The sequence below is a fragment of the Erythrolamprus reginae genome, chromosome 1 (genome assembly GCF_031021105.1).
Source record: "Erythrolamprus reginae isolate rEryReg1 chromosome 1, rEryReg1.hap1, whole genome shotgun sequence".
Taxonomy (NCBI): domain Eukaryota; kingdom Metazoa; phylum Chordata; class Lepidosauria; order Squamata; family Dipsadidae; genus Erythrolamprus; species Erythrolamprus reginae.
The window spans coordinates 256,689,336-256,977,693 of NC_091950.1; the positions used below are offsets into that span (position 1 = coordinate 256,689,336).

At 40.6% G+C, this 288,358-nt stretch overlaps 1 long non-coding RNA gene across 2 annotated transcripts; it reads left to right on the forward strand.

Annotated features, from left to right (window-relative positions):
- Positions 1 to 985: 985 nt before the first annotated feature.
- LOC139160589 (uncharacterized) lies at positions 986 to 158,894 on the forward strand. 2 transcript variants are annotated; one of them, XR_011557971.1, is made up of 3 exons: positions 986 to 1,099; positions 153,242 to 153,331; positions 158,009 to 158,894. It is a non-coding gene; the product is annotated as an uncharacterized lncRNA (long non-coding RNA). The 2 variants fall into 2 exon arrangements; XR_011557972.1 differs by lacking the exon at positions 986 to 1,099 and adding an exon at positions 44,379 to 44,461.
- Positions 158,895 to 288,358: the final 129,464 nt, after the last annotated feature.

Here is a 288,358-nt window from a genome sequence, read left to right on the forward strand (position 1 = left end):
TCTAATTTGGCCATGGTTTTGTCAGGAATCGTCCACAACATCAGAGTTCAAAGGTGTTCAGGGTTTTGCTTTTTTAATTACAATTTTAGTTCACTGTATGTTACCTTGAGCCATTGCTGATAAGGTAAAATGTACATTATCATCATTATTAACATTGGACATTTTCTATTCCTTGTGTGTTCTGAACTGTACATTTTTATTTTATTTTATTCAAACCCAGGGGGCTGCCATTTCTACAAAACACTGCTAGATAAAACCAGGACAAAACGAGCTTGTGAACCAAGTTGTTGACAGAATACCATTGTCGGTTTATTTCTGATAAGTAAGCTGTTAAAAAATATTGCCCACTTGTATGAGGCAAAGCTATTCCATCCTTTTATTGTTAAATCTAATGTTATGTCTGATCACAGGAGTTAAAAAAGCTTTAATGGAGTTTTAATGGCCTGCACTAAGGACATGTCTGATTCAAAATCTTACCACTGAATGAGATGCTTGGAATGGCTCCAAACAGCCTATAAATACCATAGAGATTTTTTTCTGCTGTTGATAGAGTAACAGTGGGGAGATCCAAGTTCAGATCAGCTATTGAGGTTCTGTGAATGAATTTAGGCTAATCACTTTTTCTCAATCCAATTATTTCCCAGATGTTTGCTGTGGGGAAAACACACAGAAGAAAGACCCAGTAAAAAACTTTTCTTTTGGTTTTGGAAGGAATTCAGAAAGATTCACATCTAAGAACTCTTTAAGTATACATTATATGCCTTTTTGTCCTTCAGAATATGTTGCCTGCAGGTTTTTTTATCACAATTCTAAATAGTGCATAACCAAATGCACTAAATCCGCCAAAAACATTATGGTGCCTGACATATCCACCATATACTTTTTATACTGTTGTTGCTCTCTAGCCCCATCAAGTGGCTGGACAGAGAAATACCAATTTTACTGTTTCAAGTTGACCCAACCCATTTCACCCATTAGCTCTCACTCTCAAACCAAGTTAATGCTGGGAAGCCAGACTTCATTTCCTTTAGCATTTGGAGAAGACGGAAGCACATGGCCATCCAAATACGAACCCACATCCACACACAGAGCATCGCTGGTGAGATTTAAATGGCTTGTATTTATTAATTGTTATGTTCAGCAGTAACTTAATAACTGTCTATCTTGTATTTGGTTCTCATTGTATGTATCCCTATTTTCCCCAGTTTCACCATATGCTGTTCTTTCAATAAAGCAGTGGTTGTCAACCTGGGGGTTAGGACCCCTTTCGAGGTCGAACAACCATTTCACATGGGTCACCTAAGACATGGGAAAAGACAAATTTCCCATGGTGTTGAAAACTCACCTTTGTCACCAGGCATGGGGGAATTGACATATCCCCTAACTATCTTGGTTTATATATGGTTTGATTGGGTTGTGTGATTATTTTATTACAAGGGTTTTTAAATTGTTTTTTTTTAATATTGGATTTGTGCACTGTTTATCATTGTTGTGATTATTATTATTATTATTATTATTATTATTATTATTATTATTTACTAAACCTTCTACTCTGGTATCTTGGAACATATTTTTACAATCCAACCAATCGGGTGTTTACAGTGGGGGTGTCCCTCTGACCTTCTTGCCAATCAGCTTAAAGCTCTGTTGGGAGAATTGGTGCTAGACTTATGGTTGGGGGTCACCACGACATGAGGAACTTTATTAAGGGATTGCGGCATTAGAAAGGTTGAGAACCACTGCATTCAGATCTATGCACACAGTTTGTTTTATTGGAGGATAGGTGGGTGTAGCTGCATGTCAAGCTACACACAGACTAACATGTAGTGGGGACAGAACAGTACTCATTGTATAATAAGGCATGACAGTCTTGTGTATATATTTTCTTTTCTATTGTGGAACTTATACTTGGCATCGCACGAGAGATTCCTCTTGTTCAGGGATTGACCAGGGCTGAAGTTTAACTTCATAAATTTGGCTTCATCACATCATTTCATTCATGGCATAGACTGCAAGATTAATTTTTTTGTTGATACTCTTCCTAAAACAAAAGCAGAGAGTCCTGTCATTTGGAAGCTTTGGTGTTCACCCAAGATTCTGCACTATTTTTGAAATTCACATAGTTTGGGCCGAATCATGATGTATGGAATAAGTTCATCATAAGCCATAGGACTAGCAAAATAGCAAATGTATAAATTATATGTCATGTGCTATTTTCTGGTTAATGCTTCAATAAATTGTGTAGAATACAGAAAAAAAGAAATAAGTCTTTATCCTTGAACTGCTGGCATTTTGCGGAAATCAATATCCTGACCTCTCTCTTCTCGGTGACTGTATAAATAACTTAGCAGAAGGCTTTATAACATGGCTTTAACCTTTGAGATGGAAGGCCTTCTTAGGGTCCGGCTTCTATTAAAGGACAACTTTTCTAATTTATTTCTACAGTTAGAGTTAGGAGCTGCTTATTGGGTGGGAAATATTAAGCCCCCCCCCTTTTTTTTAAAGAAATCATTTTGCCAGCAGATTTGCAGTTTCATTGCTGACCAGATGATGAATTGCACAGACCAAGGGATGATGTAAATTGGACCTTCATTAAAGGATTTGTTAAGTTCCTCTATTGAAGAGGCAGGAGATGGTTTAGTGACTTCAGCTTTTTATTGGTCATAGTGAACAAACATCAGCCAGGTCCTGCTATAGGCAGGGGTTTAAATAGGGAGCCCTTTAAATCAGGAGCCAATCAGATTTTACCGGCTTGATTTTCCCTGATCAGACTGGAGTGAAAACTTTCCAGCTTCTCGGGACATAACAGGGTTTATTAATCTTGCTAATATTTTGAGTGCAGCTCGCTGAGGAGGAAGAATGAGTTCAGCCAGTGAAGGGCCGCTCTTCTTACCTGCTACCGGAGCTTCCCGGTTGTATGTGTGCCCATTGGTAGTGGACATGCGCGCCCCCATCGGTTGCGTGAGATTTTGCTTCCGTGCATGCATAGCAAACCAAATCTCGTGTGAGATTTTGGCTATGTTCACCAATATTTTTGCTTCCACGTATGCACAGAAGCAAAGAATCGATGAAAATAGATGAAATTGCACTCTCAAGCACAAGTAGAATGCTTGACTGCATAGCTAGAGGTGTGACAAGCAGGAAGATGGAGATTGTGATCCTGCTATATAGAATGCTGGTTAGACCACATCTAGAATACTGAGTTCAGTTCTGGAGACTTCACCTACAAAAAGATATTGACAAAATTGAACGGGTCCAAAGACGGGCTACAAAAATGGTGGAAGGTCTTAAGCATAAAACTTGTCAGGAAAGACTTAATGAACTCAATCTGTATAGTCTGGAGGACAGAAGGGAAAGGGGGGACATGATCGAAACATTTAAATATGTTTAAGGGTTAAACAAGGTCCAGGAGGGAAGTGTTTTTAATAGGAAAGTGAACACAAGAACAATGGGTCACAATCTGAAGTTAGCCAGGGGAAAGATCAGAAGCAACATGAGAAAATATTATTTTAATGAAAGAATAGCAGATGCTTGGAACAAACTTCCAGCAGACGTGGTTGGTAAATCCACAGTAACTGAATAACATGCCTGGGATAAACATATATCCATCCTAAGATAAAATACAAGAAATAGTATAAGGGCAGACTAGATGGACCATGAGGTCTTTTTCTGCTGTCAAACTTCTATGTTCCTATGATTCTATCCTCGCATTTGACTTGCTGTGCATGTGCAGAAGCCAAATCTCATGCAGGGGTGCATTGGGGCATGCAACTGCACACATGTCGGGGGGTTTCTTACCAGATCTGCACACCTGGAAGCACTAGCTACTGCCCATCACTGAGTTCAGCTATCTCTCTCTCTCCAGTTGCTTCTCACTCCCTCATGGGCCTTCATGGCCATGGAAAGAGGGTGCAGCTCAAAAGTAACAGCACAGGCAGCGTGCAGTCGGAAACTTAGATTGAAACCTGGGTAGATCAGGGTTTCTCAAGCTTGGCAGGTTTAAGATGTTTGGACTTCAATTCCCAGAATTCCCCGGACAGTGCATCTTAAAGTTGCCATCTTTAAAAAAAACCTTCGGTATGAATAGCATGGAGGAGTTGGTCCTTCCCATGACATTACTGCACCACTGCTGCTGCTGTAATATCCTCAATCATTGCACAATGCTGATTGGAAACTAGTAATAGTAATAAAGATTCATGCGGGCACAGTGGTTAGAATACAGGCTAACTAAACACAGGCAGGACTGTTTGCTCAGCCTTCCATCTTTCTGAGTTCAATAAAATGAGGACTCTGATTGTTGGGGAAGATAGCCTGACTCTGTAAACAGCTTAGAGTGGGCTGTAAAGCAATGTGAAGTGGTATATAAGTGTAAGTGCTACTGCTATAATGACTGAGAAGAAACCTATATAAAAATATATACTAGAAAAAATGCTTCATATGTTACAGAATAGAATAGAATAGAATTTTATTGGCCAAGTATGATTGGACACACAAGGAATTTGTCTTGGTGCATATGCTCTCAGCGTACATAAAATAAAATATACATTTGTCAAGAATCATGTGGTACAACACTTAATGATTGTCATAGGGGTCAAATAAGCAATGAAGAAGCAATATTAATAAAAATCTTAGGATATAAGCAACAGGTTAAAGTCATACAGTCAACATAGGAGGAAATGGGTGATAGGAATGATGAGAAAAACTAGTAGAATAGAAGTGCAGATTTAGTAGAAAGTCTGACAGTGTTGAGTGAATTATTTGTTTAGTAGAGTGATGGCGTTCGGAAAAAAACTGTTCTTGTGTCTAGTTGCCTTGGTGTGCAGTGCTCTGTAGCGATGTTTTGAGGGTAGGAGTTGAAACAATTTGTGTCCAGGATGTGAGGGGTCAGTAAATATTTTCCCCACCCTCTTTTTGACTCGTGCAGTATACAGGTCCTCAATGGAAGGCAGGTTGGCAGCAATTGTTTTTTCTGCAGTTCTGATTATCCTCTGAAGTCTGTGTCGATCCTGTTGGGTTGCAGCATCAAACCAGACAGTTATAGAGGTGCAGATGACAGACTCAATGATTCCTCTGTAGAACTGTATCAGCAGCTCCTTGGGCAGTTTGAGCTTCCTGAGCTGGCGCAGAAAGAACATTTAACACTTAACACTTTCCAACTGTTTATTATTCATCTGTAGATAGAATATTTTAGCACCTATCACAGATATACAGACTACTTTAGACCAGAAGTGGGTTCCAACTTACCTTACTGCCAGTTCACTTCCTCCCACACCACATGGCCATGCAGTACAAAAACTCCCCAAAAAATTTAAAAAAAGAAGCCAAAAACAAAATGGTGATGCATGCGCAGTGCCAGAAACCCAACTTCCGTACATGTACAGAAGAAGGAAAAAATATCAGAAAAAAGATTGCAGCACCCGCAGAGTGGCACTGACCGATCCGATTGGGTGATGTCATTGTGATGTCACCAGCGGTCACTACCAGTTCGTCCGAACCGGCATGAACCGGGAGGAACCTTCCTCTGCTTTAGACCAATCTACCCATCTCTGCAATAATGCTATATGAAAGATGTGTCTGATGATGAATGGGAAGAATCATGGGTGATGCTCTTAGATTTCTCACCAATTTGAGGTTTACTCTGCAATATCGTATATTCATCCTCATCCTTTATGTTGGATTCCTGATGTTTTACTTTTCCAAACATTTGTCATTCTACCTTTTCTCTACATTAGCTGAAACCTCTCTAAATCAACACCTGTAATCTTCTCGATTCAGCATCCAATATTGTAGCTTGTAGTGTAAGAACAAAAGCAGACTCAGAGGAGAGATCAAAAGGAATCAAAAGCATTTGTATCAGTCCTGTTTTTTTAAAAAAAAAAATTCACAGTTTCTATGCCATTCCTATAGCTCAGCTAGGGATGATTTCTGTTTTGCTTTCTTTGTTTTGCAACAACAACAACAAAAGGACAGTTGGGTTTGTAACAGCATTATCTTTTTTTTGAAGAAAAGCTGCTATTAACAGATTGTGGCAGAAAGCGAGCAACAAATTGGAGGTGGGAATTTGACTTTTCTTCCTCCTTGATACTGCATTGCAAAGTGGGGAGAAAAGAGGGAGGGTATTAGGAAGGAAAAGGAAGAAGCCAGAATTGCAGTCACTGTGTTGCTTGTTAGGGATGATGTAGCAGTTTCAGAAATCTTTCCTGAAGTCTGGGAAAAACCAAAATGGCCAAAAAGAAGGCTGAAAATCAGCTGGCCAAAGTGCATGAGCACTGTAGCTGACATAGAGAACACCCTGTGTGCCCTTAGATATGGCCCCATGTGCCATGGGTTCGCCATCACTGACCTATACCTTTCAGCTGAATGTGAATAGGTTTCTTCCAATCTTCCATCCAGCCGATGAAGATTTGAGGCGGGGTCAGAACAGATTTGCAGTCCTGTTCCTTCTTTGTGAATTCTTTGAATCATTACTTTCTGCAGTGCCCAGTATCTTGGTTGATTATTCCCAGGCTACTGACACTTCCACACCAACACTATTTCCATCCCTAACATTTCAAAGCAATTCAGAGTCAAAGGTGATCATCATTAATTCTCCCAACCTTGAAACAAGGGGGAGAATAACCCACAGATATAACCCCAAACCATCTTCTCTCTCCAGCTGACTAGAAGCAGAATGAAGATGATAGCCCTTGCTCAGCATCCCATTTGCTGGATTGCTGGACCATTGGAAATAATCTTCCTCCCCGCACAGTATAAAAAGGAAATATAATAAATTGCCAGCCCTACTACTCAACATTTCTTGCATGCTGTGTGCATTTAAGGCAGAAAACCTTAGGATCAAGAGGAAAAATGACAAAACTGACTTCCTTAATAGCTCCTGTAAGCTGTAACTTGGCATTTTTTTCAATAGTTGTCATCGTGACCACCTGTGTCTACAAAGGCCGGAAGAGATTATTCTAAACCGACTTAGTTTTGGGTTGCCTTGGTTATGGGATGGGGTAAGGAATCTAATGGAAACCTTGCTTGCAGAGGTTTCATTACCCAATTAGAGAACATCATCAAAGCTAGTGAGTGTGGAGTTTGCTGGTTATACTGTATATAATTCTACTATTAAGAAAGAAACAGCTTTGTTCTATTTTGCAATCAACTGCAGCAGAATCTAAACCAAATTCCGCAGCAGTTGATGGAACTGTCCAAGAGGTCAGTGTTACAACCTGTTCACCATAATGTCAAATCAAAGCTGCCAGTTCTGCATCTGGTGCTGGCCTTCATGAGCATTGAGTTATTCCCAAGAATTTAGAATGCTGTAATGTATCACCATAGTATATGTGCAGATTGAAGCAGTGTGGCCTTCTGCGATTGATAAGAGATTTATCCAAAATGTTTTGGTATGGCAATCACATCCTGTATGCTGATAACCACTGAGACTTCCATGGCTGATTCATGCTATAATCTTTCAAATTCATGCTATAATCTTTCAATTTCAATTTTCAAGTTTTGATACTTTGTAATAGTCTCCAATTCCTTGTTTTCTGTCCTAATATGCCACATCAATTATCTAGACTTGCTTCTTGTCAACCACAGCTATATCTAATGTGTTATGAGCCAAGAGTTTATCAGTCTGTATTTGTTTGTGTGTGTGTGTGTTTTCTGTGTGTATAAAATTGAATCATAAAATCTCCAAAACTATAAAGCCTACAAACTTGAAATTTGCCACATGTTCTTCTTGCCTTCTAGGTGCTCACTAAGAAAGGATTTTTCAAAATGACCATCAGAGCATTACTATTTCCTATATTAACCCCCCAGAGTGCAAAAACCAGCACAACGGCAAACTGGAAGTGCATTTTCTGAACTTCCAATTTGTCAATTTTTTGCACTCCGGAGCTTTAGGAAGCTTCCCTGAACCCTCCGGAGTGCAAAAAACAGCACAACGACAAACCGGAAGTGCTTTTTCCTGAAATTCCGGTTTGCCCATTTGGGCATTTTTTTCACATATCAGGCCAAGACCTGTGTGAATGTGTGCGGGGCAGTGCAGGAGGGTGCACATGTGGGGGGGAGGGGTGTGGACATATGAATGGATGCTACCACACCCCTTTTTGGCAAGCAAACCAAAGAAGATTCGCCATCACTGGCTTAAGAGATGCTTCTGTGAGGCAAGGCTGAGGGAGAGAAGGGGATAGGATGGGGAGGATTCTGTAGAGCAAGGCTGGGGGATAGAATGAAATAGATAGGGGAGGGTTCTGTGGGGCAGTCCTGGGGAATAGAAGGAGATAGGATAGGAGAGGCCTCTGTGGGGCATGCATGAGGGAGAGAAGGGTATAGGATGGGGAGGATTCTGTACAGCAATCCTGGGGAACAGAAGGCGATAGGATAGGGGAGGATTCTGGGATGCAGATCATGACTACTCATTAACTTTCAAGCTGTAACTGTCCATTTATCAAGCCCAATTACATAGTTCTGTAGCAGAGCATGGGTATTTAGTAGTTCTACAATATTTTAATCTGCTGTTTTGCTATTTTTTTTCCAACTTGCTTATGTTCCCAGTAATCCCACCATTCCATGATAATTTTTACAGATATCTCTGTGAATCATTTGGGTGATTATATAATGTTTATGTGATCTTCTTGCACAATCTGAATATCTGATCCACTGCTTCTGCTGCTGCTTTGCACAATCTACACTTGGATCAATTGATGATGTTTTTCAATTCTATGCTTGTTTGCATTAGTTAGAATAGATTGAGCAGCCAAAATATTATGTGTAATACTATTAATTAAAATGGTGATTATTATATTTTTTTTATATAATATACGTTTGGAAGTGAATAATCTGAAAGTTCATGAAGAGGTTGTGAGCTAAACAGTTTGGGACCAATGATCTATTCTAAACTAACTCAGATGACAAAGTTAGCCAGTGCACAAGCACATGAATCCAGAGCTGATTTCCTGGTATGAAATGCTAAAATAATGTGCTGGTGTTTCTAAGACTCAGAATGCTGTTTAAAATCTTCAAATGTGTTTATTCAGCTGTATGATTGGATCAAACTTGTTGTGCAATCTTTTGTGTGTACTTGTGAGTTACAAATACTAGTCAGAGTTTTGCAATTCACTCCCAAGACCTGGCAGACTGAAAATCTTTCATTTTAAATTCTGCCAAAGAGATCTGGATGGTTCTATCCAGTAGATTTCCTGGCTCCCTTATAAATCCTCCTCTTTTTCAGCAATGCCTTAGTTGAGATCCTAACTACATCCCTCCCTATTTCCTGTTCTTACACTTTCTGTGTGCCTGCCTTTCCTTCTTTAGTAGCATTGTTGTCAATACACTTTGTGGTTTAATGGATTCCATTCAAATTATATGTCTGTAACCAAGGACAGACTGATGAGGGTTTTTAGTTTTGTGTAGGAGGACTACTCAGAAAAAAAGTACTAATGAAATCAGTATAATTTATTTTTGAATATATACAATCGTTTTAAATTGTGGAATATTGTAGCTTTGAATTTATTAATGAAGATTATTGGCATGCTCAAAAAGAAAAAAAATATAAGTCAGGGCTCATGCTAATTTTGATTGAATGTATATGCAAAAATCACTTATATTTGAGTATACCAAAATGATAACCTAGGGGTAAATAAGACACAATAAAGCAATGTTCCTATTTATCTGTCATTTTAATTCTATCATGCAGACAAGTACACACACATCATTCAAGAAATATTTTTAGTCAGAAAATGACTGGTTCAGCTTGATTTATATTTTATCTTCTACAAGCGAGAAACTCATAGAACCACTAGGTTTAAAAACTGCACAGAAGTAATATGGATAATTGCAAGTTAAAATGATCAATGGCTTTTTGCTTGAAAAGTAGGCATACAAAAATAATTGGCTTTTAAAACTCATTAGTCAGTTTTGTTCCAATAATTGCATTTACATATTTTGTAACTTCGTGTCTTTTCCAGCAAGAGGAAAACGCTATCACTTAATCAGCAAAGCTGAAGCCAAAAAGAGAACATTATTGTGAATTCTCAATGTAGCACATGCAGAAAAAAGAAGAGCCAAAGCTGGAAAGGCTTAGTATCCCATGGGAAGGAAAGTATGAAAATGTCTATAGGAACGCGTTTTAAGCCCTCCTGCTTGAAGTTAATAGCCTCCACCATCTAAACATGGCATGGTGTCATCTAGAAAGGGCATTTTTTAATTTTTATTGCATCTAATGATTCAGAAAAGTTTGATAACATCCTTCTTATAAGTATAGCAACATGGGCAGTCTTAGCAGTCTCTGTGTGCATGTATCTCAAAGCTTTAGAGAACAGGATCAAAGGTAGGAAGGGAATTTCTGGCATTCTTCTCAAAACAATACCATCTCTGATCTTAGTCCAACCAACATATCTTCACAAGCTGGTTTCTCAAGCACGGGGTGATTGGTGTGGAGTTCGCTTTATTACTTCAGATTCTTCTAAGGCAGAGTGGACAAGTTTGTTTTTTTTAAAAACCGGGGAGTCATATTTTGGTTGCTTTACTGCTTCGTTTTGCTTTTGCAGCTGGCATTTTTGCAGTGTAGCATAGATGCCTTAAGCTTTGTAGATGTTTGACCCAACTCTCTGAATATTGGGCAGAGAGGGGAAAGAACAGAGAATTACTCATTTGAAAAGGCACCATTTTGCTTCTGAATTTCACTGATGTGATCCATGGATGCTCAGTGGATTTTAAAATTATGCGTTGGCCATGGACTACTTGGTTTCCCACTGCTATTGTAATGCAAGAAGCAGGCATGTGACTTTTGGAGTCTTCTCCAGCACCATAGTTCAAAGGCCTCAATTCTTTGGTGCTCAGCCTTTCTTATAGAATAGAATAGAATAGAATAGTTTCCAGGCACAATTCAAAGTGTTGGTTATGACCTATAAATCCCTACATGGCACAGGACCAGATTATCTCTGAGATTGCCTCCTGCCGTACGAATCCCAGCGACCGGTGAGGTCCCACAGAGTTGGCCTCCTTAGGGTCCTGTCGACCAAACAATGTCAGCTGGCAGGACCTAGGGGAAGAGCCTTCTCTGTGGGAGCCCCGACCTTCTGGAATCAGCTCCCCCCAGAGATTCGCACTGCCGCCACCCTCCTTGCCTTCCGAAAGAGCTTAAAAATTTATCTTTGCCGCCAGGCTTGAGACTTTTAGATCTTCCTCCTGACCACTGAATGCTTAAGTATGATTGTTTAGTCGATACGTTTTTCTTTTAATTGTTTTAAAATTGTAGTATTAATTGGATTTACACTATTGTCCTGTTTTTATATATGCTGTGAACTGCTCCAAGTCCTCAGAGAGGACATTCCAGTTTGGTTTTATGTCTATCTAGTTGTTTGGCAGCTTCTCCTTTTTTTTTAAGGTACCACATCAATGTTTTTCACCAAGTCCCAATTTCTGCAGTGTCTGAGCTTGAAAAAAATCCATTAGCTGTTCTATAGAGAACAAATGATCTTAAAAATATTGTTCAGCTATAATCCCAATAAAACAGGAAATATAACTGCTAATGCAAGCCGCAGTTCAAAAAGTACTTTCCTTTTTAGTAACCACTAAACTAAAAGCATCACATAAAAGGATTATAGGTATAGAATCTATAAGTAGAGTACAGGGAGAAAAGTCCTTGAAGACTGCAAACAAGATAAAATAAATAAAAGCTGATGCTATTTGAAATAAATAAACTGGATCCAAATTAGTCACATATAGAGTTGATCTAGTGAAAACAATGGAAATGAAGCTTGTTATGACTAATACTTATCCAATGTAATTCACTGGATCCATTCTGACTCAGTCTGGATAAAACTGTTTGAGTTGGATACAATAAATGATTTGTTCCAGATTATTCATATTTACACTAGCTACATCAAAGTTAATGGGGATTATTTTATGTGACTAATTTATACTTGATTTCAGTAGATCTGTCTAAACATGATTATAGCTTAGTAAATTCTTCTGTTACTTGAATTTTTTTGTTGAAATAAATAGGAGAGGGGCAGCATACAAATCTAATAAATTATTATTATTAAATTATTATTAAATAATAATTTTGTCCCACTGATTTTTATAGAACTCCAAATCAAGTATCCTAGTTTGGAATCCATTTACTTATTTGTGAAATTTATTTGACCACTTAAAGCTATCAAGATTTTGGAATCTTACAGAGACTACATGTTAAACGCAGGATATAAATAAAAATAAAATTATAATAATAAGTATAGAGTTAAGTTATATAAAGCTCAAAAATTCTACAATTATAAAAATTGGTGGTGTTAATATAATTTACTACCCATTAATTATAATAATTTGTAATAAGCTAAGGAAACAGAAAAAAAATCCATTGTCAGATAGTTTTCTGAAAAGAAAATAGTCAGATAATTTAACAACAAAAAGTGTTTCTCAACTACAACACGCAGATGCCTGAGCAATCTTCTGATTGATTGGTTGATTGATTGATTGATTGACTCATTCATTGCCAAGTAGAGAAACTGACTGCCTTCTGAAATGTAAACCAGATCTATTTAGTTTTCCTTGATAAAGTTGACATCAAGAACATTAGCCCGCATTCTGGAAACCAAAAACATAATTGGGTCTCGGGCTAGAGCTGTGACTATAGCTCAATGGCCGAGCATATGCATTTTGCATAGAGGATCCTAGGTTCAGTCTGTGGTTCCTCCTGGTATGGCTGTCTATGGAGATTCTCAGTCATTCAGGTAATAGTTTTTTTGGGGTTTTTTGCAAAGGTACTTTTTCAAAAAGCAACTAGACTTTGTTTTGTCTTTCCTTGAAGATACTCCTTGGATGAGAAGTGAAACATCTTCAAGGAAAAATAAAACAAATCCAATTGCCTTTTGAAAAAACATCTTTGAGACTTCCTGATATGGAAGTATCCTATCTGAAAGCCTGGATTCCCACTGCCTGTCAATGTTGACAACATTTAGTAGAATTTAAATTCTAACTTGTCATTCATTTATTCATTCATTCATTCATTCATTCATTCATTCATCCATCCATTCATTCATTGGTCTTCTCTGAGGACTTGGGGTGGCTTACAACATGTAAAAGACAATAAAAACATCTGAAATCCAATTTAAGGTTAAAACTCACTAGTCTAAAACCCTGGGTACTTTAAAAATCAATCACTGCCATTCAAACAGCAAGCATTCATTCCATTCATCGGCCAGAGGGCAAGTAATTAATAGCCCCAAGCCTGAGGGTACAAATGAGTCTTAAGACTCTTGCAGAAGGCAAGGAAGGTGGGGGCAGTGCGAATCTCTGGGGGGAGCTGGTTTTGACTGACTATATATTCAGTCAAGGTTTGTGGTTCTGCCCATGGTCTTTGTTTTTGCTTAATTCCATGTTACTTATCATCACTACAATAAAGTGACCAGATTTTAAGATTGGGAAAGAGGGACACCATTGAGCAGGGGGGGGGGGGTAACATAAGTTTAGCCAAAAAAAAATTAGAAAAAAGTTTCTCTCTCTCTCTTTCTCTCTTCCTCCCTTTTCTCTTTCTTCCATCCTTCCTCTTTCTTTCTCTCTCTCTCCATCCCTCTTTCTCACTCTCTTCCTTACTCCCTCTATCTCTCTTTCTCTCTCTCTCCCTCCCTTTCTTTCTGTTTCTCTCTTCCTTCCTCTTTTCTCTCTCTCTTTCTCACTCTTCCTCCCTCCCTTTCTCTCTATTTCTCTCTTTCTCTCCCTCCCTCTTTCTTGATTTCTTTCTTTCTTTCTCTTTCTCTTTCTTTCTTTCTTTCTCTCCCTCTTTCTTTTTTCTCTTTCTTTCTCTCCCTCTTTCTTTTTTTCTCTCTCTCCCTCCTTTCATCCCTCTCTTCCTTTCTCTCCCTTCCTTCCTCTTCTCCCCTCCCTCCTCCCCTACATGAACCCAGCCCCGTCCCTGGGGCTCATTAGGTGCTCCAGCCCAGGAGCAGCTTCACCTGGAGAGAGATGGCAGGGCTTCCACTCCTCCTTTGGGCTCAGAGGCCAATGGGTGGGACGTCTGCTGTGAAGGAGCTGCCAGGCTTCCCTGCCCAGATGGTGCTCAGGTGGAGGCAAAGGCGGGAGAGGAGGTGGAATGGGGAAGGCTCAGCATGTGCTTCCCTTCTCCCATGGAGTCTCTGCCCAGCAGACCCGAAGAGCCACCTGGCTCACCCTCCAAGTCGTCATATCCGCTGCCCTTTCACACACACCACCCGGCTCAAGGCTGAGATAGAAGGCCAGCTGCAGGGAGGATGAAAGGATGACCCCCCCAGTTCCAATGCCCCATTACTCATGCATGCAGATGGCCTTCCTCTTTGGAGGGGGGACTGGGAAGGAAGAACCCAGCCAGCCCTTATGCTCCTCCCAAGTCATGGCAAATCTTTCTGCCTGCCATTCCCTCTTCTGCAGGGGTGCAGTGCCAGGACATGACTGGGCACATCTGGAGATGGGGCGGGGGAAATGGGTGAGCAACGACCCTGCACAGCTGGCTGGAAGTAAGCACAGAGACCTCTGGCCAAGCTGGGTTGGGGCGGGGAGGGCAAGGCAGCAGCGGAGAGCTAGGAATCCCCTCCCTCCAGCCTTTTCCCAAGGGGGCTGGTTGGGAGGAGAAAAATGCAGGACATTTTTCAAAGGGCGCGGGACACGGGACAAATGATGAAAAAGTGTGACTGTCCCGCTGAAAGCGGGACTTCTGGTCACCTTACACTGTAAAGCAGGGGTGAAATTCAAAATTTTTCCCTATTGTTTCTGTGGGTGTGGGCTTGGTGGTGGGCATGGCAGGGGAAGGATACTGCAAAAATCTCCATTCCCCACCCGACTCCAGAGAAAGGATATTGCAAAAATCCCCATTCCCTCCTCACTCTGGGGCCAGCCAGATATTTGCCAGTTCTCCGAACTACTCAGAATTTCTGCTACCAGTTCTCTGGAACCTGTCAGAACCTGCTAAATTTCACCCCTCTTACTAACAGATGGATAAGCACTATCCCCTCCCTACCAGTCTTCCAGAAAGCCATTAAGATCTGGCTTTTCAGGCAGGCCTGGAATTAGATTGATTGTAATGTATGCATGGTTTTTAATGATATTATTGTTTTTTACTACATTGTTGTTTTTATTGTTGTATTTTTATTGCTTTTTTCTACTATTGTACTATTGTTGTATTTATGACTATTGTTAGCCACTCTGAGTCTGTTTTGGAATGAGTGGCATGTAAATACAATAAATACAATAAAATGAAGGGTTATTTTTGCCTGCCAGGATTCTGGCTTCCCTTTCTCAGGTATGTGACCTGCAGTTTATCAATGCCAAATGTCTTCCACTGAAGCTCAGCTTCTAAGTCAGAACGGGAATTGCGTTGATCTTTCAGCCATAATGTTGCTTCATGCTTTTCCTGCTTACAGCTGATGAAGATGGTATCTGAAATGTTCACATTGTTTGCTGATTAAAGTGTGATTAGCGGTGATTGCCTGTGTTCATGGGAATAGGCACCTAGTGGAAAGGCCTTGCTGACTGAGGAATTAGAACTGGAGGGCATCAATCACCTGCTGCTACACTCAACAGACAGACCATCTTTCTATAATCAGATGATGATTTGCAGCAGAAAGAAATGCTTGGAAAAAGAAACTCAAACTGCTTGGTTTTAAGAGACTACAATTTTGCTGGCTACAATTCATTTTGCAAAATGGCTTGACAAATTGTTGTTTAAAACATTCTGCCCATGCAGCTCCGATAGCACTACCTCCAGAAAATGGATGTAGCCTCTTTCCCAAAATAAATGATTTCAGGAGATGATAATTTTTGTTTTTCTTACCATGTACAACAGCAAAAATAGATGAAGGCACAAAAATATTTAAAAAAAAAAAACCAGGCTCTTGACTTCGAATGACTAGAACACATGCTATATATTGCATACGTTCCAGTCATTTGAAGTCAGGAGTCTGGGTTTTTAAAAATATATTTGTGTGTTGTTCATTCTATATATTGCATCTTCAGCAATAGTAACAGTATCTCCTTTCACAGTACCTTACACACTTATTCAGAAGAGAACGTATCCTGTGCTAGTAGCAGCAATTTGTTGGGAGAGCTGTGGAGTAGCCTAGTCGTCTTTTAGTATTACATATTTGACTGTATTTATGTATGTGGAGAAGTATATAAATTCCCAGGGAAGAGTATTGAATAAGAAATCAAGCCTTAAGTAAAACAAGTAAAGCTAGCCATAAAATTTGTACATCAGATAAATAAATCATTCCATGCTGGAATGCCGTGAAAATACACAGAAAAGAGAACACGATGCATGGCAGCAGTTCTACTTAGGAATGCAAGATGCCATAATAAGGAATGGCATCCAGTTTTCCACTCATGTAAGATCAGCGTTTGAGCAACATTTGGTGGTCAATGAGAGGGTGCAACAAAAAATATAATAGATTGCTTAAAACTGCCAGCATTCCAGTTATTTATCTTTTGAAACATATCTATTATGGAATGATGTTATTTTGCATACTTGACGCTTAAAATGCCATTTTCATCTTCCTTAAAGTATGGATCCCTTTTCCAGTTTACTTTCTCTCCAAGAGCTTTATCCTATCAAGAGGTTTACTTTACTTACTTTTATGCTCTCAATTTCCACAATCGGTTTTTTAAAAGTTTTCACAGCTGCTCCTAAAGACCGTCAGATTGTGCGATATGATTTTGTCCTCGGGATGAAAAATATGGTCACTGTGTCTTCAAAACAGGCCATTTTCTCTGACTAAATAAAGCCCTGCCATGTGTTACATTCCCAGCAACTTAAGCCATAATGTTAGCAGATGTTCCTATAAGTACTCAACCTTTGCCCTGGTTACTATATTTGGGGTGAAGATGCCGGCTGACAGAAAAATCAGACTTGCTACTGCAGGTGACCTGTCAGTCACCACCAAGTGCAACTTGTTACTTTCAGGGAATAAAATTCTCCAGATTTCACCACAATCACCCTGTTTAGGAGCAAAAGAGACATTCACTGGATGTAGCCAGGAAGGTAAAGCTCAGAGGTGGGCTGCTGCCGGAATGCCTAATTTGCTTCCCACATGTGGGAAAGCAAAAAAAAACCTCGCCGAAATGTGCATCACTGGTGCAGGAAGCCTAATTGCGCTCGATCCTGCACTCATGGCACCGGACCAGACTATCTCAGCCTTCTGCTGCACAAATCCCAGCGACCAGTTAGGTCCCATAGAGTGGGTCTTCTCTGGGTCCCGTCAACTAAACAATGTCGCTTGGCGGGACCCAAGGGAAGAGCCTTCTCTGTGGTGGCCCCGACCCTCTGGAACCAATTCCCCCCAGAGATTAGAATTGCTCCCACCCTCCTTGCCTTTCGTAAGCTTCTTAAAACCCACCTCTGCCACCAGGCATGGGGGAATTGAGATACTCTTTCCTCCTAGGCCTTTACAATTTTATGCATGGTATGTCTGTATGTATGTTTGGTTTTACAATAGGGGTTTTTAACTGTTTATATTGGATTGTCATATGCTGTTTACTACTGTTGTTAGCCGCCCCGAGTCTACGGAGAGGGGCGGCATACAAATCCAATAAAATCAAATCAAAATCAAATGTTCCAGAGCCGCAGGTCTGCACATAATTAGGTATTCCGGCAGCAGCCCACCTCTAGTAACGCTGATCGACAGTGCTCAAGAGAGGAGCATTTTCAGCACTTTTCCATTGCATAGTAAGAGAGGCCAGGGCCAGATTCTTGAAAGCTACAAGAAAACGACAGGTGAGGAGGAAGGCACTTGCTTGCTATGTTAATTTTTTTTTTACATTTCTTTTTTTTAATTATTATATTTTTTTAACTTTTTTGTTTTTTTGACATAACGCAAATAACAGTTGTACCAAAACAAAAAACCACACTAACAACAACAACAACAACAACAAAGAAGGGGAACAATACAATAAGTATCACATATAATAATGATAAAATAAAAAAAAGAAAAAGAAAAACCAAAGCATATAAATACAACATTTGGGAAACAAAGGTTTCCCCACTTCTTTTTTGAATGTTCAATCAGAGAATTTTCCCTTGTCATTGAATATTTCTTTTATTTGACACGTTGCTTTGCTTGAATTTTAATTATTTCTCTATTGTTCTTTTCTTTAACCAATCGTAAAAATTTCCCCATACCTTATAGTAATCTGAGTCTTCTTTTCCCTCTAATTTTTTTGACATCCTGTCTATCTCTGCCGTGTTAATTTTCTGAAGGTGTTAGAGGGTTCCCAATGTAATATCCAAAGGCGAGGCAGCAATAACTGAGGCTAGGCGAATCATGAACCATAACAAGCCTTTATTAAGGCTAACAGGAAGGCAACAGCAAACACAACCAAAGAACAGCTCAAGTAACACAGTCAGCTCTGGGCTCAATTGTGGTTGTATGTTGAGGGCTACATGTAATTACAAGCAGTCCTTAAGTTAAGATTGTGTTCCGTTCATTCTTTAACTTAAATTTATATGTAAGTCAGAACTCATATGTACTTACAAACAGGCTGCCTATTACTAACAATGGTGCTGTCTTTCCTCAAGCCAACAAACCATTGAAGCTGCACGATGTTGACATGAACTGCTGAAAACAAGCTGTGTATTAAAATCATGCAGCTGTCAATCTTGAAATGAACATGGCTGAGGCCATCTTGGAGGCTTCAGAGTTGCCACACAACAGAGGGAGCTGGGGTAAATAGTTAGATGGGACTTTGTATGCAAAACAATAAAGCTTTCCTGTGGGAACCAAGGACATTCTCACAGGTGGGTGGCCAGAGGAGGAGTGAAATAACCAAGCAACCAGCTAACACCTGGATTGGATAGCACGACCAGCAGCGACTTGGGGGAAAGGGGAAACTTTTACTTTTAATTAGGTGAAAGCCCTGGGAACTTTTAGAGTCAGCTTTCACCAAGGTTTATTGTCCAATGAAACTGTCTTGGACTTCTACTTTTTATGGGTGCATTACTTGGAACCCTGACAGCAGCTTCAAAAGTTTATAACAATATTGCGCAGCTTCAGTGGTTTGTCAGCTCAAAGAACAACAATTCTGTCTGCCATTTTTAGTAATAGGCAGCCCTAGTGGTAACTAGGGGTTGTCCTTAAGTTCTTAACCCAGGTTGTCCCAAAGCTGTTTTATCAAGAGGCAACTGGACTTTGGTTTTTCTTTGAAGACGTTTTGCTCCTCATGAAAGAAGCTTCTCAAGCTCCTGAGAAGCTTCTTGGATGAGAAGCAAAACATCTTCAAAGAAAAACCAGAAAGTCCAGTTGCCTCTTGATCCACCATGACCTGGATGACTGAGAATCTCCATAGACATTCTGAACCCAGAAACTGCCAGCTATTGGGGAATTCTGGGAATTGAAGTCCACCCCTACTTAAAGTTAGCAAGGTTGAGAGACACTGCTCTAGATACATCAGAGGTTGTTTCATAAACATGTTGCAATAATCTCAACAGGGTGTAACCAAGATAACTGTGCCAGATCTGAGTGACTCAGAAAAAGTCACTGTTGGCTTTAGGACTACTATTGTTCCAATTCCTTCCTTGATACTAACAGCAAAAAGGGAAGAACAAAGGGACATGAAGCACTCTCATGTGATAACACTGATCTTCCTAGGATATACACCTTCCAGAAATCTGTTTTCTCAAATGCTTCTAGTCAGAGGATTTATTGACTATCTATTAAAAAATGGCAGCGCCGGACTTACCCGGCGGCAGGCTTTGCTGGAGGGACCGGGAGACACGGTCCCTCATGGCGGCCGCCATTTTGGATCCCGGGCGAAGTCTCGCGATGCGAGACTTCGCTCGGGAGGTCAGGCCTGATTGGCCAGGCTTCTGATTGGTCCGGGCGGGGCCTGCTTGCCCTATATAAGGGCGGGCAGGCCCGGGGCTCTCCCTTTTCACCCGGACTGCAGAGGCCACGAGCAGACATTTGTCAGTCTGCTCGCGGCGGCCATTTTGTGGACGGCCTCGTGCGAGGCGCCATTTTGTGGCCTGTGGGACAGCGAAAACCCCTTCTTTGTCACAGCGGAGCCAGCATCGGCTGGGCTCCGCTCCGGTTTGGAGCCCCATTAGCACCGTTGGGTGGTGGTGTGGTGTGCTGCCCTTGGGTGGCCTCGCAGGCCCGCGGGGGTTTCCTGGGGGGCTTGAGGCCTTGTTATAAAAGGCCTGGTGGTGGGGCCTTGCTGCCACCGTTGGGAGGGGTTGGTGGTTTGGCCTCCTGGGAGGTTTGCGCTTCGAGGCCTGCTGGTTAGGGCAGGCCTTGCCTGGGAGTGCAGGGCCTTCGGGGGGGGATTTGTCACGCCCTCTTCTCTTCTTTGGTTTACCAATAGACTATAAGTTAGGGTCATGGCCCCTAAAAAGCGTCAGGCTCAGGGCCCTTCCCCCCAACCAGTGGTGCGGCCTAGGAGGGCTGCCAGGCCGTCTGCCCGGGCTCGGGCTGCGGCAGAGGGGCCCCCGGGTGGGATCCTGGCGGTGGGGGGGGGTGGGATGTATACCCACTGTCCCTCAACCCGAGATTTCCCCTTCTCTCTCCTGGGCCAGGGTCTTGGAGCGGCTTGACGAATTGGAGCGGTGGCGGTCGGGTGCAGGCCCGGAGGGGCTTCCCATGACTGCCACCGCAGCATGGGGCACCGACCCCGAAGAGGAGTCAACCCCAGAGGGGCAAGTGGACCACAACACGCAGACGGCCCACACCGGGCAGACGGCCCACACCGGGCAGACGGCCCACACCGGGCAGGTGGCCCAGTCGGGGCGGTGGTCATCGTTCCAGGGCCCAACAAGGATGGGCCCACCGTGGATGGCTTCTACCCCTTACGGGGCAGGTGAGGTCGCACCACACGTAGGCACATCACCGCTCCTTCCTGTGCAGGGTCCCGGGTTTATCCCGCCGGCATTGGGGAGTGGCAACAGCTTCGTGGGGGCTGCTGCGGGCACATGCGGGCAGGTCTGGTCTCCGCCTGCCCCGCCAGTGGGGGCGCCAGGGGTATCTTTCCTGCCTGGGGCGGGGGTGGGGGGTTGGATCCCTCCTCCGCCGGCCATTATGCCACCGCCCCCTTTTGTGTATCCATCGGGGCTTGGTGTGCTGGGGTCGGGGGCCACCACGGTGTGGGACCCGTTCGCCAGCATCAAGCCTGGGGCTATCCCTTGTGGGTTGCCCGCAACGCCTTTAGGTTATCATCTCCACCCGTCGGTGAAGGAAGCAATATGGCGGGGGGAGTATGTCGACCTTTTCTCCATTCTAAACAGGGAGGTCCCCAAGCAAGACAAGGAGGTGGTGCCTGGGGAGAAGGTTAAGAAAACAAAGGTCACAAAGTGTTTCAGCTCTTGGCTGTACGCTTTTTTGACCTTTGTGTCGGTGGTAATTCAGAGGCAGCCGGGTAGGGCCGCTGCCTTGCTGAAGTACATTGACCTTATAGCGAGGGCCCACTTTGAATATGGGGGCACAATATGGAGGCATTACGATAAGGGGTTCAGGATGCGTATTGCCCATGACCCCTACTTGCCCTGGGATATGGTGGTTCCGGACCTGTGGTTCCAGGCCACGCATATGTCAGGGAAGGAGGGCTGTGATAGGACCGATAGCGGTCACTTTATGGAAGAGGAGCCCGTGACGCCCGCGCCGGCCAAGGCCGTGGCAGGCGCCGTCGGGAAAGGGGCCTCTTTGGTGTGCAACGAGTTCGCTGCAAAGGGGGCGTGTTTTCGTCCCATTTGCAGGTTTCGCCACGCCTGCGGGAGTTGTGGGGGGAACCATTCCGCAGCCGTGTGCCCCCGCCCCAAGAAGGGGACTGAAAAGAAGGGCTGGGGTCCCCCAAAGCCTCCCCCACCTGTTGGGGGAAAAGGGGCCCAGCCCACTTAATTTGCGAGTGCTTGAGGGTTGGTTGGGTGACTACCACCCTCGCCCGAGAGCAGACGCTCTCTGGCTAGGCTTCTCAGAGGGGTTTCGGATCCCTTACATGGGTGTTAGGAGGGCCTTCATGTCTGACAACCTTAGGTCGGTTGTGGGCCATGAAGACATTGTTAGGGAGAAGATTCGGAAGGAGGTGGCCGAGGGCAGGGTCCTGGGGCCCTTCCCGGAGCTGCCCTTCCCGAATCTTCGTGTGTCTCCTTTGGGTGTTGTCCCCAAAAAGGCGAGTGGTGAATTTAGGTTGATTCACCATTTGTCTTTTCCAAAAGGGGAGTCAGTGAATGATTTCATTCCTGACGAGCTGTGTTCAGTCCGGTATGCATCCTTTGATGCAGCCGTGACTATGGTTAGGAAGTGTGGGGTGGGAGCCCTTATGGGTAAATGCAACATCAAGTCGGCATTCCGGCTCCTCCCCATACACCCAGACGACTTTGAGCTGTTGGGCTTCCATTTCGAAGGGGGTTATTACGTGGACAGAGCCTTGCCCATGGGTTGCTCTGTCTCGTGCTCTCTTTTCGAGAGTTTTAGCACCTTTTTGGAGTGGGCGCTCAGGAGGCAAAGTGGTCTGGGTACGGTCGTTCACTACCTTGATGATTTCTTGTTGGCGGGGCCTGCGCATTCGGAGCAATGTTTTGCTCTAATGCGGGACTTCGAAGCCCTTTGTGCTCAATTAGGGGTGCCTTTAGCCTCTGAGAAGACCGAAGGCCCCGCCACCAGGATTACCTTTCTGGGTATTGAATTGGACTCAGAGGAGCAATCTTCTAGGTTGCCCCTAGAGAAGTTGGTCAAGATTAAAAGGAAGCTTGATGAGGGGCTGGGCTGCCGGAAGGTGACCCTACGGCAGCTTCAGGAATTGGCAGGCATTCTTAATTTTGCCTGTCGGGTAGTTGTTCCTGGTAGGGCTTTTTCCAGGAGGTTGTATGACGCGATGAAGGGGCTTCGTTTGCCCCATCATCGTACCCGCCTCTGCGCTGGGGTCAGGGCTGACCTCGACGTGTGGCGGGATTTCTTGGTCAGGTTTAATGGTCTGTCTTTCTGGAGGCAGGAGCTTCTTTTGGAAGCTGCGTTGCAGCTCTGCTCTGATGCCGCGGGGACTTGTGGTTTCGGGGTGGTGTTAGGTGACCAGTGGTGCTGGTCGGCATGGCCTCCGGAATGGAGTGCCTCTTCGTTGGTTAAGGACCTGACGTTCTTGGAGCTCTTCCCCTTAATAGTGGCCTTAGAGCTTTGTGGGGAGCAGTTTAGGGACAAGACCGTGCACTTTTGGTGTGACAACCTAGCGGTTGTCCATGTGGTGAATGCCCTGTCCTCTAAGAGCGACAGGGTCATGCGGCTTGTCCGCCATTTTGTACACCGGTCCTTGTCTCTAAATGCATTGTTTTTGGCTAAGCATGTCCCCGGGTTGGATAATGGGGTCGCTGATGCCTTGTCCCGTGGTCAGTTGTCCAGGTTTCGGACCCTGGCCCCGTGGGCCCGAGAGTTGCCAGAAGCGTTCCCCAGCCACCTCTGGAGTCTGGGGGGGATCCAGAGTGGTGGAGAGACGAGGCATCCCGGGCAATCTCCTTGTCTGTAGCGCCCGGCACCCTCAGGGCGTGCAGGTAAGGAGTTTGGGGAGTTCAGGCAGGGCAGGGGTTACCAGCTTAGTTGGCCTGTCCCTGTAGAGCACTTGGCCGAGTTTTGCGTCCAGCTTAGGCAGCGTGGCTGTCAGTTAGGACGATCCGGTCACGGTTAGCCGGCCTCGCCTTTCTGTCCAAGGCGGGGGGGTTTGCAGATTTTTCGGGTGACTTTCGCATCCGGAAGATGCGGGAAAGCTGGCTAAGGGAGCAAGCTGGGGCCCCTGGTGACACTCGTCAGGCTCTGACGGTGGAGCAGCTGTCTTTAATCAACGTGGTTTTGGCAGTCTGTGTTCCTCATTGTACGAGGCCCGCCTTTTTAGGGCAGCGATTTGTGTCATGTTTTTTGGGGCCCTTAGGGTCAGCGAGGCCTGGCCTCATCTCAGGCTGACAATTCGCTCCGAGCCTTCCAGTATGCTGATCTGGCCTTTAGACAAGGGGGGGTGTCCCTTGTAGTAAGGCGGTCTAGGACAGATCAGCTGCGCAGAGGGGTTACCATCCAACTTAGTGCGGCCACCGACCAGTCGGTGTGTCCGGTGGCCGCCCTACAGCTTTCTTGTGGTCTGCGGGGGTCGGTCAGGGGTACCTGTTTAGGCATTGGGACGGTACCCCTCTGAACCGTTTCCAATTTTGGGCGTTAGTATCCAGGGCAATGGCCCAGGTGGGCATGGATCCCGCCGGTTATGGAACACATTCGTTCCGTATCGGCGGCGCCACTAGCGCGGCACTTTCTGGTTTCCCGGCCCATCGGATACGGGAGATCAGCCGCTGGTGGTCAGCGGCATATTTGGGTTATGTTAGGCCCGCTGAGGATCCTAGGCAGGGCTTAGGCCAGGTAACCTCTCTGTGTGTGTGTCCTCTTGCAGGTCCCCTGGCTAACATGAAACCGACGGCGCTGCTGGGTGGCCACAGCATGATATGTTGGGCCGGCCGCTCGGCAGCCAGGAGCGCCGTCGGGACCCAGCTGTCCCTGGGGCAGTGGGTCAAGGTTGCCTGGATGGGCCGGAGAGGTATGCGGTGGGAGGGTCTCCTACCGGCGTTGCTGGGCGGTCAGCATTCTGTGGCTGCGCCCGGCAGTATGGGGGGCGGCTCCTGGAGTCGTGCCCAGGTGGGTTTGGGTGGGCAGCGTCCTGTGGCCGCACCCAGGTGGCTGGTATTGCACTTAGGTGGCAATGACCTGTGCATGCTGGGAGGCCTGGCGCTGATCATCCAGGCACGCGAAGACCTGCGAAGGCTTCGTGAGGTATGGCCCACCACGCAAGTGGTGTGGTCAGAAATATTACCTAGACTTGTGTGGAGGGACGCCTCTTCCCTTAGGGCCATTCACCGGGCTAGACGATGGGTGAATAGGGCTATGGGTGAAACAGTTAGGGAGCTAGGTGGGGTTGTAGTGGCCCATCCCCTTATCACAATAGACCGGCCATGGCTTACCGGGCCGACGGCGTTCACCTGTCTGAGCGGGGGAACGCCATTTTCTTACAGGACCTGCAGCGGTCTCTGCGTGAGCTGGCGCAGCTAGAGGGGGGAGTCGGGGGGCCAAGATATAGATCTGACCCCCGCTCCTGTGGCAGGTTAGGGGCGGAAAACTGGGGTGGTTTAGCAACCGCGCGTTCTCCCTTGGGCATCTTTGGGGATGATTGACAGGTTCTCCGCAAGCTCATGGAGGGAGTTTCTGCCTGAGCAGCTGGGGGGAACCTGTCTTTGGGTCCTGCACCTTTAATTCCCGGATTCGGGTTAGCCGGTGGGACCCCCCTCATGCACAGCATGGCAGGGTCGCAGGTGATGGTCTGGCCCCTCACCTGGACTTGCATCGAGATACGCCCATGAGTTGCCCAGGAATGTTTTTGGCATAACGTCATTTCCGCCCCGGAAGTATTTGTTTGACCCTGCAGGTCCATTTCCGGGTCATAGTTGATTATGCCAATTTATGCAAAATATTGAATAAATTATGCAAATTTATGTTAATAAAAATGACCCAATTTAAATCCAGCTCTTGTGTCCGTGTCGTTACTCCGTCTCTCCAGCAAAATACCACCTTTATTGTTGCTTCCCTCAAGAAAAGGAAATATTTGGTTCTGCAACCCAACCAGACTGACACAGACTTCAGAGGATAATCAGAATTGCATAAAAAAATAATTGCTGCCAACCTGCCTTCCATTGATGGACTATATACTGCTTGAATAAAAAAGAAGGCTGTGAAAATATTTACTGACCCCTCACATCTTGGACATAAACTGTTTCAACTCCTACCCTCAAAAATTCACTATAGAACACTGCACATCAAGACAACTAGACACAAGAACAGTTGTTTTTCCTGAATGACATTATTCTACTAAACAAATAATTCCCTCAACACTGTCAAACTATTTACTAACTCTGCACTAGAGTTAGTGCAGAGTTAGTAAAAGATATTATTACTAGTTTTTTCTCATAATTCCCATCACCCATCTCCCCACTTATGATTGTATGACAGTAACTTGTTGCTTGTATCCTTAAGATTTCTATTAAAATTGATTGTTTCCTGATTGCTTATTTGACCCCTATGACAATCAGTTAGTGTTGTACCTCATGATTCTTGACAAATGTATATTTTCTTTTATGTACACTTAGAGCATATGCACCAAAGACAAATTCCTTATGTGTCCAATCACAATTGGCCAATAAAGAATTCTATTCTATTCTATTCTATTCTATTCTATTCACCTCACCTTAAGGCTGTGTCATGGCTTATCTTAATTGTAAGTTATACAGTTATACAGTGGTACCTCTACTTAAGAACTTAATTTGTTCCATGACCATGTTCTTAAGTAGAAAAATTTGTAAGTAGAAGCAATTTTTCCCATAGGAATTAATGTAAAAGCAAACAATGTGTGTAAACTCATTAGGAAAGAAATAAAAGCTCGGAATTTGGGTGGGAGGAGGAGGACAAAGAAGAGGAGGAGGACAGTCGCTGCCGAAGGAAGAAGGTGAGTTGAGGGGAATCAAAAAAATCCAAAACTTTAAGGCTTAAAAAAAAAGAGGAACTCTGAGGCAGCGAGGAGTACGCCCATACACCCGGCGCGATGCTGCCTTCCATACACTGCACCAGAGAAAGAAACCCAGGTGGGTGAGGGGGGAGTGCCACCGAAAGGCTCCTCTGGCAGCCCAAAAAAGCCTGAGATGGCTGGAATTAAAGGGGGAATGGTAGAAAACTGGCCAGGCCTTTGTGCCGCTCTCAAATTTCCTGGGGAATTTTTCCGGGCTTGGGTTCTTAAGTAGAAAATGGTTCTTAAGAAGAGGCAAAAAAATATTGAACACCCGGTTCTTAGCTAGAAAAATTCTTAAGTAGAAGCGTTCTTAAGTAGCAGTACCACTGTATCTGCATTGTAGAGAGATATAACCAAACAGGCAATGAGGGAAAGTCAGATTAATTGCTCTCACATTGTCTGTCTCTGTAGAGGCCTGAAGAGGGTAAGAGAATTACTCCACCTGATTTGAGGGTTAAGCAAAACTCCTGGAGGAAACCCTCACAGTTCTTAAGATAAAGCGATCATGAAAGGCATGGGATTGAAGGCCACTAAGCATTAGGTAGCAGGAAGGCTTTGCAGTGCTAGTACAGGCCCTTTGTCTCATCTGGCAAGGGACGGGTAGGTAAAGCACTCAGCATGTTAGAGATGGCATAACGTGGAGGAGGCTTGCAATGAAGAGCCACACAGGAAGATTGTGGTCCAGACAATCTTCCCTATTAGGAAGTTGGCATTTGCCTCAAGACTGAGGGAACGTTCTTCTCAAAGCAACCAACATTTTCAGAACAGGAATTTTGTCAAGATCCCTGTCAGGAAAGGAAAAGACTAAATTTCCTCCTCCATTGCTGTGGCCATGAGCTTTTGTCAGATCGCTCCTAGCTAAAATGTGTCATACTTTGGTCACATGCCTGCAAACTTTGCTGATGATTTCAAAATGTGTAAATGGATTTCTGTTTAGATAATGTCAACTCTCCCTGAGAATATCTACCCATCCCAGCAGTAGGCGCACCCACAGGTCTATTCCCTTGAACACAGGCATCATGCAAGTCTTCAGGAGTGTCCCTTTTCTGTTGCAACACCCACCCTCTGGAACATCTTTCCCCTGAAGTTATGACAGCCCCCCCCCCCCATTCCATTAATGTTCCAGAAGTTACTTAATTTACTTCCATTCCACAAACATTGGGATTGGGATAGAGTAAAGTTGGCAAGATGGGGGAGAGTATGTATTGCAGGCTGCATCAGAGAAGTGATTGTGGGACCAGGACTTTCTGTTCTTTCTGTTCGTTCTTTCTTTCTTTCTTTCTTTCTTTCTTTCTTTCCCTCTCTCTCTCTCTCTCTTTCCTTCCTTCCTTCCTTCCTTCCTTCTCTCTCTCTCTCTCTTTTTCTGTATGTGTGTGTGTGTGTTTGATTTTAAGATTGGAAGTCATACAAATGTTTTAAGTAAAGAAATAAACCACTTTCTTGAGAGTAAACTATTTGACCAGTGTAGTAAAAGGGGCTAAGAGAATATGGATAGCTGGATGCAGTGTTCCCTCTAATTTTTTGGGGGGGTGGGCGGAAAAGTATAGTGTCTGAGCAGCAGTCCCTTCGGGACTGGGCAGCACAGAAATAATAAACAAACAAACAAACAAACAAACAAACAAACAAACAAATAAAAAACCCACCCTGTTTTGCCTCAGAGAATTTCAAAATAAAATACTGTACTGTGTGTCTATAACAGTGAGCTCATAATAGGGCAACTCTATCAATATCAAAATGCCACTTAAATAGTTGAGCTAGTTTCAAACTAGATTTTGATTTTCTTTCTCTCTTCCTTACTCCCATTCTTTTTCTTTTTCTTTTCCTTCCACTCTTTTTTCTATCTGTTTCTTCCTCTCTCTCTCCTTCCCTCTCACTCTTTCCCTCTCACTCTTTCCCTCTCGGCTTCTCGGCAGGTTTGGAAAACTCTGAGTTGATGATGATTTTTAAGTGAGCGATTGCTCACTGCTCAGCTTAGAGGGAATTATGGCTGGATGTACGCATTATGTTAAAACTTAATGTGGGTTTCTTTCTTTCCTTCTTTTTTTGCCTAACTTGTGTGACCCCAATCCTGTGATCAGAAATAATGTCTTATGCCTTAGTTGTCGTATGAACCAAGTCAATTCTGGTTTATCTATTAAACCATGGTTAAATAAATGAAACCTTAGTGCAAGATATGAAACCAACCTAAAATCAGCTCTCTAGTTAAAATCAGATTGTGACCGAATATAGAAAAATTCAGTGATAATTTGAAGAACACTTACTGACCAGACAAAACATTTGGTGTATAAACTAGGTAACATAAGAATATGTAATTTTTAAAAAAGCATTTTTTCAGAGAATGCTAAGTTTTCCTATTGCTAATTATAGTTTTAGCAATTTCTTCACATTCTTTATCTTTCTGTTTTGTTCCTCATTATTGGGAATAACATAGATTGGAAAGCATTGGTGCTTTCTGAGTCTCCTAGGTTTCTTTTATTAAAACATCATCAGGTGTTTGTCAAAATATTCATTCAAAAATATGCATTTCCATTCACCATCCCCTTATTGCTACAACATGATCTTTCCTCCTTGACAAAATTACATTCCCCCCCTTTCCCGTTACAATGCATCAAATGTTCACTGCTTTCTAAATTGATCCAAATAGATTTACAGAAAATAAACGTGCTGTTCCTCTCACTGGAACATCAGGCAGCCCACATGGGTGATGAAACATTATTACTTTGATGAGATCACCAGTCTATTTGTTTCACTGGCTTTCTCCCATGTAGCAATTATGCTTCCAAAAACAAAAGCAACCCCCCCACCTGCAGAAGATATTACATTATTTGCAAATGCACCGTATGTAGTCTTCATTCCTTACCCCTGGCCCAGCCTTTGTTAACCCTTTCAATATTCCTTTTTTTTGGAGGGGGGGGTTTGAAACATAGAATATTTATTTCTATACCAGTTATGGAAGAACTTTTTTTTGCAGTTCTAATGAACCCTTAGTTTGAGAGGGGTGGCATACAAATCTAATAAATTATTATTATTATTATTATTATTATTATTATTATTATTATTATTATTATTATGTGGCAGCAATATGTTTCTTTTCTTGTCAGGAAGGACAAGAAAGAGAAAGAAATGGGAGACGTTTGGAGTAGCATCTCCAGATATAGATGTATCTCAAAATGCAACTGGACTTTCTTTGTTTTTCCTTGAAGATGTTTCACTTCTCATCCAAGAAACTTTTTCAGTTCTGACCGAATGGTGGAGAATGGAAGGATTTATACTCCTTGCAGTCATCTGGTCACTAACACTCTTTCTGAGAATTGTTGGGGCCATTTGGAGTTTTATCTATATCCCCAGGCTCACCTGAATAGTACAGTGGGCAGCAGACAGGACGGGGTGGAATGCAGTTCCATCGGCAGAAATGAAGCGGCATGCCCAGCTCCAGTTGACTGGTGGCAGTCACTTCCAGGATTACTGGTTTTGGCTGAGCTCTCCTTTTTTTCCCTGCTGATGCTGCATCTGCGCTCCTTGCTCTTTTCTTCTTTCCTCCCTCCTGGCCTCGGACAAGTTTCCCTCTCTCCTGCCCAGCTCCAATCCAGCTTCATGCGGTCACCTCCTGAGGCCAGGAAGGGGGAAAGAGGAAAAAAGTGAGGAGCACAGATGCAGCACCAGCAACAGGGGGAAAAAGGAGAGCTGAGCCAAGCCATGCCAAAGCGCTCTGGGCTGTGGTCTTTTTCCCCTTGCAAGGCCCTCACTCTGCCTGCAGCTGAGATGAAAAGGCATAATGTGGCAATAATAACCTTGGCTTTCCAATACTTTTAAATCCTCCCTCCTATCTCCTTCTCCTCCCCGGAAAGTGGCAGGGAGATCAGCACTGGCAGGAGTTGCAGGGGGCCCTTTTCCTCTTCCCCTCTTTTCTCAACAGCTGATCTGCACCTGTTCACCTAGCTACCCAGCCTGAGGTGGGGGGCAACACAGAAAGGAAAGCAGGGGAAATGCAAAGCAAAATGTTACCCCAATGAAAGACACTGGTGAGGTTTTAAGTCAAGGACTTAACAGTTCACTTGAACGATGGTGATCATTCAAGCCACTCCCACCTGGTCACATGACCAGCAAGCCACTCCTACCCAGTCACATGACCACCAAACCACACCCACAAAGTAAGCCACACCCACAGTGTGGCAGTAAAAATGTTGGCAGCCCATTACTGCATACAACCTCTCTGTTCCAAAATGGTTCCACACCCATTTGTACTATTCAAGTGGCCCTGAAGGTACAGATAAACCTCCAAATGACCTCAACAGCTCCCAGAAAGAGTGCTAACAATCAGATGGCTGCAAGGAATATAAATCCTTCCATTCTCCATCATTCAATCAGAATGGAAGAAGCTTCTTGGATGAGAAGCAAAACGCTTATAAAAAAAATGAAGAAAGTCCAGTTGCTTTTTGAAAAAGCAGCTTTGGAATAAACATGACTTGGATAAATAAGAAGCTCCATAGACAATATAGATTTGTGTTTCTTTCTTTTGGAGAAACTTCTTCCCGTCTTTTGTTCTTCTATTGTTTCTCAAACACCATTTATTTATCCAGGACCTTTGTGGAAATAGTTGGGATGTGCATTCATTGTAAGGCTGCCTTCTCCAATTTGATGGTTTCCAGATATGTTGGATTCCAGCTCCCATAATCTCAGCTAACCACAAGCATGCTAGCTATGTACTGAGGGCACATTAAAGGTTAGTAAAGGCCGTTTTGGTGAAAGTGGCATATTACTTTAGCTGGTTTCATTAAACCACAGATTGACAGCACTTTTTTTATAAAGTTAGCAAAGCTTGGGTCTATACCAGCAGTCTGCTTTCGTCACCTCTTCTTGTGCATTTCACACATTGTGTGGTATTTCTTCTATTTAAGGCCAAAAGAATTGTTATCTGCATTTGCTTAGTCTTTATCTATACAAACTTCCACATTTCTGATAGCAAATATCAGTGGTTGCGCCAAAGTCACTTGAACCTTTTTCAAAGGTCAATAATTTTTCCCTATAGTTGCATAGCCACCTCTGGCTATGAATAACACAGATTTAAGGAAGTCATTTTCTCTCCCTTGAAAAACTGAAATGCTTTCTTTGATTCACTTATGCCTTGTTCTGTTAATCTCATTTATACCTAATAGAAAATAATCCCCATGAAACAATACTATATAAAAGTAACAGAGTCCCTTCTCTGAAAATATAGATTAGTCATTATTTAATCTTTATTTTCTATCTAGTTTTATAGTGTGGAGTCCACATTATGTACAGATTGGTTGAAGTAAGTCTGGCACCAGCCGTACTCTTGCTATCCTGAATTGTCAGTGACTTCTAATTAAGATTTTATCTTTTCTTAATGCCTGACCCCATTCCTAGCCACTTCTATGAGATAACAGGTTGATAGGTATATCAGCAAAGCTATTTCCTAGCTTCCCATCCTGATATGTTTCTAGTGGGTGATAGTTAAATAATGTCATGCCCCTATTTATGGGCTTAGTCTAATTTCAGTGAAAAATACTAGAGTCAAACAAAGCTGGAAGTGGTTGAAGGCAGGATTTTGTTTCTAATGACCAGGACAATGTTTTAAGCCAAGTGTGAGCTAAACACCATTTTAAGATATATCAAACTGGATAGCCCAGTTCCTTAGATTTCTAACTCATGTTGTAAGGAATATCCTTCTCGGTTCAATTCCAAGTGGGGAAAAAGATACTGGAAGCATGGTGACTGCTTGGAGAAATTGTTTTAATGGTGAACAGCAGGACCACATGGTTTGAGGTCCTGAGGAAAAGGGGGGATCACATGTCTCAAAGATGTTGAAGAAGAAGACAAGGCTTGGGATGTTCAGAATGCCTAGGTTTTATACCCTCTATTGGGCCCCACCTTAAGAATTTCCTATTCCTGTGTAAGCAATGTATCACGTTGGCTGGCAGACTCCCAGGGGGCGGGGTCTAACTAACTCTATAGGCTTTGTGTCCCAGGCTAGTTTGATTGCTGATTGATGCAATCCTCCCAGGTGCCTTGTGAGATGGGCAGAGGGCTAATCCAATCTTTGTTATGTAGTATAAGCTGCCCATTGACAAAAGTGGGGGAATGAGTGAACTGGGCTCACTGTCAAGCCAGTGTAGAAGTTGGTGATAAATCAACTAAGCTTTGATAATAATAACAACAACAACAACAACAACAACAACAACAACAACAATAATAATAATAATAATTTATTGGATTTGTATGCCACCCCTCTCCATAGACTCGGGGCGGCTAACAACAATAATAAACACAACATGTACAATCCAATAATAAAAAACAACTAAAAACCCCTATTATAAAACCAAACATACACACAAACATACCATGCATAACTTGTAATGGCCTAGGGGAAGAGCTATCTCAACTCCCCCATGCCTGGTGGTATAAATGAGTCTTGAGTAGTTTACGAAAGACAGGGAGGGTGGGGGCAGTTCTAATCTCCGGGGGGAGTTGGTTCCAGAGGGCCGGGGCTGCCACACAGAAGGCTCTTCCCCTGGGGCCTGCCAAACGACATTGTTTAGTCGACGGGACCCGGAGAAGGCCAACTCTGTGGGACCTTATCGGTTGCTGGGATTCGTGCGGTAGCAGGCAGTTCCGGAGGTAATTTGATGGTCCATTGACAAAGTGGGAGCTACTAAGAATGCGTCTTTTTCTGCCCAAAAACATATTTCTCTATTTTCTAATCCAGGGAAATATAAAATTCTGCCTTTTTAAAATATTTCCTAAAATATTTCATTCCTCTAGGAGTGGGGGGGGGGGGGGTAGGTGCTAACTTCCTACACTCAGTTGGCTGAAATTTAGTTCAGAAGAAATGGTATGTTGGGAGAAACTCCATCCACCCCTCATCTTAACTCCAAATGTATTTATTTCTAGAATTTAGAATACTTTTTTTCCCAAATAACATAATGATAAACACGGAGATGAAGAGGGCTGGATCATCTTCATGTCAGACTTTATACATATATCTTTCTAAAATAGGCATCCATAATGTATATATTGAGTTACTAAGGCAACCTAAAATATATCAAAATATATGATCTAGCGAGAGACACTGCTAGAATCATAAGCACTGAAACCAGAGGCTGTGGCTCAACTCATGATTCACCTGATCTATCAGTTGCCATTTCCATCTAAGATATTGTTTTGGGCCATTAGAATGAATGCACAGAGAGAGAGAGAGAGAGAGAGAGAAAGAGAGAGAGAGAGAGAGAGAGAGAGAGAGAGAGAGAGAGAGAGAGAGAGAGAGAGTTTCCCTTGTAATAACACATGTCTTGAAAATAAGCCCAACAGGATTTTTCAGGACATGTGTTGAAATAACTCCACACCCCAATAAAGTTCCTTCCCCAACTTTGTATTCACATCCCCTGCCCCATCTGCCACCCCCAAATTGTGCCCGAAACATCTTCCCACAGTCTGGCACTTCACCGCACTTCACCGCACTTCACTTTCTCGGCCGGTCTTTTTAGTTCCTTGAAATGTAAAGGAAAGAAAATGTAAAGAAAAACACAAGAATTTTTTCTTTACATTTCAAGGAGTTTCCCTGCCAAGAAAGAGAAGCAGTGAAGATATTCGGGCACAATTTGGAAGTGGCAGGTGAGGCAGGGGATGGGGATGGGCAGGCTGCGAGACGCGTATCTTACTAACATCTGGCTTCTCTCTGCCACTACTCTCTCTTGGCCAGCTTTTGCAGGGAAACTCCAATGTAAAGAAAAACTTCTAAACGAGCTGGCGCTGCCTGGGAAAATAACATACAGTAATAGGCTTTCTCGCAGTGCCTCTTCTCTCTTCTTCTTCTTCGTTCGAGTGGGAGCTGTGTGTCCAGAGATCAGCAGGCCAGATTCGGTGAGCCAGACACACCGCTGACATTCAGGAAAAGGAGAGAGAGAGAAAGAGTGCCCATTTCTCATGTTGTTCTCTTCCTGGGTGGTGGTGGAACATTCAGGTCCCCGAATCTGGCCTGCCAATCTCAGTCAGGGAAAGAGAGTGCCAGGTGGGGTGGGACAGCAGAGAAGCGAGACGCAAGAAATCTTTCTCTCTTCCAAATTCTGCCACAAATGAATCTTCATGAGACTCATCACACCTGCACAGCCTCTTGGAGTGAAAAGGGAGAAAGATTTATTGCATGCAGCATGCAGCCAAAAGGTTCCTTGTGCTGGTGCTGTGTCATACGTGCAGTCTCCCCCCACTACCACCCGAAAGGTTTGCTCACTGGCTGCTTCTGCTGCTGTGCTCAGCTAGAAGTTTTCCTGTCAGCTCAGGTTTGGTTGCCGGCTGTTTCTACTTGACGGGGATGGCTGGGGGGCTGTGGGTATTGCTGCCGCCCTCACTGCCACCACCTATGGAGGCCTCAGCCGGCTTCCTCTAGGGCAAGCTCAGCTGTGAGCAGGGAGCACTGGCCATGGCTGAGCCAGCCCAGCTGCGTTTGTCTGGGCTGCCCAGTGTCGCACTGCTGGGCGCCTGGGAAGAATAAGGGGGGTGGGAGTGCAGGCAAGGGTTTTGTGAGCCTCCCCTCCCCAGGAAGAGTCCAGTTCAATTAACATCCCATCTGGTGACTCCCAAGGAGAGGGGCGTCCTGTGCATACCAGTGGGCACTCTGGTCATTCAGTGCTCAGGTGAGAGAGATTGGAGTGGAGAGGACAGGGGGAGGCGAGGTATCCAGTGACCATCACTATAAAGCGGGAAGTGCAGTCACAGAGTAGCCGCTGTCCTGGCTGTGGTTTAGAAGCTGCAGAGCCAGAGTTTGGGGGAGAGAAAGAAAGACTTCCACTGCTTTCCTTGCATGCAGCCAAAAGTAGAAGCAGCAGAAGTCTGTCTTTCTTTCTTTCTTTCTTTCTTTCTTTCTCTCTCTCATACTCCAGCTCTGCGGCCGCTCTGTGAGTGTGCTTCCCACTCTATGATGATGGCTGGAGCTGAAATTGGAATTGGAACTAAACAGACCCACCAAGAGACCTCATGGAGCTGCCAGACTCCATTAAGGCATGTGTCTTGATGCCTTCCCCATCTCTTGCACTCTGAAAATAATAAGCCCCCTGATAATAAGGCCAAGACCATATTTCGGGGTTCAAAAAAATATAAGGCCCTGTCTTATTTTGGGGAAAACATGGTATATATAAACACGTGTAAGGTTGATAGACTCCTGGCGACGTTTTGATGAGGTCCCACTCATCATGTTCAGGCTGGTGTCTTCCGCTTTGTGCTTGGGCGAACAAAGCATGGTCTGAGCTGCCGTCCCTCTATAAATACTGCTGGGTGCCGAGCACAAAGCTGAAGACACCAGCCTGAAGATGACGAGTGGGACCTTGCCGAAACATCACCAGGAGTCTATCAACCTTACATGGGAAAAGACCTGAATATGCCAAAACCTACATACCTATACCTGTGAAAATATACAAAAACAAATATATATATTTTTCCGGTAGTGACCATGGCGGCCAAGGAAGGAAAGAAGAAGTTGCCTTCGGTGCCAGAAAGCCTTTTAAAGAAAAGGAAGGCTTATGCTGATTTAAAGGAGACTGTTGGTCCAAAAGAAGATGCAAAAAGAAGAATGAAAAGTCATTTATAAAAGAGCCCAAGCCTACCACAAAGAATATAGGCAGATGTATCACCGTGAGATTTGCATGGCACGTATGGCTCGCAAAGCTGGCAATTATTATGTACCTGCTGAACCCAAATTGGCATTTGTGATCAGGATCAGAGGAATTAATGGCGTCAGTCCCAAGGTTCGTAAGGTATTACAGCTCCTTCATCTGCGGCAGATTTTATATATATGTTTTTTCTGTCGGATCAAATCCCAGTAAGGGTATGGCTAGCTGATGAGGTAGAACAAGGCCAAAATCGTGCTATCCTAGCCTCCCTTAATTTTAAAAATTCAGCAAAAACATGTGACATATATATATATACGTCACATACATACACACATATATACACTCATACACACAAACACGCACATACCCCAAGGCATTCTACACAGAATATTAGAGAACAGGATTTATATTTTAATGGTCTTTACCTTCTTTAAACAGGGAAGAGAAAAGGAAAAGCCAGGGTTTAGCGCCTTTTATATTATTGTGTTGAGTTAAACAAAATGGTGGTGATGGAAATCAGATTAACACAAGGGGATAGCTTAATTTCTTAACATTGGTAATGGAATCTACCCAACTCCCTTTAACTTGCTGTCCATAGGCTTTTCTTTATATGTCTACAACCCCTATCAATTATCTTGTCAACATGCAATAATCAAAAGGTTTATTATACTCTTCCTACTTTTTAAATCGTAATTTAGTCTTCAGGAAGCCTCTACATTGTATAAATAAACTAAAATAAATATTGCGATGGATACGGAATAACACACGGACACGAGAGCTGGGTAATAAGGGCCACTTTATTAAATATAAACACAGAAGACCTGCAGGGGTCACTAAATGGGGCGGAAGTTCCTATGTGCAACATACTTGGGCAACTAAATGGGTGTAATTCCAACCTGGGCAGTGCGAGGCTATCTTTAGCCTACGCTTAGCCCTGTAAGCCATGCCTCAAGCATGTGGGAGGGCTCACCCCCCTGACCCAGACCCAGAAATGACGTGAGCCCCAAAGGCACCCCCTCTCCACTACTCCAGTTGTGTAGGCAGCATGAGCTATGGAAAGGGGCATCCGATCATCTCCCAAAAGATGCCCAATGGAGAACACACAGTTGCTACTGATACCCTTTTCCGCCCTGTTACTGCCAAAAGTGACCGAGAGGAAATTAGTCAATTGCTACATGCTGACCTAATTAACCCCAGACATGCCACATAACCAAAATACACTTCTCCATCTTCCAGGGTGGAGTAGGCAAAAAAACAAATGTGCTGCAATTGCAAAAACAATCCTATTCGGCCCCAGTTAGGTGACCTTTTAAGCACCCTAGATTGAGCGGAGGGTGGGTGGGTGTCTGCCTTGCCAGCAGCCAGGCTGAAGAAGGGAAGATTTGGGTGGCTTGCAATCCTTTTAAAAAGGCCGCTCACTAAGTCCAGTCACTTCCGGCCTCGTGACCCATGCTAAGCATTCTCGCATTGTGAGACCTCCCAGCAAACAGGAAATCCGTGTCATGTTCACTGGCACCAACGCAAATGTCGGCCCCATGGTAAGTGCGCGCAGCGTCTCAATTGTTTTAAATTGGCCAGCATGTATAGTTATGCTGCCTCTCCTTTGTTAATGTACCCATCCATGTTCTATGTTTAAATAAAGCTAAGTTCTCCCAACTATCCAAACAGATTTGCCTACTGTGTGAACATATCTTCATTGTGATATGTTCACATCCCTTGAGAAACATCAAGTGTAAGCTTCATGCGAATTGTGTGGTCCACATGGTAGAATCTGCACCATCCAAGATGACATAACAAAGAAAAAAATAGGCTATGAAATCAGTTTTCCACTGTAGAGTAACACCTCTGCTTTTCCTGTGATACACTGGTATAAATTTATATTTGTCAGATTTAAAGCTGCCCAATCATCTTTGAAGACTCTCTGGGAAAAGCAGCTTTTTAAAAAGTTGCTTTTCTAAGAAACCAGTATGTAGTATATTAACAGACTGTAGGAATGAAAATGCCTTGAAGGTGAAAAAGTGTTCCAAGCAAGTGTTTTCACAGATAAGTCTTTAATTAAAGCAGACTGTCAGGGTATCCAAGAGAATTGAGCATGAGGCTATGCATTTGGCACTTGTTTTTTACACATTACACAACATTGTCAGCTAGTTTAGATTAGAAGCATACTTTCGCTATGCTGGTGTAATTACCTCATTTTATTTCTGAAACATACTCTATGTCATGTGTCCCAATGTGACCTTCAGATAAAATAACCTAGGGCATTGCCTGATTTGTTTTCAGGTTTCAACAGGAAAAGAAATTAATCTTCTCCTGATCAATCAACAGCATCACTAGGTACTTCCCATCACAGGTTCTGGCTCCTTCCTATGGCAGATTTGTGCAAAAGGGAAATTGTGGGTTACTTTGGTTCTTTTGCAAATTTGAAATCATGGCATAGAGCATTCCTTCTCCTCCTCCTGTAGGATATGTAGACCAGGGGTCCCCAACCCTCAAACCATGGTCTCTAAGAGTCAAAGTGACACAGAGATTAGAATGTAGTATTGCAGACTATCTGCTCACTGCCAGGAGTTTGAGCCCTTCGATCCTGACTGGCTCAAGGTTGACTCAACCTTCCATTCTTCCGAGGTTGGTAAAATGAGGATCCAGATTGTTGGGGGCAATATGGTGACTCTGTAAACTGCTTAGAGTGGGCTGCAATGCACTATGAAGCGGTACATAAGTCTAAGTGCTATTGCTACTGAGGATAGGAACTGGGCCGTGCAAGCAGCAAATGAGTGAGTGAAGCTTCCTTGACGTGTGCCCAGAAACTAGGTTGCACATGAATATCATCACCACCCTGGTCTGTGGAAGAATTGTCTTCCACAAAACTGATCCCTGGTGCCAGAAAGGTTTGGGACAGCTGATATAGACTACTTCTAGCTAAAACTAAATGGGAGCATTTCATTTTTCCTGGAAGAGAGCACAGCTCCTCATGCATGGAGACACCACTGAGGGGTATATGGCATGCCAGTGGGGAAGCAACCAGGAAGGGAGGAGTGCACTGGCTTTGCTCAGTGGCAGACTGGGGGGGATGCGTCATCCTGGCCAGAGTTGGGGCAAAGTTCTCCCGCCTGCTGGCCCGCCACCCCAAGCCCCAGGAATGGCAATGCCCCTTATCTCCAAGTCCGGGAAGGGGCTCCAGCTTTACAGCGGAAGGAGATGGCATTCACCACCCAACTCTCTCCCTGTCCTGAGCTGCTGAATTCGGATCATCGGTGGGATGAAAAGGTTCGCCAGCAAAATACAAAAAATCTAAAGAATTATGGCACAAATGGCACGAATGGATTCAAAACAAAAACTGAAAATGTAACAATACAAACTATCAGTATACTTAGAAAGAATATTGGAAATGATTAGATTAGATTAGATTTATTGGATTTATATGCCGCCCCTCTCCGAGAACTCTGTATAAACTCGGGGCGGCTCACAACAAGGTAAAAACAATACATAATAACAAATCCAATACCCACCAATCCAATTACAATTTAAGCTAAAAAATTCATAAAAAACAACCCCAGAATATAAAAAAAACAAGCACACAATCAATCTAACACCAAAACAACATGGGCAAGGGGGAGATCTTTCAGTTCCCCCATGCCTGACGGCAGAGGTGAGTTTTAAGAAGTTTGCGAAAGGCAAGGAGGGTGGGGGCAATCCTAATCTCAAGGGGGAGCTGGTTCCAGAGGGTCGGAGCCGCCACAGAGAAGGCTCTTCCCCTGGGTCCCGCCAGACGGCATTGTTTAATCGACGGGACCCGGAGAAGGCCAACTCTGTGGGACCGAACCGGTCGCTGGGATTCATGCGGCAGAAGACGGTCCCGGAGATATTCTGGTCCGGTGCCATGAAGGGCTGAAATGAAGTAAAAACATGAGATGAATGATTTATCTCTTTTCTTTTCTTTTTCTTTATCTTAATACCATGCATTATTTGTGATACCTATATTTGAATGTGCATAATTTAATAAAACATATAGAGAAATGTATGATATATTCAAAAGACAATAGAAATGGATTGATAAGATCTGTAAAAACAAAACAAAACATGTAAGAAATACTTTCTTTTTTATTTTGAAAACAATAAAGAAACTTTAAAAAGAAAAAGAAGGGAAAAGGTTCGCCAGCACTACACTAAACTGATCCATTGCAGCATCCCACAATCACATGATTGCTATTTGTCTGCTTTGCAGCAGGTTTGCCACAGGTAGAGTTAATGGCGAATGCAGAAGTAAAATCGCAAGTCTCCGTCAGGTGCTGTTTCACTTAGCAACTTGCTTAATGACCAAATGACAGCCTAACTCCATCACAGTCATGTGATTTTCCACTTAGTGATTGCAGCACTTCGGGGCAGATTTGCTGGTCCCAGTTGGAGTTCCTAAGCCAAGACTACATGTAAGTCACTTTTTAAGTAATAGTTTGAGGAATAGCTTGAGGAAGGAAAAAAACAGCAACCCAGAATAGTGATCTTGTTCTGTCGGGCTCTCTGGTAGACTCCTCCCAAAAATTCACAGGTACAAATTTCAGACGCACACACGTTTGAAAAGTCAAAACTATGTTCTTTATAATAAAAATTCACATAAACCAAGCCTTCTTTTGGTATAGCAAAGAGCACTCGTCTCCAAACAAACTGGTAATTTATACAAGTCCCTTATCAGTTCTGTGATGCTTAGCATGCAGCTGTGAGGCAATTCACAGAACTTCTTCTTTCACAAAGTGAAACACACTTTGCCCTGGTTTAGTTTCAAAGCGGGGAAAAATCAGCACACAAAAGGTCAAAGTCAGTAAAGCAGTCACGAAACACAAGGATCAGATAATCCTCCACAATGGCCAAACCCACAGGCTGCTATTTATAGCAGCCTCACTAATTACCACAGCCCCACCCTACCACAGGTGGCCTCATTTTCTTTGATAATAATATCTCAGTTGTTGTTGCCTATGCATCGCTCTCCGCATGCGTGTCTGTATCTGTTCTGAATCCAAGGAGGAGCTAGATAATTGATCTCCTTCTGAGCTGTCTGCCACACTCTCCTGCTCCCTGTCACTCATGTCTTCTTGGTCAGAGGAGCCTTCATCAGCAGATTCCACCAGGGGCAAAACAGGCCTGCAGCATGTGGATGTCTCCCCCACATTCACAGTCCTTGGGGCAGGAGCTGGGCCAGAGCTAACCACAACAGATCTACTTTAAAAAAAATGGTACTGCAGAGTGGACAAATCACCCCAGCAGCACTGTTAGTTTAGTTGTTCTCATTTCCTCCTCCTCCTTCTATACTCAGTGAATTAGGGAATGGACGCATGGCAATCCTTTGTGTTCTTGGCTTTGAAATGCCATCAATATATCACCCTCCCTGTCAAGGGCACTTTTTCAGCCAAGAAAACCCCTCCCTGGAGTGAGAGCTATTGTGTGTGTATATACGGGGTTCCTCTTCCACCCACTTTGTTCACAGATGTCAGAGAGCTTGCTTTGAAAAATCCCCTTTTGGCAGCCTGTTGCTGTTTCCACAATTAGCTGAGGCAAGTGTAATGTCAACAGCTGCCAGGACTGCGCGGAGGAAAGCAGCATTTTTTTCGACCGCCGCATCTTTCTTCCATTGAGATACTCCTTTTCACAGCATCGAGGCTCATCTGAGAACAATGTGTGGCCCACTGCAGGTGAAGAGGCTGGAGGTTAACTAACTGCATCTTGGCTTAGCAAAGCAGTCCCTTCCTTCTGGCCTGAGGTCAATGGCGTTGCCGGTTGCTCTGCTCATGAGGAAGATTGTCTTGAATTTTTCGCATGAGAGTTGGAGCCTACAAAGACCCAGACTAGCAGCTTAACACAATGGTTGACCTGGTGCTAAGTTGCTGAAGTGCCCAGGGAGGCAAAATCAGAGAGACTTTTTCCTCAGTCTCTTCCTTCAGATTTCACATTTTGCATTGTGGGTTGCCATGACAATGATCAGTTCATTCATTTATTGTTATTTATAGAAAGGGACCAGCTAGAGATATTGCAAGTTTAAGATGTTATGACCTAGCTACACAATTTATTTTGTTTAAAATAACACAGGTATTTTCACCACACTTTTTAAACTAAAGCAGGCAAGCAGCCTCTAACACTCCCCCACAGAAATTGAAATATATCCATCCATCATCTATCTATCTATCTATGTGTGTATCTATCTATCTATCTATCTATCTATCTATCTATCTATCTATCTATCTATCTATCTATCTATCTATCTATCTATGTGTGTATCTATCTATCTATCTATCTATCTATCTATCTATCTATCTATCTATCTATCTATCTATCTATCTATATCCTGCCTCCTATCCATGAATGAAAAGGAAGAGTTCTATTTTTAAAAAAAAATTGGGGTTCATCATAAATGGCCCCCTCATCTACCATGGTTGGATATTATAGTTATAATTAACCTGTCCCTGTTATAATTAACCCAGTTGTCACAAATGAAGAAAATGTGTGGTTGGCTTGGCCACCATTTAATATGTTTCCAAATCTTTTGATTGTTTTCTTGTTCTGACATAATCTGTATGGAAGAAAATGGCTGCTGTCATGAACAACAAAGTAGGCAAAATATTCATTCTCTCTCCCATTCCCTCTCCCTCCCTCTCTCCCTCACCCATCCAGGTGAAGAGAAAAAGGGAAATTTTTCTTTTTCCTTGGAAAAAAATTCTGAGAAATGTTTGACTTAACTCTACTCAAAATAATGGTAAAATAGCACATTCAACAAAAAAAGCAAAAATCAAGGGCTAACACATAAATTATATTTTACTTATCAATAAGCTACTTATCAATTAGTGGTACCTAAACTTACGAACTTAATTTGTTCCGTGACCAGGTTCTTAAGTGGAAAAATTTTGGAAGAAGAAGCAATTTTTCCCATAGGAATCAATGTGTGTGATTGGGGAAACCACAGGGAGGGTGGGGGCCCTGTTTCCTCCCAGGAGATTCCTAGAGAGGCCCCATGGAGGCCTCCCCCCAGCTTTTCTGGCCATGTTTCCTCCCAGAAGATTCCTAGAGAGGCTCCATGGGGGCTTCTCCCTGCCTTTCCCGGCCCTGTTTCCTCCCAGGAGATTCCTAGAGTGGCCCCACAGAGGCTTCTGCCTGCTTTTTCTGGTATTATAATAATAATAATAATAATAATAATAATAATAATAATAATAATAATTTATTAGATTTGAAGACTCGGGGCGGCTACAGTTTCGGAGGCTCGGGGTTGTAATTGGAAAATGGTTCTTGAGAAGAGGCAAAAATAATCTTGAACACCCAGTGCTTCTCTAGAAAAGTTCATGAGTAGAGGCGTTCTTAGGTAGAGGTACCACTGTATATCCTCTATAATTCCTTTATTACATTATAAATAAGGCACAGAATGTATCCAATATCCCTTCTTTCCCACCCCACCACCACCACAACCACAACCCTGTGAGAGAGTGACTGGGCCAAAGTCACCCAGCCAGCTTTCATGCCTAAGGCAGCACTAGAACACACAATCTCCTGGTTTCTAACCAGATGCATTAACTATAGACCAAAGTGACTAAAAAGCCATTTCAACCTGGACTGCTAAAGGTGTTCCTAAACAAGAACATTTCAATAGGTTTTCTAGGATGGGGAGGAGCAGTCAGTCAAGCTATCCAGAGTGTTTAAAGGCAGAGAGCAGCCATGATGAAAATCAACCAACCAACCAACCAACCAACCGAAGTCTCACACCACTATCTAAGTATAAGCCCCAGCCATAGATTTTAGAAAACAAGAAGGGAAATATCTTAAGCATTGATTTTTCTGTCCTCAACACTCCAAATGCATTTGGATTCAACTGGGTCATAGATAATTTGCGGCTTTCAGCATGTTTTATTCTTGCTGTTTGGTGTAAATCTCTTGCTCGTATTTATGGCCACAGACAGAATATTGTAATCGAAGAGAAATGGGCCTAAATCATATAAACATTTGCTAGCCCATTGTTTTTTATGATTCAGATCAAAATACCCCAGGAATTCTATCACATTCTAGCACCATTTTTTTCAGAAATAGTTATATGAGATAAGCACACTCCTATCTCTCTCCCCCACCACGTGTCTTGCCCTTATTTTAAAATGCTACACCAGTTGCTCTGTTTGGTGTCCATATAAATTAGTATCCAATTTCTCTGTAAGGAAATCTCCCTTCAATTCCTTGAATGCCATCTCTTTGCTCTGTTTTTATCTAGTGACAGGCGCTTCTTGTGGCCTTGGATTTGATACATCTTTGCAAATGGCTTTGAGGCTCCAGCTGTGAGATAACAAGGAAGGGTATATGTGCAATAAGCAGTAATATGTAACATGTGCAATAATGTTTTAATTGAATTAGAGAACTCAATGATTTGAAAGAAATAAATCTTCTCCCTCATGCACCCCAGCGACCGGTTAAGTCCCACAGAGTTGGCCTTCTCCAGGTCCTATCGGCCGGACAATGTCTGCTGCTAGGGCCTAGGGGAATAGCCTTCTCTGTGGTGGCCCTGGCCCTCTGGAACGAACTCCCTCCTGGTCTTTTGTAAAGCTCTGAAGAGCCACCTCTGCCAGCAGGCATGGGGACCGTGGGTGATAAGATTGTCTCTGGCCGATATTATGAATGAATTGAATTGGATCAATGTGTATGACTGTATATGGGGTTTTCTAACAGTTTTAGCAATTTTGTATAATTTTTAAAAAAGTAATTTAGATTTCTTTGTATATATTGTTGCATTTATAATGTTGTATGCCGCCCTGAGTTGCCTCGAGAAGGGAAGCATAGAAATCTAATAAGTAAATAAATAAATAAAGACTACAAACATGGGCAAATGATGTTAGCATCTCACAGAATTTTCTTGCTGTCTTCTATGAGTTTTCTGCACTTGCATGACTGTTACAGAGGACCTGAGATTTACTTTGCTGTATCACAGAATCCTGATCTAGACTCTGACAAGTTGATGCCATTGGTACATCTGCCCCACAGATTACACTTCTATTTATCCCTCTGGACCTTTTTTAGCAAGCAAAGCTCTATGCTCATACTTCCATATTTTTATAAGCGTTGCTCATCCCCAATGGGTAATTGATAACAAGACTTTTTTAAAAGTTGAAAACTGACTTATCCTGGTAGGACTTTGTCTTTAGGTTTAGGACATCTAACTATTGTTTGAAAAGAAGTTGGCTTAAAGGTAGCTTTAATTATTGTTATTGTTAGTTGCATAGTCAGCCAGTTGTTTTAGCATTTTTATCCATCTGTTTGGTACTATCTTTGCTTTCTTTTGTAACAGTTGTTCTATTGGGTCTTCGTATTTTGATATTGTCTAGTTTTTTGCCCACTCTTCCACTGTCTCCAGATACTACATACTATCCAGAGTCCCCCCCCCCTTTTTTTATTGACAGTTGTTGTCTGGGGTGTTGTCTGGCAGATGCTTGTCTGTTTGAATTCCAAAGTCCTAGAGCACTTTAGCATCTTCATTTTCTATTCTTTCTTTGTCTATTTTGTGATTCCACCTGTTCTTGCTTGCAGTCTAAATTATTTTTTACAGATCCTCCAATGCACCATTGTTGCTACTTTTATATTTATAGCACTAGCACTATAGCACTTAAACTTATATACCACCCCATAGTGACATCACTCTCTGGGCAGTTTACAATGTCAGCATATTGCTCCAAATATTCATTTTACTGACCTTGAAAGGATGGAAGGCTGAGTCAACTTTGAGCCCTGTCAAGATCAAACTTCAAGCTGTAGTCAGTGTTAGCCTGTAATACTGTCTTTTAACCACTTCACTGCTATACTCACACTGTTTATAGTCAGACTGTGCAATCTTCTTGCAACAGCTTACTATGTTTTATTATTACTAGACTTTCATCCTGCCTTTTATATACATTTACATTATACATTTACATTGGTCAGCTCAACTGCCACTTCCTATTTTCCCCACAACAACAACTCTTTACAGTGGGTTGGGCTGAAAGAGAGAATGACTGGCCCAAAGTCACCAAGTAGCTTCTATGCCTAAGGGAGGCCTAGACTTCATGATTTCTAGGCTAGCATCTTAACCACTATACAAACTATAGTATAGGCTAATTGCTGTTGTTGCATATTAACATTATAGTGCAAACATGTTCTCCATAAGATATAGCATGACCTTCACAGCAGTACTTCAGAACATTTATTATTCAATATGGGAGTCTAAATATTGTTCTATAAGGACCCAATGATTTTACCCCATTATAATTTTTGACATCTCACTACAGACGTGGGCTGCTAAGGTGGAACAGTGATGTGTGCTCGCCCCTGTGGCTCTGAGTGTTAGTGGAGTCCAGTGCAATTCTGCTACTGCACCTGTGCAAGGAGCAGAATTGCGTGCAGAGACACAGGTGCAGGTAGCAAAATCGTGCACGGAGACACAGGCTGCCTGTGTTTTGCCACAGTTTTTTGCTTTGTGCCAAAACACAGGTGCACAAACTGCACCCATGTTTTGGCACAGTTTGTGCACCTGTGTTTTGGCACAAAGCAAAAAACTGTGCCAAAACACAGGCAGCCTGTGTCTCTGTGCACGATTTTGCTACCTGCACAGGTGCAGTAGCAGAATTGCACTGGACTCCGCTAGCAGTCAGAGCCATGGGGGCAAGCACACGTCACTGTTCCACCTTAGCAGCCCACCTCTGCCTCACTATAGTGAAACATATAGCATCGGTGCCAGATTTTGCTTAGAGTAGGCTTAAAGATAAATTACCAAGAGACTCTTTTTAGTGGCAGTATTATTCTTAAATGAGATCTTTTCCCTAGCACACTAAGCTCTTATTTAAACCAGAATATTTCCATGCACAGAGAAGGAAACAGTCAGTGTTCAGTCTTATTTTACTTTCTCTTTCACCAGTGCTGGCAAATTCACAGGACTTCTAAATGCATCTTTGTAAAAAATAGTTACATTTATAGCAAGGGTGGGAGGAATAAAATGACGCAGCAGGAAGACTTCTTATACCAAAACCCATGAGCATTTCTGAATCCTACTGGATGCCTCTTTGAAGCTCTGGTTAGATCACCCATTTAAATTTAGATACCAAAATAAAGCATAAAGCTGCTTTGAAGAAGTGCCTTCCAATCTTTTTAGTCAATACTAAATTGATTTTTTTTCTATTTCTGTTGGCAATAGAATTTTAGGTTTTCAGGCAAGGTATTTTGTTATGGAGTGCTTCATTTTATTTTATTTTTTTGCATTACTTGTATTATTCAACACCTGATTAAATGGAGGTGCTAGGGGTTTAATTCAAAATGCCACTAGAAGTAGTAGACCATACTTTTTTGAAGGGAGAACTCCTCCTTCGTATCATTTAGTATCCATCTGGAAAAACTAAGTAAACCCAACCATTAGAACAATAACAAATTCAGCTCCTTTCAGGGTCACAGCAAAGAGTTAATGAGGAGGAGGCAGAAACTACAAGAGTGACAAATAACTGGAAGAATAACAGAACATCCTAATAATTAGCATTTTGTCTAGAACACCTCAGCACAGGCAATGTGGCACAGGCTCTGGTTACTTGAGGGCTGTCTATCTCCTAGGGCAGGGGTAGGCAAAGTTGGCTCTTCTATGACATGTGGACCTCAACTCTCAGAATTCCTGAGCTAGCATGATTGGAGAGGGGCGGCATACAAATCTAATAAATAATAATAAAATAATAATAATAATGTTGCAACAACAGGTTCAATTCCTATCTTGTCTACGTCTCCAAATGTCTGCCAAATATAAACAAGCAGTCTATATCCAGGCTGTCTGGAAGTTTTATAGCTGTTATTTATCCTCTAGTGTTACATCTTAATACAGAACGTCAACTCTATTTTCAAATCAGATGGCTTTTGCCACACCTGTTTCACGTTCTTGTGTTATGACTATATTAAACTGCTTTCCAAGGTCAGAAGAGTGATGGGTGCAGGGGCATCACTATTAGAAACAGTTGTGTGTTATTTTCAGCCAGCAAGATTTGTTTTGTTAACTTGACTCTGAACAAAGGAAATATTCAATGGGCTCCAACTGCTTCAAAGAACAAAGGTTAGAACACATTGGATGAGAAGCATGACCGAAAGCTGCTGTGTGAAAGTTGGTCTTTTATAAGTATTTAAAATGTAATGCAGATCATAACATTGTAGTCAGGAACCTGAGAGGTTTTGTTTTTTTTAAAGAAGAAATTCTGAAAAGGTTTAAATGCAAACAGGCAAAACTATCTTATCAATAATATAGTGAGGTTTGTAGTAGGTTTATGCAAGTACCTTAGGTTTGCTTCAAGGAGAACATTTGTGGCACAGAAATAATGCAATTTTCAATTAACTTGCAAGGAAGCAAGTTTTTTCAAGTGGTTTACCATATTCTAGGATCTGCTGTAATGGGATGACTCATTCAAGCCCTAATCTGTAAACTATTAAGAAAGATTCTAAAAGGAGACTATTTTGGGGGGAAAAGGTTACATATAAATAGTCATGCAATCTCCTGATCAAAATTGAGTCAATTGTACATTTTTAATCATACAAACTTCATTCCATAGAAATTATGCCATGTTTTTTTTCACTGTTCAATCATGTTCAAGAATCACCTGGACCGTTCCTTGGAGTTTTGTTGGCAAGGTTTTTCAGAAATGGTTTTCCATTGCCTCCTTCCTAGGGCTTAGAGACTTATAGAACATACTAATCAAGCAAATAGACTTATGTTTGGCATGATGAAAATGTGTCTCCAGCATATAGAAAAGTTTAGAAGTATTTTTAGCTGATGCCTATTTAAGTGTTTGCCTATCATATATTGTATGTTACAAACTCTTTCTGATTCAGGACATAGATTTTATGCCAATTAAAGCAGTCGTGGGAAGATGCATATACTCATGTTTGCTATAATTGTCTTATAGGTTGTATTCTAAGAGTGCCTACAGTTTTAATTGATTTTTCAAGCACAGATACACATTATTCCTTAAATAGTATAATTTTGCCCATGATCTAATGAGATGTTTATGAGAATAGAAATTAGAAATTAGAATGAAGATGATGGTTTGTTTGCCTTTATAAAATGCAAATATTTACCGAATTATTTGGAAACTAAGAATGACATTATAGGTTTTGTAGAATATAAAATACATGAAGAAACTGATTTCTTGTATTTGTTAAAATTATTATTTATTGATATTGTGATATGCAGCGGTGGGTTGCTCCTGGTTCAGCCTAGTTTTGGGAACTGGTAGCGGCAGCGGGAGGCTCTGCCCACCTACCCAGGATGCTTCTGCGCAACAACGGGTTTTAGAATCCACTACTATATGATTTGATTTGATAACAATACATCCACATCAAATGCATTATTTAACAATAGAGACCATATGTATATGTTTGTTTGTTTGTTTGTATGTGTGGTGTATTACTACATTCCCCCACCCAAAGTTGTATGCTCTCTCCACTTCTCTTCTCTCTATATATCAATAATTACATCTCTAACAATTTTTCTGTTAAACTACTGAACTTTGCAGATGACACAACAGTGATAAGACTCATTTGAGATAATGATGAATCTGCATACAGACGGGAGGTTGAACAAATAACCTTGTGGTGAAACCAGAATAATCTAGAGCCGAACACACTCAAAACTGTAGAACTGGTGATAGACCAGTGATGGCGAACCTATGGCACAGGTGGCACAGGTGGCACAGGTGGCACACGGAGCCATATCTGCTGGCATGTGAGCCGTTGCCCTAGCTCAGCTCCAAAGTGCATGTATGTACCAACCAGCTGATTTTTGGCTTGCACAGAGGCTCTGGGAGGGCGTTTTTGGCTTCTAGAGAGCCTCCGGAGGTTTGAGGAAGGGTGTTTTTGTCTCCAGGGAAGCCTTTGGAGCCTTGGGAGGGCAAAACATAAGCCTAATGGGCCTACCAGAATTTGGGAAACAGGCTGTTTCCAGCCCCCAATGGTCTCCAGGGGGCGGGGAAGTTGTTTTTGCCTTCCCCAGGCATTGAATTATGGGTATGGGCACTCACGCATGCACGAAAGCACGTGCACATGCTCTTTTGGCACCCGAAGAAAAAAAGGTTCACCATCACTGTGGTAGACTTTAGGAGAAACCTGTCTATACTTCCACTCTTTCAATACTAGACAACACAGTATCAACAGAAGAGACTTTCAAATTTCTAGGTCCTATCATATTATAAGATCTAAGATGGACACTTAACGTCAAAAATGTCATCAAAAAAGCACAACAAAGAATATTCTCTCTGCGCCAACTCAGGAAGCTCAAACTGCCCAAGGAGCTGCTGATACAGTTCTACCGAGGAATCATTGAGTCTGTCCTCTGCATCTCTGTAACTGTCTGGTTTGGTTCTGCAACCCAACAAGACTGACATAGACTTCAGAGGATAATCAGAACTACAGAAAAAACAATTTCTACCAACCTGCCTTCCATTGAGGACCTGTATACTGCATGAGTCAAAAAGAGGGCAGTGAAAATATTTACATCCTGGACACAAACTGGTTCAAACCCTTCTCATCATTCCCATCACCCATCACCTCCCACTAATTTATTTATTTATTGGACTTATATGCCGCCCTTCTCCGAGGACTCAGGGAAGCTCACAACATATGACTGTATGACTGTAACTTTGTTGCTTGTATCCTATGACTGGTTCCTAATATGATTGATTGCTTATTTGTGCCCAGACCATCATTAAGTATTGTACATTATGAATGTATCTTTTCTTTTATGTACACTGAGAGCATATGCACCAAGACAAATTCCTTGTGTGTCCAATCATACTTGGCCAATAAAAAAATCTGTTCTATTCTATTCTATTCTTCATACACACACACATGCAGGGAGGGAGAGAGAGAGAGAGAATGTGTGTGTGATATATTTACACACACATAACATAATGTTCTACCGGCGTGTTTCAACCGCCCGTAATTACAGGGTAATTAGTCCAGGAAGACACACACCACACGATAAAAGGAAAACCCAAAAGCTTTTATAAACAGAAAAACAGAAACAGCTCCCTTTTTAAATGTCAAAGGGATTTTCTGGTACACACAAGGCACAGGTTAAATGCAATCCAATTGCTCATCCAATAACTGGGGAATTGAGTCCAATTCTAAAGTCCAGAGAGTCCACACACAATCTTGAACAGCACAAAAACCACGATCTTGACGAAACAATGAATCAGATAAACTGCCATGAGGCTAAAACACCAAGCTGCACTTTTATCTGTAGCACTAATTACAGCAGCCCCACCCAACCACAGGTGGCCTCATTTTCTCTTGCAATAATTCTTCAGTTGTTGTCTCCTATGCATCACTCTACGCATGCCTGGATGTGTCATTAATTCTTGTTCAGAATCCAGGGATGATACAGATGATTGATCTCCTCCTGGGTTGTCTGCCAAACTCCGCTCTTCCCTGTCACTCATGCTTCCTTGGTCAGAGGAGGCTTCGTCGGCAGATTCCATCGGGAGCAAAACAGGCCTGTGGCATATGGATGTTTCCCCCAAATCCACCTGCTCATTCCTTGGGGCAGGAGCTCGGCCAAAGCTAACCAAAACACATACTAGTATGTATGCATAATATATAATATAGCATATATATAGGCAGTATAGGTAGTGTGCAAATAGTAGGCATTTTGGGTGGGAAACAGTGGATTTTGAAATAAATAATAAAAGTTCACAAATGTTTTTTATTTTTTTATATTGTATATCATACATTTATTTTATTTTACTCAAATTCAGATGGTATCCTCTCCTGGCATCTCCTTCTTTGCATTTCCAAGTAAATTCATAACATATCGTATAATTTTTAAAGCTATTACCCAATTTAATCTTTTCGGGATTCCAGACTTGAAATTGTAATTGTTTTCCATTCACAAGGACACCAAAACAAGGCTAGCAGGGGCAGAAAGAACAACCCAACCTTGTAGTCCCATTTGTGATGCATCATTGAGGCACATAAATGTAGGGAACTGAAACTTTTTAACTACAGTATTTTAATATAGATATATAGTCATATTGATACAAGAAATATCTTCCCAAGAATAATAGTGAGCTTCGCATCTGAAAACCTAACTAATTTAACGTTTATTATTTCAATGTGCTTAAGATTTAGAAACAAAGTCAGCGCTTAGAAGTAAAAAAGCAGAAATATTAGTAGGTTATTATTTCTTTATAAGAATGTTGTGTTCTTTAATCATGTCTCATGAAACAGTTCTCATTACTTCCTTTCTTAAATAATCAACAGCTTGATTTGATTTTATCTTCCTTTTTACTAAGATAGTTATGATGGAAGGCTGACCTCTAGTTAACTACCTATTTCCTCTGACTGAGGCAAACAAGGACGTTACATTTATTTTTAGTTTTTCTCTTTTGTTTTTAATACGAGCCTTCATCTTTGCAAGTGATAATATTCAGCTCGTTTATAACAATGACATCTGTTTACCATTCCAGCTAGACTATTGCAGTATAACTTTTTTTTTAAATGATAGTTTGGCTATTTTTCCAATAACTATTTTGTTTAAAATAGATTATACTGAAACATGAAATGTTCCGCCGGGCGGAGCTCCTGTGGTCCTGGGAAATGGGAAGGCTGCGGCGGGCAGAGCAGAGCCAGGCCGGACTACAAGCAAGAGGGGTGGGGCGGGTGTATGTATGTATGTATGTTCCTGCCCTTTGCCAGGATCCCAGTTCGGTGTAACCCTAATCAAAGTTTGATAGAATATCCTTTCTCCCAATACTGTATATTGGAGAGTAATTGATTTCAGGGAGGGAGAAAGAGTCAGGCAAAGGGTTCTTTCTAACCAAGGTTTAATGGACTCGGGACCGTGAGAATGAGTATGCTGGAAAAGACATCAGCTGCAGGAAAAGCTGCACATATTTCTCGTTAGGTTGAAGGGTAAAGAATTGAGATCGGTTCTGGTTCATTGCAATATAATATAATGGAATGGAATAGAATATAAGATAGAACAGAGTTTCCCAACCGGTGGGCCACGGCACACTAGTGTGCCGCGAGACACGGCCAGGTGTGCCGCAAAGCTCCTAGGGAAGCTCCAGCTGGGCGGGGCGCTGCCAGTGCCGACCTGGAGCTCCCGCTCGCAGCTGTCCCCCGGCTCCTGCTCGATGCCGCAGTTTTCGGTGCTCTCCTGCTGGGCCCCAAAGAAGGAAGGCAGGAAAAGGAGAGCTTCATTCTTCGCGCCTTTTTCTCGCCTTCCTTCTTTGGGGCCCAGCAGGAGAGCGCCAGAAACTGCGGCATCAGGCAGGAGCCGAGGGACAGCTGCGAGTGGGAGCTCCAGGTCAGAGGCACCAGCAGCGCCCCGCCCAGCTGGAGCTTCTCTGGCGTCGGCGGCAAGTGTCCTTTGGGGCCCGGCAGGAGGGCACTGGCGGTGGGAGCGGGGGGATGGTGGCTGCAGTGGCCGCAGGCAGTCACGGGGAGATGGCGGCGGCGAGAGGGAGTTCTAGGTGGCGGTGAGGGGGAGCTCCAGGCGGCGGCGAGAGGGAGCTCCAGGCGGTGGCGAGAGGGAGCTCTCTCTCTCCCTCTCTCTCTCTCAGCTGACTGCAAGCGGGAGCCCTGACGGTGGCGGTTGGACGTGTTGCTGGACGCCGTACATGCTGGCGCTGCAGGCCTGGCATATACGGTGTCCAGCAGCACGTCCAGCTGCCGCCGTCAGGGCTCCCGCTTGCAGTCAGCTGAGAGAGAGAGAGAAAGAAAGAGAGACATATAAGAGAGGCAGAGAGAGAGAGACAGAGCGAGAAAGAGAGACAGCAAGAGAGGCAGAGAAAGAGAGAGAGAGAGAAAGAGAGACATAGCAAGAGAGGCAGAGAGAGAGAGAAAAAGAAAGAGAGACATAGCAAGAGAAAAAGAGAGACTTAGCAAAAGAGGCAGAGAGAGAGAGAAAGAGAAAGAAATAGAGACATAGCAAGAGAGACAGAGAGAGAGAAAGAGAGAGAAAGAAAGAGAGATAGCAAGAGAGGCAAAGAGAAAGAAAGAGACATATAGCAAGAGACAGTGAAAGAGAGAGAGAGAGCAAGAAAGAGAGAAAAAAGCAAGAAAGAGATAGCAAGAGAGACACACAGAGAGAGAGAGAGAGAGCAAGGGAGAGAGAAAGACATAGAGGAAGGGAAGGAGGGAGAGAGAAAGAGAGCAAAAAAGAGAGGAAGAAAGAAAGAAAGAGGGATTGAGAGAGAGAAAGAAGGGAAGGAAGGAAAAGAGAGAAAGAGGGAGAAATAGAGCGAAAGGGAGGAAGAGAGAGGTTATTTTGTCCAAACTTTTCTTTAGCCCGCCCCCCCCGCCCCCCCTTTCAATGTTCCCCAGGATTTTGAAAATATGAATAATGTGCCACGGCTCAAAAAAGGTTGGGAAACACTGGAATAGAATACAGAAAGGAATGGAATATAGAAGAATTCACTTATTCTATTTATTTATTATATTTCTATGCCACCCTTCTCAAAGCTACTCGGGGCTTTCGAAATGGAATAGAATAGAATATAGAATAGAATGGCATATAGAATAGAACAGTGTTTCCCAACCTTTTTTGAGCCGCGGCACATTATTCATATTTTCAAAATCCTGGGGAACATTGAAAGGGTGGGGGGGTGGGGGGGGCGGGCTAAAGAAATGTTTGGACAAAAAACCCTCTCTGCTGGGCCCCATAGAAGGAAGGCGAGAAAAAGGCGCGAAGAATGAAGCTCTCCTTCTTCCTGCCTTCCTTCTTTGGGGCCCAGCAGGAGAGCGCCGAAAACTGCGGCATCGAGCAGGAGCCGGGGGACAGCTGCGAGCGGGAGCTCCAGGTCGGCACCGGCAGCCCCCCGCCCAGCTGGAGCTTCCCTAGGAGCTTCGTGGCACACCTGGCCGTGTCTCACGGCACACTAGTGTGCCGCGGCACACCGGTTGGGAAACGCTGGAATAGAATAGGGAATAGAATGGGATACAATAGGAACAGAATAGAATATAGAATGGAATGGAAAGTAGAATATAGAAAAATAGAAGAATAGAATATAATGAATACAATATAATGCAACAGAATGGAATATAGAAAATAGAATTAGAACAGCACCCTTGGAGGTCTGCTAGTCAAATTCCTTACTAAGGCAGGAAACCCTCTATCTTTTCAGAAATGGTTATCCAATCTCTTCTTTAAATCTTCCAATGTTCGAGGACGCATAACTTTTGGAGGCAAGTTCCCATCCCACCCCCACCACAAACTCAAGTTGTTCCACTGATTATTTATTTTATTTTATTTATTTGTTTTGTCCAATACACAATAATACACAATGAGGGTTATAGAGGATATAATCAGGTAGAATGTATTAAAGGGTGAATAGAGGAGAAAATAAAAGAGTGAAATATAACTATTAGAGAATAGCAGAAAAAGATATAGGTATAGAAGAGAAGATATAGGGGATATAGGCATGGCTGCCAATAGGCCAGTATTACTGCTACTGGCATCAGGAGCCCGGCCAAATTGAAAAATGGGGGGGGGGAGACACTTAGGCTGTATGGGGCCCCAAAATTCCTGATGGCGGCCCTGCCCATGATTCCCACTTCACATGGCTTTGCTTACTTCTAATTAAACTAGTGATCCAACTTATCCAGAGAATACATTGGTTGAAAAATGGGTTGGCAAGCCTCTTCTGCCCTGGCACCTAACAATACCTTTAAGTAGCTTCTACTTACTGTATCTCTAGCAAGATCGTAGATGATAGTTATACATTTTTATTTTTATGCTATAATATTCTTTTCAAGAATGGTATTTACTTTAAATAAGAACTTTATTCTAAAAATCAGCAATACATTAAACAATTGTTCATTTCATTTCAAACATAATTATACGTTTACATGGCTTTATATAATTTCCTTCTAAAGTGACTGGAGATCAGACTCATGCGAAATTTTTGTACGATTGAATGATCCTTAATAATATATATCCATTGCATTTAACAGGCCTTTTAAAACATTGCTCTCAGAGATGAATATATTTTACCTTCTAACAATCCTAACACCTAATTTACACCTAAATATTCTATATTATATTATGCAAAGAACTAGAAAAAGAACTTCAAGGAACTACATTGTGCAGTGAGAAGCAGCTGAAGAAATAAGAAGTTTCTTTCCCCTGTGGCTCTGGTTTTTGTTTTTAAAAATAAACATGGGAAAAATATATGTGCATTTCTCTCCCATTCCTTCTTTAACATCTTCTGCCTATGAAACTTTGGTACTATAAAACTGTGTAAGTGTCCTCATCATATTTCAATAATTAAACACTGATTATTAAGCTCCCCAGGAAACGAAGCAAGATAAACCAATATGAAAAGAAATTCATTCATATTGATAGAGCTGAAGAAAACAATTACTTCTGTGTGAAATTGTAGCATGTTTATGCTGAATTGTTTTCTCAAACTTGCCCTTCCTTGGAGCTTTTTTAAAATGACATAATCTCCAGGCTGAGACTTGCCAACGTACATTAGGATAACCCAGAAAAATGTATTATGGAGTAGGAAAAGATACATTTATCATGCAACCAAACAAAAGGTATTGTGCACAAGTCTGATCGTGGCACCCAAGAAGGAATAACGTAAATTTGGAAAGCCAAGTTAGCATTGTGCTGTGTTTTACAATCTGGGCAAGTTTAAGTTGGATGGACTTCAACTCCCAGGATTCCATGCTGGCTGGGGAATTCTGGGAGCTGAAATCCACTCATCTTAAACCTGTTCAGATTGAGAAATACTGGTTTAGTGGTTAAGACATAAGGCTAGAAACCAGGAGACCATGAGTTCAAATCCCGTCTTAGGAAAAAAGCCAGTTGTGTGACCTTGGGCCAGTCACTGTCCCTCAGCTCTATGAAGAAGGCAGTGACAAACCACTTCTGTTATCTTGCCAAAAACCCAGCAGGGAGTTGCCAGGACTCAACACTAAGTCAAAGACATAAAAACAAATTTAAAAATTGGCAAAAGTGTAGAAATACATAAAGAAAAAGCTGCATTTGTTTGAATTTAGATTATTTTTAACCTAGTAAAAAAGCAAACTTTACAAATTGCAAAATGTGGAGAAAGCAGCTATAGAATGGTAATCCCTCATAATAATATTGTAGTATCTGCACTATCCAATGAGACAGGACAAATTGCATGAGCTCTACATCCACCAGTGATTCTTTCCCTGTCGCTGAGTTAAAGCTTTATCCACCCATCCTTCAGTTGGCAGAAAACTATCCTACCATAAAATCAGCCACCCCCTTACCCTGTTGCTTTTGTGTTGGTTCCTAATCACATCAATCACCTAATTTCCCTCCAAGTTAATCAGTGACGAACTCAAGCAAGTTTTATTTATGCTTGCTGGTTTGATAGCAGAATGGCCATAAGCCAAAAGACATCAAAGATCAGCAGAAATTGCAATATAATTTGAAAGCCAGTTACAAATCCATCTAGTGGTAATGCTGACTATCCCACATTTTTACTTACTTTTACTTTTAATAAATAACTTTAAAAATTATTTACTTTTAGTTAATTGGTTATTACTTGTATGGTAGGCTGCCCTGTTCTCCCAATTGTGGATATGGATACTGTTAATATATGAGCAGAGTAATCCTTGTTTACACTCAGAAACATTGAGATTGAGATTAGTTGTGAATAACTACTCAGCCACACAGAGCTGGACTAACTTGAATTAAAGTTTACTTTGAGAAATAACATATTCATATAAACAGTCTAAAGTCATATAAATAATAACTCAAAATAGCAATCCAAATATTACCAAATATATAGTCTTTCCTACCAGATGTTTTTGTCATAATCAGTAAACAAAGATATCAAGCCTAAACACATTTTAGCTATAATACATGACTACAATACAGAGACATTGCAGAGCATACCTAACAGTGAGTAGCACTAAACAGTGAGTAGCTTAAACAAAGAGAAACAGAGAAGGTGCCTAAGAGAAATAAGCTATGAACTCTAGCTCCCTCTTATGGAAGTCTACAACGCCTCAACAAATCAGACATAGCTCAATTTATATGTTGCCAACCTAACTGTTTTGGACAGAGTCCTAAAAGATACAATGTGGCAACTGTCTTTTGATTGTTCTATAGTTAGGAGGTGGGATTAGTCTAGCTTCTTTTGGCTACAGTAGATTTAGTACAGTGCCTTTCATGGCCACTTTGACTTGGGCTGCTGGTGAGGTTGAGCATCCAACTTATATTGGCAGATCTATTTCTGACTGGCTCTCACTATTCGTTTCTTAGGTTTTCCATGGGCTCCTTTTATGCATAGTTCAGCTCTTGTGAGAATTCTGGTCTTGCATCAATCAGCATGTTGATTTAACCTGGAGAAAAGCAGGGCTATGTGTGGCTAGTTCTGTCATCACTGGATACATTTGTTTGTTCATTGCATTTATTTGCCGCCCCTCTCTGAGGACTTGGAGCGGCTTACAACATTAATATTATTATTACTTATTTATTTATTATTATTATTTATTGGATTTGTATGCCGCCCCTCTCCGGAAACACAAAAACATATCAAAAACACAACATACAGTACAAATATCTAAAATCCAATTAATTTAGCAAATTAAATTAAAAACCCTAATAGTATTTAAAAATCACTCATTCCCATTCAGAAGCAGACATAGCTACACTCATCGGCCAGGGGGCTGGAGTCTAATGGCCCCAAGCCTGGCAACACAAATGAGTCTTTAGACTCTTACAGAAGGCAAGGAGGGTGGGTGCAGTACAAATCACTGGGGGGGTGAGCTGATTCCAGAGAGCTGGGCCCCCCACAAAGGAGGCTCTTCCCCGAGGTCCTGCCAAGCAACATTGTCTAGTTGACAGTACCTGCAGAAGGCCGTTGCAAGTTTTCTATTGCCCCAGTTCCCAAGATATTTCTTTTGTGGTTCTATGTTTTACTTTTTTAATCACTGTGGTCGGGCAGTAGGAAAAGCAAGTAGGATGCTTGGCTGCAGGTATAGAGGTATAACAAGCAGGAAGAGGGAGATTGTAATCCCCTTATATAGAGCGCTGGTGAGACCACATTTAGAATACTGTGTTCAGTTCTGGAGACCTCACCTACAAAAAGATATTGACAAAATTGAACGGGTCCAAAGACGGGCTACAAGAATGGTGGAAGGTCTTAAGCATAAAACCTATCAGGAAAGACTTAATGAACTCAATCTGTATAGTCTGGAGGACAGAAGGAAAAGGGGGGACATGATCGAAACATTTAAATATGTTAAAGGGTTAAATAAGGTTCAGGAGGGAAGTGTTTTGAATAGGAAAGTGAACACAAGAACAAGGGGACACAATCTGAAGTTAGTTGGGGGAAAGATCAAAAGCAATGTGAGAAAATATTATTTCACTGAAAGAGTAGTAGATCCTTGGAACAAACTTCCAGCAGATGTGGTTGGTAAATCCACAGTAACTGAATTTAAACATGCCTGGGATAAACATATATCCATTGTAAGATAAAATACAGGAAATAGTATAATAGCAGACTAGATGGACCATGAGGTCTTTTTCTGCCGTCAGTCTTCTATGTTTCTACTTTGGCACCACAGCAGTGACATTCCATCTACTTCTCTCCAACTCTGGTGCTGTTGACCAAAAGGTCAGAACTGGGCTCCTTGGTTACTTAATGCCAGCTGGTATCACCAGTCAAGGATAGAGGTTGCTGATTATCATTACCATTTGTTTCATCCTGTGCTCCACTGCTGTGCCTGTTATCTCCTTAACCAGGCTATTTTTAAACAAGGGATTTAGCATGCTTTCAAAAATAGGCTAGAAATACATTCAGAAATAGTCAAGGTGACAAATCATAACATGGAGGAGTTGCTTTGACCAGGAGCTGCTTCTGCAACGTGTAAAACATACACCTCGACAGACGGCTGAACTCATGTTCCAAGGACCCAGCCACACTATGGAAACTGGTAGATGGTTTACCTGCTGGCAGGTGGGATGAGGAATTAAGTCCTTACCTACGGGACCATCTTCTGCCTCATGCACCCCAGTGACTGGTTAGGTCCCACAGAGTTGGCCTTCTCTATGTCCCATCGGGCAGACAATGTCATCTGGTGGGGCCTAGGGAAAGAACCTTCTCTGTGGTGGCCCCGGCCCTCTAGAATGAACTCCCTCCAGAGATACGTATCACCCCCTCCCTCCTGGTCTTTTGTAAAGCTCTAAATTCTTTTCAATAATAAATAGATTTCTTTATGCATATTGTTTTCATTATGTTGTACGCCGTCCTGAGTCGCTTACATAATAGGTTCATAAGGACAGGCCCTTTGCGAATTCTATTGCTTTGCTAGTTACTGTATGATGAGCAATGGGGAAGCACATCTTAGGCCATCAGCATAAGGCAAAAACTCTGGTCCCAGTGCCCGACCCAGATTGGATCCTGCAACAATATCCTGGGACATGTATATTCACCTTCATTCATTGAGGCTAGCGATGAATCATGTTTGCGTTTAGGATAGGTTCAAATGTGGAAACAGGCAATAAAAACAGATAGACTGCATGGCTTCAATATTCCCCCATGTTTTGATGAAATATTCTGGAGACACTGAAATTATGTGCACCCTTCTATATAACTATAGAGTTGCGCCAAGAAGAGAATTTTCTTAAAGTGGGTTTTTAGAATTTTGACAATGTCTAGTCTTTTCTAACTTGTTTACTGGTTTGTTTGTTTTATATTTTGTTTTTTTTAAACTGAAATATATTTTTCTGGGAATTGTACATAATTCCAGTTGAATCATCCTTTACTGAACTGAAGTGGGTACGTGACAACTTTTAGTGTAGAGTAATCATATCAGAGAAAGGAATCCCCATTTGGAAACCCAATGAAATTATTTGCAATGCTTCTCCTCCTTCCCCTACAGGCCTGCTGAAAAAAAATGTTTCAAAAGGACAAGACAAAAATAAATCTAGTTTCCAGTTTTCTCTTTCATGGAATGAATTTTATTTTCCTCCCTTCTGATTTGTTTTTTGTTTTTTACATTGGGAAATGTCACTTATGCAACCATTTAGTGGAGGCTTTAAAAAAAAAAAAAGATTAAAGGTACATAAGAATTGACAGACCATAAAAATGCATGCTCCTTTGATAGGCAGTTCACTTTAACAGATGGATTCTGTTCTTGAGTAATCAGGAAAAGGTCCCTTGCCATCTGCTAGGATTCCAATGAACTTTTGTGGAGACAATTGCATTTCTGGGTGAATACATTCCACTGAGCTAAAGAGAAATGTGCTCGGCAAAGTGTGTGTGCATGATCGAAACTTTTAAATATGTTAAAGCAGGGGTCCCCAAACTTGGCAATTTTAAGACTTGTGGACTTCAATTCCCAGAATTCCCTAGCCAGCTATACTGGCTGGAGAATTCTGGGAGTTGAAGTCCACAAGTCTTAAAATTGCCAAGTTTGAAAAGAGAAGTGTTTTTAATGGGAAATTGAACACAAGAACAAGGGGGCACAATCTGAGGTTAGTTGGGGAAAAGATCAGAAGCAACATGAGAAAATATTATTTTACTGAAAGAGTAGTAGATGCTTGGAGCAAACTTCCAGCAGATGTGGTTGGTAAATCCACAGTAACTGAATTTAAAAATGCCTGGGATAAACATATATCCATCCTAAGATAAAATACAGGAAATCGTATAAGGGCAGACTAGATGGACCATAAGGTCTTCGGAGAGGGGCGCCATAAAATCTAATAAAACTTAAACTTAAACTTCTGCCATCAGTTTTCTATGTTTCTATGTTTGTGTGTGTGTGCGTACACACGCACACGTGCATCTGTCTGTGAACACTTGTGTGTAATGATAAAATATTTGCTATATTTTCTCCCAATTTCTCCCCAGACTTTGAACAATAATGGAATTTTGCATTGAGCATCTAATTATAGATTAGGACAAGGGCACAGATAGTGAGAACTTGTTAGTTGGCTAATCCAGAAACTCAATAGGTGGAGTGAGGGGGAAATCAGCTACAAAGTTGAGGCTAGAATGACACCCACTGGAGTCTTCAGTTAATCTTTTTATTCTTATTTAATAGACTTTGTTGTATTTCCTTGCAACAAAGAAATTACTATGCAACAGAAGAAACAAAAGCATTGGAGATTCATTCTAAAGTAATTGAAACAACTTTATCTTGCCAATGTTACATAGATTGTACAGGGATTGTATTTCTGAGATTTAGATCCTGCTCCGTATGTTTTATTTATTAGGACTTTACAATGCTTCATTCCAAAACTTGAAACCAAATTTCCAGATTAAATTGATAAATTGATTTGGTACACTGAAATGGATCACATCATTTTGTTGAAGTGATTCTAATCGATTTGAAGCTTCAGTGGACTTTTCAAAGTGCACGCACATACGTTATCCAAATGACTCTTCAAATCAAGCTAATTCAATGATTCTCTTTATTAATTCAGACCACGCTGATTCAAATCAAACAGTCTCATCAAAATTGCACATTTAAATTGGCTCTAAGCTAATTTACTCCTTCGTTTTATTCATTATCTTAGGAAATCTACTATTTCTCATCCCTCTGGGCACTTCTGCAAAAATAGATATAGGAACCTGCCTCTGAGAGCAGCTGATTCACCATTCCCTGCCAACCAGCTAATGTCAGTAGGATCCATATCCTTTTATTTTATTACAAAGATGACACTTCCTGCTACTGGATTGCTGACATAGTCACTAATGCCATGGGCAATAGTAATACGTTCATAATTGGAAGAAAATGGCTCATTCCGTAAAGGATGTATGTATACTAAATACCCATGTGAAAAAATATTTATCAAGAGTACTGAGAGTTAGGGGAGAAGGGTGGTTTCCCTACCCCCACCCCACCCACATCACTGTCAGAAAGTTGTATCAATGATATTGTGTATGTGTTGAGTCTTAGGCTCATCGAAAACCTGACCTTGTGTTTTGCAATGCAGGCATTGCAAAACAACTATTGACATAGCTGTAAACGAAGGCAGGTGGTATTGCTAAACATATTGCTTTGGTGTGGAATTTAGTATTGTGTTGCAATTCCGACAAATACACGGGTACTTGGAGAAGGTGCAGCTGTATAGAAATTTGTTCATTTACAGGTCTGGACACGAGAAAAAGTATGGCTTTTGCAAATTTGATTGAGAATAATTTTGTTCAACCTTTCCCATTGTGTAGGCTAATGTAGAAACCTTCATGGATGTATATAATTTAAGTGCATGTTATCTTAAGCATTTCAACTATTTCCATTTGGCAATCCAGCCTTCAACTAATTTCTCACATGAGTCTTTTTATAGTTCTATTGTAGGGCTGAATAAGGTGACTGTGAACATTTTTGGTAGCTGAAAACTTTGGATTTTATGGGAAGTTGCCATTTTCCCAGCACCTGTACTACAAAATGCAAAAGAGGGATGGGCACTTACTAAATGAAAGCATTTTTTCGAGTAAGTCTTCTGATGTATTTCCCCAGCTGCAGAAAATATATTAAGCAATCTGTTCTTTCAGTATAACATCACAGCCTGAATTATATGGTGTAGAATACTACAAGATAGACAGCAGTTTTTGTGTTTAGTTGACTAATGTTATACTGCAAGTAAATAGTGATAAATGAACTTTAGGAAATAAATAGATGTCAAGAACCTGGCAATATACAGCTTTAAGAATCTGTCAAATTAACCCTTTACATCCCATCATCTGAGCTTATGCTAGCTACCACAGTGTGACTATCTGAATTAGCATTGAATTGTTAACACCTTTTATTACCATTATGGCATTTGTGTATTATGATTGGTTGCACAGTAAGCCAGATGTTGAGAATGGATTTGGTATTTTTATCTACCTATCAAATCATTTTCAAGGACCTGGACTAGCCAGATACTGCTGTTTGGTAGTGTCTAAAGGTACCATTGCAGGAAGTAACCTGTTCCTTTCTCAATTGACTGATGGTGATTTTGCCAATGCTGATGAAGTTGCAAATGTTTTGGGATTGCACCAAAGATGCCTATTACCATTGATATGGTCTTTGTTTTGTTTTGCCACAGTTGTTCTATTTCTGTTTGTAGATCTTTGTGTTTTGTGACCCAAAGGTGCTTTTTTAAAAGGCAACTGGACTTTATTGTTTTCCTTTGAAGATGTTTCACTTCTCATTCAAGAAGCTTCTGCAGCTCTGGCTCAATGGCGGGAAACGGAAGTATTTATATTTCTTGTGGACAGCTGCATTCTTTTAAACAGTAGTAGTGGCCACTTGGAGGTCAGTCTGTGTCCTCAAGTTCACCTGAGTAATGCAAATTGAGTGTGAAACCTTCTTGGAATTGCTGAAAGTCTGTGTTGTGAAGCTGGGATTTCTTCAGGATAGTTTCTGCCCTATGACCCTTCACTGTTGAGCACAGGGGCAGGCTGTTGAGAATGATTCTGTGTTGTCTGCATCTCAAACTGAAGCACAAATGTCTCCTGCAGACTACAATTTTTCTGGAAATCCATTCATACTTCCACACCATTCAAAGGGTGTTCATTCCAAAGTGCAAAGCTAAATGTCTATGGAGATTCTCAGTCATCTAGGTCATGGTTGTCTCAAATGTGTTTTTCCAAGAGGCAACGTCTTCTAAGAAAAGCAAGAAAATCTAATTGCCTCTTGAAAAAGCACCTTTGGGACATCCATAGCCTGGATGACTTAGAATCTCCATAGACATTATGCTTTGTGAGTTTCTCCAGGGTTTTCCCCCCCCCCTTCTTTTCTGCTGTCTCCAGGTAATGCCACATCCATTATCCAGACTTTCTTGTCTTTTCTTATTGACAGTCGTAAATTCATGGATGGTACATGGCAGGTGCTTGGGTAAATTCCAAAATCTCAGACCAGTATTATTATTTGGTTTGGATGAGTGGATCAATGGGTTTTTGCCAACTTTGCTAGTCTGTTCTTTCAGCCATCTTGGATACTCTTAGCTAATCAGGGTTCTCATCTCTACTAGGGCTTGCAAATGTGTTTATATGGGGTCCAAAAACCTGGTTGGGAGATTATAATATTTCTCAAAGGAACAGAAAGCAATTTCACTACAGTCTAAGTTGGAAAAGAGAAGGAGACAAAAGAGAAATTTATGGTAGAAAAGGGAAAATGGAAGGAGAGAAGAAATTACTCAAGTTATCTCTTGGTTTGCAAGCTCAGATTGGTTGAAAACCAATATTTTAAGTCAACCATATTCTCAGTGTTTTGGGCAGATTATGACATTTGAATTTTAGAAGTATGTTCCAGATTATATGTTCTATTCATGCAGGTATTAACTAGATTTGCTGGACCTCAGAGTTATCCCATTTCAGATCCAAAATACAGTTAGTTAGTTAGTTGGTTAGTTGGTTAGTTAGTTAGTTAGTTAGTTAGTTAGTTAGTTAGTTAGTTAGTTAGTTAGTTAGTTAATAGTTAGTTTAATTAAGTACATATTGGTAGTATACAAAGGTATAACAATGTCTAGATATATGATACTAGTAAGAGAGAAACATTAGGACAGGGGATGGTAGGCATGCTGGTGCATTTATGTACATCCCTTACCAAACTTTTAGGAATCGGGTGAGGTCAACAGTGAATAGTCTAAGGCAGTGGTGGGCTCCAGCTGGAATGCTAAATTGGGCTCACGGCTGTGGCTCGTGAGTGCTTGTGGGGTCAGCACAATTTTACTTTTGCACCTGTGGAGATAGCAAAATCACACATGGAGCCGCACATGCGCCCTTGTTTCGGCATGCGCGGAAGCAAAAAAACCTTGCAGAAACACGGGTGCACCTGCAGCTCCATGAGTGATTTTGCTATCTCCACAGGTGCAGAAACAAAATCATGCTGGCCCTGCAAGCACTCAGCGAGCCCAATTTAGTGTTCCGGCTAGCAGACCACCTCTGATCTAAGGGTAAAGTTTGGGGGTTAGGTGATGATATTAGAGTCAGGTAGTGAGTTCCATGCATCACTCCGCAGTCTGCATTGGTTGCCGATCAGTTTTCAGTCACAATTCAAAGTGTTGGTTATGATCTATAAAGCCCTTCATGGCACCGGACCAGATTACCTCAGGGACTGCCTTCTGCTGCACGAATCCCAGCGACCAGTCAGGTCCCACAGAGTTGGCCTTCTCCTGGTCCTGTCAACCAAACAATGTCACTTGGCGGGACCCAGAGGAAGAGCCTTCTCTGTGGCGGCCCCGGCCCTCTGGAACCAACTCACCCCAGAGATTAGAATTTCCCCCACCCTCCTTGCCTTTCGAAAGTTGCTTAAAACCCACCTCTGCCGGCAGGCATGGAGGAACTGAGATATACTTTCCCCCTAGGCCTTTACAATTTTATGCATGGTATGTCTGTATGTATGATTGGTTTTTATATAATTGGGGTTTTAACTCCCCCCAGAGATTAGAATTGCCCCCACCCTCCTTGCCTTTCGAAAGTTGCTTAAAACCCACCTCTGCCGGCAGGCATGGAGAAACTGAGATATACTTTCCCCCTAGGCCTTTACAATTTTATGCATGGTATGTCTGTATGTATGATTAGTTTTTATATAATTGGGCTTTTAACTGTTTTTAGTATTGGATTTGTTATATACTGTTTTATTGTTGTTGTTAGCCGCCCCGAGTCTGCGGAGAGGGGTGGCATACAAATCCAATAAATAAATAAATAAATAAATAAATAAATAAATAAATAAATAAATAAATAAATAAATAAATAAATAAATAAATAAATAAATAAATAAATAAATAAATAAATAAATAAATAAATAAATAAATAAATAAATAAATAAATAAATAAATAAATAAATAAATAAATAAATAAATAAATAAATAAATAAATAAATAAATAAATAAATAAATAAATAAATAAATAAATAAATAAATAAATAAATAAATAAATAAATAAATAAATAAATAAATAAATAAATAAGCTTGGTTATTAAAGTCATATTTCCTGCAGTCGAGTTTGGAGCGGTTTACTTTAAGTTTGTATCAGTTGTGTGCTCGTGTGTTGTTGCTTTGTGGAGAATATACAAAGAAATCAATAACAAAAGAGAAATAACTTTTAGGGAACTTTGGTTACTTCTTGTCATTGATGTTTCACTTTTTTAAAAAAATCCTTTAAGAAATGCCAGAATCCTTGCGATAACAGTCCTAAAATGTTTGCCTTATAGAAATTCTATTTCTTTACAATTTTCATATAAACTGATAAATTTGTTTCAGTATTGTATTTGAGTCGATTTGAGCTATTTGTAATTTTGTCTGCCCACACAGCAGAGCCACTGTCCTTGGGTTGTTGTTGTTCTTTTTTTAATGGCTTGCATCGTTGCTTGGAAGGTTGCTCTGACAGCAAATCTCAGTTGAATTAAATATACAACTTTGCATACAGATTTTGCAGCTCCCACATATTGCACTTTTACAGTCCAGGAGAGATGACTGAGCAGATGGGAGAGCAGGCCAGTGGATGTTTGCAATGTTCTGCCAAAACCAAAGACATTTTGACTCTCTCAAGGGATGTGTATGCACTGGTTGAAAGGTTGCAGTTTGGTTAGTTTTGTACGGAGGGAGGTTGCTTCATTTTCACATCGCTGCATTCATGTAACCCAAAAATTTAAATATAAGGCATCACCCAGAAGAATGTGTAAGGCAAAAGGCAGCAATGTAACACAGCATCAAGGGGATGGAAAATCATTAGGCAGCAAATTTACCTTTTCAAACAACTGCATAGCCCTTTTAAATAGCCAGAAACAAAAATGGGGGGAGGGGTTTCCCCCTAAGATTTAATGATCTGAATAAAGCACATCACAATGGAAAGTCTAACAAGCACAGTGAAGGAAATATGATGGTCATCAAAATAAAAGCATCCGTTTTATGTTAAAGCTTACCTGAGGATTAGTTGCAATAAATGACTCACCGGGTAAATGATACATGGATTGTGCTTTTCATTGTTTAGCAGGTTGCTACCCAGAGCATTTTATACACTGGAAGTAAAACATTGTTCTATAATATTATCTCCAGCACATAGGCAGAAGGATGCAATCAGCAGAGAAACATGTAAAATTGATTCCAGGGCAGGTGGTTAACACCTAGCCCAGATTGGTTAAAATCAGAGTACAGTTGCTTAGTAACCTGGTTTGTACTTGGATGGGAGACTATCAGGAAATGCCAAGGCTGTAAACTAGACTAGAAAGAGGGGGGAAAGTCCCAGAAGAAGAGAAAAACAAATACTTCTAAACTGTTGCAAAGAAAACTATAAACCAATATTCACAAAGTCACCCAAACCTATGCCTGATTGAAGGGAAAATGTACTTTTATATAAATTTAATTTAATTCAATTTAATTTATTTGACTTCTATGCCACCCAATCCTATGAGACTCAGGGCAGCTTACAAAAATATAAAATGCAATACAATAAAGAGATAGAGAGAAATGCTGCAAACTTTGGACTCGTGCCGAACTTTGCAGTGTTCGACATGCCGAACTTGAACCCGAACTTTTTAAAAAGTTCAGGTAAAGTTCGGGTTCGGTCGAACACCGCGAAACGCCGCCGCCTGGGAGGAAAGTGGGGAATCCTATTGTGGGGTTTCCCACCTCCTTTTGCTTGGGGCGCTGCAAGCAAAAGGAGGTGGGAAATCCCACAAAGGGATTCTGTGGGTGGGGCTTTGACATCACAGAGACTACTTCCTGGCTGGCTGAAATGGGGAGGAAGGAGCCTCCATGATGTCAAAGCCCCACCCCCGGAATCCCTTCATGGGATTTCCCACCTCCTTTTGCTTGCAGCACCGCTGCGTCATCCTTTTCTGTAAAAATAAAAGGAAGCAAAAGGAGGTGGGGAATTCCCACCTTATTTTTACAGGGAAGGATGCCGCAGCAGCTTGCTGCAAGCAAAAGTTCAGGTTCGGGTTTGGCGAACTCACCCAAACTTCATGGCAAAGTTCGGGTGAGTTCGCCAAACCCAAACTTCATTGGGTTCGTCCAACACTACTAGAGACTGCTTGGACTAATCCCTGCAATTTTCTTGGCAAGGTTATTTTGCCCTTGCCTGTTTCCTAGAGCTGAGAGAAAGTGACTGGCCTAGGTTCACCCACTTGCCTTTGTGGCAATGAAGGGCTACCAAAATTCTTACTACCACACTGTGGGCATGGCTTATGCAGGACACCCTGCATTTTCTTTCAACATCTTTCAGTGCAAATTGGATGCTCTGGCATGGAGTGGAGTCATCATCCAGGCCTACCATTTTTTCACTGGGCTCCATTTGTACATAGTTGTGTCATCATGACTTGGATCATGGCCACCTTGAGTTGGTGTCTTTTGGGCTTCATCGTAACTGGGCACTCCAGGCAAGGCAGAGCCCCCAAATTCAAAATTAACAGACTCAAATCCTTAGCTGATTGAATGAGGTCAACCATTATGGATGGTGACTCCACTCTATGAGAAGAGGCTACCGGTATGGATGAAGACGCCACACTGATAGTAAAACTGGAGCTGCGTGCCCAGTTTTGGGTTTCTGGCATGCAGGCGTGCCCTGGCAATTCTTTGCTTCTGCGCATGTGTGGAAGCAAAAAAAAAATCACCAAAATCTCATGAGTGCGCACATCCCCTCACAAGATCTGTGCATGCACAGAAGCAAAATCTTGCCAGGACACACACACGCACGCCAGAGACCCAAAGCTGCATGCACAGCACACCAGTAGCAGTGGGAGCGGCAACCTCCACCTACATTTGAGGTAAACACCAACGCCCCTTTTCTTTCCCCACCTTCAAATCCTGAATCAGATTTAAGCCCACTCTCAATATTCAGTCTACTTTTATTTGCTCCACCTCCACTTCAGGAACAGGGTGAATTAAAAATGAAGTGAATAATACAACATGCTATTAAACAAATCAATTTTATTTGCACATATATTTATTTGCATGAGGAAACCCTAGTTTAAAAGGGTTTGCAAACAGAAATCTATTCAAAGTGGAGATTTAAGCTTTTAAAGCAACAGGATTCAATTTCAACAGATTTGAGATGCGATGTCCAATCTGACCAGAGATTCAGTTGCCATGGGGAAGCATCAAATGACTGCGGTTTCTTTATTCTTTTGTTAGAAAGGAAAGTGCATAGTAGGCTTGATAGGCCTTCAGAGCCCATTAATTTTACAGAGCTTCAACAAAATAGCAATATATTTTTTTCAATCTCCTATATACAGGAATAGCACGGATGAGGTAAAGATGGCCCAACAGTCACAAACAGCCTGCAGACAAGATCAGCTGGAACCGAAATGCAGAAAATGCCCCACTCCACATAAAAAAAGCAATTTTTAAAATGTGCTTAGCAAGTAAACTCTTATAAAGTCAAAGAAACTTTGTCCTCTGGCCACTTAAATTTTCTAGATGACACAGTTGTTAGCAGAACTGAAGTTAGCCTTCTCTGGTTTGCCAGTTGACTTTTCAGAAGCAAAGTCATTGGGAGAAACCAGATTCACTGAACAACTTAACAATTTCACTTAAAAATGGAGGGGGGATTTTTGGTGAATTTTTCTGTGTTTGGATGGTTTCTCCTCTTCTGTTGCTTGAAAAAGTGCCCTCCCGGCCACACCTAGTTTAATTCTGACCTTTATTTCTTCACCCGAAGAGCAGCTGATTAGCTCCTCAGCTGTGTTTTGAGCTGAATAATTTAATAGTAATAGTAATAGTAATAGTAATAGTAATAGTAATAGTAATAGTAACAGTAACAGTAACAGTAACAGTAACAGTAACAGTAACAGTAACAGTAATAATTTATTAGACTTGTATGCCGCCCCTCTCCGAAGACTCGGGGCGGCTCACAACAACAATATCACAATAAAAATACAAATCTAATAATTAAAACTATGGCTAAAACCCATTATCTTTAAAACAAGCAGTAATACACATTCAACACTCAATATTACAATCATACCCACACAGAACTTTTAATGGACAAAGGGGGGGATATGCTAGTTGCCCCACGCCAGGTGACATAGATAGGTCTTAAGGCTCTTGTGAAAGGCGAGGAGGGTGGGGGCAGTCCGAATCTCCAGAGGGCTGGGGCCGCCACAGAGGAGGCTCTTCCCCTAGGCCTCGCCAGATGACATTGTCTGGTTGACAGGACCTGGAGAAGACCAACTCTTTGGGACTTGATCAGCTGCTGGGATTTATGAATCCTGCTACTGAGCATGCATGGAAGCAAAATTGCACAAGGGAAATGGTATGAAATGTTGCAATGCAAACCAGTGGCAAAATTAACTGGAACCCAGCTCTGGGTTTAGTACTGATCGTCAATAGAAAAATATGAAATCTGAGAGTCATGTCTGCCTTTTAGGTGGGACAGGAGTCTTCAAACCTCTCAAATGTTGAACTGAGAAGGCATCAATGCAGAGGCCCAAGGACCAGTATTGGGTTGCTACCGATAAGGATAAGGAAGGCATACCCATAGCGAAAATTGAGCTGCGTGCACACATGCACATCCCAGTGATATTTTACTTCTGCGTATGCACAGGAAGCAAAATTATGCAAGGGGATGCGTGCATGCGCGTCCTGGCAATTTTTATCTTCTGCGCATGTGCAGAAGCAAAAGAAATCACCAAAATCTCACATGTGCATGCATCCCCTCATGATATTTTGCTTCCTGTGCATGCACAGAAGCAAAAGCTCACTGGGATGGCTGCGTGCGCCCGCAGCAGAAGCAAAGCTGTGGTAGCAGTGGAATTGGGAATCCGCCCCTGCCAAGGACATGTTTGTTAATATAATTTCTTATTGAAGAAATTTTAACAACAAAAAGCAATACAAATATTAGAAAAGAAACCCATAAGAAAGAATAGTGAATAAGTAAGAAAGAAAACAGAAGACAAAGACAAACAAAACGTTATTTAAAAAGCAGCTTCCAATCTTTTTGACAGCTGTTATAAATTCATTCCTATTTTACCTCCCTTCTCTCCAAGGTTACATCCTAATTTTCTTCTTTCCATAAGCTACCCTTTCTAATCTTCAAACCCAAACATTCATTTTTCTCTCTTGTAGAAAAAGTATATAAGGAGTTTTCAATTGTGGATACCCTATTGCTAATCTTTCTTAAATAAAAAAAGTTTATTTTTGCCATCTCTGATATTTCTGTCCCCTTCACCAACTATTCTTCCATTGTGGGTATTTCAAGATGTCTAAAGTTGTATGGATGACCGTGGCCATATCCAGTTCTGTAGCCTTAGTATGAGGTTTCCAGATCAAATAAATTGTGATCTGCCTCCATATCCATAGACGTGAAGTACTTTGCAATACTTATAACATTTAAATGCTTGAATATATTTAAATGTGTTAATGTTGCAAATATTTGAACCATCTCAGCTTGGTTTGTTGGTAAATTCCAATTCTGACAAAATTTCATAGATAATATTTTGGGGACATCTGTGGAATTTAATTTGGGGCACAATTCAATTTTTTTTAAAAAAAATAGAGGGCTAACTCTATTCATACACACACTAAGAGTAGCAAACTATCTTGTTATTTCACAACAGAAGGCAATCTATTTGAATAAACAAATACTTTTCTCAAAAGTGAAATTAAAACAGTGGTTTTTTAAAAAAAAAATCCATTTGGTTCCGCCATGCCTGTGATGTGTTTCTGACAAAGTCACAAGAGAAGACTTTTCCCCAGTAGTGGGCTTCAAATAATGTAACAATTGATTTGCCCAGGGTCAGGTTGGCTGTTGGAGGAGGTGTGGCCCATTCCCATCCTCCAACTCTGCCACACATGCAGGATGAGCTTCCCATCCCGTGATGGCCAACCTGATCCTGAACGAACTGATAGTTAAATCTACACACACACACACACTATCAAAGTGGATCTTGGGCACTGCACTGCAATGAAGAAACAAGGCCTAGAGCGGCCAGCACAAGGGAAGGAGGAGGAGCAGGGAGAAAAAAGAGGGGAAATGGCCATTTCCTTCCCTTACACTGGCCGCTCCATTGCCCATTTCTCCATTGCAGCACTGCACCCAGAATCCACTTTGATTGCAGGTGGGGGGGGGAAGGTAATTTAACAACCAATTCACTTGAACCAGTGTGAACCAAATGAATCTCACCACTGAAAAATGAGGAGTGAGGCTAATAAAATTTAACAAAGTGGATTCTAAATAACTAAGCATAGATGCCATTTGCTTAGATATACTGAAATCCAAAAAATAAATTACCTATTGGTACCAAGTATTTTCCATTAAACAAGCTGATGAATCATTCAGTGCGCAAAGCTAACACATGGGCTGGTTTCATAAAGCCATGTTTGTTTAGTTTACAAGAGCCAGCTTTTTTCCTGACTTTGATAAACAGTGCAAGTGATTCATTATTTTAGCATCATATACATTTCCTGTTTATAGGCGATGGTTCAAGTAATTTTTTTTTAACCAGACAGGTTTTTCTAATTCCAATATAGAACTTTTTTCTTTTTTTTGCATGCCAGAGTTCTGTTCCCAAGTCAATTCCATTTTTCTTAGCTGAATCGCATTGCTTTTCTTTAAAAACTGAATTTACTCATTTATCAAAACATTTTGGCTTGGGAAATGGTGCAGTTAAAATTAGTCCCAAATTAGAAGAGGAAAGAGATGGCCAAATATACAGTGGTGCTTTGCTGAGTACTACTTTATTTGTTCAACTTATTGTATCTGTCAGTCACAATTATAAGAACACAGTGAAAGTTTTATTATGCTTTCTTCAGCCCAATGCTGTTCCAAAGCCCACCATTCCCTTGTTTACTGATTAATCCCTTCTTAAGACAGGACAGTACCTTTTCCCTCCTGGCAGAAAAGACTAGAGCTTGGTTTTGTAATCTTTTCTGCACTATTTAATCCAGGAAAAAGCTGACCACTTGTCAGGCATGTCTACGTGATTGTTTGAGAGATTCCATGGATGCCTGAAAGACAACAAATTAATATTTTTGCTGCTTTGTAATACAAGATTTAGTTTCCATTGCATTATGTGTACTATTACATCTGCAGGCTTGAGGGTATTTGGCTGCTTTTTGAGCAAAAAAAACAACAAAACCAGAATGCAAACTGTGTCAACTGCACACAGGACACAGTTATCGCAACTGGAATCCCTTGTGCAATAAGCAGCCACCTCACATGAGGCTGCCCAGGGCAAGCAGTGTTCTGCTGGGATTGTACATCTAGGCCTGGCTACTATTTGTTCTTATTATTACTGCCATGTGCAATTAGTTAATGTTTCTCAGAGTCTACGTCTGAGCTGCGTGGTAGATTCCGGTAAGACACATGATTATAATACCGAGACTTGGTCATAAAATCTTACATTTCTTAATCTTGTGAAAACCTCTAAATAAATCATGTAAAGTTAATTACTCTCAATATCAAAAAGTTAGGAATCTGATTGGCTTTGACTGCACATTTATACTAGTTTGGTCCCACTAATAGGAAAATTCTATATTGGAATATTTTGGAATCTTAGAAAACAGGACTGTCTTGAAAGATCCCTCTCTGCCTCCTTTCTTTCCCTCTCTCTCTTTCTCTCTCTTCCTTTCTTCCTCCCTCTCCCTCCCTTCCTCTCTCTCTCTCTCTCTCTTTCTCTGTCTCTGTGTCGCTCTCCCTGGTTATCTCTTACTAGTGATTGGTAATACACACATCACCACACTGTATTACTAAAAGGGACATGAGGGTGAAGGAAAGAATTTGGTTCATATTAAAATACAAGATGATCTCATTTCAAACATGAACCAAACACAGTTATTTGTCAAAATGTCCCTTTCTGAATTCTGCACTCCAGATCCCTAATGTGTATAAGAATGAACTCTTTAGACAAAAGCGTGTATTCAAAAAGACAAAAATGATATTCATAAAATGCATTGTTTGTGTTCTGCCAGCGTGTCTCAACCACCCGTAATTACAGGAAGACACACACCACACGATAAAAGGAAAACCCAAAAGTTTTTATAAACAGAAAAACAGAAACAGCTCCCTTTTTAAATATCAAAGGGATTTTCTGGTACACACAAGGCACAGGTTAAATGCAGTCCAATTGCTCACCCAATAACTGGGAAATTGAGTCCAATTCTAAAGTCCAGAGAGTCCACACACACAATCCTGAACAGCACAAAAACCGCGATCTTGATGAAACAATGAATCAGATAAACTGTCATGAGGCTAAAACACCAGGCTGCACTTTTATCTGTAGCACTAATTACAGCAGCCTCACCCAATCACAGGTGGCCTCATTTTCTCTTGCAATAATCCTTCATTTGTTGTCGCCTATGCATCACTCTACGCATGTGTGGATGTGTCATTAATTCTTGTTCAGAATCCAGGGATGATACAAATGACTGATCTCCTCCTGGGCTGTCTGCCAAACTCCCCTCTTCCCTGTCACAGGAAGCTCTCCTGTTCCACCACCTCTTGTAATATTAAGCAACATAGCATTAACAGTAGAGACCTTCATATTTCTAGGGTCTATTATCTCCAAGGACTTGAAACAAAGACTTACCATTAGAATTATCATTAAAAAGGCACAACAAAGAATGTTCTTCCTGCATAAGATCAGATTACCCAAGGATCTGCTAATACAATTCTAGAAAGGAATTACTGAGTCTGTCATTTGTATCTCAGTAAATGCCTGGTTTGGCACAGCAACCGAACAAGACAGGTACAGATTTCAACAGATAGTTAGGATTGGGGAAAACAAACAAACGATCATGACCAACCAGCCTTCCATAGAGGATCTGTATACTGCACAAACCAGAAAGAGGGCTGAGAAAATATCTACAGACCCCTTACATCCTGGACATAGTCTATTTCAACTCCTCCCCTCCGGACTTACAATTATAGGGTATTGTTTGCTAAAACAATCAGATGTAAAGATAGTTTCCCCACCTCCACCCCATGCCATCATTCTGCTGAACATTTAATTCCCACAATGCTGTCTCATTGCTCATCTTTCGTCATCTTATCATCTTTCCTACTGTCTTTTCCTATTGGTTTCTTACGATTTATCAATTCTTGTTTATCAATTATGATTAATTACTGTAACTATGATTATTATAACCTATGACCTGTTACTTTCTGTTTCTATGTACACTATGCATTGGAGACAAATTCCTTATGTGTCTGATCATACTTGGCCAATAAAGAATTCTATTATATTCTGGAAATATGTATCATTTTAGAATGTCAAAAGCACTGCACCCTTCATGAACTGATCCTAAATTTATGCAGAATTTTATCCATTAGTATCAATCTCTCCAAGTGTGCAATTAAGTTATTAACTAAATTACCCATAATCTGCAAAGTTAATCAACATTTCAATTCATTTCCCTGAAATCAATGATCAAATCTTAAACAATTGTACAGATTGGCCAATATTTGCCCTCTTCCATCCATTTTGATCCATTACATTATAACCTTATTCCTCCTAAATTTAAATAACAACAACAATAATTCATTTTTATTTAGTATTGCTGCATACGTAAGCTTAGCTTTATACTTATAGGAAACACAAAAATATGATGCTTCAGTAACTGTAATATATTAAAAGAAGTTTAGTTTGTGTTATATATTACAGTTTAACTCATTACTTATGTATAATGTTAATATGCATAATCTTGCAAATGCCGTTTTCAAGAAATTATTAGAATATTCAAGACTAACCATATTTCCTGGGAATGAAGACTGATTTTAATAATAATAATAATTAATAATAATTTATTAGATTTGTATGCTGCCCCTCTCCGAAGAGTTGGGGCGGCTCGCAACCATAATAAAAGACAATATAACAGTGAAAAAAAACTAATATTAAAAGAAAAAGATATATAAAACCCCAGCAATTAAAACCATACAACACATACATACCAAACATAAAATATAAAAGCCTGGGGGAGGTTTCTCAGTTCCCCCCTGCCTGGCGATATAGGTGGGTCTTGAGTAATTTGCGAAAGACAAGGAGGGTGGGGGCCATTCTAATCTCCGGAGTTGATTCCAGAGGGCTGGGGCCACCACAGAGAAGGCTCATCCCCTGGGGCCCGCCAAATGACATTGTTTGGTCGATGGGACCTGGAGAAGGCCAACTCTGTGGGACCTTATCAGACACTGGGATTCGTGCGGTAGAAGGCGGTTCTGGAGGTATTCTGGTCCAATGCCATGTAGGGCTTTAAAGGTTTACCAACATTTGAATTGTGACCGGAAACTGATCGGCAGCCAGTGCAGGCCACGGAGTGTTGTAGAAACGTGGGCGAATTCTGCATTCTGCAGCCGCATTCTGCACGATCTGAAGTTTCCAAACACTTTTCAAAGGTAGCCCCATGTAGAGAGCATTGCAGTAATCGAACCTCAAGGTGATGAGGGCATGAGCCACTGTGAGCAATGACTCCCTGTCCAAGCAGGGCTGCAACTGGTGCACCAGTTGGACCTGGGCAAACGCCCTCTTCGCCACAGCCGAAAGATGGTGTTCCAATATTAGCTGTGGATCGAGGAGGATGCCCAAGTTGCGAACCCTCTCTGAGGGGGTCAATAATCCCCCCCAGGGTAATGGACGAACAGATGGAATTGTCCTTGGGAGGCAAAACCCACAGCCACTTCGTCTTGTCTGGGTTGAGTTTGAGCTTGTTGACACCCATCCAGACCCCAACAGCCTCCAGGCATTCAACATTTTAGTTGAATGTTACCAAATAATGCTATATGGTTTTATTCTTAGGACTTTCCCTGACATTCAACAAACAAATATGGTTTCAAAAGACATAGAAAACTAGAAAAAGGGGACATTGAACCAGTTTGAAAATTCTTAATGCAGCCTATTGTCTTTAAAGAAAATGGAAGATCTTATCGCATTGCCGGTGTTAAGGAAAGATTCCATTATTTATGAAACTGGAGTTTAATAGCACTGGCAATAGTATCAGACCTATATTTTTCAAGCCAAACCTAAATGTTCACAGTGGTCCAGAGACCAACTTATCGTTCTTCTGAGGAAAGACGCACCCAAAAGAAACATATGTGTGTGGTGACAGATAGTATCCTATGTGCAGGGGTGGGCAGCAGGCAGGACGGAGTGGAACACAGATCCACCAGTGGAAATTTATTTATTTATTTAATGGATTTGTATGCCGCCCCTCTCCAAGGACTTGGGGCGGCTCACAACATAAATGAAGTTGTGTGCCCAGCTCCAGCTGACCATCCCACCCTCCCACCCTCCCTCCTCCTCCTCAGAATGTGGCAGGGAGATTAGCACCGGCAGGAGTTGCAGGGGACCATTTCCTCCCCCATCTTTTCTCAACAGCTGATTGGCACCCATTTGCCTAGCTACCCAGTCTGAGGCAAGGAGTGACTCAGGAAGGAGAGCATGGGAAACATGAAGCTAATTGTCACCTCAGAGAGCGAGACTAGTGAGGTTGTAAGCCGAAGACTTAACAGTTCACTTGAACGATAATGATCGTTCAAGCTACTCCCACCTGGTCACATGGCCGGCAAGCCACTCCTACCCAGTCACATAACCATCAAGCCACACCCACAAAATAAGCCACACCCACAGTGTGGCAGTAAAATTTTTGGCTGCCCATTACTACCTATGTGGTAAGAACAAGGAAATCACATGACATCTTGCTTTTCTTGATTACAGTTTTCATTTTCAATGCTTCTAGCTCCAACATAAGTACTCCACAAAAGGGAAGCAATAAAAATCCTTGTGTTACTATCTTTTGAATGGAATCTAGTCTGCATCAGTCACTGATGATCAGTTAAAAGAAATGTATTATTTATTTATTTATTTTATTAATTGGATTTATATGCCGCCCTTCTCCAAGGACTGAATGAAATATGGCATTCCATTTTGTTTATGGTCCTATTAAATATCATCTGGCCCACCTTATATTCATGCATGTCAGCTCTACTTCTGATAGTCACTACTCGTCATAATTAGTGCAGTAGTCTGGGGGGTGTTCTAAGAGCACTCAGATGAATGTGTTTGCAATTTGCCTCATAACTGACCATTTCAAACCATTTGGAAACCCTAAGCATGTTAAACTGAACATGATTCAAATCTAGCATTTTTTTTTTGAAGAATGAACCAAAATCAAAGGGCAGCTTTATGGCTGTAGGGGATGGGCATAATGAATATGTCACCAGTGCTTTCCCCACTTTGAGTTCCCATGAATAGGACTTTTATAATACCCTGGAAGTAGTTCCAAGGCAACCACCCAAGGGAGAAATGTCTTTTCAACATAGGTGCTCATTTTCCATCCAGTGTTGCAAAACTGTGTGACATGTTGCAACTTTGCTTTAAAAGTCAACTTTTGCAAAACACATATTGGGTAATCTGAGTATATCTTTATCCTTCTGTGTACACAGTGGCCTTGCCAGTCTGGTTCATATTAAAAGAAGAAGAAAGTTTTGAATGAGACATAAGACAAAGAGAAAATAAATATTTTAGGTGTTCATAGAGGCATAATATTCCAAAGTTAGAGGTTGTGTAACAGAAAGGGAGGGAGGGAGAGAGGGAGGGAGGGAGGGAGGGAGGAAGGAAGGAAGGAAGGAAGGAAGAGGAAATTTCAAGAGGAAATTTCAAGAGGAAATTGGGCTGCCATTTGTCTGAAATGGTATAGGGCAGTGATAGCAAACCTATGGCATAGTTGCCATAGGTGGCACACAGAGCCACATCTGTTGGCACGCAAGCCGTTGTCCTAGCTTAGCTCCAACGTGCATATGTGTGCTGGCTAGCTGATTTTTGGGGTCACACAGAGGCTCTGGGAGGGCATTTTTGGTTTCCAAAGAGCCTCCAGGAGGATGGGGGAGGGCGCTTTTACCTTCCATAGGCTCCAGGGAAGCCTTTGGAGCCTAGGGAGGACAAAGCATGAGCCTACTGGGCCCACCAGAAGTTGGGAAAGCAGCCTGATCCTGGCCTTCAGAGGGTCTTTGGGGGTTGGGGGAAGCTGTTTTCGCCCTCCCCAGTCATTGCATTATGGGTATGGGCACTCGCGCATGCACAATAGTGCATGTCATGCTCTTTCGGCACCTGCTTGTGGGGGGAGAGGGAGGGTTGGACTAGATGACCTACAAGGTGCCTTCCAACTCTAATAATAAAATAAAAAATATTCAAATCCTAAAAACAACTCTGTTATTAGGTTGCTAGATGCAGACTGATAACCACAGCATCTGAAGTGACACAAATATAATATGGGAATGACTTACAGGGCAAATTATCTAGATGGAACTGGATCTCCACACTAATATTATTCTGTGGTATAATAATATTACAGAATTCCTAAACTTATACCCTGTATTACCTGAAAAATAATTACTTTTCAGTGTAATTATTATTATTATTATTATTATTATTATTATTATTATTATTATTATTTATTTATTTATTTATTTATTTATTTATTTATTTATTAGATTTATATGCCGCCCCTCTCCGTAATCCTGTTTCTTCACACTGCAAGAAAAAAACCGCACGTCTTTCCTAAGAAGTGACACTAAAATGTATGCAAACTTTTTTTATATCTTTGTTTTTAATTAATTAATTCTGATCACTTTGATCAGAAAAATGAGAAATCAATTCAAATTGATTTGCATTTCCCTATTCTTTACCAAATATTATACTCGTTTGATGTAGATCTGGGAATCAAATTTCAAATGACTGTTTTGCCCAATTGTTTGATTCAGATGAAAAGGTTCAAAACATTTTTATGTGAATTACGTGCATTATTAAAATAATGTAGGACCCCAATCTAGTTTTTCTGGTATTTAAAATAAACTTTCACTGAAACACTAAAATACAGGCTTGAAGGCTGTTTATGCCATCCATTTTTACACACATCAACTTATTATCAAGTTTCCCATAAAAAATGAGAATTTTAGTTCACTAAAAATAAATTCCTATAATTACTCAGCCACTTGCTTTTCAGTGTGAAATTATAAGAAGTCTATAATTGAGGATTGGGTGCCAAGATATATATTCCAATACCTCTTCTACCCTGTTTCCCCGATAGTAAGACACCCCCGATTGTAAGACGTATCGGGGGTTTCAGGGGGGTCGGCTAATATAAGCCGTACCCCGAAAGTAAGATATATGTCTTACTTTCGGGGAAACATGGGGGTATTGCCGCCTCCCTCTCATCTAGCTGCCTTCCTTTTTTAAGTGGGAAGAAGGGCGCGCTTTTGCTGCCTTCTTCCGGGACCAGGGAGGGGAGCTGTGAGGGAGGTGGCCTGCTGAGGCCCAGCCCGCCGGGGAGTTTGGCTGACGGAGGGACGAAGCCAGACTGCTAAGCTTCGGCTCGTTAGAGAGAGCTGTCGGCCGGAGACGGCGGGGCTTGCTGCAGCGAGCGACCTGCTCCTGCCTTCGCTTTCGCCTCCTCGACAGCCAGTGAAACTTGCCGGCAAAGCCGAGTTAGCCGCAGAGAGGAAAGAGGCGGCGTCGAGGGGTCACGGCGCAGCCTCTCCGTGGCAGTTGAGGTGGGCGAGGGCCCTGCCTTGGCGGCTGCGGGTTGCCACCATTATGAACCGGCGGGCTCCTCAGAAATGGCCCTGCAAGGGAAGCCACCCGGCCAGAGGTAGGAAAGTCCCCACCCATCCGGGGCGCTTCCTTCCCATTGGCGCTCTCTTCAGATCCTCCTCCCCTCGCTCTGGGTGAGCAGCGCGGCGTGGCAGCGGTGATGGAGGAGGAGGAAGAGGAGGAGAACGAGGGCGGCTGTTGCCCTTGAGGAGGCTGCCCTGGAGCCCTGAGGTTGAACTTGGAAAAGGGCTCACTGTCCCGCGGCTGCCCTTCTGGACTCTGGGGAGATGCCGCCTTCGGGAATGCGACCCTTTCAATTTTTTTCCAATATAAGACATACCCCGAAAGTAAGACATAGTGGGGCTTTTGGGGATAAAAAGAAAGTAAGACACTGTCTTACTTTCAGGGAAACACAGTATGAGTGTGTAAAGCCAAAATGAAGAAAAGAGATGGCCTAGGACAAGCAAATATATTTAATTAAAATTAGCAGCTTAGTATACTTCCCATGATTTATTCATTCCCCCTTTTTTTTGTCATTTTCAAAATTCCCAAAGTAACAACATTGAGAAGGTAGTTTGATTCACACCTGTGTGGTTAATCTTCTTACCTTTCTCTAGCTTGCTCCAAATCTTGTCCCCGTCGACCTGTTGACAAGAGATGTGAAGAGCACTGAAGCTGTAAGTTATTACGGCTGGCACAAATGAATTTTTACTGTGAGCTATTTTAAGCCTGACAAATACACTGCAGCAAGCTTATCAGGATATGCTCAGAATGCTGAAGGAACACATGAGATGTTTTCAGTCACTTGTGTTTTATATTAAAGAAGGGGGGGGAGAAATATATATATATATATGTCACATGTTTTTTTGCTGAATTTGAAAATTAAGGGAGACTAGGATAGATCTATTTCGGCCTTATTTTGGCCTCATCAGCTAGCCATACCCACTGGGACTTGAACCTGCAACCTTTGCCTTGTAAGGCAGAGAATTATCCTCTAGGCTACAGTATCCAATCCCTTCAGCTCTGCACCAGGGAAGGGTTACATATTTTGTGTCGAATCACCCTGGTGTATCGAAGGAACATCACAGCTCCTTATTTGCCTCTCGGCCCAACCCAACATCATATATATATATGACGGTCTTGGTATATTCGGGTTTCTTCCCATGTAGGATTTGGAAATTTCTGGCGATGTTTCGACGAGGTCTCACTCGTCATCTTCAGGCTGGTGTTTCTGTCCTTCTTCTCAGGCGAACACTGCAAGACCTGAGCTGCATTCCTTCTATAAATACTGGTGGCTGGGTGTGGTTTGATGGCTCAGCAATTGCCTGCTGTGTAGAAATTTCCTGGTGAGTCAGTGGGGTAACAATTGGGGTCGTTGATGTAGCTGAGGTATGCTGATTAGTTAATGGTTGTAGATTAGGCGTGATATCCTGAGTAGTTGGAACTTGCAGGCTGCTTGATTGCTTTACAATGTGTGTTCTGAGTCTGGTTTCTATGGCTGGGATATGTTTGAGGGCTGGTTTCCAGATGTCTGGTAAGCGAGAGGTATCATCCCGCTTGTTCATATTTTGGGGATGTTTTTCTATCTCGATTGCTTCCATGATTATTCTTTTGCTGTAGTGTTCTGTTTTGGAAATTAATTTGGTACTGTCAAAATCAATTTCATGTCCTGTACACTACCAAGACCGTCATACCTGTACCCGTGAAAATCTACGAAAACATACATATATATATATATATATTGTTCTGAGTTCGGGTTTTGCCCTGTGTAATATTTTGCATGTTTATGCGACGTTTCGGTGGAATCACATCCACCATCATCAGGCTGAAGTTTCCAAGCTTCGTGCTGTTGTAAAATGGAATGTTTGCAACTGTCATTTCTTCCTAGTGTATAGTGTGGGGGTGGAGATTTGGTTTGAATGTAGCAAATAGATTGGGTGATTATGTTTCAGTGATCTGATTGGTTGGTGTAATCATAATTATTAGAAGGATTGACATGGTGATTTTTATGAAGTGTTTTTGTTTAAGGCTGGTTTCCAAATTTCAAAAGTCCATATATATATATAAAGGGATTGTATGCCGCCCCTCTCCGCAGACTCAGGGCGGCTCACAACAATAATAAAACAATGTACAATGTGACAAACCTAATGTTTAAGAGAAAACACGTTAAAAACCCAACATTTAAAAACCATGCAACACAAGCATACCATACATAAAACTATATAAGCCTGGGGGAGATGTCTCAATTCTCCCATGCCTGGCGATATAGGTGGGTCTTAAGCAATTTAAGACAAGGAGGGTGGGACCAGTTCTAATCTCTGGGGGGAGTTGATTCCAGAGGGCCAGGGCCTCCACAAAGAAGGCTCTTCCCCTGGAGCCTGCCAGGGACCTTATCGGCCCCTGGGATTCGTGCAGCAGAAGGCGATCCCAGAGGTATTCTGGTCCAATGCCATGTAGGGCTTTATTTCCAATCAAGATTCTTGGTGCCTGCTGAGCTTGGTTGTTTTCAGGTGGGGGTTGCTGCCACCGGTACGCTGTGCGCACAGCTTTGGGTCTCTGGCAGGCATGCATTCCAGCGATGTTTTGCTTCTGTGAATGCACAGGAAGCAAAATTTCATGAGGGGACACACACACACACGCATGCATGCCAGAGACCTAAAGCTGTGCGCACAGCTCCAGTTTTATTACCAGTGAACCCAATATTGTTTTCAGTGCTCTCTGAGCTTGCTTGTTTTCTTGCAGAGGTTTCATTAGCCAAACTAGGTAACATCTGGATAACTGGGGATAAGTCCTTCCTCAAATAGCCAACTTCTAAACTTGGAAGGATTTTACAAATGATAACCAGCACCTTGAATTGTGCCCAGAAGCCAATTGGTAGTCAGTGAACCTTTGAAGCTGTGGATAATAAGTGCAAAATAGAGATAGCAGAGGAGAAGATTAAAAGAAAAACAACTGGAGATAAATCACAAAATACAACTGGAGCATCACTCAAGCAAGATCAGCAGTGGCAAAATCGCAAGCAGTGAATTACAGAAGGCAGCTTTACTTGGAACAGTTTACATATAACAATGATACCTCTGACATCATCAAACAACATCTGGTCCTTGAGAGCGAGTGGATAAAAGGTGGATAAAAATGTCAAATCAACACTAAACATCTGGTTGATTGTGACCAGCCACTATCATCATCATCACGATAGCAAAATCTGAAAATAAATGCTTTGTTAATGTACTTCTTTTAAAATGTTGCATAATAAATGTCTGGTTTTCAGACATTTAAGGGGCATGATCTCCCCAATAATTACTTCCTGTGTATTGTTGATGTTTTGCAATCATTCTCAGGCTTCTTGGCTAAGACCTTTCAAAGTTGTAAAAATAGAAGCAGAACTCTCAAACTCTCAAGAGTACCAAAGCAAGCAAACCAGCAAACCAAAGCAAAGAGAGAGAAATACCTACCCTTCCCAAATTGCAGGAACAACTATAGAAATACAAGGACTATAACTACTCAAATTGATTTTACAAAACTGTGATTTATTGTTACAGGCTTGTCTACTCTAAAGTGTGTCTAAACTGAGATGGGCTGTTTTGTGGTTCAGTACAATATGTTAAGAAAGCATAACCGCTGTTCTGGGCAAACAATATGATTTCAAAAAGAAAAATAAACAGGGAGAAAAGGGACAGACGATGATAGATTGAAGCTAAGTATCTTCAAACCTTATTGTCACTATTTAAGAAAGAAATAAACCAGAAAACTGATTTATTTTGAACATATGAAATTCTCAGTTAAAATACAGGGATCATATTTTGCCCTTCAAACCTGATTCTTTGTAAAACCTGTTAAATCCTATGTAAATAGTTAAATCTTGTACTAACGCTGTCTCCGGGCAGATAATGTAAATAATAAGAGGTTGCGTCTGATTGGTTCAGACGCATGACAGTTCCTTTTGGCGCGAGCCGCAAAAGTATAAATAGAGCGGCTTTTCTCATTGACAGCAGACGCGTTCCCTGCTGAATGTCACTTTCCAAAAAGAGCTAAATAAAGGAACCGTCTTTGAACCTGCCTGTCTCAGTATTCTTCACTGGCGACGACGGACGGAGAAACCACGCGTGCAAGATGAACAACCTTCAAATCGGCCGGGCTCCTGAATACTTCGATCCGGAGAAGTCATCCTGGGACGCCTACATGGCAAAATTCGAAATCTTCCTCGAAGCCGCCGGGATGAGGGACGCCGACCGAAAGCGGTCAATTTTCTTAAACTACTGCGGCCCAGAAATCTTTGACCTCGCACAGACTCTAACCAACCCGCTGCCAGCAAAATCCGTTCCATGGGACGACCTACAAGCAAGGCTCGCTAACCACTTCAAACCCACGAAACCAGCCGTCGTGTTCAGGCACCAGTTCTCTAGAATGACACAACTCGACTCCGAGTCCATTAACCAATTCGCCACGCGACTTTGAACGGTGCTGTCAAAATGCAAGTTTGACAGCCCGGAAGCTCGCCTCACCGATGCCCTCATCTTCGGCATGAGAAATGCCACAGTCCGCAACAAGCTCCTCACCGAAGACGAGCCTACTCTCCAGGCGGTAATCAAGTTGGCACAAACCGCCGAGGTCACCGACGCTGCTGCCAAAGAGCTAAAAGAACATGACAAAAGAGAAACCGTTTCCAATATCGTATCTTCGCCTTCCCGCGCCGAGGCCCCAGACGACCTCAGCCCACCTGCCATCTCTGAGGACAACTGTCTCCTACTGCAGAGTGACCAATCGAGACAACCCAGATACCCTCGCCCCACTGCTCCTTGCTCCGGCTGCCGAGGGAACCACCCGCGCCAACACTGCCCCTTCCGGGATGCCATCTGCTGCCGCTGCAACCGACGTGGCCACATCGCCGAGGCATGCAGAGCCCATCTGCCCGAGGAATCCTTCTCCACTCCTCGTCCTCCTCGATTTTCCAACCAGACAACCTAACGGCGAGACAACAGATTCCCCCGAGGTTCCAGCCGCAGAAACTACCCAACCGCTAACCGCGACTACACAAGACGTAACGAACAATTTTCTGTAAATAGCACAACAACGAAAAATGGGAGCAAAATCGTAATCTCGCTGCTCCTAAACAACAGACCATGCAATCTGGAACTGGACACAGGGTCTAAATATACTATTATGCCATGGGAAAAGCTTAAGATGTACATGCCTAACCTCTTAAAATCTGATCTATTACAAACTACATTGGTAATTAGAGATTTTCAAGGGACTGTCATACCTGTGTTAGGAAAAGTACATGTACGTGTTGATTTTAAAAATGTTAAATGTCTCCTTCCTATGGCTGTGGTTGCAGGGGCTAAACACTCTCTTCTAGGATTAACTTGGATGGACCCATTGGGTATTGAAATTTCGGGCATCTGTACTGTTAACTCTGATAACATTCCCAATTTCTTACAAGAATTTCCAGAGGTTTTTAGCCCCACCTTGGGAACTTATAAAGGGCCCCCTATATCGTTTTCTATTGACCCTAAGGTCCCCCCGGTCAGACTCAAGCCCCGAAGGGTGCCTTTACCTCTTCTCACCAAGCTTGACCTACAGCTCGATAAACTCATAGCCCAGGGCATCCTGGTCTCCGTAGAACAAGGGCCTTGGGAAACGCCAATAGTCACACCTCTAAAACGAGATGGCTCCTTAAGAGTCTGTGCGGACTATAAATCCACACTCAACAAAGCCCTCCAACATCACCCATACCCCATTCCAGTGGTGCAACAAATCCTTCACTCCCTGGGGGAAGGGAGGGTATTCGCAAAAATCGACCTCGCACAGGCATACCAACAACTTCCAGTTGATGAACCAACATCTCTAGCACAGACTATCGTTACCCACAGGGGTGCCTTTAAATGCACCAGACTACAATTTGGGGTAAGCATAGCCCCTGGGATTTTTCAGAGCATAATGGAACGTTTATTGACCGGGGTTAAGGGGACTATCCCCTACTTTGATGATATATTAATTTGTGGGGAAAACCAAGCGCAACTAAACCAAAGAATAAGAGAGGTTTTGCATAGACTGCAATCTAAGGGCCTGAGGATAAAACCTGACAAATGCATGTGGGGAACTGAAAGTGTAGAATTCTTAGGATATAGAATAGATGGGAATGGTATCCACCCCACTGCCGAAAAGTTAAAAGCTATTAGAGAAGCGCCAGAACAAAAAAATAAAACAGAGTTACAGGCTTTTCTAGGCCTTCTTAATTTTTACTCTATCTTTTTGAAACAGAAGGCAACGGCAGCAGAACCCCTACACCGGCTGCTTCAGAAGGGAATTCCCTGGACCTGGGGCAAAACTGAGCACGAAGCCTTTTTTCAAATTAAACAATTATTAACCTCCAAAAGTGTGGTGGTTCAATATAGTACGTTACTACCCGTCAGGCTTACGTGCGATGCATCACCTTATGGGGTAGGTGGGGTATTGGCACATGTTCTGCCTAATAATACTGAAGCCCCAATCGCTTTCTTTTCCAGAACAATGACCAGCACTGAAAGAAATTATAGCCAACTAGATAAGGAGGCTTTAGCCTTAGTGGCTGGTGTAAAAAAGTTCCATAACTATCTGTTTGGAAGGAGGTTTGACTTGATCACTGACCACAAGCCTTTATTGGGCCTTCTGGCTTCTAACAAGCCAACACCTCCATTTATGTCCCCCAGACTAATTAGGTGGGCCTTAGTTCTTTCGGGATACCAGTATGAGCTCATTCACAAAGGGGGCAAAACCATCAACCACGCTGATGGCCTAAGTAGGTGCCCTATGTCAGACTTAGTTGAAGACCCAGCCCCATCTGAGGATGTGTTAATAATAGATTTTGAGGAGAATTCAATAACAACAGCAAAGGAGATGGCTGCGCACACCCAGCAAGACCCAACTCTACAAAAAGTTATAAATTGTGTACTAAAGGGATGGCACGGAGACCCCGAGGAGGCAAAATTAAGTGAGTTTAAAACCAAAAGGTTAGAATTGTCATTTATTAAGGGTTGTCTATTGTGGGGTGATAGAGTAATCATTCCTGAAAGCCTGAAGACTAAAGTACTCACTATGTTACATGTAGGCCATCCTGGTATTGTCAGAATGAAGAGTTTAGCCCGGGGGCACTTGTGGTGGCCAGGTCTGGATACAGACATTGAACGGTGGATAGCCAAGTGTGACCCATGCCAGGAGTCACGACCTAATCCCCCCAAAACAGCTCCAGTAGAGTGGGAAAAGCCTGCCAGGCCTTGGTCCAGGATACACATTGATTTCACAGGCCCAATAGGGTCTCAGTATTTTCTGATTGTGGTAGATGCTTTCTCCAAATGGGTTGAGATAATTGCAATGAGTAATATAACCACTTGTGCTACCATAAGGGTTTTGCACCATTTGTTTGCCACTCATGGCTGTCCTGACATTTTGGTGTCAGACAATGGGCCCCAATTGACAGCCAGGCAATTTGAAATATTCCTTAGTAACTTGGGGGTCAGACACGCACTCACATCACCTTACTCGCCATGGGTTAATGGTCTGGTGGAACGGTACGTAAGGGTGGCCAAAGAAGCATTGCGCAGAGCAGGCCCTGGAGAAATACAGCAACATTTGGACCAATTCTTACTAGTACAGCATATTACACCCAATTCCCTTACACACAAGAGTCCTGCAGAAATCCTAATGGGTAGAAAACTCAGATCCCCTCTGGACAGGTTACACCCACGATATTGTAATAATAAATGTCTTGATTATATGTCTGTAACTCCTGAAAGGAATTTGTACCTGGGACAAAATGTTTTCGCTAAAAATTTTGATGGGGGGTTAAACTGGATTAAGGGAAAGATTGTACAGCAAACTGCTCCCAAAACTTATTATGTACAACTAGAGGATGGCCGCATGTGGAAGCGGCACATTGACCACTTGAGAGGACGCATTGGATCCTCCCATGATCAAACCGCTAATGCAAACTCTTCCCCCTATCAGACTTTTACACACAACCCGATTTGTTGGATTTACAAATGGACTTACCAAGCCAGGAAAGGTCCTCCAGCGACGCCGAGTCATCTTCGTCCTCAGAGGTCGGTGTTGTGCCTGCCCACTCAACTCAGCGGGCTGGAGCTCAAACTCGGCCCCAGCCGCACCGTGGAGGTACAGGCAAACTGACCTCCACCGTCGAAAGCGAGGACTCAAATGATCTGCGCAGGTCGGAAAGAGCCTTGCGTAGACCAAGCAGATTGGAGGACTATATCACATGGTTGACTGATTGACATGTTCCAGACTAAGGAGGGAGGGGTGTTAAATCCTATGTAAATAGTTAAATCTTGTACAAACGCTGTCTCCGGGCAGATAATGTAAATAATAAGAGGTCGCGTCTGATTGGTTCAGACGCATGACAGTTCCTTTTGGCGCGAGCCACAAAAGTATAAATAGAGCGGCTTTTCTCATTGACAGCAGACGCGTTCCCTGCTGAATGTCACTTTCCAAAAAGAGCTAAATAAAGGAACCGTCTTTGAACCTGCCTGTCTCAGTATTCTTCAAAACCCTTATAGGAAACAAGCCAACTGGTGGTATTAGCACCTTCTCCAGCAACATGGTAGAGTGGACATAGCAAACCATGTAATTGATTGTGTACTGCATGATATGCCACTTTTCCCGCAAGGCTGTAGCATCAGATATATAGCCAATAGCTGTGTCACTCTTCTTTCTTCTCAAAAGAAATCACAGCAGAATGCCATGCACAATGGCTACAAAACTGTTTTCTAGTGTATTTCCTACATGCAGTGGCCTGATCAAATGTGTACTTAAAGACTGTTACCAACTCTGGAATGCTTCAAATCAATGGAGAAAACCTAAAGAAGGTGGATACTTTTCGATATCTGGGCCTCCAAGGCAATGGTGACATGAATGGCAAGGTGCAAGCAAGGGTGAAGGCAGCCTGGATTTATCGGCAAAAACTTGCTGGCGTGTTATGTGACAGATGAATGCCAACCGGTCTTAAATCTACATTTTACAAGACAACCATCCACCCTGTTTTACTGTATGGCACTGAATGCTGGGCAGCAACATCAGAGACCAAAAGCTATCTCCATGCCATAGAAATACAAATGCTTCGTTGGGTATCGAGCATCTCCATTCTTGGTCATATCATAAATGACCGCATTTGTCAACATTTTTGTGTGGTACCAATTATAGAGAAAATGAGAGAAGGCCGACTCTGCTGGTATGGATATGTCCTGACCGCAGTACCTTCCACCATTGCCAAGACTGCCTACCAACTAGAGGTCAATGGCCAACGACCTCACAGGTGTCCAAAACAGAGATGGCAAGACATCACCAACAAAGATATGCAAATCATGGGCCTCATCCCAAAAGTGGACACTTGTGGGAATACGCTAGGAGGAGGAGGAAGAAGGAGAAGGAGAAGGAGAAGGAGAAGGAGAAGGAGAAAAGGTCTGGCCAAATCAGACACATTTATTTGATTGGATCAGGGGATACAATTATATTGGATAGCACAACCAATGCTTACAAGGAAAAAAAGATCACAGACTACTGTAACGCTCTCTACATGGGGCTACCTTTGAAAAGTGTTCAGAAACATCAGATCGTGCAGAATGCAGCTGCGAGAGCAATCATGGGCTTTCTCAAATATGCCCATGTTACACCAACACTACGCAGTCTGCATTGGTTGCCGATCAGTTTCCGGTCACAATTCAAAGTGTTGGTTATGACCTATAAAGCCCTTCATGGCACCAGACCAGATTATCTCAGGGACTGCCTTCTGCTGCATGAATCCCAGCGACCAGTTAGGTCCCACAGAGTGGGTCTTCTCTGGGTCCCGTCAACCAAACAATGCCGCTTGGCGGGACCCAGGGGAAGAGCCTTCTCTGTGGCGGCCCCGGCCCTCTGGAACCAACTCCCCCCAGAGATTAGAATTGCACCCACCCTCCTTGCCTTTCATAAGTTACTTAAAACCCATCTCTGCTGCCAGGCATGGGGGAATTGAGATACTCTGTCCCCCTAGGTCCTTACAATTTTATGCATGGCATGTCTGTCTGTATGTTTGGTTTTTATAATAATGGGTTTTTAATTGTTCTTAGTATTGGATTATTATTGTATGCTGTCTTGTTATTGCTGTTAGCCGCCAGAGTCTTCGGAGAGGGGCGGCATACAAATCCAATAAATAAATAAATATATTGGATAGCACAACCAATGCTTACAAGGAAAAAAAGATCACAGAATAGAGGAAATGGCAGAGGAAGAAAAGCTGTGAAAGACAAAATGTAGGTAGAAGGAAGAAAGGGAGAAAAAAGTAAGATACTGCTAATTGTAAAAACTACTACTAAGGTCCGCAAGAGCAGGGACATTTGATAATTATTTACAGTCAGAAAACATACTGAAAAGGAAGTATGCATAGGGAAATGGAATGTATGAAACAATGAGACAAACAGAAGCTTTTCCAACAAAAATGTGAGGGGAGAGATACCCTGGAAAAAAAGAAAAGAAATGGTTTGCAAATCAGAAAACTCCTAATGAAGAAGATGGGGGGGGGGGGAAGCATGAAGGAAGGCAGAAGGGAGTATTTATGAAGGTATCATGACAAAATGGCAGATTGTCAGTGACAATCTGCCAAAGCAGAAGTAATGTTTTTGGTATAAATTGTTCTTATAAAGCTCCAAGTATGTTATAATTTGAAAACAAAGTAACAAGTGTTACAAACAGTGAAAGTATAATGGTGTTAATTAAGTTGGTAAATGTCACTGCCCCTAGAAGATACAATTAGCTTTGCCCTATGGTGGAGGATACAGAAGCATGCTGGGTTATGGTTGCAAAAAATGTGAAATATTTTTATAATAAGAACAGGGGGAAAAAGCAGGGAGCAGAGAGAAAGCCAAGAAAGATTTTAAAAGGAAAAAAAAACCATTTGCAACTACAGTAATGTAAAAGTGGGTGGATTAAAAAAAATTGTACATATTTGTACAGACTGGAAGAGAACTCCCAGTTTGTATATGACCAAGATAAAGTGCAGTCCCCAAAAGGCCTCCAGACATTATTACCAACTTGTAATTATTGATGGGACAGAATAATGAAAGAGAACCAACAGAGGTAGAGCTTAAGATGTTGGACCAGCAGTGATGGGCTCCTACGGGTACGGTCAGGTACACAGAACCAGTAGAAAAAGTTTTTCTTTCTTTCCCCCACCCCCTTCTGGGCTCTGGGTATGTTTTTCCTATCACAGTAAATGAGGTTGAATGTGTATAATTTTAGAAGAGCTGTGCATGTGTGTGTATGTGTGTACATATACATACAATTTATATTTTTGTGTTTTTTGTGTGCCTATGTGTAATATGTATGTACATATATGGCATATATACATAGAATTAAATAGTATACTTTGGATGTTCAGTAATAGTAAATAAATAAGGAAATTGTATCTCTTTGAGGTGAGGAGAGGCCAGGCACCCTAACACTAACACAAACCCTTGACCTGAGTGATGTAAAGTTGGCCACCTTTAAGCCAGCCACATGACCTTTAAGACATCTCCCTGTCACATGATCATCAAGCTGCTCCCACCTGGTCACATGGCTGGCAAGCCACACCCACAAAATAAGCCATGCCAACAGTGTGGTAGTAAAAATTTTACAGCCCTTCACTGTGGACCAGTTTCTAGTTATCTTAGTCAGGGAAGGTAGTTGGTCACTCCTACCTTAAGTTTCTAAGCAGCAGCAGATACTTTGAACAGTCCACACATAAGGGTCTGAATTTGGACCTACGCCTCTCTGTAGAGGGGGCAAAGCAAAGAGGGACCACTGGGAGGGGAGAGGAGAACCACATCTTCTCTCCCTGAATTGGCAAGCCACTTGCCAATGGAGCGGAGCTGCGATTGCAAATATGGCTGCAACGAAGCTGAAGGAGAACCAGAATTAAAAAGACTGAGCAGGAGGAGAAGTGAGTGATCTGGGATAAAAAGGACTGTTTGCTTTTCAAAAACAACCCCAAAAATACAAAGGGGAGAAATGAGCTAAAGATTAGCAGGTCAAACAGGCTAAAATTGTGAAAAGTTTGGAAACTAGGAGGAAAACAAAAAGTTTTTCTTGAAAGCTTTAAAAGAAGATGTGGTTTTGGAATGATATCCTATTTTAAAGAAAAAAGAACATTTATACTTGAACTGGAAGTTGAATCTGCCTTACTATAAATTGACTATCATGTATATTGTATTTATAATTGTAAAATAATGAAACTGAGAGCACTGAATAATGAAGAGGAATTTCTGATTTGAAGCAGGAGTGCCATTTTGCGGGGGGGGGGGGGATAAATCTTGGAACTTTTCTTTTTGTTAGACAAATAACATGGATTAAACTTTGTTGCAAAAATGATAATGATATGGAGATAAAGATATGAAAAGAATACACCAGGATATTAAGACTATTGAAAACAAGCAGAATGTGGGAATGAAATAACTACTATAAGTTATGGACTGTGTAGGACTAAAACTGGAAAATATAATGCAAAAAGTTACAAATGCAGTCCAAATGAGGAAACAAATGAGAAAAATATGGAAAACTTTGGAAGAGTGAAAGAAACAGAAGAACCAAGGAATAAGCAACAAGTCAAAAATATAACAAAATGATGATTGAAATACAGAGGATGAAAAAGGTAGCAAAGCAGAAGGGGAAGATCTCTGATAATGGAAAGACAAGGGGGGGGGAAGAAAGCTATAAGGGGAAAGAAAGAAAAATCTAGGAAAAATGAAAGCATAATTAGGCAACAAAAAGGATAGAGATTATAGTAAGAGAAGAGAGTTAAAGATGAAAATGGGAGAGTTAAAAGAAATATGGGGGAGGTAACCAAAAAGATTATCTCAGGGACCGCCTTCTGCTGCACGAATTCCAGCGACCAGTTAGGTGCCACAGAGTGGGCCTTGTCTGGGTCCCATCAACTAAACAATGTCGTTTGGCAGGACCCAGAGGAAGAGCCTTCTCTGTGGCGGCCCCGGCCCTTTGGAACCAACTCCCCCCCAGAGATTAGAATTGCCCCACCCTCCTCACCTTTCGTAAGCTTCTTAAAACTCACCTCTGCCGTCGGGCATGGGGGAACTGAGATATTCTTTCCCCCTAGGCCTTTACAATTTATGCATGGTATGTTTGTTTGGTTTTATAATAAGGGGTTTTTTTTAGTTGTTTTAGTATTGGATTGTTACATGCTGTTTTTTATCACTGTTGTTAGCCGCCACAAGTCTACGGAGAGGGGCGGCATACAAATCGAATAAATAAATAAATAAATGAATGAATGAATGAATAGTATATTTAATTAGTAGTAATATTTTTGAATATAAGAATAATATATAGAAAATAGAAAATATGGAAATTGAAAATATGTAACTTTTAAATATGTTTTGTATGGGGGAAAAGAAAAGTAATATTAATATCAGCTTGATGATGGAAGAAACATGTAGAAATGAAGTTATAAAACAATATAAGAAAATATAAAGATTGAAAATAAAAATAAAACTGAGCATGTTTAATTAGTAGTAATATTTTTGAATATAAGTCTGATAATAGAAAATATGAAGATTGAAAATATTCCAGTTTTAAAAATGTTTTGTATGGGAATGAAGTTATAAAATAATATAAGAAATTTTGAATATTGAAAATATGTAACTTTGAAATATATGTATGGGATATAAGGGATAATAATTAGCAGTAATGTGTTTAATTAGTTTACTAGTATTATATGTATGAATGAATTGTTAATTGTAATAAGGATAAAACAGATGTATGAATAATATATAGAAATGAAGTTATAACATAACATAAGAAAAGATGAAGATTGAAAATATGTAATTTTGAAATATGTTTTGTATGGGATATAAGCAATAAAAGTTAGTGTGGAATGATTGTTAGAAGATAAAATTAGTTTGTACTAAAAAGTAATGGTGTGGAAAAGAGGAAAAAGAAATTATAAGCAGATTTTTTAATTATTGTTTAGGAAATAAGTGAAGCAATATTAATAAAGATTTTAAAAAAACCTCACTGGATTTATAGTTTTTCTGTGAGAAATAGATGAACGCAGTACAAAAATAAGTGGACTTTGCAGCTAAGTGGGAAAAACTTTGAGAAGATGCATAACAGCAAGAACAATGGAACCAAAAGAGAAATTACTAAGCATGTGAGTGGGAGTAGTCACATTAATATTAATTAATTAAATGAATACTAATTCAACTGAAATGTAAATAGAATCATATTTCGTTTTTCTCTAGTCCTAGCATCTTGAGTTTTACAATGCAGCATATTCTTTGCTGAAAAACGTTGCATATCCCTGTTTAAGAGAAACAAGAAACTTGTAAATTGTATAACAGTAGTTCAAAGGCAAACATAACACTGAGGTTACTTATATCCCATAAGACAGAAAAATATCAATGGCAAAGAGGAGAGGATGTCAAATTTCTTTGCATCTCTAACAATGAGAAGGACACATTAGAAATAAAAGCTGTACAAAATATTGAACTATTTTATGAAAAACCAAATAGCAATACTGTACTTCTTCCTGTATTAAGAACGGCTAGTTGTTCTTTTTCTTTCTAATACTTTTTCTAATATTTTTATAGAGAGAATGAAATTTTTGGGTCATATAATTTGACTTATTCTTTCCTGTATTTATCTGCAACCCAGTGACTTGTGAGCAGGGAATCAACTTGAAATTTTTCTGTGGAGGTGGTTAGCAACATCAAGTTTCTGGATGAACAAATAAGTGGTAAGGACAGGAGAAGAAACATGTACTTTTCTCATGTTACACAGAAAATGTAGGCTGTGCCCATTTCACCAGTGTCTCACTGTTGAGCGACTAAGCTAGCCTACTCTCAAACTAATTTCTCTAATGTAGCTTTGCAAGGCTGAAAAAACAGCCTTTTAAAAGGAGCTTTGCAAGGCTAATATACCTTTTTCCAGGCTGTTTACTAAGGGAGCTAGCCAGATGGATGCTGATAGGCAGAATTTTTTTCCCTTATTTTCCTCCCCCAAAACTAAGGTGCATCTTATACTCCGGTGCATTTTATAGTCCAAAAAATACGGTAATAATCTTCATTCAGTCCTGAAGTTCTGCTCTGCAATTGTGGGCCTGTTTTCACATTTTACATACAAATTACTCAAAAAGCCTATGTTCCACCTTTCTGCATCTCAGATTCCCTAATTCCTCCACATTACACTACCTAATTTAATGAACCAGTATTTTGATCCATAGGTCGAAAGGAAGTGAGGATTAAAGGGGCACAGGATAGCAATATTGAATGCTACATAGCCTAAACAAGAAAGAAAGAAGGAGGAAAGATTGGGTTGTAGAAGTGGCCTAGGAGGGAACATTAATTTGAGTACTGCCTTGCAAATAACAATAACAGCATCGCTGATGAGGCAACATTGATTGGGTAGCTATTACACTTCCACCTTGCAGAAAAACAACATTGGTTTTGGATTACACATCATAATCCACTCTTTTCACATAAATATTAAATCTATTTAGAAGAATTTAAAGCCAATAAATAAAGCAAAAGCAATACGGTAAATTATTAGTTGTTCTCTGTCCCTTCACCATAAAAGACGGTACTGAATGAGCTACAAATATATCCAATAACTTATTCTTACTTCTATCAAGCAGTAGATGCTGTTATATGATCTCAAAGGGAACTCTCAGAGCTTCTTTCTTCTGACTTGGCCATTTGATGTTCTGCAACTTAATTAAGCAATTATGTGGTCCCATCACAATTCATTTCGGCTTGGGTCAGAGCAACCTCTGGCCATTATTGTTGGTAGAACATCTTGTGCAGGATGAGCGATTTGCCATGTTACCACTCTAATTATTCCTCCCTTTTATACATCTGCTGAGAGCCCTGAGTCTGATCATCTCTATACTAAATGATTACATTAATGGCTGATGTGGGCAGGCAACTTTGTACTCACACAAAAGAGTGGCTGACCTCTTGGAAAATGCAGGAGGGCAGAACATACATTAAATGCAGCTGACTTGGCTTTTGTTCCTGGTTTATTGAGAAGATTGGGCCTGAAGAATATCAGGCATAGCGGAATTTTAGACTGGCAAACTTTATACTATCTCTGGAAAAGATGCACCAGGCAAATGCTTCATTTTTAGCTCTACCTTCCCTTTCTTGTTGGTCTGGATTAGTATTTTATATCAAGTAGCATTGATTTAGGCTGCCCAGAGTCCGGAAGGAGTGAGGTGGCCTAAAAATTAAATGCATTAATTAAATTAAATTAAAATGTTTAACTTGGCCATGTAGCATCGATATAAGAATTTTGCTGAATTCGACCAATGAAACTAATCTGTGGGAACTGATGCAATGATGGGACAAGGTAAGAGGATATGTTGTTAGTAGAATTCGAGACCAAGGCATAAAGAATAAATTAGAATTACTTTATAATATGTAAACAGATATAATGCTCTTAAGATATGGCATATAGAAAATATGCCCCGATTTTGATGGAGGGGTATGAATGTTGTTTGGTGATGGGCACTTTGAGCATCGAGCACATTGTTATATGTTGGGTAAGTGTTTTATTATTATTATAAAAATCAATTAAAATTTTATTTTTAAAAAGATATAAGAATTCTGCTGCCCAACATTTGATTAATATTAGGACTTCTTTAGCAATAGAAAGGACAAATAAGATAGCTGTTGTGATGCTTATTAGTTCGATGGCACTGATGCAGATTTTGAAAGCTTCCACTCTTTCTCCATTTATTATTATTATTATTATTATTATTATTATTATTATTATTATTAATTAGATTTGTATGTCACTGCTTTCCGAGGAAGAGGAGGAGGATGGGAGGGGGGATAGACAGACTCAAACTCAACCCTGATAAGACAGAGTGGCCGTGGGTTTTTCCTCCCAAGGACAATTCCATCTGTCCATCTATTACCCTGGGGGGGGGGTTATTGACCCCCTCAGAGAGGGTCAGCAACTTGGGCATCCTCCTCGATCCACAGCTCACATTAGAGAAACATCTCTCAGCTGTGGCGAGGGGGGCATTTGCCCAGGTTCACCTGGTGCACCAGTTGCGGCCCTATTTGGACCGGGAGTCACTGCTCACAGTCACTCATGCCCTCATCACCTCGAGGCTCGACTACTGTAACGCTCTCTACATGGGGCTACCTTAAAAAGTGTTCGGAAACTTCAGATCGTGCAGAATGCAGCTGCGAGAGCAATCATGGGCTTCCCTAAATATGCCCATATCACACCAAAACTCCGCAGTCTGCATTGGTTGTCGATCAGTTTCCAGTCACAATTCAAAGTGTTGGTTATGATCTATAAAGCCCTTCATGGCATCGGACCAGATTATCTCAGGAACCGCCTTCTGCCGCACGAATCCCAGCGACCAGTTAGGTCCCACAGAGTGGGCCTTCTCCAGGTCCCGTCAACTAAACAATGTCGGTTGGTGGGGCCCAGGGGAAGAGCCTTCTGTGTGGCGGCCCCGACCCTCTGGAACCAATTCCCCCCAGAGATTAGAATATCCCCCACCCTCCTTGCCTTTTGTAAGCTCCTCAAAACCCACCTCTGCCATCAGGCATGGGGGAATTAAGATAATCTTTCTCCCTAGGCTTCTTCAATTTATGCATGGTATGTTTGTATGTATGATTGGTTTTATAACAAGGGTTTTTAGCTGTTGTAGTATTGGATTTTTACATTCTGTTTTTTGTCACTGTTGTTAGCCGCCCCGAGTCCACAGAGAGGGGCGGCATACAAATCCAATAAATAAATAAATAAATAGACAGCTGGAGCTGGGCACACAGCTTCATTTTCTGCCGGTGGAACTGCATTCCACCCCGTCCTGCCTGCTGCCCACCCCTGGGTAGGGGGCATGTTTGCATGCATGGGGCCAGGGGCAGAGTCCGGGGGGCACCACCAAGGCCAGTTTTTGGTCTCAGGAGGCTGCAGGGAAACCTGCTATATCCAAAATAGGAATCAGGGTGGCCGCGTGTGCAGGCACAGGCTGTGTAGGAGGTGTGGGGGATCATGCCAAAGGTGGATGATGGAACTAGAAGAGGTGCAAAAAAGGGCAACAAGAATGATAAAGGAAATGGAGCACCTCCCTTATGATACCAGGTTACAACGCCTTGGTCTCTTCAGCCTTGAAAGACAGCATTTAAGGGGTGACTTGATCAAAGTGTGTAAAATCATGCATGGGATAGAAAAGGTGGATAGAGAAAAATACTAGGATGAGGGGGCACTCCCTAAAGCTCATAGGTAAGAAAGTGAGGACAAATAAAGGGAAATATTTCTTCACCCAGAGGGTCATTGGTTTATGGAATTCACTTCCAGAAGAGGTCGTGACATCTGTCAGCCTTGATAGCTTCAAGGCAGGATTAGACAGATTCAGTGATGCCAAGCATATAGATGGTTATTGAAACAGATGTCCAAGTGGTCCCTCTATGTTGGTTGAGGCAGGCAGGATTCCCTTGAGCACCATTTGTTGGGGGTCAGGGGAAAGGGAGGGTTTTGCCTTCTCTTTCTGCTCAAGATCTCCATGGACAATTGGTGGACCACAGTGTGACACAGAATGCTGGACTAGATGGGCTTTGGCCGGATTCAGCATGGCTCTTCTTATGTTCTTATGCATGCACAGGGCCACATTGCATTATGAGTGCAAGCATGCACATGTGCACGCTGTTGGCACAAGATGAGAAAGGGGTTACCCATCGCTGTACTATAGAAAGCATTTACTTATTCCAGATTTTCTTTCCATACAAGTCCTTGCCTGTCTGAAAATAATTTTCTTGAGGGTGGTGAATGTGGCTATGTGTTAGATTCAACTGCAAGCATGGCTGACTGTTTAGACTAGTAAAAAAAAGTGGTTGACCTCTGTGAGAATAGCCCATTGGGCTAGATGGGCTAGGGATAAGTTCCAGCCTGGTACTGCTAAGGTCCTTACATTTTTATCTAGGAGCTCTGGAGGCACAGTGGTTAGCATGCAGTATTGCAGGCTAACTCTGCTAACAGCCTGGAGCTTGATCCTGACCGGCTCAAGATTGACTCAATTTTCCATCCTTCTGAGGTCCATAAAATGAGGAGCCAGATTGTTGGGGGCAATATGCTGACTCTGTAAACTGCTTAGAGAGTGATGTCAATCACTGTAAAACAGTATATAAGTCTAATGCTATTGCTATCTAGCCACCAAGAAAGAAAGATCAGAATCTGAGAGACATGGAAAGCCAGTGATCAAAAGAGACCTCCGATGTAGTGCCACTAAGCCAAATTCAGCCACTTGTTCTGCAACATTCACTGTTTGCAATTCAAGATTGCAACAGGGAAAAGACAATGGTAAACCTGATTAGATCAATGATGAGATCTATCCCTCTACCTTGAAGTAACTTTTGGATGGAGTAGGTCCAGAGTCTTAGTGCCCTCACTCCTGCAACCACTATGTACATTTCATCGAAGGAAAATATTCCATACCTCCAAGCTATTTCTCTTCGAACTCTGCACAGGAAACATCTAAATTGGAATCTAGAGTAGCATCCCTCTGTAGCTGTATTAATGTTGACAGATCTGAATTCACTGTACTGGTTTTGGCTAATAATGAATACATTGGTTGGTTGGTTGGTTGGTTGGTTGGTTGGTTGGTTGGTTGGTTGGTTGGTTGGTTAGTGCAAGCAGGTGAAATTGACTTACCCAACTGAAAAAAGCTGGAGTAAGTTATGACGCAGTACAGCTGGGTTCTATGAACTCTGACTCACACTAAGCAAAGTGCCAGTCTGGGTTTGGAATGAATGCAGTACTATTATTGATTAGACACTCTTTCGCTGGGTAAGTGTTTCAGGTTATGGGAAAAGATTAAGTTACTTATCACATGTAAAAATAAACACTGGGAAGATTACCTGCCTTTGAACCATATGATAACTTATCTCAATTGGGAGCACTCTGAAACTTGGTTTTCCATTACACACATCATTCTGCAACTTTCATGGCATTTTAACATTCCTGAAATGATTGCCTTCCTTTGTCTACTTCGGGCAAAGAGTGACAGGTGGATAAAACAAGAGGTGAAAGGAGAACAACTCTTTGAAAACACTTTGTTTTAGTTTGACCCCTGGATAAAATCAAGTAATAGCCACAACAGACTTATCCAAGGAGAAAAGTTTTCTGGAGATGGTCTGATGGTCTGCTATCTGTTCAGTGTTTTCCAACAAGATGGAAACTGAAGGAGAATCCCCTGTTTTAAAATAGGTATTGCATGATAATGACTCTAGGAATGATTTTACTAGTGTATTCATCACTATGCAGTATCTATTGCATATAATAGCAATAGCATTTAGACTTCACAGCCCTCTCTAAGTGGTTTACAGAGAGTAAGCATATCACCCCCAACAATCTGGGTCCCCGTTTTACCCACCTTGGAAGAATGGAAGGCTGAGTCAACCTTGAGCCTGGTGAGATTCAATCTGTCAAACTACTGGCAACTGGTGACCAGTGGAAGTAGCCTGCAAATTAACACAGCATTGGTTCTGCTAATTATCAATTCCGTGTCTATGTGTGTCTGTGTAACTGTATCATACACATACATGCATATGAACACTTACAAAACTTGCTAAGATACATAAAACAGTACCTTAGCGAGTTGATTTCCTGGACAGCTAATAAAGCCACATCGATTTTAGAATACAAGTGCATTGTGTCCCAAGCTTGCTCTGCAATCTTTTTCTACTTATCAATGGTGTCACTAAATCATTCTCATTCTACACATTTTACTTTTGTCTGTTTCTTCCTTTTCTCTCCACCCTGACCTTCGAGTAAAAAGGTTTCTGTGACGTAAATATGCATACAGAAATAGCAGAAAAACAGTTTTTGTTTTTAGTAATCTGTGGTATGGAATGATAATTCTAAGAGTATCATCCTAAGTACAAGGGATGTCAATTTAAGTGGTATCATGCAGAAGTGAGCAAAAGGAACTGTCAAGAGAAATCAAAATGGTCTGGAGTTTGGGGGTGGGGGTGTTACTTTCAGACTGTGTGAGTGACTTGAAAGCCAGATTTCACCAAAGGGAGGCTATTTCCCAGAATAATAGAAATATTAAGTGTAAGCTTAATTCATTCCTACCATCACAAAACAGAACAGAATAGAATAGAATCCTTTATTGGCCAAGTGTGATTGGACACACAAGGAATTTGTCTCTGATGCATAAGTTCTCATTGTATATACAAACAACAAAGCAATAGTTCATATATCAGAGATCAAAGTTTCAATCATTAATCATAAGGTACAACCACATGTGATAAATCGCAAGATACCAAAAGGAAAAGGTAGTAGGAAATATGAGAAAAATGAGAAAGATGAAAAGGATGGTAGCCTTGGATTATGGAGGGCATTCAGGAAATATCCAGGATTGAAGGCATAATCAAATTCATGCTCAACCAGCATCATTCTTCCAGTATACAACATAATGGAGTTGAGGAAATTCTGATCCAGAAAATTGTTAAGAAGAGTAGAGATACTCACACAATTCCTACTCACATTCCTTTGCAGATATTGTATTCCAGTTAGTGTGATCACATCTGCTGGAGAGCAACATCATATGCAACAGCCATATCCTATCAGCACACTACAATCCTAATCCTGTGAGTCGGGTTAGGATTGGGGGAACTCAGACTGAAACTCAACATCAGCCACAGGAGCTCCATACTGTAAATTGGGCAAGACACTATTTCTCATCCTAACTTATTTCACAGGATTGTTATTGAAGAGGTGGAGGGGAGGAATAGAGAGGGAAATATATAAATGCTTTCTCCTGGTAGAAAAACTAAATAATGAATCTTAGCACACCAATAGTGGGAGATGAAGAAAAGAATGAATGGTGTATTAAATATATCTACATGGCTACTTCAAATGCCAACAAAAAAAGGGTGTGCGATGAAGACTACCGAAATGGTAGTAGACAACATCTATTGCTCATTTGAATATTTGATGTATAATATATCCACTATGCAGATTTAAGATAGGAAGTGATATGCACACACCAGAAAAAGCATTGGTATGCTGTCAATTTCCTTTGAAGCTTACAGAAGGTGGGATTTTTAAAAAAATTACAAAGAGCTTTCTCTGGATATATCTTCAAAATCCTAGTTCCATTTAAAACTGCATTAGAGAAAATCCAAGTTTTTTAATTACCTAGAGTCTGATTCAGAAAATTGGATTGCTTGAATGCTTGGATGCATTGATCAAAAGATCATCAAACTTAATAGAAACGTGACTAGAACTATGGTATTTCTGTGGGGAAAGTGCAGACTGATTTAGAGTAAAAGATTATTAATAATAAAACCAAAAATGTAGTCAAATTTACGATAGGGATGGTGGATTTTTAAGCACTATCATAGGCTGCATTTACACAGTCAGATAAGTTAAAGCCCCGTGGGATATCAGCAAAGCTGAATTACAATATCAAGGAAACCATAAATAATAAAGAACACAGAAATATTGCACAAATGATTAAAACAGAATTAAAGGGCCCCCACAGACTGGCAAATGACTACAGAAAACAAAACGATATTGTTAACTATTGTTCATTTCCTTTTTCATTTGAAAACAGTGGTATAGATATTTAGAGATGTTATATTTTATTAATCTATTGAAATGCTATCACAGATTATAACTCCCTTTACATTTGTTTATTATGTAGAAATGCTTCCAGTCTAACACTTTCCCCATTCAATGCCCAATTTTCTAAGCCTTTATCTAACTGCCCATAAAGTTCTTGGCTTCATTTAACCTTATCTACTTAGATTCTTTTAATTTAAGAACAAATTGATGGGAAGTTAGGATGCTGCAAACAGAACAGCAGATTCAGGTACAAGCAATAATTCTAATAACGTTTTCTGTTCCATGTAGACAGAGGCGTTCTTAGAAAACAAAAATCACAGGAAATTGCCATTTTTTGCTTTGCATGGAAGTGTGCCCATCTACCCAACAAAAAGTAAAAGTAAACACAAAGGACCAAATTTGGGGGTGGGCAGAAGGAGAGGGGAGGGGAGGATATAGGGGAGGAATCTCACTATTTGTTTGTTTGTTTGTTTGTTTGTTTGTTTGTTTAGTCAAGTACATATTTGTAATATACATATTTATAACAATATGTTATAAATATGTATATTACAAATATGTACATTTATAAGATGGGTACTGGTAAGAGGGAACGATTGGACAGGGACGGTGGGCACGCTGGTGCGCTTACGTATGCCCCTTACTGACCTCTTAGGAATCGGGTAAGGTCAACAGTGGATAGTCTACCGGTAAAGTTTTGGAGGTTTGGTGATGAAACAACAGAGTCTGGCAGTGAGTTCCATGCATTAACCACTCTGTTGATAAAGTAATATTTTTTACAGTCAAGTTTGGAGCAGTTCACTTTGAGTTTGTGTTTGTTGTGTGCTCGTATATTGTTATGGATGTAGCTGAAGTAGTCATTGACAAGTAGGGCATTGTAGCAGATAATTTTATGAGCTAAGCTTACGTCGTGTCGAAGGCAATATAGTTCTAAGTTTTCTAAGCCCAGGATTTCAAGGTATTTTGTTGCAAGTGGAGGAGTGGAAGCTCTTCTAGTAAAGTATCTCTGGACACTTTTTTAATGTATTTATGTCCAATATGCAGTTTGGGTTCCAGACAGATGAGCTGTATTCAAGGATTGGTCTGGTGAATGTTTTGTATGCTCTGGTTAGTAGTGTGATACATAGGATTAGGTTAACAACTCCTGAAGCATTTTCTGTGATGTTGTTGCAGTGGGCTTTGATGCTTAGGTCATTTAATATGTCTATTCCAAGATCTTTGACAGAATGAGGGCAATCTGCAAGGTCTTGTTTATTCAGTTTGTATTTGATGTTCTGATTCTTTTTGCCAATGTGCAGGACAGAGCATTTATTTTTTGAGATTTGGAGTTACCAGATATTTGACCATTCTGAGACAGAGTTAAGGTCTTTTTGGAGGGTGTAAGTGCTGTTGGTGATGTTGAAGAGTTTTACATCATCAGCTAAGAAAATGCAGTCACTTGTAATGTGATTGCAAAGGTCTTTTATATAGATTATAAAGAGTGTTGGCCCTAATAGGCTGCCTTGGGGTACACCGCTGTTAACAGGAACAGGATTAGATAGGGTGCTCCCTATTTTGACCACTTGTTGTCTGTTTGACAAGTCATGAGGGGTCCAGAGATGCCATAGGATTTCAGTTGCAGAAGTAGTTTATCGTGAACCACTGAGTCAAACACATTACAGACGTCTATATAAATTGCGTCTATTGTTTTGACCTTTTCAAGTTTTGAGGTCCATATGTTTTGCAGTGTAGTAGTGGTAGATTGCAGGATAATTTTTTCTGAAACCGAATTTCTTGTTTGAAAGTAGATTTAGTTTCTAGATAGAGGGTAATGCATTGGTTTATGATTGATTCCATGACTTTGCATGTGATGCAGCAGAGATTAGTCTGTAGTTTTTTACTAGACTGGGATCTCCCTTTTTGAAGATGGGGATGATCATGGCTATAGATTTGTTAGGGAACTGGTCCTGTAGAATTTTTCAAAGATTATGCTTAGTGGTTCAGCTATGGCTATGGAGAGCTTTTTAGGAAGTATGCATATAGTCCATCAGGTCCCATGGACCAAGAAGGTTTTAAGCTGCACAGTGCTTTACCAACATTGTCATCAGTGAAGTCTATTTGTGTTTAATCATTGTGAGTATTTGTAATACATCTAGGGAATTTTGGGCATATGCCGTTGCTATTTACAAAAACTGAGCCAAAGAATGTGTCAAAGAAGTTATCTTTGACTGTTTCATTGTAGCATTCTTTTTTGTTGGTCCTTTTAGTGATGGGAGGGGTCTTGAGTCCTTGAGTTTGTTTTTTACAAAGTTGTAGAAGGTGTGGTTGGATTTTGCGTGCAGGTTTTCCTCTTGTTTGCTGTGGTAGTTGGAGCATTCCATCTTTATTTGGTGGCATATATTTTTGCAGTGGTGTTTTGAAGTTAGTTACATATCCTGCTTTGTTTTTTCACCAGAGGGAATTTTTTTTGTGGGGGGCGATTGTAGCTTCCTTATTGATTTGGGAAGTTCTTGGTTATGGCAGTTATTAGAAGTACATGTAGTCTGATAATTCTTTTGACTTCAAACAAGAAGATATTATAGAGGTCATTGGCAGTGTTACAGCCAAAAAATAGAATTTGCCAGTCAGGAGTTGAGAGATTGGCATCCATGAGTTCATAGTTTGCTTTTTTTAAGTTTTAAATGGGTGTCCCATTATTAAGGTGATTCTTGCAATGGTGTAGATTGAAGCCGAATTCTATCATTCATTCATTCATTCATTCATTCATTCATTCATTCATTCATTCATTTATTTTTATGCCTCTCTTCTCTTTAGACTCAGGGCGGCTTACAACATGTTAGCAATAGCGCTTTTTAACAGAGCCAGCATATTGCCCCCACAATCCGGTTCCTCATTTTACCTACCTCGGAAGGATGGAAGGCTGAGTCAACCTTGAACCGGTGATGAGATTTGAACCGCTGACCTTCAGATCTACAGTCAGCTTCATTGGCCTGCAGTACAGCACTCTACCTGCTGCGTCACCCTGACTCTGTGATCTGTGTTGGAAAAGGGTTCCTTTATTTGTAGTCCATAAATTGTGCTTTTGCTGTTGCAGAATATGAGGTCAAGGCAGTTGTTGAGTCTAGTATTGGTCGTTACTAGTTAATCAAGTTCAAGGTTGGTAACTGCATTGTATAGGGTTGTATGGATGGGTTCAGTCATGCATTCATTCAGGATCCAGTTAATGAGATATAGATTGAGGTCTTCAAGAAAGATAAGGGGGTTTGGGCAGGAGGCTGCTCACGTTAAGTTGTTCACATGTGTGATATCATAATCTGGGGCTCTGTAACAAAGTAGGAAGTAAAATGTGGTATTTAAGGACAGATCACAGACAAGTTTCTGGAAGGGTAAGATCATGTGTAACTTGGATACTTTTTTCTATGTTTAGTGTCTTTCTTGTAGAATGTAGCTATTCCACCACCTCTGCAGATTTCACGGTCAGACCGGAACACAAGGTAGTTTATTGCTGTGATGATGGAGACAAAAATAATGTCAAAGGTGTCAATGTTTAGTAGGAGGAATTTCCTTTCCTTTCCCAGAACTATGCCAGCCATTTAGTGAGAGTGCTCTTAGTGTGCTCCAAATTCTAAAAATGCCATCTGGCTCAAAACAACTGTGCATTCCATGCTCTATGGACAAACAGAATAACCTGATATTGGAAAGTTTTCTGCTATTGGGGAGTGAAGAAGAACATCTTGTGAAATACCTATCTGGAGGAACTGGTCAGGAAAGAATTTGTGCTCCAAATTTTAAAGATGCCCTCCGGGTCAAAACAACTGTGCATTCCATGCTCTGTGGACAAACAGAAGAATCTGATATTGGAAAGTTTTCTGCTATTGGGGAGTGAAGAAGAACATCTTGTGAAATACCTATCTGGAGGAACTGGTCAGGAAAGATAAGTAAGGAGTCAGTCAAGGTCATCACAATTTAATGAAGAGAAATACTTTTGATGGATTTCTTGGTTTTTTGAAGGTAAGAAGTTTCTAATTGCTCCAAATTTCATAATTTTAGCTCATATTATGTAGGGCAGTGATGGCAAACCCTTTTTGGTTCATGCACCAAAAGGGTGTTTGTGCTTGTGCTAGCATGCACTCAACCGGAACCGCCTTCTACCGCACGAATCCCAGCGGCCGATAAGGTCCCACAGAGTTGGCTTTCTCTGGGTCCCGTCGACCAAACAATGTCATTTGGCGGGCCCCAGGGGAAAAACCTTCTCTGTGGCGGCCCCAGCCCTCTGGAACCAACTCCCCCCAGAGATTAGAACGGCCCCCACCCTCCTTGTCTTTCGCAAATTACTTAAGACCCACCTTTGTCGCCAGGAATGGGGGAGTTAAGTTATCCTTTCCCCCTAGGCTATTACAAGTTATGCGTATGTTTGTGTGTATGTTTGGTTTCTATATTATAAGGGTTTTTTAGTTGTTTTTATTAATTGGATTGTTTTACCACTGTTGTTAGCTGCCCCGAGTCTGCAGAGAGAGGCGGCATACAAATCCAATTAATTAATTGATTGATTGATTGATTGATTGATAGATAGATAGATAGATAGATAGATAGATAGATAGATAGATAAAATAAATGTGTGTCCACACCCATTCCCTCCCCCCCGAAGCATTCACATACACACACACACTGCCCCTGCGCATGTGCACAATCCCTAATTTATATTTTTCTTCAATTACATTATCAACAAATTCCTAAAATTGAAAAACTAGCTTCCTTTTCCCATGGTTCAAAATTCCCATGTCCCCTCTCTGATCAGTTGTCAACCACTCTTGCTCTATGAAAAAAACCACAAGATTTACTGAACACCATAGTGCCTCAATTGTAATAGAAAGTTATGTCATCAGAGGAAAATCTCTCCTTAGCTGCCCGGTTTCTTAACTGCCTTGTGAACATGCACTCTAGTACCTTATAGAGCATAACAAATAATAAAAGTGAGATGACTAAATATGTATCCCCCTACAAGGGCAGGACATTAAACATGGGGGATAACACTATTTGATGGGAATGGAGGTACAGCACTGCTTGTCCAACCTTTGATAATAGCTCAAAACAAAAGCAGAATCTCTCAGGGCATTTGTGGATATCCCCAGAAGGAAAATTCTCTTCAGGTTGAATCATTTTTAAAGCAGAATTACCAAAATATCCACAAATGTATGCCAGATGCAATGAAAGGGGCTAGGAAAGGATGATGTGACCTCAATAATTCACCTTCTACAGTAAGCTAAAGCAGGATGTTTTGTATGGTGCTTCTTGTTTCTAAAAATGCAGTTGTACTGTTGACAAAATCTAAAGTTTATAGCCTAAAAGATTAACGTCCTTTAAAAAAAAAACAATTTTGTTGGCTTTCTGACACAAACAAATCCGATAACCTTCCTTTCTTCTCCTCAGTTCTGTCTCTGCATTCTTCTGTCCCATGAAGACATTTAATGCCTGCAGGTTTCTCCCTCGATGAAAGTTTTGTAGCCTTTTCCCTTATGCATGTCGACTTTTCATGCAAATTTACATGAGGCCTTCAAAAAGAAAGCAAATCCTTTGCAAATCCCACAGAAACAGAATATCCGGGTGCTTAAAGAGAATGCAAATCTTACAGAAAGCAAAACAGAAGGGATCATCCCTAGATTGCAGAAGTAGACAGGGCCACATGCATCTATCCTACATCCAGGATTCCAAGTGTATTAAATTCAAGGTTATGCAGCTGATTCAGAAAATCTCAGAAAGTCCTCTATCCCTTCATGGCAGAAAATGGGGTGGCCGGGTGGGAGAATTGACAATAGAAAATCACTTTAGAATGTCCTGTGTTGATGATATACAAAATAAGCCATAATCCTGTGTAAATCCACAGCTGGTAACTCTTTAAAGAATCCATCAAAAAAAAATTCATGAACTTTCATTGATCATACAAGAGGGTGTGTGTCCAACATCACAGCAGTACGGGTGTCCCCTGCACTCTTCAGGGAACACAAACCCCAGCTGTTCAGAGACCTGGAACCAATCAGAACCAGATCTTCCCTGGAGGGATGGTGGAGAAGAGAGGCATCAGTCAGGGGTCTGGGGGGCTTGAAAACCCCCTAGGGAGCCAGAAGCAGCGTCTTGGCCAGCAACTGAGGAAGATGACTCTGTCACCATTAGATGGGATGGCCACATTCGGACTGATTGAATGGAGAGATCATGGATTGCCGGGCTGACAAAATCTAAGTGTTTGTGGTGGAAAGAGATGAGAAGTGCTGAAGCTGGTGAGTGTTTGGCCAATTTAACAATTAAAAGAAGAAATTTAAAACTTAAAAGGAAACAAAATATGTTTCAAAATGGAAAGAGCAGCTATCTAACAATTGGAAATACCCTAGAGTAAATTAAAGGAGCAGGACTTAAAGCCCAAATTTAAGGATGTTTTTATAACTGACTTGGTGGAAGTTAAAGTGACTGAAAAAAACAAAGAATCTGAATAAAATATTTTATAGGTGTTAAGTGGATTTAAAATACAGATACTTTTTTTTAAAAAAGAATTATTTTGTTATATTGGGAATTGACAACACCACCTGTTGGTAAAAGAAAATACTGCAAAAATTGTGGAACCATGAATTTCCTGACTGCTAGAGACTGACCTTAATTAGAAGATATCTAGGATTTTGAAAGAACTTAAAAGCAGTGTGTATCCTGCTATTGTTTTTGATGATGCAATGTTTTGGTGATAGAAGATAAGAGGATTTTGAATTGGACTGAACTGAAACAAAAAGATATTATATGGACATGAGCTTCAAATAAAAAAAATTGTGAACTTTGTGAATTGTGAACTTGACAATATGGAGGCATACATTTATAAAGAATTGACTGGGATGTTAAAATACATTTGAAGATATAAAATTATTTTTTGGAAATCAGAGGTGAAAAAACATAAATGAAGCTGGATTTAGAATTAACAATAGTGGGAAATGAAAATGAAGAAAATGAAGAACAAGAGGACTACAAAAATAAAAAGAGAATTGAAAATAAAAAAAACACAGATTGATGGTTACACTGGGATTTACAGTGATAAAAATAATGAAAATGTAATTGAAAATAAAAATTAGATTGATGATTACACTTACATGATTGATGATTACGTGATTGATGATTATGATTACATGATGATGATTACAATTACATGATGCTCTCTACCTGGGGCTACCTCTGAAGAGTGTTCAGAAACTGCAAATTGTGCAGAATGCAGTCACGCAAGCAGTCATGGGCTTGCCCAGACATGTAAATATCTCTCCAACACTCCGCGGACTGCATTGTCTTCCAATTGGTTTCCGGATGCAATTGATGTTGTTATGCAAGTGTTGGTTATGACCTACAAAGTCCTACATGACATCGGGCTAGAATACCTACGGGACCACCTTCTGCCGCAAAAATCCCAGCGACCAGTCAGGTCCCACAGAGTTGGCCTTCTCCATCAACTAGACAACGTCAGTTGGGAGGTCCTAAGGGAAGAGCCTTCTCTGTGGGGACCCTGGCCCTCTGGAATCAACTCCCCCCAGAGATTCATACTGCCCCAACACTCCTTGCCTTCGCAAGAGCCTTAAGACTCATTTATGCCTCCAGGCTTAGGGCTATTAGATTCTTGCCCCCTGGCCGATGAATGTGCTGAGAGAAAGTTGATTGAATGGGAATGACTGCTTTTTATGGCTTGGGTTTTTTTAGATTTTATATTTAATTAATTGGATCTAAAATATTATTCATTGTTTTATTATATGGTGTAATAAATAAGTAAATAAGTAAATAAATAAATAAATAAATAAATAAATAAATTTACAGTGATAAGAAAAAAAGCAGGAGGGAACCATTGGTATCAGAGGAAGCAATTTAAAATTTAGTGGGTAATAGTGGAAGAGACTAGAATTTAGAGTAGTCCTATATAAATAATATATTCAAAAGGAAGAAAAGGAATTTGTAAAAAAATAAGTTATTAGTCCAAAAATAAAAGAAAGAAAACGTTAAAAGACAATGGATGATTGATGGTGGAATGTCATAGATTTTTTAGAAGTATTGTTTTTATATTTAATTGTGTGTTAAAAATATTAGTTTGCATAATTAATGAGCATAATTATTTAGTTAAAAGGTCTTTTATAGGTTAATATTTCTATAATAGATTGGTACATGATCGATTGAATTAAATTTAATTTTGAATTAATTGAATTAAAATTTGATGTTGAAAGGGAAAAAAGAATAAAGAAAAGAAGGGAAATGAATTAGACTATAGTAGGTCAACTGTTGGAAGGATATATAAGTTGAACAATCACTACCCTTCTTAAAAGATTTGTTTTATATAAGATTTGTATAACTTACAAATTTGATTTAATACTGAAAAGGATTCAGATGATTAATGATATTGTTGGAATGATACAAGATCTGTGTAATTATTTTAAAGGTCTTTACAAAATCTATAAATTGGATTTTTGTTATGAAAATTTTAGAATGTTATTAACCAATGGATGGAAATTCAGTGATAAGAATAAAATTTATTCAAATACATAGAATGAATTAAAATTAAAAAATTGAGTAATAAAGTTGGAAGGGAGATATGAAACAGGAAAAGAAATTAGAAATTTAAGGAATTTAGAATGATAGAAATTAAAAAATTATGAGTAAAGATATAAATTGAGGAGAGGGATGAGTACTGCCTAAAATTAAGAAGTATAAGATATAATGAATATGTCTGGAAGATAAGCTATAGCAATTAATTTGCAAGAAAGTTGGAAAATTAAAGGTGTTAGACTCAGGTGACAAAAATAGGAGGAAGGAGGCATCATTAGAATAATAGTAAATATTCCTAGAAGAATATATTATTATATATAAATATGGATAAAGGAAAATATAACTTTAAGAATAGCTCCGATGTTGGAATGAAATTAGGACTTCTGAATTGCTCGTCTGCTAACCATAAAATGGATTCTGATTAGATGTACTCAGGGAAGGATAAGAGGGAGGATGAGGAAGTAGAAAGAAAGGGGGGAGAGGAGGGAAGTAGGAAAGGTAGAGAGTGAGAAAGAAGATAGAGGGAAGAGAGGAAGATGGAGGGGAGTAGTATGAAATATAGTAGGAAAACAGATGGAAGTTTAAAATGGAGCAAATTAAGGATACAGTATATGCTTATGGCATTTTGGACAGAAATGTATAACTATGGATGTTTTGATATTATGGTATATGTATGGGTGTCCATGTAAGTTTGGTGAAAAAAAATAAAAATATTTTTAAAAAACTTTCATTGCTCATGGCAACTCAAAGGATACAAAAGGCAGAATTGGTTTTTCATCCAACGTAGAGACTAAGAAGTTAAGAGGAGCTGGTTTGCACAAAGGTAACAAACTAAAATATATGTTTCTAGTCTAGTTCAGAGCAATATGTGCAGCCAGGGAAAGTGGCTGCTGTATCATTCAGTATGTTGTGACAACTAAAAAATTATGCCATGGTTAACATATTGTGGGAAGACTGCCTACACGTGGTCCAAATGGTGTATGAAAAACTTAGGTGCACATTTGATTTCTGCATTTATATCAAATTATAATGATCCAATTTCCTCTTTTGTGCCTACTGTTAGTTATGGAAGACATATACACTGCAAATAGGCATAAAGGTGGATTTTTTAAAAATATGCAAAAAACAATACTTTGATGAATCAATTAATCAATTCATCAAATTTAATTAAATGATCCAATTTGATTCAGACAGTAAAAAAGCATACCCTGTTTGTAGAAAAGACCAATTTTCTGAATCAGAGAATTTAACCAACTTAACCTAATTCAGCTTTCCCAGTTAGGGTATCAAATCAAATTGATTTCCTGACTTATAGTAACAATGAATCAGATTGGACTTAATGCATAGCAGAAACTCCATTCAAGAGCTACACTGAACATAGGTGTTTGCCAGCAAAGCCCCAGTTTTGACCATTTTATAAGTACTTTCAACTTCTTTTACTTTCAGTCATCATTTTGGAAAGCAATATTCTAAGGCTCTTCTTTCTCGTTGATGGATATATTTTCCCTTCTCCCACAAAAAGAATCTTCCTATTATATTGGAGCTGTCAAAATCTATGTGAAGCAGTCTCATGTTATATAATGGGGAAAAAAACACACCTCTCCTCAGCAACGGTAGCTTGAGATATTCTTTCCAGCTGTGGCAAGCTTATGCTCTGCAGAAATATTACATAATCATGTTTGATTATAGGCACAGTACAATTTGGTTGTTGCTGGGATGCTGTTTGTTTTGCTTTTAATCGTCTCTTAGGCCAGACAACCAGCTCACACAGCATTAATGCCATTCAAGGAATAGTGTTCTATTCTCAGAATTCTGAAAGCAGCTCTTATTAATGCTTGCCTTCACACACAAAAATGTAAATTATAGTAGAAAGCTGCATTTTACATTTATTGAAGGATGGCAAATTCAGGACATCTGCTCCTACTCAAAATTCCAAGTGATGCTTTACAAAGCTGGTTGTACAGAAACAGCTTTCTATTCTACTTCTGCTTCCTTCCATTTGACTAATATTACACAACATTTTTTCACACCCAGGGAAACAATATTTTAGATTGTTTTACTTTGCCTCCCCCCTTGACCTCTCCCCAATTTGCCCCTCTTTGAGATACTGTATGGTGAAGTAGAACAGAATGGTAAAATACTTTAGAATAACTGGGGAATAATTGCTTGCTTGACTGGCTGATTAATACTATAGTCACCCCATTTATTTACAGTTATAAATGTGGCAAATAAGTCGCTCATATGTTATTGTTCTGTCCATTGCATTCCACTTGTTACAGTTACATAACACAATAATATTTCTGTGCTTGAACACATCAAGATTAGTGATGGGTGAACCCAACGGTGTTCGGGTTCGGCAAGTTCGGATGAACTTTATGCAAAATTCGGCTGGACCCAAATTCGAACCCGAATGGGGAATCACGTATACCGGCAGGTTGCTAAGGACGCCAAGGTGGTAACTTCCTGGATTCCATGGAATCCAGGAAGAGATCACCTTGGCGTCCTTAGCAACCTGCCAGTGACGTCAAGTCTCCGCCCCCAGAATCTCTTTGTGGGAGGGATTCCCCAGCTCCTTCAAAGGGAGGTCTTCATGTAAAAATAAACATTGTTATTATTACATGAAAGGACGCCACAGCGGCGCTGCAAGCAAAGGGCGGTCCTTTCACGTAAAAATAAACATGTTTATTTTTACGTGAAGACCTCCCTTTGAAGGAGCTGGAGAATCCCTCCCATGAAGAGATTCCGGGGATGGAGCTTTGATGTCACTGGCAGGTTGCTAAGGACGCCAAGGTGATCACTTCCTGATTCCATGGAATCCAGGAAGTGATTACCTTGGCGTCCTTAGCAACCTGCCGGTAACATCAAAGCTCCGAACGCCGAACACAACCCCGAACTTTGCCCGAAGTTTCAAAAAATTTCATGTTCGTGTTCGGCGTACCAAACACCGCAAAATTTGGTATGGACCCGAATTGTGTGAGTTCGGTTCACCCATCAGTAATCAAGATGTCTAATTCAGTACATTAAACTTTTGGTTGGGAAGCATAGTTTTAGTTTACAAACAAGATTTGTAACCATTTTTGTATAATTCAGAGCCATTACTTAGAATTATAAAGTGAGAAGTAAAATTGAGATAATCTAAGTCCACCTTCCTCCCTAGTGTGGCCATCTTTCCCTTAAAATCTCAAATGAAGGAGAGCTAAGGGATGTCATACTTAAAATTATGCTAATTAATCAATCTTTTGAATGTCCTTGCTCTGCTTTAATTTCCTGTGAAAGAAATATAAGTTTGAACATGAACATGTATAATTCACTCTATAAAGCCCTAGTCAGACTACACCTAGAGTACTGCATTCAATTTTGGTCAAAAAGGACATTGAAACTCTAGAGAAAGTACAGAAAACAGCAACTAAAATGATAAAGGGACTGGAAACCAAGACATGCGAAGAGAGGTTGCTGGAACTGGGCATGGATAGTTTAGCAAATAGGAGTGCCAGAGGGGACATGATAGCAGAATACAGATATTTGAGGGGTTGCCACAGAGAGGAGGGGGGGGTCACACTATTTTCCAGGGCACCAGAGGGGCAGACCAGGAGCAATGGATGGAAAGTGACTAAGGAGAGATTCAACCTGGAAATATGGAAGAATTGTCTGACGGTGAGAGCAATCAACCAGTGGAACAGCCTGCCAGCAGAGGTGGTGAATGCCCCATCACATGACACATTCAAAAGAAAACTGGACTGCCATCTGGTGGGGTGGTGTAGGGTTACCTGCTTGAACAGGGGGTTGGACTTGATGACCTGCAAGGACCCCAATTGTTACCCCACTGACTCACCAGGAAGTTTCTACACAGCAGGCAATTGCTGAGCCATCAAACCACACCCAGCCACCAGTATTTATAGAAGGAAGGCAGCTCAGGTCTCGCAGTGTTCGCCTGAGAACAAGGACAGAAACACCAGCCTGAAGATGACGAGTGAGACCTCGTCAAAACGTCGCCAGAAATTTCCAAATCCTACACGGGAAGAAACCCGAATATACCAAGACCGTCATACCTGTACCCGTGAAAATCTACGAAAACAAATATATATATATATATATATATATATATATATATATATATATATATATATATATATATATATATATATATGTAGATTGTTCTGAGTTCGGGTTTTGCCCTGTGTAATGTTTTGCATGTCTATGCGACGTTTCGGTAAAATCACATTTACCATCATCAGGCTGGAGTTCCAATCTCTGTGTTTTTGCAAATGAATATTAGCAACTGACATTCCTTCTTAGCATGTAGTGTGGGGGTGGAGATTTGCTTTGAATGTAGCAAATAGATTGGGTGACTATGCTTCCGTGATCTGATTGGTTGGTGTAATCATGGTTATAGAAGGAATGGTATGAAGATTATGAAGTGTTTTGTTTAAGTCTGATTTCCAAATATAAAATTCTAAAATCATAATAATTAAAGGATTGACATATTGATTATAATGAAGTTTTTATTTTGTTTAAGGCTGGTTTCCAAATCTCTGGCAGACGTGAGGTATCATCCCGTTTATTTAAACAAAAAGATCTTTTTTCAATTTCAATAGCTTCTAGAGAGATTCTTTTATATAAATTCTCTGTTTTGTGGAGTAATTTAGTTTTTTCAAAGTCAATTTCGTGCCCTGTTCTTTTAATGTGCTGGACAAGGGAGGAGGTCTTCTCCTGTTTCTTGACTGCATTCATATGTTCTGCCATGCGCTGGCTCACTCTTCGGTTAGTTTGTCCAATGTATGTGGCTGCACATTGGACAAACTAACCGAAGAGTGAGCCAGCGCATGGCAGAACATATGAATGCAGTCAAGAAACAGGAGAAGACCTCCTCCCTTGTCCAGCACATTAAAAGAACAGGGCACGAAATTGACTTTGAAAAAACTAAATTACTCCACAAAACAGAGAATTTATATAAAAGAATCTCTCTAGAAGCTATTGAAATTGAAAAAAGATCTTTTTGTTTAAATAAACGGGATGATACCTCACGTCTGCCAGAGATTTGGAAACCAGCCTTAAACAAAATAAAAACTTCATTATAATCAATATGTCAATCCTTTAATTATTATGATTTTAGAATTTTATATTTGGAAATCAGACTTAAACAAAACACTTCATAATCTTCATACCATTCCTTCTATAACCATGATTACACCAACCAATCAGATCACGGAAGCATAGTCACCCAATCTATTTGCTACATTCAAAGCAAATCTCCACCCCCACACTACATGCTAAGAAGGAATGTCAGTTGCTAATATTCATTTGCAAAAACACAGAGATTGGAACTCCAGCCTGATGATGGTAAATGTGATTTTACCGAAACGTCGCATAGACATGCAAAACATTACACAGGGCAAAACCCGAACTCAGAACAATCTACATACATATACCCGTGAAAATTTACGAAAACAAATATATATATATATATATATATATATATATATATATATATATATATATATATATATATATATATATTTGTTTTCGTAACATTACACAGGGCAAAACCCGAACTCAGAACAATCTACATATATATATATATATATATATATATATATATATATATATATATACACATACACATAGATAGATAGATAGATAGATAGATAGATATAGATAGATAGATAGATAGATAGATAGATAGATAGATAGATGCAGATGTAGAGATAGATAGATAGATAGATAGATAGATAGATAGATAGATGCAGATGTAGAGATAGATAGATAGATAGATAGATAGATAGATAGATAGATAGATAGATAGATGCAGATGTAGAGATAGATAGATAGATAGATAGATAGATAGATAGATAGATAGATGCAGATGTAGAGATAGATAGATAGATAGATAGATAGATAGATAGATAGATAGATAGATAGATAGATAGAGATAGAGATAGAGATAGAGAGATAGAGATAGAGATAGATAGATAGATAGATAGATAGATAGATAGATGCAGATGTAGAGATAGATAGATAGATAGATAGATAGATAGATAGATAGATAGAGATAGAGAGAGAGAGAGAGATGCAGATGTAGAGATAGATAGATGCAGATGTAGAGATAGATAGATAGATAGATAGATAGATAGATAGATAGATAGATAGATAGATAGATAGATAGATAGATAAAATCTTTGAAAATGCAGATCAATTTTCAGTCTAATTTTCTGAATCACAAGGTAGGTATTGCATGATGTGATTTACTATGTCTTAAAAATCAGACAGGGACTTGAAATGGTTTGAATCCTGATTTATTGAATAAACCATAATGGTTGCCTTCAAAATAATATTAAGGGATATAGACCATATTTTATAAATACAGTAGAGAGGTTGACACAGCACAATAAACCAAAATCAAGCCAACTATATTATGAATTGCAAGCCAAGGGAGAAGCTTGCTTAATGCCACTTCGGGATTTATAGCTAAACTGACATTTGATCCCTGCAAGATATCAGTGTTGATCCTATACAAGCTAAAGGCAATTAGTAAAAAAAACCCCAACCCATGGTTACTACCCCAATCTCACAGCTGCCTTCCTTTTAAAGCATTCACAGCAGAGAGGTACAATAGGATTCTCTCTATGCAGGGAACTACTTAATTAGAAATGGTTTCTAAAAAATTTGTTTGCCTTCCTGTATTCTTTAAATAGGAATTTTTTTTAAAAAAATATTTATTTCCTCAAACACTTACCTTCTTTAAAAATAAATTCTACAGCTTCTGGCACAGCTATCTTACTTGCAAAACCAGCTGGGGACCTTTTCAATTTGGAGGAGATAATGTACAAGTGGGATCTTTTCACATGTATCCAGGCTTGTAAGACAGTAGGATACCATTCTATTCCAAGAGATGCTGAAGACCTGTGTATTTACAAGACCTTGCACTTCACAGTTCATTGCTAGTGAAATGTGGGTTTTTTTCCTATCCCGCTACTCCCAAAATAACCAGTTTATGAGTAAAAAATAAGACCGAAGAGTCCAAGGTAAGCCAAAATGGCAAGAGTGTTCCAACTCTTAAAGACACAAGAAAATCCAGATACCCCCAAAAATGAATCCGTATCTTCCTCACAAATATGCAAAATGAATACAGCAATATATATAGATCTAAAGAAAACAAACCTACAAATCCACACATTAGATACAAATACTTAACATTAGGTTGCTTGATAGTGAGAATCAACAGTATGTTTGACAATTATGTCTTCTATATAAAAAATAAATATATGTATGTAGTGAAATAAAATATTAATTAATGATAAGCAAATAACTATGTCGATGTGCATATAAAGAACACTACTGTAACTGAATATGTTTTATATGTTGTTCAAATTTATATGTTCATCTAGCCTGTTTTTCTTGGGGTTTTCCCTTGTATGTTTTGTTTATTTTTTTCTTTTTCTTCTATTTTTATATGTAGAAGTCTAATAATTTTTTTTTTTTAAAAAGCAAAATCTAGATACAAATTCCATCCAGGGTAAAATGCTCCCAGTTCACTCATGCCTGTCAGTCGTTGGAGAACTGGTTACGAAGGGAACATGAGGCTCCACCCACCTGCCGGGACTCCACCATTTGGGTACTTTTACTCACTGTACATGCACAAAGCATTCTGAGCACCTGCATAGGGTAAAAGTGCCCAGATAGTGGTGTCTAGGCAGGTGGATGAAGTCTCATGCTCCCTTCGTGACAAGCTCTTCGATGACTGACAGGCATGAGTAAACCAGGAGCATTTAACCCCTGACTCCCTAGGGGTTTAAAAAACCCTGCTGTTCTGTTCGGGTCGTATGTGACCCGAAGCCAAGTTTGAGTCCCTGTAAAAAATTTTCCCTGCATATCTGAAACTTGAAATTTCATGTAATTTCATCATTTCAGGGGTTCTCTCTATGAGAATTTTTTTTGGGGGGGTGGGGGGCTTAGTTTTTGCTGGGCAAAAAAAGTTACAAATCTTCTGTTCCCGGGTCACCCTGACCCGGACCGAAAACTCTTCATTTGCAGTGCTTATGTTTGGTCTTTTTGAAAGCTTTTTTCACTTGGAAAGTAGTCTGAACATTTCTGCACACAATGATATGAAAATTGAAATGAAAAAAGTAAATCTTATTGGTTTATTTTGCGGATATAATGCACGCCCCCCCGTTTTTGTGAAAGTTTTTTCAATTTATGGATAGTTTTGCTTGCAAAATGCATTCTATTTTACTGAAGTTGGTGTGGGATTGGTAGCTTGAACATTTCTGAATATAAGAAAAATATAAAGGAACTGAACAAAATGATTCTTACTGGTTTTTTAACATCAGAAATAAGGCCTCCCCCCCCCTCAGCTGCTTGCAACCATTTTCACTTTTTATTTTTTTATGCTCCAAATCCGAAATATTCTTTAAAATCTTAGGCATTCATTTACTCAATTTAACAATGCTGACCATCAAAAAAATATTTGTGGGGGTGGGGGAAAATTTTTTTTTCTGGGCAAAAAAAAAGTCACACTTAGTCTGTTCGGGTCATATAGACCCGGACCAAAATGATTTTTTTTAGGCACTTGAATTTGGTCTTTTTGAAAACCTTTTCAACTGGAAAACTAGTTTGAACATTTATGAACATAATGATATGAAAATTGAACTGGAAAAATTGAGACTTATATTTTTATTTTGATCAAAAAGCCCCTCCCCCCATCCTTTTTTAATTTCGTGTCAATTTCTATTTTTTAAGGCTACAAATCCCTAAGGAATTTCCCCCCAAAAGGTTTGATATACTAAATTGAACATTTCTGAATATAAGAAAAATATAAATGAACTGAAAAAAATGGCTCTTATTGGTTTATTTTTGCCACAAAAGGGCCACCCCCCCCTCGGCCTTGCTGTGTGCCATTATTGTCACTGTTTATACATATTTGTCTAGAAATATTTGGAATATCCTTTTGAAAATCAACCACATTGTAGCCAGAGAACTAATTTTATGAAACAAATCCATTTTACTAAAAAAAAAGTATGTAAGTTTGAAATTAACAGCATAATTTTTATATAAATTGAAATAATTGAGGCATACATTATGTGCAAAATAAACCAATATGAATCAATTTTTCCAGTTCAATTTTCATATCATTATGTTCAGAAATGTTCAAGCTACCAATCCCACACCAAATTTAGTAAAATAGAATGTATTTTGCTAGCAAAACTATCCATAAAGTGAAGACTATTTAAAAAAAACGGGGGGGGGCGTGCATTTCATCAACAAAATAAACCAATATGCATCAATTTTTCCAGTTCAATTTTCATATCATTATGTTCAGAAATGTTCAAGCTACCAATCCCATACCAACTTTAGTAAAATAGAATGTATTTTGCAGGCATAATTATCAATAAACCTAAAGAAAATTCACAAAAACGGGGGGGGAGGCATATTTATGTGCAAAATAAACCAATAAGGATTAATTTCTTCAGTTCAATTTTCATATCATTGTGTGCAGAAATGTTCAGACTACTTTCCAAGTGAAAAAAGTATTCAAATTGACCAAACATAAGCACTGCAAATGAAGAGTTTTCGGTCCGGGTCAGGGTGACCCGGGAACAGAAGATTTGTTACTTTTCTTAAACAGAACAGCAGGGTTAAGAAGTCAGTCCTAGTGTAAAAGGGAAGGATTCTAGGACCTGATCACTGACAAGACCAACACTGTGCATTTTCCAAAATTAATTCAAAAGAAGTGTTTGGAAACATGGACGTTAAGCATAGTACCTCTTTAATGAAATCATGCCTTGTATTTTTGCATTAGCTTAAAAACAGATGTAGCTGCTATCCTTGTCATGTTCTTGGATTTTTTTCTTAAGTTCATGTGGAATAAAATGCAGTTGCTTTAAAAAAATATTGCAGTCCCACACATTCTGAAACAACATAGCCCTAATAAATGGTTGTGACGGCTAGTGTGTCCACAAAGAAAGCTTTGTGTGCTAACTGTGGCACACGTGCCATCAGTTCACCATCATGGCACTACATTATCCAATGAAAAACATTATGTTATCATTAGGTATGCTGGAAAAAAATTCACTAGTGAAAATAGTCTGGACATTAATCACACAATTTTAATGCTCTCAGAGTCCTACCTATTTTTCCACAGCTGATCATTTATCTGCCTTGTGGATGGAAAAAATGTTTCTTTTTTTTGCCAGCAGCAATTGAAAAACAATCATCATCCTAAGCAGCTTGGTGTGGACTGAACGATTTAAAGCCCCTCCATCCCAATCACTTCCAATCACCTTCAACAAGTTCATTGTTTTGGTCAATTTCTGAGGAAGAAATAGCAAACTGAAGATGGCTCTGCTAAAAACAGATCTGATGACTTCAGCAGAATGAAGAACCAATGAGTGGACTGGCTGGTTGCAATTTCTCTCCAGGGAAGGAGAGAATTTGAGATCACCTACAAGTGCTCTATACCATTGTTACTCATGAGTGACCACAGGAAAACAGTTTCCAGTGGGTTAAAAGATCTGGGAGACAAAGAATGTCTTTCAAACCTTAGTGAAAGAAGTTTTAAATATAGTACAAGTTTAAGATGTTGAAAATATTTTTAATCAACAGCAAAAGGGTGATTAGAACTTTGATTTTGAAAAGTTACAAATGGATTAAAAGTCCAGATGGTTCCTCCTCCACCTTTAAAATAAGGGTTAGGAATTAATTATAAGAATTCTTCCTGTGGGAAATGTTTCTTTTATTGTTTTGAATTCTTAAAAAAGCATGATAGGATGGAACTTTGAATAAACATCAGGGGGAAGGAGAAGAAACTAAAGATTGAAGTTAAAGAAGACTACCTAAATTTGATTTCCTTATTCAGAATGGAGAAAAATGTTTTAACATTGGACATGCTGAAGGATGTTTTGAACAATGTACTTGGAAGTTAATTTTAAGAATGTTTGCATCTATAGAAAGATGATCAACTGTTTAAAAGATGCCATAGAAAAGGACCAGGTTATACCTGACAAGAGTGAGATTGATCTGAAAATATGTTTTAAATGACAGGCTACAAGACTGATATCGAAAAAGATGATACACTGGACATATAAAAGAAACTGGTTGATGTCTTAAGAATTAAAAGAGATATATAAATAGCAACTCAAGAGAGTGACCTGGTTTTTCTATATTGGATTTACAAAACAGGCTCGTTAAAAACTGGAGTCTTTAACTGAAGACTGAAATAACAGGGTTTTAACATTTGTTTATAGATGGGAAGAAGAAGAAATTATTTGCAACCCTCCATGACTTCTCCCTAAAATTCTCCAATCCTACTCCATACTTAAACCACTATGCCATTCCAGCATATGTAGTGATGAATGAGCTGACACAAGGCAGGAGCTGTATTTTATGTGAATCAAGTCTGATCCATATATCTTCTGTTTAATTGAATTTGAGGAAAGTCTATTGTGGTTTACATTATGGTTCTCCCAGGGAACTATATCAACTCCTATCCATAAATTCCTTGTATCACAAATAGGTGCATGCAATTTAATACAAGTCTTCTCAGAAATAAAATTTTCAGATAAATATCTGTAAGACTGCAGATGCAGTAGATAACAGGTAGACAACTTTCCAAACAGTTTAAAGGTGAGTGGTTTTTTTTACAAGGATGTTTCCATCATCTAGAGTTGTAATGAAGAGTACACGGAGCCAGGGGTGGGCTGCTGCCTGGACTGGGGGGAACGCAGTGGGGTAGCGAAAATGGAGCTCCATCCCAGAGCACCCAATTTGCACCAAAAGATGTTGAAAGAAAATGCAGGGCATCCTCTTTGGGCAGCCTCTGTGTTCTTCCCGAAAGCATTTAAAAACCCCAAAGCCAGTGATTCTTCTACAAACAAAAGTGTCTAAGAAAAGTATAAGGAGATAAGAGCTGGAATTAATTCTATGTGATCTGGGTTTCTGCCTCCCCAGCCTTTCCTATAGTATTCTCTAGAACCGAGGTCTTCATAGCTGGGTGGAGAATTCTGGGAGTTGAAATTCACAAATCTTAAAGTTGCCAAATCTGGGGACCCCACTCTAGAAAATAAAATGAATAATGCTTGGAACCTAATGTTTTGCCAGAAACTTTGATTTTGTTTGATAGTCTGTAGGAAGGAGGGTTTAAGACTGCTATGTGGAATTGAACATTTTGGGATATTCACTTAGGCTGTGAAAGTAGCAAGGAACACTTTAGATTGTTGCCTTTGAGTAAGTGATTATTTTGTGAGTGGCCATTTTAATCATGAAGGCACCTTTATGACAATGTTCAAATGTGCTTTCAAAATTCTAAGTGAGAGGTTTCTGTCATTTCCCTGTTCTATAGCTGCTCACTTCTAGGATGTGGGTGAATTCAATGACCTGCTTGTTTTGAGTCCCTTGATATGAGTATTGTTTTGAGGTAGTTGGAAAATCCTTGGTCAAGTCACATGATTGTCAAGCTACCCACACCTGGTCACATGACTATCAAGCCACGCCCACAAAATAAACCACGCCCACAGTGTGGTAGTAAAAATTTTGGTAGCCCTTCACTGCACGGAGCTATATCTGAGAGCATGCAAGCATTACCCTATGTTAGCTCCAGCATGCATGCACACTCAGTTGATTTTTGACCTTCTTTTTGGCTGTTTTCACTCTCCCCATGGTGAAAACAGTCCAATAGGCCAAACAGAAGTTCACTTGTGTGCTCACCCTCAGCCTCCTTTTCATTGTCAGAGGTCTTCAGGAACTTCTTCTGTTTTGGACAGTTGCAGCCAGGCAGGCCTGTCATATCTGAGCCCATTTGTTCTGCAGCCTGTGTAGCCTATAACAGAGCTCCAGATCGATCGCAGCATGGGGAGATTGTGCACATTGCATTATGTGTGCACACCCTTTTGGCACCCAAGCCAAAAATGGTTCGTTATCACTGATTTAGAGCTATTGGTCCTAATCCATCCCAAAATAACGCAAGAGCAAAATAACACATTTGTGATTTGAACTCTGTAAGATGTTCCATATTCTGCTTGCTACCAAATTGCACAGAGGTGTAGGTGGATAACTGATACAGTAAAAGAGTCAAGTTTTGCATTGTGAATCTATCACTGACATCTGTAATCATCTGCATATAAAAAATCCAAGGTGCATTTTGTCACAAAACAGAAGCTGATTAAATTCACAATTGCACACTTACATTACAAAATCTTTCTCTATTAGTATATGTTCTAAGGAGAAATCAATACTATTTCTTCTTTGAAAAAAAAGAAAATTGAGAGGAGTGTTTGTTTAAATTTCACAAGCATGAATTTTCTAGTGTTATTAATGATATTAAGGCATTTCTTTTTCTAGAGAAACTGAATATTATTCTGACAAATTTAATTGTGGCATGAAGGAAACAGGGTAATCAAAAACTTGCAAATAGATCACAATATTCTTACAGGGAGAGAAATATTTCAAATAGTTAGATATCCAGACTTTACAACCAAATCCTTCATTTAAGCGGGAAAATGGAGACTGATGATTAGTTAAGTCATCTGACAGTTCCCTATATAAAAGCTAGCTGTCAGACTGGTTCTCTGCTGGATCTTGTACCTAGTTACAATAAAGAGCTGTTGTCTTAAGCCTGTCTCAAGCCTCTTCTGTCCCAGGACTCAACACAGATATTGTCTGCAGGGAACAGAAAAATTTCAGCTCCATTGCCTTTTAACTAATAATGGTGCTGTCAGCAGAAATGACACATTTAATTTTAAAAGAAGCTTTTCTGCCTACAATCTATGTTGTGTTATAACTTTAGGACACTGAATTATTTGTATCTGCAATAATACTGTATTACTTCACCAGAAAGAATACAAGGAATACCAAGTGCTGGATTTATTCTTTCTTCTCTTCTGCCCTACAAAGTTTACTCTGCCCCATCGTAATCCCCCATGGGGTGATCTTGGGATTTCTCAATCAAACAGCCTCCACTTATTTAGATTTCAGTTCTCCTAGCATAGCATGTCTATGGAGCAGTGATGGTGATGTGATTCAGCCTGAGGCTCCTCAGGGACCGGCTAGATCTCTGCCGGATCCATGCCCAGAGGAGGAGGACAGTGAACAGGAGGGGGAAGACCAGGCAGACGGGGGAGAGGAACATCAGGAAGAGGAGGAGGGAGAGCAGCCTGAGACCCCCCGGGGGGGGGGGCTCTCCCCAGCTAGTAGCCTGGATTCATTGGATGAAGACGCACAGGCTATAATAGACATGAGGCAGCGACGAGCAGCTCAAAGACGGGGCCAATTAGAAACGTATTTCCATCCCTGAATTGGCAACAGCTGGGTTTGGATGTGGTTCTCCTCAGCAGGGTTGAAAAGGCAGGCCCGCCCTTACAGTCTTGTGGAGAGTTATCAATTGGGAGTCCTGTGAACTTGCTTCGATCCTCGGCGTCTCTGATCTTGGCTTGTGGCCTAGAAGTCTGGAAGACTTGGGGGAGGCGTGGGTTTTATTATCTCCAGCGTTGTTTTTGCCAGCAAGAATCCTGTTTTATTGCCTGGCCTTCGTGAAACCTCTGTGAAGCTTCATAGTGTTCCTGTCTGTAAGAACAGTTTTTGTTACCTGTGTTTGCTTTGAATTATATAAACTGCCTTTGCTTTTTACCAGTGTGTCTGGCTACTCTTTTTGGTTGGTGTTGGCGTCTGGGGGGACCCAGACAGAACAGATGGGCAACAAAATTTCCTGTTGTAGAGGGCCAAACCAATAGGACCAACATATCAATGTGAAGGTGAGTAGGCATGCACGAACATTGAACAAAAATACAGCAGTCATCTCCAAAATAAAAGTAATGCAGCTGTATTGTTTGCATGGCATAGACTTATTTATATTTGATTTCCAATTTCCAGTTGAACTCACATGAACCCGACAGGGCAGCCAAAGGGCTGGATGTAGCCCAGGGGCTGTAAAATGCCCAAGTCTTCTGTTCAGGATAGAAGAGAGGATTGAACTATTCTCCAAATCGCCTGAAGGCAGGACAAGAAACAAGGAAAAGAAGCTAATCAAGGAGAGAACCAACCTAGAAGTAAGGAGAAATTTCCTAACAGTGAGAACAATTAATTAGTAGGACGACTTGCCTTCAGAGGTTGTGGGTGCTCCAATACTGGAGATTTTAAAGAAGAGATTGGACAAACTTTTGTCAGAAATATTATATGGTTTCCTGCTTGAGGAGGGGGTTGAACTAGAACAGTGTTTCCCAACCTTGGCAACTTGAAGATATCTGGCTTTCAAGTTGCCAAGGTTTGGAAACACTGGACTAGAAGACCTCCAAGATCTCTTTCAACTTCGCTATTCTTTTTATCTTGAAAGCCACCAAACTGAAAAAAATGGAATCCTCTAGATGAAGAAGAGGAAGTAAAAACAGAAAAAATAATTCCAACATGCCTGGTGTTTCTAAGAGCCAGTAAGGTATAGAGCTGTACAATGTGCAGTCTATTGGGTTTGTTGTTGTTGTTTTTTTAAAAAAGCAATACTTTTGCTGTTGCCCCATGTGCTCTATCTCTTAACTGCTTGTGTCGATTCCAGCTCTGCTGGTGCAGTTCCATTAGCCACAAAACAGCTGATTAGTTACTTTGAGTTCTGAGAGCATTTTTAACTTATTATTATTATTATTATTATTATTATTATTATTATTATTATTATTATTATAGAAACATAGAAGTCTGGCGGCAGAAAAAGACCTCATGGTCCATCTAGTCTGCCCTTATACTATTTTCTGTATTTTATCTTAGAATGGATATATGTTTATCCCAAGCATGTTTAAATTCAGTTACTTTGGATTTATCTACCACGTCTGCTGGAAGTTTGTTCCAAGGATCTACTACTCTTTCAGTAAAATAATATTTTCTCATGTTGCTTTTGAAAACTATTATTATTATTATTATTATTATTATTATTATTATTATTATTATTTATGAGATTTGTATGCCGACCCTCTCCGCAGACTCGGGGCGGCTCACAATAACAATAAAACAATGTACAACAAATCTAATAATTTAAAAATCTCAAAAAAACCCTTATTAAAAAGCAAACATACACACAAACATACCATGCATAAACTGTATAGGCCCAGGGGAGATGTCTCAATTCCCCCATGCCTGACAGCAGAGGTTGGTTTTAAGGAGTTTACAAAGGGCAAGGAGGGTGGGGGCAGTTCTAATCTCCGGGGGGAGCTGGTTCCTGAGGGTCAGAGCCACTACAGAGAAGGCTCTTCCCCTGGGTCCCGCCAAACGACATTGTTTAGTCAACGGAACCCGGAGAAGGCCAACTCTGTGGGACCTAACCGATCGCTGGAATTTGTGCGGCAGAAGGCGGTCCCGGAGATATTCTGGTCCGATGCCATGAAGGGCTTTATAGGTCATAACCAACACTTTGAATTGTGACCGGAAACTGATCGGCAACCAATGCAGACTGAGGAGTGTTGGTGTAACATGGGCATACCTAGGGAAGCCCATGATTGCTCTCGCAGCTGCATTCTGCACGATCTGAAGTTTCCGAACATTCTTCAGAGGTAGCCTCATGTAGAGAGCATTACAGTAGTCAAACCTCGAGGGGATGAGGGCATGAGTGACTGTGAGCAGTGAGTCCCAGTCCAGATAGGGCCGCAACTGGTGCACTAGGTGAACCTAGGCAAACGCCCCCCTCACCACAGCTGAAAGATGGTTCTCTAATGTGAGCTGTGGATCAAGGAGGATGCCCAAGTTGCGGACCCTCTCTGAGAGGGTCAATAATCCCCCCCCAGGGTTATGGATGGACAGATGGAATTGACCCTGGGAGGCAAAATCCGCAGCCACTCCATCTTATCAGGGTTGAGTTTGAGTCTGTTGACACCCATCCAGCCCCTAACAGCCTCCAGGCACCAGCACATCACTTCCACTGCTTCATTGACTGGACATGGGGTTGGGATGAATATCTCCCCTTTGCAATCATGCAGGCCTGCTGTAGAGATTTAAGTTGAGAGATCCAAGTCCCTTATGTTCACCCAGAACCCAGCTGGGTGAACATAAGAACATTTCTACGCAGCCCTGAGTCGGTTGAGAAGGGCAGCATTGAAATCTAAACAACCAACCAACCAAGCAGTGCCCTGCTGGATTGGACCATTGGCCCATCAAGTCCTGCACTCCATTATCAAAGTGGCCAACCAATTGCACAAGGAAAACCTCTAGAATGCCAGCAGATGGCTTTCAGAGGCACTATACTGTCATCAAGCCCCACAGCCATGGATCCTGTCAGTGATTTTTCTAGCCCAGTGTATGTGGTTAGCTGATAAACATCCTACATATGTTAGAAGAGGAAAATAAATATATGTGCTCTACCCCACCCCACCCAAAATCTTTTTATTGCATTCCCCCAGAAATACAGGCTTTCAAAAAAGATCAAAGCACCCTGAGTTGCTTCGAGAAGGGCAGCATAGAAGTCAAACAAACAAACAAACAAATAAGTGGGGAAATCCCATTTCAAGCTGAAAAACACACCTAATAGTAATGATGCAAACCCTAAAATAGGCATATAAAAAACCTCAATGCACCTCTCAAACTTCAGGAAATACAAGCCCTGCTCTGTCTGTGTGCATGACACAACTTTACCCTCTTTACATTATTATTCTGTGAGTCCCTCCTACTCACAACAGCTATTAAGCGTATTCTCTGGTTAGTTTCAAAGTCCCTTCAAAGTTACTTATACATATGCTTGGCTCATCTCAATCATAACGTCCTATTTGACACTATTAAGTTTATGCATAAGCTCTGGCTTAATTGGAATTCACTTGTATTCTTTGCCATTGCTTTTGAATACATCGATTTAAGAAGTTAACCTTTTTAGATACTTTCTGAATATTCTGCAGAGCTATACTGTGGGGAGAAGAGGAAGCCAGATTTTCTGCTCTGTGTTGTCATTTCAGGTAGACTGAGATTTAAAAATAAAAACCTCCTCCTTACACAATTAATCCTCCTCCAGATGTCTTCCCAGAGCCATTCAGAACTGAAGTGCTTAGAGAAGGTGGGGGAAAAAAATCAATGTATAAAAGCATTTCTAGTTCTCCATTTCTCTTACTGTAGAAAATAAAGTACCCAAATACAATATGTGCTGAAATGGGGGGGGGGGAACAAATTAAAATGGTTAAATTTGTTATGACGGACCTGGGTTTTTTAAAGTTTTGGTTATCTAAAAGATTTATCTTTTTTGTTTGTTTCCAGTTAGCCTTAAATTGAAAGGTTTCTAAACCAGAATGGGATGCTCCCTCACAGCGAATGTCAAAGACGAAGGCCTGAGTCAGCCATCTTTTTATTTTAAAAACTTATTATGACTGGTGTTAAGAGCTTATCTGCGTCACTTTTCCCCATTTACATTTGAGATAGCCCAACGCAAAACAGGGAAGAAAGGGTTTTAAATTGCATTATTAACAATAGGTGAAGTCTTGGCAAAGCTGATTAAATCAGTCACTTGCCCGATAAAATCATAATAGGGCCCATCTGTATCTATCTGACAAGAAACATGTCATTGGTAATGTTTTGTGTTGCCTTTAATGAGTCTGATTGTCATCTTCCAGAGGGGGAAAGCACAAAAGGCACCTGCAGGTCTGCAAGAGAAGAATCACTTATCGATCGAGTTGTCAGGCCTGTCAGGCACTTAGTAATGGCAATGCTGCTACATAAAATCAATGTGACAGCACATTCACAGCAGCTCCTAGGACTCACCATGAGATGGTCTGTTTGGGAGATCCAGTTACATGCAAGATATTTCCTCCCTGGACCACTGGAAAAGCAATCCCAATCCCACAGGATTGATTTGATTTGATTTGATTTGATTTGATTTGATTTGATTTGATTTGATTTGATTTGATTTGATTTGATTTGATTTGATTTGATTTGATTTGATTTGATTTGATTTGATTTGATTTGATTTGATTTGATTTGATTTGATTTGATTTGATTTGATTTGATTTGATTTGATTTGATTTGATTTGATTTGATTTGATTTGTATGCCGCCCCTCTCCGAAGACTCGGGGCGGCTAACAACAATAAAAAAGACAATGTAAACAAATCTAATATTAAAAATAATCTAAAAAACCCCAATTTAAAGAACCAATCATACATACAAGCATACCATGTATAAATTCTATAAGCCTAGGGGGGAGGGGGATATCTTATTAAAAAGCAAAACATACACGCAAACATACCATGCATAAATTGTATAGGCCTGGGGGAGGGGGATATCTCAATTCCCCCATGCCTAACGACAGAGGTGGGTTTTAAGGAGCTTGCGGAAGGCAAGGAGGGTGGGGGCAATTCTAATCTCTGGGGGGAGTTGGTTCCAGAGAGTCGGGGCCGCCACAGAGAAGGCTCTTCCCCTGGGTCCCGCCAGATGACATTGTTTAGTCGACGGGACCCAGAGAAGGCCAACTCTGTGGAACCTAACTGGTCGCTGGGATTCGTGCGGCAGAAGGCGGTCCCGGAGATATTCTGGTCCGATGTGATTGTATGGATTGCATGGGAAGAGAAAGAAAATAAAATAAATAAATAAATAAATACAGGTAGTCTGCGACTTACAATAGTTCTTTTAGTGACTGTTTGAAGTTACAACAGCACTGAAAAAAGTGATTTGTGACCATTTTTCACACTTACGAACTGTTGCAGCATCCCTGTGTCATGTGATAAAAATAAAGCAAAACAGACACTTGGCAACTGACTCATAGTTGTGATTGTTGCAGTGTCCCGGGATCCTGTGATCCTCTTACGATTTTTTGGCATGCAAAGTCAATGAGGAAGCCAGACTCACTTAACAATCATATTATTAACTTAACAACTGCAGTTATTCACTTAACAGCTGTGGCAAGAAAAGTCCTAAAATGGGGGCAAACCTCATTGTACAACGTTGTAAAATGAAGCAAAACTAATCTAACAACTATCTCACCTCGCAACAGAAATATTGGGCTCAATTGTGGTTATAGGTCAAGGGTTAATTGTATCTAGCACAGTGATGGCAAACCTTTTTTCCCTTGGGTGCTAAAAGCATTCTTTCTTTCTTTCTTTCTTTCTTTCTTTCTTTCTTTCTTTATTATTTATTTATTCATTCAATTATTTATTATTTGTTATTTGTTATTTGTTATTTGTTATTTGTTATTTGTTATTTGTTATTTGTTATTTGTTATTTGTTATTTGTTATTTGTTATTTGTTATTTGTTATTTGTTATTTGTTATTTGTTATTTGTTATTTATTAGATTACTATGCGGCTCTTCTTGAGGCGACTCAGAGTGGTGTACAACATTATAAATGCAACAATATGTAAAGAAATCTAAATTACTGTAAAAGAATTATACAAATTACTAAAAAGTATTTAAAACCCCATAAAAACCCCCAGTCATGTGCATTAATCCAATTCAACCATACATAGTATCGGCCAGAGACAATCTTATCACTCATGGGCCCCATGACCAGGAAGGAGGGGGCGGTACGTATCTCTGAAGAGAGTTTGTTCCAGAAGGCCAGAGCCACCACAGAGAAGGCTCTTCCCCTAGGCCCCACCAGCCGACATTGTCCCACCGATGGGACCTGGAGAAGGCCAACTCTGTGGGACCTAACCGGTCACTGGGAAACATGAGGCAGAAGATGGTCCTGAAGATAATCTGGTCCTAAGCCATGCACACATGGCCCATATCCATAATTCAATGCCCACAATGTGCTCTACCCCACACAAGCATGCATGACCACCCAACGCTGCCCCATCACTCACACATGCATGCATGACCCTTTCCCCCCCTCCCTTAATTCCTGATTCCCAGTGGACCCGGTAGCATAGTTCCCTCTAAGCTGAGCAGTGAGCAATCGCTCACTTAAAAATCATCATCAACTCAGAGTTTTTCAAACCTGCCCAGAAGCCGAGAGGGAAAGAGTGAGAGGGAAGGAGAGAGAGAGGAAGAGAGGAAGAGAGAGAAACAGGTAGAAAAAAGAGAGGAAGGAAAAGAGAAAGAAAAAGAATGGGAGTAAGGAAGAGAGAAAGAAAATCAAAATCTAGTTTGAAACTAGCTCAACTATTTAAGTGGCATTTTGATATTGATAGAATTGCCCTATTATGAGCTCACTGTTATAGACACACAGTACAGTATTTTATTTATTTGTTTGTTTGTTTATTTATTTATTTAATATTTCTGTGCTGCCCAGTCCCGAAGGGACTGCCGCTCAGACACTAAACTTTTCCGCCCACCCCCCCAAAAAATTAGAGGGAACACTGCCCGGTAGGCCCATTTTTCACCCTCTCCAGGCTCCTGAGGCTTTCCTGGAGCCTAAGCAGGGCAAAAATGGCCTACCTCATACCTCCCCCCCCGGAGGCCCTCCAGAGCCATATAGGCCTATTTCTCACCTTCCTCAGGCTTCAGAAGCTTTCTTTAAGCCTGGGGAGGGTGAAAACACCTTCCCTTACCTCCCTGCAGGTCTTTGGAGGCCGAAAACACCCTCCCAGAACCTTCACATGAGCTGAAAATCAGCTGGCTGGCATGGACATGTGCTCTGGAACTGAGCTCCAGTGCGCATGTGCATACCAGCCAGCTGATTTTCAGCTCATGTGGAGATTCTGGGAGGGCTTTTTCGGCTTCCAAGGACCTGCAGGGAAGTGAGGGAAGGTGCATGCCATATGTTTGCCATCATGGATCTAGCACGTTAAGGAAATAATAAATAGATTAATTATGTATCAGGATTGGGAAGGTATTACATCCCATCTATCTTATGTGTCATGCCAGAACTTAGGAATCAACCTTTTATTAGTTCTTTAAATTTGTGGTCTTTCAACTTTCAGTTACAAAGAAAACTTACTCCTGACCAAAATAATCCAGCTAATTCTTCATGGAGCACATGTCTATGGAGATTCATTCAGGTCAAAGGTGGTTCCAAAGGTGCATTTCAAAAGGCAACTAGTTTTTTCCTTGAAAATGCTTCTCTTCTCATCCAAGAATCCATGAACTGAAGAATCTTCTTGGATGAGAAACATTGTTTTCAAGGGGGGGGGGAACAAGAAAGTCTTCATGAAGTATTTGCCACATAAGCTTTGGGATGTGTTGTGGTTCAGCCTGGGACCCCTCCGGGAATGGCTGATTTGCTGTCGGCTTCCAGCTCAGAGGGAGAGGCTGAGGACCAGGAGGTGCAGACTGACGAGGAAGCGGAATCCCAGGCTGAAGAAGAAGGACAGCCAGAGTTCCACCAGGGGGAGCTCTCCCCAGCAAGCAGCCTGGATTCCCTGGGGGAAGATGCTCATGACATCATAGATATGCGACAAAGGAGAGCTAATCAGAGACGAACTCAATTGGCTAGGTATTTCCAGCATTAGAGGTCACAGCTGGGTTTGGGTGTGGTGCTTGGGAAAGGATAAAAGGCGGCCCCACCCTTCCTGGCTTGTGGAGTTTTATCTTGGAGATTCGTGAGACCTGTCTGTGAACTTTGGTGGCTACAATCCTGGTTTGTGCCTTGGACTATTGAAACCTTGGGGGGGGGGTGCCAGCAAGAAGCTTGTGAAATTGACTGGACATCAGGACCCTGTTGTAACGTATTGTAACCTGTCTGCTGTGAAGACAGGTTTTCCTTTGTGCTTATTTTTTCCTGCTATAAAATACTTTTGGATTTTACCAGAGTGTCTGGCTGTTTTTTCAGTGGGTGTGGAGGTCTGGGAAAACCCAGACAGAACAGGATGGATGGTTGTACATGGGATAAGATTGTTCCTCACATGGAGAAGTTGCCATAAGTACCAATGGGCTGTCCATTCATCCCTGTCAAAATGGGTTATCTAAGTTGCCTTGTAGTGGGAAGTGTTTCTGTCAGAAAAATGTTCAGTTTGTAAGGCCTCAGTTGTTCCATAGGATCTCTATGGAGATCACACTTGATCTCCATAGAGATCACACTTCCAGGGAAGCTCTTGGAAGATACCATTGTTCGTTCACAATACAAGAATGCATTAAAAATATTCATCTATGAAATTATGAGGCCCTTCACCAAAATGATTTATTTATTTTATTTTATTTATTGATTTTGTCCATTGCACAATGAGAGTTATATTGGGTATACATATAGTAAATATATAATGAAGGTTATAGAGGATATACTCATAGTAAAATATATCTAAGAAAGAATAGAAGAGAAGAAATAGGAATAAAATATATAAGTGAAAGAATAGAATAAATAGAATAGAATATTCAAAATAACCACAGCAGGTCCAAAGTGAATCTTGTTTATTGGGCCCTTCGCAGCTGTCAGTAATCATAATTAACTTTATCTGCACTGCACTGGTCTGTATTGCTGGTATATTCATAAGTGTTTACACAAACTGAAAATGAAGAAATTGCTACTTGTTACAGAACGGATCACATGTGAAATTTATTTTATTTATTTATTTATTACTTAGATTTGTATGCCGCCCCTCTCCGAAGACTCGGGGCGGCTCACAACATTAAAATAGTGCATGCAATAGAAATACTGTACCATAAAACAAATTTTCAATAGACAGAGGTTTCTTTATAACAGGGTTGTTTTTTTCAGTCAGTCTGTACGGTTTTAGGATGGTTCCCTAGCCAGCAGGTTGGGAATTTGGGGTGTTGAAGTTGCAAAGGTTGAGAAATACGGCTTTAGACGATCCCAAGAGGTTTTTAAATCCCAAACAGAAAATTTGGCAACTTTGTAGGCGACAACATTTCTCTCCACTGAAAGGAAAGAGTCCTAACAAAGCTTCTCAGCACCCTGGAAGGGGTAACATAGAGATGAATTAATTACTATGTGAAATCCTCCTAGCAGTAGAAAAGGACAAGTGCAATGGTACAGGTTATTGCTAAACTACAGGAGTAACATGATATCGTAATTTATTGAATTTGCCCTCTAGTACATCATATTGAAATGCTGTACCTAATTGGCTGAATGCATAAGAGATTTATCTCCACTTGTGATAATTTGAAGGACCCTAGAAAGATCAATTTGCAATTTTATGCCTGTTAGAATAGGACATATCAAATGGGCCTATTTTGGCCCAAAGGCTGAGCGGCAATATGCTAGCATTTGGCTGTATTATATCTAGGGTAAAATGCTCCCAGTTTGCGCGTGCCTGTCAGTTTAATTTTATTTATTTATTTATTTTATTTATTAGATTTGTATGCTGCCCCTCTCCATAGACTCGGGATGGCTCACAACAATAATAAAACAATGTATGACAAATCTAATATTTAAAGTAACTAAAAAACCCTTATTAAAAAGCAAAACATACACGCAAACATACCATGCATAAATTGTATAGGCCTGGGGGAGGGGGATATCTCAATTCCCCCATGCCTGATGACAGCGGTGGGTTTTAAGGAGCTTACAAAAGGTAAGGAGGGTGGGGGCAATTCTGATCTCTGGGGGGAGCTGGTTCCAGAGGGTCGGGGCCACCACAGAGAAGGCTCTTCCCCTGGGTCCCGCCAAATGACATTGTTTAGTTGACGTGACCCAGAGAAGGCCAACTCTGTGGGACCTAACCGGTCGCTGGGATTCATGCGGCAGAAGGCGGTCCCAGAGATATTCTGGTCCGATGCCATGAAGGGCTTTATAGGTCATAACCAACACTTTGAATTGTGACTGGAAATTGATCGGCAACCAATGCAGACTGCGGAGTGTTGGTGTAACATGGGCATACCTTGGGAAGCCCATGATTGCTCTCCCAGCTGCATTCTGCACGATCTGAAGTTTCCGAACACTTTTCAAAGGGAGCTCCATGTAGAGACCGTTACAGTAGTTGAGCCTCGAGGTGATGAGGGCAGTTGTCGGAGAGCTGGTCACAAAGGTAGTGTGAGGCTTTGCCCACTTACCAGGGCACCCACCATTTGGGTTCTTTTACCCTCTGTGCATTGACAAAGCATTCTGTGCATGCGCAGAGGGTAAAAGAATCCAAATGGCAGTGTCCAGGTGAGTCAACAGGTGGAGCCTCGTGCTCCCTTAGCGACCGGCTCTCCGATGACTGACAGGCACAAACAAAGCAGGAGCATTTCACCCCTGATTATATCCCCTCTCTTCATTGATATCAATGATATATTTTGCATGACTGCATTCTGCAGAGTTTTTTTGAAGCACAAATTCAGCGCAACGTTTTGCAGAGACACATAGCTTCAAGCAAGAAGGGGTTTCTGCACTCATGCTGTTGTGGTTAGCTCTGGCCCAGCTCCTGCCCCAAGGACTGTGGATGTGGGGGAGACATCCACATGCTGCAGGCCTGTTTTGCCCCCAGTGGAATCTGATGATGAAGGCTCCTCTGACCAAGAAGACATTAGTGACAGGGAGGAGGAGAGTAGGGCAGACAGCTCAGAAGGAGATCAATTATCTAGCTCCTCCTTGGATTCAAAACAAGAGTTAATGATACAGCCACGCATGTGGAGAGCGATGCATAGGCAACAACAACTGAGAGATTATTATCAAAAAAAATGAGGCCACCTGTGGTTGGGTGGGGCTGTGGTAATTAGTGAGGCTGCTATAAAGAGCAGCCTGTGGGTTTGGCCATTGTGGAGCATTATCTGATCGTTGTGTTTCGTGCCTGCTTTGCTGACTTTGATCTTTGTGTGCTGAATTTTCCCTGCTTTGAAACTAAACCAGAGCAGAGTGTGTTTCACTTTGTGAAAGAAGAAGGACTGTGAATTGCCTCACAGCTGCAAGCTAAGTATCTCAGAACTGATAAGGGACTTGTACCAATTACCAATTTGTTTGGAGACAAGTGCTCTTTGCTATACCAAAAGAGGGCTTAGGTTAAGTGGATTTTCGGTATAAAGAACATTGTTTTGAATTTTCAAACGTGTTTGTGTCTGAAATTTGTATCTGTGCATTTTTGGGAGGATTCTACCAGAGAGCTCGACAGAACACATGCTGTGCATGCATAGAGTCTCTTCTGGCTACATATATAGTATGTACTATATATATATATAGTACAGTCAGAGCAAGCAATTGAATGTTCTTAGAATGAAGGACTCACGTTGCAAAACCCTAGTTCTGACTTAGGAGGGAGGGGAAGAGAAAACTGAACAAAAGCAGGCATTCAAGCAGAAGATTTAAACCTCCACTCATCTCCAAAGCTCAGATGGGTGAAGTGAATAAAAGAGGAAACATGCACAGAAAGCACTCTCTGTTATGTTACTTTGTACAGGTTTTTTAAAATGGGGATAGATATGAATCTAGATTTATGCCTTGTTGCTAAATCCACCCCACCACCCAACAAAAACTATGGACACTTTGAAACAGGTATCTTCATTGTGTGGCCCATAGGTTACATGAGGCCCTCGACAGCTCCTAATGTGGCCCTATAAGATGGTGAACTTTTAACCTTATTATGTGATTTATGAGGGTCGCCCAGAAAGTAATGCTCCACATTTTTTTCTTCAATACTTATTTATTGAACACAATGGAACTTACACTCAAGAAAGAATGATGTTTCTTCTACACTCCCTATTTTTCTGCATAATCTCCGTCCCATTCTATGGCCTTCCTCCAGCGAGACACAAGGGCGTGTATGCCCTGTTGGTACCACTTCTTGTTCTAGTCACGAAGCCATTTCTGCCTTGTGTGAATCACCTCTAATGGCCTTACCCTTTGTGACAAGTGACTAACTGCTTTTCTGTCAACTGCAGATTCTCCATAAACTGTACACAAATGTTTGTGAATGTTCCCAACAGTTTCTTTCTCTGCAGTGAGAAATTCAATGATGACACGCTGCTTGTAACCTACATCACTTACAGATGCCATTTCAAAATACTGCTGCAGACTTGGTTAATACCACCATGAAATATCCAAACTGCAGCTGGACTGTGGACAGACAGACAGATAGACAAAGTCAAGCCATTTCCATTCAATTGTTAAGAAAACTACATGGATATTTCCACAAATTCAGAAGCAACAAGTTTTAATTCTATAGAGATTATCCTACATGTATACTTAGCAATGATTGACATGTGCTGTTTGCCAAGCTACAATTCACACAAAGTTCTGGTTTAAAAAAAAAACAACCCCGTGTTTTCAAAGTGTAAATATAAAGTTTTAAAGAAAATAAAGAAAATGTGTGATGGAAACATGTTGAATAATACATGCATCCAATCATGCCTGAAAGTTCATACTGGTATCACTGACTTAGATGATGAGAAGCTCTTGCGTTGTGTGAATAGTAGCATCCTGTGACCTCAAGCTTGGGATTCAACAACACTACTATTGGCAGCTTGTCTCTTGTGTCAGCATAAGAACAATGTGATCTTTTGAATGGAAACAACAAATAAAAAACAGGATGAAAAAAACCACGGAGGAGTATTTACACCTCTAAAAATCACCCCGAGTCTACGGGGAGGGGTGGCATACAAATTTAAATAATAATAATAATAATAATAATAATAATAATAATAATAATAATAATAATAATCACAAACACCTGAAATCCAGTTTCAGAAGCACCCCAAAAATACCATTCTCATTCATTACAATGCCCATCAGCTATGAGATGATGATGTTACAAGACATCAGAAATTGGAGATTGTCTCTTCAAAGTTTACCAAACAAAATTTGCTTTGTTTCATTCAATAATTCATTCTGAAAAGAATAGATTAAAAGATAGCATAAAAGAGAACTGGAGTTGACTGAGGCCTCTCCTTAAAATATTACAGCTGATGTTAAAAAACTATGAATCCATTACTTTTTAAGAACAGATCCTAAAAGACAATCTTTCATGGTTCACCACTTGACAACCAAGTAGTGGAATGGCTATGGGTATTCTCAATGCTAGTCAGCAGAAAAGAAAACCCATCATTGATGGGAGATGATTTTTCAAAGCCACTAGGAGGGATCAAAGTGTTGATTCTCCTTATTGATTTTCTTCACCCTAATCAGTGTCATCTTATCCTATTATCTCCTGATCTATGAACTCATTTTCAACTTTAGCATAAAAGGTTCTGTGATTTAGCACCACATTAATTTTTGGCACAACTTCATGAGATTGTTCACTTAAAATGCGAGTAGACAAAAGCTAAACTGAACCACTGTTGAAGTATATTTCTATATCTGTCTATCTGTCTGTCTTTCTATCATCTATTGTATATATATCTCTCTATCTATCTATCTCTCTCTATCTATCTATCTATCTATCTATCCATCCATCCATCCATCCATCTTTGTAAATTTTAATTCCTATTGTCTAAGCGATATTATAAGCCTTTATTTGTCCTAAACAATTTAAGTTCTCCAGTATGATTAAGTGCTATAGAATAACTATTAATGACAGATCTGATCTCACAAACTTGACTTCTCTATTGATAGTGAAAGTCATGTGGAAAAAATCCACATGGAAAGTCATGCTCCAAAATTTAGGGAAAAAATGGGAAACAACATTTTTACACATGATTTTTATTTCTTAAGTAGGGAAACATTGAATTTCCAGAATAGTGTTATTACAGTTGTCACTTTTCTTTGTCATATTAGAAATATCTCTTAGGAAATTGCCATATGTTAAATTCTCACTTATTATATTTGGCAAAACATCTATAATTTTTAACCTTAGCTCAAGGCTTTTTTTAAAAAAAAATAATCTAGCATATTAGCATAATGTTATGGCTACACAGTGGTTACCTCATAATTTGCTCTTAGACTTGTGCTGAGATATATATTTGGGACTTCCATCCTTCTGAGGTCAGTAAAAGGAGGATTCAGATTGTTGAAGGCAATAGGCTGACTCTGTAAACTGTTTAGAGAGAGTGGTAAACCACAGTAAAACAGTATATAAGTCTAAATGCTATTGCTTTCCCACCTTTAGTTAAATATGTAGAGAATGGAGAAAAGTAGCAATCTCCATTCTGCTGTCCGATGTTGAGTGATATTTTAGTTCTGATATCTTTTAAGTGCAGCATTACAAAATTTGATAGTGATCCAACCTACCTCCTCCAACATGCATTCAGCTATATATTTTTTATTTCTAGTCACATTACCAAATTAGCTTTTAAACTGGTTAAGTCCCAGCAACGAATCCTATCTGATTGGGCTGCATTGTAATTCTGATATATGGAGAGATCCCAGTTCTTTTTCAACCCAACCTATATAATATGTGGATTTTTTCCCCCCTGTTAGGCTACTGTTGAATTGTACTGTGCTGGAAGCTTCGATTCGTTTTGATCATTTCAGCACTGCTCATAGCTAGTTCAAGTTTGCTGCTTAGTAGAACGCTATAAATTAGAAAGAAGAATGGCTGCACTCTTGATTTCTTTTCAATACGGGTCCATAAATCACAAAAAGTAGGTGTTTTCCCCATATTCAGAATCCCTTGCTTTCAATTTTATCCATTTTACAGCTCTTCGAGGTACATTTTCAGCTCTCAGAATATTTATTTATAGGAACTGTTTTAAGATCTAACTCCTCAATAATATTTTTTTTTAAAAAAATCTATAGCTAGACAAATTGATCATTACTTTGTCACAACACATTATGAAATAACTGCATCAGAAAAACAACAAGTGCTTCTTCAGGAGTCAAGAGACAGAGGTAGAAATTAGAATGAAAGTAAGAACAAACAGGTTGGATGGAAGAGGGAGGAAAAATCTTATGCTACCACCAGTGCCTTTCCAAAAGGCAAATGGATTGTTTTTTCCCTTGAGAAAGGGAAAAAAGGAGAAGTTTTGCTTCCCATTCAAGAAGCTTTATTAATTCTGGGAGGATAGTGGGGGTTATGGAAGGAAAGCTACTGACACGATGGAGGGAGAGGGGAGTTTGGAAGGGTCATAATTTTTTTTGCATTCATCTAATTCAGTGATGGCAAACCTTTTTTTGCTCAAGTACCAAAAGGCCACATGCAATAGCATATGTGCACGAGCCCATACCCATAATGCAATGCCTTCCTCCCATGCATGTGCACACCACCCCCTTGCTGCCTCCTCCCCCCAAGCATGTGCGCAGGCAGTGATGGGCTATCAAAATTATTACTACCACACTGTGGGCGTGGCTTATGCATTTTGTTTCAACATCTTTCAGTGCAAATTGGGTACTCTGGGGTGGAGCTCCAAATTTTGCTACTGGTACTACGTTCCTAACTGTACCCGTAGGAGCCCATCACTGCTTGCAGGCCTCAGTGAAACCTCCAGATTTCCGGTAGGCCCAGTGGGTCCATTTTATGCCATCCACAGGCTCTGGAGCCTTTCCTGAAGCCTAAAGAGGGCAAAAATAGCCTCCACCGCCCTCCGTAAAGCTGAAATCAGCTGGCCAGCAAACACATGCATGTTGAAGCTAACATAGGGCAATATCTTGCATGCCCTCAGATATGGCTCTGCATGCCACTTGGCCAGATTTTAACATTGGTAAAGCAGGACATGGGGGAGGTGTCTTACACCTTTCCCCACAGGCGCTCTTTTCTCCTCGGTGCCTTGAAGAAGCAGCCACCTTCAGGCAGCACACTCTGCCCCTTCAGCTTTGGGGCAGGTGGCTTGCTCCCATTTGCAGGCACTGATGACCCTCTCCAACATTTGAAGGTTGGCGGGGCAAATCGGCCACAGAGGGCTGAGTTGTACATAGCCGAGCAAAGTTTTGCCACCTCTCTCACTGCAGCACCGACCAGGAAATGCCGAGTTCCCCTCGGAAGGACTCTCACCTGGGAAAAGACAAAGCTGCTGAGACCCGAGCTCTGTAAAAAGTTCCTGGGAACTCCAGACCGTTCCTGAATTTTGGGGAGGCCCTTTAAGCAGCTCTGGGGAGAGTTGGGAAAATAAGGTAATAATAAGGTACCTTATCTCAGGCACACAATCAGTTTCCTGGGCTTTTGGGGTGGCTCTAGAGTCGGAATCCGCCTAGGTGACTCCAAAGCTTCCTGCTCAATGTGAGAGCTTCCTCGTCTCGTCCATCTTTCTTTCCCTCCATTTAAAAGGGCCGCCTTTGTAGGAGGGAGAAGATCTGACTGCATGTAAATCTAATAAACTTAAAGAGCTACACTTTGCGGAGAATGGGAGATGGAAACTGGGAACAAATCCTGAAATAGTGGGGAATTTTTAAATAGGAAAAATCGCCTTTAGCGTTTGCACTGTCAAAATAAAGTGGTGTTATACTCGAGCGTGAAAGTGCCAGGAATTTTTTTTAAATGCTGCAGGACATGGGACAAATTGCTAAAAAGTGGGACTGTCCCGTCAAAAGCGGGAAGTCTGGTCACCTTACACTTATGGCATGCGTGCCATGGGTTCACCATCACAGATCTGGTTGTTAGTACTCTCCCTGAGAGCTCTTGTGGCCTCTTGGATCTTTCCATCACCCCCACCATGCTCACAGAAACATCCTGGATGAGAAGCAAAACGATACCTATAAAGTAACCATCCTTACCTTGTGGTAAATGGGTAATATTTCTGGATCATTTCAGTTTGATAAAACAATGAAAGTGCTCATCTCCTTTGGCACAGCAGATGAGTCATGCTGGATACCAGTTATCCCTTCCAGCAACAGATGTGGTTTATTTTGAGGGCTTTGGGCTTCTTTTATATACTATTCACTTTAGTGATGTAAACAGGGTTTTGTGATCTGCATGCAATTAAAGATTGCCAGCTAAGAGACGATACCACCTGAATGGAACCTTCTGCCAATTTTACTTATTCTCTGGAGGCAAAGCAAATGAAAGCAGCATCTTCCTCTGAAGCAAATTATTTTTTTTTAAAAACACCAAAAAAAACAGCAACTGGCAAAGTGCATTCTCAGATGAATATTTTCCAAGCAGCAAGAGGCAAATTTAATATATCTCAGTTCCAATTGGTGTCACATAAGGTTTTGTGAGGACCTCCATAACACTAATGATATATCTTTGTGCATCTTAAACAGCCCACCGATTATTCCAACAGCCAGGCCTCCTAGGTGCTCTGTCTTGACAAATAAAATGAGACCAGATGGCCTGATAAGTGCATACATTTTAATAGTAAATAAATGAGTCCTCGGTAGTTCGGCTGCAGTTAGCAAGGGAGTTGGTTTCCAGCTGCTTGTTTTTCTGCAAACAGCTGAATAAATACATTCCCTGTATAATATGATTTTCAGCAAGAAAATGATTACTTGGTAGCTCAAGCTTCAAATATATTTCCCCTACTATTGTTTATCTGGAAGCAGATGGGATATAGCTCAATGACTTTCTAATAACTTTGCAAACTCATCCTGGTGCAGAACCAAGTCAGAAACAGGCAATTTTAGAAGGAGGTCTCCCAGGTGGTTGGTTGGCCTTTTCAGACTTAAGCCTTATGGGACAGAAGTTTTCTATCCCCCCTCCCCCGCCATCATCTTTGACCTTGCAAGGGTTAGAGATTTGCAAATCCACTTCTACTTCCTAGTCTGTCTATAGAAGCAGTTAAAATGAGAAGGACCAAGAAAAGGTTGCTAGAATTGGGTAGGTTTAGTTCAGGGGTCAGCAACCCATGGCTCTGGAGCCACATGCGGCTCTTTGGGCCCCCTGCTGTGGCTCCCTGTTCCATCACTGGATGACCTCACCCTACCCTCCCTCACCTGGCCTGAGAAGGTAAGGGTGGTGGCAGGAATGAAGAAATGGCTGATTTTCTGGTACTGATTGAGGAACGATCACCAATCTTCCCCTCTCACGACTCACTGGCTGGTTGTAGTGGGGCCAGGAGGGTGCGCAAATGTGGGACATGCTTCTCAAAGTGCAGCAAAGGTGCACGCAGAGGGCGGGTGGCAGCTTGCTTAAGGAGGGTCTTTGGAGATGGATCTTTTCCTGCCCTAAGGATCTTGCTGTTGCTTTATTTTATTTATTTATTTATTTATTTATTTATTTATTAGATTTGTATGTCGCCCCTCTCCGTAGACTCGGGGCAGCTCACAACACAATAAAAACAGTTCCTAACAAATCTAATAATTTACAATTTAAAATTTAAAATAGTTTAAAAAAAACAATTTTTAAGCAGACATACCTACAAACATACCATACATAAATTATATAGGCCTGGGGGAGATATCTCAGTTCCCCCATGCCTGACGACAAAGGTGGGTTTTAAGGAGTTTGCCAAAGGCAAGGAGGGTATGGGCAGTTCTAATCTCTGGGGGGAGCTGGTTCCAGAGAGTCGGGGCTGCCACAGAGAAGGCTCTTCCCCTGGGGCCCGCCAACCGACATTGTTTAGTAGCTCTTTGGTCGAGCGTGGAAGGCTTAAGATCCAGCCCAAAGAGGTAGGAAGCGAAGGCTGCTTTATGCCACTTTGCTCCTGCATTGGTGACCTCCTTCCCTCTCCCCCTCCTTCTCCTTTCATGCAGAAGGAGCACGACAAGGCAGTGGCTGGATCCTTAGGGCAGGAGAGAAGTTGCATCCTTTTGCATCCTGTTAAGACCCGCCTTAAGCGAGCAGCTGCCTACCCTGCAAGCTCTTTGCTGTGCTTTGGCATTCACTTGATGAGGTTGTCCCTGCATGCACCATAGCTAACCAGGGAGTCACGAGAGGGGAAGGAGGGTCACCAGGGATGGGCTACTGCCTGGACGGGTGGGGGAGGAATGCAGTTGGGTAGCAAAAATAGATCTCCACTCCACAGCACCCAATTTGCACTGAAAGATGTTGAAAGAAAATGCAGGGCATCCTGCATAAGCCACACCCACAGTGTGGTAGTAAAAATTTTGGTAACCTTTCACTGAGGGTCTCCCAAAGGGAAGCCTCCACTGGGAGTGGTGATTGTTCCTCAGCAGAGAGAGAATGAAGGGGAAAGAGGGGGAAAGAGAGATGGGAGAAAGAGATAGTTGAGGGAGGGAGAGGAAGAGGGAGATGGGGAGAGGGAGGGAATGAGAGCAATGAGAGAAAGAAGGAGAAAGAGAGAGATGGGCGGGGAGGAAGGGAGAGAGAGAGAGATGGGGAGAGGAAGAGAGAAGAAGAGAGAAAGAGATGAGAGGGAGAAAGAGAAAGAGAAAGGGAAAACAGATAGAGATATACCTGTTTCCCATAGAAAGGAAAACATAGAGCGCCACAATGCCTGGGTAAGCATGGCTGAGGGAGGTCATATGACTTGATGGGAATGAGTGACATCGAGTTTCCCAGACCCACTTAGGTTTTGTGGCTCCGGGTGTTTTGTTTTCTCTGGGAAATGAATCCAAATGGTTCTGTTCTAGTTTAATGAAAAGAAGGCCTAAGGGCTGACATGATAGCAGTGTTAAAATATTTGAGGGGCTGCCACAAAGAAGAGGGGTCAGACTATTTGCCAAAGCACCTGAGGGTAGAACAAGAAGCAATGGGTGGAAACTGATCGAGAAGAGAAGCAACCTAGAACTAAGAACAAATTACCTGACAGTTAGAACAATTAATCTGTGGAACAGCTTGCCTCCAGAAGCTGTGAATTCTCCAACACTGGAGGTTTGATTGGACAACCATTTGTCTGAAATGGTATGGGGGTCTCTTGCTTGAGCAGGGGGTTGGATTAGAAGACTTCCAAGGTCCCTTCCAACTCTTATATTCAGTTAAGGCTTCCTCGGGGAGTGGGGCTGCCTCTTTTCAATTCCCTCTTCAGAGTTGCAACTGGTTTTTTAAAAAAAATAAAAATAAAACCTCGGAGTAAGTTTTTATTCCCTTCCTCATTGCATTAATTAGTGTGAGGTGCTTAAAGAATATTGGCTGTTTTTTGCTATTTAGGTTTTGGATTACTTTGGCTAGAATGATTGCATTTGGTTTGTTAATGTTGAACGCCAGATGTAAATCTGTGTGTGAATGGCTAAATCAAGGGTCTCCAAACTTGGGAACTTTAAGATTTGTGGACTTCAACCCCCAGAATTCTCCAGCCAGCATAGAGAATTCTGGGAGATGAAGTCCACAAGTCTTAAAGTTGCCCAGTTGGAAGGCCTCTTGGCTAAATTGTAAGAAGAAACGATCCCTCATCGTTCATTCATTCCTACTCATCCAGCCAGGATTTGTGAAGTGTGTGGAGCAGCCTTGATTTATCTCACTGAGTTTCCTTACAACCTCTTCTGGCAGTTGGGATAACTAATAGGGTCTATGCTTTTTGAAATAGCACCCGCTTGGCTTGTATTGAGAGTACATGTACACAGTACACTTAACAGTCATATTTTTCAAGAGCTGTAAATGTATTTTCTATTTTCAGCCCTTTGGACAATGGTATATTTATTTATTTATTTATTATTTGGATTTGTATGCCGCCCCTCTCCGAAAACTCGGGGCGGCTCACAACAAGTGAAAAGACAATCCAATACATAATCCAATTAATTAAAATATTATAAATTTAAGAAAAACCCCTATACAGTACTAACATACACACACACAAGCATACCATATATAAATTCAACGTGCCCAGGGGAAGATGTTTAGTTTCCCCATGCCTGACGGCAAAGGTGGGTTTTGAGGAGTTTACGGAAGGCAGGAAGAGTAGGGGCAGTTCTGATCTCCGGGGGGAGTTGGTTCCAGAGAGCCGGTGCCGCCACAGAGAAGGCTCTCCCCCTGGGGCCCGCCAACCGACGTTGTTTAGTTGACGGGACCCGGAGGAGGCCCACTCTGTGGGACCTAATCGGTCGCTGGGATTCGTGCGGCAGAAGGCGGTCTCGGAGATATTCTGGTCCAGTGCCATGAAGGGCTTTAAAGGTCATAACCAACACTTTGAATTGTGACCGGAAACTGATCGGCAGCCAATGCAGACTGCGGAGTGATGGTGAAACATGGGCATACCTGGGTAAGCCCATGACTGCTCTCGCAGCTGCATTCTGCACGATCTGAAGTTTCCGAACACTTTTCAAAGGTAGCCCCATGTAGAGAGCATTACAGTAGTCGAACCTCGAGGTGATGAGGGCATGAGTGACTGTGAGCAATGAGTCCCGGTCCAGGTAAGGTAAGGTTTAGTATTTAAGTTTTCAAGCATGCCAAGTTATTTTTATTTTTTTTAAAAAAAAATATTTTTATTGAGTAATTAACAACATATATACACAAAATATACATATATACAAGTCAAACATCCATTAAACTCCACATAACAATGAGAAAGAAAACCTAACCTAACAAATAACATGTATCACTAATATTAATATCATTTTGCAGCATTACGTATTGCTATATCTTCTATTTGCCTATATCACTATTCCATGAACTTATCCATAATCATGTATTTTTCTCTCTTCATCATCCTTCATGGATAGTTTATGTCAATCTACCTGTCATCTTTTATTTTATGTTTGTTGTTGATTGTTTCGATTTATTTTTGCATTCCAACCATTTGTACCAGCTTTCCCAGATCCTATAAAATTCTGCTTCCTCTTTGTCCTGTAGTTCCATAGTCAATTTACACAATTCCACATGTTCTAATATTTTTGTTGTGATCATTGGGTTTGAAGTTGTTAAGTGAATCTGGCTTCCCCATTGATTTTATTTGTCAGAAATTTAGAAAAGGTGATTGCTTTAAAAAAAATACTTAAAGTCAACTTATTATTATAAATGAAAAGAAGAAATTTGTTTGGCTTTTTATAATAGGTCTTCATGCATGAACTAATTCTAACATAATTCTAAAATCTTATCCCTACTAATTCTAATATAATACTTAAATCATATCTCTTTTTTCTGTATTGAAATTTTTATTTTTAGAATAAGCGGGGAAGATACAACCCCATTTTTATGTTTAATGTTATGTTTGTCAGTTTTGTCTATTTTATGAAAATTAATAAAATTTATTGAAAAAAAAATAGAAAAGGTGATTGCATGACCTGGGAGACTGCAACTGTCATAACTATGAGTCAGTTGCCATGCATCTCAACTTTGAACACAATGGGGATGCTAAATGTGAAAAACAGCAATAAGCCACTTTTTTTCCAGTGTCATCGTAACTTCGAACAGTCACTAAATGAACTGTTGTAACGTGAGGACTACCTGTATTGGGAATCGTAAATATGAAGTTATTCCCAAAGGGGGAATCCAGGCTGAAAGCAGAGAGTTCCAAATCCCAGCAGAGATTAGATTTAAATCAGGAGTTCTTGTTTCATGTCTCTTTCTCTTCTCCAATACACTCCATCTGATATCTTATGCAACGGATGGGAATCAAGACCTAAGTCATAAAAATTAAAGCTTCAGAGTCACCAGACACTCTAATAATCAATTACTATTACATATCATGCCTTTTCTTATGAGGTTGTGAAAATGAAATCAGTAGAGGTTCATATATACTGTCTTAAGGGTGTGGGGAGGAAACAGGTAGGAAAGGCAAAGTACCAGTGCTAGTTGCAATCTAGGTCTCAGGGTGTTTTTCTATCTTCATCCCACATCCCCTTTAAAATCTTCAAAAACCTGCTTCATGCTGCAGTTTATCCGCATTTGATTTTCATGGTTTATCTACTTACTTTTAATTTCTGCACTGTTTGCTCATAATTGCTTGTAAATTGTTGGCACATTATTACGCTTTCCTGTTTGTTTTCATCGTGGCCATTAATACATTCAAACTACTGCAAGAAGGATTAAATGCATATCGTGCACTTTAAAAATGCATAAAATAAGCAAATAAAATCCTGAATAAGCCAGCATGCCAGCTCCATTAACTTATTCCTCAGTCAGGACAAGACTGATCGAGATTAACTACCTATGGTGGTTTCCTGTTTGCTTTTGGTTATCTTCTATTTGGCTGTAGAAGATAATAACCTCTACTTTCAACTACTTCTAAGAAAATATTATTGAAGCGGTATGGTCCTACTACTACGCTTTATAAAGTCTGTAAAACATTTCTTTTATCATGGTCTGAACTTCCCATAGTTAAAATGTCTTTAAAAGAGGGGGTCTGCTGAGAACCAGTTTGGTGTAGTGATTATGGCACAAGGCTAAAAAATAGGAGAGAGTAAGTTAGGGTCCCAATTTTAGCATGAAGCCAAGGGGGGAGCGTTGAGCCAATCCTTTTATCTCAGCCCAAAGGAGGCGGCAATGGTAAAGCATTTCTGAAATCTTGCCCTGAAAACTACAGGAACTCATCCAGGCTTCTCCAGGATTCCATACCATAGGTGGGATCCAGTCAGTTTGCCAAACTGTTAGTTAATTGCTTATGCAGTTCAGAGAACCTGTTAAAAGATTACCTATGAGACCCTCTTCTGCTTCATGCACCCCAGCGACCGGTTAGGTCCCACAGAGTCAGCTTTCTCCAGGTCCCATCAACCAGATAATGGGCTGATGGGACCTGAAGGTCTGGCAGGGCCTAGGGGAAGAGCCTTCTCTGTGGTGGCCCCGGCCTGCTGGAATGAACTCCCCCCAGAGATATGTACTGCCCCCTCCCTCCTGATCTTTAGTAAAGCTCTGAAGACCTACCTCTGCTGGTGGGCATGGGGGCCCTGAGAGATGAGATTGTCTCCAGCTGATGTTGTGAATGATTAAATTGGATGAATGGGAATGACTGCATATGGTTTTTTTATGATTTTATTAATAATTCTTTTTAAACAATAATTAGATTTCTTCATACATATTGTTTTCATTATGTTCTACACCACCCCAAGTTGCTTCAAGAAGTTTAGAAGTCTAATTAATAAATAATAAATAAATAATAAATAAAGTGCAAAAGAAGTCTCTCTCTCTCTCCCTCTCTCCCTCTCTCCCTCTCTCTCTCTCTTCAGTTAATTGCTCCACTTAACAGTTGCAGATGGAATACAGCCCATACATGCTGAATCAAATCAAACAACAGAAACTGTCAAGATTAGGGCAGGGAAACCAATCAATCACCCATCTAGGGACGGGATTAACTTCTTCACTTCAGGAAGAAGGATGAGATTGCAAACATTTTCAGTAAGAGTATTAAGTAACACTTCTGTGACCAGCTGATATTTCCTGGAGTTTCCCAAGACCTTTTATAGCTGCTGCAGTGTTGGGCACTTCTTATTTCTTCCTGGGGTAAAAGATACAGGAGGGGGCAATGATGCAGCTTGATCATACAGGACATGAATTTAATGCATGTGTGGTCCAGCCAGCTGTATTGCTTCTGCTGTGAAGCACCCAATTTAGAATATAGAAAAGATAGAATAATAGAGTTGGAAGGGTTAATGGCAGCATGCCCAGGCTTTCGATTAGCTTGAACAGCTGCTCTTAGTTTCCCTCTCAGCTGCTGTGTTTGCTTTGGGGTTGACTTTTTTAAAAGGGGGAATGGCTGTTTTAAGTTTTCTGCATTGTTTTACTGGTTCCTGGCACTGTCCTTTTGGGATGCACTTCCATCACTCTCTTTGAAAGCCTCTAGTGATGGAGCACCTACAACTTCTGAAGGCAAGCTATTCCATTAGTTTGATTGATTAGCATTAGGAGATTTATTGTTATCCCAGGCTGCTTCCTTGGTTAATTTCCATCCATGTTTCTTGTTGTGCCTTTTAGTGCTTTGGAAAATAGATTTGACTCCCTCATTTTTGGAGGAGCTCCTTAAATTTCCTGATGGAACAATTAATCATTGGAACAGCTTTCCTCCAGAAGTTATAAATGCTCCAACACTGGAAGTTTTAAAGAAGAGATTGGATGATTATTTGTCTGAAGTGGTGTAGGGTTTCCTGCCTAAGCAGAGGCCTCCAAAGTCCTTTCCAACTCTGTCATTCTATTGTATTCTAAATATAGGAACAGTGCTTTTTTATTGTTCCTATTTCATTGTGAATTGAACTAAGAGAAATTTCCTAAGGATGAGACCAATCAAGTTGGCCACACCCACCCAGTCACATGACCACCAAACCATGACCACTAAGGTATGTCCACAGATCCAGTAGTAAGAAGAAACACACACACAGAGAGAGACACACAACAACAGCAACAACAACCGGGGTGGTCTGCCAGCCATTTGTATTTTGGAAACTCCTTGGTTGCCAAGTCTTTGAATCCTGACCAAGCCAAGTTCCCTGCAGGACAATGGAAAAGAGCCAAGTCTTTCCTTCTTCAGAAGAATCAAACCTGGAAATGGAACAGGAAGCTAAAATAAATTCTCTTCCATGAGCTGGATTATGTAAATGTGTTTTCTGGCTAAGTGAAAGACTTGCAAGGCAAACATAAGACCTTGGGTTTGCTTCCCAATAAGGTTAGTTTACACAGAGACCTTAAATGTTATAATGGCTTCATGATCCTGAACAGCACAGCTTACCAGCCTGTGTGTAAATTGAAATGCAAACAGACAGGATGGAAATTATGAATCACTGGATCCATCATTTATGTATAAATTATCCAGAATCTTAAAAGTAAACACATTGTATATTGACTTTGACTGAAGCTTCCTGACTCAACATGCGTGAGTACAATAGAAGGAAATCGTCTTTAAAAATCAACCCTTCAAAAAAGACACATTCTACTTGGCAAGATTTCCTTGGATAACTAGAAAGGAAGGTATTTTTTTAAAAAAAACCTTTTAAAATATATATTTATGACTCTTCGTGGAAAACGGTATGCGGTCTGAATTCTGACAGTTCTATTGTTTAACTTTATTTGTTGCTTTCGGCACATTCAGATTAGTAAAGTAGAAATTTGTCTCTGAACAAAAAAAGAAGTGCCATTTCTCTTCATGTACTAGGAACAAAATGTTAAGTATCTTTTTTTCTTTCCAGATAAAAATAGATCCATGGGGAGAATAAAAGCCTTTCCCAGCCGATGTTCTACCAGTGTTGCTGACATCCATCTGTAGCAAACAAGAACAGGTAAGAAAGAACTTTCATTTCATACAAAATCAAATAACCATCAAGATTCAGTTTAAGAACAAGATGCAGTGTTTATCAGAAAGGGAAGCCATGGAATCCATATGTCCAAATACAGTTTAAAATATTACTTTTCCAGATCCATGCACTGCATGTTTTGTGCTTAGAAGAACATTTCTTCCCAACAGGTTTCCTGTTTCATTTGGTGTTTCATTTGATTCCTGCTGAAAGTTCCCAGTCCTTGAAATACCATATTTTTCAGAGTATAAAATGCACCAGAATATAAGACTCACCTTAGATTTTGGGGAGGAAAATAGGGAAAAGAATCTGCTTACCAGGTATTCATCTGGCTAGTGTCTATAGTCTAGTCAATTTGAGCACATTATTTTATCCCCTGGTTAGGGCTATAAAAAAACTTTACTTGGAGAGAGTAACAATGAAAGAGCTTCCAAGCCAGCAAGAACTGGGAACATCATTGGTACCTGGAAAGAAACATTCAGAGCAAATAGAGCAATGGGAAAAAAATCCTACAAAGACTTAGGGCTTGGAAAAAAATTCTTTACAACAAGTAATAGTGAAAGATCTTGCAAACCAGTAAGAGCTGGGAACATTGTTAGCACCTGGTGAGGGCTGGAAAGAAACAATCTGAGCAAGTAAAACAATGGGAAAAAATCCTACAAAGACAGGGTTTGGAAAACATTCTTCGCAGAGAGTAACAAAGAAAGAGCTTGCAAGTGGGTAAGAGCTGGGAACATTGTTAGCATCTGGTTAGGGCTGGAAAGAAACTACATTCAGAGTATAAGATGCACCCAAATTATCAGCCCCTTTTAGGGAGGGAAAATATGTGTCTTATATTTTGAAAAATATGGTAGACTAAAGACATAGGAAGGCAAAAAAAAAAGTCTCACTACACCAGCAGAAGTCTGCTGATACAACTGGAACTCACCTATCACATACTTCATATTCTCAGCCAAGAGGTGGGCTTCACATATTGTAGCAACCGGTTCCCCCAGCACTGGAAATAAGAGCGTGCACCATCTGTGCATGCATGCAATGTCAAATAACATGGTGATTTGTGCCATTGAGGGGGGGGTTCCACTTACCTCCCTCATTGGGTCACATTGTGAACCAGTGCATTTTTGTGCATGGGCATTCACCTTGTGCAATTAGGCTTCCGCGAATGCTCAGAAGTTAGAATCAGTCTAAAACACAGCTGAAGAGCTAATCAGCTGTGCTTTGGGCAAAGAAATGAAGGTCAGTATTAACCCAGGGGCAGATGGGAAGACCCTTTTTCAAGCAGCTGAACAAAGTTCAGTTACACAACATCACTAGTGGGTCACTACCGGTTCAGGCCATCCAGTCTGAACAGGGAGAAACCCACCCCGACACACATGTGCCATCCATACATGTCTTAAAACCACAGCAATATAGGACTGAATTACATCCGGGCAAGTGGGCAGGCCCACATGCAGGTCGCGACTACCGGTTCACCCAAACCAGCTGAATCCCACCTCTGATCATCTTGTTTGAGCAAGCCAGGCATGGGGGAGTTAGGATATTCCTTCCCCTAGGCCATTACAAGTTATGTATGGTATGTTTGTGTGTATGTTTGGTTTTTATAATAAGGGTTTTTAGTTGTTTTATTAAATTGGATTGTTACATGTTGTTTTTTTATCATTGTTGTTAGCCGCCCCGAGTCTGCGGAGACGGGAGGCATACAAATCCAATAAATAAAAAAAATAAAATAAGCACTGATCTATTACTTGTACTACTTTGATACTGATACTGATATATTGACGATATATTATTGACACTGCTGTTATAGTGCCCAAGGTATTCCGATGCTCAAGACCTCATATTTCATTTTAAATTTCAAAAAGCCGGTATTCTTCAAAGAAAAGAATTGCCTCAAGCATAATTTTTACTTGTAATAATGGTCTGGTCTCCAAACGGCTCCAAACGTTTTATAGAAAATTTAAAAAGTGATGGCTGGCCTACAACAAAGGACTTTATTTGGAAGCAAGCCAGTCATCCAGAAAAAGGTGAAAAGTAAGAGTAATAGAGAATCAACCACACAAACCTGCTAGAAGGGATGATCAGTAACATGACCATTTTTAACCTCTTACAGGAGGGGGTGTTTATGGCTGCTATATTATTAATGGGATTGTCTGCCCGACATTTGCTTTGTTTATTTATTTTTGCAAATTTATTTTTCCATATAGTCTCAAAAATCCCATCTCTGTGGATTACCCCAATAGTGTTGAGGAACCCAAGACTGAGGCAAGGTACGAATCCAGTCACAGAGGTACAATCTATCTCTGATTCTTAATTCTTGCAAAGCCAGTCACATTTCAACCCTTTCTTTTGTCTTCAGGACAAAGTTTCCCCAGCATGTCCTCAGAAATTCATTATATTCTGCGGTCAAGGTGGCTGAGCAAGATGAATGAGTGCCTGGAGATTTAAAAAGAAATCAGCAGATTAGTCATGTTTTCCAAAGGGAAACATGAAGCAATTGATCACTGATCCAGTGCCAGTGTTCAGGGATGTACGTCCATCGTGTTCGAAGAGGACTTTGACATCTGAGGGATGTACGCGATGTGTCCACAGGTGGCTGGTAAGGCCTGTGTTCTGTCACATGTTGGGCAGACATGTGTGGACACCATTGTCACAGTATTGCAGTTCTGGCTTTGTGGAGTGCTCGCTTCTCTTCTGCTATGAATGTTCTTCTGGCCTCAGATGTCTGGCAGCCTCAGTGGGTCAGCATGCGTTATGTTGATCGAAGTTATGCCAGGGTTTCCCAGTAAGTGATGTTGATATCGAGAAACTTGAAGGAGGCGTTCAACATGTCTTTGGATCACTTCCTTTGTCAGTGTTTGTCAGTGTTCAGTATGACATAATTACATTTATGCCTTTGCTCTACGCCCCAAAGGTGCTTTCCCCCCCCAAGAGACTTTCTGGTTTTTCTTTGAAGATGTTTTGCTTCTCATTCAAGAAGCTTCTTCAGCTCTGACTGGATGGTGGGGAATGGAAGGATTTATACTCCTTGCAGACAGCTGGCCTTTTGCATTCTTTTAACAAGTTGTTAATGTTACCTGAAGGTTTACCGGTGACATCAGGGTCACCTGAGTGGTGCACAATGGATGTGGAGCCTTCTTGAAACTGTTGAAAGGACTGTGTTGTAGATTGGGGGGTAGATTATGTCATATCCCTCCCCCTCTGTTGAGGGAATCCTTCCATTCCACACCATCCAATCCTAGCTGAACAAGCTTCTTGTATGGGAAGTGAAATGTCTGCAAAGAAAACCTAGAAAGCCCAGTTGTCTCTTCAAAAAATGCACTTTTGGGACAACCATGACCTGGATGACTGAGAATCTCCATAGACTTTGAATTGAATCAAGAATTGCATATTGTTCATACTTCTTGCAATTGGATTTCTGTGAATAAGTCTATCAGTTCTGGTCAGAGGTGGTATTCAGTCGGTTTGGAGCAATTGTAGCTGAGTGACAGAATACAGCTTTACATGCAGAATGTCCTTGTTGGGGTCACCAGTTAAACATTAGGGGTTGCCACAAAAAAAGAGGGATTTAGACTATTCTCCAAAGCACCTGAGGGTAGGACAAGAAGCAATGGGTGGAAACTAATCAAGGAGAGAAGCAACTTAGAACTAAGCAGAAATTTCCTGAAAGTTAGAACAATTGATCACTGGAACAGCTTGCCTCCAGAAGTTGTGAATGTTCCAACACTGGAACATGTTGGAAGATGTTAGATAACCATTTGTCTGAAGTAGTGTAGGGTCTCCTGCCCAAGCAGGGGGATTGGACAAGGTCAAAGGTCCCTTCAAACTCTGATGATTGGAAGGTGATTGTTGTTGTTGTTGCTATTTATTTATTTAATTTATTTAATTTATTTAATTTATTTAATTTATTTAATTTATTTAATTTATTTAATTTATTTAATTTATTTAATTTATTTAATTTATTTAATTTATTTAATTTATTTAATTTATTTAATTTATTTAATTTATTTATTTATTGGATTTGTATGCCACCCCTCTCCGAGAACTCGGGGCAGCTCACAACATATATAAGAAAACATAATAATACATCTAAAAGCAATTAATATAAAAACCCCTAAAATCCTGATATAATTAAAACATTCATTATCATTCACACCATGAAATAATAATAATAATAATAATAATAATAATAATAATAATAATAATAATAATAATAATATTATTATTATTATTATTATTATTATTACCACCTTTGGAGGAGTAACAAAAGAAAATAATACTGAGAATTTCACTGGAAACTGGAAGATAGCATCTTGATTCCTCTTCCTAAGGAATCAGCAGGATGTGTAGACAGAGGTCTGTATCAAAACCTGAAAATGTAAGACGACATAATCTCTCTCTATTCTGAATGGGCAGCTCAGTGCAACTGGAGATGTCAATGGGATTACTACTTTAAATCCCTTAAAATGTTTACCCAGTTTGGAAAGATGCTGGCAAACTCTTTATCTCCATCACATCAAAGGCTAGCAGAAGGGAAAACAATAGAAACTGCCTTCTCTTTACAAAATTGCTAAGGGGAGACAAATTGTAATCGCAATTCCAGGTACAGGGATGATACTTTAGCCACATATTTTTTTAATTGCTTATTTGATTTGCTTCTCTCAGTACTTGAGCTATGCAACTCCTGAGTGGAAAAACCCCACCAAAACACACATTAATAACTGGAGAGGATCCACCAATTGTGTTATCAAAGCTAGCAAGTTGCAGTGAGTCATCGGTCTCCAGCTGTGAAGAAACAAGAGGACCAAGACACTGATTAACAGAGTTACGGAAATGGAAGATGAACATATCTGACTGTTGATAAGTAATTGTTTTAAACAACGGACAGAGGAATCTGGGTGGGTCTCTATCCAGAAAGAAAATCCTTTTTCGTGCTGGGTACTTAGACTTTGTGTAGTGTGCCTGCCAATCGGGCTGATTGTTGTTCTAAAGCAGGCTGAGGAATTCTGGGAGTTGAAATCCACAAGCTAAAAAAGGGCCATAGTTCCCCACAACCTATTCTAAGGCCTGACACGGCATACCCCTTTGAACAGGGAATTGGAACCCCGCCCATTATCAAGAGCCTACAAAAAGTTGCAGTCTATAAAGATGTGCAGTTTGTTAATAAAAAGTCATTCATCGATATAACAAAAGGTTACAACTCCCGGAGAAAATAGAACATGAAGAAATAACCACAACATGTATTCAAGGAAGGTGATAAACACTTTTGTGGCTGGATACATTACCCTACAGATTAAGCAAGAAAATAAGGCAGAGATTTTCAAAGGTTATTGGTAAGGCAGGTATGAGCATGTTGGAGCATAAAAAACAACACCCCCTTCTCCTCTTTTATTGGCTATAGTTTGCATAAAGTTGCTTGCATATTGCCAGTGGCACAATATTGTATGATTTCACGGAATCTGTTTTTAATTATGCTGTCACTTTCTCTCTCTTTTTGCTTCCACTGATATCTATATTGCAATAATTCTTGTTTTTTATTGTGCCCTTTTCCCTGACACGGTAGTTAATCGGTTACTTAAGAAAAGCCAAAAATAATATTACAACCTGGAGTCGTGTCCCAGCCAAAATTAATCTCTGTTAAGTTTCGTTTAAATGAAATAAATAAGTTTGTGAAACACATAATAATATTCCAGATGTCCTTAAATTTTTTAGTTACGTTGGTTTATATAACATGCTTCTTACATTAGTCACTATTTATTTTTCTTCTAGGACCAGCCTGATCACAGATTAAAACAGCCCAATATGTGTGTGTCTCTAAGCAGCCTTGATTGATAGATTATGTACCATCAAATTGGTGTCGACTCTTAGCAACCACATAGATAGATCTGGAAAGAAAGATCTCCAACCTTGTCCTTTGGGTGCGTTATCACTGTAATTGAGTCCATCTAACTTGCTGCTGGTTGTGCTCCTCTTTATTTCCTTCCACATTTGCCAGGGATGTAGAGTTCTCCCCAGAGGTGGGTTTTAGCAGGTTCTAATGAGTTCTGGATAACCTGTAGCAGAAATTTTGAGTAGTTTGGAGAACCAGTAAATACCACCTCTGACTGGCCCCACCTCCATCTATTCTCTGCCTCTCAAGTCCCAGCTGATCTGAAGGAAATGGGAATTTTGCAGTATCCTTCCCTAACAAGCCACGCCCACCAAGTCACACCATGCACACTAAGCCACACCCACTAAGCCACACCCACAGAACCAGGAGTAAAAAAATTTGAATCTCACCAGTGGTTCTCCTAAGAATTAAGTCTTCACATAATCTGTCCAAAGTAAGACAATTTGAGCCTGGGTAACTGTGTCTCAAGTGAGAAATCTGGGGTTTTTATTGTTTTCTTTGGAATATTCATGTTATTTGTTTCCTTAACTATACATGGTATTCTCAGGAATTGTCTTCAACACCAGGTTTCAAAAGCAGATATATATTTTGTGTATGACATGTCATACAAGGGCTAGCAATATATATACACATACACATACACATATACAGTGGTACCTCTACTTAAAAGCGTCTCTACTTAAGAACTTTTCTAGATAAGAACCGGGTGTTCAGGATTTTTTTGCCTCTTCTCAAGAATCATTTTCTACTTAAGAACCCGAGCCCGGAAAAATTTCTCAGGAAATTTGAGAATGGCACGAAGGCCCGACCAGTTTCCTGCCATTCCCCCTGGGTTTCTCTCTCTGGCGCAGTGTATGGGAGGCAGCCTCACGCTAGGTGTATGGGAGGCGCGTGCTCCTCCTCGCTGCCTCAGAGACCCTCTTTTTTTTTTAAGCCTTAAAGTTTTGGATTTTTTTGATTCCCCTCACCTCACCTTCTTCCTTCGACAGCAACTGTCTTCCTCCTCTTCTTCCTCCTCTTCCTCCCACCCAAATTCTGAGCTTTTATGTCTTTCCTAATGTGTCTGCATGCAGAGAGAGAGAGAGAGAGAGAGAGAGAGGATCAATCCCAAAAGTCTGAAGCTATCCACCAATTCAGTATCTCCACTGTCAATTCTAAAGCTAGTTTTTCTACTTGTTATGTACCATATTTTTCGGAGTATAAGATACATTGGAGTATAATATGCACCTTAGTTTTGGATGAGGAAAATAGGGGGGAAATCTACCTTCCAGGTATTCATCTGGCTAGCCTCCATTGTCTGTTCAGCTTCAGCACATTATTTTATCCCCTGGTTAGGGCTGAAAAAGCCTTTTTCAGAGAGAATAGCCATGAAAACAAGGCTGGAAAGACATAGGGCAGGAAAAAATCTTCTTTGGAGAGGATAGGAACCTGGGAAGATCTTTATCACCTGCAGTAGTTAGGGCTGGGGGGGGAAGCTTTGAAAAAGCTACATTCAAAATATAAGATGCACCCCAAATTCCCATCTCTTTTAGGGAGGAGAAAGATGTGTTTTATACTCTAAAAAATACACTAATTTGGTATTTTTATATTTATATTTTAATTCCCTTTTTTCACTCTGCTCTTTAATATTTAGCACTAGAACATGCATTTCATGTGCATTTTCTCCTGTTCTTTTCAAGTATCATCAGCAAAGCACACATTATTCACGTTTCTTCTTCCACTCTTAAAAGCCATATTCATCTTCTTCTTACCCAACTTCCTTCAATATATATATATAAGAAGTTGAATAGAGGTGGAGAGAGTGCACAGTCTTTTCTCATTCTTTCCTAATCTGGAACTTGTCTGTTTCACCGTGTTCTACCTAAACTGTGATTATCTGACTTCTACATAGGTTTCAAATGAAAACAGAAAGATGTTCCTATCTTTTGATGTGCATCCATAGCACATTCCACAATTGAAAATCATTGATGTCTCTGTAGGAGTTGTAATGCTGCCTCTTGTCTAACAGCTCTCTGGAATGTTTAATTTCATTTTTATGATCTTTCATTTTCTTAAACTTTATTTTCCCCCCTCTTCTTTTCAATCTCCATGGATTGGGATCCCCCCCCCCTCGACATCTACTTTGCTTTCTTCTATTTCTTGAACTCTGGTAGTAGAGTTTGTGTTCATTCTTCATATTTAGTTTTTCTGGTTTCCAACTACTGACGTTCAAGATTTCAAAGCATTTCCTGATGTTCTTCCTGGAAATTGTGGGTTTATAGAATCAAAGGGCTGGAAACAGTGATGGGTTCCTACGGTCAGGAACACAGTACCAGTAGCAAAATTTGGAGCTCCACCCCAGAGCACCCAATTTGCACTGAAAGATGTTGAAACAAAATGCATAAGCCACGCCCACAGTGTGGTAGTAAAACTTTTGGTAGCCCATCACTGGCTGGAAAGGACCTAAGACAACTTCTAGTCCAACCCCATGCCTAAGATAGGAGACTTTATACTAGGGATGGCGAACCTATGGCATGGGTGCCACAAGTGGCACGCAGAACCATATCTGACGGCATACAATCCGTTGTCCTAGTTCAGCTTTAACGTGCATGTATGTGCTGACCAGTTGATTTTTGGCTCGCACAGAGGCTCTAGGGGGGTATTTTTGGCTTCCAGGGAGCCTTTGGGGAATGGGGGAGGCCATTTATACACTCCCCTGGCTCTAGGGAAGCCTTCGGAGTCTGGGGAGGGTGAAACACGAGTCTACTGGGCCCACTATAAATTGGGAAACAGGCCCTTTCCAGCCTCCAGGGAGGGAAACTATTTCGCCCTCCTCAGGCATTGAATTATGGGTGTGAGCACTCGCGCATGCATGATAGCATGCACGCACACTCTTTTGACACCCGAGGAAAAAAAGGTTTGCCATCACTGCTTTAGACCATCCTGGACAAATGCTCAGTTTTCCACCAGTATTGTTCAGCTACTGCTTGAGCTGAATTGGAAACTTGCACATGAGCAATCTGAGATTTGCTTAATAGTCAGCCTCTAGCCATATCTTTGCCATTGTTTCTGACTAAGCAGCTTAGGGAATAAATTACCTTTGAAGTTCTATCTGGAAACAAATCTGATCAGGATTAGCGCATTGTCAATGTTGCAGTGTTTTCATTTGAAGTTTTATGCGTGACTACATTCATTTGACCCAAATGTTTATTAATCATTATGCACGGTCAGTCTTTTAGTCTTTACATTCTGCTAAAGGAGTCCGTTTGGTGTAGTGGTTAAAGCACCACCTTGGAAATCAGGAGACTGAGTTTTAGTTCCAATTTAGGCATGAGGCCAACTGGCTGACCTTAGACCAGTCATTATTCTCAATCCATGGAAGCAGACAAAGGCAAACCACTTTTTTTGGGGGGGGGGAACGTTGCCAAGAAAACTGCAGGGACTTCTGCAATCAGCTTCCAGGAGTCAACACTGACACGAATTAATTTTTAAAAAAATGTTTGTGAAATACTTAGTTACTAAGCATGCAAAAGCATTTCCGATGAAGGAGTGGATTGCTAGTAACAGTTCAGTATCATGAACATGTTAATGGGTGTATTTAAAGAAAACAAGTGTTGTGAGTTACTCCAAAGAAATCTATGGACACGCCTATCCTCTCAGTTGTGCAATACATTTAGTAAGGCATTCCAATCAACAAAGTGGCTCAGGAAGAGAGCAGACAGAGAGACTTGCCAATAAGAGATCGCTGTTATATAAAATAATATAATCTCTATATAAAACAAGATCAGCACAGGATGTTTCTCTGCATCAGAAATAAGTCATGGGAGCAATCGGATCAACAAGCAGTTCCTCTGAGACATATGGGCTTCTTGGAGAGCTTTCCAACAATGATAGCTTCATGAAGTGCAATATAAAAATTCAAGTAATCTGGATGCAGCACTTGTGTCTCAGTCTAGCTACAATCCCATATAAAATATATTTACAGCACACATTCACACACAGATACAGACACACACACACAGAGAGAGAGAGAGAGAGAGAGAGAGAGAGAGAGAGAGAGAGAGAGAGCTACCATGGGCATGCGTTTTTCCTATGCTTCAAAAATGTAGTCATTTCAATCTATAGCCATTGTTTAAATCAGGAATCTGCAACCTTAAACACTCAAACAGCCATTTGGACCCATTTCCTACAGAAAACACCAGGAGCTACAAAACCTGGGTGGGCGTGGCCAATTTGATATCACTCACTGCCACTCAGTCACATGACATATCCTCAGCCATGTTTACCCAAGTTTTGTGGCTCCCAGTGTTTTCTGTGGGGAACAGGTAATTCTCTCTCTCTCTCTCTCTCTCTCTCCCCCTCCCCCCCCTCTCTCTGTGTGACTCTGTGTTTACCCAAGTTTTGTGGCTCCCAGTGTTTTCTGTGGGGAACAGGTAATTCTCTCTCTCTCTCTCTCTCTCTCTCTCTCTCTCTCCCTCCCCCCTCTCTCTGTGTGACTCTGTCTCTCTGTCTCTTTCTCCCTCTCCCTCTCTGTGTGTCTTTCATCTCTCTCTCTCTCTCTCATCTCTCTCAGGTCAGACAAGAGACATGGAAGGGGAGGGTGAGGGTAGGCAGCACTAGCCAGTGCTGGATTCAGCTGACAGGGAGCCATAGCAAGGGAGTGAAAGAGCCACATGTGGCTCCGGAGCTGCGGGTTGCCGACACCTGGTCTAAATTACATCAACCTTTGACACTTTCTCAAATGTATCCAGGCCATAGTATGTTTTTTCCAAAGCTGTTGTATTGATGAATCATATAATAATAATAATAATTAGTAGTAGTAGTAGTAGTAGTAGTAGTAGTAGTAGTAGTAGTAGTAGTAATTAAACTGTAAAAAATATTTATGCTTCAATGGATAGGTCTGGTCTATACTCCTACAGAAATCCTACTGTAGCTTTCCATGTAGATGAAGCTGCAAGTCAGAAAGCCATTTCGGATTTCAGTGGTGAAATTCAAGGAAGAGAATGTGGTGCTTTCAAAACCGCATGCTAAACGAGGGACATATTTTAGGAGCAGGTGTGATGAATGTTTCTTTATATTTGGAATCCTCATAAGAAGCATAGAAAATGGCATTTAATCTAAACACAAAGGGGGCTCCTCTCCACCACCTTTTATACTCTAATATGGAAATCAACCTGATTATAGGTAACAATGGTGATATTGAGACAGAGTTGAAGAGCCAGAAGCAGAGTGATGGATAATCACATATGTATAGAAACCCTGCCTTCCATATTTATTTATCTAGGCTCAATTTAGGTTATTAATGTTATCCTTTTGAGCTCAGATCAAAATTAATTCAGGCTGTCTGAGTTCTTCCTTTGTTATAGTGAACTGCCCAGACATTAAGATTAGTAGAAAAAGTCCTTCTAAAAAAAGGCTCACTTTCTTACTTAGTCCACACATTCTGTATGCATTTCTTCCATAACTAAATTGAGTTTCCATTCTCTCTGCTTTTTTTAAAAAAGGCATCAATTCATCCCTCTTTAGTAGAGCCCTTTGAATGATTTTTATGATTATGCTTCATGTGTCATAATTATGTCTTCTGTTTTTAGAACTTTCTTTATGTTAGTTGACCAGAATACTCTACACAAATAAACTCAGATCTCAAATCTGCAAAGGAAATGAAATCACTGCCAAATCTGATAGTGTCACAAACCATCTCCAGTTTTATCTGTGGACAGAAAAACAGAAAACAATGTCATCGATAGACTCTGATAATGGGTACTTCCACATTGCCACTATTACTACTTCCCAATTTCTCAAAAACAGGTTAAACATCTACCAGATTTCAAAGGCTGAAAACAAGGAGCAAAGTCCTTCATTTCATCACTGTTCCACCCTAGTTGCACCATATCCTAAACTCAAGAAATAGAAATCCCCTCACATTCACATTATTAAACAAAATGAAACAGTTTATTGCATATGCCATGTCCATATCTAGATTGCATGAATTTGCTAACACACACATGTACAGACAGAGTTCTTATAATCTTGAACAATTGTTTCCTTGAGCAATTTGCTATGATATGGAGGTAGAAGGCAGGGTAAAGAAGTTGTGAATGCTCCAACACTGGAAGTTTTTAAGAAGATGTTGGAAAACCATTTGTCTGAAGTGATGTAAGGTTTCCTGCCTAAGCAGGGGGGTTGGACTAGAAGACCTCCAAGGTCCCTTCCAACTGTGTTATTCTATTGTATTCCAACTATGTCCTACAAATGGTTAAACAGACCCTCACAAGCTTCACTAAGTTAGTATTTCAAAGAAAATAGAGATTTTGGCCCACATTTAAGTATACCACATCCCAAACCAAACATGAACCAATTTGATTTTTTTTTAAAAAAAAAAACAATATTGGGAGGGATCGTAGGGGAACCAATTTGTTTACAAACTGATGCTCTTGTACTCTTGAGCCTCAAAATTCGGAGACAATTTCATTCTGGTGCTGGGTTTGGATTTTTGCAACTCCTAGCTGTGAAGAGGCACAGCTAGACATCATCTATGTAAGAAAGAGAAATAGGGGGAAATGGAAAATAAGGGGCATACTTAGGAAGGGAGAAAAGGAAAATTTGTCAGTTTTTTTTTCCCTTAGAAAAATTCCTTTGGCAAAATGTTGGTTTCTCCAGCCAGAATTGCCTGTTTGTGGAAACTTATGCATGTCGGGTTACAATTACTTGAAATGTTTTCACTTCAGAGTAGATTGTTTTTAAAGCTTTCATAACCTTGAGATGAAGGGTAATATTGTGCCACTTTAGATCAGCCTGGCCCTACTTCACATTTCCAAAATCAATTGATACTACAGCTCCTAGAATTATCAGCAAATATAGCTCTTGGATTTATTAATTCAATTCAATTCATTACAGACCAGAACAAATAAAAACACTCAGTAAATATATACTTTATATATTTTATTTTATAAATTTATAAGTTATAAAATAAAATAATAAATAACAGATAAAATATATGATAAAATCCAGTCTGTCAATTACACATGGTCTACTATACTAAAATTACAATCCATAAATTTGAGGGCCACTATAGTCGGTTTAATCCTAAAAGGGGAATGAATAAGCAGGGTTTGCCACATTTGTTGCATAAAATAGCTATTGTGGATTAGACACATGTTTTTTAGAGGTTCTAAGTAATGTATCTTCATCACTGCTCACCAAACGCTTTGGGAAGCTAGGGTACCATAAGCTAAGCTAAACAGCACAATTACTTCACTATTTAAAGCAAGAGCTCTAAATTGCATGCAGCAATTAAAATAATATAGATTAGCCAATTCCATTGGGGAAAAATTACTTGCAAAATGTGTGTACAGTGATCCCTCGATTTTCGCGATCTCGATCTTCGCGAAACGCTACATCGCGATTTTTCAAAAAATAATAAATTAAAAATACCAAGAGTCACTTCTCTGTCTCTTTCTCTTTCTTTCCTGTCATTCTCTGCTTCAATCATTTCCTCGTTTCTCTTTTTTCTCCCCTTTTTTCTATCATTTCTCTCTCTCTCTCTTCCTTCCACTCTTCTCTCTCTCTCTTTCTTCCTCTCTCTCACTGTCTTCCTTCCTTTCTCATCTTTCTTTCTCTCTCTCTTTCTCTATCTTGCTTCTTTCTCTCTCACACTCTCTTCCTCCCTCTCTCATCTCTTTCTTTCCTTCTCTCTTTTTCTCTATCTCTCCCCCTCTTGCTCTCGAGCGGCAAACGGCGGCCGGGCTGGCGGGTGAACAGGCGAGCGGCAAACGGCGGACAGGCGAGCGGCAAACGGCAGACAGGTGAGCGGCAAATGGCGGCTGGGCGGGCAGGTGAACGGACAAGCGACGAACGAGCGGCGGGCGGGTGAAAGGACGAGCGGCGAACGGATGAACGAGCGGCGGGTGGGCGAAAGGACGAGCGGCGAACGGACGAACGAGCGGCGGGCAGGCGAAAGGACGAGCTATCTAATACTGTATTAGTCGTTCCCCGGCTCCACCATCTGCGCATGCGTGGCCATTGAAAAAAGGGCGCGCATGTGCAGATGGTGTTTTTACTTCCGCACCACTATATCGCGAAAAACCGAGTATCGCGAGGGGTCTTGGAACGTAACCCTTGCGATACTCGAGGGATCACTGTATAGGGACAGCTCTGTAAATAGATGTGGATGAAAATACACAAAAAATACAAGCTTTTTATCTCTACCTCTTCTAGCCCATCAAGTTGGATTTATTAGCTTGGGATTCTACTAAACATAATTCTGAAAAAATGGAAAGACTACAAATGGAAGATGGCTGATACATGCCATAAAATAAGGTCACCAATTTTTTTACAATGAAAAGGAGGATGAAAAAAATTAAGAAAAAAGTACAATGTAAATGAATGAAACATTTATGTCATTATGAATAAATAAAATTAATAATTAAAACTAAAAATTTAATAACAAAAGCAATAAAACGTTACTAAATCTATATTTAAATTATTTTACACTTGTGTTGAAAACAGAGTTGCATAAAATTGAATTAATGAATTAATAAAATATGAATTGTACTTACCTGAGGATAATATTCACTGGGAAAGAAATAATTTCGTATTTCCATTAGAAGTAAACGCAAAGTGTAATATAGAGGCAATGGTGGGAGACAAGTGCGAGACACGTAAAGTTCTCCTGTGCCCTGTTCATGTGTTTCATAATCGCGTCTTTCTGAACTGTACTGTCACGTGATGCGTAACAGTTTAGCGCGGTATCTTTGAATACAGAGATTAACATATTAGTTTTTAAAAATCGAAAAGGAGGACAGGTAGGAGGACACTTTTTGAGGAAGGACAGAGCCTACAAAAGAAGGACTGTCCTCCCTAAAGTAGGACGATTGTTCACCTTATGTAAAACAATATGTCACATCATATGCACAAGTCTTTAGCCATGATAATTAAAATACAGCTTTTACAAGACAAGGATTAGCAGACGATGACAATGTTAATGGTCTCTGGATGTATCATGATAATTATCTGATGTTGGAGAAAAAGGAACTTTGGTCTGATCCAAAAGAGTGTTTTTTTTCTGAAGGCAATAAGCTAATCTAGTCCCCCATCTACATGTTTTACGTTCAGAAGATGGCTTGTCTTTTTCCTGAAAGAAAAATACACTGTCCTGGGAATTGGGAAATTTGAATCATACTTCTAGAGAACAACCTCCAAATGTGCTTCAGCCAGAGCCCCTTCTGTTCTTCCCTCGCCTCCTCAGCACTGAGTCACAGTAAGATCCTGTAGCTTTCTCTGCAAATTGGTTTGTTTTGGCTGGAATTGGATGGACCCATATGTTACCACCTGCTGCAAGTCCTCAACTTTGCAACAGTTCGGGGGTTTTTTTAAAAAAAATTCAGAACAATTTGTTCAGTGGAGAAGGTAGAACTCACGGCAAGGGAGAAATATGTTCCTCCTTCTAGATAAATAACTGTTAAGTATGTCTAAGAAGCAGAAGTAAATTCAATACACACCGGAGGCTTTGTGCTAAAGTTGTGAAGAGATTGTCTTGGTCATTTTAATGGGCCTTCCTTTCCTGTCTGCCACTAATAGTTCATTGATTCTGTTACCCAGAAATCAAAAGGATATGTCTTCACTTCTGAGGTAGTAGGGCATATTGTTCTCTGAAGGTTTTATGGCTTAGGAGGAATGTAACCTTTATTTACTGGTCCTGGCCAAGTGACTGTTTCTCACTGAAACTCAGTATGTCACATTGTTATGAGGGTGACATGCTATTAGGAACTTTTTGGAAGAATTATGTAATATAAACAAAAGGAAGACACTGGACTGCATAGTTCGTCTACGCAGCACCATTCATTTTATACAAAGGAAACTTCTGAAATAAGATACAGTAATGATGAATGTCCAAAATGAAGGTTATATTAGCATATAATAATAGCATATATGCTATTATTACTGGCAATGATAATTACTGGTTTCCTTTGAAGCAAAAGGGCATTGATAGTTGAAGTGGAATATCCAGAAAACAAGAAGAGATGTGATTTGATTCATATACAGTATTGTTTTATTTTATGTATTTATTAGATTTCTATGCCACCCTTCTCCTGAGACTAAGGATGGCTTACAACAGTGTAAATACAAAATATACAAGAAAACTAACATTTAAAATACTAAACAAGTCAATCTAAAATAGAAAATATAATAAGAATCATGTTCTAAAACCCCAATTCATTTAAGAAACCAATCAGCCACATTTCATCCAAACATACATTACTAGTTCAATCATTGGCCGGGGTAGATGTTAGGATTCAGTGACCCCAAGCCTATTGGCAGAGCTGCATTTTTAAGGCTTTTAAAAAGGTTTTACTGTTAAGAACATGTTTTCTTGCAGCGGTATGTCACAGGGTTTGTGCCTGACCCCGAATTAATATATAACCACTATGTATTCCGCTGTTCTGAGTATGCAATTAAATTAGTTTTGCTGGTAGGCATGTAATAATAATTATTGCAACATTTCAAGAATTCAGGAAGCTTGGGATAATCCTAAATTCACATTTTCTTTGGAAAAATCAGTGGGTCCCAAATATGCAGTTTTGGTGCATGGTGATAAAATATGGCTGTTACCACTTGAAACAGAATCGAATGGAGCTGCTTTCGGGGAGGAGGAGGAAGAAGAAGAGAAAGAGGAAGGGAGGAAAAAACAGGACCTTGTGAAAGAAAGGAACAATTTAAAGTACAACCCTAAAAGTACATAATACAGAGTTCTGTCTTCTTTTTTGTTTCTGGATTTGCGCACAATGCTAACTCACAGTTTTCTTAAGCAGGCTTGATTGATTAAACTGTAATTGATTAGGTTTACTATTATTTTATTAATACTACTTTGTGAACTATGGCTAAGATTTCACAACATATTAAGACAAAAGCAGATAAATCATATTATGCCTCTTTGTGATAGATGAACCTCACATTCATCTGTGCACCACATGTGAAGCAATGAGTAAAATCAGACATATTATTTAAAAAACTACAAGTAGAATGTAATTTCAAGAGAATCTGAGAAGTTCAAGGCATCAAGTGCCATTCATTCCATCAATTGTGAATTGCCTTCATGGTGATGCAAAAATCAAAACAACAGGAAAAAATAAATTATATGCATTATAAAAGCATGAAAGAGACAATCTAGAAAAGCTATAGTATAGTAATAACAAAGATTTATAGTAAAAACAGGCAGCAATAATATTTCTTAAGAGGTGTTGTGGTATAATATGTTGATTTTTCCAGCTAACTAGCCTAAGTTTAATATTTATTTATTTATAAGATTTATTCTTGTTGCAATCAGCAAGACTCTCAATAATTTACAATATATGTACCATAAAACAAACAAAATGAAAAGCAAATATGCAATACTTTAAAATATCCACGACAAACAAATAAAATAATTTTTACTCAAGTCAACTATCCCCCTCTAAACAATTATTAAACCAATAAAACTGATTGTGATGTTTCATTCCCCACAACTCTCTTAAAGAGCTCTATTTTTTACAACTTGCACAAAGCTAAAATCATGGGAGCTGATCACATTTCGGGGTGGGGTAGGAAGCTATTCCACTATGCACAAACCAAAACGGAAAAGCAATCCCTGCATTCTTCTCTACCCGTACTAAAAGTTCTCCTGACATGGACCAGTGAACCAGGTTGCAACCATGGAGCAAAGTCTTCTAAGTAGTTTCGTGTCGAGTAATGTAGGGCTTTAAATATTAAAAATATCACTTTGAATTGCACTCAGAAGTCCGTGGGAAGATGTTATTCCAGAAAAGTCATGAAAAAGCTGTACACTACAAGGCATTTACACTCCAGGTAGGGCCTGAAATTCTACTACTGCAATTTTACAACACAATAACAAAATTGATAGATTTTGATTGACTATGTTGCCATCAAATCATTTGTGTCAAGCACTGGGGAAATCAGGGGAGCCAAGCAGTTCAAATGAGTATAAAGATGTATTGCAAGCTTAAGCTCTGTACAAGAATCTGACCAACTGAGGGTTAAGGGAAATGAGTGGGAGATAAGAGAGTCATTCAAGGTGGGCTGGACTTAGAACTTTTGTAGGCGCACAGGAACTCATGACTTATTATGTGGTTGATCTTTTCCTCATGCTCAGCCTAGTGATATCCTATAGTTTGTGGCTCCTAATAACCATATAGATAGATTTTCTCCATGAAGTATAAAATAGGAATACAAAAGTAACATAAAAAGGATATGCATATCATAGAGGATTGCACCTCAAAATAGTTGAACCAGCCAACCTCAACAGGCTATTTCTATTAGTAATAGCTTCTACCCATATTCTGGGCATAGGCAAAAATTGCTATTACAATAACTTTACTGTTATGTCCTGCCCGGCAATTGGGTATTGCTGTTCTATTGGTTGTGTTTGTCTCTAAGGGAAAGTTGGGTTGTTTTGGCGGGAGAATTACTACATGCTTATTGGTTGGTTGTTCTTTAGTTGGGGGTATAAATATCCTGTCATCCTGTTGTTGTTCTTCCCTCCTCATCTATTCTAAAAACCCATGTTAATGTTAACAAAGTTGTGTTCTACGCTGACCAAGTCTCCAACTTAATATTTACTATCACTTTGAATGTACGCTAATCGGTATACATTAAAATGAAATTTTGTTGCAAACAGCTATTAAGCATATAAAAGCATTACAGATACTCTAGTTTGTGAAGAAACCTCAAGAGATACTCCAGTTATTACAGAGAGAGAGAGAGAGAGAGAGAAGACCGATTAGGTTGATTATGGATTTTAATGACCGCCTTCTGCTGCACGAATCCCAGCAACCGGTTAGGCCCCACAGAGTTGGCCTTCTCCAGGTCCCATCGTCAAAACAATGTCACCTGGCAGAATCCAGGGGAAGAGCCTTCTCTGTGGTGGCCCCGACCCTCTGTAATCAACTCCCCCCGGAGATTAGGACTGCTCCGACCCTCCTTGTCTTTCGCAAACTCCTTAAAATCAACCTTTGTCGTCGGGTATGGGGAAATTGATTCCCCTAGACCGTTTCCGCTTTATGTATGGTTTGCATGAGATGTATGATTGTTTTTATATTAATGGTTTTAAATTGTTTTAATCATTGGATTTGTACTGTTCTGTTGTTGTGAGCTGCTCCGAGTCTTCGGAGAGGGACGGCATACAAATCTAATTATTATTATTAATAATAATAATAATAATAATAATAATAATAATAATAATAATAGTAGTAGTAGTAGTAGTAGTCAATTGTTGTAAGTGACCAGTATCCTGAATGAATTCAGCATTAAGGTATTCAATTGGTCAATCTCCAACCAATCATCACTTATATCAAAATATCACTGTAAGTCCAACTGAATGTTTCTCCTGTTTAGTTTCTGGCATAAATTGTTTACTTAGGAGATAAAGGTATTACAGCCTTCAAACCAAACCTTACCATTGTTGAAAAAGATCCAGAGAACCATTATATTTTCACATATTGTTTTGGTTACAGTAGGATGAATAATAGAAATATTCCCAAAACAGTATTATGTAAACAAAGACTGTATTTCATTTTCTATGGTTTCTTTGGTCATGCAAAATTCATTATTTATGAATGCCTAGACAACCATAAGGTTCATAAATATGAATATGCCCAAGAATGCCAAGAGCTCATTGAATTTCCTGCCCTAGCTTATTTTCTCCAAAATCTATAAATTCATTGCTTTAGATCACCAAAAAAGAAAGAAAGAAAATTAGAATATTTTTTCTAGATGGCCATTCACATGAAATGAAGCACTAGCCTTATTGAGAGAGGGCCCTGGTACATGATTGGGAAAGACCAAAAGCCCCTTGGTCATGTTTACATATTGATTTTGCAGGTCTGTTTCATGGCCAGACCTTCATGATTGTGACTATTTTGAGAAGAGTTGCTTTTGCTCCTTAGTGTATTCCTAAACAAAATGGGAACACTCCAATATTTATGCTATGCACTTGGAGCTTGACAAACAAATGATATTAGGTGTCCAAATAAGGTGGGCATCCATTGTCCCTTAGATGAGCCATGGTTGTGCAGTGGTTACAATGCAATCTTGCTGGCAAACTCTTCCCACAGCTTGAAGTTCGGTCCTGACCAGCTCAAGGTTGACTCAGCCTTCTGTTCTTCTGAGGTCAGTAAAATGAGGACCCAGATTGTTAGGGGCAATAATGCTGACATTTTTTAAAGGCTCAGAAAGGGTTGTAAAACATTCTGGAGAGGTAGATAAACCTAAATGATATTGCTATTACTATATTCACTTCAAACCTAATTATTAACTTACAATATTAATATTAACTGGGAAATTATAACTACATTTGCAGTGTGTAAGAACTTAGTTTATAAATACATGAGTTTACCTCTCCATCTTACCCAACACAATGTTCAGGAAAAAGAAGTATTGAAATGATATGTCCTGCATTTATCCTGCTTTTGAAATCATCAAAATATGTATGTGTGTGTGTGTGTGTGTGTTTCAGTTTATGATTAATTAATTTAATAATAATTTATTGGATTTGTATGCCGCCCCTCTTCGTAGAATATGATGTACAGTGATCTCTCGGTTAGCGCGGGGGTTACGTTCCAAGACCTCCCGCGCTAACCGATTTCCGCGTTATATTGGATGCGGAAGTAAAACCACCATCTGCGCATGTGCACCATTTTTTTCATGGCCGCACATGCGCAGATGGTGGAGTTTGCGTGTGGGCGGCGGGGAAGACCAAGGGAAGATTCCTTCAGCCGCCCAACAGCTGATCTGCTCCGCAGCGCGGAAGCAGCGAGGAGCCGAAGATGGGGTAAAGGCAAAGGGGAAACCCCATCTTCGGCTCCTCGCTGCTGCCGCGCTGCGGAGCGGATCAGGTGTTGGGCGGCTGAAGGAACCTTCCCTTGGTCTTCCCGCCAGATCACTTGCCGCTTGCCAGTCCACACACGCCCCCCTGGATGAGCGGCCCCGCATGGCCCCAGCGCCGGACTCCGTTGCCGAACGGCGAAACCGGAAGGGGCGAGGTGGGGGAGAACGGGAGGCTCAGCATTCCGGCAGTCGCAGCGCTGGCTGTCAACTTTTCTTTTTAGCACTGGGGAGGCAAGTCAGCTCCTGCCCAGTTTTAAAAAGAAAAGTTGACAGCCAGCGATTGTTCCGCTGCCGCCAGCATGGAGCCCACGGGGGATTCGCCTTCCTCCCACCCGCAGCCGAGACTGATCGTGGGCTCCTTCGCAACCTCGGAGAGCTTCCAGGGCATGAAAGCTCACGAAAACCAGGAAGCTCTCCGAGGTTGCGAAGGAGCCCACGATCAGTCGGCTGCCGGCGGGAGGAAAGCGAATCCCCCGTGGGCTCCATGCTGGCGGCAGCGGAACAATCGCTGGCTGTCAACTTTTCTTTTTAAAACTGGGCAGGAGCTGACTTGCCTCCCCAGTGCTAAAAAGAAAAGTTGACAGCCAGCGCTGCGACTGCCGGAATGCTGAGCCTCCCGTTCTCCCCCACCTCGCCCCTTCCGGTTTCGCCGTTCGGCAACGGAGTCCGGCGCTGGGGCCATGCGGGGCCGCTCATCCAGGGGGGCGTGTGTGAATGCCACGGGGCTGGGCTCGGCTCCCCCCTCGGCTCCCCCCCTTACCAGCCCCGCCGCGGAAGGCTCCATTCTGTTCCCTGCTGGCCCGATTGAGCGGCCGGCGGTCTCCATTCAGGGAACAGACGTCCACCCCCTCCTCGGAGTCCCCGGCACCCAGCGTCCCCATGCCGCCTCCACCTCCCGGTAATGCGCCCGACCTCTGCCTCTCTCTTTCTCTCTCATATACCACGCCGGCAACAGGGAGAGAAAGAGAGAGAGAACTAGCGTGGACTTATTTTTTATTTTTTAATATTTTATTTTTTTAATTAATATTTTTTGAAAAACCGCGTTGCAGCGTTTCGCGCTAATCGAGAACGCGCAAATCGAGGGACCACTGTAGTCATCTGTAGCCTTATCACCTACTTTTTAATCTTCAGGTACATACTGGACCTGAAGATTGAATATTACTGGACACTTGATATTCTGCATTATCAATGGGTGTCATGCAACCATGATTGTATTATGCAGTATACAATAGTGCAGACCACCTTTTTAGCACTTCAACCCCGATTGGATGATGCTATGAAAATGTTTTAAATTCCACCAATGTGGAAATTATCTAAAAGAAGACAAAACAGGTTAATTCCTCACTTTGGCTCTTGTTCAGCTTACAAAGAAATACTTTTTTTTCCCAGGGTTTAGTTGAGAAACTAGAGGAAAAGTTTGGCACAATACTGAACTGTTAAGCCCTTTCACTCAGATTTAGGTCCTTTAGTATGAATGCCATTTCCTGTACACACACAAAAAGAATGTTCAGTGCATCATGATTTTCCAGTTAGCTTACTCTTATGAATGAATGTCTAAATGTCTATGGAGATTCTCAGTAATCCAGATCATTGTTTTCCCAAAGATGCTTTTTGATTGAAGAAGCTTCTTGGATGAGAAGCAAAATGTCTTCAAAGAAAATAACAAAAAGTTCAGTTGCCTCCTGAAAAAGCATGTTTGGGATTACACAATCTATATAATAATATAAACTCTATATACCACTTCACAGTGCTTTACAGCCTATATATATGGGAACTAGCCTTAAGGGAACTACTATTTAATCTAGAATTGATCACATATGATTCCATTATTCTTGGACACATAATTAAATGACTGAAGCAGTTTGGGACTTGCTCCTGTATGATATGATATATATAGGCTGTAAAGCACTGTGAAGTGGTATATAAATGTAAGCACTATTGCTATTACTATATACAGATTTTGCTTCCATCCTTATCATACAGGAGCAAGTCCCAAACTGCTTCAGTCATTTAATTTTGTATCCAAGCTTAATGGAATCATATGTGATCAATTCTAGATTAAATAGTAGTTCCCTTAAGTCTCAAGATGCTGACTTTATATCCTGAAAATTATCTCGCTAATCCAGGTGGAATTTAAAAATAGGGTAGATTAATTGTACAAAACAGGACAGCTTTTATTGTTTGCATTTTAGAATATAAGGTAATAAAATCAAACTTTATCGAGACTAATAATTTGCAAAGCGGAGAGGCAGAGAGTATTAATTCATACTGCTATAAACAATGTGATTCAAGACTTCAGCCTTCTGGAATTGTTTTCTTGAATATAATCTTGATGTTACCCCGCATAAAACAATTAAATAAGAAGTGCTTCAATAAATTTGCATAATTGACATGGTGGGATTTCAGATGTAGCAATTCTTAAACTTGTAAATTTCAGCCTCAAAAACCATCAGCTTCATGATGGTGTGTAAATTTGAACCCATCTTTCTTTGGGCCAGGTTAAATGGTATCTTTTATGTCTGGTTATTTTAAATATCTCAAAACTTGCTTTAAAAAAAAAAAGAGCTTCACAGTGAATTTCCGAATCAGACATAGATGCAATCTATCTGAGAAAGGAAGAGAAAAGTTTTTTCTGGGAAACTTCAGTTATAAATCCCAGTGCTGGGCTTTGATATGAATAAGGAAATTGCTTTCTCCATTTAGCTATGGCCTTTCCCCTTTGCATCAATTCCACTGAAAAGGAAGGGGGAGGAGGGGGAGAGGAAGGAAGACTCATTTTATTTAAACAGGAAACAAATGAAGGCCATTTGGGTTCCTGGAAATATTAAAATAAATATTAAGGCAGCAGCAGCTGAAAGCACAAGGTTTTCTGGATGTATTATAACTAGCTTTTCAGATGCTGTGACTGCATTCTTTATGTTGACTCTTAGTTATATCAGCAATGAAGATGTAAGGAAGGGATTTCAAGTACAGATGAGCAATTTCTCCCCTGCTGATTTGATCTTGAAATGAATATTGAAAGGCGGTAGGTTGTATTAAAAGTAGCATGTCAGTTATTTAACTCATGCAAACAGGGTAGGAAGCTCATTTTATCTTTTTTCAGACATATTGGGTGATGTTATTTTCTTAGCAGGACAACTCCCTATATTGTGTTTTAGAATAAGTTAATGGCGATATAAAGCCAGACCTTGATTTACGACCACAATTGAGCCCTATATTTGTTAAGACATTTGTTAAGTGAGTTTTGCCCCATTTTATGACTTTTTAATGACTCCTCGCCTTCTGCAAGACTCTGAAGACGTATCTATTATTATTATTATTTATTCGATTTGTATGCCGCCCCTCTCCGAAGACTCGGGGCGGCTCACAACATGTAACAACAAATCATAAATAATCCAACAATTTTTAAAAAGTTTAAAGATTTAAAAGACCCCATATACTAACAGACATACACACACGCATACCATATATAAATTAAACATGCCCAGGGGGAGATGTTTCAATTCCCCCATGCCTGACGACAAAGGTGGGTTTTAAGGAGTTTACGGAAGGCAGGAAGAGTAGGGGCAATCCTAATCTCCGGGGGGAGTTGGTTCCAGAGGGCCGGCGCCGCCACAGAGAAGACTCTTCCCCTGGGGCCCGCCAACTGACATTGTTTAGTTGACGGGACCCGGAGAAGGCCCACTCTGTGGGACCTAATCGGTCGCTGGGATTCGTGCGGCAGTAGGCGGTCTCGGAGATATTCTGGTCCAGTGCCATGAAGGACTTTAAAGGTCATAACCAACACTTTGAATTGTGACCGGAAATTGATCGGCAGCCAATGCAGACTGCGGAGTGATGGAGAAACATGGGCATACCTAGGTAAGCCCATGACTGCTCTCGCAGCTGCATTCTGCATGATCTGAAGTTTCCGAACACTTTTCCAGGGTAGCCCCATGTAGAGAGCATTACAGTAGTCGAACCTCGAGGTGATGAGGGCATGAGTGACTGTGAGCAGTGAGTCCCGGTCCAGATAGGGCCGCAACTGGTGCACCAGTCGAACCTGGGCAAACGCCCCCCTCGCCACAGCTGAGAGATGTTTTTCTAATGTGAGCTGTGGATCGAGGAGGACGCCCAAGTTGCGGACCCTCTCTGAGGGGGTCAATAATTCCCCCCCCCCCCAGGGTAATGGACGGACAGATGGAATTGTCCTTGGGAGGCAAAACCCACAGCCACTCCGTCTTATCCGGGTTGAGCTTGAGTCTGTTGACACCCATCCAGGCCCCAACAGCCTCCAGGCACCGGCACATCACTTCCGCCGCTTCGTTGACTGGGCATGGGGTGGAGATGTAGAGCTGGGTATCATCCGCATATTGATGATACCTCACCCCATGTCCTTGGATGATCTCGCCCAGCGGTTTCATGTAGATGTTGAATAGCAGGGGGGAGAGGACCGACCCATGAGGCACCCCACAAGGGAGAAACCTAGGAGTCGACCTCTGACCCCCCACTAACACCGACTGCGACCGGCCAGAGAGGTAGGAGGAGAACCACTGAAGAACAGTGCCTCCCACCCCCAACCCCTCCAGCCGGCGCAGAAGGATACCATGGTCGATGGTATCGAAAGCCGCTGAGAGGTCAAGGAGCACCAGGACAGAGGATAAACCCCCGTCCCGGGCCCGCCAGTGATCATCCATCAACGCGACCAAAGCGGTTTCCGTGCTGTAACCGGGCCTGAAACCCGACTGCTGGGGGCCTAGATAATCGGCTTCTTCCAAGGACCGCTGGAGCTGGAGCGCCACCATCTTCTCAACAACCTTCTCCATAAAGGGAAGGTTGGAGACTGGACGATAGTTGTTAAGCACAGCTGGGTCCAGGGAGGGCTTCTTGAGGAGGGGGCGCACGAGCGCTTCTTTATAGAGAGATGGAAAAACTCCCCTCCCCAAGGAAGCATTGGTAATCTCCTGGGCCCAGCTCCGCGTCACCTCCCTGCTGGCCGAAACCAATCAGGAGGGACACGGATCCAGTAAACAGGTGGCGGAACTCACAGCTCCAATGGCCTTGTCCACTTCATCAGGTGTCACCAGATCAAACTCTTCCCAGACAGGTGGACAAGTACGGGCCCCAGTCACCTCGACTGACTCATTGTCAGTTGACTCTGTTATACAATTGGAGTCGAGATCGGCCCGAATCCGAGCGACTTTATCAGCGAAAAACGTGTTAAAATCCTTGGCACTACTCTGTAAGGGCTCCCCAACTCCCCCCTGATTGAGAAGGGAGCGGGTCACCCTAAACAGAGCGGCCGGGCGGGATTCCGCTGATGCAATCAAGGCAGCATGGTACGCGCATCTTGCCGCCTTGAGCGCCACTTTGTAAGTCTTAATAAAAGCTCTTACAAGTGTTCGATCGGATTCAGACCTACTCTTCCTCCATCGCTTCTCTAGACGTCTCTTTTGGCGTTTCAACTCCCGGAGCTCCTCGTTGAACCATGCGGCTCTACGGGGTCTAGCGCCACGGAGAGGTCGCAAAGGCGCAATCCGGTCAAGAGCCCCCGCCGCAGCCCTGTTCCAGGCCTCCGCGAGAGACTCCGCCGAACTGTGGACGAGTGCCTCTGGAATAACCCCAAGCGCCGTCTGAAAGCCCTCTGGGTCCATCAGGCGCCTGGGGCGGAACATCTTCATTGGTTCCGCCTCCCTGCAGGGGAGGATTGGAGCCAGGAAGTCAAGCCGTAGTAGAAAATGGTCTGACCATGACAAAGGCAACACTTCTAAGCCCCTTAGTCTCAGACCATTACTCAATTGCTCGGAAAGGAATACCATGTCAGGTGCGTGCCCTCCCTCGTGAGTCGGACCCTGAACTACTTGAGTCAGGTCCACGGCTGTCATGGTGGCCATGAACTCCTGTGCCAACCCAGAGGTTTCGCCGAGTGACGGCAGATTGAAGTCCCCCAAGACAATGAGTCTGGGGAACTCTACCGCCAACCCGGCTACCTCCTCGAGTAGCACAGGCAGGGCTTTTGACACGCAGCTGGGAGGCAGGTACGTGAGAAATAAGCCCACCTGAACTCCTAAGTCCAACTTCATCAAGAGAGACTCGCAACCCGCAATTTCCGGAGCAATGAGTCTACGCAGGCAAAGGCTCTCCCTGGCTACAATAGCCACTCCTCCCCCCTCCCCTGGGGTCGAGGTTGATGCCATATCTGAAACCCGGCTGGGCAAATTTCAGAGAGAGGAACACCTCCCTCCGGGCCCAGCCAGGTTTCAGTAATACATGCCAGGTCGGCCTCCTCATCCAGGATCAAATCCCGGATGAGGAGAGCTTTATTAACCACCGACCTGGCATTCAGCAGCAGCAACCTGAGCCCAGAGCCAGAGTTACACTCATCACCAGTGCCCAAGATTGGGCTCACAGAGCCAGAACAGGGGACTGTTATTAAACAACGGTCCCTCGTTCCCCTGGAACGGCTAACTCTGTGGCCCCCGCCATATCTGCCTCTCCCCAGCAACACAGGGATATTCCGACCCCCTGCCACCCCAGAGATCGGTGCCCCTTCCTCTCCTGTCTCCCGAGCGTCAGGTGGGCCAGACATATCATTCACACTACTATCGATACACTCATCCATACCATACCCCCCCCACCCCCACCCATCCAATCATACCAATCATTCCATTCGTAACCACAAGTATGTTTATCCCAGTCATCCATTACTTAGAGCCCCAATTACGTTAAAAATCAATTAAATTAATAATAGTATAAAATGACAGTTAACAGCAATTTAAGCACTAAAAACATTAAAATATAAATATATAAAATATACGCTAAAATTATAAATTAATATAAACCCCAGGCATGGGGTAATTGATGTATCCCCTTTTTGGCTAGTAATATTTATGTGTGGTTATGATTGGGTAGTATTGACTGTTTTTAAATGACAGTGGGTTTTTAGCTATAATTTTAATCATTGGATTTGTACTGCATTGTTTATTGTTATTGTGAACACCCAAAGTCTTCGGAGAGGGACGGCATACAAATCTAATAAATTATCTATTATCTATTATCTATTATCTATTATCATTATCATTATCATTATCATTATCATCATCATCATCATCATCATCATCATCATCATCATTATCTTGCCACAATTGTTAACTGAATCACTGCAGAATTTAATTTAATTTAATTTAATTTAATTTAATTTAATTTAATTTAATTTAATTTAATTTAATTTAATTTAATTTAATTTAATTTAATTTAATTTAATTTAATTTAATTTAATTTAATTTAATTTAATTTAATTTAATTTAATTTAATTTAATTTAATTTAATTTAATTTAATTTAATTTAATTTAATTTAATTTAATTTAATTTAATTTAATTTAATTTAATTTAATTTAATTTAATTTAATTTAATTTAATTTAATTTAATTTAATTTAATTTAATTTAATTTAATTTAATTTAATTTAATTTAATTTAATTTAATTTAATTTAATTTAATTTAATTTAATTTAATTTAATTTAATTTAATTTAATTTAATTTAATTTAATTTAATTTAATTTAATTTAATTTAATTTAATTTAATTTAATTTAATTTAATTTAATTTAATTTAATTTAATTTAATTTAATTTAATTTAATTTAATTTAATTTAATTTAATTTAATTTAATTTAATTTAATTTAATTTAATTTAATTTAATTTAATTTAATTTAATTTAATTTAATTTAATTTAATTATTTAATTTTTAATTTTTAATTTAATTTTTAATTTAATTTTTAATTTAATTTTTAATTTAATTTAATTTTTAATTTAATTTAGTTCAGTTCAGTTCAATTCAATTCAATTCAATTCAATTTAATTTATAGTCCTGACGGACTCTAGGTGGTGTACAACAATAAAACAATATACAGTGATCCCCCGTTTATTGCGTCCCCAACCATTGCGAATAGGGTACTTCGCTATTTTTCAACCCGGAAGTCAAAAATACCATCTACGCATGCGTGCCGGGCACGCATGCGTAGATGGCAGCGGCTTCCCTGGGTCTTCCCCCTCTTGCTGGCGTCAGCGAGGAGTTTCCCCACCGCCCACGCAAACTCCTCGCTGCCGCCCGCCCTTCGCCCGCCCACGCCGTTCATTCTCGCCGCACGGGCCTGTCCACGCTGTCTCTCGGCGCTTTCCAGCTGAGTCCGGGAGCGAACTCGCTCCCCGACTCAGCTGGAAAGCGCCGAGAGACAGCGTGGACAGGCCCGTTCCTTGGCGCTGTCTCTCGGGGCTTTCGTGCTGAGTCCGGGAGCGAACTCGCTCCCCGACTCAGCACGAAAGCCCCGAGAGACAGCGTGGACAGGCCCGTTCCTTGGCGCTGTCACTCGGGGCTTTCGTGCTGAGTCCGGGAGCGAACTCGCTCCCCGACTCAGCTGGAAAGCCCCGAGAGACAGCGCCAAGGAACGGGCCTGTCCACGCTGTCTCTCGGCGCTTTCCAGCTGAGTCGGGGAGCGAGTTCGCTCCCGGACTCAGCACGAAAGCGCCGAGAGACAGCGCCCCCCGGACCCCCAACCCGGGTTTGGGGGGTGGTAGGAAGCTCCCATTGTTGGCGGAGACCTTTTAAAACACTCGCGCGGCTTCCAGGACTCGGTTTGGAAGCCGCGCGAGTGTTTTAAAAGGTCTCCGCCAACAATGGGAGCTTCCTAGCACCCCCCCCCCGAGCCCCCAACCCGGGTTTGGGGGGTGGTAGGAAGCTCCCATTGTTGGCGGAGACCTTTTAAAACACTCGCGCGGCTTCCAGGACTCGGTTTGGAAGCCGCGCGAGTGTTTTAAAAGGTCTCCGCCAACAATGGGAGCTTCCTAGCACCCCCCCCGAGCCCCCAACCCGGGTTTGGGGGGTGGTAGGAAGCTCCCATTGTTGGCGGAGACCTTTTAAAACACTTGCGCGGCTTCCAGGACTCGGTTTGGAAGCCGCGCGAGTGTTTTAAAAGGTCTCCGCCAACAATGGGAGCTTCCTAGCACCCCCCCCCCCGAGCCCCCAACCCGGGTTTGGGGGGTGGTAGGAAGCTCCCATTGTTGGCGGAGACCTTTTAAAACACTCGCGCGGCTTCCAGGACTCGGTTTGGAAGCCGCGCGAGTGTTTTAAAAGGTCTCCGCCAACAATGGGAGCTTCCTAGCACCCCCCAAACCCGGGTTGGGGGCTCGGGGGTGTGCTAGCGAGCCTCCCATGTCGGCGGGGATGTTTTAAAACACCCGCGCGACTTTCCAATGAGTCCCGAAGACAACGCGTTTGTCTTCGGGACTCATTGGAAAGTCGCGCGGGTGTTTTAAAACATCCCCGCCGACATGGGAGGCTCGCTAGCACACCCCCGAACCCCCAACCCGGGTTTGGGGGTGTGCTAGCGAGCCCCTCATGTCGGCGGGGATGTTTTAAAACACCCGCGCCGCCCCCAATCTTAGGCTCCTCGCTAGCGCTGCGGAAGTAAAAACACCCTCTGCACATGCGCAGAGGGTGTTTTTACTTCCGCAGCGCTACTTCGCGAAAACCCGCTCGTTGCGGGGGGTCCTGGAACGGAACCCTCGCAAAGAGCGGGGGATCACTGTACAGCAATTTAAAACCCCAAAACTAAAAACATTCAGAACTTCTAGGCCAGAGCTAAATGCCATTGCTCAATGGCGCCAGGCCTGCTGGCTAAGCCATGTTTTTAAGGCTTTCCTGAAGGCTATGAGGGTGGGTGCGATCCGGATCTCCAGGGATAGTTGGTTAGTTACAAAGATATAAGTGAATCTGGCTTCTCCATTGACTTTGCTTGGCCAGAAGTTCACAAAAGATGAATCATGTGACCCCAGGACACTGCAGCTGTCATAAATATGGGTCAGGTGCCAAGTGTCTGAATTTTGACCACACAGCCATGGGGATGCTGCAGCAGTTGTAAGCGTGAAAAACAGTCATAAGATATTTTTTCAGTGATCCTGTAACCTTGAATGGTCCCTAAATGAAATGTTGCAAGTTGAGGCCTACCTCTATTCAGGCAAAAGCAAGATTCAAATAAAGGTCAAATTAGAGAATCTAGCAAGATTCTTGAGTCAAATTCAGAAACAAACATCTATATTAGTTAAAAGCCTATCTCACGAAATAGTTCACAAACATGTTTTAAAGTATGTAAATTCTTCTCAGATTTGTATCAAAATCCCTATCAAAAAGATAATTTTTGACAGTGCCAATATACTAGCAGGTATAGGGGTGGGCAATAGGCAGGACGTGGTAGAATGCAGTTCCACCAGTGGAAATGAAAATGCGTGCATAGCTCCGGCTGATCAGAGGCTGTCACTTTCTGGATTACTGGTATCAGCTCGGCTCTCCTTTTTTTCCCTGCTGCTGCTGTTGGGTCTGTGCTCCTTGCTTTTTTCCTCTTTCCTCCTTCCTGGCCTCGGACAAGCTTCCCTCTCTCCTGCCTGGCTCCCCTCCAGCCTTACGTGGCCACCTCCCACCTGAGGTGCAAGCAGAAGGCATGGGTGGAAGCAGCAGTGGCAGCATTTATGCTTCTGGCAAATTTGAATTTTATTATTATTATTATTTCTTTAAAACTTTAAAATAATCTCTTCTTTTGCTTCTTCACAGAGTTGCAGCATGACAAGATGCTCGCCCTGTAAAAATGTGTGCCTTGATTTTTTTTTTTATCAGAGGGTGATACTGCGCCCCTGTCACTTTGCCAAAATGTCATTTCTAATTGGTTAAGCTTTAAGCAACATTTGCGTGGAGGCAGCTTGTAGGAGTGCAAGACCTATAAGTACACTTTGCAACTTTACATTTAGAACTATGTTTTAATGTGTAAATCAGCATTAAATAACTGTGCAGGGGCATTTTTCTCCCCACTGAAAGCTCTTTGGTCAAGAGCCAAAATCAGTACTCGAAGGAGAAGGTTCAATGCAAAACAGGCAGGAAGTCGGAAAGCTCTCAGCGAGCCTTGCTCTAGGCTAACAGGCAATGATGAATGATAGGGAAATCCAAATTAAGGGAGAAACTGCTTGTTTGAAATACAGATATTAATTATGGTGCAGAACAAGGGCAAGTGACCTTTAGACACATCAGAAGTAGGAAAAGGTCAACTACCGTGTTTGCAAAATTGACAAGAATGACAGAGGGGCTGGCCCATTTTCAACCAGTTTTGGAGTTTTCTCATCCAAATTAAAAAAAAACAACTATGCTCTGTCTGCTTGACTTTTGAAAGGCAGTTCAATCTCGACAGGTCTCTATAACTAAGGTTGCAAGTTCATGCAGAATCCAAGAAAAGAGCAAAACAAGAATCTCTCCCTCATTACTTTGTTCATTGAATGTTACCAGGGTATGATTTCTATATAATGACTTTCTGTGAACCCAAAGGTTCCTTTTCTTTTCTTTTCTTTTTTTCTTTTCTTGTTTGATTGGAGAACATGGGCTTTGATTTGTTTCTGACTTTTGAAAGAGATCAATATGGCAAGAGAAACAACTGACACAAGTACTGTAGCTGTAGGGCACAAATCAAACTAGAAGGATACCAATTGTAAGGAGTTAGTAAGGAACCCCTCTGATCAAAGGGTCCTTCAATAGGTGGATTCCAAGATCTAACTTTTGAGAAGAAAGAGGTGCTGCTAAAAGAGCCAAAGGAATGTTAAAGCAGGAATGATCAATGATATTGGCTCAGAATTGGATGAAGCCAAGGGTAGTCCTAAATGAATTTGAAACATAGTAAATGCAATGGGAATTTTAATACGAATGCACATACAACATTTCTATTGTCGAAGGAATTGGATTTTGGTAGCCATTCAGGCAGCCTTGTCCACTTGTGCTATTTAATACAATTCTTAAACATCATATTGCCTTGGTTGTCTTATTATACTGTATAGTCCATATTTTTCTCAATACTTGAATTAAATAATAATAATAATAATAGTAATAATAATAATAATAATAATAATAATTTATTAGATTTGTATGCTGCCCCTCTCCGAAGACTCTTTGTGTAATTCTTCCAATGGTCTCTAACACTTTTTAACACTTTTTCATCACCATCTCATTTATCTTCAGATCAAGCCTATGGGTTGAATCATATTTTATAAGGCACATAGGCAAGATTACAGAACAGTTATGGGTAGTGTTGGGCGAACCGAACTTGCAAAGTTCGGCATGCCGAACCTGAACCCGAACTGTTTTAAAAGTTCGGGTTCGGCATTCAGCATTCGCTCGAACACCGTGAAGTGCCGCCACCCGGGAGTAGCGTGGGGAATCCCATCATGGGATTCCCCACCTCCTTTGCTTGTAGCGCTGCAAGCAAAAGAAGGTGGGAAATCCCACGATGGGATTCCGGGGGCGGGGCTTTGACATCACGGGGACTCCTTCCTGGTCGGCCGAAATGGGGAGGAAGGAGTCTCCGTGACCTCAAAGCCCCGCCCCTGGAATCCCATCATGGGATTCCCCACTTCCTTTTGTTTGCAGTGCCACTGTGGCATCCTTTTCCGTAAAATAAAAGGAAGTAAAAAGAGGTGGGGAATTCCCCACCTCCTTGTTTATTTTTACGGAAAAGGACGCCACAGCGGCACTGTTCGGGTTCAGGTTCGGCGAACTCACCCAAACTTCACGGCAAAGTTTGTGTGAGTTTGCCGAACCCAAACTTCGTTGGGTTCACCCAACACTAGTTATGGGCATAAAGCAGATTTTGGACAGACAACTTTAGAATTCTATTATACTATTAAATGTCACATCCATGTTATGGAAGCCTAGTATATTATTAAGATATGCAGGAAAACGTTCATGAAACATCAGAATTCCCATTGAGTGATTAAAATAAAAATATGCTAATCCTATATGCTGAAATGTACTACATAGGCTTTCTTTCCCAACCTGGTGCCCATTTCAACTAGAATCTTCCTTCAGTCAAAAATTCCAAACCTGCTTAAATCAAAACTGTTTCATTATACTAAATATATTGATTGATGTATGACTCTACAACCAGTTTATACTTTCTATTTTGCTTCTGTGTCTACACAAATAGGTAGAAAAGTATTTCCTGGTGGTAACCTTCCCTTCAATCTGTATCCTTTCCTTGCTTTTAACTACTTCACAATAAAGTAACAGTAGCAAGATTGGCAGGCAATATTGAATTTGGCCTAAAATTACATGGTTATTATCTTGAACTCAGTCATATATACATCACTGAAGTATATGGGATGGGAAGAGGGAAGGAGGTGTTTTCTGGTTTGTTTGTTTTCAAAACAAAAGATGGAACAAGGTAAATTTACTGAATTTTCCCTTCCCCTTCCCTTTCCTCTCCCACTGAACAGTAGATCTCTGCCATCACAATTTCTTTTACATACAGGACATTAGGGTATGACAGTGACGGTAAATTAGAAGAGAAAGAACTGGAGAAAAATCACAAAATACAAATAACTGCAAATAGAAATGGAATGATTGTATGTAAAGAAAGTAAAGACATACCAACAATAATATTTACTTGGAACAGCTTACATCACTAGCAATTTCCAAAAGGAAATATACAAGCCCAGTGTCCTTAAAGGTGCCGACCACAGTTTGAGCAAAGATGGCATTCTCTCTTCCCCCAGAGCTCTAATGCCAACGGACACCACTGTTTTGCAGTCTCTTCATGATCAACAAGTATCTAGGGCACAAGGGAGTGGTTTCAGGTCCTTTCCTTGTCCAGAGAAGAATTGTGAGGAGTTGGCTCTACATATTGGCTTTTCATTCCATTGTGGTCATCAGCTCTGCTCAATGCCATTCACAATTTCTCTATCAGGAGTCCCCCACGTTTATTTTTCATACAACAACTGATGTTCCAGCTGAGAACATCAAAAGCAAAGTTCAGCCAATCTTTGCACATTTTAGTTTTGGCTTTGTTTTCTCTCAATTATTCCCCCTCTTGCTTTATTTATATATAAATATTATATATGTTATAATATATTTCAATATCACACACATGTTTCACAGAAATCACAATTTGCCTCAAAGAGAGCAGAAGCAGCATTTGCTTGGTCAGATTATTTCAGCTGAAGAACAATATAATATTTTGTGTTGGATGAAGGCCATGTAAATAAGTGCATTGTCTTCCATGAACTCTTGGTCTTGCTATTCTATGAACTGTTAGATAAGAGTTCATGGAAGACACAGCAATAATGAGGGTTTTGCAGAAACATCAGACCTCGTGTGGTTTATTGAGAAACCAGACAACACAAATAAATTGGATTATGAAGGGATGTTGCCTTGAGAAGTTTATCAAATGTCAGTAAGAAATTGTGGGGCAGGAAGATTGCATCTGGTCTCTACAGAACAATCAATGTGAGTAACTCTTCTGTGCTATCTTTTGAAGCCCTTCAGGGGCATCTTAAAGCTGCAATTCTCTTTAGTTTTTGTTGACATTCAACATTCAACAAACTGGGAAATTTAGCTATCCACTGTTGGTGTCTTGGCCTGCTAATATTCATGGTGATGTTCATCCATGTTCGGAGAGGACCTTGACATCTAATGGTTTGGGGGCTGTATGTGATGTGTCCACAGGTGGTTGGTAAGGCCAATACAGGCATAAAATGTTCTGCCACATGTTGGGCAGACATGTGTGAGCACCATTTTCACAGCATTTGCATCTCTCACATTGCGGGGTGCTCACTTCTCTTCTGCTATGAATGTTCTTCTGGCCTCAGATGTCTGGCAGCCTTGGTGGATTAGCATGTGCCGTGTTAGTCAATCTTGTGCCAGGGTTTCCCGGGAGGTAGTGTCGATATCGAGAGACTTGAAGAAATCTTTCGACATATCTTTGTATCATTTCCTTCATCCTCCATGCGATTGCTTTCTTTAGACAGCTCACCATAGAGGAGCTGTTTAAGGATGTGATAGTCTGACATCCTAGTAATATGACTTGCCCAGCGTGTCTGGGCTTTCATCAGCAGGGTGGGAACTGAAGTCAGGCTTGTTCTGGAGAGGACCTCAATGTCAGGCACCTTATCCTGTCACCGGATCCTCAGAATTCTATGGAAGCAGGTCATGTGGAAGTGGTTCTATTGCCTATCATGTCTCCTGTATACACTCCAAGACTCACTGGCGTACAACAGTGAGATGTGGACCTAATATTCATACTCTCATCATGAATAACAAATTATTTGTGATAGTAACAGCATATCTAAATCATGCATGCAACTCTTATTGTTTTGACAATCCAGTGCATTTGCTGCATGCACTGAGCACCATAAGGTGACTTTTCCCTTCTCTCCACAACTCATTACTTATTGAGTCTGCAGAATACAGCAGTACCTCTACTTACGAACTTAATTCATTTCGTGACCAGGTTCTTAAGTAGAAAAGTTTGTAAGAAGAAGCAATTTTTCCCATAGGAATCAATGTAAAAGCAAATAATGCGTGCGATTGAGGAAACCACAGGGAGGGTGAAGGCCCTGTTTCCTCCCAGGAGATTCCTAAAGAGGCCCCACAGGGGCTTCTCCCTGCCTTTTCTGGTTACATTTTCGGAGGCTCGGGTTTGTAAGTGGAAAATGGTTCTTGAGAAGAGGCAAAAAAATCTTGAATACCCAGTTCTTATCTAGAAAAGTTCGTAAGTAGAGGCGTTCTTAGGTAGAGGTACCACTGTATGTGCAATCTCCATATCAGGCAGGTATCAGCCACAAATAGACATTGGCTGAAACCATTACTAAGGATTCAATTAAATGAGCCAAAATTGTTCAGCAAGCAGCCAGGATTTTGAAATCAAATCACTGTTTTGAATTTGTTTCATTAAAACGTTAGTTCTAACATTTTGCATAAAGTATTGCAATTTCAAGGCCATGTGCATATTGCATTTTAGACCTGTGAATGTTGACACCTACTGCACGCTCCCACACCTCTCTGTCTTTCTATCCCAACCCTAGAGCTCCAGAATTCAGGTTCTGCTGCATTGCAAAAGACTTGTCACAAACCTGTGGGGCTAACCACAGCTTTGCAGCTAATTCCTCTTTCCTTGTTATACTCTGCAAATCCGTTAAAAGCAAAGGATGGATGTACCTGCTCTTCAATTCAATTTTTCCCCCTGATTTTACTCATATTTTCAAATGTTGACCTAAACTGTATAAAAGGGGATTTTTAAAGATTATAAAGTGTCAAAAATGAGGCATATTCAGCTATGTCTGTGCCACTGAAGTAAGACTGCAATCTCTTTTTAGCGATAGGTTCCTCCTGCTTCACAACAGTATGACAGATTCAACTTGTTATCCGTAGATAAGGATTAGCCACATTGCTGTTTCCTTGGAAGACCTTGCTGAATTCATAAACGTTAGTAAACTGAGATAACAAAAAATGTGGAAAAAATGTGTGGGCAATCAAAACTGACAGTTCCAATTACAGTAGCCTGTCGAATTGCAAAAGTATCAAGGAATGGGGAGTATTCAGAAGGTCATTGTGTGGATTTTTGAATTCTTCCTCCTCCCATGAAATATGCAAGTAGAAATATTTTCTTAAATTTTCTTAGGCAGTGAGAGTACATCAGAGAGAAATAAGTTTTCCAAAAACACTGCATTTGAAATTAATATTGGAGTTCAGGACAGTGAGAAAAATATAGAGGATTTATACTGCATGTGCAACAGGCCGAAGATATAACTTCTGGCAATATTTTAGCCAGATCCATTAACTTTTCATATGGTCTTGAAGATCCAAAGTGTAATAGCCGAATAATCTGTGCTTAATAGTGTTCTGTCGGGCTCTTTGGCAGACTCCTCCCAAAAATTCACAAGTACAAATTTCAGACACACACACGTTTGAAAATTCAAAACAATGTTCTTTATAATGAAAATTCATTTAAACTAAGCACTCGTCTCCAAACAAACTGGTAATTTGTACAAGTCCCTTATCAGTTCTGGGATACTTAGCTTGCAGCTGTGAGGCAATTCACAGTCCTTCTTCTTTCACAAAGTGAAACACACTTTGCTCTGCTTTAGTTTCAAAGCGGGGAAAAATCTGCTCACAAAAGGTCCAAGTCAGTAAAGCAGTCACGAAACACAACAATCAGATAATCCTCCACAATGGCCAAACCCACAGGCTGCTATTTATTTTCTTTGATAATAATCTCTCAGTTGTTGTTGCCTATGCATTGCTCTCCGCATGCGTGGCTGTATCATTAACTCTTGTTCTGAATCCAAGGAGGAGCTAGATAATTGATCTCCTTCTGAGCTGTCTGCCACACTCTCCTCCTCCCTATCACTCATGTCTTCTTGGTCAGAGGAGCCTTCATCATCAGATTTCACCGGGGGCCTGCAGCATGTGGATGTCTCCCCCACATCCACAGTCCTTGGGGCAGGAGCTGGGCCAGAGCTAACCACAACAAATAGTATTACACAATTTACCACTCTGGATTGAACCATGTGTCTTAGTACAGAGACAACTTTAAGACCCACTCAAAGCAATTTTGATATCTCCTCTGACCATCATTCCTGAAAACTGGCACTAGTGTTGAGGCAGGAAACCCAGAAAACTTGTAATGTGAGTTCTAAAATAGATTGAATGGAACTGTAAAAAAATAATAATAATTCAAAACTCTTCTCCAAACCTTGGAGAATCCTGATTCTACCCAAATCATATTTGGGAGGAGAAGTCAAGCTGGCAGCTTCTGGAATTTGCAAGCCTTATCACTTCTGGCTTAACTTGACACCCCCAAAATGCCACCCAAGTACAAGGCAAGAAACTTAACCAGCCCCAGCAACCTTACTGGGACCCATAAATCACAGATGGTATTCAACCGGTTCAGTCCGGTTTGGAAGAACTGGTAGTGGTGACTGCAGGAGGCCCCACCCCCCCACCTGGATGTAATGACATCCTATTTATTCACATTTTCAAGGCTCTGCGCATGCACGAAGGCCCTGTGGGTGCCGTGCTCACATTTGCAAACCAGTAGGGAAGATAAGTGAATACCACCCCTGCCATAAATTTAACAAGGCAGAAAACAGATGAAGATCAACTCTTACTTCTCCACCACAGAAGGCGCCACAAATGTGAGTAATGGATCCACAGCCACAAGATCCCTTCCACCTCCAAAGACTGTATCAAGACTAGACTCAGTCAGAATATAGGCCACCTCCTCAACTCTCCAAAGACTCAGCCCAAATCATCCCCTGGAGCAAGGAGATAACCTCCTGGAGCAAGCTCCCAGTAGCCCCCATAGCAACTACATCACTAAACCAGTGGTTCTCAACCTGGGGTCAGGGCACCTTAGAGGGGGTCAAATGACCGTTTCACAGGGGTCACCTAAGATCATGGGAAAAGGCAAATTTCCCATGGTGTTAGAAACTAAAGCTTCTATTCTGGCACCTTGGAAAATATTTTTACAATCCGACCAATCAGGCGTTTACAGTGGGAGTGTCTCTCTGACCTTCCTGCCAATCAGCTTAAAGCTCTGGTGGGAAAATTGGCACTAGACCTATGGTTGGGGCAGTAGTGGGCCCCAGCCTCAAGGGTGGGGAACGCCGTTCTGGTGGTGGCCATGTAGCACATAGGCTAGCACCGGTGGCGATGCCAGGTGTGCACACATGTGCACATGTGTGCACGCACCACCGGCACTTCCCCAGACCTACACCTGCCCTGCCCCCTCATGAGTGTTGCCTTCCCCTGCCGTTCGCCCCTTCCTCACCTCTCGCACCAGCTCCCACCACCACCTGTGCTGCCACCATTCATCCCAAGAGCGAGAAGCATGCAGTGAGTGGGGGGGGGAAACTGTGGTGTGCAGCGGCAAGCAGACATTTACTTGTTTGCCCATTTCCGATTTTTTTTGCTTCTGTGCATGTACATAAACAAAAAAAACCCAGAAATATTGCACTTGCGCGCATGCAAGGGGGGAGTGGGTGTGCGCTCCCGGCCCCCTCCGGTAGGGCTGGGAATGGTAGCCCGCTCCTGGTTGGGAGTCAACACAACATGAGGAACTGTATTAAAGGGTTGTGGCATTAGAAAGGTTGACAACCACTGAACTAAACCTTTCCGGAGGGCTGGCCTTCTGCCTGCCGGAATCTTAATTGATATTGCAGCAATGAGATGAACAGCCTCCAACAAGCTCCGGATCCTCAAATCTCCCCCAGCAACCAGGGGGCTAATATGACATCATATATGCAGCCTCTCCTAAACATTATGACTTCATTCCTACTCCACTCCTGTCTCCAAAAGCTTGTCCTCTCCCACCTTCTCCATCACACCAAGCAATGCTTTGATTGCAATCCACGGGGACCAGTGAAGGGGTGCACCCTGTGAAGGCAGTCAACAGAAAGGCCAGAAGCAAGGCAAAAACTACACATGATTGAATGGAACGGACATTTTTAATGAATGGAAATAACAAGTGACTGTTTGTTGTTCTAAGCATTGGATAATTTCCCCCTTTGGTGACAATATAAAGTCCTGCTCTGTAGTAACTTTAGGAGGGGTTATGGAGGAGGGAGAGAGATACTGCCTTCAGCTCTGGGAGTTGCATATTCTTGCATTAGTGCGAGGAGTCTTCCACTGAAAGACGGCCTGCTGGGATCCCAGGCAGTACATCTCCATTAAATCCAATTGCTGTATGCTTGTTTATTCCTGCTGAGAGACTTGATCATTGCAGTAAATTTTCTGCCGTATTGGTGGCTCCCCTCCCCTTCCCACCCTCTTCCCCCAGCTCCAGTTCCTTCAGACATATCGCCAACTGTACGGCTTGCAAGCAGAACAATTAAAAAGGAAGCTCATAGCTCTTCTCCCACTCGCAGCAAAGCTGCTGCTATGATTTCACTTATCTTACCCCGCTAACCAAAATGCACTTGAAATACAATCAAAAAGCTGCCCACACATGTACTGGCTGACTTGCTTTACATAGACCCAACATACCTCCCCCACATTAGCAGCAGCAGCAGCAGCCTCTTTTTCAATGACTCAACGGGAGGCCGAGCCGCAGAAATTTTAGGATTTGAAGTTGCAATATCCAACAGGACAATGTAGGACACGTTCAGCTATTGTGCGATCTTTCCCATCACTACTTACAACATCTTCTAGGTCACCATCACTGGGTTGTTATTACATTTTATGTTAGTTCTACAATGGCTCAATAACAGTAAATTGACACTAAACACTAATGACCTAAGCGCCAGAGCCCATTGTAACAACATTGCCAAAAAAGCATTAAGAGTTGTTAATCTAATTTTACATAGCTTCTTCTCCAAATACATTGAACTGCTAACCAGAGCTTACAAAACTTTTGTCAGACCAGTTCTAGAATACTGTTCACCTGTATGGAGCCCGCATTGCGTGTCAGACATAAATACAATCGAGAGAGTCCAGAAATATTTTACAAGAAGAGTCCTTCACTCCTTCTCTTGCAACAAAACACCTTACTCCACCAGACATGAAATACTGAGATTAGACAATTTACAACTACATCACCTCTGATCTGATCTAACAGTAGTTCATAAAATAATATACCAAAATGTCCTTCCTGTTAGTGACTACTTCACCTTCAACCACAACAACACATGAGCACGTAATAAATTCAAACTTAACGTAAACCGCTCCAAACTAGATTGCAGAAAATACTTCAGCAATAGAGTGATCAACACCTGGAATTCACTTCCTGACTCTGTGGTTTCGTCCCCAAGCCCCAAAATTTTTAATCTCAGATTGTCTACAGTTGGACTTCTCCCCTTTTCTAAGAGGGGCAAGAATAAGCACACCATTGTGCCTACCATCCCTGTCCTACTGTCCTATTGTCTTCTTTTATCGTTACTACTTATGTTATGCTTATACAAACTACAATCATATACTTGTTCGACTAAATAGATAAATAAAAACAAACAAATAAGTAAACAAACCAATAAATAAATAAATATTTCTGTAAAATGGATTACCACATCTGGAATGTGTAAATCCAGACAATCCTCAGATTGTTGAGGAAAAAAAACTTAAGAGTTAACCCAGGTAAGGAAAAGATAAATGCACTGGACCTTACTGAAATTTAGGTACAAGCTTTTGTTTTATGGCTGCAGCATTACCTCTAGCATGGAAACCTTGGGCTTTGCAAAATTAAAAGGAGCCTCAGTTTGGTTAAATGTCACAGTATCTTTTACATAGACCTGCTACGAAGGACCTTACTGGTCTATTCCTGCTCAATTGGCAAAGCAGCCTGCCAGATTAATTCAGCACACTTTATGATTTGATTCAAAACATTGAGGTGCAACCAATCACTTTTCTCAAGTGGAGATGCCATCTTCAATCAGATGGCTTCTGTAATTTCAGTCAAGTCAAGGTCATTTCCTACTAGCCTAGAATCCACTAAGAGTCATTGTTATTGGTAACAGTGAATTGCTGCTGGGCATCAATTCATAATAGCATGCTTTCCTACCTAGTGCAAAGCAAAACACAAAATATGCATGCACCCACGTACACATGCACACCAAGTCTTTGTCCAGAGTAGCTTCTGCAGTATATAAAACTGAATACTATATCTTGAATTTGACCATAGTCATGCTTTTAGATTATTAACCTCAGTGCCTTTGAGTGTCAAATCACCATCTTCAAAAAGATTTGTTGATCTTTAATTTCACTGATTAGTACTGTAATGCTGATTTACAATTCAGCAAAAAGTTGGGTTATGGGGATGTATGCATTATCCTGATTTTCCTGGACTGGGATAATTTTTTAGCCTAGGAAGTGTTCTTTGTGCCAATCAGGGGGAGAGAGAGAGAGAGAAAGGGGGGGAAATGGATTCATAGGATGAAATGCATTTTTTAATCTTTCTCAAGAGATAAATCTCTCAGATCTTTTTGTCTGTTCTGTATCTGTACTTGGGTGGTGAGTCAGTCTCACAGCCTGAAGCTGCAATCAGCAGGAAAAGCACATATTTTAACTAAAAGGAAGGAAATGGCTGTAATTATCATTAGTTTCACAAAAATACCTGCTCACAAGGGCTGCACTAGACCAAGACCTTCCTGTCACCCAAAATACTGCACAAACAAGGACTCGTACATTATCTGCCTCAGAGTGCTGGTAATAATAGGCCAAAAAAAAAGCCATCTTCAGTCCAAATATTCTGACATTAAGAAAAGCAATGGGAATATCTAATGGGGGAATGGAAGGAGTCAAGAAAACATAGCCAATTTCTAAGTTCAATCAATCAGAATAGAGCTGGAATAGAGCTGGAATAGCTGGAATAGAGCTGGAATGGACTTTGGAGGTCTTCTAGCCTAGCCTCATGCTCAAGCAGGAGACCCTATATCATTTCAGACAAGTGGCTGTCCAGTCTCTTCTTAAAAACCTCTCATGATGGAGCATCCACAACTTCTGAAGACAAGCTGTTCCACTGGTTAATTGCCCTCATTATTAGGAAATTTCTCCTTAATTCTAGGTTGCTTCTCTCCTTGATTACTTTCCATCCATTGATTCTTGTCCTGCACCCTGATGTTTTGGAAAGTAAGTTGACCCCCTCTTCTTTGTAGCAGACTCTCAAATACTGGAATATGGTCAAAGCTCCGCCCCCAGAATCTCTTCGTGGGAGGGATTCCCCAGCTCCTTCAAAGGGAGGTCTTCATGTAAAAATAAACATTGTTATTTTTATGAAAAAGGACACCGCAGCGGCGCTGCAAGCAAAGGGTGAAAGGACCGCCCTTTGCTTGCAGCGCCGCTGCAGTGTCCTTTTTCATAAAAATAACAATGTTTATTTTTACGTGAAGACCTCCCTTTGAAGGAGCTGGGGAATCCCTCCCACGAAGAGATTGCGGGGGTGGAGCTTTGACGTCACTGGCAGGTTGCTAAGGACGCCAAGGTGATCACTTTCTGGATTCCATGGAATCCCAGAAGTGATCACCTTGGCATCCTTAGCAACCTGCCAGTGACGTCAAAGCTACGAACGCTGAACACGATCCCGAACTTTGCCTGAAATTTGAAAAAAATTAGGGTTCGTGTTCGGCATACCGAACACTGCAAAATTTGATACGGACCCGAATTGTGCGGGTTCAGTTCGCCCATCACTATCAATGACCAATCAGCTACTCTCAGCCTGGTTTGGCCAGCCTGTCAATGCTGTTGCCCGGTGTGTGGCCGCTGTGCATGCTACAGCTACTAGGAGCCACAGGTGAGAGCTGAATGACAGGTGGGGACCAAAGGTGAACAAGCTGCCCAAAAAGCTGCCCTAAATGAGCTGCTGTAAAAGGACACGATATGCCCCTACACCAGAGGTGCTACCCTTCCCTGAGTGTATGGGGTGTAGGGGGATAAATATACATACACAAATATATACACATGCACTCTCAATTTCCATGGGGAGAAGGGATTCTGCAAAAGTATTGAAAACCTGCAGTACATTGGATGAATGTTGAGGTCTTTGGGAAAGATGCCTCCCCCCCCCCATAGGTCAAACTGAATACAAACTTAGTTGCTTCCAAGATACATTCATTCTGGGTTTAAAACTAGGCTTCCAGGTCTTCTTCAAATGGCAACCATCTTGACTAGAGAAAAAGGCCATAGCCACCCAGTGTGCTTGGATTTCAAGATGGCTGCCATTTCACCCTGATGAATGGCATTAATGGTTAAGGCTGATGTGAGGGCTGATGGTGGTCAGAGTCCAGAAAACTTTGAGATGGTCACAGGTATCCCTCCTGGCTCAGAGCAAAGAGAGACATTTTGCTTTTAATTTCTACAGTGCATTCAGCAAAAGGTTGCTTCAAATCAGGCTTGTTGAAACTGTGAGGCATCGGTCCTTTGGGGAGTTGAAGACAGAGTGCAGAGGAGGTGTGAAAACCCTTTAGTGCATTATTACTGTACATCCATATTTCCCAATGTTTCGTTCTATGGCTTTCATTCTCAGTTTATGTTCATTTTGGTTCTTTGGATTTTTAGAGGAGATAGTGATGACAAAAACTGTAGGAACCCCTCTCCTGGAAAGTACAGGTAGTTCTCAACTTACAAGTTCATTTAGTGACCGTTTGAAGTTACAACGGCACTGAAAAATATGACTTACGACCATTTTTCACACTTACAACCATTGCAGCATCTCCATGGGCATGTGATCAAAATTCAGATGCTTGGCAACTGATTCCTATTTATCCCAGGATCACCCATTGACTTCTGACAAGCAAAGTCAATAAGGAAGCCAGATTCATTTAACAACCGTGTTACTAACTGAATTACTTCAGTGATTCATTTAACCACAACAGAAGAAAAGTCATAAAAGGGAGTAAAACTGACTTAACAGAAGTCTCCTTAGCAACAGAAATTTTGGTTGTAAATGGAGGACTATCTGTATGATGAGTGACAGATAACAATGCTTATATTACCAAGAGCCTCTTTAAAGCTTAAGTTAACAATTCTCCCCCTCAGAGTCATCACATGCAGCTTTTTATTTCTTTTCAGTCGCTTGTTCCACAAAAGCAAAAGCTTTGTGGTTCTAGACCAATTTCTTCTTTGAGATTAAGAGTTGTCAACAATAACAACAGCTCCTTTTTCCCTCCTAAAGGGACGGTTTTTCCTGTAAGCCTCATATTTTACTGAATGTGTTGTGTGTATTTAATTTTCACGGTCACTTGGATAGGTAAAATGTCCAAGTAAAATGAAGTTAGAATTTTAATCTGAGAACAAATTGTTCTCTTTGATAAAGACCAATTGTCATTCTTGGTTGATCTCTGAAGGAAAGAAGAAAAAATGAAGATGAACCATAAAAAATACCTCAGACTAGAATTAAAATTGGAATTTAACAAAAGTTTCTGGTTTAATATTATACTAATGGGGGGTGTATGAGAATAGATATGCATATCAGTGCAGAAGATAGGCAAAATTATAGGTGGTATTCCTCTCAGAAATTCATTCCTTCGCAGTTACAGATAGGAGCCATTCTTACACTATGGGCTCAACAAGCAATAACTTCCTCATGGCTGTAAGGGTTGAAGATGAAAAGCTATCTCTTCTAGATATTTTTCCACCCAGAATTAGTAAGCATCCATAATCTTGGTGTCGATCTTGGTATGATGCAGTGAAAATGAATTAATTCCCCAGGTTATTCTGATATTTTCTGAGTCAATCCAACATAAAGCAGGAGTTAGTCAGTCCTAATAAGTAACATTTACATCCCAAGTCCTTGACTATATAGTTAACTCATTCAAGTTGAAATTAACTCTGGGTATATCCATGCAATATTTTGGTAATGTTCTGGAAATGGTTTTTCAGTGCCATCTTCCAAAATGTTTTTTCAATCTTGCCTTTAGCTCTGGAATTTTCTCCTGACTCCTTGTCTGACTATTAACCATCTCTGACTGTGTTTAGCCTCTGATGATGAGGTTGATGCTGTGCTATAAACAAAGATAATATAAAACTACTCTTGGGTCTTACAACAGTGGGATCTCTTTATACCTATCTGGATTTTCAGACATAGTTTGCTGCACTACCTTTGAGGCTATGCACCCGAAATTCTTCAAATTTGTTGGTAAATTTGTACTAGCCAGTTAATGATGCCGATACAACAGCTTCTGAAACTCCTCAGACAGGAAGCACCTTAAAATACATTAGAGGAAAAGATATTAGTCATTTCTCGATATTGTTGTCAAAATACCACTGGGTGTTTGAGTGTCATTTCTACAAACCGATTTACAAGCACACATGCATGCACAACATTTTCGGTTCTTCTGTCAGAAGGCTACCTGGTTTTATATTTTTGACCCTCTGTCAAAGGCTAGCTAAATATATGTATATGTATGTATGTGTGTGTGTTTTTACCTATTCATTCACATCTGACTGTAGGAGACAGGGCTCATCTGTCCGAGACCGCCTTCTGCCGCACGAATCCCCGCGGCCAATTATGTCCCACAGAGTTGGCCTTCTCCAGGTCCCGTCGACTAAACAATGTCATCTGGCGGGACCCAGGGGAAGAGCCTTCTCTGTGGCGGTCCCGGACCTCTGGAACCAACTCCCCCCAGAGATTAGGACTGCCCCACCCTCCTCGCCTTTTGTAAGTCATTAAAAACTCATCTCTGCCACCATGCATGGGGAAATTAACACACACCCCAATTGTCAAGGTTGGTGTATGATTTGATTGGATTGTATGATTATTTTATTATAAGGGTTTTAAATTGGATTTTTAAAAATTGGATTTGTACACTGTTTGTGTTGTTGTGAGCCGCCCCGAGTCTTCAGAGAGTGGTGGCATACAAATCTAATAAATCATTATCATTATCATTATCATTATCATTATCATTATCATTATCATTATCATTATCATTATCATTATCATTATCATTATCATTATCATTATCATTATCATTATCATTATCATTATCATTATCATTATCATTATCATTATCATTATCATTATCATTATCATTATCATTATCATTATCATTATCATTATTTCTTGGCTGAGAGAGCCAGTGTTGTCTGAAGACAATTTCCATGATCATGGGGCCAACATGACTATAAGCCATAGCACATGGAACAATCTTCCCAATGAAGTGATACCTATTTATCTACTCACATTTGCATGCTTTTAAACCAGAGATTGGTTCCTCCCTGTTCTGAAGAACAGGTACTAACTTGGCAGCATGGGCTGCTGTAACCGGCAGCGACCCAGGGCTTCCACACCCTGAGCCAGTTCTCTTTTAAGTACAGCACATGTGTGCATGGGCGTCTCCGTGGTGCATCCCTAAATGAACAGACAGCAAAGAAAATTGGAACCCACCCCTATTTCAAACTGCTAGATGGGAAGGAGCTGGTGCAAGTAATGGAACTCACACCATCACACTTGGGTCAGCTTTCTAGCTGATGATCTTAGCCTCTTTTACCACCAGGCCCTTGTGCCTCCTAGACCAAATTAAAAACATACAATTAAAAGTATTTCTAAAAAGACACACACACACACCAAAAAAATAACCCTGTAACAAAGTCATCTTTCAAACATACAAAAGATTGTTAAGCAAACACAAATCCTCAAAAGAAGCTATTCCACCATCTAAGAGCTGAAGTAATGAGTATAGTTGTCTTGGGAGCACAAGCTTGGGGACATAGCCTTTGTATTAGTGCTTCAAAAAACCCAACAACCATGGATTTTACTGTATACATTAAAAAAACAATACTTTTTCTAAAAAGAAAAAGTAGCGCATAGAACATGAATGTCCTCCCAATTGATCTCATTTGTCCAGTTTTGTCACAGGCAGCAATTAGGAAGGTCACATTTGAGACTGACTCAGATCTTGGTCTATGTGATTACATGGTTACGTTTCTGTATTGTGTTTTGTTTTGACAGAGGACTAGTGTTCCTTTTCAGACTGAGGCAACCCAATCTAGGCAAGCAGCACGTCTTCGGTTTTTCTATTTCTTCTCTCTTCACTGTTTTTTGAGATCTATGTGGTTGGCAATCTTGCCAAAGCCTGTCTATCTAAACTGCTTCAGCAATGTTCTCACTCTTGATAAATTCATCATATGATATAAGACAAAAACATAAGCTATTTCTGCTTTTGAATTTCCAGTGATAGGAAAAATTTCCCAAACTGAATTAGCCTCAGTTTTTCCAGGTTTATCCACTCCAGATCCAAGATAACCCCAAAAATCAATGATAGCTTTCTGCTTGCAGAAAGAAAAAGGTTTCTGATCACACAGTTATATAGATGAGTAGGCAACCCATGACCTGTTGAGTTATAATTATAGAGATATTTGCTTACCTAAACAGAAAAGTAAAATGACCATAAGTGTGGAAAAAAACAGTGGGAGCAGGGACAGCTATCTCACTGAGTTTCCTTGCGGGAAGCTGTGTTAGTACTATGTACATAACTGGTTGGGTTTGGCAATATCTAAACAAATTATCAAACTATGTTTAAATGATTTATAACACTATAGCTTTAAATTTTAGTGTTGCATTTAACCATAACAGGGAGCTAGAAGCCTCTCCCCTCCCCTCTCTCTCTCCCTCCCTCCCCCCTCTCTCTGATTACTCTCTGCTATTTCTGGTTTGTCTGATTGAGTATGTTGTAGAACTGTAGGTTCAAATGATGGATGAGCCAGGGTGGCGCAGCAGGTAGAGAACTGTACTGCAGACCACTGAAGCTGACGGTAGATCTGTAGGTCAGTGGTTCAAATCTCATCACCGGCTCAAGGTTGACTCAGCCTTCCATCCTTCTGAGGTGGGTAAAATGAGGACCCGGATTGTGGGGGCAATTTGCTGGCTTTGTTAAAAAGTGCTATTGGTAACATGTTGTAAGCCGCCCTGAGTCTAAGGAGAAGGGCAGCATAAAAATCAAATAAACAAATAAATTAATTAATTAATGTATTTTTAAGTAAGGCTTATAATATTGTTTAATGTATTGAGAGAAGTTTATAATATTGTATATACAGTATATTGTGAGTATTGACTGATGTAATAACATATGACTAGGATTGTTCTTGACTACTTTGCCAAAGTAGATAATATGTATATACTTAATGTATCTGTTTATCTGAATTACTATTTGTATCTCTGGGCTACGAGCTGGATATCTGCCGCCTCCACGTTTCCTCTGGGCATCCTTGGTAACTCAAGGGTTACTCTGTACACTCCTTAACACTTAACAGGGAGGGAGTATCAGAAACTTCCTTCCTTCCAAACCAGTGGCCCTATAATGCACTGTTTTGTTCAATTAAAGGTCATGACAATAATAGTTTTAGCAATATAAAGAGATTTGTGCCACAGTGGCATTAAAATAAACCGTATTTGTCTTCTTACAATAGGTTTCTCCATGTGTCCTACTCACACACTACTGAACTCAATGGGGCTTCCCTCATAAATTGGATTATTCAATAAATATTACATTACACATGCTTTAAATAGACAGGCAATATAGAATATAGCAATCAATAATGAATCAAAGCAATTAAATGCAGTTTTGCAGAGCTTTGACAAAAACTTGTGTTCTTTTGAAGCACCCCATGAAGAGAAGCAATTTTCCCTAATTTTCAAACAGTTTCACTCAACAAAAGCAGTTTGTTCTTGAGGGATTAGACCCATCTTGATGCTTTTAATCAGGGACAACCATATTGGGAGGGAGGAAATATAAAGATAAATACAGTAGCTGCATTTGCACAATTGAAATCCTCCTCTTTTTTACATTTAGCAAATCTATTATTATTATTATTATTTTGGCTTTTTTTTTGTTTATCAACAAGAATAAAAACATCATTTAACAAAGAAAAAAAGAGGGGGGGAATCATTGTGTGCTAAAAGGGGGGAAAACACTAATGTTGAATATATCTAACATGAATCATAAAGAACCCACCCTTGCTGGGTGCTGAAAAATAAAATTTAAAAACTTGATAGGTTCTCCTCCCATTACAAATAATTAGGAACTTCCCCAATCTGATTGAACAAAACTACTCTATTAAATAAACCCAGATGAGAGAATCTGTCTGTAGCATATCTATTATCTTGACTGTTTTGATCCCGTTTTTTAGGATGCTCTGCTTCTTCTTCAATCTTTCCCAGCCTCGGCTGCCTTGTATCAATCCTGAAGCAAGTGCTGGCTAAGGCCATCTTTGAGGCTTCATGGTCACCCCAAAGAGAAGAAGGAAAAAGGGAGGGGGGGATTTTAGAAAGCTCAGCTTGGCTGTCAAAATAAAAAGGTTTCTTGTGGGAACCAAGGTCATTCCAACAGGTGGCTGGGAAGAGGAGGAGTAGAGTAACCAACCAACCCACTAGCACCTCTATTGGACAATGTGACCGATGACCAGCGGGGAAGGGGGAACTTTTACTTTTTATTTAGGTGAAAACCACGGGAACCTTCAGAGTCGGTTTTCACTCATTGTGACAATATGATGTATCCAATAAATTGCTCTTCAAGGAATATACCTGCCTTGGAGTTCTGCTTTCAATGGCTCCATTACTTGGAACACTGACACCTTTACTTCAATTGCTGAAAAACAACTGCAGGCCATGTGCAAAAAAAAGATCAGTTTAAAGTAGATAAACCTAGCTAATCATGAGCAAATATTGGAAAAGAGCATTACAAATAACATATTCCAGCAAGGTCACAGGTCACAGCCTATCCCAGGACCCATTGGAAAGCCATGACTTTGCTGCTTTCCTATTGGAAGCGATGGTCAGAGCCATAAGAAGGAAAGGGACAGTCATACAACAAGACATGTCTTTGGGATTCCACATGATAGCAATGATTTGCTGGTGAGACCTAGAGCATGTAAACCCTGCTAGATCTTATCAGATGACCAAAAACAATTGCATAAAGATGGTACCATATTCATCAAAGCCCCAGGCTTTGCGGGTCCTACTACTTTCACCATCACTTTGGGGAGAAAGTTGGAAAGTCGCCAGAAATTATCCAGCATTGCTAAGTCCAGGGGTAACTTATTGAGGAGGCCTTCAAGACAAATGGAGCCATTCTCTTACACAAGCATGAAATTACCACCACCTGAATCTGAGTGCAAGTCACCTTCTATTGGACATGACTAAGTAACAGGACAAAGATCTAACACACAGGTGGTGGCACTAATAATTGCACCTTATGATGACTGTAAGCTCATACCAGATTTCACCATGATCAACTCATGTCCAATTAGAGTTCAAATGAGTTTCCCTATTCAGCCGCTTGATAGTTCAGCCGCTCCGAGTACTCTGAGAGGGGCGGCATACAAATCTAATAAATTATTATTATTATTATTATTATTATTATTATTATTATTATTATTATTATAACACAAAATTATGATTGCCTTCAGACAATATTTGAATGCTTTCTGGATTCACCATTATCCACCCAATCTCATTTAATTTCAAGACCTTCAAGATTAGAATAGCCCCCACCCTCCTTGCCTTTCGTAAGCTGCTTAAAACCCACCTCTGCCGCCAGGCATGGGGGAACCAAGATACACTTTCCCCCTAGGCCTTTACAATTTTATGCATGGTATGTTTGTATGTATGATTGGTTTTTATATAATGGGTTTTTTACTATTTTTAGTATTGGATTATTGTTATATACTGTTTTATTACTGTTGTTAGCCGCCCCGAGTCTGCAGAGAGGGGCGGCATACAAATCCAATAAATAAATAAAATAAATAAATAAGACCTACAGCTTATATTGATACTCTTCACTATCAATGCTATGATGTCTCATAAGGCAGATCTGGATATTTTTAAGTAATCGTCCATGTATGTAAGCTTGAACAGAATAACGTCTTAGTCACAGTTTTCATTGATGTAAGAGCAATTAAAATTATTATTCCTATTTCTCTTGGAGATGGATTCGTAGTCTATCTCAAGATTACTTTTGGTCAGGAGGGTGACATTCTGCAATATTAGCCGCCCCAAGTCTTCGGAGAGGGGCGGCATACAAATCTAATAAATTATTTATTATTATTATTATTATTATTATTATTATTATTATTATTATTATTATTATTATTATTATTATTATTATTATTAATTATTTTCAGAATCTGGAACTGATAACTGGAGAGGCTCTATTGATAGGTCTAATCAGTTTGGTTTAATGGTTAAGGCCACAGGCTAAAAACGAGGAGATTTTGAACTCCAATCCTGCCTTAGACATGAAAGTCAGTTGGATGACTTTGGACCAGTCACTGTCTCTTTTAACCCAACCTAATTCAAGGGTTGTTACTGTGGGGAAAATAGGAGGAAGGGGTAGTATGAAGTAGGTTCACTGTCTCGAGATGGTCTAATAGGGAGTTGTTTAAGAGGGATGGGTTGCATCCATCATACAGAGGTACCCAGGTGCTCGGTGAGGAATTCAGAGCTTTTTTGGACAGGCATTTAAACTAGGTAAAGGGGACAGAGATGTACCAGATGTGGAGGATTTCTGTCCCCGACCAATGAGGATACATCAGTTTCTGGAAGCTTATGAAAAGGGAGCTGAAAATAAAATAGATGTAGTTGTTGATGATAAGGGGCAAACTAATAATGAAAATAATGTTCTTCGGGTAATGTGCACGAATGCTCGAAGCTTGAGCAACAAGCTCTGTGAGTTAATGGCCATAATATCTAGAGATAATTTGGATCTGGTTGCCATAACTGAGACATGGTTTAAGGATTCCAATGAATGGGAAATATCCATACCAGGATATACACTGTATAGGAAGGATAGAATAGAGAGAAGGGGAGGTGGAGTAGCCATTTATGTTAAAGAAAGTCTAAAAACAATACTAATTCAAAATACATGTAAAGATCTGGAGACCCTCTGGATTTGCATGCAAAATAAAGACGGTTCTGTCATTAGAATTGGGGTGATCTATAGGCCTCCAGGGCAATCTGAGGAACATGACAACAAGATGGTGGATGAGATTACCCTAATGGCAGTAAAGGGAGATATTGTGGTTATGGGTGATTTCAACATGCCTGATGTTGACTGGAATATCCCCAGTGCCCTTACATGCAAAAGTAAGAATATAGTAGAGGCCTTTACAGGAGCAGCTATGGCACAGCTAGTTAAGACACCAACTAGAGGGGAGAATATTCTAGATTTAGTTTTTACAAATGGGAATCGGGTTTCAGAGGTCAAGGTGGGAGAAAATTTAGGTTGCAGCGACCATCTATGTTTGTGGTTTGATGTAAAAACTGATTGTGAGCAATCCTATACTGCAACCAAAGTATTGGATTTCAGAAAAACAAATTTTAATGCAATGGGGGAATATTTAAATAATGAATTAAAGGGGAGGGATAAAATGGCAGGAGCGAGCACCCAGTGGACTGTATTAAAAAAGGCCATCTTAAAAGCCACAAGACTTTATGTAAAGCAAGTAACTAAAGGTAAAAGGAAGAAGAAACCGCTATGGTTTAGCAATGATGTAAGGGCTATAGTCAATGAAAAAAAGGCTGCCTATAGGAGGTATAAAGAGTCTGGAAGTATAGCTGATAGAGAGGTGTATAAAATGAGACAGAAGGAGGCGAAACAGATAATATATGCTGCTAAAGCCTCAAAAGAGGAAGAAATAGCAAAATCTGTAAAGAAGGGGGATAAAACCTTCTTCAGATATATTAGTGATAGGAAGAAGAAAAACTGCAGCATCACAAAGCTTAGTACCGGGAATAATACATGCATTAATGGGAATAAGGAGATTGCTGACCATTTCAATAGCTACTTCTGTTCAGTTTTCTCAAAGGACACCTTACAAAATAATACTATAGAGGGATATAGCATTGCTTCCAGCTGTACGAATTCAGCTCCAGTGATCTTAGAAGCCGATGTCTTAGAAGAACTTGAAAGATTAAAGATAAATAAGGCAATGGGTCCAGATGGCATCCATCCCAGAGTTCTTAAAGAACTCAGATCTGTCATTGCTACCCCCCTGACTGATTTGTTTAACCAATCCCTGTTAACAGGAGATGTTCCTGAGGATTGGAGAATGGCCAGTGTTGTGCCTATCCACAAGAAGGGCAGTAGAGAAGAAGCTGGAAACTACAGGCCAGTTAGCTTGACATCAGCTGTAGTTAAAATGATGGAGACTCTACTCAAAAAGAGGATAAATCAGCATCTAAAAAACAATAACTTATTGGACCCAAATCAGCATGGCTTTACTGAAGGCAAATCGTGTCAGACTAATCTCATTGAGTTCTTTGACTATGTCACAAAGGTGTTGGATCAAGGTGGTGCCGTGGATATTGCCTATCTGGACTTCAGCAAAGCCTTTGATACGATTCCACATAAAGAGCTGATAGATAAATTAGTGAAGATTGGACTTAATCCCTGGATAGTTCAGTGGATTTCAAGCTGGCTGAAGCATAGACATCAGAGAGTTATTGTTAATGGCGAGTATTCTGAGCAGAGACAGGTTACAAGCGGTGTGCCACAAGGGTCTGTTCTGGGTCCTATTCTTTTTAATATGTTTGTGAGTGACATAGGGGAAGGTTTGGTAGGGAAGGTTTGCCTATTTGCCGATGACTCTAAAGTGTGCAATAGGGTTGATATTCCTGGAGGGGTCTGTAATATGGTAAATGATTTAGCGTTACTAGATAAATGGTCAAAGCAATGGAAACTGCAGTTTAATGTTTCCAAATGTAAAATAATGCACTTGGGGAAAAGGAATCCTAAATCTGAGTATTGCATTGGCAGTTCTGTGTTAGCAAAAACTTCAGAAGAGAAGGATTTAGGGGTAGTGATTTCTGACAGTCTCAAAATGGGTGAGCAGTGTGGTCGGGCAGTAGGAAAGGCAAGTAGGATGCTTGGCTGCATAGCTAGAGGTATAACAAGCAGGAAGAGGGAGATTGTGATCCCCTTATATAGAGCGCTGGTGAGACCACATTTGGAGTACTGTGTTCAGTTCTGGAGACCTCACCTACAAAAAGATATTGACAAAATTGAACGGGTCCAAAGACGGGCTACAAGAATGGTGGAAGGTCTGAAGTATAAAACGTATCAGGAAAGACTTAATGAACTCAATCTGTATAGTCTGGAAGACAGAAGGAAAAGGGGGGACATGATCGAAACATTTAAATATGTTAAAGGGTTAAATAGGGTTCAGAAGGGAAGTGTTTTTAACAGGAAAGTGAACACAAGAACAAGGGGACACAATCTGAAGTTAGTTGGGGGAAAAATCAAAGGCAACATGAGAAAGTATTATTTTACTGAAAGAGTAGTAGATCCTTGGAACAAACTTCCAGCAGACGTGGTTGGTAAATCCACAGTAACCGAATTTAAACATGCCTGGGATAAACATATATCCATTGTAAGATAAAATACAGGAAATAGTAAAAGGGCAGACTAGATGGACCATGGGGTCTTTTTCTGCCGTCAGTCTTCTATGTTTCTATGTTTCTATGTTATTTATAAAAATAATAAACGTAGGACTTTTAAAAATCCATTTCGGCATGATCCATTCTATGTGCTTTTTGACACTTTGATCCCATAGCTCTCTGCTATTATTTCCCAATACTGCTTAAAATCAGAGAATTTCTTTTCATTTAATCCACTAGGGATCTCCTTAGACTTTTAAAACTCAATTTTATATATGTATACATTGTTATAAATTACACAAAGATCTTTCACAATTAAAGATCCAATGATCAAAGGGCATTCAATTACCCCTTAACCTAGTATTATGGAATCAAATACCATTCACTGCATACACGGAAGACAGTGAGACAACATATTTTACTTTATACTGCACCTTCCAAAAAACCCCATTAAAATGGCTCATAACAGAACACTGGGATAGAATAATCTGCAGAGACATAATAACTACCTATGGTTTATCAAACTGTCAAAAAGTCAGGGTCATCCCTTCTCATTTCAAGCTTAACAAAAGGCAGAATTTCACCAGATATGCTATGTGTATGTGCGTGTGTGCATCTAAAAAGAAAACCATTCAAAGCTTTATTCTGGCTACAGGAGTTCAAAAAAACCTTTGGCGCTTGTTTGACAATTATTACTTTTACTGATTCTTTTTTCTTCTTCCTACAGCTAGCCCATTTCCATTTATCTCTATCGGTTCAAATCCTGACAGTAACATTCGAAGCAAGTTCTATCCTTTTTTCTTTATGATTCTAACATTCTAAGTGGTTGCTGCGTGCTATTATTTCCTTTTGTATCGCACATCATGGTACCCAGAAAATTTCCCATGCAGCTCTATAGAAACCAGGTGAGTTATTCAAGGTGTGAATTTTGCCTTGATGGTGCTTTAATGGAAAACCCACATGACTGTACTACTGTTCTGCCTTCCTTCGCAGTGACTCATCTCTTTTGTTTTAGCTGCAATGCAATTCTGGGACAATGCTTAGGGAAGGTATGCTCTCAAGTGTGGGAGGAGGAGAGGATCAACTAAGCGAACACAAAGGATGTCACACTTTTGAAAAGCTGTTTTATTGGAACAAGTATTTTAACAATCAGCGCATGAATGAGAGTGGGAAAGCCATACTTTCAGCATTAAATCAGCCCATTCACATAACAGTTGGATGTGTTGATAACTGAATTGCCCATCTGCCACAGAGCCAGATGTTTTCCATCCCTGCTTCAGTGCCTCCTATTTTTGTAATCAACCTTAGTGCCAAATAAAAGCAGCTTTGGGGAACCTCTGTTTTTCTCCTCGCTGTGGCCTGTCTCTTGATCTGTCAAAAATTATAGATTGGTTTATCAAATTAGCTTATTTATGTGGAATTACTTCCTTTTGATGCTGCAAAATACACTCCAGAGTTTCTTCACTTCCCTTTAAACAATGACACGGCAGGCCTTTTCGGAGCAAGGGGTGGCATTACATCTGAGCAATTGTCTGCTGTGCTAATATAGAAATAATTACCTCCTGCTTTTAGCCAGGGCTTCTAAAGAAATCACTGCCTGTGAGCTCTCGCTTGGATACACTGATTACGTTCAGAATGTTGCCCACTTCCTAAAATAAAACATGCAATCCCCAAAACATAGTGTATATTAATTACTTAGTAACTCTTAGTAATAAGATTTACTAAGTCAGAATAGAATTGGATGAGATTTTGGAAATCTTCTACTTCATGCAGAAGACCCTATATCAGTGATCTTTTTTGGTTCGTGTGCCAAAAGTGTGTGTGTGTGTGCTAGCATGTGTGCGCATGCCTACACCCATTCCCTCTTCCAACACACACCCTGCACTGCCCCGTGTGCACTGCCTTCATGGCATTGGACCAGAATATCTCCGGAACTGCCTTCTGCCGCACAAATCCCAGTGACTGGTTAGGTCCCACAGAGTTGGCCTTCTCCGGGTCCCGTCGATGAAACAATATGGTCTGGCGGGACCCAGGGGAAGAGCCTTCTCTTTGGTGGCCCTGACCCTCTGGAATCAACTCCCCCCAGAGATTAGGACTGCCTCCACCCTCCTTGCCTTTCGCAAACTCCTCAAAACCCACCTCTGTTGTCAGGCATGGGGAAATTGATTCCCCTGGACCATTTCCGCTTTATGTATGGTCTGTATGAGATGTATGATTGTCTTTTATATTAAGGGTTTTTAATTGTTTTAATGTATTGGATTTGTACTGTTTCTTGTTGTGAGCGGCTCCGAGTCTCCGGAGAGGGGCAGCATACAAATCTAATTAATAAAATAAAATACAATAAATAAAATGTGCACAATGGCCCCATCCCCTCTCACCCCTCTGGGATGGTGAAAAACGGCCAAATGGGCAAACCGGAAGTTTAGAAAAATGGACTTCCGGTTTGCAGGTTATGGTGTTTTTTGCACTCTGGAGAGTTCAGGGAAGCTTCCTGAAGCCCTGGAGTGCAAAAAACAGCACAACAGGAGCAAAGTGGAAGACGAAATGGCTTTTCCCAAGGCCTAAAATGAGCTGGTGCATGCTGCAGTAACATAGGGCAACGTCTCGTGTGCCCTCTAATATGGCTCCGCGTGCCACAGGTACTCCATCATGGCCCTATATCATTTCAGACAAGTGGCTGTGCAGTCTCCTCTTTAAAAATCTCCAGTGATGAAGCACCCATAACTCCTGAAGGCAGGTCACTTCAGTGATGAATTGCTCCCCCTGTTAGGAAGTTTCTCCTCAATTCCAGGTTGTTTCTCTCCTTGATTAGTTTCCATCTATTATTTCTTGTCCTAACTTCTGGAGCTTTGGAAAATAAATTGACCCCCTCTTCTTTGTGGCAGCCTCTCAAATACTGGAAAACTACTATCATGTCATCCTTCTTTTCTCTAGACAAGCCCTACCCAAATCTTGCAACTGTTCTTCATATATTTTAGTCTCTAGTTCTTTAATCATCTTAGTTGGTCTTTTCTGCACTTTTTCCAAAGTATCAACATCTTTCTTGCAATGTGATGAGTCCCAGAGATGGGTGTTCTGACCCAGCTTCCTGACAAAGGAACACTGCAACGTACAAATCTAGTTTTAATAGTAATGGCTACTAAGTGTCTTACTTAGCAGACATCCTAAATTCAAATAAAGTATAAACCAGTCTTTTCTGTGCAGAGGCTATTAATTAGTCTCTTTAACAGTCGGCAATAGTCCAAGCAAAAGACTACAAGTCTGACAAAGAATCTTACAGATAATACCAAATAAGAGCCGGGGTGGCGCAGCAGGAAGAGTGCTGTACTGCAGGCCACTGAAGCTGACTGTAGATCTGAAGGTCAGCGGTTCAAATCTCATCACCGGCTCAAGGTTGACTCAGCCTTCCATCCTTCTGAGGTGGGTAAATTGAGGACCCGGACTGTGGGGGCAATATGATGGCTCTGTTAAAAAGTGCTATTGCTAACATGTTGTAAGCCACCCTGAGTCTAAGGAGAAGGGCGGCATAAAAATCAAATAAATAAAATAAATAAATAAATAAAATAAACCACAGGAACCTTAGTGTTTTTGGCAAAACGCCCAGGAACAATTTGCAGGCAACTTTTGAGGATTTCTTTTTTTTTTTAATATACTTTATTAATTTATACAAAAAGGAATAAAACAGGGGGAAGGGGGATGGAATTACAGAAAAGAAAAGTGGGAGGGGAGTGGGATAAACAGTATTGTTATATCGCAGCTTATATTGTTGTATATACATTTCAGGTATTTGTCCATATATAGATATTTCATATTCAGAGTTCTTATTTAAATATCTTATAGCTGTAATATTTAATAATCCAACAGTAATATGGGAAAAGAAAGGGTAGAGAGGGAGAAAAGGAGGAGAGAAAGGAAAAAAAGAGAGAGAGAGAAGAGAAAAAGAAGAGAGAGATACCAAGATGAGAAGTAGTACCTGCAAGCAAGCAGGCGTTTGAATTGTGACGACTTAGGTCGGTTATATTTATTGTTTTTGTTAATGAGATTTAATCGTAGGTTGTAATATTAATAGATTTCTAATAACTATCAAATGAGTTGAACTCAGACAGGGATTAAATTATTTTTGATCCAATTTTTGGTTATACATATCTTTATTTTGGTTTATATTAAACAATTTTAATTATTTTTCGCTTTGTCATCTTTAGAGTTGGATAGCCATCTGAACCATTTCTCCCAGGCCTTGTAGAACTCTGAATCATTTTTGTTTTGAATTTCCATTGTTAATTTTGTTAATTCGTCACATTCCATAATTTTACCAATGATGGTTAGATTTGTCGGTATGTCTTCTTTTTTCCAGTGTTGTGCATATGTTAGTCTGGCGGCCGTTAGTATTTGGATAGTGAGGTATCTGTCTTCTTTACTTAATTTCTGTCTAAAGATGCCCAGCAGAAATAGCTCTGGTTTAGTTATGATCTTTGTCAATATGACTTGGTCCATTATTTTTTTAATTTGTGTCCAGAATTTTTGGGCGTATGTACAGGTCCACCACATATGTTCCCTGGGTTTTTTTACATTTCCAGCATAGAGAAGATACATTTGGGTACATTTTAGAAAGCCTAGCTGGTGGAAGATGCCATCTGTATATCATTTTGTAAAGATTTTCTTTGTAGGAAACAGCGAGTGTCATTTTATAGTTAATTGTGTATATTTTTTCCCATTCCGTGAGTGTTACTGTGTATCCAAAGTTTTGTGTCCATGCAATCATTGACCCTTTCACTTGTTCCTCTATAGTATCCTGTTTTAACAAATGGGTGCATAGTTTAGAAATCATTTTTGTATTGGGTCCAAATATTATTAAATCGAGAGGATTTGTATTTTGAAAGCCAAATGTGATTTTGTGTTGATTATACTTTGTGTTTATTTATATGTATGTGAGCCAATCTATGGGTATTCCATTGTCTTGTAGTTGTTGTCTGGTGAGAATATTATCATTAGTATCTAACAATTTAGAATAGGTTATTATTTTTGGTATTGAAAAAGGGGTCTGGTACATGAAAGATTCATTTGGGGATAGCCATTTTGGAATTGCTAGATAGTAGTTTTTTTTAATCTGTTGCCATGTCGATATTAATGTATTTCTAATGTGATGATTTTTAAAGTATTTTGGAATTTTATTTGGTTCTACCATTAAGAATGTATGCCATCCTGATTGTAAGTTAAATCCTTCTAGGGAAAGTAATCTTGTATTTTGTAATGTTATCCAATCTTTAAGTTTAGTTAGAATAGTGGCTTGATAGTAAAGATAGAAGTTGGCGAGGCCAAAGCCTCCCCTTGATCTGTGAGCTTGCAAGTTTTTAAATTTTATTCTTGCCTTTTTTTTTGTCCAAATGAATTTCCTGATTATTTTGTGCAATTGCTCAAAGAATGACTTGTTTAATTTAATTGGAGCTACCTGGAATAAATATAGATATCTGGGGAGAATATTTGATTTTATTGCGGCAATCTTACCCATCAGTGATAATTTTAAATTTGTCCATCTATTTAAATCTTTTTGTATGTCCTGTGTGAGCTTGTCATAATTATCTTTTTTCAAAGTATTGTTGTTTGCCGAGATCGTGATGCCTAAGTATTTGGTTTTTTTCACTATTTTTATATTAAGGGCTTGTTCCAGTATAGAATTTTGTTCTACTGTCATGTTTTTGGTTATAATTTGAGTTTTATCAAGGTTGATTTTAAGACCGGTTATTTCCCCAAATCTATGGATTTCACTCATTAAAATGTGGGCTGATTTGAGGGGGTCTTGAATTGTAAGTACTATATCGTCTGCGAAGGCTTGAGTTTTGAATTGTTCCTTTTTTATTTTAAGTCCAATTATTTGTTCATTGTTTCTTATATTTTTTAGTAATGTTTCAATAGCTAATATAAAAATTAAAGGTGCTAAAGGGCATCCCTGGCGTTCTCCTCTCATTATTGTTATTTTTTCTGTAATGGCTTTATTGAAAAGTATTTTTGCTGTTTGTTGGGAGTAAATAGATTTTATTAAGTTAGTAAAGTTATCTCCAAATTTCATGTGTTTGATTTGCATTATAAAATATTCCCAATAAAGGGAATCGAAGGCTTTTTTCAAGTCAACGAGCATGAGTGCCGCTGATTTATCACGATTTTCATTATAATATTCTATGGTGTTAAGTATAGTTCTGGTATTATTGCTTATATTTCTTTTTGGTAAAAATCTGTTTTGATCCGGGTGTATGATATTGTTTAATATATTTTTGAAGTGTTCTGCAATTATGGATGAAAAGATTTTGTAGTCTGTGTTTAGTAATGAGATTGGCCGGTAGTTTTCTAAGTATTTTTTGTCTTTGTTTTCCTTTGGTATGATGGTAATGTAGGCTTCGGCCCATGTTTTCGGAAGCTTGCCTTGTTGTAATGCCTGATTATATAAATTTAGCTTTATTGGTTCTAGTATGTCCTGGTGATGCTTATAGAATTCTGAAGGAATACCGTCAGGTCCTGGTGTTTTGTTATTATGTTGTTTTGCAATAGCCAATTTAATTTCTGTAGAAGTAATATTTCTATTTAGTTTTTTTCTTTCTTCCTCTGTTATCTGAAATGTTTCATTTAGAGCTAAGTATTTTTTAATTGCAAGATTATCTGGTTTGTCTGAGTTGTATAGGTCCTGATAATATTGTTGTATTATGTCTTTCTTTTCCTCTGTGCTTGTTTTCAGTAAGCCCGAATTATCATAAAGAGATTCTATAATTTTGTCAGCTTTTTGTTGTGCCAGTTTAAAGGCCAACCATCGACCAGGTTTATTAGGGGATTCAAAATTTAATTGTTTTAGGGTTTTATATTTAGCAGTAAGTTGTTGTTGAGTTTCTAGGTTTATTTCATGTTTTATGGTTTTGATTTTAATTAGTGTTGCTGGGTCATCTGGATATTGCTGTAATGTTGTTTCTGCTTCTTGTAGTTTTATGTTAAGGTTGTTGAGTTTCTCTTTTTTTTGTTTGTTAGTATAGGCTGAATAGGATATATATATTCCACGTATATAGGCTTTCATTGCATCCCAAACTACCTGTAAAGTTGTATCTCCTTCACAGTTAGTCATTATAAAAGGTGGCAATTCATTTTCTATTTTGGTTTTAAAATGTTCTTCATTTATGGTGGAATAGTTCATAGTCCATCTTTTGTATGTTATGGAGTCTTGATTATTGAGAGTTATGAGTATGGGGTTATGATCAGCCCATGTGGCAGGTAATATTTTTATTTCTCTGGTTTGATTTATAATACAGTGATCCCTCGATTTTCGCGATCTCGATCTTCGCGAAATGCTATATCGCAATTTTTCCCACCCGATGACGTCACTCTCTTCCTTTCTCATCTTTCTTTCTCTCTCTCTTTCTCTATCTTGCTTCTTCCTCTCTCACACTCTCTTCCTCCCTCCCTCTCTCATCTCTTTCTTTCCTTCTCTCTCTTTCTCTATCTCTCCCCCTCTTGCTCTCGAGCGGCGGGCGGCGGGCGGGCGAGCGGCGGGCGGGCAGCAGCGAGAAGCCGAAGATCAGGGTTTCCCCTTTGTGTGGGCGGTGGGGAAGACCCAGGGAAGGTTTCTTCGGCCGCCCAGCAGCTGATCTGCTCGGCAGCGCCGCAGCAGCGAGGAGCCGAAGATCGGGGTTTCCCCTTTGCGTGGGCGGCGGGGAAACCCCGATCTTCGGCTCCTCGCTGCTGCGGCGCTGCCGAGCAGATCAGCTGCTGGGCGGCCAAAGAAACCTTCCCTGGGTCTTCCCCGCCGCCCACGCAAAGGGGAAACCCCGATCTTTGGCTCCTCGCTGCTGCAGCGCTGCCGAGCAGATCAGCTGCTGGGCGGCCAAAGAAACCTTCCCTGGGTCTTCCCCGCCGCCCACGCAAACTCCACCATCTGCACATGCGCGGCCATGGAAAAAGGGCATGCATGCGCAGATGGTGTTTTTACTTCCGCACCACTATATCGCGAAAAATCAAGTATCGCGAGGGGTCTTGGAACATAACCCTCATGATACTCGAGGGATCACTGTATAGAAATTGGACCAAGCCATATCTATGTGCGACCAGGATTTGTGTGGGTATGAGAAAAAAGTGTATTGTGTATTTTCCGGGTGGTGTGTTCTCCAAATATCTTTAAGGGCAAATTCATATGTTAAGTGATCAAATGTAGATGGAAGGATTTTTCGAGAACAGTGGTGTTTGCTAGTCTTGTGGTCTTTGTTTTTGTTGTGTATCGCATTGAAATCACCTATTATAATAAAGTTTGTTAAATTTAGTTCTATAATTTTTTTATGTAATTGTGTGTAAAATGCTGGTTGATTAATAGTGGGTGCATATATTCCTATTATTGTTAATTGTTCGCTTTTTATCGTTATTTGTACTATTAAAATTTGGCCATCAGGTTCTTCATATATAAGTTTTAGTTTGTATTGACTTTTGATGTATATTGCTATTCCTCTCCTTTTAACTAATGCTGATGAGGTGAAAAGTTCACCAAGACCTGGGAGTAATAAGGTCGTGATGTCTTTTTTTACGATATGTGTTTCTTGTAGACATGTAATATGAAAATTATGGCTTAGGAGTTTGTGGAAAATTTTTTCTCTTTTTCTGACTGAGTTCAGTCCATTAATATTCATTGAAAATATAGTAATGTGATCTTTTTGTGTTGTAGTATCTATTTTTTTGCCATTTTTATTTTTTAGCTTCGGCTTTTGCCATTGTGATCGGTCCTTGTCTTTCATGTTTGTTTTGTAATTTCTGTGGGTCATTTTCCTCAGTCTGTATTGTTTCTGGTTCTTTTTCTTGGATGGTGTCTTCTAAACTTGATTCTTCGGTATTTGTTGTATCTTTATCCTCTATTTCGTTTGAAAATCTTTCTTCGAGGGGTTTTAATAATTCTTCATAAAATTCCTTTGCATTTTCCGGTGTCGTTATTTTGTATTTTTTGTCCAATAGAGTTATGAGTATCCCTTCTGATATCAGCCATTTAAACATAATTTTGTTTTTGTTTAGTTTGGATGTTAGGAATTGGTAGGGTTTATGTTTGTCTCGTACTCATTTGGGAATCTGCCTTAGTACTGTTATTTCTTTTCCTCCATGTGAGATTACATTTTCTTTTGATGTTCTATATATTTCATCTCGTATACTTCTCTTTGTAAACCTTATATGTATTTCACGAGGTAATCTATGTCTGCGTGCAAATGAGGTAGAGACTCGATATATTTCATCAATTTGTTCTAACATTTCCTGTTTTGTTTTCCCGGTAATTTTTGAAAGAATTTCGGACATGGTTTGTGGAAGATCTTGGTCATCTGTTTCCTTCACGTTTTGAAATCGCAGGAAGAAGGCAGATTTTTCCATTTCTAAGTTAATCACCACCTCTTCTAAATTCTTGTTTATGTATTCTACTCTGGCCTCTGTAAATTGTAGGCGCGTTTCTGTTCGTTCATTTTTTTCTTCTATTATTTGAATTTTTTGACCATTAGTGGTTACTATTTTCTGTACCGTTTCCATTTTGTTGTCTAGCTTTCCAACATGTTCGTCTAGGCTGCCAATGTTGTCTTGCATTTTTTTAAATATCTTCTCGCATTATTCCCATGCTTCCATACATTGATTTGTGGTGGCGATCGATGGATTCTTGCATCTTTGTCATCATTTCGTAGAGTGAGGCCATTGTAATATTCTGGGGTAGTTGTGAGGCTTGAGGTGGTGTTGCTTTGTCTGTAGGAGTTGCCTCTGGTGGACATTGAGCAGATGATGTGGCCGGTTGTGTGGTATTCTTTTTCCATGCTTTTGTTATTGCCGTTTGGTTTGTTGTAGACATCTTCAGATTTATTGTTCGATAATTCGTGTTAACTTTTTGGGGTAGTATTCAATTCAATTCTTGGGTTGGTAGAGTTATTTAAGTAGATATAGAGAATAGAATAGTATTGGTATCTTTGAGGGTATGTTAATATGTTAATTTTATTTAATTTTATTTGAAGATTAAAGAGTATTAATAGGTTAGTAAGAAACGTAAGATTTTAATGTATAGAAGTAAGGTATATATAGAATAGGAGAATAAGTCTTTCAGTTTTATCAATCAATTTTGTCTGTAATATATATAAGAAAACACAGTAAATTATGTTATTAAGTAGGTAAAGTTTATCTATAGTATATTAAATATAAAAAAAATAAACACAGTATTCTATATTATAATTTCAGTACAATTTTGTCTATACAGTAATGTATATAGGTTATGTTATACAATCAATTAGGAGATAATTGGTTTTAATCTATGGAAGATCTACTATAAATATCTATATAGAATCAATTATAAATGTTTCAATACAATTATTTTAATTTCTAATTAATGTTAATATTTACGAAATAAATTTATCTAATAGAGATTCAAACAATTCATTAGTTAATGTATATAAAGGGTGGAGAGGAGAGTAAGTATAAAGTAGTAGGTTTAGAAAAGGAGTAGATTTAAAAAGGAAAAAGAAAGTAGAGAGAGTATATATATTTTATATGGAAAGAAATAACAATCTAATTGACAATAGATTATATCAGAAATATTATAGGATTTATAGGATTGAGGATTTCAAACAGAAGCAGAACAGAGTTTTGAATTCAAAGACAAGTACTTGAAATGAATGAAGTTGTTTCCTGCAAATTCCTCAGTCATTTTCATCCTCAGGAACATTCCTGCCTTTTTAGCAGCTCAGTGCATGCATACATTGAGAACAGGCTCCTCCTCCTCTTCTTCTTCACTCATGGCAGCCTCTGGAAGTTCTGAAGGCCCTGCCTGAATCTCTGCCTCTGGCACCAAGCCTTCTCCAGACTCCTCACTGTCCAACTCTGGTGCCAGTTACACAGGCCAGTGAGGGACCACAACAGTGGGATTCATCAGGTTTTGACCAGTTCTGAAGAACTGGTAGTGAAAATTTTGAATAGTTTGGAGAACTGGTAAATACCACCTCTGACTGGTCCCACCACCATCTATTTTCTGCCTCCCAAGTCCCAGCTGATCGTGAGGGAATTGAGATTTTGCAGTAACCTTTCCCTCGAGTGGGGATTTTGCAGTATCATTCCCCTGCCATGCCCACCAAGCCATGCCACACCCACAGAATCAGCAGTAAAAATTTGAATCCCACTACTGACTGATGACCAAAATGGGATGCTGTGTTCGAGATACGATCTTACTAAGGTTTTATAAAGCAGTGCTAATACTTCCAGTGGTTTTTGGTTCTATGCCTCTGTTTATACAACCAAGGATTGTATTAGCTTAAATGCAGGGAAGCTCTTTGCAATGGGAAGAACTCATGCCCACTTGAAACTTCCATTCCAGATATTTCTGTTAAAAAATGGAAAATACTTTGCCAATTGTGAAAGAGGTTGTCCATTCAGTTGGGCCACTCCAGAGACCACTTGTGATTGAAATGAGATTCATCCTGGCTTGAATAATGTGACTAGCTTCACAGGAACACAAGTGGCCATTGTATATGTGCAAATGAATACATTTGCAAATATATTGATGTTTAGGCAGTGGTGATTATAAAATGGCAATTTTGTTTATTCCCTATTATGTCTAGTAGAGTGCAGCTTAAGATATTGTGTTAGAATAGAAAGGCAGAATACATTACCTCAGCCCTGGGAAATAAATGAAATTAATAGTTTAACAGCAGCATTAAAGTCTTACTTGAGTCCTTTGAAAAACCTATCCTTTCTTGCCCCATTCTCCTTCATAACAGTCTTACAACAATTGATCACTGCTGTATCAAAAAGAGAAGAGTTTGAAGTCTTGTGAAAGAAAAGAGCTTAAAAAGAACCTCAATTAAATGTGCAAAATATTCTATTTTGAAATAGTGGTTGATAGATTAATAACAAAGAATTCATTGAACATTCTTTATTTCTCACTCATAAATAGCCTGTCTTGTGTCCTTAGTTGATCTGGTGCATTTATATTTATTTTTCCTTTTCCTTCTGTTAAGTTGCAGGTTAACTCTGAAAAAAGGGGAGTAACTGTTGAGAACCAGTGCAAAAAACAAGGATTTGAAAGTAATTTTCAAAGGCAAGTAATTCTTTAACTACAGTCCTATGTTTATTTTATAGCAATAATTAAGAACATATTGCATATTTAATATAGTTCTGAGAATGAACTCTTTGAACGAGTAGTCTTCAACTTAAGACCTCAACTGAGCTCAAAATTTCGAGACATTGGTTAAGTTCGTTGTGCCCAAAATTGTGTGATGATTCCCTTGAATGCTTCCCCAAATACCTCTCTAGATGGGAAGGATGAACCGGTTCCTGGCACATCAAGAGCTGAGTTGATTTATGGTGCCAGGCAGCTGTCTGTGAGGGATTTGGCTGAAATAGCTCAGAGCAGTCCTGAGCAGTAGTGGGCTGCAGCCAGTACTGGTTAGGTGTGCAGTTGGAAAAATGGAGCTGTGCACGCAGCTCCAGCTGACCAGTGGGCTGGCACGTGCGTCAGCATGAGATTCAGCTCCTGCACATGTGCAGGAAGCCAAATCTTGTGCGAGGAGGCTCACACGAGACAGATTTAAACGATTTTTGACATTTTTTTGCTTCCGCGCATGTGTGGAAGCAATTTTTCTCTTTTTATTTCCAAGCTTTTATTTCTGCATCCTGTATAATACCTCTATTTAATGCTTCCAGTGCTAATATAAATAATAATGGGAACAGCAGACATCCTTGTCTTGTGCCTTTTTTATGTTAAAGTTTGCCGTCAAGTCCCCATTCACTATCACTTTTGCCATTTGTTTGCAGTATATTGTCTTAATCATGTTCATAAACTTCTCACCACATTCCATACACTCTAACTATTGTAAAATGAATTGCCAATTTACATGGTCAAATGCTTTTGCACATCTAAAAACTCAATGCCATTTGTTTATCAGAGTGTCTTTCATAATATTCCATCATATCTAAGATAACTCTTACATTGTTCTTAATTTGTTTGTTCTTAAAGACTAATTAAAGCCTCCCTTTCTTGATAGGCTGCCCTGGAAGCTGGCTATTTAACACAGCCAACAGATGGAGGTGATGCTGGGAACAACATCCTAGTTGTGTGTTTTCTGGTCATTATGGTTCCTGCCTTGCTTTGGATTGTTACCGTGTCTTGACTTGGATGACTTGGAAACTCTTGTGTTGTGGATTTAAGTTTGCTTTGTGGGTTGAGAAACTTTCAACTTCTTGTGAACTCTGGCCATTGCTCTGTGGACTAGCATTGGTCTTCTTGTGGCTGGACTTAATTGGGACAGTCCTGGGTTTTTGGTGTAGGGAGTTGCTGAGGGATATTAATAAATCCACTAAACCATAGTTATATATGTGTGAGAATGAGTGGGACAGCAGTTTGCAGCTTTTCCTGCCACAGTTGATAAATGAATCACTGCAGTTGTTAAGTTAATAACATGATTGTAAAGTGAATTTGGCTGCCACATTGATTTTGCTTGTCAGGTTGCAAATGGTGATCGTCATGCTATAAATATGAATGAATTGCCAAGCATCTGAATTTTGATCACATGTTGGTGGGGATGCTACAATGGTCCTAAGTATGAAAAACTTTCATTAACTTACTTTTTTCAGTGCTTTGTGCTACAACTTCAAATTGTCATTAAATAAACTGTTGCAAGTCCAGGATTATGGTATCATTTTTTACCATTTTCATCTGAACAAAAAAGTCTTAGTTTTTTTGGTATTCACTGTAATTGTTTCCGGGGGGTGGGGGTGGAGGCGTACAGTATTAGTGAGAATGGAGAGGCAAATAAACAACTTGTGTCAAGTTGTGTATTTGAACACAGATATTCATCACCATCAAAGTGGGTTTTTTTTATTTTTTTCCCAGATTTTTTTTTCTGCACATGTACAGGTAATTTAGAACCCATCCCTGATCATCATTGACTTTCATTATTAGACCTGTACAAAATAATTTATGCTGACTTTCATGAAACGATCCATAGGATGGAAGTAATATTATTTCTTTTGCCAAACAATCTGATTTGTCTCAGCAAAGCCATTCAGGGGATCATGAACCACTTCAGGTTGTCGTTCTTTGGGTTTCTCTGCATTGCCATTCCCCATATCAAACCCCAAACGTGGTCAAATATAATACTTTGTCATCTTTTAAAAATTGGAATACAATATACAGTTTAATTCCACATGCCCAGGGATACCGTTTACCATAGAAGCTCCAGTCCTCAATATAGGTAGGCCTCTCCTTACGACCAGTTGCCTAGCAAATCTTTGAAGTTACAATGGACCCTCCCCCAAAAAGATACTTATGACCTGGTTTTGAAATTCTAACATCTGTCCCGGCCCCTCAGTCACATGTTTACATTTTTTCTGCTGCTTTTGTTTCTGCGTCAGGAGAAACAGATACAAATAATCCTTGGCTTATGACCACAATTGAGCCCCAAAATTTTTGTTACTAAGTGAGAAATTTGCTGTCAATATGGCCCCACTTTACGGCCTTTCTTACCTTAATTGTTAAGCGAATCACTGCAGTTGATAAATTACTAACCTGGTTGTTAAGTGACTCTGGCTTCTACATTGACTATTATTATTATTATTATTATTATTATTATTATTATTATTATTATTATTATTTATTAGATTTGTATGCCACCCCTCTCCAAAGACTCGGGGTGGTTCACAACACAAAACATTACAAGTCCAATGATTAAAACAATTTAAAACCCTTAATATAAAAAACAACCATACATCTCATACAAACCATACATAAAATGGAAGCGGTCCAGGGGAATCAGTTTCCCCACGCCTGACGGAAGAGGTGGGTTTTAAGGAGTTTACGAAAGGCAAGGAGGGGGGGCAATCAAATCAAACTCTTCCCAGACAGATGGACAAGTTCGGGCCCCAGTCACCTCAACTGAGTCGTTGTCAGTCGACTCTGTTATCCAATCGGAGTTGAGGTCCGCCCGGATCTGAGCGACTTTGTCAGCAAAAAATGTGTTAAAATCCTCAGCACTGCCCTGCAAGGGCTCCCCAACTCCCCCCTGGTCAAGAAGGGAGCGGGTCACCCTAAACAGAGCAGCCCGGCAAGATTCCGCTGATGCAATCAAGGCAGCTTGATATGCGCATTTTGCCACCTTGAGCACCACTTTGTAAGTCTTTGCTCTTCAGAAGGTCACAAAAGGGGATCAATTAGATCAGGGATAGGCAAAGTTGGCTCTTCTATGACATGTGGACTTCAACTCTCAGAATTCCTGACCTAGCATGACAAAGCTCAGGAATTCTGGGATTTGAAGTCCACAAGTTATAGAAGAGCCAACCTTGCCTTCCCCTTAGATCAGATGATCTTGCGACACAGCAATGGTCATAAATATGAACCAGTTTTCAAATATCGGGATTTTGATCACATAAACCTTGAGGATGCTGGAAAGGCAATAACTGAAAAGTGGTCATAAGTCTCTTTTTTCAGCGCTCTTGTAACTTTGAATGGTCCTTAAGTGAACTGTTGTAAGTTGAGGATTACCTGTCTTTGCATTTCTCTCTTTCTCTTCATTTTTCAGTTGGAGGATCTGCCTCCCTGCCATACTCTTGGATGATATGCTTCCATTTTACAAAGCTTTATTTTATCAACTACATCAGGTGTAAGCAGCATGACAAAAAAGGAGGCTGCATTTACTCTCTGTTGGGAACAGCTTGCAACCCTAATAGGTTTGGGAACGGATGCACTCAACGTATAAGTAGTTTCAGTTCCAATCTGTGATGGTGCATTGTCATTCTTGGCCTTCCTCCTCAGGCAAAACTTCAGAGGATGATGTCAGACTACTGTAACATACTTATTTGTAAGTCAAATATACATGGAGTTGCTAGGCAAAATTGGACCAAAAGATAGCTGTACATTCACAAGGCATTTAAAGATCTCCTGCTTATAATCACTCTGAAATTATTTGCAAGGAAACACACCTACTCAGGATGGAAAAAGCCTTTGCCTAAGCAAATCCAAATTCATTATATTGTATATCGTTAAAGAATCTTGCACTAGGTGTGCCTTGAATGAAATTCTACTAAAATTCTACTAACATTTGAATGGCAACTTTTATTAAAGAATACTTATACACTCAAGGTCCACACTTCCGTATCATTTGTTATCATAAATAATAAGGCAAGTCTGAAATATGTTGACACCAAAGTAAACAATAATTTCCTTTGCTCTAGACTGGATTTTATCCTGAAAATAAGAATCATAATGACAATCAGATGGTTTTGGCAACTTTCTCAGGAGAGGAAATGTGTTTCTCTAAAATATGCCTCAGCAGCTTTTATCTGTGCTATATGAATTGCTGGTAAGTTTCAAGATTCTGTGTGGTTGCAAATCTGTCAAATTTTTGAATAAGCTTCCACATTTTTCTTTAGACGAAAAGTGTAAAACGTTTAAGAGAGCTTTCCCTCCACTTTTAACACTTATTTTTTAAGATCCAATTTATCTACGAACACAATCACATATATAAAACTGAAGTAACTACAGATGCATATAGATTGCCAGGAAGATAAAGTCCTCCAGTTTGGCATTATTGGAGAAAATCCAGCTCCCAAATCTTCTGTATAATGGTATGATAAATTTGAAGGGAAAAATTCTACTATTGTCAGAATTATGGCTTTGGATCTCATTAAATGCCTACATATGTAAAATCTATTGCAGGTTCTGGAAAATGATTTTGAATTTTACAGCCGTAACATTTAATGGCTTTTGACATGGGCTAGCAGAATAAATATAGTCTTTACACAATCATTTTACAGTAACTCCCTTGGGTTTCCTGCATCCCAGGTCATATATCACCTACTCCTTTTCTTTTCTTTATACTATAAAATATAGGAACATAATGACAAAAACATTTACAAAGTACCTAATAAGCAGATTTCTTAAAATTATACAGCACAATCTTAAAGCCCTCTACATATTGTTTCTATGTAAAACATCAGATATCCAGAACCTGTTTTAAACTTCAGCCATATCATTATATAACAATAAACCAGGGATTTTGGCTTCTACTACTACTTTGTCAGTGAACTGCATGTCAATTTAATTTAATTTAATTTAATTTAATTGACTTCTATGCTGCCCAATCCCGTGGGACTCAGGGTGGATTGCAACAATAAATAATGCAATGCAATGTTATCACGAGTCAAATAAATAATAAAAAGCAATTCATAATCTCTGAAAATATCAGGTAGGAATAACTTTGGGCATGTTCTGTGATTGTGTTGCCATAGTAGTCTCTTAAAACAAAGAGAACTTATTCAACATTGAGAGAAAGTATATAGCTGGAAGAAGAAAAGATGGGCTTTGAGTAGCCAATAGGAGAATAGGCTACTTAAAAGCTCTGCAGATTGGAGTAATTCCAAATAAAATACTGGATTATTGCAGTGTTATGTGTAACTGAGCTAATAAAAAAAGTAACTTGCCTCCCAAATATAATGAAAACGGGCTTTTCAAGAAGCTCACAGAGGGGATATTTCACTCTAAATCTTAAAATATTCTAAATATGGCACTTATAATTATCAATATACAGGATGAAATAAAGAAGTAAGCATTATAAGTGCTTCTTAAGATTTATAAAGCTCTTTATAAGTTGGTACATAGATTCACATGAAAACCAATTGGGTATAGAGGTCAAGGTGCCAGGCTAAAATTGGCATACTCTGTGTTCCAGTTCTGTGTTAGCCCTGAAACCAACTGGGTGACTTTGAGCCAGTCACTCCCTCCTTCCTAACATCTAGGAAGGAGGCAAGAATCAAGTATTTCTAAAAATGTTGCCCAAAAAATCCAGCAGTAACTTCTCCAGGCAGTCATCAGGAATCAGCACTGGTTCAAATGGCCTAGACATTGTGTCTTACTAAACACACAATGGGACTTCTTCTCTTGAGTGAACATATCTAGGATTGTGTGGTGCACTGGTCTAATTTAGTAGACTAATCAGCCAAGACAGATCCATTCTGCTATAATGGTTAAAGGTTGAACTAACAGCAGGAAAAGCTGAGCTGTAATCTTGCATTAGACTTGCATCTGAATATAGCTCATCTGTCTGTAACCCACACCACATTTCGGACATAAACACTCTAGAAAATGTCCATAGATACTTTACTATGTTGTAAGCCACCCCGAGTCCACAGAGAGGGATGGCATATAAGTCAAATGAATGAATGAATGAATGAATGAATGAATGAATGAATGAATGAATGAATGAATGAATAAATAAATAAATAAATAAATAGATAAACAAACAAACAAACAAACAAACAAATAAATAAATAAATAAATACTAGAAGAGCACTCCACTCCTCCACTCGGAACAGAATACCCTACGCAATTAGACCTACAATCCTTGGTTTAGAAAGCTTAGAACTGCATCGCCTTAAACATGACCTAAGCATAACCCACAAAATCATCTGCTAAAATGCCCTTCCTGTCAACAACTCCTTCAGCTTCAACCATAACAACACACCAGCACACAACAGAAACAAACTTAAAGTAAACTGCTCCAAATCCGACTGCAGGAAATATGACTTTAGTAACCAAGTATTTAATGCATGGAACTCACTACCTGACTCTGTAATATCATCACCTTATCCCCAAAACTTTACCCTTAGACTATCCACTGTTGACCTCTCCTGATTCCTAAGAGTAAGGGGCATGCATGAGTGCCCCAGTGTGCCTTCCATCCCCTGTCCTAATGTTTCTCTCTTACTACTATCATGTATATAAATACTGTCATACCTTTTTATACTACCAAGAGGTACTAGACAAATTAAATAAATAAATAAAATAAATAAATAGACAAGAGTCACATTTTTTTCCCATTTAGCCCTAAGAAAAAGGCTGTGATAAACCCTTTCTGAACTTGGACCTGAGAGAGAGAGAGACAGAGAAAGACAGAGATAGAGACAGAGACAGACAGATCAACAAAAGCCTCAATTGGCTAAGTTGAGCAAGGAGGCAATATTAAAGAAGCACATAATTTTTTAATAATGTAGGTTACAGTTAACTTTCCAAAGATCGATCTGTCTGTCTGTCCAACTGGCTATCTCTTTATCTGTCTCTGTCACTGGGCTTTTTTAAAACCAAACTGAAGTGTTGATTTCACAAAACTCGTGATGGTGTTGACTGTCATGATAGATAACAGACTTGAGCCCCTAATAATTAAGGCAAAGTTGTCTCAATAATCTGCCCTCTCCCGTCTCATGAATAAATTCCGGTGGATCTAAGAGTGATCACTTTGCTTGGTGTGACAGGAAAACCCAGGGGACCCGAGAAACGACTCTGCCAAGTTCCATTATACAGAGAGAGGCATATACTGTATTTCCTGGAGAATCCAGATTGCCACTTTGCCCCTCCACTCCTCTCTTCTGAATTAATGCCTAAGCAGCCTCACTTGTGTCACTGGAGTGATGTCAGGCTCAACTTGCCTCAAGTAATACTGAAAAGGGTTTGAATGTCTGGGCCAAGTCATGCATCAGTCTGCGAAACGGAGGAATTGTCACTTGTCCGTGCACTTTGCATTTGATGGGTCTTGTCTTCTTCCTTCTCTGCAGTCTCATGCTCTCTTTGATCCAGCTCACAGCCCTCATGCTATCAGACAAGGAATTATTTCTAACAGCAGTGCAAATCTTGGGAGAGGGAGAGGCTTGTATCAATATTTCGGATGACATTTGCCTATTCTTTCCTTCTGTTTCTCACATAATCAGCAAACTCTTCCCATTGACAGAGCTCCCAATATTCAGCTTTTGCTTAATTATGTCTCTGTTTCAGAATCCAAGCCTGAAATTTGTTGCTGAGGTGACTTGAAAGATAGGGGTATTCAATAGAATAGAATAGAATAGAACAGAACAGAACAGAATAGAATAGAATAGACAGTGGTTTGGTCCTAAATCCTTCCCCAGATTTTCTGGAGGGATGCCATCTCCCCTAGGGCTATTCACAAGGTCAGGCGAAAGGTCAATAAGGCCATTGGCAAGTTGGTTAGAGAGTTGGGTGGGGTAGTTGTTTGCCATCCCGGTATTACAATTAATCAGCCATGGCTTTATCATGCCGACGGCATTCACCTGTCAGAGCAGGATAACAACATCTTTTTACAGGACCTGCAAAGGTCCCTGCGTGAGCTGGCGCATGTAGGGGGGGAGTCAGGGGGCCAAGATAGATATCTGGCCCCCCTCCTTGGCAGGTTAGGGGCAGAAATTGGGAGGTGCTAGCAACTGCGTGTTCTCCGCTGGGCATCATAGGGGGTTATTTGCAGACTCTCTCCAAGGGCTCATGGTGGCTTTTAAACTGACCTGAGCAATTGGGGAGAAGTTGCCTCTGGTTCTTGTCCATTTCAATTGCCTTTCAGGGATTGGACGGCGAGACCTCCCACATGCGTTGCATGGCTTGGATGCAGGTGAGGGCGTGGTTCCCTTCATCTGGATCAGCATGGAGCTACGCCCCGAGTTGCCCAGGAAGTTTTTGTTACGTCATTTCCATCCCAAATGTTCTTAGTTGACCTCTGCGGGTCCCATTTTAGTTTTGAATTAAGTAAGTTTATTTAATTAATAAAAATGATCCAGTTTAAATCCAGCTCTGTGTCTGCTGCAATGTTTCAATCCTAAACTCTGCAACACTTTAAACATCTGTTTTTATCCTGTTTTTTTTTCAAGATTGACCAGCTTCCTGAACAAAAGCTTGGTGGGTGAGCCTTTGCTCAAAGTATTTCATTGTTTTTATATCCTTCGTACAATTCTTGGTTGCCATTCAAGGCATCACACTCAACCTGGACATTCCCAGGCCAGCATCTGGTGGTACAAGTGAACATTATAAAGCTAGACACATACACAAAAGGTAATTGAATACAGGTATATCTCTGACCTTACACAATTGAGGATATGTCTCATATGATTACATGGTAGTAGGAAATGGGAATATATCCATTTATAAATGTGTTCTCAATTTATAACTCTGGAACATCATTCTGATTTCACAGTCTATGGTTCAATGAAGTTCCTTGAAATATTTCCTTTGAGCGAATAACTCATTAAGATGAGGAAATCTAATTTATGAAATACATTGTCTGGGCCAGAAAAATAAGCAGTCGGTTTAGGTTCCTCTCCTAGGAACTGTATGAAGCATGTAAATCTTTAATGGCCGATAATTTTTCTCAATATTAGATTATACCATTGATGGGTTCGTGGAAAGTGGAAAGAATTCCACCCACCTCAGTTATAGAAATGCTTGTTAATATTGCTACCAACTGTTATCTTCTCTTGGAGTATGTTAGAAACAAATGTGACAAAAACCTTTCCCACCCAGCGTGTCTTGAGCTTTAGCCTTCCTGACACTGTTTCTGCAGTTTATAGAGGTCATTATATACCCTTCAGTTATGGCTTCTTCTATGTTTTATTTACCGTATTTTTCGGTGTCTAAGACGCACCTAGATTTTAGAGGAGGAAAACAAGGGAAAAGGTATTCTGAACCAAATGGTGTAGTATTATATTGTTTAATAAAATACTAGTGTAGCAGAATATTTTTTACAACGATGCATACTTTTTAAAACCATGTACACTTTTTACAAACTTCAAACTTGACAGCTTCAAGACTTGTGGACTTCAACTCCCAGAATTCCTCCACCAGTCATGCTACCTCAGGAATAGGAATAGAAGTCCACAAGCATTAAACCTGCCAGGTTTGAAGACCCTTGCACTCCTAACCCCTAACTCAGGGGTCTTCAAACTTGACAGCTTTAAGACAAGTCTTGAAGCTGTCAAGTTTGAAGCCCTGTGAGTTAGGGGTTGAGAGTGCAAGGGTCTTCAAACCTGGCAAGATTAAGGCTTGTGGACTTCAATTCCCATTCCTAAGGTAGCATGACTGGTGAAGGAATTCTGGGAGTTGAAGTCCACTAGTCTTAAAGCTGTCAAGTTTGAAGACCCCTGAGTTAGGGGGTAGGAGTGCAAGGGTGTTCAAATCTGGCAAGATTTAGGCTCAGAGATGAAAATCAGGACAAACATCAACTCAGAGAGTTTAGGAAATTATTTGGTCTCCATCTTGTATCCAATGTCTTTCGGTAGAGTCCAGAGTCTTTACCTATCTTGTCTTCCCTTCGAGGAGCAGCAGCACCGGAAATGTCAGGTCCACGCTCCAGGCCCCTACTGAATCTTTTGAAATGAAAAGCCAGACCAATGGGGTTCACAAGCAAGGGACATTAATGCCCGCATTCTTCCTAGGGCTGCCTTTTTGACTGCTAAAGAATGAGTTATTATGACTCTGGAAATGGAAAGGCATATGCACGAGGTGCGGGAGGAAGTAAACCAGCAGTGAGTTAAGTTAGAACCCACCCGTGGTCCAATAGATATCTAATAAACATATATATTCATTTGGACCATGGGTGGGTTCTAACTTATCTCACTGCTAGTTTGTTTCCTTCTGCGCCTCGTGCGTATGCCTACACTGTGACAAAAAATAAAAAAAATCCCAAAAAACGAATCCAAAACCAAGATGGTGACTGCATGCACAGTGCTGGAAACTTGGCTTCCATGCAATTGCAGAAGAAAAAAATACCTGGAACCTCCCCCCCCAAATGCTAAAGCTCTCTACAAGAATCCGACCTACTAATGGTCGAAACAAGTGGGTGGCTGGATAAGAGTCAACGGAATTGTCAGGGCAAAGCCATCATTTTGAGTTAGAGACTTTGGCCGACCACAAGTAGAATAGTACTCTGGGAATTGGGAGGGATGGTTGCATGAGAGGGAAATATACTAGCCCCAACAAATTCTTCCAGAAGATTCAAGGTCATCCTTTGTTCAGCACCAGCGGTAGCATAGGGGAGGACCATGGAGATTGAGAGAAACTGAGTGGTCCATGTGATGAACTTGTAGGTGTGGGGACAAGGGATGAACCTTAACCTAGGTGGGGAACTGTAGGAAATGTTAATATTGGTTTGGCTATAGTACATATCCCACATGGCTCTGTTAATAAATTGGAACTTGGAAGAAGGCCACGGTTTGGACTCTGATTTATTTCTCAGATGTTTATTGGGACTCTGATAGGAATTCAAGGTGAGCTGGACTTAGTTTAAAGGGTCAAATATATCATCAAGACTGATGATACATTTGACCCCTCCCTCGGACTCAGCCTGGACATCTCCTACAGTGCTCTTATCCTTCACCCACTTCCTTCACCCACTTCCATATCATGTCAACTAAGGTCACCATAAAAGGTATTTTACCAAGATCCCTTAATTCTGTAACCAGGCCTAATAGTAAATTAAAGAGAGACATATTAAAATATATAGGGGGTGCAACTCAATAGGAATTGACTAATTACTATGGCTCCTTGAGGCTGAACAATAAATGAATACATCATATAGTTCATTCTGTAATGCTGAATTAATGTTAGCAAGACAAAGAATAACTTCAAAGAGACCATGAATCAATTGATTATTTTTGTCAGCACACTACTTCACTCTCATTGTACTGCTTACGGCTTTATATAAAGATAAATGCTTCCTTCCTTTTTTGCAAGAAATGTAACACATTTGTCTTGTTGAAGTCAGCATTGCCTAACATCCAAATCTGTTTTCCAATTAAAATCACCAGAGCAAAAGTGAGACAATAGAAGACACTTTTTTGCCTGTTTTATAGCTGTGATTATGTGATACAAAGCACAATTTCAGGAACATACAGGCATATACAAGCATACAAAAATTCATACATTTCTACAGAAGATTCTCATAATCCTATTTGTGATTTCATAAAATGTTTATTCTCCATTTTAGATTAATGGAGTTCAGCCAGTTTATTAGGTAAATTGGATATTTTTCTCATTTCTTTTATCTGATTCTTACAGGTGAATCAGAGTAAGATATTAAAAACATCATGTTACTCCAACTTCATTAAAGGTGAATCAGAATATAAAATTCTTTCAATGAACAGAAAAGCAATACAATAAAATATATAAAATAAAGTAAAAGAGCTCAGCATGTAGAAATATACTGCTCAAAAAAATAAATAAAGGGAACACTCAAAGAACACATCCTAGATCTGAATGAATGAAATATTCTCATTGAATACTTTGTTCTGTACAACGTTGAATGTGCACAACAGCATGTGAAATTGATTGTCAATCAGTGTTGCTTCCTTAGTAGACAGTTTGATTTAACAGAAGTTTGATTTACCTGGAGTTATACTGTATTGTGTTGTTTAAGTGTTCCCTTTATTTTTTTGAGCAGTGTATAAATGACATGTAAAAAAAGTGTTTACTTTGTGAAAAAAGCCTAATGAAATATTAATCAAGATTTTCAGAGATTATAGGAGTGCATTAACTTTTGGATTTTGAAAAAAGAACTCAATCCCTGTCATTGGTGATTATTTTATGGCAAGGAAGCAATAGATCTCATTATAGGTAATCCTCATCTTACAACTACAATTGGGATCAGAATTTCTAAAGTGGTTGTTAACTGAGACACCCCGAATTTTACTACCTTTCTCCCCATGGTTGTTATGCAAATCTCTACATCTGTGAAAGAAGTTAGGTTTGCCAACTCTATCATTATTCCATCCATTCCATTTTTCCATCCAAGTCCACCAAAGAATGTTGCAGTGGCCTAGTGATGAAGACGCTCACCTCCCACTCAGAAGGTTGAGAGTTCAATCCTAGGTAGTGACAGATGTTTCTCTCCTAGGGTACAAAGATAAAATATCTGCTGCAAACTCTTGCACAGCTGTCAGAAAGGGTATCCAGTCGGTAAATGGTAAGCTCCATTCAGCCACCCCAATTCTTCCCCAAATTAAGAGATCTGAGGGTCGGAGATGTTTTATCACAAGTCCGCCAAAGATGATAAAATCTATCTCCTTTACAATTACATTTCCAACAGACATTTGAAATGCCTTTATACATATATCTTGGGGATTAAGTACCAAAGAAACATCATCTATCTGCTTCTAATTGGACAGGAAGTACCCATATGGATTGCAATAAAAGCTGCTATGCCCTTCATTTTTTTCTCTTTATATGTCTAACCTTCATCTCTCCTTTCCATCCACAAAACTCCAAATATTACCCGTTATTTTTTCATAAAAGAACATAGATAATTTCCTCCTGTCATCTACCTTCGTTTCCTTGTTTCCACATTAAATAGATCCAATTTCCCGATGACTGTATAAGTGGGTGGACTACTCCATTGGATAAAGACTATTATTATTTATTTCCATCAATATTATAGACATAGAGGACCAGGATAGATTGAATGATGTCTTTGCACATGAGACAAAGCATAGCACGTACCATTTACATTTAACACAGATGAAGTGGCCTTGAAACTGCGACTCATCATGGGTAACCAAATGACATCTTCACTATGGGATATGCACAGTGAAGGGCTACCAAAGTTTTTATTACCACATTGTGGGCATGGCTTATGCAGGATGCCCTGCATTTTCTTTCCACATCTTTAAGTGAAAATTGGGTTCTCTGGGTTGGAGCTCCATTTTTGCTACTCCACTGTGCCCCCCCCCCTCCCACCATCCGGGCAGCAGCCCACCACTGGTTATGTGTATATGTAGAAGAGAGAGAATGAGATGGGAATTCAGAATGAATTCCACGTAGTTTTATATATCAATAAAACACTCTCCCACAGAAGAAATCCAAATCAAACATTAAAGACTATGCAATTCAGAGAAGGGAGTGAAAGGAACATTCATTTTGTAAATCAAAAGTTATCCCTCAGGTGAAGAATAAATTTCTAGGCATAATATGAAATTATGATGCACATTTTTCCTCTGAAGATGTAAATTCATTAAGAATTTCACAGGTGTATGGAGCTCTATCATCCCTTAAAACAATTTTCCTGTTTCTCAGTCAAAATCAATCAAACTCTTAAGTCAAGCCCATCCATACTCAAATACACAATCATACTTAACCATTTGCCTGAGATTTCCAGTTATCACTAGACTGTTCCTCCCTGCATAGAAAGTTGCGTTATACAAAATCAGTTGATTGCTCCATATTTATTTGCTTGTTTGTTTGTTTGTTTCTTTGTTTGTTTGTTTTGTTAAGTATGTATTGGTGGTATACAAAGATATTATAATATTTATGTACATGATACTAGTAAAAGAGAAACATTAGGTCAGGGGCCAGAAGGCACTCTGGTGCACTTATGCAAGCCCCTTACTGACCTCTTAGGAATTGGGAGAGGTCTACAGTGGATAATCCAAGAGTAAAGTTTTGAGGGTTAGGTGATGATACTACAGAGTCAGGTAGTGAGTTCCATGCATCAGCTACTCAGTTACTAAATTCATATTTCCTGCAGTCGAGTTTAGAAGGGTTTACTTTAAGTTTGTATCTGTTGTGTGCTTGTGTGTTGTTGACAGGAAGGACATTGCAGCAGATAATTTTATGGGCTATGCTTAGGTTGTGCTTAAGGCTACGTAGTTCTAAGCTTTCTAAACCTAGGATTGTAAGTCTAGTTGCGTAGGGTATTCTGTTGTGAGTGGAGGAGTAGAGGGCTCTTCTAGTAAAGTATCTCTGGACATTTTCTAGAGTGTGTGTTTGTGTGTGTGTGTGTGTGTGTGTGTGTGTTTGTTTGTTTGCTTGTTTGTTTGTTTGTTTGTTTGTTTGTTTGTTTCCAGCTGTATTATGAGACCTTTTACATAGGAAGCATATCTAAAAACCTACTAGGAATAGTTGCATTAGGGCAGCTTTGGATTTGATTGTCAGCCTGTAGGTTGGAATTCCTCAAACAAACCACTCTCTCTTTTTAAAAAATCTAGAATCAATATGACTGCTACAAATTGCTATCATTTGACCCTCGTGCTTTTGAAAGCAGTTATTCCTGTTTAGTTCTGAAGTATATGCCAACCCCAACTGCATTTCCAGAAACTAATTCCTTTCAAATTTAAGAAATTACTTTTCTTGAGAAAATCAACAGAGTGAAGATATTGTTCATTTTTATTTTTAATTTCTCACATGTTTATAATAGAGAGCATAAGGAACAACCATTCAGAAGAAATAAAATGTTCAAGTAATTAAATATGAAGAATATAATACCCACCTGAATATCACATCATCTTTGTTGCTTTTTGAATCTTATACTGTAGTTCATTTTTTCCACATTATGTTGATATGTTTGATCTGCATATAAATTGTGTTTTGGTTCATTTGTCTTTGAACATTAACATCATCATTCATGATGACCAAGGTCTTCAGAAGTATTCCTGAAAACGAATTTTTAAAATAATAATACTAATAATGGTACAAATTCTCTCTTGAAATTGGATCCTCATTAATTCCTCACTGAAATAAATCTTAGACATAAAATGAGTTCATGCCACATTGCCACAGTAACACGATCCATTTTTCCTCTAATAATTAAAATGCTGTTTGGCTGGCATGACACGCTCAATTATTTTTCAATGTGTATGAATACTCATTCTGCCATGTATTTATTTGTTTTAATAACATGTAGTATCATGGCTCAAAATGGTAACAGGTTGTGTGTGGGTTTTCTTTCTCATCACCATTAACAAGTTTTCACCAAATGCTGAGGTTGAAAGGAATTTACTGCAGAAAGCATTATAGTGGTGTATTCAATTAAGGCAGTAATGTCAGGCCAGGGGTTAAATGCTCCCGGTTCGCTCGTGCCCATCAGTCATCAGAAAGCCAGTCGTGAAGGCAGCGCGAGTCTCCACCCACCCACCCACCCAGATGCTGCCCTTTGCATTCTTTTACCCTCTGCGCATGCACAGAATGTTTTACACATGCACAGAGGGTAAATGAACCCAAATGGGCAAGGGGGGGGCGGAGCCTTGCATTCCCTTTGCGACCAGCTCTCTGACGATTGACAGGCACGAGCAAACTGGGAATATTTCACCCCTGTGTCAGGCCCAAAGAACCAAGAGTAACATGAGGGCTTCCTTCTGAATAGTTCTTTTTATTATTATTGTTGTTGTTGTTCACCTGTAAACAAAATCTTTCCAAATAAAATAATCTACATAACTGTTAGATATACTCTGTGAATTGCTAAAGAAGATCCGCCTTCACCTTCTTCCTGTCCATCAGGCCTTCAAAACTTAGTAAAATACAGTGGAACCCCGACATAAGAGCTGCTCTACTTAAGAGCAACTCGAGATAAGAGCTGGGAGGGGAGAGATATTTTTGTTCTACTTACAAGCCCAAATTCGAGATACAAGCGCCAAGGAGCTGTCTCCTGAAGCCAAACGCTAACTTCCGCGTTCGGCTTCAGGAGACAGCTGCGAAGCGGCACGCGTGTTTTAAAAGGTTGCAGCCGGCCTGGGGGGCTCGGGGGGGGGGTGCTTGCAGCTTTCTTTCTTGCTCTTTTTCTTTCTCTCTTTTACCTTCCCTTCCTCTATTTCTTCTTTTCTTTCTCCTTCCCACCTTCTTCCCTCCCTCCCTCCCTTCACTCATTCCTCTCTTACTCTCCCCTTTCATAAGTTTCCTTGCTTCCTTCCTCTGTTCCTGTCCCTTCCCCCTTTCTTTCTTTCTTTCTTTCTTTCTTTCTTGCTTGCTTGCTTGCTCTTTTTCTTTCTCTCTTTTACCTTCCCTTCCTCTATTTCTTCTTTTCTTTCTCCTTCCCACCTTCTTCCCTCCCTCCCTCCCTTCACTCATTCCTCTCTTACTCTCCCCTTTCATAAGTTTCCTTGCTTCCTTCCTCTGTTCCTGTCCCTTCCCTCTTTCCTTCCTTCCTTCCCACCCTCCGTCCATTCATTCACCCATTCCTCTCTTGATCGCTTAAAGCCGGTCCCTGGTGCAAAAAGGGTTGGGGACCTCTGTCCTACAGGATTGGGTGGCAGAGAAGTTGAACATATGTAAATTTAAAAGTTTAAGAAAGTTTACAAGTTAAGTGAAAGAAACTTCATTATTCATTTATATGTACATGTACATTTCTTCATTAAAAACATGTCTTTCTGCATAATTTAGACTAACTTTGTGAGTTTTTTGAGGGCTGGAACCAATTAAAATTATTTACATTAATTCCTATGGGGAAAAGTCGTTCGAGATAAGAGCTGCTCGACTTAAGAGCCCAGGTCCGGAACGAATTAAACTCGTATCTCGAGGTACCACTGTACATGATGAAGGTTATAGAGGAGATACTCATAGTAAAATATATCTAAGAAATAATAGAAAAGAAGGTATAGTAATAGAACATATCAATGAAAGAATAGAAGAAGAGATATAGGAATAGAAGAAAGGTATAGGAGATACTGTATAGGAGAACAATAAGACAGGGGATGGAAGGCACTCTAGTGCACTTGTACTCGCCCCTTACTGACCTCTTAGGAATCTGGATAGGTCAACCGTAGATAATCTACTATGGAGTCCGGTAATGAGTTCCATGCTTCGACAACTAGTCGCAAGGGACCGCGACATAAGCAGAAGAAGAATGTAGCATAAGTCTCTACATTCATGAAAGCTCATTCGCAATCTTGAAGGCACAATTGTCCAGGTTTAAAACAGTGTCCTATCTGGTACAAATTCTCTCTTGTGTGGGCATCCCTATCCTTAAATATAGTCCCTCTATTTACAATTTATCCCTTGTTGCAACAGGATATACAGAACTGCTAATTTACATGCAGATATGTTGGAACTTTGGCCTCATTAAGCCAGTTAATGCAATATGCCCTTAATATGAAGGAGATTTATAGCCCTTTTCTAAGCGAGATACCAAAGAAACTCAGTATAGATTTCATTACAGTGGAATTCACATGTTTCTCCAAGAAGATCTCAAAGGCAAAATGGATAGTCAGGAATGGATATAGTGCATATAGTTGAGAAACTGCATCCACAAAAAAACATATATTGAGAAAACTGCATGCAAACATCAAATATATAATACTCATTCTCCCTCCAGCCCACTCTCCTTCTACCTCTCCCCTCCTCTCCTCTCTACACTCCCTCCCACTTTCTCTCCCTCCCTCTTTCTTTCCCTCTCCTCTCTTCTTTCTTCCTCCCCTCTCTCTCTTATCTCAATCATTAATTAGAGTTTGAGATCTAATCAAATTTAAGCAAGAATAGCTTCCATAAATAGTGCACAATAGACATCAGCAAAAATGTAGACATTGAACTATGATTTTTTTAAAAATGTTTTGAGACCAAACATCAATAGTAGGTTAATGGAATTAAGCAGACAGCAGCAATAATCTTCAGTGTCTCATGTAAAGTAGATTCATCTAGATTATGGTCAGTAACTAGGAAAACACACCAAAGAGGAGAATGTGTCAGCAACTGAACTTTTTCCCACAATGTTTTTATTTATATTTAGCACAGGTAGTCCTTGACTTATGACTTATGACCACAACTCAGCCCAAAATAAGTGAAACATTGGTTAAGTGAGTTTTCCTCCATTTTAGCACCTTGCTTGCCACAGTTGTTAAGCAAATCGTTGCAGTTGTTAAGTTAGTAACATGGTTGTTAAGTGAATCTGGTTTCCCCACTTGCCCTGCTTGTCAGAAGGTTACAAAAATTGATCACATGACCCAAAGATACCGCAAACCTCATAAATATGAACCAGTTGCCAAGCATCCAAATTTTGATCATGTGACCCATTTTTCACACTGAAATGGTCGTCAGTGTGGAAAATGGTCATAAGTCACTTTTTCAGTGCCATTGTAACTTTGAATGATCGCTACAGGAACTGCCTGTCAAGGACTGCCTATCGTTGTTGTTTTCTGTTGTCGACTAATGTAGTCCTTTTTCTTTTGTATTCCACTGTTTTAATAATATAAATATTTTAAATGCAATTCATATGCAAAGTTAAGTAAAACTCTATTTTTGAAGGATCACAGGGCAGCTAATATAACTTTGAATTCAGTAAGGATAGTCCTTGTATAGTGACTGCCTCATTTAGTGACCGTTCACAGTGATGATGGTGATTTAAAAAGTAACTTTGCAACTAATCCTGATATTTACAACCTTCTAGACCTGTAAAGCAAAGCAAAGATGAAGTTGGATCATAAGCACCCTAATGGTTTTACTCAGCAGTCCCCAAACTATGGCCGCAGGCCGGATGCGGCCCACTGAGGTCTTTTAACCGGCAGCACACGAGATTTTACCGATCGATATAATAAGAGAGAGAAAGAGGGAGAAATAGAGAGGGAGAGAGAGAAAGGGAGAGAGAGAAAGGGAGAAAGAGAGAGGGGGGAGAGAAAGTGTGAGAGATACAAAGAGGGAGAGTTAGAAAGAGAGTGAGAGAAAGAGAGAAAAGAGAGAGAAAGAAAGAGAAAGAGAGAGGGACAGAGAGAAAAGAGAAAGAGGGAGAGATAGAGAGGGAGAGAAAAAGGAAGAGGGAGAGATGAAAAGAGAGAGAGAGAAAGAGAAAAATGAGAAAATGATGGAGGGAAAGAACAAGGGAGAGGAAAATGAAACAAATGAGAGAAAAGGAAGAGGGAAGAGAGAAGTGGAGAGGAAGGAGGGAAGGAAGGAAGGAGAAATGGAGTTTGTTGATTTAAGTTTAAATTTACTTGTTAATAAAGAAGTATAAATTACTTTATTACTTCATTATTAATTAATTAATTAATTACTTAATTACTTATTACTTCTTCTTTATTTTAAATATTGTATTTGTTCCCATTTTGTTTTTTACTTTAAATAAGGGATGTGCAGTGTGCATAGGGATTTGTTCATAGGTTTTTTTTATAGTCCGGCCCTCCAACAGTCTGAGGGACAGTGAACTAGCCCCCTGTGTAAAAGGTTTGGGGGGGGCTGGTTTTACTTATTGATGTTACTTAATGACTGGGTCATTAGCTAAACAACTACCTGTAGGTTCAAATATTGCTCTCCTCCTTGGTAGCATACAAATCTAATAAATGAATGAATGAATGAATAAATAAATAAATGTTACTTTTTTTTTCTTTCCAGTTATCAAATTCCAATTTGAAAAGAACCATCTCAGAAAACTTTACTTTAAAAAACTGGAAAGGAATTCTATCACTTTCTAAAACTGGGGTGACCTTAGATGTAACTAGAGATGTCTATGGAGTTATCCAGGTCTTGGTTGTCCCAAATGTGCTTTTTTCAAGAGGCAGCTGGACTTCCTGGTTTTTTTTTCCTTTGAAGATGTTTCACTTCTTATCCAAGAAGCCTCTTCAGCTCTGAGAAAAGAGAAGCAAAATGTCTTCAAAGAAAAAACCAGAAAGTTGAGTTGCCTCTTGAAAAAAGCACCTTTGGGACAATGAACTAGAGACAAAAACAAGGCATTTACAATTCCCTATATTATTCTGCTTGATTTAGGCTACAATTCCATAATCACTACAGGGCCTATAATGATCATGGAACTGTAGCCTGAATCAAGCAAAATTGTTTTTCAGGTCTGTCCCAATTTAGAACATTGATCAAAGCATGTTCAAAGTCTGTATTTCGATCCACTTATTTAAAAACTTTGCTTTTATTTTATCTTAATGCCAGAGTTCATGCAATGCAGACCTGAATGCTTTTCAAAGAATGAAATTATGAAAAACTACATTATTCATCTTCTTCAAAAACAATTTGTTTGTTTATTCATATCAGAAGGATCCTAATTAAAATGAAGCATAGTGTATAAAATACAATTTAAAATATAAAATAAAAAATTAAATATGGACAAATTAAACATATCTTACCCAGAAGCTATAAAAAACTAAAACTAGAACTAGAACTAGAACTAGAGCTAAAACTAGAACTAGAACTAGAACTAGAACTGAAACTAGAACTAGAACTAAAACTAAAACTAGAACTAGAGCTAAAACTAGAACTAGAACTAGAGCTAAAACTAGAACTAGAACTGAAACTAGAACTAGAACTAAAACTAAAACTAAAACTAAAACTAAAACTAAAACTAAAACTAGAACTAGAACTAAAACTAGAACTAGAACTAGAACTAGAACTAGAGCTAAAACTAGAACTAGAACTAGAACTAGAGCTAAAACTAGAACTAAAAATAAAAATAAAACTAAAACTAAAACTAGAACTAGAACTAAAACTAGAACTAGAACTAAAACTAGAACTAGAGCTAAAACTAGAACTAGAACTAGAACTAGAGCTAAAACTAGAACTAGAACTGAAACTAGAACTAGAACTAAAACTAAAACTAAAACTAAAACTAAAACTAGAACTAGAACTAAAACTAGAACTAGAACTAGAACTAGAGCTAAAACTAGAACTAGAACTGAAACTAGAACTAGAACTAAAACTAAAACTAAAACTAGAACTAGAACTAGAACTAAAACTAGAACTAGAACTAGAACTAGAGCTAAAACTAGAACTAGAACTGAAACTAGAACTAGAACTAAAACTAAAACTAGAACTAAAACTAGAACTAGAGCTAAAACTAGAACTAAAACTAGAACTAGAGCTAAAACTAGAACTAGAACTGAAACTAGAACTAGAACTAAAACTAAAACTAAAACTAGAACTAGAACTAAAACTAGAACTAGAACTAGAACTAGAACTAGAGCTAAAACTAGAACTAGAACTAGAACTAGAACTAAAACTAGAACTAAAACTAAAAATAAAACTAAAACTACCATATGTTTAAATCCCACTCAAACTTATCAGGAGAGTATTCTATTACCTGTACTTATTCCATTCAAGTTCTAACTCTCATTCAGTGAAAATAGCCAAAAGTAGATATATCAAGGTGAATTCTGTATAATACCTGTAGCACAAAGAGATAAAGTTAGTTGGGTTTTGACGTATTCTTAACTGTCAGATTTAAGATTTTATTTCTTTTTTCATTGATAATTTTTTTTATTTCAAGGCAGCATTATTACAGCTGCATTCCATGCGTATCCTGTCTTATTTGATGGCAAAAACATATTTTCATTTTGAAAGACTGCTCTTAAGGTTAATTGTCAATTTGCTTGTGTATTCTTAAGGTTAAAGGGTGGCAATAGAATTGGAAGTTGAAAGTCATCGTATAAGGATGCATTTGCTTGCCACTTCCATATTCACGAATGAAGGCAAATATATATGTCCCAGGATAATGTTGCAGGATTCAATCTGGGTCCGTCACTGGGACCAAAGGTTTAGTCTTATGAGCTTTCGAACTCCTGCTGGAGCCTGTTTTAAGGGATGGGCTCTAGCATGAATCCAAAAGCTCAGAAGACTAACCCAGATTGGATCCTGCACTTTCCTACTCCATGCCTTTTAAGTCACTATCTCTATTCCCACCCCATTCTGGGGCCAGTATTTGCTGGTTCTCTGAATTACTCAAAATTTCCACTACCAGTTCTCTAGAACCTGTCAGAATCTGCTGAATTTCACCCCTGGACTGGAGGCTAAAACGTATGAAGAACAGTTGCAAGTACTCGGCATGGCTAGTCTAGTGAAGAGAAGGACCAGGGGAGACATGATAGCAGTGTTCCAATATTTGAGGGGCTGCCATAGATAGGAGGGGGTCAACTTGTTTTCCAAAGCACCTGAAGACCAGGCAAAGAATAACAGATGAGAACTGATCAAGGAGAGATTCAACCTGGAAATAAGGAGAATTTTTTTGACAGTGAGAACAATCAACCAATGGAACAGCTTCCCTTTAGAAGTTGTGAGAGCATCATCAATGGAAGCTTTCAAGAAGAGACTGGACTGCCATCTGTCAGAAATGGTGTAAAGTCTCCTGCTTGGGCAGGACTGGGGTTGGACTAGATGACCTACAAGGTCCCTTCTTACTCTGCTGTTCCATTAAAGAGACAGATTATTTTCCACCTGTTCTGCAACATACATACGAGGGTCGCCCAAAAAGGAATACACCTTTTTTTTTCTCAGCCTACAGTAATGGTATGAATGCAAAACTTTAGATATACATTATTTGAATTGTCAGGAGCGTGTGTGTAAATTTTGCGTTTCTTCAGACAGATGGCATAGATTAGATTAGATTTATTGGATTTATATGCCGTCCCTCTCCACAGACTCGGGGTGGCTCATAACAATGGTAAAAAAACAGTCCACAGTAACAAAGCTGCAGTAGTGTTTTGAAATAGCGTCTATAAGTGATGTACATTACAGGCAGTGTGTCGTCATTGAGTTTCTCACTGCAGAGAAAGAAACTGCTGGGAACATTCACAAATGTTTATATACAGTTTATGGAGAATCTGTAGTCAACAGAAGTACGGTTAGTTGCTGGGCACAGAGGGTGAGGCCATTAGAAGATAGTTCGGCAGAGCTTCAAGGCTTTGTGACCAGAAAAAGGAGTGGTACCAACAGGGCATACATGCCCTTGTGTCTCACTGGAGGAAAGCCATAGAACGGGATGAAGATTACATGGGGGTGTAGAAGAAACATCATTCTTTCTTGTGTGTACGTTTCATTGTGTTCAATAAATAATTGTTGAAGGAAAAAAATGTGGTGCATTACTTTCTGGGCGACCCTCATATGTATTGCCTATAAATAGTGGGATGGGAATATCTATGAATCCATGTAGAACAGTTTGAATGTGCATTATTCAGCTGTCTCAAGCACTGCATAAACCTTTGAATAGTATCCTTATTATAAATTCTGATCTTTCCCCTTGGATCCTCTCCTGCCCCCCACTTCAGGGAAAAATCAATTACCTTTTCATTGAAAATGCCAGGGCTAAAAGGAAAAGAAAAGAGAAAAAAAGAAAGGAAAAAGAAAGGAAGAAAGTTGCGTAATTAATCCCAAAATTACCTGGTGGTAATTGAAAGCTTTTCCCTGAAAGTTATCTTCAGTTTCTGCTACAGCAGGCATTTAGAAACCGAGAGGGTTTCGTCAAGGTGAAAAAATAAATATCAAATCAGCCTGCACTGAACCTCTGCTGAATTTCAACTGACAAGTTTTAGTTCAAGGATAATAACTGTGAACAGCAGGACAGCCTTTCCATATAGAAAGCTAACAATCTTCTGTAGCTCCTCAGAAGATCCTGCCTCTATTGCTGAAGGTCAGATTAAATTATGTCAGAACAAATCACATCTCCAGTCACTGCACTGAGAAGCTATTTCATGGGGTCTGGGATTTCCCCCCTTTCTCTCCAAGATTGGGGGGGGGATGTTCCAAGAGCTATTCAGAATGAACCAAACCCACATTTTGCAGAAATGAAAAATGGAATTGCAGTATTTCTGTGCCAATCTGAGAAGCTATTCTCACAGCAATTTGGGCATTAAAAGCCAGGTTCGGGTTTTTTTTCATTATAATTTGATCCTGGAATCCGGCATTCTCCAAATGTTTTGCAAGCTATCACAAATACATAGCTGTCTCTCACATTCATTATAGTTTCCCTGCCTTTATAGTGTCTAAAAATATATGTGGCAGACAATCCCACTGCATTGCGTTTATATATTTTATTCATTTGTACATTCAATCTCTCCATTTTTATACTACTTTAACCCTAGAGTAATTCACAGTGCCAGTGAAAACAGCACGCTAAAAACAGGAATGTACAATAAAATTAACCATTTAAATTAACAATTTAAAACCTTCAGAGTTAAAAAATATATGCTTACCTGGTTAAGCTTCTGAGAAAAAAAATGCCTGCATTGTCATGAAGACACCCTTTAAAAGTAAGAAGAGTATGACCTAAGAATTGGACAGCATGGGATTAATAGTGTCAAACTATGTGGAAACATACTACTCTAGGTGGGATATAGGTTGTTTTGGCCCAAAATTTGCAAGCCGAGGGATTGTCAGAGAAAGATTTTGAGTTAAGAACATTACAGTAACCAGTTGATAGAAGGCAGAAACTGAATTCAGATTGATAGAGGCTGAAATTAGAGGGAAATTGGGATAAAGAGGAAATATAACACCAGTGCATAAACATATAGATCTTATATGCCTATAAGATATTATATGACCTATAAATCCCTACATGGCATCGGGCCAGATTATCTCCATGACCTCCTTCTGCCGCATGAATCCCAGTGTCTGGTCAGGTCCCACAGAGTCAGTCTTCTCCAGGTCCCATCAACTAGACAATGTTATTTGGCTGGACCTAGGAGAAGAGCCTTCTCTGTGGGGGAGCCGGTCCCCTGGAATCAGGTCCCCCTGGAGATTTGCACTCCCGTTAAAGTTTAAAGACCTATTTATGCCACCAGGCTTTGGGTCATTTGATCCTAGCCCCCTGGTCGACGAGTGTAGTAGTATGTTTTGTTGAGTGACTGGTAATGAATGTTTTTAAATCATATTAGTGTTTTTAATGTTCTTTTTAGTCATATTAATTGGATTTTTAGATATGTATATGTTATATTGTTTTTTATATGTTGTGAGCTGCCCCGAGTCCTCGGAAAAGGGCGGCATACAAATCCCATTAATAAATAATTAATAAATAATAAATATTATAAATATTATATTAAAAGTGCACCAGTTGCGGCCCTATTTGGACCGGAAGTCACTGCTCACAGTCACTCATGCCCTTATCACCTCGAGGCTCGACTACTGTAATGCTCTCTACATGGGGCTACCTTTGAAAAGTGTTCGGAAACTTCAGATCGTGCAGAATGCAGCTGCGAGAGAAATCATGGGCTTCGCCAAAAATGCCCATGTAACACCAACACTCTGCAGTCTGCATTGGTTGTCGATCAATTTCCGGTCACAATTCAAAGTGTTGGTCATCACCTATAAAGCCCTTCATTGCACTGGACCAGGGTATCTACGAGACCGCCTCCTGCCGCATGAATCCCAGTGACCCGTTAGGTCCCACAGAGTGGGCCTTCTCTGGGTCCCGTCAACAAAACAATGTCATTTGGCGGGGCCCAGGGGAAGAGCCTTCTCTGTGGCGGCCCCGGCCCTCTGGACCCAAACCCCCCCCCCCGGAGATTAGAATTGCCCCCACCCTCCTCGCCTTTTGTAAGCTCCTTAAAACCCACCTCTGCCGTCAGGCATGGGGGAACTGAGATATTCTTTCCCCCTAGGCCTTTACAATTTATGCATGGTATGCTTTTTTGTATGTATGTTTGGTTCTACAAATAAGGATTTTTAGCTGTTTTAGTATTGGATTTACATGCTGTTTTTATTACTGTTGTTAGCCGCCCCGAGTCTGCGGAGAGGGGCGGCATACAAATCCAATAAATAAATAAAATAAAATAAATAAATATAATATAATATAATAATAAATATAAAGTATGCTAACTGTTAGTCTTTAGTGCATATGGAAAAGAGATGTTATCGAAATACAGTACAGACATCCAATAGAAGCTTTGAAATGGCATTATATATTTTAATGTGTTATTTGCACAAGGACATCAAGAGGCACATTGTTTTCCCTAACCTCCTGCAGATGCTGATATGTGAAAGCTGGGCCTACCTGAAACTGTCTATATACCACAGCACCAAGGAAGGAAAGCCTATGGGAGGTGGACTACTGGAGGCAGAGTCTGGAAGTAAATCAGTGGTGAATTCCAACTTTTTTTAAACTATCGGCTCTGTCAGCTTGGCTTGGTAATTGTGATGTGGCATGATGGGTGTGACAGGGGAAGGATAGTGAAAAATCTCCATTCCCACCCCACTCCAGGGAAAGGATACTGCAAAATCCCCATTTCATAACTATCCCTGGCTAATTAGAGTTACCAGACTGCTAGACGGAGGACTAAGGGGCTCCTTTTGATGGATGGAAGACTTGAGGACAAAAGGGATATATGTGCCATTGATTAAGGATTGTCATCTGATGGAATCACAGAGAAAGGATCTTCTCTGTAACTGGCCCTTCTTTATGAAACATCATTCTCCATGAGGTATGGTTGGCACCCACCTTGTTGCTTTTAAAAAAGGTCCTAAAAACATGGTGTTTTTTTTCAGTGGGCCTAGTCACCACAAATGGAGATGAAGCTGATTATGTGGTCAATTTAATTTCGTGGTTGCTGGCATGGGAAAATGGGGCAGGGCTTTTTAATTGGTTTTATTATATGGTGAATTTTTAAATTATTTTGTAAATCACCTGGCATCAACTGTGAAATAAACAAAGAAACAAATGCAATTTAAAAGAAGAAAGCCTTTGCTGTCAGATCATACTTGTTGGTGCAGCGCTAATCAGTCACTAGCATCATCAGGGAGGCTTTGCTAATGTCAAGTGCCAGAGAAATAAGGAAATCCATATAAAGGTTCATTTCAAGCTTGAGGTCTCTATAAAAGAAGACTAACGGTCAAGGGAAATGAGTGGGAATTAATGAGACAATCAAGATAACTGAACTTAGATCTCTTGCAGGCACGCAGGACGCTTGACTTATGATTCATTTGACCCCTCTCTCAAATTAAGCCTGGTTATCTCTTACAACTACACATCTTAAGAAATGCTGAATGCCTTCTTGTGACTTCTCTTGAGGAGGAAGCTTCTCTTTAGAGCCCATGCTCCCAGGAATTGAGGTAGGGCTCTTTCCAATATGAATCTTTTTTTAGAAAAAATCCCTTCCCTCCCAGCTTTTTAAAAATTTTATTGGCTACTTTATAGAGTTGTATTATGGCCTTTTAGACAGGGCTTTATTATTTTATGGCTCTTTTTATTATAAACTGCCTTCAGCTATTTCAATCTACAAAGCAGCATACCCATATGTTAAAGAAGTATGATCATGCATAATAAATAGGCTTATGATTTAGAATACCTTGATTTGGAGCTAGTAGCTCAGCTATTTTGGACTGCTGGACCCATCTAAACAGTTAAAGGTATTTTGGGAGTGCCATAGAAAAGGTGGCTATCCTGCACGAGGAGACTTGTGTAGACAGAAAATGGCTACTGATGTTTGACTCTTTCCTAGAAAATGTTACACCTCAAAACTAAACCCTGGCCTGAGCTATAACCTTCTTTCATTTTTATTTTCTAAATGGTTTATAAAACTTGGGGAGGTGAATGTTGCTAGAGGTCAATAGTAACTAACAAGTTACTATGGTATCAACTTTCTATTTTTATTAAAATATTTATTTTAACCATAGTTTAAAAGGAAACCTGGTGAACAACAAATGTTCAGGGGCACAGGGGCATATACAGGAATTAGCTGCTGCCTGTATGGGGAGGAATGCAGTGGGGTAGCAAAAAAGGAGCTCCACCCCAGAACACCCAATTTGCACTGAAAGATGTTGAAAGAAAATGCAGGGCATCCTGCATAAGCCATGCCCACAGTGTGGTAGTAAAAACTTTGGTAGCCTTTCACTGGGTGTATCAAAACTTTCATGAGAGGATGTCTGATTGACCTCAGATTGATAGATTTTAATCAGATTTACCTAACTCAACTGCACCTAAATACAGTGATACCTCGTCTTACGAACTTAATTGGTTCCAGGATGAGGTTTGTAAGGTGAAAAGTTTGTAAGATGAAACAATGTTTCCCATAGGAATCAATGGAAAAGCAATTAATGCGTGGAAGCCCAAAACTCACCCCTTTTGCCAGCCGAAGCACCCGTTTTTGCGCTGCTGGGATTCCCTCCATGGGAAACCCCACCTCCTCTGTGTTTTTGTGATGGTGCAGGGGAATCCCAGCAGGGGAATCCCAGCAGTGCAAAAACGGCTGCTTCACTGACAACGGAAGTCCGGAGGTGGGGTTTCACAGCGAGGGGAGCCTCATCAAAATTGCAGCATCGCAAAAACACATAAGTCCTCGAAACCCCACCTCCGGACTTCCGTGTTTTTGTGATGATGCGATTTTGCTGAGGCTCCCCTCGCTGGGAAACCCCACCTCCGGACTTCCAACAAAGCGCCTGTTTTTGCACTGCTGGGATTTCCCTGCAGCATCGCAAAAACACAGTGGTGTTTCCCATGGAGGGGAGCCTCAGGGGAATCCCAGCAGCAGAAAAATGGGCACTTCGCTGGCAACAGAAGTCTGGAGGTGGCGCACGCCTGTGGCGGCAGCTTGGGTTTGTAAGGTGAAAATAGTTTGGAAGAAGAGGCAAAAAAATCTTAAAGCCCGGGTTTGTATCTCGAAAAGTTTGTATGACAAGGGGTTTGTAAGATGAGGTATCACTTTACTACTAACATATAGCCATCATTGTAGTCACCTTCAACCTGGTTGAGTCGTTTGGATTTGATTTACTTCAACCTGAATCAACTGAACTCACATTCTATTTATATTTCTGATAGATAAATGTACATGATCTAAAGGATGTTAATTATTTTTATCTCTTGCATAGCGTATTATAGCTAACATTGATGATTGGTTACTCACAGAAAGGCAAATATAAAAAGGAAGGAAGGGAGATTATTTGCACATTGTTATTGGAAATGTAGAAAGAAGTTACTTTATTACATTCGTTATTGAAAAGTATCTGAATTTTCAAATTTGCATATATAGCAGGGAAAAATTTATTAGAAATTCTCAAATTCTAAAAAGCAGTTTATTTTGTATAGCCCATATGATATAGGCACTGGTTATATTACTAAAATTTGTTTTTGGAATATTGTCTTATAATTTATAATATTATTTTATCATCTTACATTAAATGTTTAATACCACAGTCACTCTAGAGAAAGATATGTGCCAATTAATTTTGGGGGTTTTATTATAATTTTATTAAATTTAATTATTAATATTCACTAGACTAGGATTCTTTTTTTGTAAGATATGACTGTGAAGGAATCCAAACTTCAACTAAAATAACTTATTCTTTTATTTAACTTATTTTATTTTCATTATATGAGGAGGATACTCAGTAGTGGATTTTATGCATTGCAGGGTTTACATATTATACACAAATTAAACATTCAATTATACCAGTTACTTTTATCATGACAGTATTAGACTTTGATTCTTTGGATGTGCTGAGAAGATCGGAATTAACCATGCAAAAGCCAATTCTTAATTAATTTTTAAAATTAGGATACGGTATCAATGAAAGAGTTGAACATATGCTTAATTAATGACATTGTTCTATAAATCTTTAGTTCCCAATATTTTCCATTTTAAGTCATTTTCTTCTTTCCTCTACAATAGAAGTTTGTTTTGGCAGACTGTTTCCTAAAGTGCAGACTGTTTCCTAAAGTGATTACAATTTCAGATCATGTTCCTGTGAAGCTTACTGTTTTATTTGATATACACTGAAATATATATTTTAAATGGTGCTTGATTCTTTCTTTGCAGAATGATAGGGAGTTTGTTTACCAGATGGAACAGGAAATGGTTGAAAAGTTGTTGTTTTTCATATTAACAGGATATTGGCCGTAGTATGTAAAATTACTAAATCATTAATTTAGGGTCATATTGTTGTACATACAGTACTTTCTATTAAATATATATAGTTAATGTTAAACTTAACAGGAGATGGACAAACAATTGTTATCCCTTGTATCTGCCAATAATGATATTTTGTGCTAAATATGAACTTTATTTATTGTATTATTTATTTATGCTTCCCAAACAGGATTTTTTCCTACATTGCACAAGGCAACAATGAGTGGGGTGGAGAGAGAAGTTTAGTGAGTTTATTTGTTTGCTTGATAGATTTATATAGTCACCCGTTTCAAGTACCGTAAATAATTTTGGGAAGCTTACAACATAAAATAATAAAAACATTGTAAAATAAAAAACCCATAGCAAGCGAGAATCATAAACAACCAGCAGCAAAGAACATAAGCAGGAGACAGCCAAGACAAGCTGATAGGAAGTTGGAAATTGCTCATATTTCCACTGTTTTTTTGCCAGCCCATTGTCATTATAATCCCAATGATGTGGGGAAAATTAAGCCTGGGGTTATCATTCACAGAGCCCTGAGACAGTTAACCTCACTGCCTTCTGTCCAAAATTTCTAATTCAGAATTTTTAAAATTAATGTAGACCTGTTTTGATCTTTACTGTTCAGTAAGCTATTTTTATTCATCTGTTTGTAACCTATTTTCCCCCCAGGAACTCAGGGTAATTTATGTATCACTCCTTCTTTCAATTTAGTTAGTAGCTTTAAAGTAAATTCTAAAGACTGGTTATTCTTTATTTAAAAAAGAGCTATCTTAGGTCTCTTAGAAACTGATCGCATAATATTCTATGCAGAATGTAGGATCATGCCGCCTTGATTGCATCAGCGGAATCCCGCCCGGCCGCTCTGTTTAGCCTGACCCGCTCCCTTCTTAACCAGGGGGGAGTTGGGGAGCCCTTACAGGGTAGTGCTGAGGATTTTAATACGTTTTCGCTGATAAAATAGCTCAGATCTGGGCGGACCTCGACTCTAATTGGAAAAACAGAGTTGACTGACAACAAGTCAGTCGAGGTGACTGGGGCCCCTACTTGTCCACCTGTCTGGGAAGAGTTTGATCTGGTGACACCTGATGAAGTGGACAAGGCCATTGGAGCTGCTTACTGGATCCGTGTCCCTCATGGCTGGTTTCGGCCAGCAGGGAGGTAACACGGAGCTGGGTCCAGGAGATTGTCAATGCTTCCTTGGGGAGGGGGTCCTTTCCAACACCCTATAAAGAGGCGCTTGTGCGCCCCCTCCTCAAGAAGCCTTCCCTGGACCCAGCCATACTTAATAACTATCGTCCAGTCTCCAACATTCCCTTTATGGGGAAGGTTGTTGAGAAGGTGGTGGCGCTACAGCTACAGCGGTCCTTGGGAGAGGCCGATTATCTAGGTCCCCAGCAGTCGCGTTTCAGGCCCGGTTACAGCACGGAAACTGCTTTGGTCGCGTTGATGGATGATCTTTGGTGGGCCCGGGACAGGGGTTTATCCTCTGTCCTGGTGCTTCTTGACCTCTCAGCGGCTTCGATACCATCGACCATGGTATCCTTCTGCGCCGGCTGGAGGGGTTGGGAGTGGGAGGCACTGTTCTTCAGTAGTTCTCCTCCTACCTCTCCGGTCAGTCGCAGTCGGTGTTAGTGAGGGGCCAGAGGTCGACCCCGAGGTTTCTCCCTTGTGGGATGCCTCAGGGGTCGGTCCTCTCCCCCCTACTATTCAATATCTACATGAAACCGCTGGGTGAGATCATCCAAGGGCATGGGGTGAGGTATCATCAGTACGCTGATGATACCCAGCTTTACATCTCCACCCCATGTCCAATCAATGAAGCAGTGGAAGTGATGTGCTGGTGTCTGGAGGTTGTTGGGGCCTGGATGGGTGTCAACAGACTCAAACTCAACCCTGATAAGACGGAGTGGCTGTGGGTTTTGCCTCCCAAGGACAATTCCATCTGTTCGTCCATCACCCTGGGGGGGTATTATTGACCCCCTCGGAGAGGGTCCGCAACTTGGGCCTCCTCCTCAATCCACAGCTCACATTAGAGAACCATCTTTCAGCTGTGGCGAGGGGGGAGTTTGCCCAGGTTCGCCTGGTGCACCAGTTGTGGCCCTATTTGGACCAGGACTCACTGCTCACAGTCACTCATGCCCTCATCACCTCGAGGTTCAACTACTGTAATGCTGTCTACATGGGGCTACCTTTGAAAAGTGTTCAGAAACTTCAGATCGTGCAGAATGTAGCTGCGAGAGTAATCATGGGCTTCCCCAGGTATGCCCATGTTACACCAACACTCCACAGTCTGCATTGGTTGCCGATCAATTTCCGGTCACAATTCAAAGTGTTAGTTATGACCTATAAAGCCCTTCATGGCATTGGACCAGAATATCTCTGAGACCGCCTTCTGCTGCACGAATCCCAGCGACCGATTAGGTCCCACAGAGTGGGCCTTCTCCGGGTCCCGTCAACTAAACAATGTCGGTTGGTGGGCCCCAGGGGAAGAGTCTTCTCTGTGGTGGCCCCGACTCTCTGGAACCAGCTCCCCCCAGAGATTAGAACTGCCCTTACCCTCCTTGCCTTTCGTAAACTCCTCAAAACCCACCTTTGTCGTCAGGCATGGGGGAACTGAGATATCTCCCCCGGGCCTATACAATTTATGTATGGGATGTTTGTATGTATGTCTGCTTAATAATGGGTTTTTAAAAAATATTTTAAATTGTAAATTATTAGATTTGTCATGAACTGATTTATTGTGTTGTGAGCTGCCCCGAGTCTACGGAAAGGGGTGGCATACAAATCTAATAAATAAATAAATAAATTATAGCATTAGGTGCATTTGTTGCTCAATAATTATTTGCTAAGGAAGGAAAGAGAAGAGGACAACCAACAACAAAGTCTGTAGACTCAGCTACAATAATGATGAATGCATCATTGGAAGACCTAAAAGACCATGTTAGGGAGAGAGATCATCATGGGGAAAATCATTTTATTCAGTTACCTTTATTATTGGTGACCATGATTTTGTCAAAATTATGTAACTCTTGGATTTCTGGACTGACTTTCCTTATTGTATTATTATTGGCCATGGTTCCATCAAAATTAACTTTTGTATTTATTGAATTGTGCTGTGAGTTGTCCTGCGACAAGTTTGTGGTGGCGAGTTGCCCCATTCTGATTCATTTGTACTTATATGTTTTTCCAGAAAGCCATGTTTTCACAATTCTTCAGAAGCAAGGTGAGAAGAAAAGGCCTAAAGCTGCAGAGGGGTTGCTGTTCCACTAGAGAAGTAATCAGCAATGACATTCCTCAGTGGAAGGACCTTAAGCAAACCTTCTCTCTCTGATCTTACTGGATAAAGGTAAAGGTAAAGGTTCCTCTCACACATACGTGCTAGTCATTCCCAACTCTAGGGGGCGGCGCTCATCTCTGTAAGCTGAAGAACCAGCGCTGTCTGATGATGATTCCGTGGTCATGTGGTTGGCATGACTAAACACCAAAGTCGTACAGAACTCAGTTTCCTTCCCACCAAAGGTGGTCCATATTTTTCTACTTGAACTTTTATATGCTTTCAAAACTGCTAGGTAGGTAGAAGAGAGGGCAAGTAATGGGAGCTCACTCTGGTACACAGCGCTAGGAAATCAGACCGCTGAACTGTCAACCTTTCTTATTTTAGCCACTGAGCCACCATGTCCCCATTTATTTATTTATTTATTTATTTATTTATTTGATTTTTTTATACCGCCCTTCTCCTTAGACTCAGGGCGGCTTACAACATGTTAGCAACAGCACTTTTTAACAGAGCCAGCCTATTGCCCCCACAATCCGGGTCCTCATTTTACCCACCTCGGAAGGACGGAAGGCTGAGTCAACCTTGAGCCGGTGATGAGATTTGAACCGCTGACCTTCAGATCTACAGTCAGCTTCAGTGGCCTGCAGTACAGCACTCGACCTGCTGCACCACCCCGGCTCATTTTACCCACCCCTTCCTTATTGGATAGGCAGATTCAATAATAATAATAAATAATAAACATTTATTTATAGTGCCCTTTTAACAAAGGGCATAACAGCATGTTAGCAATAGCACTTTTTAACAGAGCCAGCATATTGCCCCCATAATCCTCATTTTACCCACCTCGGGAGGATGGAAGGCTGAGTCAACCTTGAGCCAGTGATGAGATTTGAACCTCTGACCTGCAGATCAAGCAGTCAGCTTTAGTGGCCTGCAGTACTGCATTCTAGCCACTGCGCCATCTCGGCTCATCAATATTTTAAAAGGGTGGACTCAAAGATATCTAAGCTCTAAATCATTCAGATCTTTTAATATAACAATTAGCACATTGAATTGCACATGGAAGATACATGGGAGTCAGAGTAGTTCTCATAATAATAGTGTTAGATCAATGAGCTTCCAAGCATCCATAAATATTGTACCTTATTCTTCAAGGGAAGCTCCATGAAGAATTAATTACAACAGTCCAGACACATGATACAAGGGCATGAGTGATTATTTGCAACATCTCTTGTTCCAGATGTAACTGTGCAAGTACCATCCTGCAGTCTCTACCAGTAGCACCACATTTTAACTGATTCCAAAATAAAGCAAATATTTATTTGCATATGCATACTGATACATATGTTTCTATCAGCGGTAGGTTGCTCCCGGTTAGGCCCAGTTCTAAGAAATAGTAGCGCCAACAGTGGGAGGCTCCACCTACCCATCCGAGACATTCCTGCATGTAGTAAAGGTTTTAGAACCCACTACTGGTTTCTACTACTTATTTGTACGTATCTCTGTACAAATATATACACATAAAACCACCATATTTATTTAGTGATTCTCACAAAGATTTTTGAAAACTAGAAAAATATTTTAGCCAGCTTGAGAGATACATTCACAGGGTTAACATGTAAATAACTATAAGTAAATAACAGACTATTTTGCACATTCTTTTACCCTAAAACCCTTTCTGAGTGCGGCATTCTAGTGATCATCTGTATAAATGTTTATTCAGAAATGAACTTCCCTGAACTAAATGGACTTCACTTTTGAATAAGCTTGTGGTTGATTAGAGCCAGTGCCTACAATCCTATAAATATTTTAAAATAGGTGCCATTGAACAAAATGAGTCTTCCTTCTAAATAAATGTGTAAGTGAATATTGTGAGTTAATCTAATATTTATTTATTACATGGTTCTATTATTTTTTATTACAGGGAAATGAAAGTTTCTCAGAGTCATGCTTAAAGAAGGCTATTGAAATTAATTCAATTACCTCAACTATTAAGAGGCAAATTGGCTCAAGGATTGTAGTAGGCTTATGCTAAAAACCCTCTTTGGGCATTTGGGAAGGGTTAAAATTGGGTGAAACAGGTGGGGCCAGGTAGCCTTCTGTATCAGCATCCTTGTGATTTATGCATGGCAGTCCTCTAATGAAAACCATGCTGCATGGAAATCATGTTCTCAAAGGGAATTCTACTGACATTTGCTTAGAAATGCATTAGAACTTTTCTGAAAATCCAGATCCTGCTTTATCAGAGCTTATGACCACAGGAAAGATTTACAGTGGCGTTCTTGGTGCTCAGTACATGTGGTTGTTCACTGCTGGCATTTTATTACTCCAAAAGGTAGCATCTTCAGTGCAAGTGAATGTAAAGTTTTTTGGATTGTGATTTCCTCCTTGGAAATTGAATAGGCTTCCTTGAATTGCTTCTGTGACTAGGCAGATAGGGTTTTTTGCCAGTTTATTTGCAGGGTCTTAATTCTTGCTTATCTGAGTGTTGGCTTCTGGAGAGGATGTGTTCTAGACTTTTTGTTTCTTTCTTAGGTTTTTTTATTGTCTCTTTTTAATGGTAGATAAATGTGGCTTATTTCTATGTGTCTATTGAAGGTTTATTTATCTGAATACTAAGCTTTCAAGAATTTCCTAGCATTTTTGGATTTGTTTTGATCTAAAATGCTGATGGTTTCCCTGTTAAAACTGTGGTTAAATCTATCCTCATATTGTAAGATTAAGGAGATTTCATCATGTTTTTTGACTGCTATTTGGTGTTCATGCATGCACAGTGCCAGTTTTCTGCCTTTCTATCCTACATACCGTGTTTTCCACAAAATAAGACATCCCCTGAGAATAAGCCCAATTTTTGAGTGCATGGCCATAAGGCCAAGTGCCTACTTCAGGGTTCAAAAAAGTATAAGACAGGGTCTTATTTGGGGGAAAACACAGTAGTGCCTGTTATGCAGTAGTGGGTTCTAGCATCCATTGCTGCTAGTTTGCACACAGCTTTCACATACACAGAAGCATCCCAGATGAGTGGCTGAAAATTTCCACCTCCACCGCTACTGGTTCATAGAACCAGGCCGAACCAGGAACAACCCACTGCTGCTCTTATGGTCCTTGTATTATATGTTGTGGCATGTAGAAGACTCCTGTTTCTTCTCCTTGTCTTGAATCTTTTCACCTAAGATATTTTGGAAGGTTTGGAGACTAAAACTGGGAGAAGCAGGGATAGGATTAAATATGCTGGCCTTTTATCCAATTTTTTTTTGCTCATACTTATACCCCCCAATTCTGTGTTGTATTTCCAATCCCTATGGAGGAAATTCTTGGTTTTATTTTTGTGAAAACCAGTCTGTGTATTTTTCAGAATGGAGGGAGAAAACAATTTGTTGAATTTGTAAACTTGTATGTGATAGTGAATGGCATACTAACCAAGAAACCGTCTTGAAAGCTTAGAACTACAACGCCTTAAACATGATCTATGTATTGCCCACAAGATCATATGCTGCAATGTCCTGCCTATCAAAGACTACTTCAGCTTCAACCAAAACAACAGAAGAGCACACAACAGATTCAAGCTTAATATTAACTGCTCCAAACTTGACTGTAAAAAATACAACTTTAGTAATTGAGTTGTCCAAGCGTGGAACTCATTACCGGACTCCGTAGTATCTTCCCCTAACCCCCAACACTTTACCCTTAGACTATCCACAGTTGACCTCTCCAGATTCCTAAGAGGTCAGTAAGGGGCATACATAAGTGCACTAGAGTGCCTTCCGCCCCCTGTCCAATTGTCTCTCCTATATCTCCTATATCTTCTCTACTATATCTCTATAAGCTTCATTGTATATTATTGTGTATTGGACAAAATAAATAAAATAAAAAAATAAAGTATGTTTGAGAGCATGTGGGAAACATTATTATAAATAAAATAATTTTATATATTTATATCCTATGTAGATTGTATTAGTTTTATCTGTATAATATAGCATGTTTGAAATTAGATATTCTATTAAAATAACTATGCTTATGGATCTATTAATAGATGACCTGGCCCAATTAGATCACCTAGAGTGCCCTACACTATTTTTTTGTTTAAGAACAAGTAATCCCACTACAGGTAAAAGAGTTCAGCTCTTCCTCATTTAACTATTCAGCACAGCCTTCCTGAGGCATAAAAGTACATCTGTTCCAGTTACAGCATAATATAGAGGAATACATATGATTTTCTTCTCTGTAACATCGAATCAAAATAAGCCTTGCAGAGAACATGGCATGTCTCCACAATGAATATCAATGTTTTGAGATAGTATCCAATTTGACCCAAGAGGCGCAGAGGAAAATTGGAGTATTTTTCCAAAGTAATTCTATTTTTCTCTGCTATTTTCATTCTTTATATATAGCGTATACATTTGGGATACTAATGTTTCTTTGAAATTGATATTGTCTGTGACTCAAATGCTCTAATGAATGACTCACAAGGACTGTGAATAGATATCAGAGGGTCAATTTGGAGCTAGAAGGAGGATCCTTGCAGGAAACAGATGGCGTAGAAATCCATAATCGGTCCTTGCCCTTTCCAAAGATGCCTTCCACTTTTAGAGGAAAATTAATCTTTAAATATTCCTTCGATACTGCAATTTATTTCTGACATTTGCAAAGAGGAGACAGTCCCAAAAGCTAGGAGTATCACAACACTCTTGTTTGGAATATGAACCAATGACCTGCAAGATAAGGTTGGAGGTTTCTAAGCACCCAGACTTTTTGGAATTATAATAGATTTATTGTAATTGTGTGAAAATAGCACTTTACATTTTACAGATATAGAAGGGAGGGGCAGTTAGTTTCACTGATGGAAGGACGTTTTTGCAACATGTTATGCAAAAGACAAAGGAATGGCATGAGGTCACTATTTGTTAACCTTTTCTTCCTTGCGATATGGGTAGTGGGTTAAGGCACCAGACTAGAAACCAGGAGGCTGTGACTTCTAGTCCCACTTTAAGCATGAAAACTGCCTAGGTGACTTTGAGCCAGTCACTCTTTCTCAGACTAATTTACTTCATAGGGTTGTTGTAGGGAACAATGGAGGAAGAAGGTGTAATATCTGCTACTTTGAATTATTTTAAAAAAATAATAAAGACAGAATACAAATAAATAAATAAATGAAATTCCATGCCACACCCTCTAGATTTATGTACCAATACCCCATATTTTTGTAGAAGATTGGCTACATAGAAGGAAAAGAGTAACGCATTCTGTCAGAAATCTGCATTCCACTGATGAAGGAAGTTTCTTGGACATAATCCATATTTTTATTGCAACATAGAATTACAAAACAAACCTCCTAATAGAACTTTGTTTTCCACATATTACAGCCAGCGTGACCAATGATCAGGGAAAATAGGGAATGGGTTTATAATCCAAAACATCTGAGGGACACCAGCTTGGCTATGTCTGCTATATTCTTTCTTTTCATAGCGTCCTAGGAAAACAAATTAAGATAGGGTAGGGTAGGGTAGGGTAAGGTAGGGTAGGATAGTTGAGACAACTCACCACAGCCAACTCATTGCAGAACAACTCACCATGGCCAACTCACTGCAGGACAACTTGCCACAGGCCAATTTAACAATTCAATTTAATTATTAAAAATACATTCACATTTCATTCTGTCCATCCTTCTGCATCCTCTCTTTACTAATTCTGTTCCACCATTTCTTTGATATTAATATAACTTTTGTCTTATAGGGAGTTGTCCCACAGGGAGTTGGCCATGAAAAGTTGTCCTGTGGTGAGTTGACCATGTTGAGTTGACCACAGAGAGTTAGCTGTGGTAAGTTGTCATAGACCGAATAGGCTAGGTTTGGCTAGGCTAGCCAATTGGGTCTATGATAACTCGTGACCCCAAGCTAGGCCAGAACAGAATAATGCAGAAGGATAACTTTTCTGTTTCAGCTTGTTACAATCTCAAACTCCTACAGCTTTAACCTCAAACTTTCACTGTGGTCCTCACCCTATTCCTAAGAGGTCCGTAAAGGGGGCATACATGAGCGCACCAGTGTGCCTACCATCCCTATCTTACTGTATCCATTCATCTGTACTTACACGCTTTGTTTATACCTGTACCAGGGATGAGATGCTCCCGGTTCACTCATGCCTATCGGTCATTGAAGAGATGGTCGCGAAGGGAGCATGAGGCTCTGCTCACCCGTCCAGACACCACCATTTGGGTTCTTTTACCTTCTGCGCATGCACAACGCATTATGTACACGTGAAGATGGTAAAAGAACTGAAATGGTAGTTTCTGGGTGGGCGGGCAGAGCCTCACACTCCCTTTGTGACTGGCTGTCTGCCGACCAATAGACATGAGCCTATTTCACCCCTGATCTATACCTGCTATCTTGTTCATGTTTGACAAATTAAAAATACAATAATAATACAATAATACAATAATACAATAATACAATAATACAATAATACAATAATACAATAATACAATAATACAATAATACAATAATACAATAATACAATAATACAATAATACAATAATACAATAATACAATAATACAATAATACAATAATACAATAATACAATAATACAATAATACAATAATACAATAATACAATAATACAATAATACAATAATACAATAATACAATAATACAATAATACAATAATACAATAATACAATAATACAATAATACAATAATACAATAATACAATAATACAATAATACAATAATACAATAATACAATAATACAATAATACAATAATACAATAATACAATAATAAAACAAAACAAAGCAAAACAACTTAGCAAATCTGGCATTTAATGTTCCTGTCCTTTCCTTTTTCAGGGTATGAAAATGCTCAAATTCACATTATGTGATGATTTCTCCATCTCTTGCCTCAAATGACTCCCAATTTGCATTCAAGATTCAAATTAGCCATGCAAGGAAGAATTTGTACAGAGAAACACCTAGAAAGTAATAACTATGTATGCTTTTTTCTCTCTTTTGCTTCTTTTCCAGTTTTCTCAAAAAGTGATTGCCAAGGACTATGGAAATAAATCACAAACCAGCACAGAATTAAAACCAGACACATCTGCACATAAAAATAGAGCAAAAATGTCACTGACATCTTTAATGAATGCCTATTTTAGTCCAATGTCCATAATTTTCAGCTGGTCAGAATAATTGTTAAATATTGTCATCAAGGGTGTTTATACAAAATATTCTCAACTAATGAGTCATTTTCTTGGTGGCTTATTTAGTTGAACTATTTTTACATTACTTTTTCAAGGCAAAGCCTCCTTGAGGGCTGTCTACAAGATATATATTTAAATGCAAGTGACTAAAACAGCAACAAAGGAAATAACAGCCACATTAAAAGCTAAATGTATAAAATAAAATGAATACACATTTCAAGAAAAAGTAAAGCAGTCATACACTTATTGCGTCTGATGCGGAATAAGCACACGGACCACAGATCTGGGTTTTATGGGTCAGTTTATTTACTTAAATCTGGACCTGCAGAGGAAACCAATGGGGCGGAACTTCCATTCCAAACATCCTTGGGCAACTTAAGGGTGAAAGCTCCTTGCTGAACAAGAGAAGGTCACCCTTGACCTTGGTCTTGAACTTGAACCTTGGCCTTGACCTTCCCTTGCCCTCTGCCACACCCAAGGCATGTGCGAAGGCTCACTCCCATTTGTGGGCTTGCGGAAAATGAGCCACAAGGGAACCCCCTCCCCAACACTCAGGCAGATTCTGCCCGGAGCTTCTGGTGGGGGGGAGCCCATGACCTTCCAAAAGGTGCCCTAAAGGAGGTCACATAGTTGCTGCTTGCCCCTTTTTCCGCCCCATACTGCCATCCCAGTGACCAAGAGAATTCAAGCCAATTAAACCTTTTCTTGCAAGGAACTAATGCTAAGTACCCCTTAACCTCTCCCATCCCCAGACCCAGTGTGGAGTAGGTGAAAAAATGGCCATAACCTAAACAATGGTATGGCCGCCAAAAATTTCTACTCAGCCCCCGAAGACGACACTAATATCTTGGGGAGGGCGGGTGGGTGCCTGCAACGGGGGCCAATGAGTCCAAAATGGAAAGGGTGGAGAGCAGTGCCCCATCATTTTTAAGTGAGGGGCTCTCTGCCCAACCCCCAGAATGCCTAGCGCTGCACGCAAGGCCTCTTGGGCCATCACGCATATTATCGCGACCGCCCATAACAAGCTACCAGTGGTGATGCCGAGTGCATCCGGCCCTGCCGCAAATGCAATCCGGCCCCGCCGCAAATGCAATCCAGCCAAGAGCGGCCGGCTTTTTACATGTCTATATTAAGGCCTTACCAGCCACCAGCGGACACATCACATATAGCCCACAACCCATTCGATATCAAGGTCCTCTTCGAACACGATGGACGAACATCATTTTAAGGCCTCAAAAGAAGTAGAGAATTCCCTGAAGAAGGGGCCATCACAGTAAGAGGCTCTGTGTTGGTATAACTGCTAATCTAACAGATTTTGCCAACACTAAATAGGCCTTCTATGGTCATTGGGCATGGATAGATTCATTCATTAATACAGGATCCCTTTATAAATCTGGTTCTAGGATCTTGTTGCTGTTTGTAATCATCAGCACTTCATACTGGGACCAAATTTGCATAGGCAATCAGCACAGCCAATATAGAATTAGCCTTTCATCAAGTCCTGGTTTCAGGCAGAAACTAAGTTCAGAAGCTGAACATGAAACCCTTTTGCGATCTGTGAACTTCAATTCCAAGATTCCTGAGCCAGTCATACAGAGACGAAAAGATACAGTAAGTGATCTGCTCCTACGGGTACTGTCAGGTATGCAGAACCGGTAGAAAAAATTTGATTTTTTTTTTCTTTTTTTCACTTCTGGGCTCTGGATATGTTTTTCCTATCGCAGTAAATAAGGTTGAATGTGTATAATTTTAGAAGAGCTGTGCATGCATGTGTACATACACATACAGTTTATATAGTAGATAATGTATATTTTTGTGTGCCTGTGTCTACTATGTATGTACACATATGGCATATATACAAAGAATTAATTAGTATATTTTGGATGTTCAGTAATAGTAAATAGATAGGGAAATTGTATCTCTTTGAGGAAAGGAGAGGCAAGGCACCCTAACCCTAACCCTTGATGTGAGTGACAGTGAAGTTGGCCACCTTTAAGCCAATCACATGACCTTTAAGCCACCCCCTGGTCACATGATCATCAAGCCACTCCCACCTGGTCACATGGTTGGTGATCCACATCCACAAAATAAGCCACGCCCACAGTGTGGTAGTAAACATTTTTGCAGCCCTTCACTGGATGCAATATTTTAGCAATCATTTTATCTGTCCTAGAAATGTTCCAACAAGAGGGCCCTACCAAGTTTCATTTACTCTGGCTAAGGGTTGCAGGAGGCCATTGCAGGAGATCATTCTGGCCACCACAGGCACCCCCAACACAAGTGATATCGAGCTGGCCAAGCCCCCTGGCTATTCCCTCTGGGCACACCCTCTGTCTCAATGAAATCGAGTTTGACACTCCTTCTGTAGATATTCCATTTTGTTCTGACCTGGATATGGACTTAAGATGTCAACTCATGTGTTTCCACTTTCTTTGCTCATTTGCCACAGATGGTGAACACAATCCAAGGTTGAATTCTCCATCATGCTACAGGACAAATTATCTTGGCACATTTGTTAATTATTTCTGAGAACCATAGCCCTTAAATCATTTATATTTTCCAGATATTTCAGGACAGCATATTGGTTGATGAGCATCAACTGGATTCTGTTATTTGTGAGCAAAATCTTGTAACTTCATCCATCCGTAGTATTTCAGCGAGGCTACACTACAAGCAATTCATTGCAATGAGAGTTCGGGGATTTCACTTACAAAATGATGGTCAGAACCACAGTTGGTGCCTCTCATTAATTTGACATCCATGAAGGATGTTCAGAAATAGCTGCAATTAAGAAATAGTTGAGGACTGCTGTGCCCTTTTGTCAGCATAAACACCACGTTAATTAATGTTTTAGTGGATATTGAAATAAGCTGTTTCCATGTGTTAGCTCATTTGCTTTTGCAAATGATGCCAGACAGGACCACTGCAATTCATCTTTCCAGCACCAGATTTACCAGGACATTTCCCTAGCCTTGTTGGTTGTTAACAATATGGGCATTTAAATCAAGATTAGTTCCCTTTGTGGCAATGAATCAGAATTTTACTCTGGCATTGAATCCAGGATCATTTGCAATAGTGTGGAAAATTGGCCTTTTATTTTAGTTAGTTGGTTTAATTAGTTATTTGTATCCCACCTTTATTATTTTTACAAATTACTCAAGGTGGCAAACATATTCAACACATCTTTCTCTTCTTATTTTCCCCCACAACAACAACCCAGTGAGGAGAGTTGGGCTGAGAATGAATGACTGGCCCAAGGTTACTCAGCTGGCTTTCATGTCTAAAGCGGGACTAGAACTCGCTATCTCCTGATTTCTGGTCTGGTGCCTTAACCAGTAGACCAAATTGGGTCTTTCTATTAGTCTTATTCCTATTTACTTCTGCGGTCAGGATTCCATCATTTAGCTGGGAGGCTTACTTCACTTGTCCCCTGTTGGGATAACCTTGGTCCCTACAAGATAAGCTTTTTGTTTTGACTGGTAGCCAGTATAAATACTAAATATACTAAATATTTGCCCCTCCCTTCCCCCATTCAAAGTTTGTGGCAACTATGAGCCAGGAAAAGATGGCTTCAGGCAGGTTCATTTCAGAATTAACAGTTGGACTTTGCCTCTTAACTGGAGAGAGGTTCTTGGAAAATTCAAATGGAAACTACATTAGAACAGAACAGAACAGAAATGCCCGATTGGCGGTTTAAACTGCCGGTCGAAATTGCCTACGGGGCGGGAGCGACGGTGAGTCAGCTCTTTCAGAGCTGCGAACTTCCGGGTTCATTTGGAACCCGGAAGTTCGGCTTCTGGCAGCGTGCCAATGAGAGAGCGCTGCCGGCTTGCCTGGGAGGGTCCCAGATCGCCCTATTTAAGGGCGATCCGGATGGGACCCAGCATTGCTGGCTGCTGAAAGCAAACACCCACCCACCCTCTGCTATCAACAGTGTGTCCTAAGGAGGTCGCCTTGGGGCCGAATAGGAATTTTTTGCGGCCTCCCCTTTAGAGGCGGCCGTTTTTTCGCCTATTGCACACTGACAGTGCGGACCGGATTGGTTAGGGGGTGCGGTGCATTTAGCTGTTAAACAGGGCCTCCCTTTGGTCACTGGGGTTGGCAGGTTAGGGGCGGAAATGGGCAATTAGAAGCAACTGCACATGCTCCTTTTGGGCATCCTTAAAGGGTGATGGACCGCCTCTCTCCAGGAACTAGAGGTTCGAGCAACGTCGGGGATTGGAGAGAGGATGTCCATGGGAATCACCGGATCCAATTTCCCACGGGGATTGGAGGGTGAACTCTTCCCACACGACGAAGGGGCATGGCTTGGATCCAGGTGAAGGTGGTACCTTCACCTGGTTCAGCAAGGAGTTCTTGCCCAATGTTGCCAAGGAATTTTATGGTAGGGATTTCCGCCCCATTAGTTTGGCTCTGCAGGTCCTTAGTTTGTTTTTAATTAAATATTCAAATTTACATATTCAAATTTATTTAAATTTATTTAAATTTATGCTAATTAATAAATGACCCTTAATTAATCCACAATATATGTCTCAGCGTCTTTACTCCGCCTCCGGGGGGCAATTCTTTATTGGACAAATGTGATTGCACACACAAGGAATTTGTCTTTGGTGCATATGCTCTGAGTGTACATAAAAGAAAAAGATACACTTGTCAAGAATCATGAGGTACAACATTTAATTATTATCCTCGGGATCAAATAAGCAATGAGGAAACAATCAATGTTAATAAAACTCTTAAAGATACAAACAACAAGTTACAGTCCTACAGTCACAAGTGGGAGGAAATGGGTGATGACAATGATGAGAAAAAACTAGTAGTAATAGTAGTGCATACTTAGTAAAATGTTTGACAGTGTTGAGGGAATTATTTGTTTAGCAGAATGATCGTGTTTGGGGGAAAACTGTTCTTGTGTCTAGTTGTCTTGGTGTGCAGTGCTCTGTAGCGATGTTTTGAGGGTAGGAGTTGAACCAGTTTATGTCCAAGATGCGAGGGGTGAGTAAATATTTTCCCCGCCTTCTTTTTGACTCGTGCAGTATGCAGGTCCTCAATGGAAGGCAGGTTGGCAGCAATTGTTTTTTTTTCTGCAGTTCTGATTATCCTCTGAAGTTTGTGTCAGTCTTCTTGGGTTGCAGAACCAAATCAGATAGTTATAGAGGTGCAGATTACTCTTGCATCATCCATCCTTCCTTCCCCCGAAGGTCCTTTTGGTTTTTAGGGGTATTTATCAGAATTTCTTAACTAGTTGTACTATAAAGAACCCATCAAAAGCAGAACTCCAAGGCAGATAGATTCCTCAAAGAATATGTTTATTGGATACATCCAGGGGTGGGCTGCTGCCCGGATGTGGGGGGTGCAGTGGGGTAGCAAAAATGGAGCTCTACCCCAGAGCACCCAATTTGCACAGAAAAATATTGAAAGAAAATGCAGGACATCCTGCATAAGCCACTGGATACATCACAGTGAAGTCCGGATGCTCTTGTTAAATAGCAAAGGGGGCGCCCACAAGGAAGAATCTCTTCACAGTTAAGAGAGCTGTGTTTATAAAAAAAAAATTCTCCAGGGAAATTTTCCAAATGCCACAGGAGGACATTATCAATCATCTTAGTTTGCTTTTCAGTGTCTGGATTATGCTAGGTTAAAGGCTTTCATTAATCTTTATTTTTCTGTTCTTATTAGTGTTCTTAATTACAAAGAAAAGTTGCTCTTTCGATTAAGGCAGTAATATATTCTATTGTTTTTGTAGCCTTTTGGATTGACTTCCTGCTTTTAATAATAAGAAATAAAAATTATGGTCTATGTTCTTTCATTGTAACTCCTTCTTAGTCCTTCTCAGGGGTAGGTTCAGTGATGGGCTACCAAAATGTTTACTACCACACTGCGGGGGTGGCTTAGGCATTTTGTTTCAATGTCTTTCAGTGCAAATTGGGTGTCTTGGGGTGGAGCTCCATTTTTGCTACCCCACTGCATTCCAGGCAATAGCCCATTCCGGGGTAGGTTCCTGCCAATTTAGACTGGATCGTCCAAACTGATAGCGACCTTCTAGTGATGTCACAATGGCATCACAGATCCGGTCCGGTCAGTGCTGGTCAGTAAGTGCCGTCATCTTTTTTTCCAAATTTTTTCCAAATGTTTTACTGTGTTAAAGGTTTTTTTTTCCTTTGCTGCTGCTTGAAAAAGCACCCCCTGCCTTCCCCTGGGCCTATACCTACCTTTATTCCTTTACCCGAAGCACAGCTGATTATAGCTAATGAGCATGTGCAAAAGTAAAATTGCATGCAGGGAAATGCATTTGCACACACGAAATGGGACAATACGAACCAGCGGTGGAGGTAAGTAGAACCCACCCCTTGTCCTTCTGCTGGCATCGGACCAGAATATCTCCGGGACCGTCTTCTGCTGCACGAATCCCAGCAACCACTTAGGTCCCACAGAGTTGGCTTTCTCCAGGTCCCGTCGACTAAACAATGTTGTTTGGCGGGACCCAGGGGAAGAGCCTTCTCTGTGGCGGCCTCGACCCTCTGGAACCAACTCCCCCCAGATATCAGAGTTGCCCCCACCCTCCTTGCCTTTCGTAAGCTTCTTAAAACCTACTCTGTCGTCAGGTATGGGGGAATTGAGATATTCCCTTTCCCCCTAGGCTTATAAAATTTATGCATGGTATGTCTGTAGGTATGATTGGTTCCTTAAATTGGGGTTTTTAAATTACTTTTAATATTAGGTTTGTTTATAATGTCTTTTTACTGTTGTTAGCCGCCCCGAGTCTGCAGAGAGGGGCGGCATACAAATAAATAAATAAATGAATGAATGAATGAATGAATGAATGAACGAACAAACAAACAAACAAACAAACAAACAAACAAACAAACAAACAAACAAATAAATTTGGTTCCCAGCCACATTCTTTTTCCTCTCTCTCATCCAATCATATCTCCCTCCCTTATTGTAAAAAAAGTGTTTCCCCCAAAATAAGACCTATCCAAAAAATAAGCCCTAGCATGTTTTTACATGTGCTTCTAATATAAGCCCTACCTCCCACACACTATAAGCCCACGTATGAGCCTGGGCGGCCAGTCGGCCACCTATTCCACCAATGCCACGCTGGCTTATCTCAGGGGCCTCATAGCCATGCCACCCACACCCAACACCTATCTCTCCTCGTGGCCATAGCACTGTTGCATTGTTCAGCCTCCTGCTCTGTTATGGCAAAAGAAGTGGGCTGGCAGCCAGGCGGGGTCCTACTGGAACCTCTGCTGTATGGGTGGTATTGGTGCATGGGTGCCCTGGCTTCAGGACCACCTGAACAATCCCAACAATCCCATACCCATGTGGCCTCCTACCCCACCACAAGCAAGCAGAAGAAGTGGGCCTCCTGTATATGAGAAAAAAAATTAAATCTCCCACCCCAAAATAAGTCCTAGTGCTTATTTTGGAACCCAAAAGGAAATAAGACCTGGTCTTATTTTCAGGGAAACTTGGGTATAAGGTTTCTTAGAGTTAATGACAACTTTCCCACAAACTATGTCAAACTTTGCAATGAGAGAAACATCCGCTTACTTTGCTAGGCTTTCCAGAGGTGTGTTAAATAAACAGCAGGGCAACATAAAGCTGGGAGTAATTATGATACAAAAGAAGATGGGGTTATTAGAAACCACAATGATGGATAGATTGTCGAACGTGAAAAAGTATATCCTAATAGATCTGGCAGACATTAAAGTGCTACAAAGTCCCCTTTTTTTGGCAATTGATTAATATGATTATTTCTCTAAAAACAGTCCTTCTGTGGTCACTGACAAACTCTTTTTAAAGACTGCACCGATGTGTTCTTTTCCACCAAGGAATCCTTATGTTATATGGCCAGAGAAACAAAAGGAAAGATTTTGCTGTGATTAAATTAATTCAGACAAACCAATCACTTTGCCATTAAGAACAGTTTAATGGAAAGATTTGCTCTCTTTCAAAATTCATTTAACTGTTCTGATATTGAGCAAAATTGATTCTGCCATAATGACATGCATGTGTTTAAGGAAGGGAGCACATCTTTCCATGTACAATGTTATACCATTTCCTCCCACTCCCAAGAGTGAATTATATTGGGAGGAAAGTGAGAAAACTACATAAATAAATAAACTAATGTACCTAAAGCAAATTGAAGAAAAGAGGTTCTAACAATAGCAATAGCATTTAGACCACTTATACCACTTCATTTATACCATTTATACCACTTCACAGTGCTTTACAGCCCTCTCTAAGCAGTTTACAGAGTTAGCATATATTGCTTCCAACAATCTGGGTCCTCATTTTATCCACCTCGGAGGATGGAAGGCTGAGTGAACCTTGAGGCTGGTGAGATTCGATCTGGCAGCTGGTGATCAGCAGAAGTAGCCTGCAGTACCGCACTCTAGCCATTGCGCCACCATGGCTAATACAAGTGAGAAAGTTGTATTCATATACATTTTGTATGAAGTTGTATACAGTAGCAGTATACAGGAGAAGGCCCATTAGGTGTATGCATACAACATGCTAAACTTAGTTAAAGCTAAGTTCATTCAGTTTTGGAAATGGAGTACATTGTGCCAATGAAGACCGTTTTATTTGATTATGGGTTAATGTCATATGGATCCCCCTAAAGTCTGTAAACCAAACTGAATAAATTCTGTAGAGCTTCAAGGTCTTCTTCTTCAAGATCAGTAGAATCAAGGCTAACTGAATCTCAAGGGAGATACTGTTCCACAGGGAAAGTCAAGCAAAGAGAAGACTCACCTTCTGGATGCCATAAAATGATGCATAATTAATGTTTAATAGGACATAGAACATACCTGTCTGATCTTGTAGGACAGGCAAAGAAATCAGAGGTCCATTGTTCCCCAAATATCCAGGTCTTGTGCCAGAGGAAATTTTATAAATGACCAGAGTCACTTTGAATTACACTTGGAAGTTTGACGGTAATAAGTGCAACTCAAACAGTAGCGGTGTTACAAGGTGTACTGCAGTGGTGGGTGTTTGTTTGTTTTTAAAAAAACACCTTACTGATGGTTCCTTGGGCATGGCTTTGTGGGCATGGCTTGGTGGGTGTGGGATGAGAAGGATACTGTAAAATCTCCATTCCCACCCCACTCCAGGGGAGGTTTACTGCAAAATCACGGTTTCTTCCCAATCAGCTGGGACTCAGGAGGCAGAGAATAGATGGGGTCGGGGCCAGTTAGAGGTGGCATTTACCTGTTCTCTGAACTACTTAAAATTTACACTACCAATTCTCCAGAACTGCTCAGAACCTGCTGAGTCTCACCTCTGGTGTACTGGATATGCATCTGTGTTTATGGCCTTGCTATTATCCCCTGATGGATAAACTAGTATTCTCTTTTACTAGTATCTTTTACTAGTACCATGTATATAAATATTATTATACCTTTGTGTACCCCCAAAATGTACTTGATAAAACAAACAAATAAATAAACAATCCTACCCCCATTTTGTAGCCTGTATCAGCAAGGCATTGGCCCCCAAATTTCCATTTTGCTGTTGTATTGATAGCCAATTAATATCCAGAGCAATGATTCTCAACCTCAGCAATTTTAAGATGTGTGGACCTCTTATGAGAATCTAGGAGAAACGTTGGTCCAGAGAATCATCTTATCAGTGACTAACTACCAGGATCTTCAAGCACCCCCAGTGTTTCTAAACAGCATTGTTGATAGAAACCGCTTAAATAAACCAGGCAATAATGGAAATTGGCAATTTCATTCTCAGTTGAAATAAAATCTTTGCTCCACATCCCCCAATGACTACACAAGATTTCTTTTGTTCTTTCATCAATGAAAACAAAAATGCCCTTCTGTGTTTTGGAACTAGGGCGATTTTCCAATCTCTGCACAATTCTTTTGAGCTTCCTTGAGAAAATATTGGTATTATCAATGTTCTTAATTAATGTTTAGCTGCTAATTTAAAAGGCCTCAGGACAACCAAGTCAAGAGGAAAAGAAATTTTGCTGGGTGTGAACAACTCCTTGCTGTTAATGATTTGGGTGTCAAGACTTATGCAATAGCAAAGGATAGCTAATGCCCTCTCTAAGCTGGCTAAGCAGCAGGCTTCTGCTTGTGGTGAGCACGAGTCCCCACTGGGATCAATTTACTTTTTCATTCAAGCTACACAAAAGAATTTATCAATGGCTCAAGAGGGGATATCAGTTCACATCGGTCGCTGACAATGAGGAAGAGAACAGTCCTGTAAATAGGGAAAGTACTGGCCTTGCCCATTCTCCATAGTGGGTGGAGTTATCATCCAGGATGGGTTGACCTCGTCCAATCAGCTGAGGACTGAATCTGTTCATTTGAACTTAGGGGTTCTGACTTGACTGTAATCCCCAATTATGATTCAGTCCTCAGTCAGGAAGAGACATGGTCATCACATTCTGGATTTGATTCTCCTGTCAAATATAGTTGGGTTTTTTCAACTGTGAGTTATTTCAATTTGAGACCTGACAGCCAGCTTACTTGTGGTTGGGAGGTTTTTCCAGTGCTAACAAGAGTCAGCCTTCAAATGGTCCACCTCCTTGCTCTTGACCACCATACAACCAGACCATATTGGCTTTTTTTGTCTTCATGTTCAATTGCTCCTAGTCAAGGGCAGGTGTCTCTGTTGTTCACCAGCTACTGCTGTGAAGTCATGGGTAAGTTCGAAGACTGCAGCTCGCCACCCTACCCTCAGTTTACTAGATCAATTGCTGCCCACTACTGGCTTCTTCTCATAGGGTCCCACCCAAGTTCCTGGGCTCCATCAGTACATAGTTTGTGATAGTTCCTGAATTTCTGGACTTCTAATGACCGCCATGTCGAGTCTGTTTTTGCCATCTAATAATGATCACATTGTGTCAGTATCTTCAGCTTCGTCCTAACTGGGGATTCCAGTTAAAGCAGAGCCCCTAAATTCAAATTAACAGACTCAATCCTCAGCTGATTGGATGAGGTCAACTCATCCTGGATGATAATTACGCCACCCTATGAGAAGAGGTATCAGGTAAGCATCAATGTCCCTTCTAACTCTTCCATCCAGAATGATAGACTCATTTTTATGTTTTAAAAGTATTTTAAAAAAACACGTAATGATTTCCCAGTCTTTGCAATGCATATTGGTTGATACAAGGTATTTGTGAGCCGCCCCAGGTCCACGGAGAGGGGTGGCATACAAGTCAAATAAATGAATGAATGAATGAATGAATGGATGGATGGGTGGGTGAGTGAGTGGGTGGATGCGTGGATGCGTGGATGCGTGGATGCGTGGATGCGTGGGTGGATGGGTGGATGGGTGGATGGGTGGATGGGTGGATGGGTGGATGGGTGGATGGGTGGATGGGTGGATGGGTGGATGGGTGGATGGGTGGATGGGTGGATGGGTGGATGGGTGGATGGGTGGATGGGTGGATGGGTGGATGGGTGGATGGGTGGATGGGTGGATGGGTGGATGGGTGGATGGGTGGATGGGTGGATGGGTGGATGGGTGGATGGGTGGATGGGTGGATGGGTGGATGAATAAATTTCACAGCCTGCTGTTCTCATAGCTTTGAATTTTAATTTTTTGACACCATGGCCAAACCCAAGCTTATCCATCAACATTTGATCCAGGCTTTCCTTTCTCCCAACAGGTAAGTTACCAGCCACTATTCTACTCCATCAAAAAAACCCTACTCTTTGAGCTCTTCTGGTCATCCGTTGTAGTGCCAATCAATCACTTTTCAATAGTGGCACCCCATCTACCAGAAAATACCCATCACCATTGACTTGAGCACCAGCTTTTCTTGTTTTCAGGAATCCTTCTGAAAGGATATTGGTCACCACGCACTGGCATTCCATGATAGACAGGCAATGCCAGACAAAAATATATCCCATACATATATGATCATCCATCTGTGATGGCAGGTTCATTTTGCCTCTCAGAAAGGCCAAATCTATAGATGAGTTAAATCTTAAAGTTGCTGGGCACTACAATTTGAAATAATAAATCACTCAAATATGAGACACATTTGTATTCCACAAAAATATGTCCAATGTCAATCAGCAGAATTTCTAAGAAAAGATCACAATTACAATTGTAATGAGGAATTTAAGAATTGTGAAAGGTGAGTTGTTCCATAAACCAGCCATCCAGCATCCTGCCTGATTTTTTTTATATTTAAATAATTACTTCAGAGATATCTCAGGAAAGCTTTGTGTAGAATTAAGATCCAAATGAAAGAAAGAAAAAGAACTGAAGAATTTCAAGTCAATTTCAAATAGAACATCCTCATATTTGCTCCGGAATTTCATTAATAAAACTATTTTTACAATAGTTTTACAACTATTTTTGTGATTGAGATATATCATTAATTGGAGGGAAATATTAGATGTCAGTTTTCTTTCTAATGCAAAGTGGGAAGTTTTTTTTATTGCTTTTATACTATTCCCATGGTGTGAAAGATGTGGATATTAAAAAGTATTTTGGTTCTTTCTCATAATCTTATGAATTTGGTTGGATTGATTAATTGGTCTTTGAACTCAGACTCATATAATCAAAATGAGCTATAGAATATTTCAAGACTCCCCAAAGGAGGCTCTTCTTTAAATAATGTGATTTAGGTTCTCCTTTGCAAAATATAATTTACAATAGATGGTTTTACAATAGGCAGATGCTTAATCCATTTATAATTTAAATGAAAAATTAGAAAGGTCATCAAACAGTACTTTATCATATTGATTTTGCTTCATACCCAATGATATTCATGTCTACTAAACTATGGAATGTCCTATCATAAATGCGGTGATTGCCACCAGCCTAAAAAAACACAAAAAATCTAGGAAAATTCATGAGTGATAATGTCTTAACCAAAGGTTCTAGTCATGATGGCTATATACCATTGTCAGAACAAATATAATATTACAATATTTTCTCGAGAACATGAAAAATTAGAGAGGTCATTAGAGAGAAAGAGCAATAGAGAGCAATATTCTATAGCTAGCTTGGTTATCAGATTCTTTCATACCTTACATGTAGGCATTCTGCAAGCATCTAACTGGCTTCAATAGGAATTTGGATTCTGCCTATATAACAGAGCCCTTTCTTTTGATCTGGCAGAATTTTTCTTAGGCCTAGAGATTTCAAAAGACAGCTACATGTCAAATTTGCAATAATTGACAAATATTTAATACATTCATAATTAAAATGAAAAATTAAACAGCTCATCAAATGCTACTTAATAACATTGATTTTGCTTCACATCCAATAATTACTGCAACTCAAACACGTCAACAACACTAGCATAACCAAACCAAAGGCTTGTTTAATATCAAAATAACTGAATAACCCTATGAAATTCTTTAACTATCTTAAATAATATTTATTGAAAGAGTGCAGAGAAGAGCAGCAAAGATTATTAGGGGACTGGAAGCTAAAACGTATAAAGAACAGTTGCTGGAACTAGATTTGTCTAATCTGATGAAAAGAAGGACTAGGGATGACATGATAGCAGAGCTCCAATACTTCAGGAACTTCCACAAAGAAGAGGGAGACAAACTATTCTCCAAAGCACCTGGGGGTAGAACAAGAAGCAAGGGCAGAAACTAATTAAGGAGAGAAACAACTTAGAACTAAAGAGAAATTTCCTGACAATTAGAACAATTAATCAGTGGAAGAACATGCCTCCAGAGGTTGTGAATGCTCCAACACTGGAAGAGTTAAGAAGAGATGGGATAACCATTTGTCTCAACTGGTGTAGGGTTTCCTGCCTAAGCAGGAGGTTGGACTAGAAGACCTCCAGAGTCCCTTCCAACTGTGTTATTCTATTCTATTCTTTTCTATTCATATTGGATGATCAGTGTGATTTGAGATCAAATTACTCTTGGACAAATTTCAGTGTTCACTTATTTATTTATTATTTATTACTTAGATTTGTATGCCGCCGCTCTCCGAAGACTCGGGGCGGCTCACAACATGTAAAAACAAATCATAAGCAATCAGGCAAATTTAAAATATTTAAATATTTAAAAAAACCCATATGCTAACAGTCACACACACAGACATACCATGCATAAATTAAACGTGCCCAGGGGGAGATGTTTCAGTTCCCCCATGCCTGACGGCAAAGGTGGGTTTTAAGGAGTTTACGGAAGGCAGGAAGAGTAGGGGCAGTTCTAATCTCCGGGGGGAGTTGGTTCCAGAGGGCCGGGGCCGCCACAGAGAAGGCTCTTCCCCTGGGGCCCGCCAACCGACATTGTTTGGTTGACGGGACCCGGAGAAGGCCCACTCTGTGGGACCTAATCGGTCGCTGGGATTCGTGCGGCAGGAGGCGGTCTCGGAGATATTCTGGTCCGATGCCATGAAGGGCTTTAAAGGTCATAACCAACACTTTGAATTGTGACCGGAAATTGATCGGCAACCAATGCAGACTGCGGAGTGATGGTGAAACATGGGCATACCTAGGTAGGCCCATGACTGCTCTCGCAGCTGCATTTTGCACGATCTGAAGTTTCCGAACACTTTTCAAAGGTAGCCCCATGTAGAGAGCATTACAGTAGTCGAACCTCGAGGTGATGAGGGCATGAGTGACTGTGAGCAATGAGTCCCGGTCCAGATAGGGCCGCAACTGGTGCACCAGGCGAACCTGGGCAAACGCCCCCCTCGCCACAGCTGAGAGATGTTGTTCTAATGTGAGCTGTGGATCGAGGAGGACGCCCAAGTTGCGGACTCTCTCTGAGGGGGTCAATAATTCCCCCCCCCAGGGTGATGGACGGACAGATGGGATTGTCCTTGGGAGGCAGAACCCACAGCCACTCCGTCTTATCCGTGTTGAGCTTGAGTCTGTTGACACCCATCCAGGCCCCAACAGCCTCCAGGCACCGGCACATCACTTCCACCGCTTCGTTGACTGGGCATGGGGTGGAGATGTAAAGCTGGGTATCATCCGCATATTGATGATACCTCACCCCATGTCCTTGGATGATCTCGCCCAGCGGTTTCATGTAGATGTTGAATAGCAGGGGGGAGAGGACCGACCCCTGAGGCACCCCACAAGGGAGAAACCTAGGAGTCGACCTCTGGCCCCCCACTAACACCGACTGCGACCGGCCAGAGAGGTAGGAGGAGAACCACTGAAGGACAGTGCCTCCCACTCCCAACCCCTCCAGCCGGTGCAGAAGGATACCATGGTCGATGGTATCGAAAGCCGCTGAGAGGTCAAGGAGCACCAGGACAGAGGATAAACCCCTGTCCCGGGCCCGCCAGAGATCATCCATCAACGCGACCAAAGCGGTTTCCGTGCTGTAACCGGCCCTGAAACCCGACTGCTGGGGACCTAGATAATCGGCTTCTTCCAAGGACCGCTGGAGCTGGAGTGCCACCACCTTCTCGACAACCTTCCCCATAAAGGGAAGGTTGGAGACTGGACGATAGTTGTTAAGTACGGCTGGGTCCAGGGAGGGCTTCTTGAGGAGGGGGCGCACAAGCGCTTCTTTATAGAGTGATGGAAAAACTCCCCTCCCCAAGGAAGCGTTGGTAATCTCCTGGGCCCAGCTCCGTGTCACCTCCCTGCTGGCCGAAACCAACCAGGAGGGACACGGATCCAGTAAACAGGTGGCGGAACTCACAGCTCCAATGGCCTTGTCCACTTCATCAGGTGTCACCAGATCAAACTCTTCCCAGACAGGTGGACAAGTACGTGCCCCAGTCACCTCGACTGACTCGTTGTCAGTCGACTCTGTTTTACAATTGGAGTCGAGGTCGGCTCGGATCCGAGCGACTTTATCAGCGAAAAACGTGTTAAAGTCCTCGGCACTACTCTGTAAGGGCTCCCCAACTCCCCCCTGGTTAAGAAGGGAGCGGGTCACCCTAAACAGAGCGGCCGGGCGGGATTCCGCTGATGCAATCAAGGCGGCATGGTACGCGCATCTTGCCGCCTTGAGCGCCACTTTGTAAGTCTTAATAAAAGCTCTTACAAGTGTTCGGTCGGATTCAGACCTACTCTTCCTCCATCGCTTCTCTAGACGTCTCTTCTGGCGTTTCAACTCCCGGAGCTCCTCGTTGAACCATGGAGCTCTACGGGGTCTAGCACCTCGGAGAGGACGCAAAGGCGCAATCCGGTCAAGAGCCTCCGCTGCGGCCTTGTTCCAGGCTTCCGCAAGAGACTCTGCCGAACTGTGGACAAGTGCCTCTGGTATAACCCCAAGCGCCGTCTGAAAGCCCTCAGGGTCCATCAGGCGTCTGGGGCGGAACATCTTAATTGGTTCCGCCTCCCTGCGGGGAAGGATTGGAGCCAGGAAGTCAAGCCGTAGTAGGAAATGGTCTGACCATGACAAAGGCAACGCATCTAAGCCCCTTAGTCTCAGACCATTACTCAGTTGCTCAGAAAGGAATACCATGTCAGGTGCGTGCCCTCCCTCATGAGTCTGACCCTGAACTACTTGAGTCAGGTCCATGGCTGTCATGGTGGCCATGAACTCCTGTGCCAACCCAGAGGTTTCGCCGAGTGACGGCAGATTGAAGTCCCCCAGGACAATAAGTCCGGGGAACTCCACCGCCAACCCGGCTACCTCCTCGAGTAGCACAGGCAGGGCTTTTGACACGCAGCTGGGAGGCAGGTACATGAGAAATAAGCCCACCTGAACCCCTAAGTCCAACTTCATCAAGAGAGACTCGCAACCCGCAATTTCCGGAGCAATGAGTCCACGCAGGCAAAGGCTCTCCCTGGCAACAATAGCCACTCCTCCCCCCCTTCCCTGGGGTCGAGGTTGATGCCATATCTGAAACCCGGCTGGGCAAATTTCAGAGAGGGGAACACCACCCTCCGGGCCCAGCCAGGTTTCAGTAATACAAGCCAGGTCGGCCTCCTCATCCAGGATCAGGTCCCGGATGAGGAGAGCTTTATTTACCACCACTTGGGAGTAATAACTAAGCATGAACATATTATTCTGTTTGTAGTGTTTCTAAGCATTTTAGGTTGGAATATGCAGGGTATATTATAACAATAAAGTAAAATTATATGAGGAAATTCAAATACAATGAGGTAAATTGTAAGGATTCATCTGGTTTAACCAATAGCAGCTAGAGGTCATGGGGATGAAAGTTGGCATTCATTTGTTCATTATTTCACTCACTGAATTTTTATAGAAAAAAAATTTATGGATCTCTTATTACAGAAAAGCCGAGTGTGACAAAGTGACATCTTGACTTTTAACTTGGATTTGACTTGATGTAACATTTCCAGCTGCTCCGGTCTTTTTTTTAAAAAAAAACAACACCTGCGGAACAGGATCTTGGCTGGGTATACCTTATATGGTGTAATGCTAATATTCTAAAGTACCCCTGATTAAAACCTGACATTAATACTTTATTTCTCCTTGGAAATAAATGAACCACTGAGATGACATAGGGCATGGAAGTGCTTGCTGTAGATCAGGACAGCCTTTAGAAGCGCCATTGCCTCTAGGAAAAGGATGGACAAAAACATGATGGAAACAAATAAAAAGACTAATTGCTCCTGTTTCTTAGTTAATGATGCAAAATAATAAGTCCCCATGTTTATTTCCTCTATCAAATTTCTTCAGGCCAGAAACATCCTGTTCTACATCTTAAGTACTAAACTGCCACTCTAATCCCATGACCACCTTCACTAGATGAATGTAGGGCTAGTAATTAATTGCCTAGGACTGCTAAATTGAAAAGAGCACAGATCCACCATGCACTGGGTTAAATTAGCTCCACTCAATCAGTCACAGTATGGGATCACCTAAACTCAAATGACTCATTTTGCATACTTAGTAAATTGCCAGAGACAGAGAGCAACTGAAAGAACAATCATTTCTCGATGTAGATCCCATTGACAAAGTCAGAAAAGGAAAAGACACTACCAAAGCACCAACTAACTACCTGCAGTGGTCAAGCCAGGTCTAATTGACTGGTCAGTGGAGAAAGAGCAAGTGAAATCCTGATGCCAATATGTGCCTAATATAAAGGGGTGGTGGGATTAAGCAGGTGCTTTTTGGAGAAAGTTGGGAGGGGGGATTCTATATTCCTAAAATGCCCCTTTGTTTACATGTGTTAGGAAGCTGCCAGAATCACAGTATGATAATTGGAAATTGGGCTGAGGTAGTAGCTGACCGGATTATATTTGTTAAGAGAAGAAGGTCATTTTAATCTATTTTACACATATTGCTTAAAATAGAATAAGGGTGTTAAAAGAGCCATGAGGCAAATGATGTGAAGAGAAAGGAAACCATTTCATGCTCCATAGAATTATTTTAAAAATGAGCCCCACATTTTAAGATGATGTGGGGTTATATGTATGGATATGTATGTATGTATGTATGTATGCACGCATGCATGCATGCACGCATGCATGTATATATGTTTGCTTGCTTGCTTGCTTGCTTGTTTTTGTTTGTTTGTTTATTGTATTTATATGCCATTCATTCCAAAACGGACTCAGAGCAGCTTACAAGTGACATAAATACAACAATAGTAAAATACGATCAAATACACAATAAAATCAATAATATAATAAAACAATAATATCCTAAAAGAACCATACATGCACTAGAGTCAATCTAATTCCAGGCCTGCCGGAAAAGACAGGTCTTAACGGCTTTCCGGAAGACCGGTAGGGAGGAGAATCTCTGGACGCAGTTGATTCCATAGGGTTGGAGCAGCCACAGAGAAGGCTCTTCCCTGAGGTTCTGCCAACCGACTTTGCTTAGTGGGCGGGACTTGGAGAAGGCTGTCTCTGTGGACTCTTACTGGCCACAGCAAGGTATGAGGTCAGAGGCAGTTCCATAAATAGTCTGGTCCTGAGCCATTTAGGGCTTCAAAGGTAATAACCAACAACTTGAATTGCGTTCAGAGACCGACTGTCAACCAATGCAGCTCATGTAAAGATGGAGTTATATGGAGTTATATACACCCGTTATTGCATGCGCCGCTGCATTTTGCACCAGCTGAAGTCTCCAAATGCTCTTCAAGGGTAGCTCCGTGTAGAGCACATTGCTCTAGATATGCAGAGATGACAGAGAGAAATAGAACGAGAGATAGACAGATAAGACAAAGATATGTCTTCCAATGTAATTTAGGTAGCACCAGGGATGGGGGGGAAACACAGTGGGATAGCGAAAATGGAGCTCCACCCCAGAGCACCCAATTTGCACTGAGAAATGTTGGAAGAAAATGCAGGACGCCCTGCATTTTCTTTCAACATCTTTGGTAGTAAACATTTTGGTAGCCCTTAACTGGGTAGCAACATGGCATCATGAATTTGACAACCATGTTTTAGAGGATCTCTCATTTTGCTCTAAAAGAGTATATTATTGTTTCAGAACCATTGTTTGAGAACCATCCAAGCAGGCTTGAAATAATTGTTGAAAGCTGAGTGAGAAATCCAAACTGAATGGAGTCTCCAATTCTCTTGGGTATTTTTTTCCTGCAGTCCTTTAAGTCCCTTCATAACACATCAAGTGGACATTGATAGATGTCCAATGATTTTGAGGTAAGAAGCAATAATGTAAACCTTCTAGTAGGTATCATCACTGATAAGAAGAAAAAGAAAGCAAATTTTCTCTCCTAAACTCTGGAAAGGATCAAAAACAAACAAACAAAACCCTCTCTGGCTACCTTCTTCCTCTTAAGAAAATATTAAATTCTGCTTCCATCCCTCCAGATGTGGCCCACTCTTCCTTAAAGCCAGAGATTGATCAAATTTTACTTCAGCAAGACATTTTATTCTAATACCAACTGAACTCTACATCTGGGAATCCCATAATAGTTGCTTCCCTCCAATTGCTTCCTTCCTATGGGCAGGTCTGAAACCTCTTGATGGATCTGTACCATTTTTCCTCTCTGAGGCAGCACAGAGCTTCAGAAAGAATTCAGTTATTCAGCCTGATTATTTTTAAAGGCAGTGATAGAATTTCAACTTTTCTAATTTCAATCTTTTGGAAACACTGGTTCTTTATAAAGCCAAGGAATGTCAAAGGAGCCCTGGAACAGGAAGTCATTTTTTATTTTCCATTGCACGGTGATCCATTGGAGAGGCCCACTGACCCAGGAAATGCCCACATGAATTGGTTTGGTCCTTTATGATTGATTGATTGATTGATTGATTGATTGGCTTGCTTGCTTGCTTGCTTGCTTGCTTGCTTGCTTGCTTGCTTGCTTGCTTGCTTGCTTGCTTGCTTGCTTGCTTGCTTGCTTGCTTGCTTGCTTGCTTGCTTGCTTGCTTGCTTGCTTCCTTCCTTGCTTCCTTGCTTGCTTGTTTACTTATTTATATATTGGATTTCTGTGCCGCTCCTCTCCGGGGACTCGGGGCAGCTCACAACATATAAAATATACAGTACACAATATCTTAAATCCAATTAACTAATTAAAAATCTAAGCCCACACACACAAAAACCATTAAAAAAACAATCAATCATTCCATTCACTCCACATTCTCTCAACACATTCATTGGGCAGGGGACAAGATCTAATTATGCCTTTTCTCTCAGATATAATGCCAATGGAAACTTATGTTGCTGATTTGAATATGATCTAGTATCTACCAAATGTGTGACATATCTCCCAATACCAAGAAAAGATGAGATGAAAGACTGTTCCAAGCACCGAACTGTAGTTTTAATACAGCATTTATCTCTTGAAGATAATCCAGCAACATTTGAATCCAACTGCCAACAGAGAACTGCCTGAAGTACAAGCAGGATTTCGGAAAGGAAGAGGAACACGTGATCATATTGCATTGGATGGAGGAAAAAAGACCTCTACAGATGCTTCACTGACTACAAAAATCCCTCTGATTGTGTTGACCATGACAAGCTTTGGAACCTCACCAAAATTATCACAAAACTAAGATCATTAAACAGAGGCTTTCATATTTTGGACACGGAGAGGGCTGATTCATAGACTGTCCAAGACTCAATTAAATGGCTGATGACGACAATGTCAACAGCATAGGCATCTGCAAAACTCACTGATTTAGGAGTGGAACTGTCTGGAGAATTCTGGAACATTTCATCCCTCCTGTCAATCATGCAGAACTTCCAGGACACAATTGGACAATATCCAGGAGTAGATTCATAAAAGTTCATAGGGCTGGAAGCTTCTATAAACTGAAAGTTTGCCTAGTTCGGAAGGCTGGACAAACTTAGACCTGCTTAAATTCAAAAGGATGTGCTCTCAATATTTTCTGGGCTAAAGATTTTACTTGGAATTTGAGGGCCATACTCCAAAATAGACAATTACTTTTTATTTCACAATTACTTTTTCACATGAAAATCAAAGACTGGAGAATTATCTGAAGTATAGTTGACTTTAATTAAAAATTAACTGGAGTTCATGTGATGTTCCTTCAGTCTTTATTGAATTATTGTCATTTTCTGTCATATTACAAGTCCTAATTTGAGTAACTACTTTCAGATGTTTGCAAAAGGATCGTTTTGGAAATCCTGGGGTAACTTCAGATTGTGTGCTTCTGTTTGAGGTAATTTTTTCTTATTAAATGTGGTAGGGCTGGATCACTATTATTCTTCTCATCTTCTAATCTTTCCTACTATCTTCTTCTATTGGTATCTTATTGTTAGATATTTGCCTGGGTGACCTACCCAGACAGGGTAAAAGTCAAAAGTTCAGATTTGTTTTTTGCATGTTGATTGGTTGCCTTCTTTTGGTGCTTAAAATGTATCTTTGTAAAACTGCCCTGTTGCTGGGCTAGATTGTATAAATAGGAGAACTGTCACTGTATAGAGCTCTCAATACTCCATTGCTTCTTGACTGAATTGACTTCCTTGTCCTGTTAGCGAAATAAACCTTGCTTGATTCAACCTTGCTTTGAGAGTTATTACACTTATGATTTATCACTTCTTTGTATATTATGATTTATGATTATATATTATGATTTATGATATATGACTTATCATTTTGTGGTTGTATGTACATTGAGAACTTATGCACCAGAGACAAATTCCTTGTGTGTCCAATCACACTTGGCCAATAAAGAACATTTCTATATTCTTACATTATTGCCACGGCAATTGGCAGCATCTAGCAAATAGCAAAGTGTGGTTTGATTTGGTAACTCTTGGGATGAGGAACCTCTGAGACACACTGTGGAGTTGACCTGATTAGGACATTGGAAAAAAATTTCCAGAAGAAATCAATAGAAAATATAGACAATAAAGAAAACAATCTTTAGAGAAATATACAGGAACATGAGCAACAAGGACTGGAACATCCTGTAAGTTGTGAGAAGCAACAAAAAAAACATTCAGAAGCAAGGGAGGTTCCTCTCTGATTCACAGAATTATAAGGAGGAGAAGGTAGAGCCAAATCAAGTTGCAAGAGCTTATTTTTACACTCAATCTCCAGAAAATATAGTTCTAATCTTCCTGCGGAGTTGATTTGCTGGTCTGCCCTACCTAGGAAGGAGGGGGGGTGACCAAAAGCCACATTCACATTGTCACCAACAAAACAACATGTTGATGTCTATGTGTTTATCAGAAATTATGTTCAACCTGAAGATGTCTCTCCCTTTCCCTACTGATTTAATGTACATACATACACATATATATATATATATATATATATATATATATATATATATATATATATATATATATATATAATGTACATACATATGTGTGTGTTACATGTTTCTGCTGAATTTGAAAATTAAGGGAGACTAGAACTAAACTAAGGAGTATTGAAAAGGAAAGGAGCAGAGCAGAGCAGAGCCAGCTCCTCGCCTTCCTTTTCTTTCTTTCTTTTTTAAAAGTAATTTTATTGAATATAAATATTTTAAAAACATTTTTGATCAGCATTTCTGGGAGAGCAGAGCAGAGCAGAGAAGAGAGGAGAATAGAAAGTTCCATGAGGAAACAAGGCAAGACAAAGGCAAGACATCCACGAGGAAACAAGGCAAGACAAAGGCAAGACATCAAACCGTAAGTGATTGATCCCTACTGCCCATTGAACACCACAAAGCCTCAATCTACCCAGCGCACCCCAGGACCTCCAGCACCCTAGCACCATCAAACTTCTTGCCATTAACCCCTTCAGAACCCAGCTTACCCTGCCATCAGCCGAGCTATCAACCAAGGCTTGGAGCCATCTGAAGCCAAGAGAGTGAACAAGAAACCCTTAGTTTGAACAAGCGCTAGGAGTCCTCTGCTACAGAGCCCCGGACTACGACATCGAACATGCTAACAAATTATCCACATTACTAACATGGGCAACCAACTGCCCATACCCCATTATTTATTTATTTATTTATTACTTAGATTTGTATGCCGCCCCTCTTCCTCCGAGACCTCAACCTACCACACATCAACTGGTCCTTAAATGAATGCAGCACGGAACCCATCCATTCTACTATATATAATACCGTCACCCATCTGAGACTCGACCAACTAGTAACTAACAATACCAGACTTGATAACTGTCTGGATCTCATCTTCTGCAACAGCAAAAGTACAATATATGGCTTACAAACAACAGAACCATTTTCCAACAGCGACCACAGCATGATAAACTTCAGTCTCAACTTAAGCCACACTATGAACCACCAAAATAATACAACACCAAAATTCAATTTCAAAAAAGCGAACTACGAACTCATTGAAGCCCACCTCTCAACATTAAACTGGAAAACTCTATTCTCTGAATGCTACACTACTGATGACCTCTGCAACACATTCCTACTCGAAATGAAAATTATCATCAGACTTCATGTACCTCTAACATGTACTATAAACAAAAAAAAATAACCTCCCCATCTCAATAAGAAAATTACAAACAAAAAAAAATCTCTCTGGAGGAAAAACAAAAAAGGACAAGTTTCCAACTTCAAAAGCCGATATAAAAGCATTTGCAATCAAATAAAAACAGAATGCCTTAACTACTACAGCAAACAAGAGGAAAACTCCTACGCACCAAATCTAATAGAGCTTTCTACAACTTTGTCAGCAATAAATTCAAAGACTCTAGACCTATCCCACCTCTCAAAGGACCCAACAACAAAGAATACCATGATGATTCATCCAAAGCCAACCTCCTCAACTCTTTCTTTGGCTCTGTCTTTGTTAACAGCAATGGCTCATCCCCCAATTTCATCAATCACACCTCAAATTCCCTCAACGACTTAACCCAAGTAGACTTCACTGAAGACCGAGTTGAAAAAGCATTACATGACCTTAAGCCTTGTCTATCGGTCGGACCAGATGGTCTATGTGCTTACTTCCTAAAAAAGCTCTCTTCTGCCATAGCTGAAACACTAAGCATAATTTTTGAAAAATCCTTCAGAACCAGCACACTTCCTAGGCTGTGGTCGAAAGCAATGGTCGTCCCCATCTTCAAAAAAGGAGACCCCTCTCTTGTAGATAACTACAGACCAATTTCACTATGCTGCGTCCCATGCAAGGTCATGGAATCAATTATAAACAAATCAATTAATCTCCATCTAGAAACTAATAATTTGCTCTCTAACAAACAATTTGGTTTAAAAAAAAACCTATCCTGCAACCTGCAACTCCTCCACTGCAAAAATATATGTACAACTCATCTAGATCAAGGGAATCTACAGATGCAATTTATATTGACTTCTGCAAAGCCTTTGATTCAGTGGTCCACGACAAACTACTCCAAAACTCAAATCCTATGGCATCTCAGGATCCCTCCATAGCTGGATTACAGCATTCCTGTCAAACAGACAACAAGTGGTCAAAATAGGAAGCACCATATCCACCCCCGTCCCAGTTAAAAGCGGTGTTCCCCAAGGTAGTGTACTGGGACCAACGCTCTTCAGTCTCTACATCAATGACCTTTGCGATTACATCACAAGCAACTGTGTCCTCTTCACCGACGATGTAAAACTCTTCAACACCACCGATAACACAACTACTCTCCAAAAAGACCTTGACGCTGTTTCTGAGTGGTCTAACACATGGCAACTCCAAATCTCAACTAGCAAATGCTCTGTCCTACACATTGGGAAGAAAAATCTGAACTCCAAATATGAACTGAATAATCAAATTATTACAGATAATCCCCACTTGGTTAAAGACCTTGGTATACTAATAACAAAAGATTTAAGTGCCAAAGCCCACTGCAACAATATAGCCAAGAAGGTTTCAAGAGTTGTAAACCTAATCCTACGTAGCTTCTGCTCTGGCAATCTCACACTACTTACCAGAGCTTACAAAACTTTTGCCAGACCCATCCTCGAATACAGCTCATCTGTTTGGAACCCATATCGCATCTCAGATATTAACACCCTTGACAATGTCCAAAGATACTTCACCAGAAGAGCCCTTCACTCCTCCACTCGAAATAGAATACCCTATGAGACTAGACTTTCAATCCTGGGCCTAGAAAGTTTAGAACTAAGACGCCTTAAACAAGATCTAAGTATTGCCCACAAGATCATATGCTGCAATGTCCTGCCTGACTATAAAAAATACGACTTCAGTAACTGAGTTGTCGAAGCGTGGAACTCATTACCGGACTCCATAGTGTCATCCCCAAACCCCCAACAATTTGCCCTTAGATTATCCATGGTTGACCTATCCAGATTCCTAAGAGGTCAGTAAGGGGTGAGTACAAGTGCACTAGAGTGGCTTCCGTCCCCTGTCCTATTGCTCTCCTATATCTCCTATACCTTTCTTCTATACCTATATCTCTTCTTCTATTCTTTCATTGATATGTTCTATTACTTCATCTTCTTTTCTATTATTTCTTAGATGTATTTTACTATGAGTATCTCCTCTATAACCTTCATCATGTATTTTATTATGTATATATAGATATATACCCACTAAAACACCTCATTGTGTATTGGACAAAATAAATAAATAAATAAATAAATAAAAATATTTCTGCCTTATTTTGGCCTCATCAGCTAGCCATACCCTCACTGGGACTTGAACCTGCAACCTTTGCCTTGTAAGGCAGAGGATTAACCTCTAGGCTACAGTATCCAATCCCTTCAGATCTGTACCAGGGAAGGGTTACATATTTTTGTGTCGAATCACCCTGGTATATTGAAGGAACATCACAGCTCCTTTGTGAATATATACATTTTGTAAAATATCTTTCTCAGAACTGATACACAACAAATTGATCAGAATTAGACTTGTCAACCAGCATAAAGTCCTTGGAGAGGGGCGGCATATAAATCCAATCAACCAATCAATCAATGTTGCAATAATTTACTCAGTCGACTGAAAATTCTGGAAATTATAGCTCCAACCTTTCTGGAAAGCAATGGACTGGAGGGAGCTGATATACACTTACCGTTAGCTGCCATAGCTTCTCCCAAATGAAGACTTAAGAGAAGGGCTGGCAATCTTTTGCTGGATCATCTTTCCCTCTTTTTACAGTTTCAACAATTTCAACAGGAAAGGGAATGAAGATTAAATAAATGTGAGGTTATCAAATTGATAAACTGAGAAGCTATCCATCACATTTCATTTCAGCTGCAAAATGGCAACATTTATAATCCCAGGCCTGTGCTGGCCTCTGTGTCAGCTGCAATGCAATAATAATAATATAGCCATGCAATACATGCAAAGCAGTAGTGGGTTCTAAAACCTGTTGCTACAGTTTTCCATGCATGCACGCAACCGTTCTGCATATGCGTAGAAGCATCCTGGGAAGATGGGCAAAGCCTCCCACCATCACCGCTACTGGTTCATAGAACCAGGATGAACCAGGAGTAACCCTCCACTAATGCAAAGTCTTTTGAATTCACAGAAGACACAGAATACTTGTTAACGATGCTCTTTGATTCAGTGGGGCTTATTCCCGTGTGGATATTCACAGAATTTTAGGTCCCAAATTGCTAATTAAACAATTGAAATGTGGTCAGAGGACTCTGTGACATACCGTTGAGACTCCAGGAGTCAGCATGCCTTAAATGCTGAGTTTAGAGAGAGAGGCTTAGAAAGTTATAGCAACACAAAAACAGCCAAACAAAATTGGGAGAAGAGATAATAATGCTCAAGGAGTAGGCATTGACTTGACATATGCCTGAACTGGAGATTTGATTTTTCAAAGG